This window comes from Dromiciops gliroides, chromosome 1 (assembly GCF_019393635.1).
Source record: "Dromiciops gliroides isolate mDroGli1 chromosome 1, mDroGli1.pri, whole genome shotgun sequence".
Lineage (NCBI taxonomy): Eukaryota > Metazoa > Chordata > Mammalia > Microbiotheria > Microbiotheriidae > Dromiciops > Dromiciops gliroides.
This window is the reverse complement of record NC_057861.1, coordinates 542,597,530-542,885,887: the sequence shown is the minus strand read 5'-3', so window position 1 is coordinate 542,885,887 and position 288,358 is coordinate 542,597,530. Positions and strand designations below refer to the sequence as shown.

General features: G+C 37.8%; 7 protein-coding genes and 2 pseudogenes across 8 annotated transcripts; 4 read left to right on the top strand and 5 right to left on the bottom strand.

Annotated features, from left to right (window-relative positions):
- Positions 1-6,990: 6,990 nt before the first annotated feature.
- Positions 6,991-7,457, top strand: LOC122734917 (annotated as a pseudogene).
- A 56,242-nt stretch (positions 7,458-63,699) lies between these two features.
- On the top strand, positions 63,700-102,820 carry EIF2AK1 (eukaryotic translation initiation factor 2 alpha kinase 1). Its single transcript, XM_043976084.1, has 15 exons — positions 63,700-63,958; positions 70,839-70,997; positions 75,273-75,406; positions 75,739-75,776; positions 76,534-76,633; positions 77,663-77,743; positions 78,815-78,914; positions 79,578-79,641; positions 79,979-80,291; positions 80,831-80,942; positions 85,046-85,146; positions 96,739-96,853; positions 98,161-98,240; positions 99,937-100,170; positions 102,481-102,820. Exons 1-15 carry the CDS (start codon positions 63,841-63,843, stop codon positions 102,613-102,615), a joined length of 1,884 nt encoding a protein of 627 aa, XP_043832019.1. The 5' UTR covers positions 63,700-63,840; the 3' UTR covers positions 102,616-102,820.
- On the bottom strand, positions 86,137-95,352 carry ANKRD61 (ankyrin repeat domain 61). The gene is made up of 3 exons (XM_043976089.1): positions 94,943-95,352; positions 87,979-88,073; positions 86,137-87,174 (listed from the first exon to the last, which is right to left on the bottom strand). Exons 1-3 carry the CDS (start codon positions 95,156-95,158, stop codon positions 86,232-86,234), a joined length of 1,254 nt encoding a protein of 417 aa, XP_043832024.1. The 5' UTR covers positions 95,159-95,352; the 3' UTR covers positions 86,137-86,231.
- Positions 102,821-102,895: 75 nt separating the features above from the next.
- Positions 102,896-116,221, bottom strand: AIMP2 (aminoacyl tRNA synthetase complex interacting multifunctional protein 2). 2 transcript variants are annotated; one of them, XM_043976086.1, is made up of 4 exons: positions 116,070-116,221; positions 106,182-106,388; positions 104,183-104,414; positions 102,896-103,411 (listed from the first exon to the last, which is right to left on the bottom strand). In XM_043976086.1, exons 1-4 carry the CDS (start codon positions 116,082-116,084, stop codon positions 103,026-103,028), a joined length of 840 nt encoding a protein of 279 aa, XP_043832021.1. In that variant the 5' UTR covers positions 116,085-116,221; the 3' UTR covers positions 102,896-103,025. The 2 variants fall into 2 exon arrangements, with proteins under 2 accessions (XP_043832021.1, XP_043832020.1); XM_043976085.1 differs by having other exon boundaries at positions 115,941-116,084.
- Positions 116,222-116,286: 65 nt separating this feature from the next.
- PMS2 (PMS1 homolog 2, mismatch repair system component) lies at positions 116,287-158,296 on the top strand. Its single transcript, XM_043976087.1, is given in 21 exon segments — positions 116,287-116,426; positions 122,374-122,513; positions 122,957-123,022; positions 123,025-123,042; positions 123,439-123,453; positions 123,456-123,538; positions 123,635-123,642; positions 125,904-126,087; positions 128,102-128,269; positions 128,743-128,840; positions 130,586-130,685; positions 138,709-138,793; positions 140,443-140,598; positions 141,511-141,751; positions 141,790-142,039; positions 142,042-142,193; positions 142,195-142,401; positions 149,702-149,869; positions 151,932-152,032; positions 152,259-152,428; positions 157,489-158,296. Coding segments are annotated over 21 exon segments (2,568 nt in total). The 5' UTR covers positions 116,287-116,412; the 3' UTR covers positions 157,633-158,296.
- A 2,762-nt stretch (positions 158,297-161,058) lies between these two features.
- On the top strand, positions 161,059-225,721 carry RSPH10B (radial spoke head 10 homolog B). The gene is given in 21 exon segments (XM_043998469.1): positions 161,059-161,195; positions 165,090-165,279; positions 165,281-165,326; positions 166,391-166,476; positions 175,222-175,395; positions 178,280-178,365; positions 183,498-183,618; positions 184,952-185,128; positions 186,506-186,647; positions 186,880-187,001; positions 191,222-191,411; positions 192,688-192,802; positions 197,432-197,511; positions 198,986-199,134; positions 200,479-200,586; positions 204,669-204,800; positions 214,763-214,891; positions 215,777-215,870; positions 219,961-220,098; positions 221,912-222,110; positions 225,383-225,721. Coding segments are annotated over 21 exon segments (2,778 nt in total). The 3' UTR covers positions 225,546-225,721.
- On the bottom strand, positions 177,313-177,840 carry LOC122737324 (annotated as a pseudogene).
- Positions 225,722-231,714: 5,993 nt separating the features above from the next.
- CCZ1 (CCZ1 homolog, vacuolar protein trafficking and biogenesis associated) lies at positions 231,715-265,878 on the bottom strand. Its single transcript, XM_043976010.1, has 15 exons — positions 265,603-265,878; positions 264,039-264,136; positions 263,855-263,948; positions 263,259-263,336; positions 262,082-262,129; positions 261,252-261,335; positions 259,868-260,043; positions 251,858-251,939; positions 250,295-250,356; positions 249,592-249,703; positions 247,474-247,507; positions 246,912-247,029; positions 235,831-235,989; positions 235,039-235,166; positions 231,715-232,052 (listed from the first exon to the last, which is right to left on the bottom strand). The coding sequence occupies exons 1-15, from the start codon at positions 265,696-265,698 to the stop codon at positions 231,997-231,999; spliced, it is 1,425 nt and encodes a 474-aa protein (XP_043831945.1). The 5' UTR covers positions 265,699-265,878; the 3' UTR covers positions 231,715-231,996.
- Positions 265,879-277,841: 11,963 nt separating this feature from the next.
- On the bottom strand, positions 277,842-280,772 carry LOC122737025 (oncomodulin). Its single transcript, XM_043979435.1, has 4 exons — positions 280,712-280,772; positions 279,997-280,129; positions 279,342-279,451; positions 277,842-277,867 (listed from the first exon to the last, which is right to left on the bottom strand). Exons 1-4 carry the CDS (start codon positions 280,770-280,772, stop codon positions 277,842-277,844), a joined length of 330 nt encoding a protein of 109 aa, XP_043835370.1.
- Between the last annotated feature and the right edge of the window lie 7,586 nt (positions 280,773-288,358).

Genomic DNA, 288,358 nt, shown 5'->3' with positions numbered 1-288,358 from the left:
GAGAACATTGTACATAATAACAGCAAAACTGTATAATGATCAACTGTGAATGACTTAGCTATTCTCAACAATACAGTGGTCCAAGACAATTCCTAAAGACTTATGATGAAAAATGCTCTCCACCTCCAAAGAAAGAACTGTTGGAATCTGAATGCAGATTGAAGCATAATTTTTAACTTTATTTTTCTAGGGTTTTTTTGGTCTGGAAATATGTTTAGCATGACTGCACACATATAACCTGTATCAGATGCTTGCCTTCTCAATGGGGGAGAATGGAAGAAAAAGGAGGGAAAGATAATTTGGAACTCAAAATGTTTTTTTTTATTTTTCATTTTTTGCGGGGCAATGAGGATTATGTGACTTGCCCAGGGTCATGCAGCTAGTAAGTGTTGAGTTTCTGAGGTCAGATTTGAACTCAGGTCCTCCTGAATCCAAAGCCAGTGCTTTATTCACTGTGCCACCTAGCTGCCTCCAGAACTCAAAATTTCCAAAAATAAAAGTTAAAAAGTTTTTATATCTAATTGGTGAAAAAATAAAATACCAAATAAATATGTAGTTTTTAAAAGGTCATGCAAGGAATATAACAAAATAGGAAAATATTGGGTGTCGGAGGGAATATGGGAAAGCTGGAACACTAATCCATAGTTGGTAGAGTTGTGAAAAGATCCCACCATTCTGGAGAGCAATTTGGAACTATGTCCAAAGAGCTATAGAACTGTGCATACCCTTTGATCCAGAAATACCACTGCTAGGTTTATATCCCAAAGACATTTCCAAAAAGAGAAAAATACCTATTTGTGCAAAAATATTTATAATAGTTCTTTTTGTGGTGGCTAATAATTGGAAATCAAAGGAATGTCCATCAATTGGGGAATAGCTAAACAAGCTGTAGTATATGATGGTGATGGACTATTATTGTGCCATAAGAAACAAGCAGGACGATTTCAGAAAGGTCTGGAAAGCCTCGTATGAACTGATGTATAGTGAAGTGAGCAGAACCAAGAGAACATTGTGCACAAAGACAGCAATATTATTTGATGAAGAACTGTGAACCATAATACAATGATCCAAGACAATCCCAAAGGACTAATGATGATATATACTGTCCACCTCCAAAGAAAGAACTGATATTGATGGAACATAGCCTGAAGCATGCTATTTTCCCCTTTCTTCCTTTTTTTCTTTTGTTCAATTTTTCTTATACAAAATGTCTTAATAAGGTAATGTTTTAATACAAACTGCATTTGTATAACTCACATCTGATTGCCACCTCAGGGAGGAGAGAGGGGAGGGAGGAAAGGAGGGACAAAATTTAGAACTCAAAACAATAAATAAAAATGTTTATTTTTTTTAAGTTCATGCAAGGACAAAATACTTGTACACAAGTGGAAGGCATCCTATTCTAGGTCACTGTAGTTTAGTCAGACTGTGATTAGAGATCCTGATCAGTTTGATGAGGTTAAAGGATGGGTTTTTTTGTTTTGGACTTTGATTATGTCTTCTAGATAGATAAAATATGCCCACTGATACATGGAAATATTGATCTCTTAGCCTTGGTGGCAAGGGGGGAGCAAAATTGTTCGGTGCTCTTGTTGACCCATGTAGCCTCACTGAAGATAATTGATGGGTTACTAGCTGCTGGGGATGATCTAACTGGACAAGACTACTATAGATTTGAGTCTATAAAAGGAAGCAGACATCTCCTATAGTCAGTCTGAGAGATTCAGCAAGAGCTAATATAAACCAGAGATATCAGAGAGCACTTTGGTCCCTGGGTAGGGGCAGAGTGAAGACAGAAATATCAGCTATGGAGATACAGTACCTAGAGCCACCAATGGAATGGCAAGAGTTCTCAGATCTAGTCAAGGAGACAAAAATGTAAGAACCTCTTAGCTCTAGAGATAGCAGCCATAGGGAGAAGAAGAAGATGGCCAGAAAAGAGACAGCAGCTGGAGTCCTGCAATGTAATAGAAGTGTCTGGAAACAGCATTCTAGAAAGAAGGGGAGGAAATATTGGCTAACCGGAGGTCCTGGATCCAGCTTCCCAAGGGAGAAGAGATGGAACCATGGAACCTTTAGTACCACTGTGAGTTACTGGACTGTGCAGGCTCGGTTAATGAGTTTGACTTTGAACAGATGCCAAATACTTTCTCTTCAAATCACAGGGTAGAATTATGAGCCTGGAATAATGTATAGGTCCCTTGATTATTGTAAGATTCACAAGAGAAGAAAGAATCATTGTTTTTAAAAAGTATGAGTGGGTTATGGTGAGTCCTTTATCTTGTTTTTTTCCTTCTTTCTGTGAAGTGAAAAAAAGGCTGATAACCTATCTGAAACATATTGTAAGCAGAGTTCTTATCTTGTTCTTGTTGTTGTTCAGTTGTGTCTGACTCTTCACAACCCCGTTTGGGGTTTTCCTGGCAAAGACACTGGAGAGGTTTGCCATTTCCTTTTCCAGCTCATTTTATAGATAAGGAAACTGAGGCAAATAGGATTAAATGACTTGCCCAGGGTCAGACATCTAGTAAGTGTCTGAAGCTGCAATTGAACTTGGGTCTTCTGACTCCAAGACCAGCATTCTATCCACTGTGCCACTTAACTGCCCAAAAGGCTGATTCCTACCTGAAATATATTGTAAACAAAATTCTTATCTAGGAACTGAGGGATCTTTTACCCACATCTAAAGAACCTAGACAAAAAGGCTAGACAAAAGCTATATTCTGAGATTGCCAAGGAAACCTCTGGGTAGGAGGGATGAGTCAAGGAGATTGATTTTTTTGAGAAAAGCCCCAAAGTAAACCCAATCCATATACACCCAAAGCTGAAGATTTTAGATTATAGGTTACAGGGAGAGCACCAGGGTCATGAGATTTAAAGCTGGAAGGAATCTTGGTACTTTATTATTTATTTATTTGGGGGGGGGGTAGGTAATTGGAGTTAAGTGATTTGCCCAGGGTCACACAACCATTAAGTGTCAAGTGTCTGAGGCTGGATTTGAACTCAAGTACTCCTGAATCCAGGGCCGGTGATTTATCCACCATACCACCTAGCTGTCCCTAAGCTGGGAAGAATCTTAAAAAGAACTTTGCTCTCCCCTTGCTCATTTTTAGATAAGGAAACTGAGACCTAGAGAAGTGAAATGGTTTGCTTAAGATGCCACAACTACTAAGTGATATTGCCAGGAATTAGGCCTTCTGATTTCATATCCATTGCTATACATGGTATGTCAGAGTCTAACCAAGACGATATAGAAACAATTCCAATTTCAAGAATAGAGTGTATACTTTTAATGAGATTTTGTAAAAAGAATATCCTTTATTAAACCATGTGTCCCAATTTTTGGTTAGAAAAAAAACATGATCACCATGTGCACTGGTGAAATTTCAGGAGTGTTTGGGGAAGGTTTTTCCTGAATAACAAGAAGATAATCTCTACCACCAACTTCTCTCTGAATCCTGAAAATGTACCCTGAGAGATTCGTGTATTTGAATGCAAATGATTATTACCACAGTGCTTGGCCAATAGGGATCACTAGAGACTGGACCTGTAATTTCACTGATAAAGGGAATTCCAGGTGAGAAAAATCCCAAGGATTTGGGAGGCCAGCACCTTCTCTACAACTAATGGTCTCAGAAAACTGCGTAGAGCACAGAGAGTTTATGATTTTCCTAGATTGCTCCACTCAGTATGTCACAGAGATGGGATCTGAACCTGAGAGTTAGGCCAGCTATGATACAGAAATGACACACTGCCTCTCTTCTTGGCATATAGTAAGAGCTTAATAAATGCTTTTTCACTCACTTATTCATTCATGGGGGATTATGTCTTATCAATGTTAACCTTAGGCAGAGGAATTTATCAGATCTTTCTTACTTTGACTAGAAGTTGAGACTGATGTCCCTGAGGAATGAGAAAAGTAATAGATTAAGTTTGGATCCAGGATCCAGGATCCAGTGCTCAGAAAAGAAAGGTCTGTGGGTAGGTTTTGAAATGGGAGTTACCTAGGAACAAAATAAGAATAATGACAACATGTGGGCATGTGTAGTAAGGAGAAAAAAATTTATAACAACTACTATATTTTGAAGATAAAAAATTTTGAATGACTCAAGAACTCTGATGAATGCAATTACTAACTATAATTCCAGAGGACCCGTGATGAAATAAGCTACTTACCTTCTAACCAAGAAGTGGTGGACTCAAGGGGAAGACTGGGACAGATATTTTTGGGACATGGCCAGTGCAGGAATTTGTTTTGCTTGACTTTGCATGTCTTTGCAAATCTTTTTTCTTCCTTTTTTTTTCTTTTTCTTTCTTTTCTTTTTTTTTTTTGTGGTGAGGCAGTTGGGGTTAAGTGACTTGCCTAGGGTCACACAGCTAGTAAGTGTCAAGTGCCTGAAGGCAGACCTGAACTCAGGTCCTCCTGACTCCAGTGCTGGTGCTCTATCCACTGCACCACCTAGCTGCCCCAAATCTTTTTTCTTTTTTAAAAATTTTTCAGTGGGATTAGGGGAGGAAGTGGGTGGGAGAGAAAAAAAGATTTTTATTCATTGAAAAAAATAAAATTAAATAGTAACAAAGAAAAGATGACAGGAAAATTAGAAAGGGGCCAGTTTGTAAAGAGATTAAAATGGCAAATGGAGAGTTTGTATATGATCCTGGATTATATAATATTAAACCAGTAGATTATGCTGAGTAAGGGAGATAAATGGTCAGCCTTGTGCTTTAGGGGAGCTGCTTCTACAGCTATGAGGAGAATGAATTGGAATGGTGATAACCTTGAGGTTAGGAGATGGAGAGGTGATGAAGACCTAAACTAGAGTGGTGTGAGTGGAGAAAAGAGGATTTATATGAGAGATGTTGTGAAGACAGAAAACATAAGGTTCGGCAAATTGAATGCATATGTGTAGTGAGTGAGAATAAGGGATTAGAGATGACATGGAGGTTTTAAATTTGATCAGCTAGAAGGATGATAGTGCCTTTGACAGTAGTAGGGAAATTTTTTAAAAGGAAGGGTTTGTGGGGGAAAATAGTGAGTCCTTTTGGGGACATGTTGAGTTTGAGATGCCTACAGGACATCTAGTTAAAAATATCTTAACAGGGAGGACTGGACTGGAGTTTAGGAGAGAGACTAGGGTCATAGGTATATACATTTGGGAATCATTTGCATACAGAAGATAATTGAACCCATGAGAGCTGATGAAATCACTAATAAAGAAGACAAAAAAAAAGAAGAGGGCCCAAGATAGATCCTTGTTACACATCCACAGTTAGTGGTTGTGACATGAATAAAGATTCAGCAAAGAATACTGAAGAGAACCAAGAGAAGGGTAAGAGTTGTAAAAACTCAAGGGAAATAGAGTTTCCAGAAAATGGTCAACAGTGTCAAAAGCTAAGGAGAAGTCAAGAAGGATGAAGATTTAGAAAAGATCATCAGCTTTGGCAATTAAAGAAAAATGACTCTCAGATTTATTTCTCCAGCATAAGTGCTGGACCTCTCCCCCATTTCCAACAGCCTATTGGATTTCTCAAACTGGATTTCAGATAAATATCCTATATTCAACATATCCAAAATTGAAATCTTCATCTTTTCCCCTAAATCCTCTTCCTAACTTCCCTAATTCTATAGAGGGCATCACCATCTTCCCAGTCACCTGGGCTTGCAATTTAGGTGTTCTACTTGACTCCTCACTTTCCATACCCAATCAGTTTCCAAGTTCTAAATCTCTACTTTTGTAATATCTCATGTACATGCTACCTTTTCATCTCTGAAACTACCAGCCCCTTAGTGCAGGCCCTCATAATATCATGCCTGCACTATTGCAATAGCCATCTTATTGGTCTCCCTGCCTCAGTTCTCTCCCCACTCTAGTCCATCCTCCACTCATCTATTAAATTGATCTTCCTAAAGTGAAAGTTTGACTATGTTATCTCCCTGTTCAATCAACTTCAGTGGCTCCCTATTGCCTGACGTATCAAATATAACATCTTCTGTTTGGCTTATAAATCCCTCCATAACCTGGCCCTTTCCCAGTCTTCCATTCTTCTTATAGCTTACATCCTCTCCCCTCCATGTACTCTGTGAGCCAGTGACACTGGCTTCTCTGATGTTCCTCAAACATGATGCTAAATCTCCCAACTCTGAGCATTTCACTGGCCATACCTCATAACTGGACCTCTCTCCCTCTTCATTTCTGTCTCCCGCCTTCCCTGACTTCCCTCAAGATGCTGGTAAAATCCCACTTTCTACAAGAAGTCTTTTATGATCCTCCTTAATGCTAATGCCTTTTCTCTGTTAATCGTCACCAATTTGTCATATATATATACCTTGTTTGTACATAGGAGTTTGTATGTTGACTCCCCCATTAGACTGTAAATTTCTTGAGAGGAGGGATTTCTTTTGTCTTTTTTTTTGAATCCCCAACACTTGCACAGTGCCTAGTACATAGTAAGTACTTAATAAATGCTAGTTGACTGACTGACCTCAAAATGAGGACAGGAATTGGAGTTGAGGAACAGCCTGTGAACAAGCCTATATACATGTTGAGAAATGAAGGAGAATAATATGGCTGCCTGAAGGGGAGGCAAACCATCCAGTTTCTTTATGCATACTCCAGTGCAACATTGAAGTTTGTATAACTGAAAAATTATCAAGAAATTCAATGAGAAGCTTTAGTAAGCGACTTCTTCCACCTCAAAATTGTTCAAGAGGTAACCCAGAAGCCTGAAGGCAATAGGAAATGGGACCTCCAACAAAGCTAGAAGAAAGAAATAGAAGCATAATTTAGAGGAAAAAGCAAAAAACCCTTCAAGAAATGGACTCCCTAAAAACTAGAATACACAAACAGAAATCAATGACTCCATATGACAGCAAGAAATATTAGAACAAAATCAAAAGATTGAAAAAATAAATAAAATATGAGAAATAAAAAACAACTGACCTAGAAAACAGGTCAAGAGATCATTTAAGACTCACTGGGCCTTTTCCTTAAGATGGCGCCGAAGGCGAAGAAGGAAGCGGTTGTTCCCCCCAAGACAGAAGCCAAGTCCAAGGCTTTGAAGGCCAAGAAGGCGGTATCGAAGGGTGTGCACAGTCAGAAAAAGAAGAAGATCAGGACATCCCCCACCTTCTGGTGACCCAAGACTCTAAGGCTTTGAAGGCAGCCCAAGTACCCTCGGAAAAGTGGAGGAGAAACAAGCTTGACCACTATGCCATCCTTAAGTTTCCCTTGACCACTGAATCTGCTATGAAGAAGATAGAGGACAACAACACCCTTGTCTTCATTGTGGATGTCAAGGCCAACAAGCATCAGATTAAGCAAGCTGTAGAGAAGCTTTATGACATCAATGTGGCCAAGGTCAACACACTGATCAGGCCTGACGGAGAGAAGAAGGCCTATGGCCGACTGGCTCCAGACTATGATGCTTTGGATGTTGCCAACAAAATTGGAATCATCTAAATGGTGTCCAGGAGGACTCAGTTCAAATGTTTCCCCAGACACTTGACGCTTAATAGCCACGTGACCTTTCGTTCATCAGCAACTCACTTTACCCGAATTGTCCTGCATACTACTACTATTTAATAAAGAGCACCTACTACGACTGTACGATAAAGAAAATTCCCAGTGTAAAAAAAAAAAAAAAGACTCACTGGACTCTATGAAAACCATGGTTAGAAAAAAAAGCATGAATGCTATATTTCAAGAAATCCTGAAACAAAACTGTCCAAATGCATTATAGAATTAGAGGCAAAGTAAAGTTAGAAAGAATCTACTCATCTCCTAAAAGGAAGCCCCCAAAGAAAAGTCCCAGGAATAGCATAGCCAAAAGCTGAAGATTCTATGTCAAATTAAAAGTACTGCAAGCATTTTGAAAGAAGTTCAAGTATTAAGGAACTAAGACAAACAGCTTCTATAAAAAATCAGAGAACATTTTGGAATACAATATTCCAAAGGCAAAAGATATAAGCTTACAACCAAGAAAAACTTACCCTGTAAAGCTAAGTCTCAGTTATGGGGGTGGGGGCATGGGGATGAATAGACCTTTCATGAAATAGAGGGCTTTCAGAGGCCAGAAAAGGCCAGAGCTGAGTAGGAATTTTGAAATTGTGACAAACCTTTTATAGTGAGGTATGGCATATGTGCAGAACATTTGGGATGGCATCTCTCCATGTGAAGAGGCTGGGAACCTGCTTCTAGAAGAGTCAGGATGATGTGTGAGAAATGCATGGAGAGACTATGGAGCATCCATAGTTATCCTGTAACTGGCTCCAATCAACTAATAATATGGTGAATGGGAGGCTCATTGACTGAACACAGAGGCCTTTGAAAAGGCCTTCCAACTTGCTCATTCCTCAGTTCTTTTAGATGTTCATTGGGTGGCTCATTGAGTGGCTCCTTCGTTCATATTGTCCAGTCAGAGAATATGCTGCAAAGGGGCAAGCCTTAAGTTGGGGCCTTCTCCCTTTCAAAGCCATTTGGCCCTGAAAAAACAGGCCTTGGTCCTTGGCTTCTGCATTTGTTCCTTTTCATTTTGGGTAAAGGGAATATAGCTTCTGACCTTATGAGTTCTAACAGTCAGGTGGGACTTTAATCATCCTGGCACTCCAGATTCTGGGTTCCAGAGATAGTACAGCATTAATGCCCAAAGGAGCAAGGAGAGACCTTTAAGAGTGACCCTTGAGATCTTGGCCCAATGGTAACAGATAAAGATTCATCCAGCCAAGACACTACCTTTAGATATGAACTTAGTAGGATCAATGCTGTGAAGAAACTGAGCTAAGTTGAGCCTACTCCCCTCAGAGGCTAAGGTGGTAGAGGGAACAATATACTCCTGAAGTACTGGAGAAAGCATTTGTGTGGTTGTTCTTACTATATCTTTGAAGTAAATATCTCTTTGTAAAAGCTAATAAATGTTAAATGGCTAAAGAAAACTGGTGTGCTAAGAATGCCCATCAATTGGGGAATGGCTAAACAAACTGTGGTATATGATGGTGATGGAATATTATTATACTCTAAGAAATGACAAGCAGGATGACTTCATTTTGCTTCACTATATTTTGTTAGAGGTTTTCTTTCTTTTCTCAGCTTTTAATTGGGGAGGATGACGTAAGGGGAGGAGGGAGGGCTAGCAATAGTGATGCCAAAAATAAAAAGGCCCTTGAAACAATCTTTTAAATGCATGTTTATTTGTTATGACTTCTGGGGTTGAGCCAAGATGCTGATGCCAATGCCGGAGGAAAGGCAGTAAGCTCTCGAACTCATGACACAATCACTCAAAAAAACATCCAAATAATGCCATAGGACAATTCCTGGAGCAGCAAAACCCATATAAGTATGTGCTGAAATCATCTTCCAACCAAGGATGGCTTGGAAGGTCAGAAGGAGGGAGCTGCTCTGCTAAGACAGGAATGGAGCCCAACCCCATAGTCACCCTGACATAGATCCAGTCCCAGGAAGGCCTTGCCAGAGAAAGAGACACCCCCACCCCCCTCCCCCACCCCCCGCCAGTGCCTCTGAATCAGCTGCAGTGCCAGTGTTGTCTGGAACCAAGCTCACAGTCTGGTGAGAGGGCTAAGCCCTTGGCAGGGGGGAGATTACAGGGGTCTCTGCTAGTGCTGAAGCAGAACATGGGTTTTTTACCCCTGCTGGGAACCAGGAGGTAGGCTTGAGTAGCAGTGACCCAGGTGGGGGAAGGCACAGGCTCATCTGAGCTGAGAACCACAACACACAAAGCTGGTTGATTAGCAAGTTGGTCTGGGGTCATGTACAAATCAGGGAATAGGCCAGGCAAGTGAAGAACCTTCTCCTCCTTAAATCATACCACTTGGGAACTTCTGAAACTTGGGATAGTGCAGTCTGGAAACAGTGCCCCACTTTAAGGAGCTAAATGTCAAGTAAAAGAAAGGCAAGATGAGCAGACAGAGAAAGGTTAGGACCATAGAAAGTTTCTTTAGTGACAAGGAAGATCGAGGTGCACCCTCAGAGGAAGATGTCAGCGTCAGAGCCCCTGTATCTAAAGCTTCCAAGAAAAATATAAATTGGTCTCAGGCCATAGAGGCACTCAAAAAGTACTTTGAAGATAAAGTTAGAGAGGTAGAGGAAAAAATGGAAAGAGAAATAAAAGTGATGCAGGAAAGACATGAGAAAAAAGTCAACAGCTTGAAAAGTCAAATTGGCCAAATGGAAAAGGAGGTACAAAAGCTCTCTGATGAAAATAATTGCCTAAGAATTAGGATTGAACAAATGGAAGCTAGTGACTTTTTGAGAAACCAAGACACAATAAAGCAAATCCAAGTGAATTAAAAAATAGAGGGTAATGTGAAATATCTTCTTGGAAAAACTGCTGACCTGGAAAATAGGTCCAGGAGAGATAATTTGAAAATTATTGATCTACTTGAAAACCATGATCAAAGAAAGAGCTTAGACATCATCTTCCAAGAAACTGTCAGGCAAAATTGCCCTGATATTATAGAAGCAGAAGGTAAAATAAAAATTGAAAGAATCCACCAATCACTTCCAGAAAGAGATCCCAAAAAGGAAAACTCCTAGGAATATTATAGCCAAATTCCAGAGCTCTCAGGTCAAGGAGAAAATATTGCAAACTGCCAAAAATAAAGAATTCAAGTACTGTGGAGCCTCAGTCAAGATAGCACAAGATCTAGCAGCTTCTACATTAAAGGTGTGATGAAATAATGGGATTTAGCAGATACTCAAAGACCCACCTGGAGATTAATCTATACTGATTGAATCAAGTGAGAGTGATTGACTGTTGATTAGCCTACTTCAAGTTAACTGGATTGTAATCACACCTGACTATCCCTTAAGAAGGTATTGTTCTCCGAAGCTAGACTGTGAACTCAACTTGAGAACACCTTCAAAAGGCCCTTGGAGGCCCTTGGATTTGGAGGACAGCAACCAATCAGCTTGAAGCAGTATGTAAGGACTGCCTCTGTTCCAGACCTATAAAAAGCTTCCACAATCAGCTTGCTGGGGGTTCCCGATTAAAGCAGGCTCCTGGAGGAGGACTTGAGGAAGAACCCAACCAGGCTGGAACTCTATGCGAGATAGGCCTTTTCTTAACTTTCTGAACTCCATGTTAATACCTGTATGTTTTAATAAATGTTTAATGCCCAAAGACTGGTGCTGAAGCTTCTAATTTAAGGCGATCACACAATATAGATTTTAAATATCACAAAGGACCAGAGGGCATAGAATATGATATTCCAGAGGACAAAGGAATTGGGATTACAACCAAGAATCACATATCCAGCAAAAATGCGTATAATCATTCAGAGGAAAAAGTGGAACTTCAATGAAAAAGAGGACTTTCAGGTATTCATAATGAAAAGACCTGAACTGAATGGCAAATTTGACTTTCAAATACAAGACCCTAGAGAACCATAAAAAATTGGAGTTGGGGAACATACCTGGGGTTGTGCAGTAGGTGTCTTGTGTCTGAGGCCGGGTTTTGGCTGGGATCTCCCTGGGTCTAGGGTGGATGCTTTGTCCACTGTGTTACCTAGCTGCCCCATGATGACATCTTTAGGGTAAAATTGAGGGGTAGGAGGAATGCACTGGGGGAGGGGGAAGGGCAGTGGTAGCATGGGGTAAAATCCCACATGAAAGAAACAGGAAAGGTCTTATGGAGTGGGGGAAGAGATGGGGGAGGAACAGGGCAGTAAATGAATTTTACACTCATCAGAATAGGCTCAAAGACCTTAATCTCATCAGAGTTGCCTCAAGGAGGGATTAACACACACACACACAAGTAGGTGGAGTAATCTATTTAATATGGGCAGTAAATAAGACTAACACTCATCAGAATTGTCTTAAAGACCTTAGTCTCATCAGAATTGTCTCAAGGAAGTGTAAGGGGCTAAAATTCTAGCTATACTATCTAAAATCTAATGAGTGGTCCCAATAAATTATAAACTTTAGCAAGAATATTTAAGTGTTTAAGTATTTATTAAAGAGCATTAGGATCAGAGAAAAGGTAAAAATCTAACTATTTCTAAGAGAACCCATCATCTGACCCACCATAGCGAGGTCAGGAACCAAAAGAGGAAAAAGCCCTCTGCCAGCATCCATTTCCTCCTTTGTGTCCTCCTCTCAGAAATGGGAGGCTCCTCAAGTTGATTAGCTGGTAGCCTTGATAGACAGTACCCAAGAGCAAACATCACTTCCTGATGCCAAAGACCTTGACCACATGGTTTGCCTTCGGATGCCTTCTCCTCATGGCGGAGCTTTCCTACAGTAGCTCTCCAGCAGGTGGCGTCATTCCAATCCTTACAGAAGGAACAACATACACACTCAATTGGGTGGAGTAATCTATCTAACCCTGCAGGAAAATAGGAGGGGAAGGGGATAAAGAGAGAGGGGCAAAAGAAGGGAGGGCAGATGGGGAGAGGGGATAGACAGAAGCAAATCCCTTTTGAAGAATGATAGGGTGAAAGAGGATAGATAATAGAGTAAATATCATGGGGAATGGAATAGGATGGAGGGAAACAGTTAACAATAGTAATCATGAAAAAGAGAAAAGGGGGAAAATTGTACAAAAAATATTTATAGCAACTCTTTGTGGTGGCTGAGAATTGGGAATCAAGGGAAAGTCCATCTGTTGAGGAATGACTGAAGAAGCTGTGGTATATGATTGTAGTGGAATGGTATTGTGCTATATAAGAAATGACAAACAGGATGATCCCAGAAAAACCTGGAAAGACTCATATGAACTGATGTATAGTGAAGTGAGCAGAACTGGGAGGACATTATACATAGTGACAGTAGTTTTGTTGGATGAGCAGTTGTGAATGACTTAACTACTCTCAGCAATACAATGATCCAAGACAATCCCAAGGGACTAATGAGGAAGCATACTATCCACCCCCATAGAAAGAATTGATAAAAAGAGCACTTGTGGATTGTACATATATAACCTATATCAGATTGGTTGATGTCTTGTGGAGGGGGGAGGAAAGGGAGGGAGGGAGAAAAATTTGGAACTCTAAATCTTATGAAAATGAATATTGAAAACTACCCTTACATGTAACTGGAAAAAATAAAATAAATTGAATGAATGAATGAATGCATGCATATTAATTGAAAAATAAGATAAAATGAAAGATTAAAAATAAAATGCATAGAACAGAGGAAATTCATAAAGAAACACAAACAAGCAAGACAGTTTTGAAAGTAATGTGTAGAATTTATTATATTCATTTTTTAAAGCAAGCACTATGAAATGTCAATTCATAGTTTTATTTATTTTATCTTTATGTTCTGCTTTATGTTTGAACATGCTTTTCTTTTAGTGCTTATGGTCATAATTTTTAAAAAGTTTATTACAGGGAGAATGTCCTGTAGGTTGGAAGATTAAACAGCCATTAAGATCTAGATTAGGGGATAAATTTGGATAGCGTGATCTTCAAAGCATGAGAGGTTACTGAGTTATGTTGGTAGAAGGTCAGTCTAGAAGTGGCATGGGAATGAATAGTATTCTATCTCTCTGACCTGGGCCAGGGAGTTAAAGGTATGTGTTAGGATGGCCAGGTGTACAGTGTCATCTGGAGGTAGCCAGGATCTGGTGGGAGCCAGAAGATGGAAAGCACATGAGAGGAGGAGGTCTCAAATGCAACTTACTAAGTGTCTGCCTATTGCCCCTAACTTATTCTCCTTAACTATCTATGCCTCCTTCCTCTATTAAGAGTAGAGTGGGGGGCAGCTAGATGGCTCAGTGGATAGAGCACCGGCCCTGGAGTCAGGAGTACCTGAGTTCAAATCCAGCCTCAGACACTTAACACTTACTAGCTGTGTGACCCTGGGCAAGTCACTTAACCCCAATTGTCTCACTAAAAAAAAAAAAAAAAAAAAAAAAAAAAGAGTAGAGTGGGCCCTGAAGATCAGTGTGCTCTGGCAGAAATAAAGTTCTAACTGCCTACTCAAGGTTCTAGGGGCTTCAAGATAGAGACCAGTGGGATGGTTTCTTCCTAATTTTTCGGGAAGTGAAGAAGGGCTTAAACATTGCCTAAGGTTAGAAGTCAACAAGTGAACCCAGGAGAGATCATGAAGTGCTTCTGGGAGCGTGCATGATGAGTGAGGGAGAGAGGATGGGAATGAAGCCCAACCACTCTGGGAGGCCACCTACCGCCCTGCTCCTGCCACTGCTCCTGCCACTCTAAGAGTGCAGCACTGGAAAAGACTGTAGCTGAACTAAGTTTAGTTACATGGAGGCTCCATGGAGCAGGATGCAGAATATCTATCCATTCATGCCTGCAAAAAATGAAACTGGGGATGCTCCTATTTCCATGTCCCATAAATTGCTATGGGCATCATACTATATATATATATATGCTATAGCCTGAATCTTCAGCTCTTTAAGACTTTCTCTCTGTAGTTGGCATGTATTTTCATTTTTGTTTTGTTTTGTTGTTTTTGCAGGGCAGTGAGGGTTAAGTGACTTGCCCAGGGGCACACAGCTGGTAAGTGTCAAGTGTCTGAGGCCAGATTTGAACTCAGATCCTCCTGAATCCAGGGCCAGTGTTTTATCCTCTGTGCAACCTAGCTGCTTGATGTTCTGTTTTTGTTTTGTGGGGCAATGAGGGTTAAGTGACTTGCCCAGGGTCACACAGCTAGTGTCAAGTGTCTGAGTCCAGATTTGAATTTAGTTCCTCCTTAACCCAGGGCTGGTGCTTTATCCACTGTACCATCTAGCTGGCCAGTTGGCATGTATTTTAAAAAGAAACTGGTTTCTCTATGAAATTATTTGCTGTTCGTGTCCTGAATACAGTTGAAAAGGGAAGCTATGGTTGCCCAGATATGAAGGGGTGGGGGGAGGGCAATAGACTGTCTAATCTCAGTGAATATCAACTGGGAGTGTGAGCCGAACAAAAGAGATTTTATTGATACATATTATTATAATTCCTTCAAAGAAGGGACAGTCTGGACTGTCCTGAACAGAGCCAGTAGTTTTCTGATAGGAGGAGATTTGCTGAGTGGGAGTAAGACCAACAGGAGGCAGTGGCCTCAGGCAACTTTTCTCCCCTTTGTTTCTACCTAGGTTTGATAACTATTATTAGCTAGCAAGCATATAGCCCTTTAAAGTTTGCAAAAACACTCATTACCTCATTTTATCCTCATTTTATCCTCAGGATAGCTAGTTGGTACAGTAGACTGGTCTTGTAGTCAAGAAAACTCTTCTCTGGGTTCCCTGGGTTCAAATCTGATCCCAGACACTTAACTAGTTTTGTGACCCTGGGCAAGTCACTTAACCCTGTTTGCCTCAGTTTCCCCATCTGTAGAATAACATGGAGAAGAAAATGGCAAACCACTCCAGGATCTTTGCCAAGAAAACCTCAAAAGGGGTCATGAAGAGTCAGTCATGACTGAAACAACATAACATTTTACCCTCACAAAAACCTGGAGAGATAGGTGCTATTTCCCATTTTACAGATAAAGGTTAAGTGGCTTGTCCAGGGTTACAAAGCTGCTCAGACAGATAGAGTCTTTATAGTCTTGGCAGTTAGGTGGGCTTGAGATAGAGCTCTACACTTGGAGGCCAGAAGACCTTCACTCACTAGCTTGGAGCCTCCATGTAACTAAACTTAGTTCAGCTACAGTCTTTTCCAGTGCTGCACTCTTAGAGTAGCAGGAGCAGTGGCAGGAGCAGGGCGGTAGGTGGCCTCCCAGAGTGGTTGGGCTTCATTCCCATCCTCTCTCCCTCACTCATTATGCACACTCCCAGAAGCACTTCATGATCTTTCCTGGGTTCACTTGTTGATTTCTAACCTTAGGCAATGTTTAAACCATTCTTCACTTCCTGAAAAATTAGGAAGAAGCCATCCCACTGGTCTCCATCTTGAAGCCCCTAGAACCTTGAGTAGGCAGTTAGAACTTTATTTCTGCCAGAGCACACTGATCTTCAGGGCCCACTCTACTCTTTTTTTTTTTTTTAGTGGGGCAATTGGGGTTAAGTGACTTGCCCAGGGTCACACAGCTAGTAAGTGTTAAGTGTCTGAGGCCGGATTTGAACTCAGGTACTCCTGACTCCAGGGCTGGTGCTCTATCCACTGCGCCACCTAGCTGCCCCCCACTCTACTCTTAATAGAGGAAGGAGGCATAGATAGTTAAGGAGAGTAAGTTAGGGGTTTCTTGGGATGAGCCAGGAGCCATATCACTGCAAGACAGCATCAGTGGAAAAAATAGTGACAGAACAATGGAGGGCATGTTGGACAGGCAGAAGAATTCTAGGACCAAACCTCCTGGATGGGAAGAGTTCTTTCATAACAATGAGTTCCTGGGCTAAGCAGGGAAATACTAGCTCATTGCAAGTTGACAGCAGCAGTGGCAGATTAATGGAAAAGGACTAAGTGTTAGAATTCTCAGTCCACGAAGGAGCCAAAGCTAAGGAACTTTCAGGGAATAAGGGTGAACTCCCTATCAACTCTTGTTTCTCTCAAGGTAGGATGGACCTGCAGGGTAGTGCAATAAGTTTGGGGCATCTCTATTAACCCCAGGAAAAGTAGGGTTCACAGTGGGATACATGACTCTTTAGCAACCCTGAATGACACTCAGGGGACTGCCATAAATCTTGAGGACAGTATCCTTGTGGAGACTAAGAGAAAAGAGAGAATGAGAGGTGTTTTGATTTTCTAAGGACTTGGGTACAAGATTTCTTGTATTTTTTATTGGGTTAAATAATTTCTGTCCTGTATTTGATAATGTTGTTAGCTTGAATGCATGTATGGGATTTGAAGGCCCTTCACCTATTTTTTTGGAGACTGTGAGAAAATGGGTAGTTGTCTCCTCTCAATGAAGATATAACAGTCAATCATACTCCTCCTGACCTGTTTTTAGGACAAAGGTCTTAGATCCCCTCCTCCCACTCTGGCTAACAAAATCACATGGTTCAAGGAACCCTGGTCTCAATAAGGTCCGCTCTGGAGTTGTGTCCATATAAAGAAGAATAAGGTCCACTCCTGAGTTATGCCCGTATAAGGAAGAAGGATGGGAATACTGTGTTCTGATTTGCAAGTAGATTGTAACCCTTGAATAATCGGACCAATGATGACAAAGGGGAGGGTCCATTCACATTAGGGACTAGGGTATAAAACAGGGCCTTCGAGGACCCCTTTCTTTGCACCCACTAGCTGTACACTAGGGTGCCTCCTCACAAAAAGGAAATAAAAGAGCCTTTGTCACATTGATGCTGAGTTCCAGAGAATTATTCAGAAAAGGATTGTTTTCTCTCACAGAGATCTAGACATAATTCAAATTCTGACATTCACAGGGGGCACAAGCCAGGGAATATCATTAGTAAGGAGCCCCCAAGTTTAAACCCATGCAAAGGGAGAGCTTCGGTTCTCAGTCCTGGAGTTACAGATAAAACTACTGACTCGAAACCACTAAAATAACTGTATTTGTGGTCCTTATAAAGACCAGAAGTTACCATTTTGCTTTTTAACTGGGGCAAGAGAGCATTATCACACAGTGTGAGTAATTAATTCCCTTTCCTTCTCTGAAAGCTGAGTCCCCATAGCCTACTAATACCCCCTTGTAGGTCTCTGAGGGAGAGACAGGAATCTTAAATTAAACCTAGGACACCTGCTGAGCAGCAAGGAAAGCATCTTTCCCATAAACTGGCAGCAATGTCTTGTTAACTAACTACTAAGTAGTTAGTTAGAACTGTACTGATTTTATTCAATAATGGGCAATTAAACCTAGTTACATAATCTCCAATACCATTTAAGCATTTTAAAAATAATTTCTAGATGATAACATAGTCCCATAAACCATATTTGTAAACTTAAACCTGATTAGGCTAAAATAATCCTCAATTAAGGGTGTAACAATAGCCATGGCATCAGGAAATTTACAAGCAAAACCCCACAAACTTCAACTACCAGTGTAAACCTTCCCAGAAGATTAAACTATATTGTGGGTGAACATGTGAGTGTGTAAGTATTTATGTATTCCTCCCCTTCTCCACTTTCCCTCCACCCCCCCCATCCCCCACCCTGCACAGGTCATTTAGCAGCTACACCAATTCCAGTGAAAAGGAAATCACTATTTCCTAGAGAGCTTCAGAATCAGAATTTGGTACACAATGCAGGCTTTCAGCAATACCTGCGTTTAACAAAAACCTCCTTTGGGGAATAAGCTTCTAGCTTGAAGCCATGAGGCTGGGCAACAAAGGAATCTATAAAAGAGCATGCTCACTAAATTTCCATTTGAAACAGTCCCATATTGTTATACCTGGAAGCATTCAGCAGGAGAGTGAATTACTCCTAAAGAAGATCATTATTTGATTTTAAACAATGACGAGAGGTTTCTAAGCTACCCACCACAACTTGGTTTTCAGGATCGCTTTATTTGTTTTGGTGCTGCTGCTGCTGCTGCCTGCTGAAATGAAAGGAGGATATGCCAACAGTGATATTTAAAATTCCCTGACTATACATGGTTAGGGGTGGGGGTGAGGGGGATCTGCTGATTCTTTTGGATTGCTACCAAACCTATGACCTCCAGGAGGAAGGCTTTACACTTTTCAAAAGCTTTGATATCGATCTGGGGAATCGCATGCAGCCCTCTGGTGATTGAAACTCTGATTTTAAAATTGCAGTAATTTTCAAAGTAAAAAATAACACATAGCAGGTGCATAGCTTGAAATCCAAGGCTTTCTGAGTAAAGATTGGAAGCTATTGGAAAGACAAAGGAAAATGACTTTGCCATATAGGAACATTAAAGTGGATGGGGTGGGGGGTCTTATTCTGGATTTAAAATGTACCAGTAAAGCCAACAAAATAGTGGGAAAGGACCTGACACAATCAGGTTTTGTGGTTTTTAAAAAGGTTTTTCACAATCAGTTTTATAATGAATTATTCCTAGATTTCCTAGTCATCAGGTTCCTAAAATGATTAATATCCTGGGAAAACAAATAGCCTTCTACCCACTGAGAATATTATAGCCTTGCACATAACAGAGTCAAATGTTTGAAGGGAAAGAGGAATAATTTAGGCAATTTCTAAAAATTAGATGGGGTTCTACACTTTTGTTTCAGGGTATGAAGTATCCACTTTTAAAAAAGTATATCAGGAAAAGGTGAGGGAAAGTTTCTAGATGTTTAACATTTTTGCTGAAGGCTATGACCAACAGATAGCCAAATGAGTGGGTTGGGGTGTGTATACTAAAAGGCACATTTAATATTTCTTTTAAAAAATAAAGGCACAGGGGACAGCTTGACCCTGGATTCAGGAGGACCTGAGTTCAAATCCTGCCTCAGACACTTACTAGCTGTGTAACCCTCATTGCCCCGCCCCAAAGGTACATAATTTTAATGCCAGAAAACTCTCCATGGCACATAGGTCTTATTTTGTGACAATTAAACTCAAGTAAGCAAAAACAGAATAGCATAATTTTCAAATCTTGCCTCTGATGTATAAAATGTCTTGTCTTGGCTCTGTTTTCCATGTCTCAATATGTTGGAGAGTAACTGGTTTGAAGTTAAATAGTAGTTGGTGGAATGGAGTTTCAATACCCTTTAATGTAATTGTTTGGTTTGTCCTTATATGGTGGCCCCTGGTTTAAAAAAAAAAATTGTAGAGGAGTTTCCTGTTCAGATATAGGTAGAACTAAATGACTTCTGGGGGTCTCTTCCCAACTTTCATATTCTATGATTATAAGGTATGCTACCCCCTACCCCACCTCCAATCAAATTAGGGAAATTTTCCTGGTTCCTGTATCTTCCTAAAGAAGGTATTCTGTGTGTTTATCAAACACAGAGGAAAGTAGAGAAAGTGGGAAGAAGAGGGCATTGTGAACAAGGTCCAGGATTTATTCCTGAGAGGCTTGAGGTAGGAAGACCAATTAGGAGGCTGTTACAATAATCTAGGTGAGAGGTGATAAGGGACTGAGCTAAGGTGGTAGCTATATGAATGAACAGAAAGGATCTGATGCAAGAGATATGAAATTTTAAATGGCAGCATTTGGCAACTGATTGAATACATGGGGTGAGGGATTCTGAGGAGTCCAGCAGAATGCCAAGATTCTGGGAAATTGAGAGGTTAGTGGTAGCTTTACCAGGGGCAGCTAGGTGGCACAGTGGATAGATAGAATGCCAGGCCTGTAGTCAAGAAGACTCATCTTCTGAGGGAAAATTGGAACATTAATACATTGTTGGTAGAGTTGTGAACTGATCTATCCATTCTGGAGAGCAATTTGGAACTATGCCCAAAGGGCTATAAAATTGTGCATACCTTTTGACCCAGAATACCATGCTGGGTCTGTATTCCAAAGAGATGATAAAAAAGGGAAAAGGACCCACATGTACAAAAATATAGCAGCTTTTTGTGGTGGCAAAGAATTGGAAATTGAAGGGATGCCCATCAATTGGGGAATGGCTGAACAAGCTGTGGTACATGAATGCGATGGGATATTATTGTGCTATAAGAAATGATGAGCAGGCAGATTTCAGAAAAACCTTGAAAGACTTACATGAACTCATGCTGAGTGAAGTGAGCAGAACCAGGAGAACATCGTATACAGTAACAGCAACATTGTGTGATGATCAACTGTGATAGACTTGGCTCTTCTCAGCAGTACAATGATTCAGGACAATATGATGGAAAATTCTCTCCACATTCAGAAAAAGAACTATGGAGTCTGAATGCAGATCAAAGTATACTATTTTCACTTTATTTGTTGTTATTTTTTCTTTCTTGTGGTTTTTCTCTTTTGTTCTGATTCTCCTTTTACTAATATAGAAATATGTATAACATGATTGTACGCATTGTCACCTTGGAGTAAAGGGAAGGCAGGAAGGGAGGGAGAAAAATTTGGAACTCAAAATCTTACAAAAATAAATGTTAGGGGGCAGCTAGGTGGTGCAGTAGATAAAGCACCAGTCCTGGATTCAGCAGGACCTGAGGTCAAAACCGGCTTCAGACACTTGACACGTACTAGTTGTGTGACCCTAGGCAAGTCACTTAACCCTTGTTGCCCCACAAAAAAAGAAGAAAAAAAATGAATGTTAAAAACAATCTTTACATGTAATTGGAAAATAAAATACTACCAAAATACCAATACCAATTTTTTAAAAAGAAGACATCTTCCTGAGTTCAAATCCAACCTCAGAGTTCAAATCCAACTTCCAGAGTTCAAATCCAACTTACTAGGTATGTGAAGGTGGCCAAGTCACTTTATTTATTTATTTTTTGCTTTTATTTGGGGGGGGGGGTTGGTGGGGCAATTGGGGTTAAGTGACTTGCCCAGGGTCACACAGCTAGTAAGTGTTAAGTGTCTGAGGTCGGATTTGAACTCAGGTCCTCCTGAATCCAGGGCCGGTGCTCTATCCACTGCGCCACCTAGCTGCCCCGGCCAAGTCACTTTAAACTATTTGCCTCAGTTTCCTTATCTGTAATATGAACTGGAGAAGGAAATGGCAAACCACTCCAGTATCTTTGACAAGAAAACTCCAAATGGGGTCAGGAAGAGTTGAACACAACAGAAATGACTGAACAACAACAATAAAAAGCTTCAACAGAAATACAAAAGTTTAGAAGAGAACAGGTTTTTGGGGGAAAGGCAAGTTCAGTTTTAGACAGTTGGGTTTGAGATTTCTGTGGGACAGCCAGTTTGAAATGTCCAATATGGGGCAGCTAGGTGGCACAGTAGATAGAGCACTGGTCCTGGAGTCAGGAGGACCTGAGTTCAAATCCTGCCTCAGACACTTGACAACTTACTAGCTGTGTGATCCTGGGCAAGTCACTTAACCCCAATTGCCTCACCAAAAGAAAAGAAATGAAGTGTCCAGTAGACAAATAGTGATAAGGGACTAAAAGCTCAAGGGAAAGACTGGAGCTGGATATATCTAGAGGTGGGAATCATCTGCATAGATATTAAACCCATGAGAGCTGGTGAAGTTACCAAGAGAAATAGTATATAGAGAGAAGAGAGGGTGGCCCAGGACAGAACCAAGGTGAACACTCATCATTAAGGGGCATAATATGGATGATGATCCAGCCAATGAGAATAAGGTTCAATTGAATGATGAAGTCAAAAGCCAGACTGCAAAGGGTTGATGACTGAAAGGAAATGGAGGTAATGAGTATAGACAGCCTTCCTACTTCCCACCCCCACTTCCCACCCCTCACCCCCACACATACCCTTAGAAGTTTAGCTAAAAAAAAAAAAAGAGAGATGTAGTGCAATAGCTTGAAAAGAGAGTAGTCTAGTTACTTTTTTTTTAAGCATGAGGGAGACTTTGAAGGCAGTAGGGAAGGTACCAGTAGACAGAGAGGACCAAGATATGAGAGACAGAGACATAGAGACAGAAACACAGAGAATCCTTATTCCTAAGAAACAAACTAACAACAAATCAAACTAAGAAACAAATGCAACAACAAACACCGCTTCCCAAAAAAGTCTAGATTTCCCCAGATGAAGTCAAGCAAGGATTAGATTGAAAGAAAAAGTGGATTTAGGATATGATCTGCTGGAGAAAATGGGAGGGAATGTGATCAAGTTTACATATAGAGGCATTGGCTATCTCCTTGTCACACTAGGGTAAATGAAGAAATCTTGTGAGATTATGTTAAAAGTTTCTGAGATGAATATAATGGGAGAAGAAGCCACAATTTTCTCAATAAAGTAAGAGGCAAGGTCTTTAGAGGGAGTGAGGCTTGAGGAGTTAAGAGGTTTTAGACAGGAGTGAGATAGGGAATAATTAAAATGAGGCTATGGTGAGTTGAAGTTAGATAACATCAGTTTGTAAGGTACCCAGTGAGTACAGTTGTAAGATTTTTTTCAGCTGCATTTAATGGCTGATGAGAAAAGGAGGCGTGGAAGAGTAATCCAGGGTTAGGAAAACAAGAGGCAGGAGAGAATAAAGAGGCAAGGGATTCATCCACAGAGACAGATGAATAATTGAAATGTCTAAGTATTGAGTTGTGTGTTGGGAGTGGGGAGTGGGGAGTGGGGGTTGGGGCATGGGGAGCGAAGTCAGAGCAGGGGCTATGGCCTGAAAAAGTTGAGGAAAGAGGAACTGGAGGTCTCAATGAGGGCAAATAATAGGTTTAAGAGGGGACGTAGAGACATATAGAATGATAGGAGGTTATGGTCAGATAAGGGATTGCCAGAGTTTCTAAAAAGGGTAGTGGGTTACTTGTGGGTTAATAGTGAGATATACTATGTGAGACCATCCCTATGGGTGGCTGAGGTGGAGATAAAGAGTAGGTCTTAGGATTTAAGAAAAGTGAGCAATTGGGACAGTAGGGAGCTTGAGGGAGAATCTATACTGATCTTAAAGTCTCCTGTTATAAGTTTAGGAGTTGGAGAGAAAGATGGTGAGCTGGGTCCTGAACATGGAGAAAATAACTTGGAAGGTTTTAGAACTTTGATCAACATAATAAATCAATAGCTCAGAAGAATAAAGATGAAATATGCCACTGACCTCTTGACAGATAATTGATGAATTTAAAATGCAGAAAGATATTTTCAGACATAGCTAATGTGGGGATTTGTTTTGTTAGACCTTGAAGTTATGTATTAAAAGATTTGTTTTTCAGGTGTTTTTTTTTTAATTCAATCAACTTGAGGTGTTTGGTGGGAAAGGATGGACTAAAATACCTTTTTTTTTTTTTTTAGTGAGGCAATTGGGGTTAAGTGACTTGCCCAGGGTCACACAGCTAGTAAGTGTTAAGTGTCTGAGGCCGGATTTGAACTCAGGTACTCCTGACTCCAGGGCCGGTGCTCTATCTACTGCACCACCTAGCTGCCCCTAAAATGCTTTTTAAATTGAAAAATAAAACTGATAAACAATTTAAAAATAAAGGACCTAAGGAAGGAGAGAGAGAGAGAGAGAGAGAGAGAGAGAGAGAGAGAGAGAGAGAGAGAGAGAGAGAGAATAAATAAACTGGGGAGAGATAGCAAAGATGAGAAAGTAGTAGGAATCAGCATACCTGATAGAATCCCACAACTACTCCAAGATTAGGAAAGAGCACTAGACCCAATGATGATCAGAAAATCTAAGGAGAAACACAATAGGTCATTTTTCCAGCTTAAGATTACATATTTACCCCACAGATAAGTATGGAGGACAAAGGCTGTGGACCAAGGATGCTCAGACCCCTGAGAAAAATTGATGATTTGGTCCATAGGTCTGGGCCAAGGGATGTACCTGAGCAACATAGGTAGGGATTGGGAATTTAGGATGAACCTACAGCTCTATTACTCTGAACCTCCAGAGTCATGTTGGTGTCAGGAGTTGAAGCCAGAAACTCTATACTGGAGCTCCAACTAGCAAGCAAGACTGCACCACAAACTCAAGCTGAAATCAGGAACCCACAGAGCTGAGATCAGCTAGGCAATGATCAGACTATGTTTTAGGTCAAAGTACTTAGGATCCGACATAAGTTTGTGCCCTGGCTTGAGCCAGGCCCAAAGAACACAGCACTTAGAGAACACAGTAACAAGATTCCAAATAATTCAGATTAAGAACATATATGGGGGCAGCTAGATGCCGCAGTGGTAAAGCACCGGCCCTGGATTCAGGAGTACCTGAGTTCAAATCCGGCCTCAGACACTTAGCACTTACTAGCTGTGTGACCCTGGGCAAGTCACTTAACCCCAATTGCCTCACTAAAAAAAAAAAAAAAGAACATATATGACTCCAATGTTCCCTCCAAAATGATAAAGAAGCTCATCCTAATATAAAATCCCAATTCAGGAAGTAATGTTCTAAGAATAAATAGATTAAAAAAATAATGATGATAAAAAGTTATTAAGTAGTTAGGGATATGGAAGACAAAAATTAAAAATAAGAGAATAACTCTAAAACAGAAGTATCAAACTTACCCTCCACATGCAGTCCACAAAACACCCAAGTGTGGCCCCAATCAGATTAAAATATAACTGGGAAATGCTTAACAAATAAATAAAAACACAATACAACTGAGACAATGCTAATTTGTGGTTTTCTAAGTCAATATGCAGAGATGTTTCTACTTGAGTCTGATACAACTATTCTGGAGAAAGAACTAGAAAAGAAATCAAAGATCAAGAGGAAAGACTTTTAAGGAGAATTAATTTGGAAGGTTAATACAAGAGGTAAAAAAAACTTTACCCAAGTAACAGACTCATTGAAAAATAGAATGTACCAAAGAGAAGTTAATGGCTCTAAGAGACATTAAGAAATATTAAAAACCAAGTTAAAGATAGAAAAATAGAAGAAAATGTAAGGTATATCTCATCAAAAATGACTGACCTTAGGGGCAGCTAGGTGGTGCAGTGGATAAAAGCACCAGCCCTGGATTTAGGAGGACCTGAGTTCAAATCCGGCCTCAGACACTTGACACTTACTAGCTGTGTGATCTTGGGCAAGTCACTTAACCCTCATAGCCCACCCCCCCCCCCAAAAAAAAATTACTGACCTGAAAAACAGGCCAAAGAGAGAGAATTATAGAAGCACTGGACTACCTTATAGCTGAAACAAACAAGCAAAAAGTCTGGAAATCATATTTTAAGAAAACATGAATGAAAATTGTCTAGATATATTAGAACAACAACAATAAAACAAAAGAAAAGAAAACTCTTAGAAATGCCATAACAAAAATTCAGAGCTTCCACATTAAAGAAAAACACTGCAAGTAGCCAAAAAGTAAGAGTTCAAGTATTAAGGAGCCACAGTGAGGATGATATAAGATTTGGTAGTGTGGTAAGATTATTGGAATTTGGCTGACTCAATTGAGAGGGGCCACACCTGGCCCACCCTGAAGTGATGTATGCTGCTGAGGTCAGAAGGAGAAACCCCTCTCCATAGGCAGTTTTTGAAGTACCTCCCCTTTTGGGGGAGGAAGATTAAACGCTCCCTGAGGGGAGCTCGCTACAGGTTGGCAGAGTTGTCTTCCCTCCCAGTGGCACGAACAGGAGCAGCAGCAGACGAGTCATTCAAGCCTGGCTGTAAGCTGTTCTTTCCATTGAAGCTATGAGCTCCAGGTGGTGAGTTAAAATACAAACTCTGCTTTTTTTGAATAGACTTAGATTAAAGCTAGGAGGATTATCCGTATTTCTTTCCCCTATTCCCTTGTCTTTGATTTTATTAATTTCACCTTTGCTGTTTACTCTATTCCCATTAGTAAAATCTGATTAATATGTGGAACAGAAGCTGTTAGGCTCCTTTCTTATTGGTCTGGGAGAAATATCTAAAAAGGCAGTTCAGAGGGGAGGGAGCTTTGAACCTAGAGGTCCCTCATTATTTCCGGGACCCCAATATTTCGGCAAGCCACCCAATTAACTCTTCATATATTAAATTTGGCCCCCACAGTAGCTACTGTGATAAAGATGAGAGCTTGGAAAATGATCATCCCAAAGGCAAGAGATATAGGTCTATATTCAAGAATAACTTACCCTACAAAACTGAATATAATCCTAAATGGAGAAAATGAACCTTTAACAAAATGGAGGATTTCCAAGCATTCCTGATGAAAAGTACAGAGCTGAGTAAAACCTTTGAAAAGCAAACATAGAAGTGAAGAGATAAATAAAAAAAGTTGAAAACAAGTGGACAATCAGAAGAGACTATAGAATAATAAAATGTTTAAATTATAATATAGAAAGATGATACAAGTTACCCCTTAGGTTTCTCGAAGGTTGATAAGAGGGAGTTAAATAAGACAGAGTCTCAGGAGTAGTTTTGTTACTTATTGATGATCTTAAAGAAGAAAAAATAATTCAATAGGAAGAAAAGGAAAAGAAGGATTGAGGTAGTGTCCTGTCTTATATAAGTGTAGTAAGTAGAATACTATACAATGTGAGAATATTATTAGATAGCATGGGTCCTAGCATTCGGAAGTTACTTCACAATTCATGGACTGCCTTCAAGTCATGTCAATCAATGGACTTGAATGCTACCAGTCACTTAGCTTGGAGCTGTGTGTGGGGACTGCCCCTCTTCCTGTCTCAAAGAGAGCTTCCACTTGAGGAGACTGAGGGTCACTCTCTTTGGTTCAGGAAAAAGCTCATGGTGGCAGAAGAAGCAGGCTAGGGTAGACAGATTTCCTATCTTTCTGAACTTCATGTGTTCTCTCTTTACTCTTAAATAAATGCTTAATGCCCAAAGACTGATGCTAAAGCTTTTAATTTAAGGTGACCACAGATTTAGTTTTACTCATCACAACAAACTAGGAGAAGAGGGAAAGGGAATGTGGGTGTCACTATAACCTTACTTTTATCTGTACTAGTCAAAAGAAGGCAGAACACAAACATGCACACACACAAAATTTACTTTAGAAATACATTCAATGGGCAGCTAGGTGGCGCAGTGGATAGAGCACCAGCCCTGGAGTCAGGAGTACCTGAGTTCAAATCTGACCTCAGAAACTTAACACTTACTAGCTGTGTGACCCTGGGCAAGTCACTTAACGCTCATTGCCTCACTAAAAAGAGAAAAAAGAAATACATTCATTGCAAAAGAAAAACAAGAAGGAAATGGGAGAATAGAGAAAAAGAGAGAAGGTAAATTCAGGAAGGCATTGGTCATAAGAAAAACTAACAGTGGATAGATTGTAATGAAGGGAAAGAAAGAATAAGATCCTGTGTTTAGTGTCTGGGTAAAAGGGAAAAGAGGGGCGGGGAAAAGTAAGAAAATTACCTGAAGCACAGAGCACTGGTGCTGAACACATTGTCTCTTACAACTGTGGTAAAATATGAAAGTTTTTAACAGTCGGTTAGGATAACTGAAAGACGCCAGTTTTTCAAGGACCACCCTTTTGGGGAGGAGATGAACAGTCCGCCTGCTGCGCATGTCAGACTGCCTGCCGGGTACAGTCCGCCTGCTGCGCATGTCAGACTGCCTGCCAGGTACAGTGCGCCTGCTGCGCATGTCAGACTGCCTGCCGGGTTTTTTTTGACTTCCGGGGTGGAGAAGAGGAGAGTAGCCTTTTTTGCCGGCTTGGCGGGACTCCGGGCGGGGCGGCACAGACGGTCTGACTCACTCCAAAGGTGGCCTAAATCGGTTTGGTGAGTTTTTATAAGGAATATAGACTAAGCCTAGATTTAAGACGATTTGTACTGTATTTCTGTTTTCCTATCCTTCTAATCAACAACACCTTATATACAATAAAGGCTCTATCTAGAAAACCAGAAGCTTCTTCCATTTACTAGTCTGGGAGATGAATTAAGGGAAGGGTTAAGTAGGGGAGATTTATGATCTAATATCCAATTTTAAATCTCACAGTTTGGCGACCCCGAAGGGACCTTAAGGACCCTCCCACCCTCCCTAGTTTGGCCATAAGCCGGCTAATTCGGTGGATTTTCCAAATACCCCCCCCCCCCCCCCCCCCGCGGACTTTCCCTTTGTCTAGTCTCCCTTAAAGACTTTAAGCCTCTAAAAGTCTTGCTTTAAACAGAAAAGCCAGCCCAGTTTAAAGGGCAAGATGCTCGAATATTCTACCATCCCTTTGATTTTTCTCATCGGAATGTATTGGGACAGCATAACATCCCGACTTAGAGGAATAGTTTACTCAATGGTCCTTCATAACATTATTGGTTTTTTCCTCATTCAGGCAGCAAAAAGTTTTTTGTATAATAGTATACGTGAGAATCTTTGGGAAAATACGTTTAATATAAGTAGAAATTTTATGCCTGCAATTGAAATACCTTTTAATACCACATCCATAGTTCATACGACTAAGGATTTTATTTTTTTTTGTTGTTTTTTTTTGTTTTTGTTATTATCATTGTTTTTGTTATTATCATTGTTATGATGTGGGGGAAACTCTCACATATGGAGAGAGACCTCAAAATGGCTGTTTCTACTAGAGATGATCCAAATTCAGAATCAGATCAGCAGAAACTACTCCCTCTGCAGGAAGCTATAGAACATAGTAAGAAGGGAGTGCCAATTCAAGTCAGAAAATATAGCCCCTTTAGACCAAGTGACTTGAGCGCATGGAAATCAATCATCCCTAGTTTTGAGAAAAATCCAAACACTGTAATTTCACAGTTAAGGACTATATTTAATGCATATCAACCCAGTTGGGCTGATGTTACTTGCCTTTTGGAAACTTTACTGTCCCCAACTGAGATTACAGATATTATCTCAGCAGGAAATGCCCTTGTTGCGAAAGGTAAGGCCGATGTGGAATGGCCTCTAAAGGATCCAGAGTGGAATTATAATGATGATAGGGATTTCCAAAGATTAAAAGATGCTAGAGAAACACTTCTGAAGGGAATGGAATCTTGCTCTAGAAAACCGGAAAACTGGCAGAAATTTTTAAGCCTACCTCAGGAGGCTAATGAAAGACCAAACAGATTTTATGATAGACTTTGTGAGGCCGCTAGACAGTACACCAGATTGGATCCAGTAGATTTAAGAGATTCCTGTATCATTCTCAACACATTTGTTTATAATTCACTGCCAGAAATACGCAGATACTTTCTGAAACAATGTCCAGACTGGAGAAATCTCTCAGTAGATAGAATTAAGGAACTTGCAAATTATGTCTTTGACTCACGTGAGGAAGATCCAGATCACCCTAAACAGAGCATTCTGGCACCAGCGATTCCTAGTCAGCCATGTGGACACCGGAACAAGGACACTAAGGTGTGTTGTTACTGTCGTAAGGAGGGGCATGAATTGAGAGAATGTAGGACTTGGAGAAGAAATTCTAATTCTAATTACAGGCGAAATCAAAATAGAAATAGATCTTTTTGGAGGAATACAGAAAGGCAGTACCAGAATAATGGTAACCAAGACCCCCCTCAGAAGAGGACACAGGAATGATGGTGTCTTGGGGAGGAATGGAACATAGATAATGAAAGCCATATATTCCCAGATCCGGATTTTTTGAATGCACTTGTGCCAGTCCATTCACCTCCCCAGAGTAATGAACCACATGTCACCTTAAAAGTGGGGGAGACTTATTATGATTGTCTGCTAGACACAGGAGCCTCTAAATCAGTATTAGTAAGCAAACCAGATGCTGGGTGTAGACCTGTAGGATATTTGAATGTAGTGGGAGTCTCAGGAAAGAGCCAGAGAGTGGCAAAATTGAATCCTCGCATGGTATCTATGGGGCCCTTAACAGTAGAACATTCATTTTTACTCATGCCTGATGCCCCTGTAAATTTATTAGGTCGTGATCTCCTTTGCAAGCTTAGAGCAACCATATCTTGTGCTCCAGATGGGGCTGTCTCCTTACAATTGCCAGAGGATACTGTTCATTTATTACCAATTTTACTTACAGAAGCTCAAGGAACAGCAGGGGAGGTATCCAAAATCCCCTCTGACATTCCTGAGTCTTTATGGGCCTCATCCCCTAATGAGGTGGGGCTCCTTAAGTCTGCCATGCCTGTTACCTTTAAAGTTAAGGGGGGACCACCCCCCTCCATTCCACAGTATCCATTGTCTAGGGAAGCAATAGAAGGGATCACCCCTATAATTGAGGCTTTGAAAAGCCAGGGTATTATTATTCCATGTCATCACTCTCCATGCAATACTCCCATTTTGCCAGTTAAAAAACCCAAGCCTGGGCCAGATGGTAAACCTGTTTATCGCTTTGTGCAAGATCTTAGAGCGATTAATAATTATGTTATTCCTAGACATTCTATAGTCGCAAATCCGGCTATGATAATTTCCTCAATTCCCTATGAATCTACATGTTTCACAGTGGTAGACCTTTGCTCTGCCTTTTTCTCCATACCAGTACATGAGGACTTCCAATATTTATTTGCTTTTACCTGGAAAAATAGACAGTGGACCTGGACTAGACTCCCACAGGGATTTGTAGACAGTCCCACATTATTTTCCCAAATTTTACAGCAGGATCTGGCCTCTATTACCTTTAAAGCCTCCACACTAGTACAATATGTTGATGACTTACTTTTGGCCTCTCCTAATGCTGAAATTTGTCAGGAAGATAGCCGTCACTTACTGCTGGAGCTGCACAAGAGAGGACACAAGGTTTCTAAGACAAAGGTACAATGGTGTTTGCCCCAGGTAGAATATTTAGGATTTATTTTGGCTGCTGGAACTCGCTCTGTCTCTTCTAAGCGAGTCCAGGCCATTCAACAACTCTCTGCCCCCACTACTAAGAGGCAGTTGAGAGCCATTCTGGGAGCAGCTGGGTACTGTAGACAATGGATACCCTCTTTTGGTGAAATTACTAAACCCCTCATAGCTCTTACAAAAAGTTCTGTTCCAGACATTTTACAGTTGGATCCCCAGCATCTCTCAGCCATAAAAGAATTAAAACGGGCCTTGTTATCAGCACCTGCCCTAGGACTGCCAGATTATAGTAAGCCTTTCACTCTCTTTGTGCATGAACAAAGGGGGGTGGCTTCTGGAGTCCTGACTCAGTCACTGGGGCCTAACCAGCGTCCTATAGCCTACTATTCAATTCAGCTGGACCCTGTAGCGGCTGGAGTGCCACCTTGCCTTAGAGCAGTGGCGGCCACAGCGCTTTTGGTAGAAAAAGCCTCTGATTTGGTCCTAGGTAACCCTCTAACTGTGCAATGCCCTCACGAAGTGGAGGCTCTCTTACTACGTCACAGGACACAAGCCTTTTCAGATCAAAGGCTGGCTAAGTATGAAATAACCCTGTTAGGTAATGAGAATATCACTTTAAAACGCTGCACAGTTCTTAATCCAGCAACACTACTCCCTAATTTACCATTCTCGGGGGAACCGTTGCATGACTGTGCTTCTTTAGTTGATATGGCTGAAAAACCCCGTGATGATCTTTTTGATACACCTTTAGAAAATCCTGATCTTGTCCTCTATACAGATGGTTCCTCATTTATGAGAGAGGGAACCCGTTTTACTGGAGCTGCTGTAGTTTCTGATTATGACACCCTCTGGGCAGCTTCTCTGCCTTCCCATTTTAGTGCACAGGCTGCTGAACTTGTGGCTCTTACACAGGCCTGTAATATAGCTAAAGATAAGAGTGCCACCATTTTTACTGACTCGAAATATGGCTTTGGCATATGCCACTTTATTGGTATGATTTGGCGTCAACGAGGCTTTCTAACATCCTCGGGCAAGGCTATTGCCAATGGGGACCTTATCAAGGACCTCTTAGATGCCCTAAAACTGCCTTCTTCCCTAGCCGTTGTACATTGCCCTGCCCACACAGGGAATAGTGACCCTGTTTCAAAGGGAAATGCACGAGCCGATTCTGCAGCCAAGCTTGCTGCATTAGAAGCTCCTGAACATGTATTTAACCTTTCACCTTCTGAGGATATTCCTTCCAACCTAACCTATGACGATTCTGAAGTAGAAAAGTGGAAAAAGAAATTTAAGGCGAAACAGATCAATGGCATCTGGGTGTCTCCGGAAGGTAAGCCATTTCTTCCCCGGAAATTCTACCACCAGGTATGCCTCTCTGTTCACAGAAAAGGCCATTTTGGTACACAAGGCATTGTAGACTCTATTAAGAGAACCTGGATAGCACCAGGTGTGACTAATACAGCATCTCGAATCTGCTCGGGCTGCTCCACATGTCAGTCTTATAATCAGTATGCTTTTAAGGCCAAAGCTTATGGAGGGCGTCCTCTAGCATATACACCTTTTGAGCACTTACAAATTGATTATATTACTATGCCAAAAGCAGGACATTATAAATTTTGCCTTGTTATAGTTGATCAGCTCACTCGGTGGGTGGAGGCCTTTCCCAGCCCCCGAGCCACAGCTGCCTTTGTTGCCAAAATTCTTCTTAAAGAGATAGTACCTCGTTTTGGCCCACCAGCCCGCATCGATTCTGACAAAGGCACACATTTCACTGATTCGATTTTATCCCAAATCTACTCTTTCTTGGGAGTGACTCCAAAATTCCACACGCCCTACCATCCACAAAGTTCAGGCCAAGTCGAACGTATGAATAAAGAGCTTAAGAGTATGATTGGCAAATTATGTACTGAAACCCATTTGAAATGGCCTGATGTTCTACCATTGGCATTATTCTATCTACGAAGTAGACCAAGAGGAGAACTTCATATATCTCCTTATGAAATGCTTTTTGGTCACCCTCCTATCCAAGCTAAAACTTTTTCCCCAGTTTATACATCACTGGTGGGAGGTGATACTTCTGTTGCTTCCTATATACAGGAATTACAGACCAGGCTACGTGAACTCCATGAGGCAGGAGCTGTGGTCCAGGCAGGACCATTAGACTTTTCATTGCATAACTTCAACCCAGGAGATAAAATATATGTAAAGAATTTTCAGAGAACCAGTGGAACTCAACCTGCCTGGGAAGGACCTTTTCAGGTATTATTGACAACTCCTACCGCCATTAAAATTGGTGAAAAAGACTCATGGATTCATTGCTCTCATATAAAGCCTGCACCATTCATAGGTGAAGAGATTTCAGATAGACCTGAGGTAGACGCTAAAGAGGTAAAAACCCTAACGATAGCAACTGTTAAAGAGCAAAGAAAGTTCAGAGGAAACAGGAAGTTCCCATTTAAGAATCCCACTGATCAGTTAAATGCTTTGGGACTCAGTCTTCGTAAAGTATCAGGAGACGGAAATTGCCTTTTTAGGGCTTTAGCAGACCAGCTAGAAGGTCACTGTAGAAATCATCTCAGACACAGACAAGAAGCTGCTTCTTATATGATTAACCATAGACAAGAGTTTGAGTCTTTTATAGTAAATGACTCCCCTTTTGAAGAATATGTTGATGAATTAAAGAAATTTGGAAAGTGGGGAGGAAATGATACAATTGTAGCATTTGCTAAGCAGCATCAGCTGAATGTTGTGGTTCATCAATTAAATCAGCCTTTATTGAAAATCAGTGGCACAGACAAAACTGATGCTACAGAACTCCACATTTTCTACCATAAAGAACATTATGACAGCATTAGAAAGATCAATGACAATTCAGAAACCCCTGCCACTTTGGCATGCAGAGAATTGGGGAACCAGTTAAAACAATGTGGCATACCCCAAACTCTAGCAGCTTAAATACCTTATAATTTAACAAGCATTTCCTTCTACAGGCAAAAGCACTGAAGTACATGGCCTAGTTTTCTGGCCTACCTCAACTATTTTTTTTTTTTTTTATTAATTTTTGGGTTTTTTTGTTTTTGTTTTGACTTTTGAAAGGCACTGAAAAGACCTGGAATTGACTGCACCTTTAAGTTCTTTAAGAGCACAAAAGGGTGCTTAGCGAATCTTTTGCTTTTTATTTTTTATTTTTGGTTTTGCTTTGGTTTTTTTTTTACTTTTGTTTCTTTTGCTTTTCTTTAAAACTAAATTTTGTAAACTAAGTGATTATTCAAAGACATTTTAAGTATATGCTGTGGGTGAGGCTATCGGGCCTCAGAAGCTACCAGAATTCTTCTTTTTTTTTATTTTTTTACTCTTTCTTTTTGAGAGAACCATGAGTTCTAATGAGTTTTGTTTTATTTATTTATTTTTCTCCTTTCTCTTGTATGTTGTTCTGTTTAACTAAAAAGTACCAGAAATTGCTTGATACCTCACTGAAAACATTGAATATTGAATCTTGCTAATTGAAGTCTTATTTCTTTTTGATGAATTATTCACCACTTTAAGTATCTGCTACTGTTATACCAGAGAATTCATGTATAAGATGATGTGGTCTACTTGCTAAAAGAAGATTATGTAATAATGTCTAAAAGAAGATTATGTAACAATGTCTAATATAATCAGCTATTTACATTCGTTTATTATTTATATGTCATTATACTCTGGGTATGGTTTGGAATTATTGTATATATCACTAATATATTCTCAGTTATGCAGCATAGCACACATTTTTACCATCATATTGTCTTTGGTGAAATTAATGAGATTTCAGAAATATGGAAACTTATCATTTCAGAGACTAACTTGCTGTGAACTCTGACGCAGGCCCTGGAGAGAATATATGTGCAACAAAAGGAGAGACAGGTATACGTAAGTCCATGGTTTGCTTATGATGGTGACTATGTAGAGCACAATTACTAGGCACAGTCCAGTATTCATCCTCTCTCCCTCCTAATTTAACCTAATTTAACTGAACTTATTTATCTTTTTATCTCACTCAGTTGAATTCACCTGTGGCCTAGCACAATCACTGGCTGTCTCAGAACCATGAGATATGGTATGATAACCTTTCCATAACATTTTCAGGTGTCATGAACACATACTAAATTTGGCTTTGATCCAGACACATGGTGGTAAAAAGTGTTACACATTGCATAACTACCTCAACCCTCTATTACAAGTCTAACCATATAAAGGAGGGAATGTAATGGAATTTATTAATTTGATCATTGACAATGCTATGCTAAGGTTTTAAAAATACAGCAATTCAAACAGTTAAAGAAGATAATCCAGCTTTCCAGACCAGAGTCCAGAATCCAGTTTTCCAGACCAGAATCCAGTTTCCTCCTGATGACATCTTACCACTTCAAGAAGACAAGAGAACTCAGAGACTTTATATGAACTGTTTTGCTTTATTAGCTTTTACTATCTCCTTTCTGTTATATACTATCTGTAACATGTACTCTCTGCAGAGGCTCTCCCTTTGCAAGACTAATGTCAAAGCGTCGGTTCATGAGAAAAAAAAAAAAAAATCGCCCCTCTGGACAAAACTTTCCTCTCTTCCTTTTCTGTATTGTTGTTCGCATATTATTAGTCAGCAAAAGTTATTATATTCTTTTTACTGTTCCATCAAGGAAACATTCCGTTTCTTGAGGAAGCAAAGGGGGGAAATGTGGTAAAATATGAAAGTTTTTAACAGTCGGTTAGGATAACTGAAAGACGCCAGTTTTTCAAGGACCACCCTTTTGGGGAGGAGATGAACAGTCCGCCTGCTGCGCATGTCAGACTGCCTGCCGGGTACAGTCCGCCTGCTGCGCATGTCAGACTGCCTGCCAGGTACAGTGCGCCTGCTGCGCATGTCAGACTGCCTGCCGGGTTTTTTTTGACTTCCGGGGTGGAGAAGAGGAGAGTAGCCTTTTTTGCCGGCTTGGCGGGACTCCGGGCGGGGCGGCACAGACGGTCTGACTCACTCCAAAGGTGGCCTAAATCGGTTTGGTGAGTTTTTATAAGGAATATAGACTAAGCCTAGATTTAAGACGATTTGTACTGTATTTCTGTTTTCCTATCCTTCTAATCAACAACACCTTATATACAATAAAGGCTCTATCTAGAAAACCAGAAGCTTCTTCCATTTACTAGTCTGGGAGATGAATTAAGGGAAGGGTTAAGTAGGGGAGATTTATGATCTAATATCCAATTTTAAATCTCACACAACCCTCTTTTTTGGAAAGAGAAGGACAAGGAGCAAAGAGTAAAAATAGTATAAGAGAACAGGATGGAGGGGGAAACATGATTAAAATCATAAATGTGAGGGGCAGCTAGGTGACGCAGTAGATAAAGCACCGGCCTTGGATTCAGGAGGACCTGAGTTTAAATCCAGCCTCAGATACTTGACACTTACCAGCTGTGTGACCCTGGGTAAGTCACTGAACCCCCATTGCCCCGCAAAAAAAATTTTTTTAATTAAAAATCATAAATGTGAACACAAATGGTACAAACTTACCATAAAACATAAGAGGATGGCATAATGGATTAGAAAGCAGAATCCAATAATATATTGTTTACAAGAAACATGTAGGAAATATAGATTCATGTAAAATTTAGAAATTAAGGAGCTATTATGCTTCAGTTGAATTCAAAATATCAGTGGCAGCAACCACAACTGCAGAAAATAGATTTTATGAAAAGGCATAAACAAGGAAACTATATGATGTTGAAAGGCACTACAGGAGTTCTGGAGGCAGAGTCAAGATGGAGGAGTGAAGCCAGGAAGCTGCCTGAACTCTCCCAAATTTCCCACAGAAACAACATTAAATTAAGCCTCTCAACAGATTCTAGAGGAGCAAAACCTGCAAAAAAATAGAGTGAAGCAATCTTCTGACTTAAGGTAACCTAGAAGATCTTCCGGAAAGGTCTGCATCATCTGGGTAAAAGGGGAGCACAGCTCAGTGCAGAGGGTGTCTGGGCAAGCCAGAAAAAGACTCTTAGTCACAGTACAGATCAGCAGCTGAGGACCTGAGGTCCCGGCTCAGCAAGGTAGTGGCACAACAGGCCAGTTGTGAGGCCTCCAGCTCCAACACAGAAGGCAATTTGCCCATTGAGGTATCAGCTACTCAACAGGCCCAACTAGGCTAAGCCACTCCTGTGCAGTGAGCAAGCTGCAAGCTGCTGATACCTCAGAGCAGAAAGCTGGTGATTTGTCCATGGCCCCCAGCAAAGACATCTTTTTTTTTTTTAAGTGAGGCAATTGGGGTTAAGTGACTTGCCCAGGGTCACACAGCTAGTAAGTGTTAAGTGTCTGAGGCTGGATTTGAACTCAGGTACTCCTGACTCCAGGGCCAGTACTCTATCCACTGTGCCATCTAGCTGCCCCAAAAGAAGTCATTTTTGATGAGATATAACCTTACATTTTCTTCTATTTTTCTATTTTTAACTTGGTTTTTAATATTTCTTGTTGTCTCCTAGAGTCATTAACTTCTCTTTGGTACATTTTATTTTTCAATGAGTAAAATTGTTTGGGGTTTTTTTTAACCTCTTGGGACAGAATACACTGTACTCTAGGAGCAGAACCCAACCTTAAAAGGTACAAAAGAGGCTAAAATATGAATAAGAAACAAAAAAGAACCCTCACCATTGACAATTACTATGGTAACAGGGAGAATCAAAACAAATTTGACAATCTAAATGAAATGGATGGATATTTGCAAAAATACAAACTGCCCAGATTAACAGAAGAGAAAATAAAATCCTTAAATAAGCCCATTTTAGAAAAAGAAATTGAACAATCCATTAATGAACTCCCTAAGAAAAACTCTTCAGGGCCAGATGGGTTTACAAGTGAATTCTACCAAACATTTAAAGAACAATTAATTCCAACACTATACAAAGTATTTGGAAAAATAGATGAAGAAGGAATCCTACCAAATTCCTTCTATGAGATAAATATGGTGCTGATATCTAAAGCAGGAAGAGCAAAGACAGAGAAAGAAAATTATAGACCAATCTCCTTAATGAATATTGATGCAAAAATTCTAATTAGAATATTAGCAAAAAGATTATAGCAATTTATCACCAGGATAATAGACTATGACCAGGTGGGATTTATACCAGGAATGAAGGGCTGGTTCAATATTAAGAAAACTATCAACATATTTGATCACATCAACAACAAAACTAACTGTAACAATTGGAATGATGCCACCTGCTGGAGACTTACTGTAGAAGAGTTCCACCCATGAAGTGAAGGTCTTTGAGGGCAAGACCAGGAGTCTTTTCTTTGGCATCAGGAAGTGACGTTGGGTAGTGGGAGGAAGAAGGAAGAGACTAGCACTCTGTCTGGCTCTCTCTTTCCTGAGGACGCTGGTGGAGAGGGGAGCTAGAAATGCGCTCTCCCTTTAATAGATAGGAATCTAGGCCTTTCTCTCTCTCTTTACCAAATTCTTATTCTCCTTAATAAATGCTTAAAAGTCTAACTCTTACTAACGCTTATAATTTATTGGTGACCACTCATTAGATATTTTAGACAGTTTAGCTAGAATTTTAGCCCTTAACATAACCAAAATCAAATTATTATCTCAATAGATGCAGAGAAAGCCTTTGACAAAATACAGTATCCATTCCTATTAAAAACACTGGAGAGCATAGGAATAAATGGAGCTTTCCTTAAGATGATAAACAGTATCAATATTAAAGCATCTTGCAGGCATTATATATAATGGGGATAAATTACAAGTGTTACCGATAAGATCAGGGGTGAAAAAAGGATGTCCATTATCACCACTATTATTTAATATTGTACTAGAAATATTAGCCTTAAGAATAAGAAAAAGAAATTGAAGGAATTTAAATAGGCAAAGAAGAAACAAAATTATCACTCTTCGCAGATATACTTAGAGAATACTAAAGAATCAACTTAAAAACTACTTGAAACAATTAACAACTTTAGCAAAGTTGCAGGATATAAAATAAACACACATAAATCATCAGCATTTCCATATATGATCAACAAAGTCCAACAGTAAGAGATAGAGAAATTCCATTTAAAATAACTGTAGACAGGGGCAGCTAGATGGCACATTGGATAGAGCAACAGCCCTAGAGTCAGGAGGACCTGAGTTCAAATCCAGCCTCAGACACTTAACACTTATTGGTTGTATGACCCTGGGCAAGTCACTTAACCCCCCCAAAAAATAACTGTAGACAAAATAAAATATTTGGGAGTCTACCTACCAAGGCCAACCCAGTAATTATATGAATATGATTACAAAACACTTTTCACACAAATAAAATCAGGTTTAAACAAATGGAAAAATATCAATTGCTCATGGATAGGCCATTCTAATATCATAAAAATTCTACCTACAAACTACCAAAAAAATTGTTTCATCGAGCTAGAAAAAATAACAAAATTCATCTGGAAGAACAAAAGGTCAAGGATATCAAGGGAATTCATGAAAAAAATCCAAAGTGGCCTATCTGTACCAGATCTAAAACTACATTATAAAGCAGCAACCATCAAAACTATTTGGTACTGGCTAAGAAGTGGAATAGGTTAAGCACACAAAACACAGCAGTAAATGAATATAATAATCTCCTGTTTGATAAACCCAAAGACTCTAGCCTCCAGAATAAGAACTATTTGACAAAAACTGCTGGGAAAACTGGAAATAGCATGGCAGAAACTAGGCATAGAGCAACATCTTATACCATACACCAAAGTAAAGTCAAAATGGATACATGAATCTATAAATTAATGGTGATACCATAGGCAAATTAGAAAAGGAAGGAATAATTTACCTGTCACATCTATGGAGAGGGAAAAAATTTATGACCAAAGATGAGATAGAGAACATTATGAAATGCAAAATGGATCATTTTGAACACACTAAAATTGTTTTTGTTTTGTTTTGTTTTTGCAGGGCAATGAGGGTTAAGTGACTTGCCCTGGGTCACACAGCTACTAAGTGTCAAATGTCTGAGGCTGGATTTGAACTCAGGTCCTCCTGAATCTAGAGCCAGTGCTTTATGCACTGTGCCACCTAGCTGCCCTTGATGACATTAAATTAAAAAGGTTTTGCACAAACAAAACCAATGCAAACAAAATGAGAAGGAAAGCAGGAAGCTGAGAAACAATTTTTACAGTGTTTCTGATAAAGGCCTCATACCTAAAATATAGAGAGAACTGAATCAAATATATAAGAATACAAGTCATTCCCCAATTGAGAAATGGTCAAAGGATATGAACAGGAAGTTTTCAGATGAAGAAATTAAAACTATCTATAATCATATGAAAAAATGTTCTCAATCATTATTGATTAGAGAAATGCAAATTAAAACTACTCTGAGGTACCATTTCATACCTATCTAATTGGCTAATATAACCAAAAAAGGGAAAATGATAAATGTTTGGAGAAGATGTGGGAAAATTGGAACATTAATGCACTGTTAGTGGAGCTCTGAACTGATCCAACCATTCTGGACAGCAATTTGGAACCATGCCCAAATGGCTATAAAACTGTGCATACCCTTTGACCCAGCAAATGGCACTACTAGGTCTATATCCCAAAGAGATCATTAAAAAGGGGAAAGGACTCACATGTACAAAAATATTTATAGCTGCTCTTTTTGTAGTGGCAAAGAATTGGAAATTGATGATCATCAATCAATTGGGGAATGGCTAAACAAGTTGTGGTATATGAATGTGATGGAATACTATTGTGCTGTAAGAACTGAAAAGCAGATGGATTTCAGAAAAACCTAGAAATACTTACATGAGTTGATACTGAGTGAAATGAACAGAACCAAGAAAACATTGATTGTACATAGTATCAACAACACTGTGTGATGATCAACTGTGATAGACTTAACTCCTCTCAGCAACAGAATGATCCAAGACAATGGCAAAAGACTCATGGTGGAAAATGCTCTCCACATTCAGAAAAAGAACTATGGAGTCTGAATTCAGATTGAAGAATACTATTTTCATGTTTGTTGTTGCTTTTTTATTGTCATTTATTCTTCCTTGTATTTTTTTCTCCTTTTTTCTGATTCTTTTCTCTTACAACATGACTAATGTAGAAATATGTTTAACATGATTGTAATGTATAACCTATATCAGACTGCTTGCTGGCTTTGGGAGAGGGGAGGGAATGGAGGGTAGGAGAAAAATTTGGAACTCAAAAAATATCTTTACATGTAATTGGGAAAAAAAGAAAGGCACTGCAGAAGATGAATTAATATCAATATTTAACAGATATGCAACCAAATGGCATAGCCTTAAAATACCTACAGAAAAAGCTGAATAAATTACAAGTAGTGATAGGCAGTAAAACTATAATAGTGGAAGACCTCAGTATATCCCTTTCAGAGCTGGGGGCGGGGGGGGGGGGTGGGGAGAAAGAAAGAAGAACCTAAACAGAATTTTAGAAAAGTTACATATGATAGATCTTTGGCAATTAGTCAATGGAATAGAACATATTTTCAGTGCTGCATGGCACCTTTATAACAGCCAACCATGTATTGAGGCATAAAAACATCATAAAAATGTAGAAATTAAGGATTATTAGACATATTCCTTATTGACCACAATGCAAAAAAATTATATTTAGTAAAGGGCCATTGAAGAAGGTAGATCCAAAAACAAAGCATAGAAACAATAAGTAATTTCATCAAAGATAATGACAACAATGAGACAACATAATATTGAAATTTTGGGGATGTAGCCAAAAACCTTAGGAGAAAATTTGTATTTCTAAACACTTTCATCATTAAAAGAAAAAACAGATCAATGAATGGGGCATACAATTAGAAAACCAACAAAGAATACCCAATAAGCACTAAGATAAAAATTCTGAAAATCAATTAAGAGTTTAATAAAATTGAAAGCAAAGAAACCCCAATGAATTAATAAAACAAGTACATGGTTTTCCAAAGAAAACAACCACAAAATAGTTTAAAATGAACTAATTCACAACAAATGAAGAAAAGAAGGAAGCTGTTAGAAACTATTGTGCCCAAATATGTATGTCAATAAAAACAATAACTTACAAAAATAGATTAATATTTGCAAGAATATGAATTTCCCAGATTAATAGAGCAAGATACAGAATATTTATATAATCCAATCTTTGGAAAATAAATTAAATAAGCCATTAATGAACTTTCAAAAGGAGAAAAAAGACAAGGTGGATTTACAAATGAATTCTATCAAGCATTCAATGCACAATTAATTCTAATTCTAATATTACAGAAATTATTGCAAAAATAGAAACCTAGGAGATCCTATCAGAGGAAGAACAGAGGAAGAAAAGTATCAACCAGCAACCTTAATATCAATGTAAAAAATTTTAGATAAAATATTAGCAAAGAGGATATGACAACATATGAAAAAGATTTTAAGCTATGATCACAGAGAATTTATTGCAGGAATGTAGATTTGGTTCAACATAAAAAAACTATAACCATAATATACCATATTAATAATAAGAACAACAAAATTATATGGTTAGCCAACAGATAAAAGAAAAGCTTTTCACAAAATATGCCTGCTTCTATTAAAAATTACTAAAAACTTAGGAATAAATGTACATTTCCTTAAAATGGTAAGTAGTACCTATGTAAAACCAAGAGCTAGCACTAATGGGGATTAAGAGTGAAGCAAGATTGTGCTGTAGGAAAGGATGAGCAGGAGGAGTTCAAAGAAACCTGGAAGGACTTGTATGAACTGATAATGAGTGAGATGAGCAGAACCAGAACATTGTACACAGTATCATCAACATTATGTGTTGATCAACTGTGATAGACTAGATTCTTCTCACCAATACAATGGTACAAGAAAGTTCCAAAGGACTCATGATGGAAAAGGCTCTCCAAATCCAGAAAAAAAAAAAAAGAACTGTGGAATATGGATGCTGGTTGAACCATACTATTTCTTTTGGTTTTGGTGCTGTAGTTTTTCTTTTTTGAGGTTTTTCCTTTTTGCTCTGATTCTTATAACATGACTAATGCAGAAATATGGTTAATGTTATTATATATATACATAACCTATATCAGATTACCTGCTGTCTAGGGGAGGGGGGGAGGGAGGGAGAAAAATTTGAAATTGGAAATCTTATAAAAACAAATGTTGAAAACTATCTCTACATGTAAATGGAAAATAATAAAATACTTTTATTAAAAAAAAAAGAGTGAAGCAAGGACCTGGGCAAGTCATTTAGACCTGTTTGCCTCAGTTACCTCATCTGTAAAATGCACTTGAGAAGGAAATAGCAAATCATTACAGTATCTTTGCCAAGAAAATACCAAATGGGGTCACAAAGAGTTGAACATAACTGAAATGACTGAACAACAACAACAACAAAGCAAGGATGTCCATTATTACTATTATTATTATTTGAAATGGTGCTAGATATTATTAGCTATATCAATAAGATATTAAGGGAATAAGCATAAGCAAAGAAGAAAGAACATTATCACTTTTTGCAAATGATATGCAGGTTTACTTATTTCACTCTAGAAAGTCAATTAAAAATTAATGAATACAACTTCAGCAAAGTGGCAGGATATAAAATAAAACAGGATATAAAATAAATCATCAGCACTTCCTTTTAAAATAAAATAACTACAATAAAATAAAATAATTACAAAATGTATAAAATGTATTTGGGAGTCTATTTACCAGGACACACAAACAAGAACTATTTGAACACAAAAAGCTCTTTATGGAAATAAAGATAGAACTAAATAATTAATAAAAATATTAATTGTTCATGGATAGGCTGAGCCAATATGATAAAAATGATAATACTGCTTAATTTACTTGTTCAGTGCCATACCAATCAAATTATTGAAGGATTACTTTATAGATCTAGGAAAAATAGTGAAATTCATCTGAAGGAACAAAAAGTCAAGAAGCTCAAGAGAAATAATGAAAAAAGGGAAGGAAGGGGCCCTAGCAGTACCAGATTTCAAGTTATACTACAACGCAGTAATAATCAAAAACATTTGGTACTAGTTAAAAAATAGAGAAGTTAATCAGGATAACAGTATAGAAGAAGAAAATGAACCCAGTAGTCCTTCCTGAATTCCCTCTTGAATTTCAGACCCTGGAATTAAGTGACTTCCCCATAGTTAAACTAAGTAGTAAGTGGCAGCTCTTAGTCCTCTAATTCCATATTCAAAGAACTTTCCACTGTATTAGTCATTGCCTTCAGTGTCTAGTGCTCAGCTTGTTCATGAACAATTCATATTTCTATGAATTATTCTAATTATTTAGTTCTATCTTTATTTCCATAAAGAGCTCTTTGTAGTTGTGTTCATGTCATTCCTGTGTGTCTTAGTAAATAGACTCCCAAGTATATTTTATACATTTTGTAGTTATTTTAAAAGGAATGTCTCTACGTTTTCCTGCTGGATTTTGTTGGTAATATATGGAAATGCTGATGATTTATTCAATTTAGCACAGCTACTATAGAGGTATGATTAGAAGGAGAATGGCCGAGGCAGGCAAAATTAAAGGCTGTCGTCCTGTCATAAAAACTCTGTGTCTCTGTGTCTTTGTGTCTACGTCTCTTTGTGTCTCTCTCCTAAAAAAAAAAAATTCCCATTGACAAGATATTTGTCACTTCTGACAATGATAATGTCTCCTCCAAGGTGTTTGAATATTCTAGGATCCTTGTGCAAGATATTGATCAATTTGGGATCATAGATTGAATCATGGTATTTGGTAAGATTGAGTCATGTCTAAGGTACACCTGAAACAGACTTTTAGAGTGCACCTTTAAAAAAAGCACAAACAGATCAGAGAGAGAGAGAGAGAGAGAGAGAGAGAGAGAGAGAGAGAGAGAGAATATCAAATGGAGAATTCTTTTTTTTTTAATTTTTCTTTTTAATTCAGACCGAGAATTCTAAGAAGACCTTCAGACACAGACTTTCATCTCAAGGGAAGCCTGAAATGTTCAGCTCCGTGTGTATGTGGTGGGGGTTCAGGGGTGAAGGGATGGAGAGAGGCCTTCAGGGAACCACAGACATCCCCAAGAACTCCTATCTCCTCAGGCAATGAGAAACTATGTAACCAGAGAAACAGCAGTGACTTCGGGCACAGGCATAGCAATCGAGGAATTCCTAGACAAGCTGAGAAATTCCTGGACCAAACCTCCTGGGGAGAAAAGGAATTCCCAGATGACACCAAATTCCTTAAATGCACATATATTTTATATTACAAGTAATAGAGAGTTGTTGAAAGTTACAATGAAAATTACTGTCAGTAGTTTAATGGATGGACTGAAGTGGGATATATAAGAGGCAGAGAGAATTTCTAGGATTTTAATAACCTAAGTGAATGTAATGAGAATCTCAACAAGGGGAGTAGTGGTGAGAGTAAAGAAGAAGGAGGAAGAAGACGTGAGATATTATGGGGCTAGAATCAATAAGACTTGCAGCTTATTGGATATTGGGAGTGAGAGAGATGAGTCAAAGGTGATGCCTTGGTTTTTGAGCTTGAGTGACTGGGGGAAATGGTGCCATCAACAGAGATGGGAGAAGTTAAGAGGAGAAGCAGGTTATGTGGGTGTGTTCAAGACAGTAAGATGTAACACATTGTGTTCAAGATAATGTTATGGACATTCAAGTGGAGGTGTCTAACAGGCAACTGGAAATAGAAGATGCTCAGAGGAGAGGTCAGGACTAGACATACAAAAATCATAACAAATCATGTTTTCATCGTGATTTGCAAAGCACTTTCCTTACAACAGCACTGTAAGGCAGAGGCTACAATAATTATTATCCCTATTCCTCAGATGAAAAAAGTGAGATTCTGGGAGATGAATTATCATATGTCAGGGATCTCATAAAAGAAATTTCTGTATTGGGAAGGATGTTGGGATTAGATGTTTTCTAAGGGGTCTTCTAATTCCCATTCTATGATTTTATTGACAGTCTCACTTTTCCTCCCCTCTCCTCAATCACCACTTGATGCATTTCTTGGGATAGAGAAGTCATTCATATCTAGTAAATGTGCCTAGAGGCAAGATAATTTAAACTCTTCTTTTAGAATTTCTTTTATCTCTATAATTTTATGATACCTATATAAATCCCTCTTCCTCCTAAAAGAATTAATATTGTTAGCCAACATTTACCAAGCACCACCTCTGTCTGGGCACTGTGCTACTGGCTATGCTACTTTGTACATTATCACGTCCAGAGGAACCTCATCATTGGGCAAGATCAAATCAGCCTTGGTACTTATACCTCCTCAATTCTATTCCTGGGATCCCTATGAATGGAGGGAGAAGCAAAGAGTTCCCCCTAACACTTCCATTTAAAGAGGATCTCCAGGTCAACAATCTATATCTCAACTACTTTGGATTCACCCTCTCCCTCTGCTGAATAGTAGCTTCCCCTTATACTCTCATCCTTTTCATCCTTGTCTTCCTACATTAAATGAAAGGAAAGGGGAGGGGAAGGGAGAGGAGGAAAGAAGAAAATGAAAGAAGGAAAGAAGGAAGGAAAATGAATGAAGAAAAGAAAGAAGGAAGGAAAGAAAGAAGGGAAGGAGGGAGGGAAGAAGAGAGGAAGGAAGATCCTTATCATAAATAGGGCTAGCAAAACAAATTCCCATATTGGCTATGCCTGAAAACATATGTTTATCTCTGCATTTTAAATTTATCACCTCTCTGGCAGGAAGTGAGTTGGATAACTCATGAAGACCGGCTCTTGTCCATCCAGGAAGCCTATGAGATAAATGCTAATAGCTCAGATGCTACAGAGCCTTTCCTTAGTAGCAAGAAACCCCCTTAAGCCCCCAACAAGGAAAATGGACTTTACTAGGTGAACATGCATATACACACAAGAACAGCATGTACCTATGTTAGAAGGCCCCCAAATGGGGCCCCTGTCTATGAACTCTTTAGGTATAGTAGAAGGCAGGGACTTAGCACAGTATCTGTCACAGAGTAGGTGCCTAATAAATGTTTATTGACTGACTGACTATGCAACATAATTTACACATGACTAACATGAAAAATTTTAAAAATAAAATTTTGTTTTTACATATATTTTGGAAAATAAAATTCCATTAAAAAAATAAAAACCCCTAAATAACAGTACTTTAATACAATGAATAGTGACTAGATAAACTTGGCAGGAACAGAGGGTTCATGTAAGATAATAGTGAAAGGTAAGACTACAAAGGTTGTCTGGGGCCCAATTGTGAAGGATCTGAGGAGTTTGGATATTTTCCTCCTCAGGCATTAGGGATATTAAAGGTTTTTGAGGAGAGGAGTTATGAAGAATAAAGTAATTCTATACCATTAGATATCATCTAGACCAGTTTTCTTATTTTACAGAGAAGGAAACTGAGGCCCAAAGAAATTAAATAATTTGCTCAGTCCTAAGCTAAGGCTGGAACCCTGTTTCCTTGACTCTTAGCTTGCTACTCTTTTTATTACATGATCATAGCAGTATTTAGGAAGATTAAATATTCTGAGGACTACTCAGGGTAGTTAGGTTTCTTGGTTTTTGTTTGTTTGTTTGTTTTTTTGCAGGGCAATTGGGGTTAAGTGACTTGCCCAGGGTCACACAGCTAGTGTTAAGTGTCTGAGGTCGAATTTGAACTCAGGTCCTCCTGAATCCAGGGCCGGGGTGCCACCTAGCTGCCCCTTTGTTTTATGTTTTATAGTCTTTTCTACTCTTACAGAAGAAAACACTTTTTGTAAACACCAAAGTGATGGCATGTAAAGTAGGACCGACTGAGTTGTTAGTATCACTATAAATGCAGAATAAAAATATCAGACTGGGATTTAAAAATTTCCTCTTAAAATTCCTTTCATTTTGTTTCTGATTTTAAAAATCTTTTATTTATTTTTAAATCCCACAGATTGAAATATAATAAAATAATTTATTAAAAAGCTTAGTTTAAATAATAACTCACATTTACAAAGCACATTATAATTTAGAAAATATCTTCCTTCCAACTCTTTGAGGTAGATAATGCAGACAGTATTAACACAATTGTACAAATGAGGTAGCCAGGGCTCAAAGAAAGTGAAATTATTTGCCCAGGATCACATGGCTGACAAATGTTAGCATCAGGATTTGGTCCAAGGTACAGATCTTATTCTATCTACTACATGCTCCCTCTATCAAACTGAGATGACTGAAAAATAACTGTAGAGTTAAGTATATATGCATCTTCACCTTTTGAAAAAAACCTAAAGAGATCAATTTGTGTATTATTATTCCTATTAAAATAGTCTCCATGAACTTCTAAAAGTTTCCTTTTACACTGAAACTCCCTAGTTACTGTTTTCTAAGGTGTTTTTTTTTTTAAACAGTTCATTTAAGTATTTGTTAAGAACTCATTAACAAGTTCTTGGCAAGGAGGCAGAGAAAGATAAAACTAAAGCGTTAAGAGGAGTTATTAGTTGAAAATAATCCAAAACAAAAGTAAAGGATATCTAAAGTCATTCTAACAATTATTTTTCCTCTTTAAGATGTTTTTCTCAAAAATTTATTTATTTATTTATTCATTCATTCATTCATTCATTCATTTATTCATTCATTTATTTATTTATTTGTTTGCTTGTTTGTTTGTTGTTTGTTTATTTGTTTGTTTATTTATTTATTTATTTATTTATTTATTTATTTATTTATTTATTTATTTATTTCGCATGATCTGTCCCTAGCCCTACCCCACCTTCAAAAGGAAGGAGAGGAGAGGAGGGGGAGGGGCGAAGGGAAGAGAGGGAAGGGGAAAGTGGAGAGAGGGAAGGAAGGAAGGAAAGAGAAAAGAAGGAAGGAAAGAGGGAAGGAAGGAAGGAAGGAAGGAAGGAAGGAAGGAAGGAAGGAAGGAAGACCTACATCATAAATATGCGTAGCAAAAAAAATTCCCATCTTGGCTATGCCTGAAAACATGTTTCTCTCTGCATTTAAATTTATCTCCTCTCTAGTAGACAGTGAGTCATTTAGTGTGCCACCTAGCTGCCTGGGCAAGTCACTTAACCCTCATTGCCCTGAAAAAAAAAAAAAAAAAAGAAAGTGAGTCATCCAATTGTTCCATCAGAAACTGCTCCTGTCCATCTAGGAAGTCTAGGAGATAGATGCTAATATCTTATTATGCTACACAAGCTTTTCCTCCAGCAAGTTACCCTTCTCCCCCTCAAGCAAATAAAATGGAGTTTATTTTGTAAACATGCGCATCCACACAAAAGTAAAAAGCAAGATGTACCCATGTTAAGGACCCCCAAATAGGAGTTCTTGCCCATGAACTTAGGTGTAGAGGGCCGGACTTGGATTCTAAAGACCTAGATTGAAATCCTGCGCTGACATTTATTATCCCTATTAGAATGTAAGCTTCATGAGAATAGAGACTGTTTCATTTTTGCCTTTGTATTCACATTTCTATTAAGTTCCTGGCACATAGGAGGTACTTAATAAATGTTTGTTGACTTAGATTGAATTGACTAATGTAAATCAATGAAAAAAAAGATAATTTGATTTACAAATCTGATTTACACATGACTTTTCATCAAGACATCTGTTTTATTTACAAAATTTTAAGTGGAAATATAGCCTGGGAAAAGGGAGGGAAGAGTTGACACTGGTCAATTGAGTTGCCCAATAAACTATCACTTCTCACAGGTGGGAAAATAAATGCCTTAATCCACTTGATTGTAGGTTGGCTCTTCCTATCTGCTTCCAAGAAAAATATACTATCAGTGTCTATGATTAGTAGCAATGTTTGAGAGATGGTCAACAGACATGCCATTTTCCTTCAAAGAAGAACATTTCAGTGATTGGATAGGGAGGCAAGATTTGGAACCACAGGAGTGGTAGCTTATAGTCTCATATTCCCCCATTTCTAGAGTTCTCCCCTACCACAAATATTTTAACCATGCCCTATGTTGTACTAGGTAAAGTGAAGAACCAAAGCATAGATGAAAGAATTCCAAGCTCAAAGTGTGTGAGCTCTATTATGAAAAGAGCTCAGTTTTTAATGCAAATTTGTCCAAGGTTCTGACGTTTTGGTCACTGCTCCCTCCTTCCAACCATGCAACAACATAATTGTTATTCTTCATTATAAGTAGAAGAGTAACCTAACTGCATACTTTCTTGGGTTCAGAAATATAAATATAATAACTTTTGAATTTATAAGACCAAAACCAAGGAGAATATAGCCATGTGGTCCACCTTCTGACAGAAGGCAATCTGCTTTGAGCCTAAGTCCTGTTAATATCTAGATGAGTCTAGCAAACCGAGTGGATTGTAGAAGTATGAGGTGAGAGAAAATAAGAGAATCAATTTTGGAAGGATTTGGGGAATATCAGGTTGTTTTCAGGGATATCTTAATAATTTTCTCATTGACAAATCTGTACTTTTTTTGGAAATAGTCCAAAAGAAAGATAATAATATAAGTAAATATGCTTACCTGACGATTCTTCAATGGTCTAGTAGTCTACACCAAGTAGTAGACAATAATCCACCCAAGCACTCAGATAGGATTCTGCTGACATCACAAACTCTCCCTGGTTACCATGTCAGCATCAGCAAAACCTGTGAACATTTTTGGTTTAGGTTTCATCACTTCTGGATGGATCAAAATGACCATAGCATGATATTTCTCTTATCGTCCTTATAATTGAAAATTACTGTCTGAGCACCTACAAAATATCTGTTACTGTATTGAAAACGGTAAATGGGGTGCTTATAGAAATGTTATATGGGAACCTTTGAGGGGGGGCAGGGCAATGAGGGTTGATTGACTTGCCCAAAGTCACACAGCTAGTAAGTGTCAAGTGTCTGAGGCTGGATTTGAACTCAGGACCTCCTGAATCCAAAGCAGTACTTTATCTACTGTGCCACCTAGAATTTTTTGAGGGAATTAACTATTCCACAGGCCACATTTAAAAACATTTTGACCAGTCCTGTTAGAATTTTTCCATGGTCAATGTACAAATGTAACCATAGCTTCACATTTAGCACTGTGCATGGAATGGTTTGATTCATAGGCCAAAAATAAAGTAGCCAAGATACAGAAGTATCGAGATATAGAAGTATCTATGCTGTATGAATTTCTGTAGATAACTACATTTTACAATTTTGTCTTGGTAGGATTATCTGTCACAGCTGAAGGAGATACTTCCAGAAGAGTAAAAACCAGGTCTTCCCATTGTAGGGGCCAAAATTTAATACATGGAGCGTTAATTGGGTGATTCGCCAAAATATTGGGGTCCTGGAAATAATGAGGGACCTTTAGGTTCAAAGCTCCCTCCCCTCTGAACTGCCCTTTTAGATATTTCTCCTGGGCCAATAAGAAAGTAGCCTTACAGCTTTATTTTCCACAAAAGCATCAGATTTTATTACTTGGGAATTAATTAAACAGCAAAGGTGAAATTAATAAAAATCAAAGATAAGGAAATAGGGAAAAAGAAATACAGATAAATTCTCTTAACTCTAAACTAAGTCTATGCAATCCCCAGATCATTTCCAATTAAGCTAATTCAAAGGAATGCAGGTTTTATTATGTTCACTCATCAAAACCTGGAAAGTCTGCTAGCTTTCTTGCATCATCAGGAAGAACAGAGAGAGAGAGAGAGAGAGAGAGAGAGAGAGAGAGAGAGAGAGAGAGAGAGAGAGAGAGAGAGAGGCCGAGGTATACGTAACTTCAGGGTGGGCCAGGTGTGGCCCCTCCCAAATGAGTCAGCTAAAACCCCAATAATTTTTACCGCAAATAATTTTTTACCACACCATCATCAGATCTAATTCCATGTTCTTCCCTTAACTCTTGAATCCATAATTTCTAATATAGTGCTAAGCATCTTGTGGGTGTTTGGGCAAAATAACTTTTAAAAGGTAGGGCTGGGGGCAACTAGGTGGCGCAGTGGATAAAGCAACAGCTCTGGATTCAGGAGGACCTGAGTTCAAATCTGACCTCAGACACTTGACACTTACTAGCTGTGTGACCCTGGGCAAGTCACTTAACCCTCATTGTCGCCCCCCCCCCCAAAAAAAAACAGTAGGACTTTGTTTCAGGAAGGACCTTCCGATAATTAAAAGCACTAATCAATTTCCTGAAGGAGCCCTTCATTAAGCATGGGGGATACAAAGTCAGAAGTGAAACGGTCCCTGCCCTCGAGGATCTTACATTCTATGAGAGGGGAAGGAATGGACAACATATTCATATAGAGCAGAATGGGTGCAATCAAGGGAGCTGCACTGATCAGCTCTGGCTAGAGGACATCTATGGACTGTGTGCTTGGAGCTGGGTTTCCAGCACCAAATGTATTATTGTTGAAGCTAGGTCTCTTCTGCTGTTATATTTACCATTGCCTTTTCTGGTGGGCCCTGTGGTAAAAGATATGGGCAACTAGTGTTCTTTGTGCTGCCTTTAGCCTTCCTCCCCATCCCAACCTTCTTCTCCATCCCATCATCAAATAGAAGATTGGTTATCGTACCACTCAGTGAACCCTAAAAGCAGTGTCTTTACACTATGTGAAACTCTCTCTATAGGACATCTTGAAATGGGAGTCAGGGATGGAGAGTTATGCTTTCTACCTTCTTGAGGACCAACGTTGATTTGTCAATATATAACAATTAGAGAGCATGTTAATGTCTCAGTGAGCTTAAGCCCTAAACCCAGGCTACCTCTCCTGCTTTGTCTTTAGTTTTCTGTGAAAAAGTGGCCAAAGTGATATGGAGAGATGGACTTTTTAGGAGTGGCTGCCTCAGGAGTTGAGACTTCCTGGGCTCCCTCTGTTGTAAGGACTGCACTATGGAAGGTGCTTCCTTCAGGTACGACAATACTTCTTAGAAGAGAGTTCTACCACCAACAGGAGGATAAGCACCTCCCCTGGCCTCACTTGTCAGAAAATAGGGACTTTTAGGAAATTGTTCAAGAACAGCACAAAGCCAAGGTCAAGATGAACAACAGTCCCATCAAGTGATTCATATTTGTTTTGTTTTGTTTGAGGGGCAATGAAAGTTAAGTGACTTGCCTAGGGTCACACAGCTAGTAAGCGACAAGTGTCTGAGGCTGGATTTGAATTCAGGTCCTCCTGAATCCAAGGCCAGTGCTTTATCCACTGCCCCACATAGCTGCCCCTAAGTGATTCATGTTTTTAAGGTTTTAAATCAACCTTCCAGAAAAGTATAATTGTATCTGTAAGTTATCTTCTTAGGTTTTAAGTCTTTGTGCATGTTTATATGTCTTTTATGTTAGAGTTTTTCCAAGGAAGGAAATAAATAGTTGCCCTAAACCTGATTTACATTGTAAAATGAGTACCTTTCTACTCCCCTTTTAGAAGAGATCCTAGAAGTAGTTACTTAAGGAAACTAGTAAGCCTCTGGTCCCTTGCCTTGGCCATGTGTCAAGACTGAAGCCTGACCAGGCAAGAGGTTAAGGGGTTTGCACACATGTATGAGCATTGATGAGACTGCTGCTAACCAGTTATCTTTATTTTGGTGCTAAAGAGCTTCTGATCTTATTTGTATACTCCCCCCAAGTAGAGTAAAAAGACAAAAAATATTAAACATATTCTTTATAAATTATAACACAATTAAAAAGTCATTTAATACAGATATAGTGTATAAACTATATCAGATTACTTGTCTTGGAGAGGGGGGAGGGGAGGGAGGAAGGGAGAAAAAATTGGAGCTCAAAATCTTATAAAAATTAATGTTGAAAACTTTTACATGTAATTGGAAAAAAAGCAAAATTCTATTTGAAGAGGAAAAAATACAGATGTAGAAGGGAACCCCTGATCAAACTAATCCCAGATAAGAGAGATTATTTTAGTTTGCATTCACAGTTTGTAAAGGAAGTAAAACCTGAAAGAGCTCACATCCTTAGTAGACTACTTTTTTTTCTTTTTTTTTCTTTTTTTTTTTGTGTGTGAGGCAATTGGGGTTAAGTGACTTGCCTAGGGTCACACAGCTAGTAAGTGTCAAGTGTCTGAGGCCACATGGGAACTCAGGTCTTTCTGAATCCAGGGCTGGTGCTCTATCCATTGAGCCACCTAGTAGACTATTAAATATTGTAAAGATTGTAAAGGTAAAAAATTGGGAGTGGCCCATTCATGGCTTGTAAAGGAACAATAAAGAGTAAGTGTAACAGTTCTTTGTTCCTTCCAGATACATATGAAGTTCCTTAATCAATCTAATGGAATTACATGATGGTTTGCTATTGATTGGCTGGAGGATCAACCACACCCCTCCCTGTCTTTAAAAAGCACAAGTAGCTCTGGTTCAGGAGAATCATCTCTGGAAGTTGAGAAGAGTAATGGAGGAAGAATTGGGCTCTTGAGAAGGAGTTGCTTTTCTCCAGTTTTCCTTATGTCTCTCCCAAAGTGCAGTGAATAGGGAAGGGATAATTTTTCCCCAACCCCACCATTGGCAATGTTGTGATGCAGCATAACAACCCATCCCATACTAGACACCATGTTTATCAGGAAGGAGACCCAAGAGTCAAGTTGAGCTACAGGGAGGAAGGAATAAGCCCATGGAGCTAGTAGAAATGCTTTCCCCAGGATAAGCAGCATGAGAAAAAAAATGGATACTTAATAAAGACATCCTGAATAATGAGTGGGCTAAAGAACAAATGAGAGAAACAACTGTGTGAAAAAAGAATGGCAACAATAAAATAACATAAAATTTCTGGGATACAGCTAACGGTACTCAGGAAAAACTATAGCTCTAAAAACATTCATTAGCCAAATATAAAAGGAAAGGCTTAATGAAGTGAGTATACAATTTCAAAAACAAGAAAATAAAGGAATGCAAAATAAGCACACAAGAGGAAATCTTTAGAGAAAAAATAGATAAAATGGAAAACAAAAATATGATAAAAAACTAAAAGCTGGATCTTTGAAAAGAATAACAAAACCAACAAAGTTTTAGCCCATTTGTTTTTTAAAAAGAGAGGAAAATCAATGACTAAAATAAAAAATAAACAAGGTAAAATAACATTAAAGAGAGAAGAAAGGGGCAGCTAGGTGGCGAAGTAGATAGAGCATCGGCCTTGGATTCAGGAGGACCTGAGTTCAAATCCGACCTCAAACACCTGACACTAGCTGTGTGACCCTGGGCAAGTCACTTAACCCCAATTGCCTCACCAAAGAGAGAGAGAGAGAGAGAGAGAGAGAGAGAGAGAGAGAGAGAGAGAGAGAGAAGAAATGAATTAACAGAATACACTATATACAACATAAAACAGATGATGGGACTGAGGATTGGCACTGTCTCCTGTCTGGAGATCCCATGTTCAGACCCTTTTCTAAAGCTAATCATGTACCTGGCCACGGGTAGTAACCACCTGTGCCTTGTTTTTTTGCTAAAGGACATGTACAACTAGTGACTTCTGATTTATCACCTGCTCCCAGATGGAGGATTCAGGGGTCTATTGGGGGAGAACCTGTCTCAAAGAAGATCAGCAAAGCTGCCTCCTTCTTAGGCCCGAGGGATGAGGAAGTAACAAGACTATGGAGAATCCTAGAATCCAAATTTTAGGACTGAAAAGGACCCGAGATATTATCTAGGCTAGGAGACTCATAAACATCTAAAAGAAAAAATAAAATCAAGGAAGAAGGCAAGAATTTCCTGAAGGAACTTTAGGACAAGAACCCTCCTTCTCAGGAAGCCTTGGGCTCTAAAACTTTGGCTCTCAAAATTAGAAATGAAGAATATGGCTTCTAGACCTTCTGCTGACAAGGGTTCATTCTGGGTTCCTGGGAGCTGTTGTTCCCATTCCTTATTGGGCTTGATCAGGTTTAGGAAATTGATAATAGGGTCAATCAGTTAATCAACCAACGGGCATTAGTTAATCTGTTAATGTCCAAGTCACTTTGCTAAACTTTGTAGACACAAACTCAAAAAATGACACAATCCCTGCTCTCAAGAATCTTACATTCTAATGGAAGTAGTCATATAAAGCATAGACAGAAAATGAATACAAGATAAGAGGGTTAGGGGAGGGACCAAGCAAAGCTTCATGTAAAAGGATTCATTTATGCTGAATCTTTGAAGGAGATCAGAAATTCCAAGAGGCAGGGGTGAGGAGAGAATCTGTTATGGATGTAGGAGATAGTGAATGTAAAGGCAATGAAGTCTGGAGATGAAGCGAAAAGTGATAAACAGGACAAAGGTCGCTATAGCTGGATCATAGTCACCCTTTTCAATACTGCCTGCACCTCATTCACGTCGGCCCACTGGCCTAGTCAGGGAATTGGAATTCTCCTTGCTCCCCCTACCTCCATTACTTAGTAACCTTTCCTCCTTTGAGGTTCATGCAATTCATATCTACCACCCAATCAAAATTCTGGTAACTATCATCTACATATCTCCAAGACACTCTCCTTCCTTCCATAATAAGTTCAGGACCTGACTTGTCATTTTTCTCTCCTCCCCAATCCTGCCTTCATAATAGGGGAGTTCAACATGCATACTGATTCTATCAAACATCCTAACCACTCAGTTCCTCAACCTACTCAGTTCCCATGACCCACTTCTTCACCCTACCTTAGCCATATACAAAGATGGTCATACCAGATCTTGCCGTCACCCACAAATACACTACCTCCATGCTCAAGGATTCTGAAAACTCCTTTTATCTGTTGATAATCTACTGGTTTTCCACCTCTCCCTCTGTTTTCTCTCATCAAACTCTACTCTGTCCACACTCTTTCCTCTTTTCCCCATATTGACCACTTGGTGAACCAGTTCAACTCTACATTCTCCTCTTGAGAAAATCATAGAACCATTCTGAGTCTGCTATAAATTTATGTTATACAACCTTATTTGGAACCTCATTTCAGCCAGGTAGTCCTATACCTCCCTTATCAGCTCACTATCCCACCCTCCCAAGAGGTTCATTTTTTTTTTTTTGAGGAATACTTTTTTTATTTTCCAGAGAGGTTCTTACAAATTTTTTCACCTCTCCTCAACCCATAGCCCTCCTTCCCCTCAGTCCTTTCTTTCTTTCTTTTCTTTCTTTTTGGTGAGGCAATTGGGGTAAGTGACTTGCCCAGGGTCACATAGCTAATAAGTGTCAAGGGTCTGAGGCTGAATTTGAACTCAGGTCCTCCTGAATCCAGGGCTGGTGCTTTATCCATTGCGCCACCTAGCTGTCCCCCCACCCAGTCCTTTCTGCTAAGAACCTTGTCTTATATTTCACCGGAAACAAATAAATCCATTCACAGTAAACTCCCTCACGACTCAATCTCAAAAAGAAACAAATAAACCCCCAACTCCAAATGAAACCAAACCAAAAAAAAACCTCTAGTCCAGATTCATTTACAGGTAAATTCTACCAAATTTTTAAAGATGTTACCTTATTCTTGAAAATTGAAAAAGAAAACAATTATCAAATTTCTTTTATGAGTCAAATATGGTATTAGTACCTAAACAGGTCAGAATAAAGCAAAGAAGGTGAACTATAGACCACAATATCACCATAATATTGATGCAGAAGATTTTAACAAAGTTTTAGCAAAAAGACTACAGCAATACAGCAATCTGGCAAATTGTTCACTATGCCTAAGTTGTATTTATTCTGGGAATGCAATGATGGTTCAATGTTAGGAAAACAATAAACATAATTGATCATATCAAAAACAAAAATGAGATCACATTATTATAATATTAAATTCAGAAAGTCTTTGGTAAAGTACAGTACTCTCTTATGCCAAATACTTTAAAACGTTTAAGTATAGAAGGGACAACTTCTAACATGAAAAAGTAAATAGCTAAGATCAAAAGCTAGCATTATTTACAATGAGAAAAAACTAGAAGTTTTCATAAAATCAAAGGTTTTTTTAAAACCTTTTTGCGTGTTACAAATCCCTTTGGTAGTCTGGTAAAAGCTATCAACCCCTTCTCAGAATAATGCTTTTAAATTTATTAAATGAATAAAATAATATATAAAGAACTACAAAGTAAACCAATTACATTGAAATGTAGTTATCAAAATATATAAAACAACAACTTAACATATCTCAGGTTAAGAACCACTGTACTAAATATGGGGCTAAAATAGAGCTGCTCCTTTTCCTCACTATTCTTTGGCATGGTTCTAAAAATGCTAGTTCAAGCAATAAAAAGAGAGAAAGAAATTAAAAGCATAAAAATCAGCAAAGGGGATGTAAAATTATCTTTTATTTGCAGACAACATGTTGGTTCACTTAAAAAACCTCAAAGTGTCAAAGAAACTAAATGAGGCAATTAAACGCTTCAGTAAAGTAGAATACAAAATAAATCCACAAAAATCATCAGTATTTCTGTATAATAATGACAAAATTCAATAATATGAGAAATCCTATTTTTAAAACTACAAAATGCATAAAATTCCTGGGAATCAATTTATCAAGACACTCAAAACAAGTAAATACAATTATGAAACACCTATTAAACAAAGTTTTACAAATAATTGGAAAGATATTAATTGCTTATGGTTGGGCAACACCAATATAAAAACGATCTTACTACCTAAGTTAATTTACAGCTTAACACTATAACAATCAAACTACCAGGAAGGCATTATGTAGAAATAGACAAAATAATGACAAAATTTATTTGGACGAAGAAAAGGTCTACAATCTCAAGAAAAATAATGGGGTTCAGGGGAACAGGAATAAAAGGAAAATAGCATTTTCAAACTTCAAATTATAAGTCAGTGAAAACAAATATTATTTGGTACTTAAAAATAGCAAAGTAATACAGTGGAACAGACTAGAACAAGTATAAGAAACAACTCAATGTTTTATATGCCTGAAAAGAGAAGTTACTTGGATGAGAACCCATTTTGACAAAAATGTTGGGTAAACTAGAAAGTAGCTTGGTGCTGAAACCCCCTCCGACCCATCTCCTCCTACTCCTTCACCACCCCCACCTTACATCATATACCACAATATGCTGTAAATGGCTACTCAACTTAAATATATGAAGTTACATAATTAACAATTAGAAGGAAAAGGAACATATATGTATTTTTCACAACTATGGTTAGGAGAAAATTCTTAACCAAATGAGGAAGAAGAGATCACAAATGATAAAACATAATTTCAATTACATGAAATTGAAAAGGTTTTGTATGAACAAAATTGATGCCACTAGAATAAGAAAGGAAAGCACCAATGGGGATGGAGGAAGCTTTGTATCAAATATCTTATGAAAATTTTATGTAGAAGATATATAGGCAATTAACACAATTATATAAGAAAAGGGCCATTTCACAATAAGTGGTGAAAGAATATGAACAAGAAGTTCTAAGAAGAATTACGAACTATTAACAACCATATGGGAGAGGCAGTGTGGTATAGTAGGTAGATAGTTGGCCTCAGTATTAGGAAAACTTGGGTTTAAGTCCTGCCATTAACTCATATTGGCTATGTGAATCTGGGCAAGTCATTTACTTTCTTAACTCTCTAGGCAACTGTCTTAAAACTGCAGGTGTCCATCTACATTGATAGAGAGGGGTTCCTTAGTTTACACTAATGAAATCAAAGATGCAGTTCTACCCTCCCTCCACACCCTCCCAAAACAACTCCAAAACAAAAACAAAACCCAAGCAACTAGAGGAAAGATAATCCAAGTCAATAATAATAAAAGAAATACAAATTTAAAGACAAATTTAATACAAGTTTAAGCAAGTCTGATATTTTATCACAATCCTAGAAAATTGGCAAGGATAGCAAAAGATGGAAAAACTCAAAGTTGTAGATGTGGGAAGACAGGTGTGGTAAAAATTATTTGTGGTATAGGCAGCTTTTGAAGGACCTCCCCTTTTGGGGGAGAAAAGATTGAATGCTCCCTGAAGGGAGGCAGAGGGTACTTCTGGAACGCTAGCTCTCTCTCTGTCTGGCAACTGCTGTCTTGGTGGAACAAGCAACTGTAGACTGGTCAGGTGTGGGTGAGTTAATTACAGAAAGCCCTAAATTCCTTTGAACTAGCTTAATTGGAAATGATCTGAGGATTGCATAGGCTAAGCTTAGAGTTAAGAGTATTTATCTGTATTTCTATTTTCCTATTTCCTTATCTTTTATTTTTATCAGTTTCACCTTTGTTGTTTAATTAATTCCCAAGTAACAAAATCTGATCCTTTTGTGAACTAAAGCTTAGAGGCTCCTTTCTTATTGGCCTGGGAGAAATATCTAAAAAGGGCATTTCAGAGGGGATGGTAAACCTTAAAGGTCCCTCATATTTCCAGGACCCCAATATTAAGGCGAGTCACCCAAATAATGCTCTGTATATCAAATTTTGGCCCTCACACAGGTACAGAAGTAGACTTCTGAAGAATTGTAAAATGGTCAGAAAAACATTCTGGAAAGCAATTTACAAAATAATTTGGTATTAAAAATCTTGACAGATCTTTTCTACTTTTCATTTTTCACTGTCCTCCATCTTTTTTACCCTTAAATGCCTTTGGGATGATCGGGCTTATTTAATTTTTTTGCCATGATCCTCCATAAGATTTGTACAAATAAGTTTTATTCTAAACTGTTGTCTTGGCTGCCATATTTTTCTGCTCAGTAAGGAAACCATGTGTTGTTGTCTGAGATATTTTATAAACAACAAAGACAAATGGATCACAGGCAGATTTGGATGGGGACATTTGTTGTTATTTTGTTAAAATTTATATTGTATTAATTATACTTTTAATCAAGCTCTCTCAAATCTTCAACCTCTCCCTATCAACTAGTTCCTTCTCTACTGCCTCCAAACTCTTACTCACTCCACAATCTGGTTTTCAGCTTCATTGCTCAACTCAACTGTTGTTGTCAAAATTAACTCTATTTTCTTAATATCAAAATGGGACAGTCTGTTCTCAGTCCCAATCCTTTTCAACCCTCTGCTGCATATGACACTGTTGACCGGCCACCTTCTTATCCTGTATACTCTCCTCTCTGGGTTTTTTGCAACACTACCCCCTCCAGATTCTCCTTCTTTCTCTCTGACTGCTTCTTCTCATTCTCCTTTTCTGCCTCATCATCCACACCATGCCCAAAGTGGTGCATATTCTCCAAGACTCTGTCCTGAGCTTTCATCTCTTCTCCCTCTATACTCTTTCTTGGTAGCCTAATTGTCTGTCTTGGGTTTAATTGCCATATTTATGTAGGTGACTGCCAGATCTAAATATCCAACCCCAGTCTCTACTTTGAACTTTAATACCTATATCACCGGTTTTCTATTGGACATTTCAAAATGGATGTTCCAGGGGGCGGCTAGGTGGCACAGTGGATAAGCACCGGCCCTGGATTCAGGAGTACCTGAGTTCAAATCTGGCCTCAGACACTTGACAATTACTAGCTGTGTGACCCTGGGCAAGTCACTTAACCCCCATTGCCCAGCCAAAAAAAAAAAAATGGATGTCCCAGAGACTTCTCACACTCAGCATGTCTGAAACTTAATTTATCTTTCCCTTTAAACCCTCCTCATTTCCAAACTTCCCTGTTACTGGTGAAGTCACCACCATCCTTTCAGGTTCCAGGTTTGTAACCATAGTAATATTCTGAACTCCCCACTTTCCCTTATCATACATGTCCAATAGTTACCAAGTCTTGCCATTGCTACCTTCGTGGCATTTCTTCTATCAGACACCTTCTATTTACTTAAAAAGCGACTACCTAGATTATTTCAACAGCCTCCTGATTGATCTCCCTGCCTCAAGTCTCTCAGCACTCCACTTCATTCCACACATTGCTGCCAAAGTAATTCACCTTAAACACAGATTTGACCATGTGACTTCTCAATTTAACCAACTGCTTCCTATTGTCTCTAGAATAAAATAAAAACTCCTCTGTTGAGCAAAGCTCTCTATAAACTGACCTCTACTTTTCTTTTCAAACTCATGCATTATTTCCATCCTGAAACAGAAGCCCCAGCCAAATTGCACACCTCCACACACATTTCCCCCATACTTTCTCCCTTCCCCCCATTTTCCTCACCTCTTACAATCCCTCCCTACCTTTAAGATACAAGTCTAGCATGGGCTTTTCTGATTCTCCCAATTGCTAATTCCTCCCAAACTACTTTGTATTGAACTACTTTGTATACATTTTTATTTATTCACTTTATATTTATGTTATATAAAAATACTACACACCTATGTATATGCATATATATATATATATATATATGTTTGTGTGTGTGTTTTTGTCCTCTTCCTTTTTAGAATATAAACTGCTTGTGTATTAGGAATTGTTTCATTCTTTGTACTTGTATCCTTAGCTAGCACAGCGGGCTTAATAAATACTTATCGATTGTCCCTGGCAACTTTTTAAGACAACAATTGCAAAATAGTTTCTGATATGTAATGAGAGAGGGAGTTTCCTTATTGAGTCCCTACACCAATGAAATCTCAAGTCCTAACATTTATACACACATATTCAATCCCCTATATAAAAAGTGTTTATAAACATACATATATAGAAACATATTTATACATATATAATTGTATGAATAAGTGTGTGTACGTATATTCATACATATACAAGTGTATGTTTATAGACAATGCAAATGTGCACAGGTATGTATGTACACAATGCAATATAACCTACTGTACACATGTAATATAGATTATCACATACCAATGTGTAGAGAGATCTCTGCTGAGACTACTCAAAACTATATTTAAAAAGTCTCCATAAGTCTTCCTCTGAGATAAGGCATATTTAAAACATGTTAAAATTGTGTAATAAAACCAAATTGAATATTGCTTTACTCATGTCCAAGTTGGGAGATGTCCTCATGCGGGTTTTACAGTGAAGAATTGTTGAAAACCTCAGTTTCCTATTTGCACTAGTTTGGGGGGTAAAATTAGTTCTCCCTCTCCCCCAATAGGGGATGTATCTGGGTTTCAGGGCATCAACGTAGTTTTGGGGGCCTGGGGTTCTCATTTCTCATATGGTTTAAATCAGGGGTTCCTAACTGTGGAATAGATTTCATGGGGGTAAAGTCCCTTAACTTAGATGGCAAATGTTACTTCTTTATTTCAATATAAATAACAAACTTCCTTTGTAATACTATGTATTTTACTTTATATATTTATGACATTAGTGTGACACCTGGGTGTCCCCAGGCGGAATCCATCACAAGAAAGGGGAGAAGCCACCAGGCCCCAAACCCCAGACCCCGAGAAAAAAAGCAGGGCCAGAAGGCGAGCGAGAGTTAGCCTCACTACCCATAATCCTCTTCCGGGACTTCCGGGAGAGGCCGGGCCGCAGACAAATGGAAGCAGGGCTGTCTCCGCCCCCAACCCCCTGCCGAGGAGGGGTTATCTCGCTGTTTGGGACGGCCGAAGTTGGGAGGGTACGTCCTGCCTCCTTCGGCTTCCCGCTACTGTCCGTACATTTAAAAAAAAGCCGCTCCATTTTATGAGGGGGATTGAAAATGTGGTGGCACGGATTTATTCCACCAGGTGGATGGGGTTAGAGTTTTGGGCCAGGAGGGAAGACGATGAAGGAAGAGACTCCTGGAATCCGGAGCCTCCATGATTTTTTTTGTGTGTGTGGGGGCGGGGTTGAGGGAGAGACCAGGGGTCGTGCCGCGTCTAGAGGCGGGCGATTCGACGAACTCACCGGCAGGGGTCGTCGCGTCAACGCTTCTCCCTCATCCCGGAAGGGGGCGCACGGTGGTGCCGCTTCGGCTCGGGGAAGGGGCGGCCTACTTCTCTTCCGTACCGAGCCGACTTCCGGTCCTGTGGCAGTCACTTCCGGGGGCTCGTAGCACCTCCTCCGAGAGGCTGGCAGTACTCTCAGAACTGCTGCCGCATTTTTGGATCGAAGACCCCTGAGGAAACTGGATGGGGCGGCCACCCCTGCGTTGCGGGCGATGCTCGGGGACGATTCCGGTTCCCAGGAACATGAAGCGAAGGCCGCCGGAGCTGCCGGCTTGCCACCGCCGCCTGCCATAGACTTCCCCCAGGAGGAGTCGGACATTCGATATGATGGTGAGCGCACCAGGGCTATGTGAACTCGGGGATCTGGGCTGCACCTAGGCCCAGGGACCGGGACACTGGGGTCCCACAGCGTCGGTAGGGGGAAGAGATTAAAAACAGCACAGAACAAAACAAAATCCCAGGTAGCCAAAGCAGGTCTTCGGCACTTTTCCCCAGCGCCTGGCCCAGTAGAAACTCAGTAATTATTGGTTGAGTTTTTTTTATCTCCAAACCTACTTCATCCTTCCTTCCTTCCTTCCCCGTTCATCTCTCCATCCATCTCTCTCTCTCTCTCTCTCTCTCTCTCTCTCACACACACACACACACACACACACACACACACATATTTCTCTTTCTCTCCTGACAGACGTGTCTCAGCTTGTGTGCTTGTCCGAAAGGTTCAGGTGGCAGCTTGAGATAAAGGACCCAGTGGGCAAGTCACTTAACCGTCATTGCTCCGCCAAAAAAACCCAAAACGCACCAAATTTTAAATTTTAAAAATTAGGAAAAAAAAAGTTAAGAATTGTTGGTGATAAAGGAACCAGGTAAATCGACCTGTGCAAAACTCTTCTCCCTTAGAGATCAAAAATCCGATATGCTTTCACTTTGAATGAATGAATGCAATGAATTATTGCCGAGCTCAGTGAAGAATTTTTTTTTTAGCGATGATGTCCCCGAGCCCTTGGCATTTTTGGACAGTAATGGCAGCTGTTAATCTTTACCGTTCAGTTCATGTTGTTATTTGACAGTGATGTAACTAGAGACTACTCAGAGTGATGCAAAACATAACACACCCAGCTTTTTATCAGTTGTAAAGTAGCACCAGAAATAAACGCAGGGCTTTGTGCCATCAGCTAGGGGTTTTTCATAATGTATAATCCAGAGGAGAAAGGTGACAAATCTTTTTAGACATGACATCATTGAGACAGCAAACCTATTCCATACAGAACATAAGGCGGATTGGAGAATTTGACTGAAAATTGAACAACTTCAAATTTCCTAGTATTTTAGTTAAGGTAATTATATGTCATATAATTAGCAGTTGTCAATTCTTATGCTTTTAGGTGACATTGGAATGAAGAACATAGACCAAGTTTTACTGGAGTTTGAATAAATGCCTATATAGAGTATGTCAAGTTTTTTTTAGTTTAAGATATATTGTAAATGCTATTATGTAATTTACAAATGTGATAATCACAAATTCAATTACTTTTCAGTCCTTTTATAGCAGTAAATGCAGGGAACATAGATGACTTACCTCAAATTATCTAATAAGAGTAGTATTATATCTTACAATATAACACTTTATATAATTTCTTCACCCATAAAAGGAAATGAAAGTAAGAGAATATGCACATTATGCTTGGCATTTTAAATGGGAGTCAGAATGGTATAATGGAAAGAATAATGGTTATGAAGTCAGAAGATTTGAATTTTGAGTGTGGCTCTTATTACCTGTGTGACCCTACTCTGGGTTTCAGTTTCCTAATAGGTCAAATAAAGGGGTCTGACTAGATGACCTCTAAGGCTATTTAATGCTCTAAATCTATAATTCATTTGTTCCCATTTGTAAGAGGGAAAATTGCAAACTGTATCTTCATTTTTAATGAACAAGTAAGATGACAAGTTAAAATGAATTTGCAAAAAATGTAAAACCTTAGATAATCCAAGAAAGTTCATATGTAAACATGTAAGTATACCTTGCCTGTAGTCTTGTGATAAGGTTTTCTGTGAACTCAAGATTACTTCTGGAAGGAATAAACCATGATAACTTTGTAAAAAAATTTTCTTGTGAGGCTGGATAATTAACAATACTGTTGAGTTTACATAGATCTTATTTGTTTTGAGAGTCTCATAGTATGCATAAACATCCTTTTAGAAAGTAAAGATAATGCAATGGGTGTTTTTCCAATTTCTTAAATGAAAAAACTGATACAGGGAAGTTAAATTACTTATTCCAAGTTACTTAATAAGAGAGTAATACATAATATTAGCTTTTCCCATTTTTCTCAGGCTGCCAGATTTGTAACCTTTGATCTACTGATCCACAAGAATTATACACGTAAATTTTTGTTATTAATGTTTATAAGGGCAATAAACTCCTCTTCATTTGCTCTGTTTGTGTTGGAACTCATAGATTTAGAGCTATAAGGGTTCTTAGAGGTCATCTAATTTGCAGCATCCTAAGAGGTGATCCAGTTCACCTCCCTCATTTGCAGTATCTAGCTGGCCTAGCTTAGACGTTTGCCCAAGACATTCAAAATGGATGCTGTAGTTCTGCCTCTAGTAACTTCTGAGGGTCATAACAGTGGCTCTTAAAAAAAAAAAATCACCTTTTTGTAATAACCCAATTTTATATAGCATTGTAAGACCTTCAAAGCACATGGGTATATTTAAATTCCATTTCCCCCTATATTACAGGTGAGAAAACTTAGATTCATAGAGATTAAATGACTTACCTGCTGTCACACAGGTAGTAAGTTTCAGAGCTGCTGGATCAGCTCTGAACTTAAAATCTGATGTTCTTCCCTCTGTACCATAATGCTTCATATTTAGTGCTTTGTCAAGAACTCATTTGACTCTTAAAACAATCCTGTAAAACTGTTTTGGATGAGGAAACTGAAACTCAGCAAAGTTAAGTAGTGTACTAAGTGGTAGAGCTGTTTCACTTTCTCAGGAAACCTCAACCTTTACATAGATTGCCCCTATTTCCCTCCTTTCTACCTCAGAATTAGGGCAGCTAGTTGGCACAGTGGATAGAGCACTGGCCCTGGATTCAAGAGGACCTGAGTTCAAATCTCACCTCAGACACTGTGTGACCCTGGACAAGTCACTTAACCCCAATTGACATAAACATCCAGGGCAATCTCCAGGTATGCTGATTTTGCCACTGAAGCAGTGACCTTGCACAGCCCTCCCTCTGTATCATATTTTTTTCTTTTTCGAGGGGCAGTGGGGGGTAAGTGACTTGCCCAGGGTCACACAGTTAATAGATGACAAGTGTCTGAGGTCAGATTTGAACTCAGGTACTCCTGAATCCAGGGCCGGTGCTTTATCCACTGAGCCACCTAGCTGCCCCCAAGCCCTCCCTCACTTAAAACCAATTCACTGCAAGTCATGACATCACCCCCATGTCATGGTCCTCTTGTAGAATGAAGGACAAATAACAACTATCACCTCAGAATATCTCTACCTTCTTGTTCTCAGAAGTCATTTCCTTCCTTCATCACAAAAGAACCTGTCTCCTCTTCCCCTTCACTAACTGTCAGGGGAGTCATCTACCACTTTTTTCATTTCCTTGATACTTGCTTCTTAACATTCTGCCAGGCTGGTTTTTGTCCTTGTAACTCCACTAAAAGAATTTAGTCTCCCTATTTTCAGTCTTTATTCTTCCAATCCTTTCTTTAAGTTGCTAACAGCTTTATCTTCCTTATGTACAAATCTGATCTTATTACTTCTATCTTAAAACTCTTCCATAAAATCCAAAAAACTTTTATCCTGTCATGTAAGACCTTCCACAGTTTGTCTCTCACTGTTCCTTATATAATTTGTGCTCCACCCAAATTGGATTACTTGATGTGCTGCTTTTATCCCTGCTTCACTTTTTTGGTTATGCCTTTGCTTTGTCCAGAATGCCTGCTATGCCTTCTCCCTAAACTTCATCCTGGTTTTCACTTCTTAAATTTCTACCTATCAATGGGCAGCCAGGTGGCTCAATGGATAGAGCACTGGCCCTGGATTCAGGAGGACCTGAGTTCAAATCCGGCCTCAGACACTTGACACTTACTAGCTGTGTGACCCTGGGCAAGTCACTTAACCCCTATTGCCTCACCAAAAAAAAAAAAATTTTTTTTTCTACCTATCAAGACCCAGGTCATATACTGCTTTCTTCAGAAAGACTCCCTGATTCCTTCACCATCCCCACCCCTTCTCCCATGATATTTATTTTTGTTTCAGTGGATTCTGAGGGATATGATCATAGATCTAGAGCTATAAGGGACTTGGAGGTCATCTAGTCCAACACCCTCACTTTTTATATGTGTAAACAGGCCAGGAAGGTTAAGGAACTTGACTGAGGTCACATGGGTAGTGTCAGAGTTGGGGTTTGAACTCATGTCCTCCAACTCCCGAGAAGAGCTAGCATTCTTTCACTGTACTTCATACGGATACTGTTTGTTCGTTTTGTTTGGAGAGATTTAATGGGAATAGCACAGGACTCAGAGTCATAAGACTTGGTTTTAGTCCAGACAAACAGTTGCTAGGTTGTTCACTGTGACACTCTTTGCACCTTAGTGGTTTTATTTTTTAATTTGTAAAATGGGGATAATTATACTTAGGGAGTAGTTATCCCACAGTATCTATACGTGGAAAGTATAGTAAACAGTGAACTGCTGGTATTATTATTTATATGTATTGTTTCTCTGTTACTGACTTGTTAGTTCTTTGAAAACAAGGGCAGTTTTTAATTTAATCTTTGTATCTTGTCCAGGGTGTGTTATATACACTGTAGACACATACACATATATGCGGTAACAGAGTTATAAAATGGCAGAGCTTAAAGAGACTTTAGAAGTTAACTTTAAGTCAGCCCCTTCATTTACAGATAAGGAAATTAGAACCCAGGAGATTAAAGGTGATAGCGTAAGTGGTAGAGCCAGGATTTGAGTCTGGGCCTCAAATCTAGGTCTAACTCAGTGCTCTTTCTACAATATGATGTTGATTTGAATTAACAACTGTTCTCTTCTAAGGTTACCAGTGAACTTTTAGTGAAATCCAGTGCTCTCTCTGCAATTCTTATGCTTCTGAACCTCTCAGCTGCATTTGATTCTCTTGACTATGCCTAGTTTCTTGAGCTTTCCACCCTTTTTCTTTCCTATTTTTTCCTTCTATCACTGTTTGCTTTCCTCATTTAAAAAAAAATTCTTATCCATTCACCATTGCTCTTAGACCTTCTTTTCTCTTAATACATTTAGTGATTTAAGGCTGTCACTCTGTGGTTTCAACTAACCATTGTATTTAAATGTCAAACTCTCCACCCCATGTACCTGTTACACCTGGGGTCCTTTCTTATTTTTCCACTAGGCCACAGAGCATTTTCACTTTGTGGGGACCAATTTTTAACTGGGGAGTGTTAGCTAAGTGACTCTCTGCAATATTGCAGCCAAGAAGGAGACCGGCAGCCTCCCTCAAAACAGAATAGGATTTATTTTAACAAGAACGAACTTAAAAAAAAAAACACAAACAGGATAAGTAGGATCAAGGGAAAGGAAATAAAATGGGGAAAGGGAAATTATACAACCTGAAGAAATACCACCGCCCAGGAATCAGCTGAGAATACACAGCAGAGCTCCTGTTGCCTTCTAGCATCCAGCTAGAATGGCGAATTCTCCTCCCCCAATCCCAGAAACCCTCCAGCCCCCAGCCAATTGGATGGCTGCTCTGACAGTCACATGACTGCCCTCACTAGGCTTCCAATCATCGGGGAGTGGCGATGAGTGAGGTGCCAGTGCCATGGCAACAGCTACAACCAGTGGGAGGAGCATTGTGCGGTTTGCGGAGCCCTAGGCCATTGCTCTCCAAGACATAAAAACCTCAAATAAAAATTAATTCTTTACAACTTCACTGTCTCACTGACATCTGACAGATTGAAAATGGAACTCATCTTCCATTTACACAGTCATAGATACCCAGTTTCTCTATGTTACTATCAATAATACCACATTGTGAGTTCCCTAAGCTTGAAGTGATGGTGTATCTCTCCCAGTCCCTACAGTTAACCAGTTAACCCATTTCTTCTTCTTCTTCTTCTTCTTCTTCTTCTTCTTCTTCTTCTTCTTCTTCTTCTTCTTCTTCTTCTTCTTCTTCTTCTTCGCAATTGGGGTTAAGTGACTTGCCCAGGGTCACACAGCTAGTAGGTGTTAAGTGTCTGAGGCCGGATTTGAACTCAGGTACTCCTGAATCCAGGGCCGGTACTCTATCCACTGCGCCACCTAGCTGCCCCCCCCCAACCCATTTCTAAGACTTGGAGTTTTTTCTCCTCCATATCTTTGGATTTGATCCTTTATTTCCACAGTTAGCACATTTACTCTATTCATGGATTATTGCAGTAGCTTCCTAGCTTTTATCTCAATCTAGTTTCTAATCTTCTCAAACTATTTTAACATAGCTGCTAGAACAATTATACACATTTTATTATTTTGCTCCCTTGACATACCCTCCTTGGGAGTTTACTGTGGCTGTCTATCGTTTGTTATATGAAGTATAAACTTCTCTGCTTGGTGTTCAAGGCCTTGCACCAAATTGTTCTGTGTCCCAATCACACCAACTTTATTTCTTATATATTTCTTTTCTTTTCTTTTTAAAAAATTTTTCTTTTTTTTTGGTTGGGCAATGAGGGTTAAGTGACTTGCCCAAGGTCACACAGCTAGGAAGTGTCAAGTGTCTGAGGCGGGAGTTGAACTCAGGTCCTCCTGACTCCAGGGCCAGTACTCTATCCACTGTGCCATCTAGTTGCCCCCTATATATCTCTTAACATGGAATTATCATGGTATCTAAGCAAATCTGTTTACCATCTTCCACCTAATTGTTGCTGCCCTCGTACCTCTGTTCATGTTATTCTCCATCCTACCCCTCACCCCCTACATGCCCTTCTGCTTCTCTGATAGTCTTGGTCCTCCTCTTAGAATGCAGCTTAAAACCCTTTACCAGGGAAATTTTCCTTATCTAACTTCACTCTACTCTGAATATTTTTATTCTTTTCTTCATGCCTGTTTAATAATGTGTGTATTATTTATTTTTTTTAATTATTATTATTTGCTCACACTTGTATTTTTGTCACAGAAAATCTTTATAATTTATTTAAAATAGATATTCTGTTTTTGGTTATTTTTAGAATCTGATGTTCCTGCAGAACTCCAAGCTGTGAGAGGACCTCTACCACATGCGACTTTTCCCTCATCAGTTGCAAACCAACTATTGCTTGTTTCTTTGTTAGAGCACTTGAGCCATGTGCATGAACCAGACCCTGATCGTTCAAGACAGGTGTTCACATGTTAGTATGAATAAGCTAACTTAATTTACTACAGTTTATAAAAACCAGATAATTTGTTGTTTTTGTGTTGGAGGTTTGATCAGTAGGTGCTGATATGGAAAATTTGGTATGAAGTAGAGATGGATATCTAAGAAAGAAAATATGACTCGATTTAGTCTCTAAGGCCATTTTCTGTGGGGTTTAGGTTTTTTTTCAACTATTATATATCAATGTCCAGATCTAGCATGCTTTTTGTAACATATAAAAAATCGTACTTAAAAATCTTGCACAAAATCCAGTATTATCTCTATAAACTCAAAAATCATACATTTGTATTTATATATGTATAATTTAATGTACACAATGTCATTCATACATTGCTAGGATATCTCTTGTAGATTAGCAAATAAGCAAATGTTTTTTAAAAGCTAGATACTGAGTCACTTGAAAATATACTTGAATAGGTTAAAACCAACTAAACATTTTGTTTCTAATAAAACCAGAGAGTACTTCATTTATAGAAGTTATAGAGCATAGAGGAGACAAAGGAGATGTTGTCACTTTCCTAGTTAAGATTCAGTGGAATGGCCAGAGACAGGATGAACTACTAGAAAAGTCATGGTTTCTGATACATTGTTTTAGAGGTGACTGTTTTTGTGATTGCCAAGAGAATCCCATTTTAAGGAAACATGAGAGAAACTGACCTGGAGCTCCAAAAGCAGGGAAGGCCCAAACCAGAGGCCCCAGACGAAACTGCCACAGCCACCCCAACCTTCAGCAATCACCACCCTGATCAGTTAGCAACCATCAACATCAAGGCAAGAACTTCCATCATCACAAAGATTATAAGTCAGTGAATTCTCAGATGATGATTAGCATTTTTTTTTAAGCAACAGAAGAATTTTAAATTAAAGGAGCCATAAAAGACCTTCAGCCAAAGCTCTTGACCACCAACCTGGCTAGTCACAGTTATGGCCTCATATCTCATTTCAAATCTGTGGGAAGAGCTGAAATGCCCAGTCTGCCTAAATTTTTTCACATGTGCCATATCTATAGTATGGTCACAGTTTCTGCACAGGATGTATCCATGAACTTACTATAAGACTTTGAAGTCCAGATTTCAATGTCCTAAGTGTCATAAGAAGTATATGAAGAATCTCTGGCCTAATGGACAACTGGCACAATCCTTTGGACTGCTCACACTTCACATGATGAGGAACTGGAAGCTGAGAGATGTGAGCAAGAGAAAATTCCACAAGGACTTCAGTCTGGATCCTGAAACTGTCTATGCTGGAATTAGCTTGTCCACAGATAATGAAAACAACGAGAGGAAGAGATTCATGGACCAAGTTGCATTGTACTGGGGAGAGCCCCGATCTATGTGATGTTGTTCTAGCAACTCAGAGCTTCATGTCTGGGAGACGTTACTGGGAGGTGAAAGTGGGAAAGAATTCTGCTTCGGCTGTTGGTCTTTGTAAGAACTCTAAGTAAAATTGGAGAGGTTTCACCATCTTATACTGGATATTGGCTTTTGAGTGTAAGACAAAATAAATATATTGTCTGTACTATGCCCAAGATGAGCATTCACTTAACAGGGAAGCTCTGCAAAGTGGGGATCTTTTGGGATTATGAGGCAGGAGACATAGTGTTTTATAATGTAGACAGTAGCTGCCACATCTGTATATTCACCAGCTCTTTTTTAGAGCCTCTCTGACCTATATTTTCCATTGGCCTCTGCTCCAAGAATGAAACTATTCTGACTATTGACCCAGTATCAGATGAGGCTGAAGAAATCCCAGAGCAAGCTGGACCGTGACCATGATACTTGCTTGGAGATTTTTTCTAGAAGGGAATTCAGTCCCTGCCCTCACTTTGGGAACAGTACATTCAGGCAATGTACTGCGCTAGAGGAAGGTCAGCATAAGATATATTGGTAATCCACTGATGGCTTAATAAACTATATGACGGAGTCATATTTTGGTGTACGAAATGAGAAAATTGATTTAAAAAACACAAAAATAACACTGCTAGGTTTATATTCCCAAAACATCCCCCAAAAGAGAAAAAGACCTATCTGTACAAAAATATTTATAGCAGCTCTTTTTGTGGTGGCTAAGAATTAGAAATCAAAGGAATGGCCATCCATTGGGGAATGGCTGAACAAGCTGTGGTATATGACTGTAATGGAATATTATTGTGCTATAAGAAATGACAAGCAGGATGATTTCAGAAAGGCTGGAAAAACTTATATGAACTGATGTATAGTGAAGTGAGCAGAACCAAGAGAACATTGTACACAGTGAAAACAATATTGTTTGATGAAGAACTGTGAATGATTTAATTATTCTTAGCAATACAATGATCCAAGACAATCCCAAAAGACTATTGATGAAGCATACTATCCACCTTCAAAAAAAGAACTGAAATTGATTGAACACAGACTGAAGCATGTTATTTTTCACTTTCTTTCATTTTCTAATTTGTTTTCTTATACAAAATGACTAATATGATAATGTTTTAAATAATTGCATATGTATAACATATATCTGATTGCTTATTGCCCCAGGGCATGGGGAGAGAGAGAGAGAAGAAGGGATAGAATTTGGAACTCAAAACTTTAAAAATGTTCATTATCAAAAAATAATAAAAGGTAAAAAAAAAACATTGAAAGATATATGCACAAATGTACAGTGAATTAAGCAGAACCAGAAACGAATTATATATATATGTACATATATATATATATATACACACATATATATATCCAGAAAAACAATTTATTCCATAATATCAATATTATAACATGAACAAATTTACAGATTTTTATAAACTGATTAAAATCTCATGAGTAGAATCAGAGGAACAATTTGTACAATAACGGTAACACTCTTAAAAAAAAAACAACTTTGAAAGATGTAGGAACTATGTCAATGGAACAATAGGGACAATGTCTCCATTGCCCTCAGTTTTCTCACCTGTTAAAAAAAAGAGGTTGAACTAAATTGCTTCTGAGATGCTTTTTAGTTCTATGGTTATGTCTCTGCAAAGAGCCATTCCAGCTTTGAGTAGCAAAGTTACTCATCAATCACTGACATCATGCTCTGAACTGAATTCTTAGTCCTGAAATTCCAGATGTGAGTTGCCTCCATGGCAGGTATTTAATACCATTGTTCTTTAAGTTTGTGCCCCCTCTATCCTCATGCACTATATTTGTACACTCCAGGTTTGGGTTGGGCATAGCTAGGGAATGATTTGTTATTATTTTTCTTGCCATCATTTGAGTAAATGCATTTGCTAAGAAAAAAAAGAAGAAATGTGAATATGAGTTTTTAAACTTGAAACCCATCTACAGTATAAAGAGAAGGTATACTCTATCATTTATTTTTGTTTTTTACATAAGGAAAATATTTTGGTTATTGTGTTGCAAACAGTAATAGATTAAGTTAGAGAAGGTGGATTGTTCAAAGGGAGCATTTTTGGTAAAATTGACTACCCCATCACCAAAATTATGTTGATAAGGGTTTCTCTACAGAATCCTCATGATTAAAATTAGACTCTTGTTAAAACAAGAGTCCAGCCATACTATCTATGCTGTCAGTCTTCCTTAGCTGAAAACCAAGTTGACCCCTTAGAAACTTGTAGTTTCCAAAGGGTATGCAAATTTGAGACCATGGTTTAATCTTTACCCTCAGCATTGAAAACTTTTATATCATGTTGGCTAAAGACTTTCTGTAATAGAAAAGAACAATCAGTACATGCTTTTCACCGGTTCTAATCATTTGTTTGAACTAATTTTATTTGTTTTCATTGTAGTCATTATGTGTGTCAGTGAATAATAATGTATTTTAAAACCCATAAATGTGTTTAATTTTATTTAAGCTTAAATTTGTTTAAAGTTTATATTCTTTAGATCAAGGCAGTAGTCTTGTATATTGATACTTAAGATATATCATCTTAAGTAATAAATAAATTTGGTTTACAAAACCAAATGAGTGTGCTCATTATTCTCTTAAAGGACGCTAGGTGTATATGTGTGTATACACACACATGCATATATACTTGTTTGTATGTGTGCATGTATGTTATGTATGTATATATCCACAGTACATATATATTTTTTTCCCGAAATTTACCTATTCTCTAAAAGTAATAATTCACATTTATATAGATCCTTAAGATTTGTAAAGTGCTTCCTACCTTTTGAGGTAGGTGATATAGAAATAGTTTGAAGGTATAGTCTTATCTCTTTGTGCTATTACTCTATTAAAATAATTTTTTTCTATGTTCTTTTTATAGTACTTTGTCAGACCTTTACCAAAATGGGACTCTTGTCTTCCTTCGCCTGCAGTGAAGAATTTAGTTCTTTGAGGCTGCATCACAACAAAGCTATTACTGAATTAATGAGAATAGCTAAGCAGAGAGTTCTTGAGGTAATTTTTATATTCTTAATTCTCTTTATTATAATATATTTGACTTCAAAGTAAAAATTATATATTAAAACACCTTGAAATCTCTATGTAAAAATAATATTCTATGAAAATAAAAACTTTCCCCCCTTATTTAAAAGCTCTACCTTTGTAGATAGAAACCAGAACCGTTGCAAACACTTTTCTTGAGGAATACATTCTACCCTGCTTTTAATGAAATCCATTACTGTCATTGGATTGTTTCCCCCCATGTAGCTAATGTACTTGGAATTACGTTGACATATTGTTTTTTAGCTTTTGTTAATTGATGCATTTATATTCTTTTTTTTCTTCAGGCTCAGCATGAAGAGTACCCATATGTCCATAAAGTCAGGTATTTTCTTGTGCTTTTTGAATCATCATAAGTAGTAAACAACTTATCCAAGGGCCCAAAATTTTTCAGGCAGTGTTGATGGCAATCAGACTTCACCACTAGCTGATTCCCTTGATGCTGATCTGTATGAGGAGGTAGAAAGTCATTCCTTTGATCCCCAAGTCCAGTGCAATCATTACTGTTGTATTGTGCAGAGTACTGGCATCTTAAGTATCTTGTCCCCTTAGGGAGTGCTGTTTAAATTTGAGCATACTGAAGCTGTGAAAAAGGTTAAATTAGAAAATATCTTTAAATGTTCACTTTTTGGGTTACTTTTAAGTACATATAGTAATTGTAACTGGATGACCAGCTGTGACTCAGTAAACGTCCTTAAAGGACCTGCTTTAAAGAAGAGTTATTATTTAGATACTTAAGTATGTAGGTATCTACATACATGTGTGTGCATACACACATATATGTATATATCCACACACAGAACAAACTATTCTGTGATATTTAAAGGTACTGGAGAAAGATTTATTATCTCAATTTAATTCTCTACCTCCAATATCATGTACACTATTTGATTATCAAAGAACTTCATTTTAGATAATGGAAATAGGAACTTCACTTCAGCCCCTGTCATAATTATCACCAGTTGTAAATCTGAAGTAGACTCCAAATTAATCAGGTTTTGCTGGAATTTTAAGTTGAACAGCAAGTACTACGAGCATATAAGATATCTCACATTCTATTAATTTTTTTTTTTAATTTTTAGAGCAAAAGAAGTTGTCTTTGAAGCACAAACATCTCGTTATCTAAATGAGTTTGAGGAAATTGCTGTTTTAGGAAAGGGCGGGTATGGGAAAGTATACAAGGTGATTATATTTTTAGATTTTTTCAGTTTTCATGATCTTTAACAAAAGTGTACACTCAAACTGAAGCTTCCAAAACTAATTTTAATTCAGTTCTTATTCAGATCCATAATGTATTTATAGTTAAATTAAAATTTTGGATATAATTAAATAATTAGAATTGAGGTTTCTTTGACCGGGTTCAATGGTTCAGGTACGGTCCTCAGATTTTGTCATTCCATTCAGAACTTTCTTTGTATTATTAATCCACTATCCCAGAGGTGTCAGACTCACAGCCCTACATACAGTGGCAATATTCTGAACCAGATTAAAATGTGATTTGGAAATGTTTAATAAATAAAAATAGAATACAGCATAGATAATGTTAATATGTGATTTCTACATCAGTATGCATTCAATAGGGTTTTATTTCTATTTGAGTTTGACACCACTGTACATACTATTTTGGGTTTAGGATACCTCTTCCTGAGACTGCCTTTGCAACTAATCTTTAAATCTGGATGGAGAGGCAGTTTGGTGTGGTTGAAAGAGCTCTAAAGAGTCCAGAGATGTGGGCTTGGGGCCTGTCTGTCACTTATCTTTATCACCTTAGGCAAGTGTCCCTTTATCCCTTTTGGAGCCTCACTGCCAAATGAAGGGGTTGGATTAGATGGAATTTCTCTCTAAGAAACCTCTTAAATCCTGTGCTCCTAAGTTTCAAGCTTTTGGGAATCTCTGTTCATTTTCAGTCCCAACTCTACAGCCACTCTTTCCACAAAATGTATCTTGATTTTCCTCTTCCCCCCCAGACCCTCCCTGAAATTGATCAGCTCTTCAAACAAATGTTTGTTGAATTGAATGGATTCATGAAAGATATTAAATATCATTAAATACATAAGCTCCAGTTTTAAATTTTCATACTTCTGCTAGAACAGAGTCTAAAACATGTTCAAATTTGGATTCACCTTCTTAGGGAATTTAGATTCTCTGAAATATATAAATGTATTTGTGTCATTCATGTATGATAATTTTTGTCTTTTCTGCAAATTTCAGGTCAAGAACAAATTAGATAGGCAATTTTATGCAATTAAAAAAATTCTGATTAAGAAAGCTACTAAAAAGGATTGTATGAAGGTAAGAATTTTTTAAACCTCTTGAAAAACACTTTATTGTTTAATATAATATTCTAATTGAATTGTATATATACAAATCAACATATAGATAATGTACATAATTAATTTTCAAATATTGTACAGTAATTACCAGTTTTCAAATATTGTGATAAAATATATTTAACACTAAACTGCATAATGTAGCTTAATTTTTAATCTGATGATCTATTCATTTCATTTAATTTATTTATTTAGTTATTTTTGTGGGGGCAATGAGGGTTAAATGACTTGCCCAGGGTCACACAGTTAGTAAGTGTCAAGTGTCTGAGGCCAAATTTGAACTCAGGTCCTGAATCCAGGGCCCATGCTCTATCCACTTTGCCACCTAGCTGTACCAGTTTGATGATTTAGAAGGCATTTTATGATCCAGCAGTGTTTCAGTCATGTTTGGGAAATTGAAAAATTTAGTGTCTTGTATCTGCTTCTTCACACTCTAATAAAGGGATACAGCACGTTACAAAAGAACTTAGTGGGAAATGTTTCAAGATTTGGAGTTCAGCTCCAGAATTTCCTCTACTGACTTACGTGACATTAGCCTAGTCATTTACCCCCTCTGTTTTGTTTTCCCTACATATAAGATGGGTTTAAGTAATGCCTATCTCTCCTGTCTTTTATCTCAAAGGATTCTAGGGAAGACCATTATGAAAGTGCTTTGAAACATCCACAGTGTGAGATATTGTTTCTAGTACATTTATTAATAATTGATATTTATTTCCTTTGCATAATATAGAGTGCAGAAAAAATTTTCCAGTAACTGCAAGTATTAGGATTCCAAAACCCCCAGGAATTTCATATATTTTGTTAATAAATAGTACATGATGCTTTGAACTTTTGGGGGGTGGCGGGGCAATGAGGGTTAAGTGACTTGCCCAGGGTCACACAGCTAGTAAGTATCAAGTGTCTGAGGCCAGATATGAACTCAGGTCCTCCTGAATCCAGGTCCGGTGCTTTATCCACTGTGCCACCTAGCTGCCCCTGCTTTGAACTTTTAAGAAACTGTTTAAAGCCCAATCTAAGCAGCTTTCTTTTCCAGGTACTTAGGGAGGTGAAAGTGCTGGCGGGTCTGCAACATCCTAACATTGTAGGCTATCACACAGCTTGGATAGAACATGTTCATTCAACCCAGCCACAAGGTGAACATTTATTTGCTCTAACAGTTTAATATTCTGTTTTAGAACCAAAAATATCAGTCTTTTGAATCAGTATGCCTCTTTTGTACTTTACCAGAATGACATGCTTATTTTCCCAACTCTAAGTGAACTTTTTTAGGGGGACGGGGCAGTGAGAGTTAAGTGACTTGCCCAGGGTCACACAGGTAGTGAGTGTTAAGTGTTTGAGGCTGAATTTGAACTCAGGTCCTCCTGAATCCAAGGCCAGTGCTTTATCCACTGTGCCACCTAGCTGCCCCGAAGTGAACATTTTTTGCCTTTATTTTTAGCAGTGGTTTGGTAAATTGAGCTTTGTCAATGATTTTTTTTTCCACTTCAAATTTGAGCAAAGCATGTCCCTAACCTGAGGCAGAGAGGTGTGGTGAAAGACTGTTGGATTTGCTTTGAGAAAGCCTGAATGGGAATCCTGGACTTGTTGTTTTATATTGCCTTTGTGAAGTTGGGCAAATCTACTTGATCTCTCTGGGCCTCAAATTTCTCATTTCTAAAATGAGGGAGTTAGATTGGGTGGTTCTACAATCCCTTCTGCTATAAATCTATGGTTCTGTGTCCTTTTTTATCAATATTATTATACTTTTGGAAACCTTACATTTCTCTGTGGGGTTGTTTTTTTTTTTTATCCAACAGATGAAAGACTTTCTGTTGTCAAGTTGCCATCTCTCCAGTTGGTATCTGATGAGACAGAGGACAGGTATAAAAAGGGTTAAATATCTGGATTCATGTAAGTGGTTGGGTATGGTGCTTCCAAAAATATGTAAGTATGTTGGGTATTGCTTAGTGACTCTTACATTGTTACTATTATTTTTTGCTATTAGGAACCAAGTAGTACTAGTAGTAGTACCTTAATTGAGCCTTCCCTTCCTTTTGTTTATTTCCATTCCAAGACATAAATTCTATTCTCCCTATCAGATTGTTTCCTATCAGGATTTAAACAGACATTGTGACTAGAAGTGTTTGACTTAGGGCACTCTTTGTTACATGCTGTCTTTTCTGCACATTGATTCTATGTTGTCTTTCTTTTATTTTAGAGATCAATATCATGTTCAAAGTGATGAAGGTAGTAGCTCATCCATTATTTTTGCTAATTTAGACTCAGAAAAAGAAAAATCCTTTGCAGAAACTTGGATTGACAGTCAGAATAACAAGTTAGTAAACTATACTGATTTGATCACAAGAGATGCCAATGAATATGAATCACAAGAAAATTGCTTAGTGAATACATCTGCTAGATCACTTGTTAAGCATCATATGCTGCAAGAGAATAATTCCTACCTAGAGGAGAATTTTATATCCAATGAAGAATCTTCTGAAGAAAATTTAGCCTTGCTTGGCCAGACTGAGGTAAGTAGGCTGCCCCTCCCCCTATTAGTCTTTTTTTTTTTTTTTTTTTTTGGTGAGGCAATTGGGGTTAAATGACTTGCCCAGGGTCACACAGCTAGTAAGTGTTAAGTGTCTGAGGCCGGATTTGAACTCAGGTACTCTTGACTCCAGGGCCGGTGCTCTATCCACTGTGTCACCTAGCTGCCCCCCTATCAGTCTTATACATAATAACTGTGATTACAGAAGGGGTTGCTAATGATAACTTGTTACAAAAAGTAGTTTTGATTAAATAACTTGAAATTTTGGAACAGAGGTTTGGGTTTTTAAAAAACCTTGAATTTAGTCTGTGATTTATTAAAGAAAGTAATTATATACAGTGTGAAAAATGCAAATAATTATGGACTCGATATTTACAGTGAATTGTTATCACAGGAAAAATTAGATCTCTTATCTTAATCCTAAAATTGCCTCATCCTTGATTACTCAGCAGATATAAAACAATCCAAGTGGTAATTCCTAGTAAATCATGGAACATTGTATCATTATTTGATTTTTTTTAGGTGAGGTATCATCTCATGCTCCATATACAGATGCAGCTATGTGAAATCTCTCTTTGGGACTGGATTACTGATCGAAATAAAAATAAGGGATCATCTGTAGATGAACCTTCCTGTAAGTTTTATATTTTGTGTTTAAATATCTGTTGAAAAACTAAAATCAGTAAATTGTTTTGTTTTACTTTCATTTAAACATGTATATATTGTTATATCCTATATAAATTTAAGTTGTTAGAAATCAAAATGTGTGGTTTTTTATCAGTATTTTTCCTGTGATCTAAATGTGATTTGTTAATCTATGTATTATCCTGTTAATGACTACAGATTGAAGAAATTAAAATCTTTTGTTTAAAAAATGTAAATTTTCAGTTGCTGTAGTTTACTACTGTATAGACTTATTTATTGGGGATTTATATTCTACTTTCTTTTTCTTTTTCTTTTTTTTTTTTTTAGTGAGGCAACTGGGGTTAAGTGACTTGCCCAGGGTCACACAGCTAGTAAGTGTTAAGTGTCTGAGGCCGGATTTGAACTCAGGTACTCCTGACTCCAGGACTGGTGCTCTATCCTATATTCTACTTTCAAAAGCATTTGAGGCAGCTCACAAAATTAAACATAATATGAGATAATTAAGGTTAAAAATAGAAGAGAAGCTAGGTGAAAGATCAGAGTGAATTTTTGTTACCAAATGCTTGAGGGAAATTAATTGTTGTAGTTGGACACTGACTTGGCCCTGAATTTCCTAGCAGTTTTCTGTAATTTTCAATGCCAGATCAAAATAACCCAGACAAATTTGTCTGCAGAGTAAACTTTTTCCCATAAGCAAATTCAGAGTTTGTCCTGTGAATACTGTATAACACTAGATAATGTTTTCTTTTTCTTTTTCTTCTTCTTCTTTTTTTTTGGCGGGGCAGTGAGAGTTGTGACTTGCCAGGGTCACACAGCTAGTAAGTATCAAGTGTCTGAAGCCACATTTGAACTTAAGTCCTCCTGAATCCAGGGTTAGTGCTTTATTCACTGCGCCACCTAGCTGTCCCCTAGATAATGTTTTCTGTTACAGTTTGGCAAAGACAGATCATATTCGCATACTGTAACTCCATAAAGCCTGAGAGCATAATATTAAATTATAACTCAGCGAAGGAAGAGTTGAGATAATTTGACAAAACAACTCTCTGATTATCTAACTTAATAATATTAGAACTTGGAGATTCTGTAAGGATGTATAATGTAACAAATGGAATGATACCACCTGCTGGAGACTTACTGTAGAAAAGCTCCGCCATAAGGTGAAGGTCTCTGAGGGCAAGAACATGTGTCTTTTCTTTGGCATCAGGAAGTGACGTTTTCTTGTGGGAGGAAGAAGGGGGAGCCTGGCGCTCTGACTCACTCTCTTTCCTGTGGACTCTGGTGGGTAGCGGAGCTAGGAATGCTCTCTCCCTTTAATAGATAGATGAACGTAGGCCTTTCTCTCTCTCTTTACCAAATTCTTATTCTCCTTAATAAATGCTCAAAAGTCTAACTCTTGCTAAAGCTTATAATTTATTGGCGACCACTCATTAGATTTTAGACACACTAGCTAGAATTTTAGCCCCTTATAATAATTAAGATTTATAACATTTTCTAAAATCTTAAATTTAAAAAAAATAACAACACAAAAATAGTTTTTACTGATACTGTCAATTGTTCTATCATAGTCCATTATGGAAATTGTCTCCTCTTTCCAAATTAAAACTTACCTTATAACAAAGAAAAACAATCAAGCAAAAATACCTGAATATCTGATTCAGAGGAGGCATTACTAATGCTAGACTGTTGTCAATTCATGATTTATAGTCTCTAACAGTTGTCTGTAGTACAAGCAGTGCATCTTATTAACAACATGGGCAGCCATATTTTTTAGATACTAGCTGTAAGAATTCAGAGTTGTCACTGTCATGAAAGTTTAAAAGTATGACTTGTGTTCCTATCCCACAAGTACATAGCAGTACTTGGGTACTATTTTTTTCTTTTTTGTAAATTTAAAAAAAAAAATCTTAAACTTAAATACAAAGTGAGAAAACGTTGCCAAACAGAACTTGGGTACTATTAAATAATCAGAAAGGAAAGTAGTTTGGCCACCTTAGTTTGACCCAAGTCATTTTTTGTCTGGCATTTTCTCTATGTGGGACTCACTTCACTGTAGCATAGGCAGTATGGTGATATGGGCAAGCTAATATTTTCTTTCAGAAAGGTCTGATTCTTCTCAAGCACTTGCACAAATTACTTGGGTAAGACTTAAGAGTTCTGTGCTTTACAACACTGAAATGATGACATCAGCCTAAAACATTTTTAGGGAAGTATCATTTATGTGGAATAGCTTATAGTTTAAAGCAGAGATTCTTATACTGGAGTCCATGGATAGATTTCAAGGGGTCTGTGAAATAGCAACTCTATTAGTTTTCTGTGTAATCTTATGTATTTTTACACATCTAAAAATATTTCAGGAAGAAGGCCATCTGTAGGCTTCACCAGACTGCCAGAAAACAGATTAAGAACTTCTGGACTGTTAGAGTGATATGGAACTATGGGAAAATGTGGAGTTTGAATGTGATTTAATACTGATTTTATAGCGTGGTGAAATAATCTGCCTAACCTTCTAGAAAGTTAAAAAATTACTAACGTTTTTTCTAATTTATTTTCAAAGGAAATTATTTGTCTGTAAATTCACTAGAATTTCTTTATTTCAGTAAATTAATTCATTTGTTGCTATTGCTCCTATACATGGGATAGTTAAAGAATAGGATAAAAATAAATTATTCAAATAACTGAAGTATATACCCTTCAAGTGCATGCTTTTTTAGTATTTTAACTACAGTAAAATGGAAATAGTGTTAGATCTGGATTGAGAGAACTGGGTTTAAATCCCAAGTTCTAACTTTTAACTCGATATGTGGCCTAGATCAAATTACTTAAGCTTTCTCATATGTAAAATTAAGGGCTTGGATTCAGTGACCTCTTAAGGCCTTTTCCCTTAAATACTGGCTTCACATTCTCTGGTTCATCTTTGGATAAAAACATGGTCAATTTCTCCCATGTAGCATTGTTGAGAGGAAAATATTAGAAAAATATTAGTTATTATTGTTAGCATACTATTAAATAGTAATTGTAAAAAGAAAATAAATACATAAGCATATGACATAGTTTATGATGATTGTCCTTATTACTAACATACCCTTAATAATAATTGTAGTAACAAACCATCTGATACATTTCCCTGTCTTCTTGAAAAGATTATGTCAATTTAACCTTTATTTGGTGGCTGAAGGTCATAATCATGATTATCAGTTGTTCTTCAGGCATCAGGAAACACCTAATATAGGATGTAGCATTTGAGCTGACCTTTGAAGGAAACAAGATTCTAAGAGACAGAAGTGAGGAAGCAGGGCATTCCAGGCTGGGACTCAGCCAGTGCAAAGGCATGGAGTTGGGAGATCGTTTGTTGTGTTTGAGAAACTACAAGAAAATTAGTTTGGCCAAACGACAGAATGCATGAAGAGTAGTAGTAAGATCTAATAAAACTGGAAAGTTAGATTGAAGCCTGGGCTGCGAGAGTAGCTGAGATATAAACAGCTTCAGACAACTCTGCTTTTTATATGTTTTCCCCCTCCTCACAAGCTTTCCAAAATGATAACTAATTGTTATCTTTCCCTACAGAAGTTTGCTGCTTCCAGTCTATGACCTGGGAAACGATATAACCAAACATGTTAGCATATGTATTAAATAAGCATAAATAATCCTCAAGTTAAATTCTAAGAAATTCTCCTGTGAAATAATTTAATTAAGTAAAACTTATTGGCTTTGGTGCATTGACATTTTGACACTTGGTGGCTCAGAAGTCTTTTTCACTTTAGGTTTGTGGCTTTTTTTTTTTTTTTTTTTAGTGAGGCAATTGGGGGTAAGTGACTTGCCCAGGGTCACACAGCTAGTAGTAAGTGTTAAGTGTCTGAGGCCGGATTTGAACTCAGGTACTCCTGACTCCAGGGCCGGTGCTCTATCCACTGCGTCACCTAGCTGCCCCTTGTGGCTATTTTTATGTGGATTAAAGCTACTAGGGTGTCACTGTATGTTGCATAATGATGTATGTTATATATTCTGTATATAAAATGTTACTTTATTTAGAGCTCATTTGAATAAGAATAAAAATAAATCAATAAAACATGATTTATCCCTTTCCTCCTCAAGGTCCTTATGTTATGGGCAGTGTTGCAACAAAAATTTTTCAAGAGCTATTGGAAGGTGTTTGTTATATACATAACATGGGAGTGGTACATAGAGATCTCAAGGTAAGCTGGAGAAACTAAAGGACTTAAAGAAATGGTAGCTTCTTTTAGAGCTCATAACATTGAGAATTCATCGAAGTAAATAAACCTTTTTTAGGAAGTTTCAACTATGAACATTTAATTTTGATTCTATCTTTCCTTTATTCCAAACCTGGAATAAAGAACCTGGAAGTGATTAGATTGGGTTAAAAAAATCAGGTAATAAGAAATGAAAATACTTCATCTTATATTACTCTTATCTCATATTACTCTTATATTAAAAAATCCAGGTGTTTAGTCATCCTGTATGCAGTGGTACAATGGAAAGAGCACTAGGTTTGGCATCAAAGGATCTGATTTAGAATCTCAGCTCTGCAACCCCCCCCCCCACGTGTTCATTACCTGCACAGTGGAAGGGTTGGTTTAGGTGATCTCTATGGTCTTTTCCACTTCTAGATCAATTATCCTATGATTATTACTATAAATGATCATTGCAAATGTGGTTATGACTAGTGAAAATGCTTTGTGAATTACCTACATCATTGCAACCTTACAGGTAGAATTTGATGATGCATTTATCTATCTCAAAGGCACTTCACTTGGGTAATTGAGAACTCAATTAAAAAGGAAATCTTGGGGGCAGCTAGGTGGCACAGGGGGATGGCCCTGGAGTCAGGAGGACCTGTGTTCAAATCTGGCCTCAGACACTTGACACTTACTGGCTGTGTGACCCTGGACAAGTCACTTACCCCTCATTGCCCCACAAATAAACAAAACAAAAACAAGGTTACTGTGTTTTTCTTTTTGTTCTTCACATCTTGATTACCCAAAGTGATACACATCCATATTTCAAAGTAGACATCATAGAGAGTCTTGAACTTTTCTATCAAAAGCTTAAGCTTTTCTTTGTATATAAAGATTAACTAAATCATGAAGAAGAACACGTTTAAAAATAAAATTAAATTTATACTGTAAATCATTTTTTATTTATTGAAAAAAGGTTTAAGAATCAGTTGTTTGTACATTCAAGATGTACAAGATGTTGCAAATAGTCTTTTCTACCCAGATGCTATTTGAGTGGCTGAAATGCACTATGAAATTATGAGGTTTTACTTCAAAAGTTGGAATAAGTCACAGGGACTATATATATAATCCCATATCTTCAGTGGGAGAAGTTGTTTTAAGTGTTCTTTATATTTTTCTCCATAAAATTTCCTGATGTTATTTTTACAGATCACCTGTAGGGATAAAGGTTTTTGTGATAACCTTATTAAGGTTTCCTTTAATCGATGATATTCTGGTTGTAGAAGTCCTGTGGGTAGAATTCCTTGATTGTTGGTCAGTTTCAGAGGATAAGAGAGAGAAAGGAGCTTGTTAAGCATTGTTCTGTCTCTCATATTGTATTTATGCTGAAGAAACATAAAAATGGGCGTTTCCCCGTTTCTTGTTAAGATATTAATATCTGCCCCAAATTCAAGTAGTAGATTAATTATTACTTCTCTGCCTCCAGAACATGCTTCATGAATAGCAGTTTGTCCTTCATGATCCTGGGCATTTACTTTTGCTCCATGATTTAAGAGTACACGAATACAGCTTATATCTACTGACAATAACCTCCCTGCTTTAGTTGATGCAGCACATACTGCCAGTTTAAGGGCAGTATTCCCAGTCTCAGAGACAGTATAATTTACATTTGCTCCAAAAGCAATTAGAGTTTCGGTCATCTTTTTGTTCAGCCTGTCAGCAGCCAAGTGAAGGGGTGTCATGCATGATTCATCAATGGCATTGACATGAGCACCATTCTGGGCTAGAATGGAGATAACTGGATAGGAACCAAAGCGTATGGCCAAGTCGAGTGGTGAATATTTGTAGTTGCTGTCTACTCGAGCATTAACCAGAGCTCCATGCTCACATAAGATTTGAAGACACATTAAAGCATGATTATGTTCATCTGTCAGGATACTCTGAAGAGGATTTTCTTCTGTCCAACAGGCAAGGGTCATTGGCCAATGTAGGAGCATGACATGAAGTGTGGTGTGACCAGTGGGGTCCCTGTAATATGTATTGATCACAGGTTAGTTCTAAAATGTATATTTAGTAAATAGAGGGGGCATTTGAAGAGGTACTAAGTGCTGGCAGTTGGAATTGATTTAAGTGAAACAGGCAAAAAATGGTAGATCTCTAGACCCACAGTAATTCTGGAGTTAGTGAGGCCTTCTGCTCTCAATCTCCTACCACCCTGCTGACCCAGGTGGAAGGTAGGACAGGTTCCACATCTAGCTCTATTTCCAAAGTTATAACTAAGATGATCTCCCATATTTCTTTATTTTGGAGAAGAAATGCAAATATTTCTCTTCTAAAACTCAGTTTTTTCCACCGTACTTAAAAAATCCCTTTTGGTTCATTAGTGTGGTTAAATTTCTCAGAATAAAAAAGAACCCTAGTTGCACTTAGTATCATATAGTTCAGTTTTTAATATTTACTTTTGAAGTGTTCATTCAGCATACATAGCTAGATTGTAAGCTTCTTGAGGGCAAGAACCAGGGTATTTACTGTTGAACCCACTGTAGGCAGTCAACAGATACCTTATTTTTGTCTGACTTTGTGCTCTTGTTGCTGTAGTAAACAGTATTTTACTTGTAAGCTCCTAGATTACTTTAATCATTAGGTTAATGAAGTAATTAAGTCATTAAAGTATGACCCTTACTAGTCATACAATTTGATATAAAGAATGAGTGAAGACATAACTGAAGAAAAAAAAAGGCACATCTTAAACTATGAGCTTCCTTAAAATGTATTCTTGTGAATAGTTTTGACAGAATATATTAATTAATGATTACCCAATGGATAACTCACCTTATTTCTGGATCAGCACCATGTTCTAGCAAGCAAAGCAAACTTTGTCCTCTTAGGTACTGAGCAGCCAGATGAATGGGACTAATAGTGTGTGTCTGCATATAAGCAAAAATATTTAAAGGAAATAAGTTCACTTTGATCATATGGTTTGCCACTTTAAAGGTTGGTTGGTATGTTTACTAGTGTAATTTGTTTAGTATTCAACTATGCTCTAAATTAAATGAGTTATTCCTTTCTTTTTATCATTTTAAATGACCACAATACTGTTCCAGTTTCAAATTGCACAGACTAGGCTACATTTTGCCAAGAATATTCATTTGTAGAGGTAACTGAAAAGAACTGTGCTTATGTTCCTACTGTATGGGGCTAAAATTCTAGCTAGTCTGTCTAAAATATCTATAAATAAATTAGAAGCTTTAGCAAGTGTTTATACTTTTAAGCATTTATTAAGGAGAATAAGAATTTGGTGAAGAGAGAGAGAAAGAGGCCTAGATTGATCTATCTATCAAAGGGAGAGCACATTTTAGCTCCCTTCTCCATGAGAGTCCAGACAAAAGAGAGAGAACCACCCCTTCTTCATCCCACAAGCCTCCTGTGAAACTGGGAACATCCCCTCCACTTGCACACACAGCTCCAAGCTAATTGGCTGGTAGCTTTGATAGACAGTACCCATGAGCAAATATCACTTCCTGACACCAAGGACCTTGACCACATAGCTTGCCCTCAGACACCTTCTCCTCATGGCAGAGCTTTCCTACAGTAACTGTCCAGCAGGTGGTGTCATTCCAATCGTTACACTACTCAAAGTTATACTTTTAAAATGATAATTATTTTAAATGGAATTTCTCTTTGTTGTTGTTGGACTTTGTTGGTAATATATAGAAATGCTAATGATTTATATGGGTTTATTTTGTATCCTGCAACTTTGCTAAAGTTGTTAATAATTTCAAGTAGTTTTTTAGTAGATTCTCTAGGATTTTCTAAGTATAACATTATATCATCTGCAAAGAGTTATAATTTTGTTTCTTCATTACATATTCTAATTCCTTTAATTTCTTATTCTTCTCTTACTGCTATAGCTAACATTTCTAGTACGATATTAAATGATAGAGGTATTAATGGGCATCTTTGCTTTACCCCTGAGCATATTGGAAAGGCTTCTAGTTTATCCCCATTACAGATAATGCTTGCTGATGGTTTTAGATCAATATTACTTATAATTACTTTAAAGTTATTTAATCTCTAAATTAACTCAGTGGGTGAAATGGTTGAGAACTAGAAACTTTGCTTTTAAAAGGGCATGACAGTCAACAGTCAGCAATAAAAATAGCACACTTGAGTAGGTTTCAGAAATACAGTGTATGCTTTATATGATTATGACAGCTGCTTATGTACTGATTATTTTTTAAAGTTATCACCAGTGTTTTTTTAGACCTACTGTATGTAGAAACATACAACTTGAAGTCTTCAAGATAAGAAAATTGGGTGTGGTCAAAGTAAAGAGTGACTTGTATTTATTTTTTAGTAAATGTTATTTATGTACTTTATTTTTATGTCACCTACATTTCTCAGTGTATCCCTCCCTGAATCAAAGAATTAAAAAGAGAGGGGGAAAACCCTTTAGTAAAACTACACAACATATTGGAAAAGGTCTGATGTTATATGTTATAGAAAAGGTCTGATGTTATATGTTCCATAATCAGTCTCCTATCTTTGCACTGCAGATGAGGGCGATATCTTCTTATATCTCATATTTAGGGCCAAAAGAATGACTTTTAATGTTATTCTTACCGGTTGTTTTTGAGCTTCACAAGTCATCAAGAGATTATAGGGGCAGCTAGGTGGTGCAATGGATAAAGCACCGGCCCTAGATTCAGGAGCACCTGACTTCAAATCTGGCCTCAGACACTTGACACTTACTAGCTGTGTGACCCTGGGCAAGTCACTTAACTCTCATTGCCCCGCCAAAAAACAAAGAGAGAGAGAGATAGATTATGGTAGACCAATAGGGAGTAGTGGTAGAGGGGAAATTGAGTTAAGTCCCACTGAGTCATCCTGATATTTAGCATCTTAAACCATGTGCTGTTTGAGCATAGTGCTAAAAGATCGACTCATTCAAGCAAAAAAAAAATTTTTTTTTTTGATTAAATGTGCAGTAAGTGCTAGGCATTGTGCTAGACACCAAACATAGAGATAAATATGAAACAGCATAAGCTCTCAAGGGGCTTTCATTCTGTCAGGGGAAATGAAAAGTCTGTATGTAAGTAAATTAGACTTTCCCAGGGTCACACAGCTAGTAAGTGTCAAGTGTCTGAGGTTGGATTTGAACTCAGGTCCTCCTGAATTCAGGGCCTATGCTTTATACATTGTGCCACCTAGCTGCCCCCTATGTAAGAAGATAAAAAGTAAATAGAAGATTATTTTTTGCAGCTGGAGGAATCAGCAAGCATTGTTCAACACTTACAATATTCCTGGTATTGTGCTAGGTGTACAGAGACAAAAGTGAGAGAGTCTATGACCTCAGAGAGCACAAGTCATTTTGGGGTAGACAACATGTACACACATAAGTAGATACAGAATCTATAGAAGGTACTTTTGGGGGTGGGAAGAGGCACTAGCAGCTGTGGAGAGTGTATCACCTCCACCTCATGGAAGATTTGATATTTGGGCTGAGCTTTGAAGAAGACAGAATTTTAAGAGGTGAAAGTGAGGAGGCGGGACATTCCAGGAATGGGAGAGCCAATGCAGCAACATGATGGCATTGGGAGATGGAATGTGGTGTTTGAGGAACAGCAAGAAAGCCAGTTCGGCAGAACCATCAATCCAAGAAGGGGGTGGGGTGGGGCGGGATATGTAATAAAACTGCAGAGTTAGGTTGGAGCCAGATTGTAAAGGGCTTTAAATGGCAGAGGAGTTTGTTTTTGTTTTTACAGGTGGTGATTAAATGGTCAGTGTCATGCTTTAAGAAGATGGCTTCAGCAGCTGTATTGAAGATGAACCAGAGAGGGGTGAGACTAGATGCAGGGAGACCAGTTAGAAAAATTTTACATTAGTTTAGCTCACAGCTTATGAAGACAGAAGGGGACAGATCCTAGAGAGGTTGTGAGGATAGAAGCAATGAGACTTGGCAGTTGATTGGATATAGAGATTGAGAGAATGAAGAGTACAGAATGACTCTGAGATTGATAACCTGGGTGGATGGAATAGGACAGTTAGGTAAAGGAGCATATTTGTGGGGAAAGATAATTTTGTTTTGGAGCAGTTGAGTTTGAGATTCTCACAGGATGTCCAGGGCAAGATTTCAAATAGGCAGTTGGTGATACAGGACTGGAGCTGAGGAGAGGAGAAGGAGGGAGGGACAGACAGACACTGGATATATAGATCTTGGGAGCCTTCTGCATAAAGATGATAATTGAAACAATGGGAAAGGATGAGATCATCAGAAGAGAAAATGTGGAAGCAAAAACGTCTCAGGATAGAACCTTGGGGAATACCCACGATCAGGGTGGGAGAACATGGATTATGATTTGGCAGAAGACACTGAGAAGGAGCAGTCACACAGTTCCAAGAAAAAGCAGTATTATGAATTCTTGAGAGAAGGAGGTATCCAGGGGAAGAGAGTGGTTACTAGTGACAGATACTACATAGAATTCAAGAATGAGGACTAAGAAAAAGGTACTGGTTTGGGCATTAAGAGATCCTAGGTAACTTTGGAAAGTGTGGTTTCAGTTCACTGGTGAGATCAAAAGCCAGATTGCAAAGGGTTGAAAACTGAATAAAAGGGGAGAAAATGGAAGCAACAACTGTATAGACTGTTTTTTTTCTGGGATTCTGGTTGAAATTGGGAGCACAGATTTAGGAGGCTAGCTTGAGGAGGTAATAAGATCAAGTAAGGGTTTTAGTTTTGCTAATACAGTTTTGTTTTTTTTTTCCAAATGGGGAAGACATGAGTGTGTGGATCCCCCCCCCCCATTTTTTGTCGGAGCAATGAGAGTTAAGTGACTTGACCAGGATCACACAGCTAGTTAGATGAGTATGTTTTTAGACAGAGGGGAAGGAGCCAGAATATAGAGATGATCCAGTCTGTTTGTAAATCAGTTAACAAGCACTTATTAATGTGAAACACTTTACTGGGTTTGGAGATACAAAGATAAAAATGAAAGTTTCTGGCCTCAGGGAACTTGCATTCTTTAGGGAAACAACATGAGGCTAACTATGTGCTAGCCTCAGATTCATACTATCCTTCCAACCTGAGTCTTTTCCCCAGGTCCCTACCAGTGCCTTTTACCAGCCCTGCATCTTATCCACCTGCCTCTCCAAGCACTCCAAGCCTTCTCCATTGATCTGGAGGCCATCTCAGGCACCAGACTTCTACTTTTCCCATCCCCCCTCCCCTTTCTTTAGTAGGCCTACCTCACAATGCTACCTGAGCTCATTTCCCCTGCTCCTGTCTTCTGTGAGATAGACCTCCCAGGACACATCACAATCTGCCATGAGGTTGGACCTTAAGGGAGGACGTTAAGACAGTCTTGCCTCTTTCATTGGACCTTTCTATAACCATTGCTAATCTGCTTGGACTCATTCCTCAGTGATTTATCATACCCTCATCCTGATACTCTCCCCATCCCAGTTATTCTTTTTTAATTTTATTTTTAACTTATGGAATAAAAGAAGCATTTCCATAACAGTATAATAAAAAAGATGATTGTAGATGAAACTGCAAATCTACAATGCGGAGCTTGCTATTCCTTTCAAATATACAACAAAATTATCATGTAAATTTTTCTTCCCATCCTGTCCCCCCCATTAGACAAAAATAGGTATATAAATATGTAAAATTATTCTATACATACTTCTATTTATCACTTCTTTCTCTGGGCCAAGTTATTCTGAATGCCTAGCTTCTGATGTACAGTCCCCATTTCCCTTCTCCAGCTACTTGTTCTCTTATCTCCTAACTGGAAACTACTTCCCCACCCCCATCCATATCCCATTCCATATTGGCCTGCTCCTTCAGCTTCCCTCTCTGAAATGCCTTTTAATAATTAATGAACTTGGGGGCAGCTAGGTGGTACAGTGGATAAAGCACTGGCATTGGATTCAGGAGGACCTGAGTTCAAATCTAGCCTCAGACACTTGACACTTACTAGCTGTGTGACTCTGGGCAAGTCACTTAACCCTCATTGCTCCGTGCAAAAAAGAAAAAAAAATTAATGAATAATTTCCTCTTAAACCTTTTCTTTCTCATTTCTTTCATCTTGTGATTCTTACTGAGACCTGGATCCCTCTTCATGTAACTTCATTCCTGCTCACCCTTTCCAGTACTGGTTGCACATTTACTCATATTCCCTCCCTGGTCATGGCTCTGAGCAGGGGGAAGGGAACTCAGAATATTCTTTGCTCCCTTGGTGAGTTCAGTGCTTGGCTTACCAAACTCCTCATACTGGGGGACTTCAGCTTATTTGTGTTTCCTCAAGAAACCGTATTTTCACAGTTCCTAAATTTATTCAATTTCTATGATGTACTTCTTCACCCCACTCCAGCTATGCAGAGCGAAATGGTCAGATTGTTGATCACCTCACCAATTAGTGTTCCACTACTGTGTTCATACTCCAAAACACCTTCATCTCACCATAGTCTTTTATCATTGCATCTTTTCCTGTACCTTATCATCCCTAACACTATTGTTCATCCTCACAGTGACTTCCATTCCCACACAAAACCATGCTAATTGGATTCACTACAGATTTATATAACATAATTTTAAGTGGGCCCTCACTGCAGCAGCACCTTTTACAAAGGCCTCCCTTGTTGGTTGACTATCCCAGTTGCTACGGTGGATATTCCAATCTTTTCATCCCTCCCGAAATGACTCATGGCTCCCCTTCCCCCTACCTTCTTAGCTGAGGACCTTGCCTCATATTACACTGAAAAAACAATTGAGGCCATTCACTGAGAATTCTCTTTCCCCTCCCCACCTTGAATTCACTCTACATATTTAATCTTTTGTCAAATCTTTTTGCCTCTATAGTCAAAATATCCCTTGTGTATATCCCCATCTTTCCGTTAGAACAACTCCCACAGCCTTCTCATTGGTCTCTTTGCTTCAAATCCATCCTCCACACAGCAACTCAAGTGATTTCAGGTACAGGTCAGACTGTGTCACTTCTTTACTCAGTAAACCCCAGTACCTCCCTCACACCTCCAAGGTCAGTTATGCTTAGCATTTAGAGCCCTTCACAACCTTGCTTCTTCCAACAGTTCTAGTCTTCCCCCTCTAATTAATGCAGTGCTCCATCTTCCAGTTCCATGCCTTTGCACTGGTTGTCCCCTAGTTCTGAAATACTCTCCCTCCTCACCTCCACCTCCTAGCTTCCTGGCTTTCCTTCAAGACTCAGTTTAAGTCTGCATTGTGTAGGCCTTTCCTAGTCTTTCACACTGTTCCCTCTGCACTGTGTATATCTTGTATGGATAGTTTTTTGCATGTTGTTTCACCCATTAGAATGTAAACTTCTTGATGGTAGGAATAGGAACCATATTTTTGCCTTTCTTTGTATTCTCTGTGCTTAGCACATATGTCTTTCAAGCTCTAAATGAATGCTTGACATATCAGTAGATATAAAAGGGCAACTGTGGAGTGATTTAGGTGATAGCAGGGTCAGGTGAGGATTTTTAAAGATGGGAGGATACCTGGGTACATTTATAGTTAGCAGAGATAGGGAGAGACTGAAGATTAGAGAGAGGTGGGAATGATTATGGGGTCAGTCTGCTGGAGGAAATGGAAAGGGATAGGATGGGATCAAGGGTACAAGCCATGGCGATTGTCAGAGACTGGAGTTAAGAGGAGAGAATGGGAGATGAATAAAGGGGTTTTGAGATGGAGGAAGTTCAAGTCTCCCTCTTAAAGAATGGATCTCCTTCAAACTCTTGAGGAATTTTTTTCTATCTATATAAAAGGTGTTACCCCTTTCAGAGATAATCCGTAGCGTGTAGAATTGGCCGAAACAGTCATTGGCTGGTTCACAGGATGATTTCTTAGTAGAGTTTCAATGGTAGCACAGTCTTCTCTCATTATAGCTTCATAGAGTTTGGTGTGAAGAGCTTTTGATTTTACTGATTCAGTAGAGGAAGCTTTGTCAATTACTGGGCCTTTAGGTCCTCGTTTGGTTATATTTCCCATGATAAAAACTTTTTAGACAGTGAGACACTGTATGTTGTGGAATGTGGCCAGATTTATAACTCTTTATGATGATTTAGTTTGGTTCTAGAACAGTTTTGGAATGATTGCTTTTAAAGCTATAGCTACAGGGCAGCTAGGTGGTGCAGTCGATAAAGCACTGGCCCTGGATTCAGGACCTGAGTTAAAATCTGGCCTCAGACACTTGACACTTACTAGCTGTGTGACCCTGGGCAAGTCACTTAACTCCCATTGCCTGCCCCCCCCCCCAAAAGAGCAATCTAAAAATTTAAAGCTATAGCTACGAACAAAATAAAACTGTGTGTTTAGGATATACGTTGTATCTTAGAGAAATAATAACTTTTTTTTTAATTGTGTCCCACCTGGAATTTCTGAAATTAGTTGATCCTAAATGTGCTTATTTCTTAGATGATAGATAACCTTTCTGGTGAAAAGATCTAATAAGCATGATGTAAAATAAGCAACCACTGTTTTCTTATTTAATTCAAATACATGGCAAACATCTCATAAAATAATAATGTGGAGCTAAAATTTGATTATAGAATGTCAGTGTTTAACATAACAAATTGTATTTCAGACAAGGAAACTTGCTTGTCAACTGCATTATTGTGGATCTCAGTGGAATATTTCTCTTCCTTCATTTTTTCACTTCATCATGGATACATGAATAATTTGAATATATTAGGTCTGGATTGTTTCCTATACTTACACATTTTTATTTTTGTCGTGTAATATATGAAAGATATTTTATATTTGTAATATCTTTTTTTTTTAGTGTAATATCTTTTTTCATTTGATTTGTTTCTTGATCTCTCCTTTCCAGCAATGCTTGGTTATAGTACAGGTATAAGAACTGATTTAATGGCCATATCCAGAGAGGAGTCAGTAAGGGGTCAGGGTGATTTTTGGAGAGGCCTATAGTAGAGTGTCCAGGAATCTATCCTTGAACTTGTGCTTTTGAACATTTTGATAAGTGACTAGAATGAAGCTACTTAAGGCATGCTTGTCATATTTGCAAATGGCATGAAACAGGGAGGGACAGCCAACACCTTGGATGGGAGTAGGGGTCAGGATAAAAAGTTTTTTCTGATAGGTGTAAATGAAGGATCAAATAGAGTAAGATGAAATTTAATAGGGATAAATGTGAAGTTCTACAAAGGTTTTTTTTGTTTTTTTTTTAAGTGACTTACAATAGCACAAGTAGAGGAAGGCGTGGCTAAATAGCAATTCCTGTGAAAAACATCTGGTGATTTTAATGTAAGCTCAGTATGCCATCAAGTATGTCACATAGTAGCCAAAAAGCTAATGATTGTCACCTGTATCAGCTTTGAATTTCAGTGTCTCTTGATCAAATCACATCTCAATTATGCATATAGTATCTTCCTTAAAGTACTGTATATATGCTAGGTATTATTATTTTTTAAATGTATTTACAGATGTCACATTTATACATATATACATGTATATATTGTATTACATACATATATATATATGTATGTATGTATGTATAGGTCTATATGAAATAGGAATCCAAGATACTGAATTCTTTTGTCTGTTTGTAGCCCAGAAATATCTTTCTTCAAGGCCCCAACCATCATGTAAGAATTGGAGATTTTGGTTTAGCTTGTACAGACATCATTGAGAAAGACACAGAATGGACCAGTAGAAATGGAAAAAGTAAGTTTTTTTGTTGTCAGGAAAACATTTGTTTAGTGGCTCGTTGTAAATATGGTCTTCATAAAAAAATTGTAAGTAGCAGTAATTGCCTTCTCTCACTTTGTCCAAAGGGCTATAAAAGTTTGCATACCCTTTGATCCAACAATATTACAACTAGGTCTGAATCCCAAAGAGATTTTTTATTTCAAAGTGGGGTGGGGGTGGGGTCAGGGGAAGGAAGGACCTATTTGTATGATGGTGTTTATAGCAGCTCTTTTTGTGATGGTTAAGAATTAGGAATTGAGGAGATACCCATTAATTTCAGAATAGCTGAACAAGTTGTGGTATACGATTGTAATGGAAATTACTTGTGATTGTAAATTATATGATTGTAATGGAAATTATGTTATGCTGTAAGTGATGAGCAGGATGATTTCAGAAAAACCTGGAAAGATTTACATGAACTGATACAGAGTAAAATGAGCAGAACCAAGAGCACATAGTATATAGTAACAGCAATATTGTACAATGAACAACTGTGAATGACTTAGCTATTCTCAGCAATAAAATGATCTAGGACAGTCCTATGATAAAAAGTGCTATCTGCTTCCAGAGAAAGAACTGATGGAATCTGAATACAGACCAAAATATACTATTTCTCACTTTCTATTTTTGGTTTGAGTTTTCTTCCACAAAATAACTAATATGGAAATATTTTACATGATTGTACATGTATAACCTACATGAGATTGTTTACTGTCTCAGGGAGAAAGGAATGGTGGGGGGGGCAAAGGAAGAGAGCGAGGGGTGAGGGGAGGGAAGGATGGAATTCGGAACTCAGAATTTAAAAAAATGTTGAAAATTGATTTTACGTGTAATTGGGGATAAAAATAAAGTATGATTTTAAAAAATTGCCTGCCCCTCTGCTCCAATGTAGGGGAAACCCTGAGATCTCGAAGACTGCCAGAAGATCAAGCTCTGGTGGGTCCTGCCAGACTGAAAGTGATGAACTATTTGTCATCTAAAAATCCATCGAGCCAAGTTCAGAGGCTTATCTCTAGATTGGCCCCAGGGTGATTTTATTGCTACAGCAACTGTCATACAGCTAGTACCAAAAGATAGAGGGAATTATATAAACTGTACCTGTGAAGGAGGAAGTACCCAAACATATAAAACTGAGGATAATGGAAACATTAAAGTATAATAACCTTCCAGAAATTATAATATGCTGAACTCAGCAAGTCTTCAATGAAAGTTTATTGATAATGAGAAACTAAAAAATGGTGACCAAGATTAAGCTAATAATAATCAGAATATTCAAATTATAGGACTGACACATACTTCAAGAGTGGGTACTAGTCTGTATGCTTCACCAGAACAGTTGCAAGGATCTGAATATGATGCCAAGGTAGGATCAGTTGGTTTTTTAAAAAACTATTTCTTGCTTCCTTTCTTTAAAACAGGTTTCAGAAAACATCTGAGCAATATAAACTTTTCTTTGTATATCATACTGCCCTAACAAAACTGTCTGGCTTTTCTTTTTTTTTTTTTTTTACATATAAGGTATTTTATTTTTCTGTTACATGTAAAGATGGTTCTCAACTTTTCTTTATATAAGCTTTACAATTTCAGATTTTTCTCCCTCCCTCCCCCTTCCCCTAGACAGCAGGTAATCTGATATAGGTTATATCTATATACATATACATATATATATATATACACACACATATATATATACACATAATAACATTAATCCTATTTCTGCATTAATCCTGTTACAAGAGAAAAAAATCAGAGCAGTAATGCAAAACCTCAAAATAGAAAAAAAACCAACAGCACCCAAAACAAAAGAAATAGTATGGTTCAGTCAGCATCTATACTCCACAGTTCTTTTTTTTTGCTTTTCTTTTTTCTAAGTTAGAATTTCCTGTACTAAATTGTTTTATAAAAAGATATCACTATAAAATGCAGTCTTCATCTCTGGCAGCTGTTCTTCCTAGGAGACCATTCTCTCACAAATCTGTTAATGAGTTGTTACTTGATACTTAACTAGGAAGCTTAACTGTTTAAGACAATAGAATTCCTCTGACATTGAATGACTATAATGTAAAGTTTCCAGAAGCTCTTAAAAAAACCCCAGGGCTTCTTAGAGACTGTCTATTCAATAAAGATTTCTTAAGTGTCTACTATGTGTGAAATACTGTGGTAGATGTTAGGAGTTGTCACTTGCCCTTGTGTAGCTTACATTCTACTAGGGTATGATGGAGACATGCTCTATATGTGGGGAAGGAAGGAATGTTCTCCTATACCTTCTTTTCCAAAACACATTGTAAGTTGTAATTTATCTCCTCACTTATGATGAATAATTCAGTTTTAACGAGAGAATATCACAAAGGTATGTCTTAGAGTTAAATCATGTTTACCCCCAAAACAAACTTGGCTAGGATGTTTAAGAACCTTTTTAAAAAGTTGGTATGGATTTATTGTATGGAAAGGTGGATTATCTGTTAAATCTACCAAAATTGCTTTATTTCTGAGTGGAGGCAAAGAGAACCGAACCTGGAAATAATTTTACGATTTTCTGCTTACAACTTGTAGTAGACTTCAGAAATTTTTAGCACTATTCTAGCCCGATGTACCAAACCTAAATTTTCATTGGTTAGGAAAAAAAATGTCGTCTTAATGGTAAAAGACAACATATTTACTGGACAAAGGCTTTTTTTTAAAAAACTAGTAGAACATATCTCTATCTTTTCTTTTCATAATGATCAATTTAGAAGAGCTTTCTTAATTTTCGGGTGTCATCCTTTGTATGGCTAGGACAGAAGGGAAAGATGAAAGGATTAAGTAGTAGAGACAGTTAATAAGTGGTTTTGTCTAATCTTGGTAAGGACTTGCCATTTGTCTCCTTGCCTATTGGGACATCCCAGTCCTGCTATCCACTCCCTTTGTTGTTGGTAAATGTAAATCCAGTTTTCTAATCAGAATGGTAAACCTATTTATGTTTTCTTCTGGATAGAAAATTAATTGATATTTAAAAATCTTATTCTGAATTTAAATTTCCACTAATAAATTTGCATGCTTTTTTCGGTTTGTTTTTCTAGTCAGACATGTATAGTTTGGGCGTGATTCTTCTAGAGCTCTTTCAGCCATTTGGAACAGAAATGGAAAGAGCAGAAGTATTAACAGGCTTAAGAAATGGTCAGATTCCAGAATCACTTAGCCAAAGATGTCCAATACAAGCCAAGTACATAAAGCTGTTAACTAGAAGTAATTCTTCAGAGCGACCATCTGCTGGACAGCTACTGGAAAGTGAACTTTTTCAAAATCCTGGAAATGTATGTTATTATTATGTTCAATTTGTTGGGTTTAAAATGTGCTTAAAAAACAGTATTTGGTCATTATAGATAACTATAATGCTTCTCACACAAAGAAATTCAGATTAAGAAAATATGCCTTTTTTTAAGTATGTCTGTGAAAAAGAAATTAGTATTTGAAAATTTTTTTCTCAATGAAGCCTGCTCTGTAGTCTTTGGATAAAGTTATTAGTGAAGGGCATATTCCAAGTTGCTCTGGAAAAATTCAGACATATTGAGTTATTTTCATTCTCTTCCTACTTAGGCATATTTTATTATTTTCCAAATCCTGCTCTTAGTCAAAGTATTTAATTTCTGTTTTCTTAACATTTTACAGGTCATTTGAAAAAGCTATCTTAGTGCTACAGTACATTAAAAAACCAGCAGTAATTGCAAAAAGGAATAGAAATTATGTGTGGTAGAGCAGCTGGATTTCACATCTGTCAGGTATCTCAGGGGATCCACAGTCTAAAGGAGCAAATTAACTAGTTTTTGGCTAGATGGGAAGCAAGAATGAAGTGAAGTAGATTGCACTTTGGGATGACCCTAATCAATAAAAAGGATAAAGGATATGAATAGGTAATTTTTCAGAGGAAGAAATCTAAGCTATCAATAACCATACAAAAAAATGCTCTAAATCACTAATAATTAGAGAAATGCAAATTAACACAATTCTGAGGTTCTACCTCTCAACCCCATCAGATTGGCAAAATTGACAAAAAAGGAGAATAGATGTAGGAGGGGCTATGGGAAAACAAAGACATTAATGCATTATTGGTGGAGTTGTGAGCTGGTCCAAAGCAAGTTGGAGCTACTGTCCAAAAGCTATCAAACTATGCATACCCACTGACCTAGTTATACCACTACTAGAGCCCAAAAGAGATCAAAGAGGGAAAGGACCCATATGTACAAAACTACTTATAGTAGCCTTTTTTGTGGTATAGGAAACTGAGTGTGTCAATCATTTGGGATCACTTCCTAGGTATGTGATAAAATAGTGTTGTATTGCAAAAAAAATTCCTTAAGGAGATAGTCAGAAACAAGATAAGATTTGTATGGAGTGATAAAGAGTAAGATGAACAGAACCAGGAGGACAATTTATACATTAAGAGTAAAACTGGGGGCAGCTAGGTGGTTCAGTGGATAATGTACCGGTCTTGGATTCAGGAGTACCTGAGTTCAAATCTGGCCTCAGACACTTGACACTTGCTAGCTGTGTGACCTGGGCAAGTCACTTAACCTTCATTACCCCCCTCCCAAAATAAATAAAATAATTTAAAAAAGAGTAAAATTGTAAAGACAAAGAACTTTCTTTGTACTGTGATCAATGCAATGACTGACCACAGTTTCTAAGGTCTCATGATAAAATAAGCTAACTACCTCCTCCTATTAGAGATGATGAATTCACAGTATAGAGTGAGACTTTTCTTTGTTATCAGGCATGGCCAATGAAACGTAGGCTTGACTGTACATGCTTGTAACGAGTTTTATTTTTCTTGTTTTCTCAAGTAGAGGTGGAGGGTTAGGGTAGGTAGGGAAAAATGGGAGGGTGAGAATGATCTGAAAGTAAAATAAAAAATTTTTAATGGCATTTAGGAGGCTTGTTTCTAGTCCTTCCACTAAATAGCTATGATAATTTAATTACTTAGAGGAAAATTTTATAATACATTCCCATAGAGCCCTATATCGTGGTATTCAATGGTTATCTGATTAAATAATTCACATTTTAGAAGCTATATATTTTTAAAGGTTTTTTAAGGTTTTTTCCAAATTTTGAATAACTGCCTTTTCCACTAATCTAGGGTAGTACCATGGATTTCACTTAGTTTAAATGGAGAAATGGTGTAGTAATTTACATTCTTGATGCTTTAAAGCAGGTATATAGGTAATTAAGCTAAACCTGTTGTGTTCTGTTTAATTCAACATTTTTCATATTCTGTAAAGGAAGGAGATTATTAAATTCAACTATGGTACAGCACTTTAGCCAGACGGTAGATGACTAATGGAGAACTGCTTCTTGTTTTTCTTGGTTCACATGGGAAGTCTGCATAAGGATTATGTTCTCAAGAAAAATTTTTATGTCCAAAAAAAACTGTACCCTCGTGGTTTTTTTGATAGAGGACTTGTAGGGATTTTTGTTGCTTCCTGTGGAGGGGACAAAACTACCACATAGTTATGTCCCCAGCCTTCTATCATTTTAACCCTACTTGGGGTTTACTGGAAAAGGCAGAATGAAAGAAATAGGGAAGGTAAATTATCAATGTGGAGATTAAAATTATTTTTTCTTTTCAGATAAATTATGTGCTACAGAAGAAAGTAGTTGAACAAGAAAAAGAAATTGAAAAACTCAAGGAAACTATAAGACTTCTTTCTCTGGGAAAAAGTATAAAGGAAGACATGAAAGAAAGTGAGGGCTCTCCAGTCTGATCCTGATAATTCTGCATAATAATGGGCACAATAATTTTTAAAGAAGTATTTGTTGTTAATCTTGTTGGATCTTTTGGAATACAAATGTTTTACAAATTTGTGTATGGTTGGGGCTGTTCATGTTTTTGGTACAGGTTTTAGTTTTCTTAATCTGTTATGTACAAAGTAACATTAAAATCAAGGTTTAAAACCTGTTATGTTTTTACCTGAGGTTTCTTTTGCTTGTTAACATTAATTTATAATCAGCTGTTAGAAAATTTATTAACAGAGGAGCCACAAGTGCTACAATAATTTTATTTATTTATTGGTGTTTGACATCTGGCCATAATTAATTTTAGTAAAAATGCAATTTACCAGCAGGCATGAAACCAGTTTTTAGTTATGTCACTTTTAAAATGTATTCTATGAATTTACTTCAGGAGTTTCAGCACAGTGTTAAAAGAGGTCAAGTTTTCACATGATTTCATCCATTTTTGAACATTGGCTGGAACAGAATTAGCGCTACCAGATTGCTGAAGTGCACACCAGGCTACAATGTCTGCTGCAGTGAGTTCATTTCCCACCAGCCAAGGACTTCTGCCAAGAGCAGAGTTCATAGAGCGCAAGACAGCCGCTTTTTCTTTACTGCTTCCTTCTTTCAACTGAAAAAGAGCCATATCTATCCAGCTATCTATGAGTGTTAGACTAACAGCATTATGTGACTGGCCAAACAGAGAGAACAAAAACCGAGCAATGTTCCCTTCACCTTCGATAGGACACATTGTTTGAATACTGAACTTCATCTGGGGCTTTGGCACTGAAAAGGAAAAGAAAACACCTCAGTATTAGTAAATAAAAGTAACTTTCTTTTAAGCAAGGATATTAGCTAACAGTCTGAAGACTACTATTATTATCATTAAATTTTAAAAAGGAAAATCTCTTAGTAACATTGTTTGCTTATGACTGAAAGGAATTTTCCAAAAGCACAATAAATGATCAGTTTCTTTTTAACTAAGAGATTAGCCAATATACCCACCACAAAGGATCACAAATAAAGATCCACTGTGAATTTCTGAACTAGGAAATTACAGGAACTTAAGCCAAAAATGTCCTAGACAAGTAGGGCATTAAGAAATAAAGAATAATAAAAAAAAAGAAATAAAGAATAGTTAACAAGGCGATACTTGTCTTATGGCAAACAAGGCAAACAATTACTACAGAGTTAAGTACATGGCACTTAAAAAACAACAATCTAGGGGCAGCTAGGTGGTGCAGTGGATAGAGCACCAGCCCTGGAGTCAGGAGGACCTGAGTTCAAATGCGGCCTCAGACGCTTGACATGTACTAGCTGTGTGACCCTGGGCAAGTCACTTAACCCCAATTGCCTCACCAAAAAAAAAAAATCTGACACTTTTAGAATACTGACATATAAATATTTATGGAAACAGAATTTTCTTTTAGATAGGCAGTTGAAGTGATCATTAATTTTCACCTTTCCAGAAAACATAAACCTTAAAGTAATTTTGTCTCATAACATGTAAATTATATTGTTTATTCCATCAGTTTAGCTACAATCCTCTTTACCTACCATCTTTCCAAATTAAAGTAAAGCCCAACTGATATTCATGACGTGACTGTTTCTTAGACCGTTCTCCAAAACACTTCAAAAGATTTTCAGGAACATTCTTTACAGATGAATGCACATGAACAGTTGACAATATCTTGTAGTGTTCACAAAGGAAGCTGTGTAGCACCAACAAAGAGAGTGGAGGCAGAGTTGGGTTTGCATTGATCACAATATCTTTCAATGCACCATAATCCTATAAAAACAAAAAACAAAAACAGGAAAAACACTAACTAGTGCTATAAAATCCTGATCTACAAATGTTACTTTAACTTACAAAGCCATGAAAGCAGTTCTCTTATTTACCAATCTAAACGAACTTCTCTACTACCTATTAAAATGTATTCTTGTCATAAAAATAAATCTTGTTTTAAAATGTAAATGTTTTGACTATTTCATTGGTGTAAGGAACTCCAAGTGAGGAAATTCCATCCAATGCAGATCAGTAAACATTAGTGAATTGCCTGTGGCACTGAAGTTTAAATGTTCAGTCACACTGTTCTCTTACTGGGGGAAGTACTTGAGGTCAGCTCTCCATCCCACTTTCCCATGCAAGCCTTTTCAATTTCGTAAGGTTGTGAAACTTGGTTTGTCCTTAAATAGTGGGTTATTCTTCCTAAAGTTACCTGACATTTCTGGAAAATGAAACTTCTTTTTTTTAAACCATTTTTGATGGAAATGTAAAATGTTATATTCTAGTTCCCTGTCTTAAGAAGTAAAATGAACACAATTTATTACTTTCTTGATGACTCCATCATTATAAACAATTACTGTATTTTGCTGTACTATAATGATGCCCGTGAGGGCTCCATGAAGAAGTAGAGGTAGAATTATTTGCTCTGTCACAACAGTCCCAATTTGTTAGTTTTGGAGGGGGTGATTCTTTTATCTCTTTTCTTGCTGGCTCTCATTTCTCAGTATGTTGACTATAATAGGGCATTCTCCCATTTCCCTAGCTCTAGCCCTCATTTTCCTTGCCAGGGGAACAAAGAGAAACCAAAGCTTATTAAATTTGCCCAAGTTAAATGAATACACTATCCTAAATTAGTAGGCTGATAGTTAATTTTCTCATTGTTCAGGAGGCAGTTTTCTTTCACTTCTAAATTTGGAGAGAAAAGAGAGAGAAAGCAAAAGAAAGGCAGGAAAAACTGAAAGGCAGTTTTTCTGTGGCCCATGTAGTTCCTCCTCCCTTTCTTCTCTCTACCAGGTTAATTCTGCCGTCTCTAAGATTAAGCCATGCATGTCTAAGTGTCCATGGCTGATGCAGTGAAACTGAATGGCTCATTAAATCAGTTATGATTCCTTTGGTCACTAGCTCCCTCCTACTTGGATAATTGTGGTAATTCTGGAGCTAATACATGCTGATGAGCTGACCGGGAGTCCCCTTCCCCTGCAGGTGGCGCTGTCCCTCCCCCCAGTCCCTAGGGATGTGTGCATTTATCAAACCAAAACCAACCCAGCAGCTTCCCCCCCAACTAGTGGCTGGTGCCCTAGCTATTTTGGTGACTCTAGGTAATCTTGGGCCAATTACATGTATTCAGTGGTGGCAATGACCTATTTGAAAAAGAATGCCCTATCAACTTTCTATGGTCCTTGCCATGCTTACTATGGTGAGCATGGGAGACAGGGAATCAGGGTTCAGTAGGAAGCCTGAGAAACAGCTACCACATTCCAAGGAAGACAGCAGGCTTGCAAATTATCCACTCCCAACCTAGGGGAGGAAGTGGCAAAAAATAATACAGGATTCTTTCAAGTCCTTGTAATTGGAATACTTTAAATCCTTTAATGAGGATCCAACAGAGGCAACTGCAGTAATTCCAGATCCAATAGCACATTAAAGTCTCTGCAGTTAAAAACCTTGTAGTTTGATCCTGGAACTGAGGTGGTGGTCTGAAGCAAGGTGAGCCACTGCCTGTCTCAGCCCCTTACTTAACAAATTTCATTTTAGATACTTAGAACTTACCTTCCCAAGCATTGAATCTAAGTCTACTGCACTTGTAGTTAAAGTAGTGTATTCATTAGTTTGGATCATGTTTGTCACATCAAAGTCTGCATCTGGTGTTTGTATCATCTTGGAGAGCCCATCAACAGCAGCTTTCAATTCATATAAGCGTTTTAAGATCTCTTCCTGTCGGGACTCAAGAGCCTGAAGAGATGGGTCAGCCTCTTCCTAAATCAACCAAAATTAACAATGTTTTCATTTCCATTTGTAATTCCTTTTTGTTTCATCTCTAGGCAATCTTTTGTTAATATCAAAGTCAGCCAATGAAGATATGTTATCTTCCCCATACAATTTTAAACACACTGGTCCTATTTTCTCTCCTTTTAATACATCAGCTAAGTAGAAAAGGAGGCTTAGAGGAGAACAAATTTATATTTTTAAAAGCTCATGCTGTTGTCATCTGCAACCTCTCATGGCAAAGTAAGCACTCTTAGTATTAAAAAAAAAACAACAACCGGGGCAGCTAGGTGGCGCAGTGGATAGAGTACCAGCCCTCGATTCAGGAGGACCTGAGTTCAAATCTGACCTCAGACATTTATCATTTACTAGCTGTGTGACCCTGGGCAAGTCACTTAGCCCCTATTGCCTCACAAAAACAACAAAAACAACCTTTCATGTCGTTTAGTATGACAATTGGAACAGATACACAAAATGGATGTAAACTGTTGTACTGTACATTCACAGAAACCAAAATAACCACAAAAATACTCGGCATACTTTGACTGTAGAAAAGTATAGACAATCACTTTGGTGTCCAATGATTAAGCTATTTGCAATAAAAGGAAAATTTACAAAAACCCAAAAAGTGTAGTTTTGGCATGTCTTTATATTTGAATGTTAATGTTTGCTGTTCTAAGAATGAAATTCAAATTAAAAAAAGAAAGCAGATTGTAAAAGGCCCTGACTTGGAAAGTACTCCCATTTCTCTATCCTATCTCTCTGCTCAAAATCACAATGCTGCTAAAGCATCTGTCAGATGAATGCCAGAACTCAAACCTAAGCAGATGTCTCTTCAGCTTTCCCTTGAGGGGAGAAAGTGGTTAAGTGTTTGGGTTTCAGAGGGGCTTCTCTGCTGAGCTTGATTGGAGGCAGAAGGTACAGTTTTTTATCTCTGTACTGTTTGGGTATGGGCTTTATGTTTTTTCTTTCTTTCTTTTTTTTTTTTATGCGGGGCAATGAGGGTTAAGTGACTTGCCCAGGGTCACACAGTTAGTAAGTGTCAAGTGTCTGAGGCCAGATATGAACTCAGATCCTCCTGAATGCAGGCCTGGTGCTTTATCCACTTCGCCACCTAGCTGCGCCCCCCCCCCCGCTTTTTCTAATAACCATAAGGTCTTGTTCACAGACCCTAACCATAATAATTTATCTTGTGACCAATAGTGTAGAATGCAAAATAGAAAACTTCAGTTAGAGGTGAAATATAGTAATATCAAGAGTGGAATACAGTAATATGACAAATATCACTGCCTGGAAATAAAAGTGAATGCATGATTTGTGATATGAGAAATTATTATACTATCTAATCATGATACTAAGAGTTGCAAGTACTATTAATCAGGCAGTATTTGTTTCCTGTCATACCTAATTTTTCTTCTTCCCTGACATTCTTTTAATTCTTCAGTATTTTATTATTTTACAGTTACATATAAGGATAGTTTTCAACATTTGTTTTCATAGGATTTTCAGTTCCAAATTTTTCTCCCACCCTTCCTTCCCTCCCTCTTCCCCAGGACAGAAAGCAATCTGATATAGGTTATATATGTGCAATCACATTAAACATATTTCTGAATTAGTCATATTGTGACAGAAGCGTCAGAGCACAAGAGAAATACCTCAAAAAAGAATAATAATAAAAAACTAGCCCAAAAGTAGAAACAGCATGGTTCAATCTGCATTCCTAGACCACAGTTCTTTTTTTCTGTATGTTGAGAACATTTTCTATTATGAAGTTTTTTGAAATTGTTTTGGATCATTGCATTACTAAAAAGAGCCAAGTCTGTCACCATTGTTTATCACACAATGCTGCTGTTACTATATACAATGTTCTCCTGGTTCTGCTCCTCTCGGTCAGCATCAGTTCATATAAGTCCTTCCAGGTCTTTCTGAAATCCCCCTGCTCATCATTACTTTCCACATTGATTTTTTAAAACTTTATGTTCTAAATTTTCTTCTTCCTTCCCTCCTCATCCCTCCCTATGAAATCCAGCAGTTCAGTATGTCATACATGTGCAGTTATGCAAAACATCTTCTCTTTAATCAGCTTGTAAAAGAAAAAAGACAAAATACCTTTAGAAAGAGGAGCTAACAAAATTATACTTCAATTTGTATTCAGATACCACCAGTTCTTCCTGTTAATGGTTTACATTTTTCATACGTCCTTCTGATAACATCCTGCTCATTTCTTCCACAGTTACTATTGTTAACTGTATTACCCTCCATCTTAATCCCTCCCCTTAATAGTTACTCTATCATCTATCTTCCTTTGCCCTATCCCTCATTGAAAGTGTGCTTCTTACTGCCCCCTCCCCCAATCTGCTCTTCCTTCCATTGCCTCTCCCCTCCCCACCCTTATCCCCTTCCCCTCCCACTTTCCTACAGGACAAGATATAATACTATCTCCTCTTGAGTGTGTAAATTATTCCCTCCTTGAGCCAATTCTGATGAGAGTTAGGCTCACTCACTCCCCCGCTCCTTCCCTATCTTCCCCTCTACTCCATAAGCTTTTTCTTATATCTTTTATGTGAACTATTTTCCCCCAATCTGCTTCTCCCTTTCCCTTTCCTCCAGTGCATTCTTCTTACCCCTAAACTTTATTTTGAAGATCTTATCATGGGTCAGCTAGGTGACAGGGGACAAAGCACCAGCCATGGACCCAGGAGACCCCGAGCCTACATCTGTCCCTAGACATAAGCCACCCCACCCTGCCTGCCCCACAAAAAATAAGGATAAACAAAAAATAAATGCTTTACAGATATCATCCCTACATATTCAATTCACATCTGTGCCCTCTAAGTATATTCCTTTCAGCTGCCTTAATACTGAGAAAGATCTTATGAGTTAGGAGTATTATCTTCCCATGTAGGAATGTAAACAGTTTAATCTTTTAATATCCCTCATAATTTCTTTTTCCTGTTTACCTTTTTATGCTTCTCCAAGGTCTTGTATTTGAAAGTCAAATTTTCTATTCAGTTCAGGTCTTTTCATCACGAATACCTGAAAGTCCTCTTTTTCATTGAAGTCCCATTTTTTCCCCTGAAAGATTATATGCAGTTTTGCTGGGTATGTGATTCTTGGCTATAGTCCCAGTTCCTTTGCCCTCTGGACTATCATATTCCATGCCCTCCAGTCTTTTAATGTAGATGCTGCTAAATCTTGTTTTATCCTTACTGTAGCTCCACAGTATTTGAATTCCTTTTTTTCTAGCTGCTTGTAATATTTTCTCCTTGACCTGGGAACTCTGGAGTTTGGCTATAATATTCCTGGAGGTTTTCCTTTTGGGATCTCTTTCAGTAGGTGATTGGTGGATTCTTTCATTTCTATTTTACCTTCTACTTCTATAATATCAGGGCAATTTCCCCCAACAATCTTTTTTTTTTTTTTTTTTGGTGAGGCAATTGGGGCCAAGTGACTTGCCCAGGGTCACACAGCTGGTAAGTGTCAAGTGTCTGAGGCTGGAATTGAACTCAAGTCCTCCTGAATCCAGGGCCGGCGCTCCATCCACTGCGCCACATAGCTGCCCCCCCCCCCCAATCTCTTGAAGGACAGTGTCTTATTTTGGTCATGGTTTTCAGGTAGTCCAATTATTTTCAAATTCTCTCCTGGATCTGTTTCCAGGTCAGCTGTTTTTCCAAGGAGATATTTCCTATTGCCCTCTATTTTTTTTTAAATTTATTTGGATTTGCTTTACTGTGTCTTGGTTTCTCATAAAGTCACTAGCTTCCACTTGTTCAATCCTAATTCTTAGGCAATTATTTTCTTGAGAGAGCTTTTCTATTTCCTTTCCCATCTGGCTTTTCAAACTGTTGACTTTTCTTCATTGCTCTCATTTCTCTTACCATTCTTTCCTCCAGCTCTCTAAATCTTCCTTCTATCTCTCCTACTTTCTCTTCAAAGTCCCTTTTGAGTGCTTCTATGGCCTGAGACCAATTCATATTTTTCTTGGAAGCTTTGAATGTTGGAGCTTTGACTTTGTTATTATCTTCTTCTTCTGAGGATGTATTCTGGTCTACCTTTCCCAGAAGTTTTCGATGGTCTGCTGCTTTCTCTGCCTGCTCATCTTGGCTGCCTATTTCTTGGCTTTTAACTCCTTCTTAAAGTGTAGCTAGCGCTGCTTCCCAGACACACTGTTCCAAGCTACAGCATGGCCCAGGGGGTGACTGGGCTTCTTCTCAGCCTGCCTGGCCTGTAAGAAACCACGGCCACTTTCTCTTTGACCCGAAAACAGAAGTCTGATTGAACTCTGATTCTCTCTGGTTGGAAGCTTGGTGTGCCTGTTCCCCTCCCCCTCCCCAACTGGGCCACCACCACTTGATTCAGCCCACTGGTTTAGAACCAGGGCGCTTTGCCCCAACTCCAGCAGACACTGCCTCCACTTCACCCTGGCCTACCACCGAACCCCGTCACCAGTCCATTGTCCAAGCCCCAGAAGAAGCTGCTGCTGGCACTGAAGACTCTGAGGCACTCTGGAAGCACTGTCTGTTCCTGGCTGGGTCTGGACCATGCGCTGAGCTGTTCAGCCCAATCAGCAGGTGATCCCAATTGCCCTCTTTTGCTGAAAAATATCCTCACTCTGTTTTTATGTGCATTAGGCTGCTGTTTTTTGTTTTGTTTTGTTTTGTTTTAAATGGCCCCCTGACATTCTTTTGAGGTATAGTAGGAAGAACACTGGACCAGGAATAAGACAACCTTGGTTTAAATTTTTAAGTACCTGAAAGGCTGTCATGGGGAAGAGGGATCAGATTTGTTCAGTTTAGTCCCAATGTGTAAGACAAGAAGTAGTAGAAAGCTGTTGCAAAGAGGCAGATTTGACTTGCCTAACAATGAAAACTATCCAAAAATCTGAGGTTCCCTTTTTCCAAAGGTTTTCAAGTAAAGAGATGACCATTTGTTATCACTGTTGTAAAAGGGATTCTTCTTCACGATCATAGATTTAGAGCTAGAAAAGCCTTGAAAGGTCATCTGGTCCAATCCCTTCATTGCCCAGAAAAGGAAACTGAGGTTCAGGTGAAATGACTTATCAGTTTTAAAATTCAGGTCCTCTGACTCCCACATCAAGAATTCTTTCTACAACAACATAGTTTGGGTTGGACTATATATCCCCTGTCATCCCTCCAATTCTGAGATTGTGAGTCTTTGCTCTACCAATATATACTTGTGTGACCTTGGGCAAGTCACATACTCGGACCTTGGTTTCTTTATCTATAAACTGGGAAAATATATGCCTCATAAGACTATTGTCAAGATAGTATTTTACAATTTGTGATACATAAATATGAGCTATTCTGCTCCTGAAGGAGTCACTAGAGATCATGCAAAAATCATTCTAGGAGTGATGTACTTTTTGGCTCTGTTCAAGTGCAGAGAACCAATTAGGACTTTTCAAAACAAAGAAAAAACCATTCTGAAAGCTATCTAATAGGATTACAAATGTCAAATTGCCTCTAATATGAGCCTAGAATAAACAAGCCCACATTCAAGTTTATTTGTTACTACTTACTAAGTAACTTCTCTGCCCTTCAGACACCTCTGTAAAAGTTCTCAAAGGTTGAGTACCTCACAAGAATCTTTTGTCTATCCTCAGCACTTTTTCAAGATGTGTTTCATAGGTTTCAAAGCTAGATGAGAATTTAGAAATCATTCAGTGTAACCATCTCATTTTAGAGATGAGGAAATGAGCATAGAGCCTTTATAGAGCCCACGGTGGCCTTCTTAAGGTTATACAACTGTATGTGTAAGTAGTAGAGCAGGGATTTGAACCTAGTTCCTCAAATTCCAAATTTGGTTCATTCTGCTCTACTAGCCTTTTAATACTTTCATTTTGAAGGTTCTGTCTGTAAATAAGGCAGATATTGTCCATCACAGATTTAGGAACATAAAAAGATCATCTCTTCCAACTTTTTTTTTTTTTAGTGAGGCAATTGGGGTTCAGTGACTTGACAGTTAGTGTTAAGTGTCTGAGGCTAGATTTGAACTCTGGTCCTCCTGACTCCAGGGCTGATGCTCTATCCACTGTGCCACCTAGCTGCCCCCCAATTTATTTTTACAGATGAAAAAACTGAGGTTCAGAAAGAGGAAGTGACTTCCTTAAAGTTACACAGGTGTTACACTTTCCCGTCGTCACAGTAAGTGGCTGGACTGGGAGCAGGGCTCAATCTGCTATCCCTTCCTGACTCTGTGATGTATGTCACAGGAGAAACCTTTTTTTGGGACCAGACCCAGGATTTCATTACAATAGGGTAATACAGGCCAGAAAAGCCCCTCTGACCAATGAAGAACAATTAAGTGACTTGCACAGCCAAAACATTACATGTCAGAGCTAAGAGTAGAACCCAGTTCTTCTTGATTTGAAGGCCAGCATAAAGACAGATATGGTAGCAAATTAGGAAATAACAGAATTTACTTTTTTAGTCAGATAGAAATATCTGAAAACCAAAGTACTAGAATGTAATAATAGCTTATTCCGGTCAGATTTACAAAGTGCTTTATATACAATGTCATTATATCCTCACAACTACCCTATGAGGTTAAGTGTACTATCATCTTCATTTATAGATGAACTGGGGCTCAGGGAAACTGAATGACTTGCCAAACAGCTAGTAAATAACTGAGGTAGTATTCAAAGCCAGGTCTTCCTGACTCTCAAGTCCAATGCCACTATCTATCATGACTGAAACACTTTGGGGATTTGGGTTAAGGGGAAAGGAAGTACATTGGATTTGGACTTAGAAGACCTGGGTGTGAATCCCAAACTACCTCTGCTGCTTATTACCTTGTGTGACTATAGGCATGTCTTTAGTTTCTTTATAAAATGAGGGGATTAAGAGGATCTTGCAAGGTACCTTCCTGGCTCTTGTGTTTAAAGGAACCACACATCCTACATGCTATTCTGACATTGGAAATGAAATGGATTGCTGCTGAATGTTTATTCAGTATTTAACTTTCTACTTTTAAGTTATATCTATATATTTTAAAAAGATGCTTTTCTTATGGAAAAGTCAGACAAATTTGTAAGATGTTTTAGAAATATTAGATAAGGCATATGAGAGTCATGGGCATTCAAGTTCTGGTTCTACTATTTATTAGATGTTATCTTGAGCAAGTCATTTAAGCTGATACTGTTTCCTCTTTGGTCAAATAGATAAAGTTGTACTATTTCACAGGGTGCATAAAGAGAATTGGAAGAAATCACCAAACAGTGCTGATTGGAAGTTTACCACACATTTATGTTATCTAATCTGAAAACAAGTTCTCATTTCAGTAAGGTACTTACTCCACCCTCAGGTATTCCTTATCTTACTAACAGTGGCTATTCCAAACCTTTTTATCCCTCCTAACCCCTAAGCTAAGGATCCGCTTTCATACTCTGCCCCCCCCCCCCCCACAAAAGGCCAGTTTTTTAGAGCTCCAGACCTCCTCTCAAACCCCTGATAAACTCCTCCACTACCTCCTCCTTTACTCTAGTTTCTGATGAAATGATCCCCTTTTCCTCAGGAACTTAACCCCTGTATCTAACCCTCCTTATCCCGGAGATCGTGCCCACTATCACCCTCCTACCCCCACTACTCCCAATGCTGCATGTCTTCAATTTCTCCCAATCTACTGGTTCTCTTCCCTGCTACTTACAAACATGCTTAACCTCCCCCCTCCCATCCTTAGAAAACCATCACTAGATCCAACTGTGTTCACTGGCTGTTGTCTCATGTCTCTTCTCCCTTTGTCAAATAAATTTCTCTGAGAAAGCTGTCTCTATATTGGTGCCTTCACTTCCTCTTCTCCCTCTCTTCTAAAGTTTCTTCAATTTAGCTTCAGACCTCATCATTCAACTGAAACTATTCTCTCCAAAGTTACCAATGATCTCTTATTTGCCACATCTAATAGCTGTTTTTCTTTCCTCCTCTTCAGTCCTCATCCTTCTTGACCTCTCAGGCAGCATCTGGCATTTTTTTTGTTCCCTTTTTATTTTATTTTTTAAAATAGTAAACATTTTAATTTAAAGTCTTGAGTTCCAAATTTTGTCCTTCCCCCCTCCTTGAGTTGGTAAGCAATTAGATACAGTTTATACATGTGCAATTATGTAAAACGTTACCATATTAGTCATTTTGTGTAAGAAAACTTGAATACAAGAAAAAAACATGAAAGAAAGTGAAAAATAGGAGCACCTGGCACTTTGTACCACTTTCTCCTGAATATCCTTTTCTCCCTCAGTTTGTATGATTCTCCTTTCTCCTCAACATTCTATCTTTCCCCTGAATGCCCTCTTCTTCTACAGTCCCCTCTTTCTGTGGAAGGCACCACTATCCCTCCATTGTCTCAGGTTCGTTCAGAGCTTTGCTATTATCCTGAACTCCTCACTCTCCCTTAGGACACATATCCCATCAGTTGGCAAATTTTGCCATTTCTATTTTCACAAACCCTCAACTACCTCACCCCCTCTCTGTGTGATTACTGCAAATCTTCTAAGTACTCTCTGCCTCAAGTCTCACCACTTCAGTTCATTCTACAAACTGCTGCCCAAGTAATTCTCCAGAAGACCCGATCATGTGATCCCCTGGCTCAATCAACTCCACTAGCTTTCTACTGCCTCTAGAATAAAATATAAACTCCTCTGCTTAGCTTTTTAAGCCCTCCATAACTTGGCCCTAACCTCTTTTTCCAAACTCACTGGACATTACTACCCCTCCTGCACACTGTGAAAGCCAGAGAAAATGGGCTTTTCTCTACTCCTTATAACATTCCATCCACCATCTACATGCTTTTGCAATGGCCTTCTCCGTTACTTGGAATTCATTCCTTTTCCTCCCCCTGAGAGCCCCTCTCTTCCTTTTAGATGTAGGCGTAGGCAGTCTACTGTGGAGAGGAGGGGCCTACATTCCTCACCAACAATTGATGCCCACTTCCACTAACAAGTAGACTGCTCCTTCTTGCAGCCCAGCTCTAACAGCCATCATCCAGGCAGGCAACTCCTGTGGAGAAGGGTCAGCTATCCCACCAATTGCCACCCATAGAGTGAGCAAGCCAGCATAGATGAAGCAACAAGGCACCCTGGAGGAGAGCACATGCCAGTCAAGTTAAGTTATTCTAGAGGGTCCTTCCTGTCTCATCACGACGATCCAACGACTGCTTTCATGGTCCCGGGCAGGGGAGGGGGCGAGGTCGGGATCCAGAGCGGGGTGATTCTAAGTTCAGCCAGCACAAGGGCGGCCCCTTCCGGGCGGATATCCACGTAAAAGTTCCCAAGCCCAGTCCCAGAAATTAAGCGGGGGTGACAGGCGGTTCGATGCTAAGACCGTTCACTGCGCCCGCCACGGTAAAATGACGGGCTCCCAGCACCGGCGCCCCAGGGTGTCCAACGTAACGGACTGAGCCCTCCCACCCCACGCGTGCACCCGTCGCCACGCGCTGCAAACCCGTGCACTGTCTCCGCCCCGCCCCCGAGGATGAAAGGATTGGAGCGCGTGCGCGCGCAGGCGGGGTCAAGGAGGCGCTCGGCCAGGATCCTACCTGCATGTGCCTCGCCGGGCCCGCGGTGAAGGCCGAGCCTCGGTTCTTGCCGTGTATATTAGGGACCCGGTACATGCAGGTGGGGAGCTCTACACACAGCGATCCACTCACCCCGTGATACGGCTTTACCTGGTACATGGGCATCGCGGAAGTAAAGTGAGATGATAAGAGGAAAGTGCACACGACCACGCAATGGGTGAGACGAACAAGTGGCAATTACTACAAATCCTTCCGTCGTAACGGCTGGAGGACCGGAAAACCCTGCTGGCTTAAGCGCTTTGATTGGTCAAACATCCCGGACTGACACGTGACGAACCTTGTCCCCAGCCAATCGGAGAAAGAGGGAGTTGAGTTCTTTTGGGAAAGGTTTCTGAGAACCACCAATGAACGGGCGCGAGGCGGGGCTGGGATCCTGCGCTGCCGAAGCGGGAAATTCTTTAGAGTGGCCTTGGGTGGGCTGCCTTGAGGCTCCATGGAGGGGCCGAGGTAAGTGATGCTGCTTCCCTACGCTCCCCGTTTCCTCTCTCAGCCTTGCTCCTTCTGGCCTAGGGCTAGAGAGGCCACTGAGGTGCGTGAAGAGTGGGTCCTACGGAAGCCGGATCGGACCTTTTTTCTGGGACTCTGGGCCCCTCCTTCCTGGAGATGGCCGATGGATTTCATTGGGCGGAGCGATTTCCCTGTGGGGTGGAGCGCGCTCCGAGAGCGGACGGCTCTTCTGTCTCCTGAGGGTAGAACTTCTCGGGGACTGGGAGCTTCCTGGAAATGAAGTGAGGGAAGAAGGGGAGGCCTTCCCTACCCCCAGGGGGGGTGGGCCTTGAAATGGGGGGTAGCAAAGGGCGCAGTGGAAAGTGCTCTCTGCCAGTTTGTGACCTGGTAATGTAGGTCATGTTACTTCTCTGGACCTCGGTTTTCCCCCTCTGTAAAGTGAAGTGGTTCGTACTAAATGACTTGTGAACAGAGGCCTAGAAAAAGCTGTCCATGCTTGTTGCATTCACACCCCGCTTGCTGCTTAACCCCCGGACTTCATTTCCCCTCCTGCAGCACGAGACAGAAATTGTTTTCTTCAGGGGCAATGGGCGATCTTTCAATTGCCAAGATCCTTTTCTCAGTCGCCAACCCTTATGATTTCACTGAGACATTTGACAGAATTGACTATCCCCCTTTCTTCTGGATATTTTGACCTGCCTTGGTTTTCTTGTTTTGTTCCTAGTGATCTAACTAATCCTAGTTCTCTTTTGCAGGGCCATCATCCATGATAACTACCACAACCACACATCTAGCCTTCATCTTTCTTCTGACTGTAGTCTCACCTCTCCAACTGCCAGCTAGATATCACCTCTATGTCTTTTAGTCATTTCAAATTCATTATGTCCTAAATTGAACTCATTACTTCTACCAGCCCACCCCACCTGAACTCTCCTCTCCTAACTTCCCTATTATTTTCAAGGGTACCATTTTTTCAGTCGCCCAAGTTCCAAACCTAGGAGTCAACCACAACTCTTCACTATCACCCTATCACCACTCCCCCTTGATCAGTTGTCAAGTCTTTTTTTTTTTTCTATCTCTGCAAAGACTCATATCCCTTCCCTTACACTATCTCTTTACAATCACTCTAATTCATGCCTTCCTTACCTCTTACCTGTACTATTGCAGTATCTTTCTAATTGGTCTCCCTATATTAATTTCCCCCCTCTTCCTCTTAATCATCTGCACAGGTCTGACTGTGTCCCTCCCCTCGTTAAGAAGTTTTAGTTGCTCCTTGCTGCCTCCAAAATTAAATATAGATTCTTCCATTTGGCATTTAAAGCCCTCCAAAAACCTGGCTTTAGCCTATCTTTTAATCTAAGTACATATTTCTTTCTCTTATACCCTATGCTTTAGTTAAACTGCCATTAATTTTCCATGGAGGCTGGATGAGAGGAAGGAGTCCTTTCCTTGTGTATCTCAAACTTGCCAAATTGTATAGGAAGAGAGGCTTATTGTTTAAGATTTTTCATTTAGATTTGCACTTTTCCCATAGGCTTTTTTGGGGGGGGGGGGCGCAATGAGGGTTAAGTGACTTGCTCAGGGTCACATAGCTAGTAAGTGTCAAGTGTCTAAGGTCAGATTTGAACTCAGGTCCTCGTGAATCCAGGGCCAGTGCTTTATCTACTGTGCCAACCAGCTGCCACCTAGCTGCCCCCTGCTTCCCATAGGTTTTTTTTTTTCTTTTTGCCGGGCAATGGGGGTTAAGTGACTTGCCCAGGGTCACACAGCTAGTAAGTGTCAAGTGTCTGAGGCCGGATTTGAACTCAGGTACTCCTGAATCCAGGGCTGGTGCTTTATCCACTGCACCACCTAGCCGCCCCCTCCCATAGGCTTTTGAAAACACCTGGTACTATTATCTGGCTCTCCTATTCTGTCACTCCACTTATACTATCTAAGCATCTGCCTGTTATTCTGTTTCCCTTTTCTCCACCAGAGTTCTTTCTAGGAAAGATAAACCTAATAAAAAAGCCCAATAAAAAAAGTAGAGGGGGCGGCTAGGTGGCGCAGTGGATAGAGCACCGGCCCTGGAGTCAGGAGTACCTGAGTTCAAATCCGGCCTCAGACACTTAACACTTACTAGCTGTGTGACCCTGGGCAAGTCACTTAACCCCAATTGCCTCACTAAAAAAAAAAAATAGAGGCAGTGCTTTTATTTTAGACCCTCCTACCTGGTTAAGACTATCTTAGAATATTAGACTTGGAAGGATATTGGAGGTTATCTAGTCCAACCCCTTCCTTTTGTACATGAGGAAACTCAGGGCCCCCTTTATTTTTTTGGTTTAGCCATCAAAATATGCTAATCTTTGTTCATTGATAATTTGAAGGATGTTTATAAATACTGAAGAAATAGCCTTTAAGGTAACAATGAGCAGTCTTACCTTCAAAAACTAGCTTCACCTTTGCCAATATTTGACCTTTATTTTTCCTTTCCTAAAAATAAGCAAAGTACTATGCACACTTTAGAAAATCAGGGTAGCACACCTATCAAATCAATATGAATTTGGGTGCTTACTCTATTCTAAACAAAAATGAAACCACCTTTGACATCAAAACGATAAATAAGTCTACATGTAAGAAGGTAATTTCTAGGGCAGGAACTTTTAGCTGAGGGGATCAGGAAAGACTTAAGTTATATAAAGTTAATCATTTAAGTAAAGTCTTATACTTTGCTCAAAAAGGTCATCCTCATAAATACCAAAGAAGTGTGGCGAAGATCTGGAGCTTTTAGTAGAATGGAAACAATATTAGCTAACGGTATGGTATGAAAACAAAGGAAAAGACACAATGTTTATATTCTAAAATAGCACCCCTGGAAACCACTGATGGCTAAAGAATCTCATTCCTATTATAATATAACTTCCTAAACTGCAAGGTCAAAGATAGTTTATCTTTACAAAAATACTTTGTAAACACTGAAAAGGAATTTCATTTTGTGCAGCCCCATAAATTAGTGGAGTCTTACTTTGTTACTCTTCTTTTATGTATGTATTTAAGAAAAGGCAAGTCTTCTGACCAACATTGTAGACAAGATGAAAAAACAATATGGTGGATTCTGAACTAGTTGAATGAACAGATCCAAAGAATAGTTATCAGTGAAGCAGAAAATCACTAGTGGGATATCCTCAGGATCTATCCTTGGTTGTATGTTATTTATGATGTTTGTCTGCGACTTGGACCGAGGCATAGTTAACATGATTATTACATTTACAGAAGACACAAAGGTATTGTTCCATAGATTCAAAAAGATCTCAGTAGATTAGAACATGGATAAAGTCTAATTAGATGAAAATTAATACATTTAGCAAATGTAAAGCTTTATACATGGGTTGAAAATGTAGCTCTTCAAGTATGAAATGGAAGATTATCTTGAAAGGATCTTTAATTTTAGTGGATCGTAAATGAACATGAATAACCAGTACAGTATGGCAGCCCAACATGGTAATGCTTCATTTAGAGAGGCATGGTGGCCAGAATTATGCTGGTCAGAGGATCGGGTTCTCTTCTGGGAGTGCATTTTAAGAAAGACATTGATAAACGAAAGAGTTTCCAGGACAATGAAATGATTAAAAAAAATGTCACATGAGGATCAGAAAACAGAAGAGGGAATTTTAGCTTGGAGAAAAGAATATGTAAGATTATCAATTTAGAACTAGAAATTATCATCCCTTCATATTCAGTTCAGACTTGGGTCTTCTGTGAATTCCTTACTGAGATAGTCCTTATGAGTTCGAAGTATTATCTTCCCATGTAGGAATGTAAACAGTTTGCTCCTTTAATATCCCTCACGAAGTCTTTCCTGTTTACCTTTTTATACTTCTCCAGGGTCTTCATGTTTTGTTCTTTGTGGGGCAGACAGGGTGGGGTATCTTATGTCTGGGGCTGGATTTGGGCTTGGGGCCTCCTGGGTCCAGGGCTGGTGCTTTGTCCACTGTCCCACCTAACTAATCCATGATGACATCATTAAAATAGGGTTGAGGTGTAAGAAGAATAGACTGGGGGAGGGAGAAGGGGAGAGATGGTCTGGGGAGAGATAGTTTACATGAAAGAAACAAGAAAAAAGCTTATGGAAGAGAGTAGAAGAGGGGGAAGGAGTTGGGGAGTGAGTGAACCTTAATATTATCAGAATTGGCTCAAAGAAGGACTAACATACATACTCAAGTAGGTATAGTAATATATTTTTGCCCTGAGGGAGGGGAGGGAGAAAAGGGGAGTGGAGGAGAAGGGAAGGAGGAAAGGGCAGATTGGGAGAGAGAGCAGTAAAAAGCAAAACACTTTCAAGAAAGATGATGTTCTGCATTACTGCACAAGTATGACATACTGAATTGCTTGATCTCATACGGAGGGTTGAGGAGGAAGGAAGGAAGGAAAATTTAGAATACAGAATTAGCTTAGGGACCTTGATCTCATTGGAGTGGGCTCATGGAGAGAATAGCTTTCATACCCAATTGGGAGGAGTAATCTATTTAACCCTGCAGGAAAGTAGGAGAGGAAGAAGATAAGGAAGGAAGGATGAAAAAAGGGAGTGCAGAGTGAGGGAGAGGATAGTCAGAAGTAAAACACCTTTGAGGAGGAATAGGTAAAAAGAAGATAGAGTAAATGTCATGGGAAGGGAGTGGGATGGAGGGAAATAGTTATGGTGATTGATTATAATGGCAAAACATATGGTACCTACTTTGCTGGGCTTTTATGAAGAAAATTCTCTGTCAAGCTTAAGGTACTATATACAGGTTATGATGAACAGGATACTATCAGAAAAACCTGGAAAGATCTACATGAACTGAAGCATAGTGAAATGTACTGTATACAAAATAACAGCAATAGTGGAGGATGATCTGCTGGGTTTATTGTGGTTTATTTTCAGCAAGGCAATGATCCTATATAACCCTGAAGGACTTATGAAGATTGCAGCCCATCTGCAGAGAAAGAACTGATAGTATCTGAAAACAGATGGAAACACATTAAAAAAAATTTTTTTTTTCTTTTCCTCTTTGACAATTCCTTAATCTGAAGTTTTGGAGTTGTTTTTTTTTTTGTTTGTTTGTTTTACTGTTTTCTCTCACAACTAGCTAATAAGGGAATTTTTCCACAACTACTCATGTATAATTTATTTTGAATTGCTTGAGTTCTTGTGGGTGGGGGGTAGGAATGGAGGGGGGAAGAGAAGTTGGAACACAAAGTTTAAAAAAAAATTGATGTTAAAATTTTGTTTTTACATATATTTTGGAAAATAAAATTCTATTTAAAAAATAAAATAATAGAACTAGAAGGTATCTTAGTGATCATCTAGTCCAGCCTCTTATTTTATAGATAAGCAAACTGAGACCCAGAATGGCTGAATGATTTGTAGTAAGGAGGAGAGCTGGGATTTTAACTCATATCTTCTAACCCTAATACAGTGTTTTTTATACTATACCACACTTAGGGTCAACATGAGAGCTGATTTCAGATATTTCAAGGGCTGTTTTAGAAGGGGAATTTGGATTGTTTTATTCTCAGAGCACCAAACTAAAAGGAGTGGGTAGAAGGTGCAGAGAGACAGACTTTGGTTCAACATAAGGAGAAACTGTCTGACAGAGCTATCTAAAAAACAAAATGGGCTGCTTTGAGATAAAAAGATCCTTCACTAGAGGTCTTGAAACAAAGACTGAATGACCATTTATCCAGCAGTGATGCAGAAGAGATTGTTGTTTATGTACAAGTAGAACTAGATATCTTTGGATGCTCTTTCCATTCTGAGATTCTGTGATTTTGGAACATGACTCTGTCTATAATCTAACTAGTAACTAGATTAGTCCTGTTGACACAAGTACTTGGATCAAGTGCCATAATTAAAATTTAAGATGAAAATATATAAATGCAGATTTTCATTTTTAGTAATTAACTGTTTTGGGTGTTGTTTTTCCAGTGCAGAAACTGCTAAAGCCATCAGACCTATTGATCGTAAGTCAGTTCATCAGATCTGCTCAGGACAAGTGGTGCTCAGTCTAGGCACTGCTGTCAAGGAGCTGCTAGAAAATAGTGTGGATGCTGGAGCCACGAATATTGGTGAGTTTACAAGAGCCTGAAATTATAGGAATGTTAGTTTCGTGATGTTTTTATTATAGGCGAGTCATATCTATTTACTGATCTCAAAAATCAGGTAGTGTTATGCGCACAGTAATGACATTTTAACTGAAATTAAGTTTTAGTTAATTGAGCAAGTTTTTTGGGGGTTTTTTTTGAGTCTTTACCTTGTCCCTAGCAGTTTGCTAAGTGCAAGCATTATTCATTCCAGTGAATAGAACAGACACTTACTTAGATCAGAAGTATGGGCTAATAGATAAGAGACATAAAGGACTTAAAGGGAAAAATAAAAATATTATTTTAATAGCAGCTGTGTTGTAATGAAAAAGTAGCGAATACTAATTTAGAAAAGCATTAAGAAAAGCAATGTATAAGCTCTTAAATATGTTCATTGTATGAAGTTAAATGTTTATTTATCTTTCTAGACTTAAAGCTTAAGGAGTATGGAGCTGACCTTATTGAAGTTTCAGACAATGGTGTTGGAGTAGAAAAAGAAACTTTGAAGGCTTGAGTAAGTTGAATTTTCCTGACTATTGTTTCAAATCGGTTAGAACAAAATGAACAACATTTATGTTCCATTCTCTTAGTGAACACATTTTTGGCTTTAAAAAAATTATTCATGAGCCAACCTGTTAATACTTTTTCATTTCTTATTGAATATATTCCCGCACCATCCCTTTAGAAATGGTGAAACAATACAAGAACATACCACATAGATTGGATAAAAAGAAATAGGAATGTTGAGTTTTGGAGAGAGAGTGAGTGTTTTAGCATGTATAGATATAGAACTGGAGGTGATCTAGTCTAGGCCTTCATTTTATAGATGACGAAACTAAAAGCCCAGACCCGAGGCTGATGACCTTACCTTAAATTCCATTAAGATAAGATAATTAACTTCTTTTTCCAGCTCTGAAACATGCACACCTTCCAAGATTCAAGATTTCTCTGATCCTTAACACATTGTTGAAACATTTGGCTTTCGAGGAGAGGCTCTGAGTCTCACTGTAGTGCATTGAGGTTAATAGTACATTTTACTTTGGGCAAATGATTTCCTACCATTTAAAAAACAACAACTAACCCTGAATTTTGAAGAGTGATTTCAGTCATTAAGGTTTCAGTACAATGCTGAAACAAGACCCGGAATGTCCTTTGCAATAGTTTTTTTTCAAATTGGACAAAGTAAATAGTTAATTTATAGTTTGGTGTTATCACATTAGCAAAGAGGTATTTAAATATTTTATCCTTTGATGTGATAGCTACCACTGGAGTGGTGCCTCTTTTCAGCTTTTCAATTTTTAATTCTATTTAACTGCTGTTAATAATCTTAGTGAATTGCTGTATTTCTAATAGGTAAGCTCTAGTGAGGTCTAGGCTATAGTGATAGCCTCCTAATTAGTCTCTCTGCCTTGGGTCTCTCTTATTCAATCCATACTCCCTAGAGCAGTCATATTGATTTTACTGAAGCACAGATTTGACCATTTCACAATCCCCTGCTCATAAAGCTCCAGTGACTTTCTATTATTGCTTCTAGAATACAACATATAGACTCCTCTGTCATTTAAAACCCTTCAACTTGACACTTACTATCTGTGTGACCCTGGGTAAGTCACTTAACCCCAATTGCCTCACCAAAAAAAATATATTAAAACCCTTCAAAATCTAGCTTCACCCTCCTTTCCAGGTTTATTATGTTATTCCCCTTCCCACACTCTGTCCTAGTCATGTGACCTACTTGCTGTTCCTCACACATGCCATGCTATCTTCTGACTCCCTCCCGCCTTTGCACAGGCTGCCCTGAGTTACTGGAATGCTCTGTCTCCTAATCTCTACCTTCTAGACTCCCTAGCTTTCTTCAAAGCCTATGTCATATGCCACTTCCTTTCATAGGCCTTTCTTACTCCCTCTGCTCCCCTCAAATTACCTTATATTTATTCTGTATATCTTTTATTTTATATGTGTAACTTCTGTTCTCCTGAGACAATGTAAATTTCTTAAGAAAAGGGACTTTTGTCCCTTACGTTGTTTTTGTGTCCCTGGTCCTAGAATTATGCCTGACATAACAGAAGTGCTTAATAAATGCTTGTTGATTGATTGAGAATGTAACAGAGTATGAAATCCATAAAGGAAGAATAAGGTTGCAGTGCCTTTGCCAACAAATAAAAATGGAATGGTGGATGTCCTAAGATTTAGTTATGTTCATAGTACTCTCTAAGTAAGATTCTCTAAATCTTAGGAGAAATGATCAGAAAAGACTATAAGGGTAGACAGTATTTCTGCATTTTTGCCATTTCCCCGAATGGGATGTGACATCAGTGCCATGAAATATTGAATCTCTTGTGAAGGTGAAGAAATTGCCCTCAAAAAAAAAGGTAATGGTTATCAGATATGATAGATGGAATTAGAGAAAGACTGAGAGTTTTAAGAGTAATATTCCTTCCTATCCCTGTGCTCTAGGTAAGAAACTAGTAGCCAAATTTAGCTGTAGTTTATTTTAAGGTCAATGCACTTAATGCTTTTCTGAGAGTTTTTTATTGTTGTTCTGGTTCTCTTGTCAAGTATCTTCTTTGGCTATACATTTTAGAAAAATAACCATCATGCTTAATTAGTTAAGACTTTTGACCAAATATATATGTCATATGGTGAATGTGAACAAAGTATAATAATTAGGTTTCCTCTTTCCCATGAAAAATTTAAGCTTTTGCAGCTCTAACCATTTTACAGAATTATATTCTTTGATTAAAGGAGGCATGTTACTCCTAATCATTGGAAATGTAGAACTCTCAAGTTGTTTTATAAATTTTTAATTCTTAGGGAAAAAAAGATTTTTTAATTAAGTTTAATTAAAAACTTAACTAATCTGGTGAACTGACCTTGACTTGTCAGAAATATGTATTGTATATTGGTTTTCAGATTTAGAAAGGCAGAACAGGAAGGAGACTGGGAAAAAAGAACCTTTTGTATAAACTCATGAACCATGAGACTGTTTAGATCTTTGCAATTCTGTGATAAATGGAAATTTACAGTTTTCATGATGGCAAAAGATACTTTCTTTTCCTCACTGCAAATAGACTCGTTTCCCCCCATATCTCTTCTGTTTAAAAAAAGATTAAGTACCAAATCTTAGGTATTATGAATTCTTATCTGTTAAAACCCTGACTATTTGTAGTATGAGGTATATGATATAACATTTGTATCTGAGATGTTATGTCTACATCAGATGGATCATCATCTTTTGTTAAGAGATTTTGTAAAAAGTATTTAACAGAAAAGGGGGAGGTAATGAAAGAAACTGTGTGTGATAACCTATTGTCTCAAATAGTAAATTGTATATTCTGGAAAGAACTGGTTTTGGTCATGTCTTCTCTTTTATAGTGATGTTATGATCTCAACTTGTCACAAATCAGCCACAATTGGAACTCGATTGATCTTTGATCACAATGGGAAAATTGTTCAAAGGGTCCCTTACCCACGACCACAAGGGACAACCGTCAGTGTACAACAATTATTTTCTACCCTGCCTGTGAGACATAAAGAATTTCAACGAAATATTAAAAAGGTATAGTGAATTAATGGACCATGATTTTTAAAAGATGAAGTGTAACAAATTACTTTTTCAGGACTTCAAAAGATCTGTAATTTCATTCATATGAATATATTTGCTTTTCCAGACATTAGTAGACAACTCAAGTTGCTGTGGTCAAAATAAAATATCACAAAATGGCCAATTCTATGGAAATAAGCCTTTTGAAGCCACAGACTCAGTAATCAGTCTGTTATTGGGCCCACACTCAGACCCTGTCCAGCACCAGAACTTGTGCTCCTCTGGCATTGTTTTTTGTTGTTGTTGTTTTGAAATTTTTGCAGGGCAGTGAGGGTTAAGTGACTTGCTCAGGGTCACACAGCTAGAGTAAGTGTCAAGTGTCTGAGGCCAGATTTGAACTCAGGTCCTCCTGAATCCATGGCTGGTGCTTTATCCACTGCCCTGGCATTGTGTTTTAAAAATTCCAATCCTAATGAGTCATCTTAGTAGGACTTTGGTAGAGGGAGTGCTTTCTGCTTTGTCTTCACATTCTATCTGGCCAACCAGGACATTTTTCCATTTACCTCTAGCCCAGCCACTTCTTTCCACTTCAATCAGCCTCCTCTACACTGATCTAGACCTCCAGAATCTTTGGGACCTCCAGAATCTTAGAACCCCAGTTCTAAGGGAAGTTAATCCACTCATCCTGGCTTCTATCCTAGGGCCTAGCTATCTTTTTTTAATTAAAAAAACTTTTTTTTTTGGCGGAACAATAAGGATTAAGTGACTTGCCCAGGGTCACACAGCTAGTAAGTGTCAAGTGTCTGAGGCCATATTTGAACTCGAATCCTCTTGAATCCAGGGCCGGTGCTTTATCCACTGTGCCATCTCACTGTCCCCTGGCCTAGCTATCTTGATTGGTGAATGAGTGAGTGCAAACTAACCTATAAAGCCCACTATATCTACTAACTGACCCCAGACCATCATTGGCCTTTCCATCTCATCCAACCATATACCTAAACCTAGACCATCTTGCCATGTCTGCTACCCTGCTTCTTTACCCATACCTCTGCTTCCCATCTCTTTCTGTAAGTAACAGTAATATTATCAATAGTATCATTACTTCTGGAAAGAGCATTTCATTTGAGTGCTATACCTGTCAACTCACCATCTCTATGAGGCACCAGACCAATGTTCACTTCCCTTGCTACTACTCCCTTATATATGTTGACTTTCCCTTTTAGAATGTAAACTCCTTCAGGGGCAGGGACTATTTCACTTTTTAAAAAAGTTATTTGTAGCTCTATCACTTAATAAGTGGTTAATAAATGCTTTTTCATTTATTTATTCAAATGTGTCATTGATGATTTCTTATTTTTTTTATTCCATTTTCTTAATTCCCTTGAAAATTATTTAGCTTATTTTTTCCACTTAGTCAGACATTACTGTATTAAGACAGTCTTATATTTTTTCTTAGAAATAATCATCAAATAGTTGTTGAATGCCCATGCCTGTGTGTAATGAATCAACTCAGAAATTACATTATTTTACTTTGAATTTTTTTAATTCTGAAAGTTTATCTTCTAATAGTTTTACATTCATTTTAAGAACATTCTCCATTTTTTGAGACTTTGAAAAATAACTCACTAAAGCCTTCATAGATTTGAATGAAAATTAAGTGCATGATCATGCATTAAACATATAGTTAAAAACTTTTTTTTTTAACATAAAGTATTTTGCAAGAGGCTAACTTGTGCCTAAGTTTTACATATTGTCCTTACTGTGAACAAAAGAGTCGTGTATATATTTAGGAATGTCTCATTGAGACAGTAAACAGATGTATTAATACCAGCTAGAGGAATATGGTAGTGAGATTTTGGGCTCTATTTTATGAGTGCTGTGTGTCTTAAATTAGGTTATTCTCTGTGCCCAAGATTCCCAACAGTCAGGAAGAATTCTTTTCGTTAAAGTACTTTGATAACATGTGCTTTTCCAATTACAAATGATTGAGAGGTTTTTTGCACTTTTTGTTGTTTTTTTTTTTAACCAGGAGTTCACCAAAATGGTACAGGTATTACAAGCATACTGTATCATTTCAACAGGTATACGGATAAACTGCACCAATCAGGTTGGACAAGGAAAACGACAGACTATTTTATGCACAAATGGAAATGCCACAGTAAAGGAAAATATCGGAGCAGTGTTTGGACAAAAACAGGTACTAATTGCCAAACAAATTGTATTGTAGTTGTGGCAGGTTATTGCCCTTTTAGAATTAATGTTCTCAAAAAAAAAAAGAATTAATGTTCTCCAAGAAAAATCCAATCCATTTCCCACTAAGATTACTTGAATTAGAATCATTAGTTGCTTGAGAAAACAAAAGGCTATTTTGTCCTTTCTTGATTTAAAGAAAACCATACACTTCTGCTCCTACTCATTAAATTTGTTAGTAAGATTTTGTCTAGTAAATGGAATGGCCTGAATTTTCCAGCTGTTCAAATATATGTCAGGAGTATGATCACTGTTTATAAGCCAAACAGATCAGATCAAGTTCCCTTTCTTTCCTAATATAGTTTAATTAAAGTTAGAGAGGAAAAAAAAGGTGGGGTGGGGAGGAAGCCTAATGTCTTATTTCCAGAAGTTAGGTTTACTCAATTGTGGATAGTAACAATGAACCATGATTTCTTTCAGTTGCAAAACATCATTCCCTTTGTGCAGCTGCCCCCTAGTGAATCAGTTTGTGAAGAGTATGGTATTAATTATAATGATGCACAACACAATCTCTTTAGGTAAGTAACTAAAGATTTTTGACTAGATGATTCACTTGGAGTTATTTAATGAGGCTTTTTAAGGGCAAAATGATGAGTTAGGAATTGCATGAAATTGTGAGTGACATTGCCACTGAAAAGAGAATTTAGGGAAAGTACTATAAGAAAGATCCTAGATGCTTAACCATAATTAATATAAGCATGAACAGGAATAAAAGGAGTTTCTTTGTTCTACATAATTTGGCACATTTTCAATTTTTTCTGATGAATTTATATCCTTAGTGCAGGTTTTAGGTAATAAGTGATCAAAATAATTTCAAAATATATTCTCATGTATAATAATTTACTTATAAAATCATTTTAGCATGGCAAAAGAATATAAGACTGATTTTATAGCATGTTTGATTTATTTTTGCTTGAGTATTCCAGCCTTTCTCCAAACTCAAACATTTCTTTTAAAAAAATAGTTTTATTGATGCCTTTTTCTACATCACAGTGATTTCTATCTAAATATATGTTAACTATTATCCCCTGGCTCCTTTCAGTTGCTTAATTTTGTTAGTTTTAATTTAATTTGATTGTTTTCAATTAGAAAAAAGATATTTTCTCTCCCTCCTGCCTTTACCTCCCCTGGAAAAAAAAAATTAAAAAAAAACCTTCTACTAAAATTTCTAACAAATATACATAGTCAAGCAGAACAAATTCCTTGCCTTGGACATGCCAAGAAAAATAGCTGTCCTGTTCTACATCTTGAGTCCTATCTATCTCTTTGTGAGGAGTTTGGTAGCAGGCCTAATAGAATCATGGTTGATTACTATGTTGATCATAATTCTTTTTTTTTGTTTGTTTTGTTTTTTTATTTTTTGTTGGTGGGTCAATGAGGGTTAAGTGACTTGCCCAGGGTCACACAACTAGTAAGTGTCAAGTGTCTGAGGCCTTATTTGAACTCAGGTCCTCCTGAACCCAGGGCCAGTGCTTTATCCACTGCACTACCTCGCTGCCTCCAATCATAATTCTTAAGCCTTTTAAATTCGAATCTTCCCTTGTAATGAAGAAAACTAAGTTAAAACAACTGAAGTGACTTCTTCAACCTAGATATAACATTCTACCTTTGTTTTGTGTAACCTCTTTGCCAAGAGGAGAGAGAGAGAAGCAAAATTATATAGTCCAACTGGGCTGAAAGATCAGAACTCTCTCTCTGGATTCTCCCTAGTGAGCTACCATGGGGTCTTTTGAGTAAATATGATATAAAATGTATAATGGAAATCCTATGGAATTACTGGAAGCACTCTGTTTTCTATTTTTCTGAGAAGTAGAAATAGATTACACCTAAAATATTTCAATAGTATATCACCAGATTTGGAGGATTTAGAGATGGACAGGAATGGGGAAAACTGGGAGCTTTAAAAAATACTTTAAAATTATTGTGCTAGGGGCAGCTAGGTGGCTCAAGGGATGAAGCACCAGCCCTGGAGTCAGGAGGACCTGAGTTCAAATCTAGCCTCAGACACTTGACACTTACTAGCTGTGTGATCATGGGCAAGTCACTTAACCCCAATTGCCTCACCAAAAAAAAAAAAGAAGAAAGAAATAAAGTAATGAAAAAATTGAATTAGTAATTAAAAAATGAATAAAATTATTGTGCTAAATAACAACAGTGCTTTGCACAGAGTAGATGTTTAAAAATACTTGTTTAATTGAATATATGTTGACAAATTACTTTCTCTTCTCTGGGTCCCAACCCTTATCATATTAATGTAAAATAGTATTTCAGGTTTTGTTTCCCATTCTGAGCATGGCGTTGGAAGGAGTACAACAGAGAGGCAGTTTTTCTTTATCAATCAACGGCCTTGTGACCCTGCAAAGGTAAAATTACTATACAGTTATCCCTCCCACATCATTGGGGTTAGAGGCATGGGGGCCCCCATGATCTGGGAAATTCATGTAAAATCATAGCAGAGAAGTCTGAATTATTATAGTATTAAAAGATGCAATATGTTGATATTATATAATACTATATAGATATCTTATGCATTTCTGAATTTCTAAACTTTTTCTGTCGTCTGCTAGCCTTCGAATGTCATCTTCAGCTTCTGCAAAACTCCCCCAAAATTCCCATTTAACTTCTTATGCCGATGCATGATAAAGGGAAAGTGGGATGGGGAAAGTCACAATGTGGAAGGGATAACTATATATTTTTGCATTTAACTTTCCCTTTTTTCTCACTCAATATTTTTAAGTCATTTTTCACATGCAAAAGTTCTAATATAGTAAACTCATTCTGTGAACTGCCTTTTGTGATTATCGGGAAATTTTACTCCATGTTATCCATTACAGGCATTTCTGTTCTATAGCAAGGTCTTCCTTATCATTTTTTAAATCATTTTTATTTATTTATTTTTTTTCTTTTGTGGGGCAGTGAGGATTAAGTGACTTGCCCAGGGTCACACAGCTAGTAAATGTCAAGTGTCTGCAGCTGGATTTGAATTCAGGTCCTCCTGAATACAGGGCCAGTGATTTATCCACTGCACCACCTAGCTGCCTCCTCTTCCATATCATTTTAAGGTTTACAGAACACTTTTCTCACAACATCCCTTTGAGGTAGGCAGTGTTTTATACTCATTTCAGAACTTTTCTATATACACTACATTGTTGTTACAAATATATTTATATTTGTTACTAATGAAAATTAAAATAGAATTATACTAAACTTAGACAAACATCCCAAGTGTTCAGAACAACTCACTCAGTTGAGACTTCAGAGTAGTTTATGGGATCATAGGTCTAGAGTTCAGAGGGACCTTAGAGGCCATCTGTCTAGTCCATCTTTCTCATTTTATAGATGAGGAAACTGAGGTCCCAGTTGGTTAATTGACTAGATTGTAAACTTGAAAGGTGGACTTTGAATCCACGTTATTTGATTCCATAGCCAATGCTTTGTACCATGCTGCCTCTAGCTTCTTTATGACATAATTGGCAAGTGACCATCTTTTCAATTTTGGGAATTTTCCAATGTTATAAATCCCAAGGTCAAGGCAGCCTATTCCATTTGTTTTTTTGAAAAAAAAAATTCTCAAACACCAAAAAAAAAAAAAATTGAGCATTTCTTTACAGGATAAGACACAAAAAGAGGAATCTATATGAAGCCATGAACCTCCATTTCATACTGCTTGCTTTTTCATGCCCCTTCCCCGTACATATATTTGTATATATGTATATATATATATATTGTATGTATATAATAAATTCTACATATTACTTTCCGGGGGCGGGGGGCAATTGGGGTTAAGTGACTTGCCCAGGGTCACACAGCTAGTACGTGTCAAGTGTCTGAGCTTGGATTTGAACTCAGGACCTCCTGAATCCAGGGCCAGTGCTCTATCCACTGCACCACCTAGCTGCCCCTACACATTACTTTCCAAACTGTCCTACCTGTCTGTTTCCTTTTCAATTTCCTTCTGTGCTATTCTATGTTACAATGGTCCCTTTCTCTTTTTGAATCACTATTGCTAACCTCTAGCTTCCCTCTTGATCTCCTCCCACTCAGTAAAACCTAGGGAAGGAGGAATTTAAAAAACCCTTGTAACAAATATACATAGACAATAAAAACAAATGCACCCAGTGGCCATGTTTAAAACATATTTCTCTTTCTCCACCTTGTATTCATCCCTTTTAAGGAGGTGGGTAACATGCTTCATCATAGATCCTTAGAAAACATAGTTATCATTGCATTGATCAGAGTTTTTTAAGTCTTTCAAAGTTGTTTCTCTTTGCAATGTCACTATCCTTTTATAAATTATTCTGGTTCTGTCACTTCTCTCTGGGTCAATACATATTACCCAGGATTCTCTGAAATAATTTTTTTCTCTTTCTTAACTGCACAATGTTCCATTACCTTCATATGCCACAGTTTGTTCAGCCACTCCCCAAATAAAAGGCAATCTGAGGCACACTCACTTAGATTATAGTTCTTTCCTCATCCTGCCCCTGCTTGTTTCTCTGTTGAGTTGGATATATTTCTTTACCGCACTATGTATGTTCAAGCCCTGTTTGTCCATTTTAGATAACAGTGAGGTTCATAACTGTTGCCCACTACTTTTCATCCCTTCTTCTGTGTCTGTATACATTTTTCTTTCTTTTTTTTTTTTCCTTAGTGAGGCAATTGGGGTTAACTGACTTACCCAGGGTCACACAGCTAGTAAGTGTTAAGTGTCTGAGGCCAGATTTGAACTCAGGTACTCCTGACTCCAGGGCCGGTGCTCTGTCCACTGCGCCACCTAGCTGCCCCCCTGTATACATTTTTCATTCATCACAGTTATAAGAGACAGCAAGTCCTACCCTGGGATATGTCTCCTTTTAGCCTCCTTCTCTTTCCTGTCTTTAAACCTTTAGAATAGCCTTCCCTTGGGACTTCTGTTGTTCTTCTTAACTCCTTCAATACCCTTTGAAGATAGGTGGTTCCGAAGAGACATTTGTTTCTTGTCCTCCATTAGAACATGAGTATGACATCATCATGCAGATCCTTCCATGTTCTTTTGAGGGTGTATTTTGGTCTTCCTTGTCACCAAAGAAACTTTCTCGGGTCTGCATTTTTTTCTGTCTGCTTATTTTGACAGCCTATTTCTTGACTTTTAACTCCTTCTTAAAATGGGGCACTGCTTCCAGGGCACACCATCTCAAGCTTCAGGGGGTCCCAGGTGGTATGATTTAAGGAGAGGCAAGTTCTGCACTCTCCTGGCCTGTGCTCTGGTCTGTAAGTAACAACAGGCCTGCTTGCTCTTTGACCAGGGAACAGAATTCTGTTTCACAGCGGTTGCAAGCTTTGGGTTGCCTGCACCCATTCCCCACTTGGACCGTCACTCAAGAATGCTTCCTAGTTCCGAGCACGGGCAACACAACAGAGTTCCACCTCAATGTCAGCAGAGACCCCTATAATCTCCCCCTGGCCAACTGCTTAGCCCCCTCTGTGGACCGTGAGCTGAGTTCCAGAAGTAGACGTTGCCTCTGCTGATTCCAAGGTTCCAGAGGCCTGATTCTCTCAGGCTGGGTCTGCACAGTGTAGCCCGGATATGCACTCTACTCTCACCCTGGTATAACAGACCTTTCCTGCCAACCTTCTAGGCTATCTTTGGCTGGAAAATTATCTCACCCTGTCCTTTTGTGGGTTTTGCTTCTCTAAGAATTGTCTTATGACATTGTTTGAAGGTATTTGGAGGGATATGGGGGAGAGCTCTGAGGAATCACTGCCTGTCTTCTGCCATCTTGGTTCCGCCCAGGAAGTCTCCCCATGTTCTCAAATTTACCTTTCTAGGTTCCTTTGGACTCTTGTGCTTGTATTTCAGAGTTCCTATTAAGCTTTGGATTTTTCATCAGAAATACTTGAAAGACCTCTATTCTATTAAAAATCCATTTTTCACCCTATCAGATTATACTCAGTTTTGCAAGATAAGTTGTCTTTGGTTGTAAGCCTGTCTCTTTTGCCTTTTTAAGTATTGTATTCCAGGATCTCATTGATAGTGGAAGATTCCAGGTCTTATGTAACTGACTTTGATAATTGAACTGTTTCTTTTTGGATACCTGTAGTGTTTTTCCTTTGATGTGGGAACTCTGGATTTTGGCTATAATGTTCTAGGACTTTTTTCCTTTTGGAGTTCCTTTCAGGAAATAATAGTGGAATTTTTTATCTTTGTTTTGCTCTCTGGTTCTGATAGATGTGGGAAATTTTCATTTATGATTTCTTGAAATCTAGTGTCCAGACTTTTTAACCATATATAGTCTGGCGATTCTTAAGTTATCTTTCTTGACCTGTTTTTACAGGTCAATTTTTTTTTGATATCTTTAATCTTATATTTTCTTCTATTTTTTCAGTCTTTAGACTTTGCTCTAATTATTTTTGTTGTTTTATAAATTCATTGATTACAGACAAGGAAACTACAACCTACAGGCATGAAGTGACTTTCCTAAATAGACTTCATCACTATGGTGATTAAATGTTTTACATTGGACCTTTTTTTAAAGGATTTCTAGCCCTCTTTCCAGATAAACAAATCCACAAATCCATAGTCACCAGCTGTAAACAACCCAGCTCTTGGACTGTCATTAATGTGCATAGTTCAGAAGATAAAGTGGAGGGATCTGGTTATAAATCAGTTTAAAAGCAGCCATGTCATCATCTCCTGGGGTTTCTGCCATGGATGATATGATTTTTTTTCCCAGAGACTGACTCTTGGCTTTGCCTTACACAGCTGCTGCTAATGTCATAAAGTGGGAGCCATAGGGGTGGGGAAGGAGGAAGGTATGTTACTATCAAGTGGACCCAAAGCAAACCTCTGACATGGCCTTCAGTGCTTCTCTTTTCTCAAGGTTTATAGATCTATCTTCAGAAAGGACCTCAGAGGCCTAGACCAACCCCTTCACTTTATATATAAGGAAACTGAGTCCAAGGGAGGTTAGGTGAATTACCCTAAGTCACATGGGTGGTAATCATCACATGGGATTTAAATTCATGACCTCGGAGTCCAGAGTCAGTGCTTTTTTTATATGTTCCATAATCTCATTTTTTTTCTCCTGAAGAAAAGATTTGTGGGGTGGGAGACAGAGAGGACTATCATACAGCTAATAAGTTTCACATGTCTGAGGCCACATTTGAACTCAGGTCCTCCTGAATCCAGGGCTGGTGCTTTATCTACTGTGCCACCTTAGCTGCCCCAACAAACATTTTTCAAAAAAAGAAATGCAAACTGAGGGAGACTACAGTGTAGAAGGAAGTACTATGGTCCAGACTTGATCTGAGGCTATATATCTTGCCCAGAGCAGGAACAGAGCCAGCAGCTCAGTGGCTGACAGGGAACTTGGACCACAGGGGAGCCCGCAATTCTTTTGTAGAACCTTCCAACTAGCAGACAGGGCCTTCAGATATTTGAGGGCTGCTTAAATCTTTCCTTCAAAATTAGTATTTCTTTTTTTTTTATCTGATGCTGCTTTGTTATTATCTTCAGTTCTTTTACCATTCTGGTTTCAATTTTGTACCTGCTCCCATTCATTAGTGTTCTCCCTAAATTTGTGGCACCCTGAATTGAACAGTGTTTTGGATATGGTGAGATGAGGACAAAAGACATCAAACCCTCACTGCTTTCATTCTGCATACTACTTCTAATAATGTGACCTAAGATTTCACTAGTTTTTTCGTTAGCAATTGTAAGACAGTTGCTCTATCTTACAGACATTGAGCTTAAAGTACAATTTAAAACCCCAGGCTTTTTTCATGCACCACCATGTCTCCTGCAGTTTTTTTTTTAACCCAAGTGTCAGTCTTTATACTTAATCTTATTAAATTTTATCTCTTTCAGTTTGGCCAGTTGTTCTCTCTTATAAACTTTTGGGATTCTCACTCTCTCACACACATTATCAGCATTTTCTCTCTCCTAGCTTTATGTCATTTGCAAATTTTATAAATTTACCACCCATGCACTAACAAAAAAAAGTCAAGTCACTAACAAAATTTTAAAAGGGGGTTACAGCTCGGTGTTGCAGTGGATAAAGCACTGGTACTGGAGTCGAGGACCTTAGTTCAAATCTCACCTCAGACACTTACTAGCTGTGTGACCCTGGGCAAGTCACTTAACCCCAGTTGCCCAAGTCATCCAGGGCTATCTCCAATCTTCCTGATATATATGTTGCTACTGGACCCAGATGGCTCTGGAGGAGAGAGTGAGGTTGGTGACCTTGCACAGCCCTCCCTCACTTAAATACAAGTCGTAACATCACCCTGATGTGATGGTCCTCTTCGAGAATTAAGGGCAAACAATAATACTAACAAAAAATGTTGAATAGCACAAGACCAGGGGACAGATCTCTGTGACTTCTTCCTAAAATCCTCCTTAAGAATGGTCACCAGGACTTCTGCCACCTGTGTCTTCCCCAAGATTGGTGGGCCCTTGTGTTAGTGCAGGTAGAGTTTGGAGGTGGGACAGAGATCTTTGTTTTGTTTTGTTTTTGTTTTTGCTGGGCAATTAGGGTTAAGTGACTTGCCCGAGGTCACACAGCTAGTAAATGTCAAGTGTCTGAGGCCAGATTTGAACTCAGGTCTTCCTGAATCCAGGGCCAGTGCTTTATCCACTGTTCCCCCTAGCTGCACCCCCAGAGCTCTTATTTGATGGTGTAAAGAAAAACTATGTGACTTACCCAGTCAAGAGGAGCCCCTGCCTTATGGGTAGACCAACCAGAGACCATTATCTATGATCAAGGACCTAATGGGGCTCACCCAGGTTTTCTTCCCCAAACCAGATAAGCAGAGGAATAATGAATGAGGAGAGACTTGAACATTCTCCTAGAAAACTCAGATGGGCATCAAGAATCACCTAACAATAATTATCTGACAGTGTCTGTGATCCCTTAATTACCTTCCCTGATATTGATAAAAGTTTGCCTTAACTCCAGAAAAAAAAAAAGAATGGACAGTAGGCCACTGAAGACTATTCTTTGTGTCTGGCCATCCATTCAAGGTTAGAATACTCCGAACTGTACTATCTTTTTTTTTTTTAAGTGACGCAATTGGGGTTAAGTGACTTGCCCAGGGTCACACAGCTAGTAAGTGTTGAATGTCTGAGGCCGGATTTGAACTCAGGTCCTCCTGACTCCAGGGCCGGTGCTCTATCCACTGCGCCACCTAGCTGCCCCAAATTGTACTATCTTCCAAGCCACAATTTTTCAAACCTCTGTGCTTTTTAAGACCAGTCCACCTACAGACTGAATGTGCATGTCTATTTTTACAGATCTTCTTAATCATTTTCCAGGTGTTTATACATATAACTTCTGCATCAGATTAAACTTAAAACCTTTCAGTGACTACGTGGATGTGTAGTTCAGGTTTTTGTTTATTTTTTTTTTAGTGAGGCAATTGGGGTTAAGTGACTTGCCCAGGGTTACACAGCTAGTAAGTATTAAGTGTCTGAGGCCGGATTTGAACTCAGGTACTCCTGACTCCAGGGCTGGTGTTCTATCCACTGCGCCACCTAGCTGCCCCTGTAGTTCAGTTTTTTAATTCACATTCTCAGCGTTTTGGAACTCTATTAACCATTTTCCATTTTTCTGTAACATTTAAAATCCACTTATGTTTCCTATCTGCTCTGATTCCACCATTTTGAATGTCTACTTTTCCCCATATTACTGTTTGTCCAATCATATGACACAACACTAAAGCTAACTAGTAGTCTTGTTATATGCTTGTATAGAGTAGCACATTGATCACCTTTATAGATATCTCATCTCAATCCAAACCATGTCTGCATCCTACTGAAACACTGGGACATAGGGAGTTACTTTTCAATAAACAGAAAGGTCTTAGAAATGGATTCATTTTAGCACTCAGCACAGTGCCAAGCACATGGTAGTCCCTTAATAAATGTTAACTGACTGATTATTTAGGAAGCAGCCTTTTAAAAAAATCCTTATAATTTTATCTTTCTGGGCTTTCAGTTCCTCTTGTATAAAATAACAATGGGGGGCAGTGTTAAATCAGGGCTTGACAGAGGCCATGTTTGGCCCACCACCTGTTTTTGCCTGCCTGGGAGCTAAGAATTTTTTTTTTTACATTTTAAAAGTTAAATTCAGCAAAACATTTTTATGAAATGTAAAAAACAGTTTTAGCTTGTGGGCCAAACAAAAACAGGTGTTGGGTCAGATTTGTCCTGTAGACTGTACAGAAACAGTCAGGTTAGATTTGTCCTATAGGCACCAGTTCGCCAATCCTTAAACTAATGATCTCTAAGGACTCATTAAGCTCTAATGTTTTATAGTTCTAAGATTAAATGTTGGTTGGCTAGAGTTACCACAATGTTAAAGAAAATAGAATATTTATAACCATTACTAATCTTTGTTCTTTCTATAGATTTCCAGACTAGTGAATGAAGTCTACCATTTATATAATCGGCACCAGTATCCGTTTGTTGTTCTTAACATTTCCGTTGATTCTGGTGAGTTCTAATATCTGTCAAATCTATTGTTTTCCTTTTTGTCCCCACTCCTGTTGCCTTGGTTTAGGTTCTCACCTTTAATGATACAATAGCCTCCTAAGAGATGTTCCTCGTTTTATCTTCCCCCTTCCAATCCATCCTACATCTTGGTAACAGGTTACTCTTCCTAAAATTACCACTTCTAATCCCATCCCTGTCATGCTCAGAAATTTAGTTCACTTTTATTTAGCCAATATTTCTTGTGCCCTCTGCTTTTGGCACCGTGCTAAGTACCAGAAAAGACATACAAATAAGACATGGTGCAGGCACTCAAGGATCTTACTTCCAAGTAGGAGAGATAAGGCAGGTAAAAAAAAAATAATCAAGATAGAAACTGGAATCCAGCAGCTCCAAGTAACGTGTTATGAAGGAGGTAAAGATTACTTCTGGCTTAGGGGGAATCAGTGAAGGCTTCCCGTTTTTTGAATTGAATAGGTAGCATTTGAAGTGGGCTTGGAGAGATAGGGAGAGTTCATTCCAGACATAGAAAGCAATGTGGAGAAAACAAATAGCAAACTATTCAGTAGCTTCCCATAGCTTACCAAATAAAGTCCAAATCACTTAGTTTGTTGCTCAAGGAACTTTGCTAGATAGGCCAAAGTTACCTTTCCAGCCTTATTTCACACTAAAACCCAAATTATACCCTATGTTCCAACCAAACTGGATTACTCAGTTTCTTGAGCTTACCTTGCAGTTTTCTGTCTCTAAGCCATTGCCTTGTCCCTCCCCAAACTATGTTTCCATCTGTCAAAATCTTTCCATTGTTAAGACCTTTCATCCCTTTCCATTTCTTTCTACTTCACCCCCTAATTAGAGTTGATCTTTTGTGCCTTTCAACTATGAAATACTTTTCATATACCTCTCTTATGACATTTGTAGTCTTTCTTATACTATAGTTATTTGTGTATTTGCCATATCTTTTTTAGTAGAATCTTTTTTAAAAAAAAATTTTATTTATTTATTTGGGGGGGGGGGTGAGGCAATTGGGGTTAAGTGACTTGCCCCAGGGTCACACAGCTATTGTCAAGTGTCTGAGGCCTGATCTGAACTTAGGTCCTCCTGAATCCAGGGCCAGTGCTCTATCCACTGCACCACCCAGCTGCCCCATTTGCCATGTCTTTTTCTCCCAAATTACAAGTGCCTTCAGGACAAGGACTCCATTTTACTTTGTCTTCCCATGGTGCCTCATGCCATGGCTTATTCATAGCAGGAAATGAATAATATTTGTTTAATCAAAGTCATTTAAAACTTAGACAATATTACTCCAATAAGAAAAAAATGAAATGATATAGCTGTAATATGAATGGAAACAATTTACTGTACAACCCTGATTAGATGATCTCTTTGAAACTAAGTTAATTATTTTGTTAGGACAAAGGTGACTTTTTAATGTTGTAGCCAAGCCGGAAGTAAGAACTATCCAGTAAGGTTTTTAGAGATAAAATGATCTCTTTGCCCATTTCTGTATTATTTATAGTGAAGTCATAAGATTTAAATTATTGTATCTCTTGGCCATTTTTACCTTATAAAGTGGAGGGGTTTCACTCTTCTCATTGTTAAAGTTTAATTAAAAGTGTAATAAATGCATTTTTGTTTTGTTTTGTTTTTAGAGTGTGTGGATATCAACGTAACCCCAGACAAAAGGCAAATTTTGTTACAAGAAGAGAAGCTTTTGTTGGCAGTGCTAAAGACATCTCTGATAGGAATGTTTGATAGTGGCGTTAATAAACTTAGTGTCAACCAGAAGCCACTATTGAACATTGAAGGTAAGAAAATTATAAATGTATTTTTTAAATGCTATTAAAAATTTTACCTATTCTGGGGCAGCTAGGTGGCGCAGTGGATAGAGCACCGACCCTGGATTCAGTAGGACCTGAGTTAAAATTCTGCCTCAGACACTTAAAACTTACAAGCTGTGTGACCCTGGGCAAGTCACTTAACCCCAATTGCCCCACAAAAAAAAAAAAAGAAAAGAAAAATGAAAAATTTTACCTATTTTGGCATGCTACTTATTGTTCCAAGGGTAAAGTAGCTTTGTCACAGGACCACTGGACTCTTTTTTTAATGCATGAGTTAGTTGGATTTTATAACAAATGGGTACATATTGAACACAAATTACCTTAGATGTAGTATATATGGAAACCTCTGCCCATAGTTAGTCATAGACAAGGAGAGTCAGTTGTGTTCATAGAAATGGAAGCTCAGGTTTTCAAAAAAAGGATGATGCTTCCTGAGCAATAAAGTCTGGCTTGAGTATGTGTAAGCAGAGTTTATTGTTATAATGAAATAAAATTTAGACAGCTAATCTGTCACACATTTATTGATATGACTAATCATTATTTTACCAAGTGGCAATTGGGCATAAATGGGAAGCCATTCACTCTAATTAACATGGATTTTAAAATAGTGTTAGGCTAGACATTTCTGGAATCAGTTGGGAGAGAATGTTCCTAAAAGAAAAATGATACAGGGAGAAGAAGTTATGGGTCCCTAAACCCTGCCTTTTAGGGAAAAGAGCTGGCTGTTGCTTCTCTACCCCTATCAGATTTGGTCTTAGGGGTCTGAGCTACACCTAGCAACCAAGGGCACTTGGTTTTTGAGTTGCAGTCAACCACTGTTAAATCTCTTATTTCCAAGGAAGAGTCCCTGAAGTGGTTCTCTCTTCATGTTTGTTTTAGGTAATTTATTAAAGATGTGTTCAACAGAGATGGAAGAACCCTTTCCAGAAAAGGAGAAGCCCATCTCACTACCTACTAAAGGGGAAGAAAAAAGAACATTAACTATTGCCAGACTACGAGAAGAATTTTCTCTTCGTCATACAACAGAACACAGTTCACAGAATCTAAAAACTCATAAACAACCACAAGACTCTCCAAAAACAGAGAAATATTTGGTCATTTTGTAGCACTCCAAAGTCCTGTCAACTCCCCCAAACTAATCCCTGGGAAAGAGCATAGCAGTCAGGAGGAGATGCTGGAGCCAAGCCCATGCGTACAGAGCAGTAGGAATCCAAAGCCAGTAGACAGTGACAAAGATTCAGGACACAGTAGCACTTCACAGTCTGATGAAGGTTTCAGCACCCCAGAGAGGAGTACCCATGTTGGTAGGGAATGTGTCACAAGTTCGCTTGAGGAAGATTACTCATTTTCAGAAGAAAGTGTTGAACCTTTTAAGAAGCCATCAGAAACTGACAATCAGTTTTCCAATCACTGAATGTAGTTTGGATGAAAAAAGGTCTTGAGAATGACTTCAGAAATTTGCCTCAGCCAAGCAATAACTCATCACCAAAAGGGAAGCGATTTAAAAGGAAGTGGCTTCTTTAAATTTCACTGTTCCTCCAAAGGTGATGAATGCTGAGGACCTTCAGCATCTCAGGTGGATGTAGCCATTAAAGTTACTAAGAAAGAGGTGCCTCTTAACTTTTCCATGAGTTCCTTAACTAAACGGCTGAAGCAGCTGCAGGAGCAGGAACAACAAAGGGTAAAGGCAGAGAATTACAGAAGATTTAGGGCAAAGATAAGCCCTGGAGAAAATCAGGCTGCAGAAGATGAACTAAGAAAAGAAATAAGGTATTTTTAAGTTGGGGGTTGGGGGGGCAATGAGGGGTTAAGTGACTTGCCCAAGGTCACACAGCTAATAAGTGAAAAAAGGTATTTTTTACCTTAATTGTATTTTCCCTATAACCCACTTGAGAGCAAAACAAATTGAGTAACATGTTAAATTGTCACATGTATAGAAGAATTAGGTATTGATGTGAACTTCTTTTCAAATTTTTTACCTCATAGTCATTTGAAATTTAAGTGAACTATTAAGTCCTTGGCTCTAGATTCTTTTCCCTTTCCTGAGAACTCATCCATTCTCATGGCCTCAGCTCTGTATCTCTGTGTTAATAACAACCCCCAAATTTCTTGGTTTAGTCCAGTCTTCTCACATAAGCTCTGGTATCTCTGCCCCCTGGACATTCCCATTTTAATATCTCCCCCATTTTAACTTGTGTTCCCTCCCCTAACAAAACCAACCCTTTCTCCCATCTTACCTTCCTCTGTATGTGGCCAGATTGTTCTCCACCTTCAATCTTACTTAGATCCCACCCATTCTTAAAGCTCAAGTCAAGATCTACCTCTTCCCAAGAGTTTTTGGTCTTTTCTGAACTCTAGTTCCATGTATTCATTTGCCTGTAAGACCTTTAAATTTAAATGTTATGCCGTCTTCTCGAATTCTCCTTATTTCTCCTGACCTACTTTTTTTACTTTATTTCTCTTAACACTACTAAGAACATTTTTCTCTTTGTGGTACTAACTTTCTTCCGGCTAACCAGGCTCAAGACCTCTAAGTCATCTTTAACTTTCCTTTTCTTGCTTTGCTCAGCTACATATCAGATCACTTCTCCTATGTTTCCTTCATGCCAAATCCTATAAACTCTTCCTTGGTAAGGCCTCATATCAGTTAATATCTTTTAGCACCCTAGTTCAAACTTTTATCTCCCGCCTGTTAATGTTTTACTGTAATAGACCCCTAAATGGTCTACTTCCCTCTCTTTTTTCTTTTTTGAATTGGTGGATCTTCCACTGCATTGCATAGAAAATCTCCAACTTCTATTTGGAAGTGAACATATCCAAAGATTTAGCAAAGAGATCAGCACATATTCAGAAATATAAAAAATGTCATTCTGCTTAGATTTTTCTGTAGTCCTATTTCAACTACTTTTTTAAGTTAAATGACAATATCACATACTTTATAAGGCAGAAACAGGTAATGAAATAAATTTTTTACAATTAATATGCAATGCCGTTTAGAATGCCTAACAATACATTAGCAAAGCAAATGTTCAAATTGGTCATGTGCAAAAATGTCTGTCTTGTTCTTCCTCTGTCAAGAAGCAGGAAACATAATTTAGCTTTATCTGGAATCATGGCTAGTTACTGCACTAATCAGAGCTATATCTTTCAAAGTTGTAGATCTTAATAACATATAAATTGGTCTTCTGGCTCTGCATCAGTTCATACAGTCTTCCCAGGTTTCTCTAAAATTATTTCTTTCATCATTTCTTAATGACATCATATTCATGTATCATTTTTTTTAACATATAAGGTATTTTATTTTTTCCATTACATGTAAAGATAGTTCTCAACTTTTGTTTATACAAGCTTTACAATTTCAGATTTTTCTCCCTCCCTCCCCTTCCCTCCCCCCCTCCCCTAGACAGCAGCAGGTAATCTGATATAGGTTATATTTATATATCTATATACATATACATATATATAGATATATATATATACACACATATATATATATATACACATAATAACATTAATCCTATTTCTGCATTAGTCCTGTTATAAGAGAACAAATCAGAGCAATGATGCAAAACCTCAAAATAGAAAAAAAAAACAACAGCACTAAAAATAAAAGAAATAGTATGGTTCATTCAGCATCTATACTCCACAGTTCTTTTTTTTTTTTCCTCTTGGATTTGGAGATCCTCTTCTATCATGAGTTCCCTGGAACTCTTCTGTACTATTGCATTGGTGAGAAGAATATAGTCCATCACAGTAGATCATCACTCAATGTTGATGATACTGTGTCATGTATCATATTTTGTTCAGCATTCCCAGCTGATGGGCACTCCTTCAGTTTCCAGTTTACTAAAGAACTGCTATAAATATTTGTATATGTATGAGGTCTTTTCCTCTTTTTTTTTTTTTTTTAATCTCTCTGGGGCATAGGCCTAGCAAGGGTAGTGACTTTTAGGGCATTCCAGAATAGCCAGACCAGTTCACAGCTTCACCAGCTGAACCTATTTTCATAGGCCTTCCAACATTTGTCATTTTCCTTCTTTGTTAACTTTGCCAGTCTTATGGGTATAAGATAGAACTTCAAAGTAGTGTTAATTTATATGTTTTAATTTACATTTTTTACTAGTGATTTGTAGCATTTTTCTTTTTTCTTTTTTTTTTTTTGGTGGGGGTGAGGCAATTGGGGTTAAGTGACTTGCCCAGGGTCACACAGCTAGTAAGTGTCAGTGTCTGAGGCTGAATTTGAACTCAGGTCCTCCTGAATCCAGGGTTGGTGCTCTATCCACTGCACCACCTAGCTGCCCCCAGCATTTTTCTTTTTAGAAATTTTTAAAAAAATATTTTCTTTTTAAAACATTCTTTTCTTTTAAAATTTTGAGTCTTTCCCTCCCATTCCTCTTCCACCTACTGAAAAGGCAAACAATATGATATCAATTATACATGTGAAATCATGCAAAATATATTTCCATATGAGCCATATTGCAAAACAAAGCAAAAAAATAAAGTGAGAAAATTATACTTCAATTTGGAGAGTTCCTCAGTTCCCTCTCTGGAGGTGGATAGCATTTTTTCATCATGAATCCTTTGGAATTGTTTTGGATCATTGTATTGATCAGACTAGCCAAGTCTTTCACAGTTGATCATCAACACATCATTGCTATTACCAAGCACAATGAACTCCTGGTTCTTCTCACTTTATTTTGCATCAGTTCATATATGTCTTACTATGTTTTTCTGAAACCACCCCCTTATCATTTCATAAAGCACAATAGTATTCTATCACAATCATTGCTACAACTTGTTCAGCATTCCTCAATTGATGAGCATCCCCTTAATATTCCAGTTCTTTGACACACAAAAAAGAAGTGCTATAAATATTTTTATACATATAAGTCCTTTTCCTTTGTCATTGATCTCTTTGGGGTACAGACCTAGTAGTGGTATTCCTGGATTAAAGGGTATGCACAGTTTTATAGCCCTTTGGGCACAGTTCCAGATTATTCTTCAGAATGGTTGGATCAGTTCACTACTCCACCAATGGTTCATTAATGTACCTATTTTTTTCTGGCATTGTCATTTCTGATAGGTGTGAGATCTTAAGAGTTATTTTAATTTGACTTTCTCTAATCCTGACTATTAATAGCTTTGATTCCTTCTTCTGACAACTACCTGTTCAAACTGGGGAATGGCTCTTATTTTTATAAACTTGACTCAGTTCCCTATATGTTTGAGAAGTGAGTCCTTTATCAGAAAAACTACTGTAAAACTTTTTGATACTACTACTTCATTGTCTATGGCAGGACTTCCTAAACTTTTTCCACTTTCGACTCCTTTTAGCCTGAGAAAGTTTTATGCAACCCTGGGTATATAGGGATATAAAAATAGGCATACATAGCCTTTTATTGTTGCAAATATTTTGTGGACCCCTACATTAAGTTACTCGACCCCATATGGGATCAAGACCCGCAGTTTAAGAAGCTAGGGTCCATGGTATCTTTTGGCAAAATGTAGTCTCTAGCTCTTCTGATTATTTCTTTTAATTAGGTCTATTTTTGCTTTTGCTTTGTCTGCTACCCCTTTATTTTTTTACTTCAGCTGAAGCATAATAGATTCTGTTCCAGCCTTTATTTTACTGTGTGTATCTTTTGTTTGTTTTGTTTTTTTAATGGGGCAATGAGGGTTAAGTGACTTGCTCAGGGTCACACAGCTAGTAAGTGTCAAGTATCTGAGGTCAGATTTGAACTTGGTCCTCTTGAATCCAGGGCCAGTGCTTTACCCACTGTGCCACCTAGCTGCCCCTCAAGGGTATCTTTTGTATAGAACATATGATTGGATTCTAGTTTCTAACCCATTATGTTATCCATTTCCATTTTTTGGGTTAGCTCATCCCATTCATATTCTAATTTATGATTTCTAGCTGTGTATTTCCCTGCATCCTTTTTTTCTTTTGTTTATCCTTCTCCCTCTCTTTTCATCCTGTCCCTCCTCAAAAGTCTGTTTTGCCTCTGACCACTGCCTCCTGTTTGGGTTTGGGAAACACAACTGGAAGCTTGTCCTTGTTAGAATTCTAGTAAGTAAACTCTTTCTGGCCCCAGGCCCTGTCTGCTACTTGAAAGGCTCTACAGGTTCAAAACAAAAGAATTGCAGGCTCCCCTGTGGTCCAAGTTCCCTGTCAGCCACTGAGCTGCTGACTCTGTTCCTGCTCTGGGCAAGATATATAGCCTCAGATCAAGTCTAGACTGGATCAGCATCCTCACCACAGGCCCCAGCCCAATCCCTGTGCTCAAAGGCTCTCTGTAGCTTTCTTGGGTAAACCCCCACAGCCCTCCCAAGTGCCTGCAGGCCTTTGGCTATTTCTCTATATTCACTAGGCTGAAAAAAATGACCCACTGTGGTTTCTCCTTGGATTTCCTGGTCACTGTTTCCAGTGCTCTTAACTTGTTTGTTGATACAGTAGTTGTGGGAGAAAGCTGGACCATAGTGTTTCCTTCTACACTGTAGTCTCCCTCAGTTTGCATTTCTTTCTTTCTTTCTTTTTTTTCAGGTCAGTGAGGGTTAAGTGACTTGCCCAGGGTCACATAGCTAGTAAGTATCAAGTAGTGTCTGAGGCCAAATTTGAACTCAGGTCTTCATGAATCCAGGGCCAGTGCTTTATCCACTGTGCTACCTAGCTGTCCCTGCATTTCTTTTTTTGAAAAATGTTTGTTGGGGCAGCTAAGGTGGCACAGTGGATAAAGCACTGGCCCTAGATTCAGGAGGACCTGAGTTCAAATCTTTCCTCAGACACTTGATGCTTATTAACTGTATCACCCTGGGCAAGTCACTTAACCCTCATTGCCCTGCAACAAAAAATGAAAAAGAAAAAAAGAAAAATGCTTGTTTATGTCCTTTTGGTACTTATCTATCCACAATATTCTTTTTTGTTTTTTTTTTTGTTTTTTTTGACACTTTTTTTTTTAAGTGAGGCAATTGGGGTTAAGTGACTTGCCCAGGGTCACACAGCTAGTGTTAAGTGTCTGAGGCTGGATTTGAACTCAGGTACTCCTGACTCCAGGGCGGGTGTTCTATCTACTGCACTACCTAGCTGCCCCCACAATATTATTTTTCAAAAGAATATAATTTTTGTATAACTTTTTAATTTCACTTAATTGAATTTTATTTAATATTTAGTATGTTTTCTAAATGTATTTATACAAGTTAGTCCACTTTTACTTTTGTTATGCATGTAACCTGCCACTGAATAAGCAGAAATTTTTTTGTATTTGACAGTATTACTAATGTAATAAGGAAGATTTTCTTGTTTCTGATTGCTTTCACCTTTATAATTCTGACTGGTGATTTCTATATGTTAAACATATTGAGAATTTCTGATCATCTGCATATCAGATGATTTTCCCTCACTTCCATCTTCTTTTTATTTTTTTTATTTTTTGGCAGGGCAATGGGGGTTAAGTGACTTGCTCAGGGTCACACAGCTAGTAAGTGTCAAGTGTCTGAGGTCAGATTTGAACTCAAATACTCCCGAATCCAGGGCTGGTGCTTTATCCACTGCGCCACCTAGCCGCCCCATATCTCCTTTTTATTTCTTCCAGTTGCTCTTAATTTTTTTTCTTCATTTGCAAATTCTGGAATATTAAAAGATTATTACATTGCATCAATTCTGTCTTTCTTTTGGAGGATTTTCTGATATTATTATTGCTGCCTCTTCATTTCTTTCCCTCTGTTAATTCATCTTGTATAGCACTTCTAGGTTAATCATTTTAAAACACTATTTTCATCACTCCTTTGCTCAAAAACCTTCAGTGACTTTCTGTGACTAACAAGATAAAATCAACATCCACTAATTTAGCATCAGGACCCCTGATAGTCTGGACCCAGTATACCATTACAGCCTTGTGTCACACTACTCCCCTATAGAAACCCTTCAAATTAACTAATTAATAAATCTAATTATTTTACTCCTAAAAAGATGTAAGCTTTCCCACCTCCATGCCTTTGATCATGCTGTTCCCTTCCCCTTCTATTCTTCTCTTTATTCTTGCTCTATTCATCATTCTTGATGTTGCCTGAGTTAATCTTCCATGAAACTTGTCCAGCAAGCAGTGATTTCTGCTTACTCTGAACTTGTAGCATTAATTGTCTTTACCACTTATTTGACAAGTCATTAGGTATTGTTTTATGACATTCCTTGAACTTTTATCTAGTGGGATTATCATTTTGTATAAACACAGAACATCTCCCTACTGTTTTTTGAGGGACAATGACTATGGCTTATACTTGTTCCTGTCTTCCACAGTACTTGGCACAGTGCCTTTTTTCAGGACATATTTGTTAATCCAATATGATTTTAAAACATTATTTTAAACTCAAAACACAATATTTTGCTTTAATTATGCTTTGTATTATGCTCAGTTTATCTCATCTGTCTCTAAAACTGGATTATAAAGGACTTAAGAACAGGGAATACATTTTATCACTACTTCTCCACAGCACAGTAGGCATCAAGAAGTAATTGGTTAGGGGGCGGCTAGGTGGCGCAGTGGATAAAGCACCGGCCCTGGATTCAGGAGTACCTGAGTTCAAATCCGGCCTCAGACACTTGACACTTACTGGCTGTGTGACCCTGGGCAAGTCACTTAACCCCCATTTCCCCACACACAAAAAAACAACCAAACAAAAAAAAACAAAAAAAAAAGTAATTGGTTAAAAAAATACTGGGAAAGGGTACAATTAAGTCAGAAATTAGGAATCTTGTAGTGTGGTTTACTCTTGTAAATATTTTCAGATTAGTTGGTTTTGGTTTTTTTTTTTTTTGCGGGGCAATGGGGGTTAAGTGACTTGCCCAGGGTCACACAGTTAGTAAGTGTCAAGTGTCTGAGGCCGGATTTGAACTCAGGTCCTCCTGAATCCAGGGCTGGTGCTTTATCCACTGTGCCACCTAGCCACCCCCCCAGATTCATTTTTTAAATTACAACTAAATGTATTCACTCCAGTTAGTTGATTTTTTTTTTATGGTGGGAGAGTGTTTAAAAATGCAAAACTAACATATGTGTTCTTAATTTTCTGTGTGCAGTAAAGATATGTTTGCAGAAATGGAGATCATTGGTCAGTTTAACTTGGGGTTTATAATAACCAAGCTGAATGCAGATCTCTTCATAATTGATCAACATGCGACAGATGAGAAATACAACTTTGAGATGTTACAATTGCATACTGTTCTGCAAGGTCAAAGGCTCATAATGTAAGTTCACCAAAATTCTCAATAGGCTAACTACAAATGGTGTTGGCTCAAATAGCTTAACAACAGTGTTTTTTTTGTGTTTAAGCAACCAGGCTGTTCAGGTGTAATCCTATCTCTTTCACCCCCTTATTAAATATATGTGTACCTGATTTATCAGGAAGTTAATCTACACTTTAAAATAATAAACTAATTTTGCTATTCAAAGATCTTATCCAATGGCTCTTTAGAAAAGCTTTTGGATGAAAGATCCAAATCCTGAATGCTGAAATCCAATCCAATCCAAATGCTTAAAATGTTGTTTTCTAAAAGCCCCTTCAGTTCACTATCTTGATCTTCACATCTAAATTGATGGATGATCCTCTCCTAATTCCCAACTTTTTTCTTTTTAGGAGTTGCCTTTCTCTGATTCTTGTGTCAGATAAAAATCTGTAAGCAATAATTTTACAAGATTTTTTTCTCATTAAGTATTCATCTTGCTTAATCTACAAGTCTGTTTTTAAGCAAAGTGATACATTCAGATAATTTTTTCTCCAACACAAAGTTAACATACATATGAGAAATAAACTCAGAGGAATGATGGTGACTGTCTCCCACCTCTTGGCAGAGAGATGGTAGACTAAGTATATTGGATATGGCATACATTGGCAGATTTGGCCAATCTATTGATTTGTGTTTCTTAACTAGGAAGGGTTTTAGGGAGTAGAGAGAGTCATCAAGAAGTAATAGCTATTTAATTAGTTAATTAATTTTTTTTAGTAAGGCAACTGGGGTTAAGTGACTTGCCGAGGGTCACACAGCTAGTAAGTGTCAAGTGTCTGAGGCTGGCTTTGAACCCAGGTACTCCTGACTCCAGGGCCGGTGCTCTATCCACTGCGCCACCTAGCTGCCCCTTTTTTTTTTTTTTAAGAAATAAGTTCAGAACCAAACAGAAACATATCCTAGTATCTGTGATCTCATAGAGTAAGATCTGTATAATTTTTTAAAAGTCTGTTTTTATTGATCTTTTTTCTTTTTATATCATCCTCATTTCTGAAACTGTGCCTCAACACTTCCTTGCTGAGGGAGCTGTTTCTTGTAACAGAAATTTTTGTAAGGGACCTGTTTCACTTTTGTATTTGTATCTTCAGGACAGTCCCTGGTGGATGGTAGGTACTTAATAAATGTTTAGATATTTGGTGGCTGTGAGTGTCTTGTTAATTGGGTTTTCTCCATCGATACAAGTAGAATGTCATCCATTCCTTCCTATATTATGCAATCCTTGTCCATATTCTTCTACAGCTCCTTCACAGAAGGTCTCTCCAGTATGCTGGAGGCTTTCCTCTAAGCTTTTGTAAATTTTGTGGGTACCAGCTACAGTCTACTTGTGGCCAGTTTCTCTTTATTGGAAAAATTAATTGCTAAGACTTGCATGTGATTTCTTTCAACAATAGTCAGATCAGCTCCAGAAACAAACTCTACCATTTCCTTTAATGGTTTAGACAGTGTTTGACTAGTTAGACTAATTTGTAATATATTTTATTTCCTAAACAGTTAATGAAATTGTTTTTTATTAGCTGTGATAAAAGCACTTAGCATGTCATTTGTTATCCTTTATAATTTAAAAAAGTGCTTCCTAAAGCACTTTCTGAAGAGTAATATTTAATTGTTTATATGATTTTGCTCATTTTTACTTTGGATTGGCCTCTAAAATAATGAAGGCCAACTTTCCTTGGTAATACTTTTCATTCAGAGGCAAAACAGGACAGGCAGTGTAGGATAGCAGAATTAGTTTTCTTTAAGACACACTTTTTGTCTCACTTTTTCTACCTTGTTTGATTGTAGGAAAAGATAATGAAATCTTGTATTAGAGTAAGCTAATATAATATCCAAAATATAATTCAGTGAGGTTGTATTGGAGAACAAGAAAGCTGTTGGATTGATGGTACATTCCAACTGCTCATAGTAGAGGCATACAGCTTACTGGAGTGATGCACCATTCTTTTGAATCCATTTCATTATTTTGTTATATCTTGTAACTGAATGTTTGTCTCAAAACTATGTTTGAACTTTTTCTGTTTTTCAGACCCCAGGCTCTCAATTTAACTGCTATCAATGAAGCTATATTAATAGAAAATCTGGAAATATTTAGAAAGAATGGTTTTGATTTTGTCATTGATGAACTTGGTAAGTTTTTAGCAAGGATCATGGAATCATAATATTTTCAAGTTTGAAGGGATTTTGAGTTATTTCATTCAATCATATCATTTTATGAATGTAGCTCTAATTCTGGAATTTTTTGAATATTTTCCTTTTCTTCCTCAAATATTTAACCATTTTTATTCACTAAAAATAGCATTCAAAATTCAAACATATTCTTAAAATTTATTCTTAAATTTCTATATTCTTTTAGCTCCAGTCACAGAAAGGGTTAAATTGATTTCCTTACCAACTAGTAAAAACTGGACATTTGGACCACAGGACATAGATGAGATGATCTTCATGTTAAGTGATTGCCCTGGAGTCATGTGCAGACCCTCTCGTGTTAGACAAATGTTTGCCTCAAGGGCATGTAGGAAATCTGTAAGTATTGAATACGAAAACCTGTTTGCTTCCAGGTTTGCTGAGATTTAATAGCTTTGTTGTGTTTTTAAATGAAATTTAGTGACTCTGTGTAACTTATTTTTATTATAGCAAAAAACTTATAAAATGAGATCTGTCAAATAATGACTCAAGTAGTATTAGATTTTGCCTTTCTTGCTTTAAAAATAAGGATATTATCTTTGCAGCAGCTTTAAAATGAGCTTCATTGGAAAGTGGCATATTTGACAAGATTATAACATGAAGTTGGATGGGTTGCCCTTTGAATTAGTCCATCAGTGATGTTTGTCTTGGACAGAGACCGCAAAACTAGGGCTGGCTTGTACTTGGGAAATTGCTTGTTTCCTGCTGCCAAAGCCCATTTAAAAAACATTAATATTTTTCTAGTAAGTTTGTATAGCCTGGAACAGCATTTTCTTAGATGAATCAAAATTAGAAGTGATCCGAAGGATGATGGAAGAATGCATAGTGGGTATCCTTAAGATGCGGCATGTCATTGATGATGACATGGTTTAGAAGTGGCATAAAATTCTTTTTAGATGTATATGACTATAAATGGAGATGTTCTGGTTGTATAGTCAAGAAAATAAAAAGGTTAGTAGATGGGAAGGCCCAAGTGTTAAATTAAATGGTGGTATCCATGAAACATTAAGTAACTTAGAAAAAGGCCTTTGTTGTTTTGGCTAGATTTCTTAGAAGATCTCTAGAAGGATATGGACATGAAATATGCAGGCTGATGAGACACAGATGGATTGTGATGTGTATTGGTAGAGTATCTATACTAGTGAGAATGTGGATCCACAGAAGTCTCATTCTTGACAAAGTCAGAGAAGATAGCTGGCTTACAGTATTTTCAGTCATGCTAATGGTTGTTTCTCAGGAAGGATTTGGGGTGAAGTTCCTGCTGTTTTGGTTTGTGAGAGCACAAGGGGGAGAAGAAATGGTGTGTATGAAGCTGTGTGAAAGCAATGGTGTATGGGCTTTCCATCAGAAATGCTTAAAAGTCCTTTATTCTTGGGGGGCAGCTAGGTGGCACAGGGGATAGAGTACAGGCCCTGGATTCAGGAGGACCTGAGTTCAAATCCAGCCTCAGACACTTGACACTTACTAGCTGTGTGACCCTGGGCAAGTCACTTAACACTCATTACCTCACCCCACCCCCCAAAAAAATCTTATCAAAAGGCCTTTATTCTTTTAAAAATTCATTTTCTCCTCTATGATTTTACTTAGTCTTGCAGGGCAAGCAATTCTTACTTGTAAGTACTTTTGTCTGTTGGGGAAAAGGTACAAATTCCAAGATTTTTCCTTCTATTTAGTAGAAGCTACCTGATCTCATGTGATCCTGATTGGTTCCTTGATACCTGAACTCTGAGTACTTGCAGTATATTTTCCTGGGCCTAGAGGCTCTGGATTTTGGCTATGACATGTCTTGGGGTTTTCACTTTGGGGTTTCTTTTGTGTGTGTGTGAGGCAATTGGGGTTAAATGACTTGCCAAGGTTCACACAGCTAGTTAAGTGTCAAGTGTCAGAGGACAGATTTGAACTCAGGTTCTCCTGAATCCAGGGCCAGTGCTTTATCCACTATGCCACCTAGCTGCCCCTGGGTTTTCTTTCAAGAGATAACCTGTAGATTACTTCTCTTTTCACTTTATCCTTTGGTTCTAATAGATCTGAGCAGTTTTGGTCATAGTTTTAAGAGAGACCAATAATTCTTAAGTTGTCTGTCCTTGACCTATTTTCTAGATTAGTTCTTTTTGATAGTAGATGCCTCACATTTTATATTTTTTTTCCATTTTTGACTGTTTTAATATTTCTTGTTGTCTCCTGGAATCGAATTCTATTTGCTACACTCTAATTTTTAGGAAGTTTACTATTTGGATATAGCTTTCTACCTTGTGTTCTAAGCTACTTATTCTCCTAATTATTTTCTCCAGAATTCTTATTTCACTTACAATTCTATTTTTTATCTCTTACTTCATTTCTTCCAGGTCCCCATATTGGTTCTTGTGGCCAAGGCATCTTTTTCCTCTCTTAAGTGCTGCTTTTAATTGTTATGGAGTTACTCTATCCTTCTAGGTTTATTTCTTCATAGTGTTTGGTGTCTTCTCTTCATTTTTTTCTAATCTGAATACCTGATTTGGGACTTTGTGACAGGCCAAGGTTCCACACTCTCTTACAATCTCTCTTACAATCACTCTCTTACAAGTAGGGTGGTCAGGCCTTGTTTGGTTCTGATCTTGATTTCCTGGGTCCTTCCAGTGACCTCTTATTTCCTTCCCTGGAGTATTGTCTTTGGTCAGAGCCTTCTACTCTTCTTGCCTCCATGGGGTGTCCCCAGTCAGGATTCTGCTGGGTTCTTCTACACCCCCTAGAATAGTCCCAGTCTTCCGTCTTTCCTAGTGTTTCCCCAGGCAGGACACTAATGTGATCTTCATCTCTCCTGGGACTTTCCCAGCTGTGGCACTGGATCCTCTGAGGTGTCCCCAGTTGGAGTACTTGCATATGCTTTCCTCCTGCCTGGAGCTTCCCTGGTTAGGGTGCTTCCCCCATGGGCCTTGGCTGACAAGCTTCCTGAGGCTTCCTGTGGTCTTCTCTGAGCTCTGACCTCTTTTCCTGTGCTGATGGTAGCTTATCTGGCAAGAGCTTCTGGCTGTGGCTTGGATGGAGGAGCTTTCCCAGAGGTTTCTCTTAGTATTTCTTTTGTTTGTTTGTTTGTTTGTTTGTTTGTTTTAGTGAGGCAATTGGGGTTAAGTGACTTGCCCAGGGTCACACAGCTAGTAAGTGTTAAGCGTCTGAGGCAGGATTTGAACTCAGGCACTCCTGACTCCAGGGCCGGTGCTCTATCCACTGTGCCATCTAGCTGCCCCTCTCTTAGTATTTCTTGATCATTGTTTAATATAATGTCTCTTTTAGATCATTGTTATGAGTAAACGTTGAAGAGCTGGGCTCTTCTGAGACTCTTCATACTCTTCATACAGTCATCTTAATTGGAAATACTTTTTTTGGTTTTTTTTGCTGGGGGCAAGGGGGGCAGTGAGGGTTAAGTGGCTTGCCCAAGGTTACACAGCTAGTAAGTGTCAAATATCTGAGGGCTGGATTTGAACTCAGGTCATCCTGAATCCAGGGCAGGTGCTTTATCCACTGTGCCACTTAGCTGCCCCTGGAAATAATTTTTTAAAAATAAGGGATTTTAGGAGATTTTTTAGAGGGAGAATGCTGGATTTGTCATCAGAGAGCCTCAATTCAGTGCCTTTTTCTACTGCCTACTAATGCTTGTGACCTTGGACAAACCACTGAACTTCTTTGGGCCCGAGTTTCCTCTTCTGTAAAATAAAGGCACTCCTCTAGCTCCAAATCTATCCCATCCTAAGATTCTCTCTTCTCCAGTTTCTCTTCTGATGTCAGAGAACAAGCCTTTAATTACCTGCCAAGCACTCTGCTATGCTGCGTGTACAAAGTGAAGTTAGTATCTGTCTTCAAGGAGCTTTCTGCTGGGAGAAAGGAAGGGAGGGAATAAGCCATTTTATACATATATAGAGATCTCTCTCTCTGCATGTGTATATGTACAGCACCTACTATGTGCCAGCTACTGTAGTAAGTGCTTTTTACAAATATTCTCTCCTCTGATTCTTATAACAACTGGGGGGTGGGGGGAAGCTGCTATTATTATCCCCATTTTACATTTAAGGAAATGCTTGAGGCAAACAGGTTTAGGTGACTTGTCCAGAGCCACACAGTTGGTAAGTGTTTGAGGCTGGATTTAAACTCAAGTCTACCTGACTTCAGAGCCAGTACTCTTTCTACTTCATCACTATATATGGGGAGTGACGGCCAGGGAAGGGAGCTTTAATGTTGATAGTCAGAGGTAGTGAGTAGACATAGAGCAGTAGGTTGTCCATCATCCAGGCTAATATTGATTTGATTATTGTTTCCAGATCAAGACAGAGAAAGCATAGTCCAGTGGAGGTTCCAGGGGCATATATAAATGCTGCAGCACAGCATATTGTGAAATGCCCATGCTGTTTAGGTCCTGGTATCCTGGTAGATGGCTTGAAGCATGATCTGGGACCAGTTAGATAAAGAGAGCGGAGGTGAAGATTGGCTTTTTCTCCAAAACAGGCAGCTCCGTCCCAGAATGAATCCCAAAGTTGAATAGAGTAATTCCCTCAGGGTGGAGCAGTGAAGAAAAAGGGTGGGGTGGGGAGGGGAGTATCAAGGTCTTTGAAGGGTCCAGAGAGTCATTCTTCTTCATAAAGAGAGGCAAGCAGTGGCAGGGCAGATGGCAAGATTCCAAAGCAGTTGGGAACAGTGTTATTGGGGTGGGCTTGTGTGCAACAGTAAATGAAAAGTTGTTCTTTGGAGGCTTGTTGTTTATCAACAAACCCAGAGATGACTAAAAGTGTTATTATAATACTCAACTCTTCATTTGCTTAGACTCTTTTCATAGTGGTTCAGTTGATCATCTGCTTATAAATTGGTCCCCCTTTCTTCTTCCCTAATTGCTTCCCTGTCTTATTCTCCACAAAACCTATTCCAAACTGCTTTTCTGCTTAAGCATCTGATACTTCCCTCTCCCTGACTCTCAGCTGAGAGCCTTTCTTCTTACCTTACTGTGAAAATTGAGGCTGTTTATTACAAACTCCCTTTGCTCACCTTCTCTTTATCTCAAAACCCTTTGAAATCATCCCTCACTTTCTTCTTTCCCCTAGTCTCTGATATGGAGGAAATGATCCTCATGCAGGAGTTTCCTATATCAATGAAATCATAGGGACAGTTCCAATCCAGACCCCATCTATATTTCTATACATACTTGTTTCCCCCATTAGAGCATGAGCTTCCTTGGTGGCAGGGGCTAGTTTTGCCTTTCTTTGTATCTTCATCTCTCACAATGCCTGGTACATTGTAGGGGTTTAATAAATGTTTATTGATTGATAATGTTTTTTGTAATAATTGTAATAGGGAAAAGGCAACTTTTAGATACCTGCTATTCACATCAAAGAAAAAAATATTATTAAAACTTTTTGTGTATGTTTTGAATTCAGGTCATGATTGGAACTGCTCTTAACAAGAATGAAATGAAGAAACTGATCACTCACATGGGTGAGATTGAGCATCCCTGGAATTGCCCCCATGGAAGACCAACTATGAGGCACATAGCTAGCTTAAACGTCATTTCTCAAGACTAATGAATAATTTTGCATAAAATTATTCTCATTTTGTAGATTTGCAGATTTTATCATGCGTTGTCCTAATTTTGAAAGCAAAGATTTAAGTAAAACATTTTTTGCTTCAAAGATCAGTGCGCTACATTATTTTCTGTGTATATTTAAAATATCTTTATATTTAGCTCTGCTTGTGAAATTTCTTGTTCTTACTGATTTTTAAAAATATATATATATATATGTGCAGCCAAGAACATTTTTTTTTTTGCCAAGAACATATTTTAAGAAATAAAGAGCATACTTTAAAAGTTTATATAAGGCTTAAATTCACACATTCTTCACAGAAAATATATTTAGTTTGTACTTTAATACTGTCTAAACTAATGTTAATTTCAAGAACTTTGGAATTATGGTTTACTCTAAGGATAGGTCTCCTAGAACCTCCTCATTCATCTTTGATTGTCACAGAATTGCTAGCTGATTATATTTTTTAATTTTACAGTTATTTTTCTTTAAGGAGCTTTTACAAAGCTGACAGATCCTGTGAAATATGTAGACTATCTTGCCAACAATAACAAAGTGAATATTTTTTCCACCCATACCAGAGTATTTATTAAAATTCCTATACTAACAGAATATATTGCTACCAGTTGTTAACCTGAAAATTAATAAAACAATTAATATAACAGAATTAAGGTTTGGGGTTTTTGTTTTGTTTTGGTTTGGTTTTTTTGTGAGGCAGTTGGGGTTAAGTGGCTTTCCCAGGGTCACACAGCTAGTAAGTGTCAAGTGTCTGAAGCCGGATTTGAACTCGGGTCCTCCTGACTCCAGGGCCAGTGCTCTATCCACTGCACCACCTAGCTGCCCCCTAGAATTAGGGTTTTTTAAATGGGGCAGAGGAGTTATAACTCAGAGTATCACAAAGCAGATTGCTAGGAATACCCAAAGAGTGAGGTTGAGACAGTTTTTATATGGTACAAAGATAAAAGTGAATTGGTTACCTCATAGGTTTCACCAGTATTTCTTTTATATAACAAGCTGTAGGAGTGATGAGATTATTTTTGGGAGGGTTAAGTATCTCATAGTTTCATAAGGTAAGTTGTTTTATGTTGACAAGCAAATGTATGTAAAGAAAGCTTGAGATTTTTTGGAAGGGAGAGTTTTGGGAGATCTACAAAAAAATCAGAAGCTAGAATTGACAAGGTCTGGTCAGCCCCAGGCAATTCATTGGCCTGAGAAGGAAAATAGATGAAGTTAGTCAGTTCTCAATTGTTTTTTATCACAGTAATATTGGAAATTTCCTTTTTGGGCCATGGGTTGTTTTTTTTGTCATTGAGTCCACCAATACTAGTAGTAATTCTGCTAACAATATACTGCTCCCAGCAATACTGGGAATTTCTGGGCCATAGCCTTCCTGGCCCTGGGACTAGCAATACCAATAGTAATGAGTTAAATTCACATATCACTCTGCAGTCTCGGGGTGCTTTTCATAAGTTATCTAATTTGATCATTTAAAAAGTTCTTCAAGGTAGGTAGTATAGGTAGCAGCATACCTCAGTTTTACAAATTCATAAACAAGTTCTGAGAGTTTAATGCCTCATTGTGACTTCAGAGAGAGGTTGCATTGCCTGACTCAAACCCAGGTTTTCTGAGTCTAAACCTAGTGCCTGCCTCACAGTGGGTTAGATAAAAATTGCAAGTTAGGGCATTGCCAACTCAACAAAAACACTCATTTTATCTTTTTTTCCAAGAAAAAGTTTTGCTTCAGGAAGCATACCTTTCTTGTCTCTTTACATCTGGATCAGCAATGGCAGACACATGCTGGCTTTATTTGATAAAAAATGAGTGAAATCCAGTATCAACAACATTGTGTTGATCAGTTGTGATAGACTTGACTCTTCTCAGCAATACAATGGTCCAAAGGACTCATGATGGAAAATGCTCTCAAAATCCAGAATCTAGATGCAGATTGAACCATACTATTTCTACTTTTTTTTTCTTTTTTGAGGTTTTTCCCTTTTGTTCTGATTCTTCTTTCACAGCATGACTAATGCAGAAATATGTTTAATGTGATTATACATATATAACCTATATCAGATTGCTTGCTGTCTTGGGGAGGGAGGGAGGGAGGAAGAAAAATTTGGAACTAGAAATCTTTTTTTTTTTCTTTTTTTTGCAGGGCAGTGAGGGTTAAGTGACTTGCACAGGGTCACACAGCTAGACACTAGAAATCTTATAAAAACAAATGTTGAAAACTATTTCTACATGTAACTAGAAAATAATAAAATACTTTTATGATAAAAAATGATTGAAATCTTTAAGCCTTTTCAAGAGGGCTGTTTATGAATTTCATTTCTCAGCTGAAAGTATATTGGAAATGTTTGGAAATCAAAAGGATAAAAACGTTACTTTAGAGATGGGGAAATTCTGGCATAGTTTAATTAGAGTGGCAGAGTGGTGTAGGATCAAGCTTTTCTTAGAATAAGGAAGACCTGAGTTCTAGCTTTCTATAATATAAAAGCATTTAATTGCTCCTCTCCACACTCCCAGGCAACTGGGCAGGGGCTAATGTGCCTTGGTATAGGGAGCTCCAGGTACTGATAAAATCTCAGAGCCTGTCAAAATACATGAAAATATCTTTTGAAAAATAGCTATCCGGGGCAGGTAGGCAGCGCAGTGGATAAAGCACCGGCCCTGGATTCAGGAGGACCTGAGTTCAAATGCGGTCTCGGACGCTTGACACTGTGTGACCCCAGGCAAGTCACTTAACCTTCATTGTCTGGGGCGGGGGGAGCTACCTGGAAACCAAATCTCTTTTTAATTAATTAATTTTTTTTGTGGGGCAATGGGGGTTAAGTGACTTGCCCAGGGTCACACAGCTAGTAAGTGTCAAGTGTCTGAGGTCGGATTTGAACTCAGGAACTCCTCAATGCAGGGCCAGTGCTTTATCCACTGCGCCACCTAGCCGCCCCCAAATCTCTTTTTAATGGTATCGACCCTACATTAAGTCAATACGGAAACCAATTTCTATCATTCCAAACTTTGGGGAAATTTTAAAGGTTTTTTCTAAGACCCTGTACAGCCTTTTTACAAGTTAAAAGGTACCAGGCGGAGAATGGCAACGGAAGGCGGTACCTTTAAAAGCCCTGCTTTAAGGGGCGGGGACCGTTTAAAGAGCTCCTAAGGAAAGGAGGCAGTCCCTTTAAAAGCCCTTTATTAAAAAGAGCGATCCATGAAAGCTCTTCTTACTAAGGAGAGGGTCCCTTTAAGAGTCCCTTAAGAAGGGAGGGGCGGTCCAAAAGCGTTGTGGCTCCTTAACAACGGTTTCCTAGAGACCGGACTGTCTCCAGGACGCTGCACCAGCCGGAGGTAATTCCTGGAACCTTAGTCCCCAGCCTGCTTCCCCGGGATTGTTTCACCGAAGGATTTTAAATTGTATCGTCATTCGCCATGCCGCTTCCGGGGACGAGAGGCAGTGAGGCTTTAGGAGAGGCAAGTGGTCTGGGTCTGGGGGTGAGAGCAGGACAAGGAGGGCTTACGGTAGACTGGAAGTCCCCCAGGCTGGTGTGCCCGCGGACCCCCGCACAGTGCGGCTGCGCAGACACACATCCCTCGTCCACTCCTAGAATTTGAAAGGGGCAGAGAGGCCACGTGTCCAACCCATGCCGGAAGAGAATCCGGCTATAAATACCATATAACGTCCGGGTCAAGTGGTCATCCATCCTCTGGTGGGAGACTTCCAAGTGGGGAGCAGTCCACCAACTATATAAATAGATCTCATTGCTTATTTTTTTCTTTTAAAAGTTTTTATTGTGGGGCAGCTAGGTGGTGCAGTGCATAAAGCACCCGCCCTGGATTCAGGAGGACCTGAGTTCAAATGCGGCATCAGACACTTGACACGTACTAGCTGTGTGACCCTGGGCAAGTCACTTAACCCTCATCGTCCCACCAAAAAAACCAAACAGAAAGTATTTATTGCTGTCTTTTAACAATTTTTTGCATATTTAGCTATATTAATGTGATTTAATTTTTAAAAAATGACACACTTGTATTTTCTCCCACCCACCTGTCCCCTAGATGGGCAAAAAAAGAAACAAAACAAAACAAAAAACCTTGTAACAAATATTCCTAGTCAAGCAAAACAAATGACCACAATGGTCATGTCCAAAAATGTCTCTCATTCTGCATGGAGTCTATAAGAATAGTGATGATAATAATAGCAGCTAGCATTTACATGTTTCATAAATATCTAATTTTCTCTTCACAATAACCTCGGGAGGTAGGTGCAGTTATCCTCATTTTACAGATGAGGAAATTGAGGCAGACAGAAGATAAGGGACTTGCCCAGGGTCACACAAGAGGCTGGATTTAAACTTAGGTCTTCCTGAGTCTAGGAAGTGTGGACTCTCAATGAAATACTCCACCCAGCTGCTTCACTGTCAGGAAGTGGAGAGCATCATCTTCTGCAATGGTGGTTGGTCATTACATTGATCAGAGTTATTAAGTCTTCAAAATTGTTTGCATTTATAATATTATTACAAATTATCTGGTTCTGCTTACTTCACTTAATACACATCTCACAGGGGATTTTTGAAACAGTTTTATATCACCTTCATTTCTGAATACATTCCTTCCCCTTCTCTTAAATAGTAAACCATCCCTTGTGGGGCAGGTAGGTGGTGCAGTAGATAGAGCACTGGCCTTGTCAAGAGGGCCTGGGTTCAAATCTCACCTCAGACACTTACTAGCTGTGTGCCCCTGGGCAAGTCACTTAACCCCAATTGCCTCAAACATCCAGGGCCATCTCTAGTTGTCCTGATGTATATCTTGCCACTGGACCAGATGCCTCTGGAAGAAAGAGTGAGGTTGGTCACCTTTCACAGCCTTCCTTCACTTAAATCCAATTCAGTGCAAGTCATGACATCACCTTGATGAACAAAGGACAAACAAAAACAACAAACCATCCCTTGTAAGAATAAAAGGACTTCAGCAAAACTAAGCAATATCAACAGTCTGTAAAAACATATGCAATGTTCCACACCAAAGTCCCCTAGCTCTTAAAGGAAGAGGAGTTACATTTTCTAATCTTTTCTCTGGAGTTAGGTACAGGTCATTATAATTATATGATACCCAGTTTCAGGTTCTTTTGGTTGTTCAGACCCAGGGCTTCTGAAATTTTTCCTACTCGGGACCCCTTTTTTGCCTGAGAAATTTTTATTTGACCCTGGGTATATAGCTATATAAAATAGGTATGCATGACCTTTTTCTACTGCCAATTTTTTTGCAACCCCTACATTCAGTTACAGGACCCCATATGGGGTCGAGATGGTGGTGACTCACAGTTTAAGAAGTTTTGTTCTAAAGACATACTCCCAGGATTAAGACCTCATTGTCCAAGTTCCCTCTCCCCCACTTTCTTTTCCTATTGTTGCTGTCATTGTGTATATGGCTTTGTTTGCTGGTTCTCCTTCACTATGAAATAAGTCATATGTGTTTTCATATTCATTTTTTTCTTACAGAACAGTGATATAACTCAATACATTAATTTACCACAATTTGTTTAGCCATTACCCAATTTAGAATCATTTACTTCATTTCCAGTTCTTCACTATCATGAAAACTTCAGTTCAGTCTTTTCTTCAGTCATGTCCAATTCCTTGTGGTCCCATTTGGTCTTTAAACAGATCTGTGATTTGAACTCAGGTCCTCCTGAATCCAGGGCCGGTGTTCTATCCACTGTGCCACCTAGCTGCCCCCGACACATATATTTCTACAAGAGTTTGTATATCTATAGATAAATAAATGCATGTATATCTGTGTGTGTATATACATATACACATGCATATATGTATATATCTACACTGGGGGAGTATTTCAACAATTTCAGAGGAAGAGAATGCCTTTATCTTATGAATTTGAAGGCTAAAATACGAATGAATTAATTAAAAAGCACATATTAAGGGCTTTCTTTGTTCATTGCAAAGCAAAGACAGTCTCTACTCTCAAGTTCACATTCTAGAAGGAAGACAACATATGTAAGAGTGGGTGTCTTTATACTCACATATGTGTGTGAGTGTGTATACGTAGTGAGAGTCTGTGTATTATATTGTTTAGGTTTTTTTCAGTCATGTCCAACTCTTGGTGACCCTAGTGGGGTTTTCTTGACAAAGATACTGGAATGGTTTGCCATTTATTTCTCCAGTTCATTTTATAGATGAGGAAACTGAGGTAAACAAGGTTAAGTAACTTGTCCAGGGTCTAGTGTCTGAAGGTAGATTTGACTTCAGGTCTGCCTGACTCCAGGATTGTCACTCTATTCAATGTGCTACCTAGCTACCCATGTGTTATATATGCATATCTAATATACATACACATATATGATAGTTTCGATTATATATACGTGATTATGTATTGTATATTATACACATACATATATTGAATATATACATATTATATAGTATATATACACATATAATTATACATGCAGATCTAATATGAGGCAATATCACACATGTGTATATAATGTGTGTATATAATATTTATTACACAGATAATAACAATCACATAACACACAAATACACATATTACACAGACACATTATTGCATATGTTGTCTTCCTTTTAGAATGTGAACTTGAGAGTAGAAACTGTCTTTCCTTTGCACATTTTTGTTGTTCAGTCATGTCTGACCCTGTCCATAGACTTTGTCCATAGGGTTTTCTTAGTAAAGATACTGCAGTAGTTTTCCATTTCCTTCTCCAGTATGTCCCCATTTTACAGATGAAGAACTGAGGCAAATAGGATTTAAATGATTTGTCTAGGGTCACATAGCTAGTACATGTCTGAGGCTGGATTTGAACTTAGATCTTCCTGACTCCAGGCCCAGTACTCTCTATACACTGTATCACCTAGATGCCCCTACTTTGCACATAGTAAACTTTTTTTTTTTTTAAGTGAGGCAATTGGGGTTACGTGACTTGCCCAGGGTCACACAACTAGTAAGTGTTAAGTGTCTGAGGCCGGATTTGAATTCAAGTCCTCCTGACTCCAGGGCCAGTGCTCTATCCACTGCACCACCTAGCTGCCCTCACATAGTAAGCTTTTAATAAGCACTTTTTTTCATTCATTCATTTATAATACAATAGCCTTCACATTCATAAGATCAGGGTGTTCTCTCCCTCTGAAAGTTTTGAAATACCCAGAAGTTTGGATTCACTTTTAGATCATTTTTAGAAGAATGAAAACGACTATGATAATGATGAGGACAGCAATGATGATGACAGTGGTGATGACAGATAGATGGTGCCTCTATATATTAAAGCTAAAAGTCTAATTTAGAGGGGAAACTGAATACTTGCATAATTTGTTGAAACTTTAATGTTTTCCAGGTAAAATTCATCACTGCCTCCCAAGATACAATCAACTCTCAGCCAAAGATACACATTTGTTCTAAAAAGTTAAAACTTGAAAGGCCATTCAAAGACAATGGCGAAAGAAAAGAAAAAAAGCAGATAAAAAGGCAGATAAAGCTGCCCTGTCTCCTTCTCCTCTGTCTGACCAACCCCCCGACACATCCAAACCAGAGTCCAACATTGCAAAGCAGGAGACAATTCCTGTCATCCCAGAGCCTGAAGTTCTGGCACTCAAAGAAGAGAAGCCAGAAGAAATACAAAATAGAGATACCTCAGTATTATGAAGAGCCTATTCTCACCAAACTGAATTGTTTTAAGGTGACTTTAGCTCCATGGGTTATCTGTAGTTAGGATCCCACACTAGATCATAGATTAATACTCCGAATTGATCCAGATCAATGTAAATGGGAGTAGTGAGGGAACAATGAGTCTTGCCCTGGGTCTTATTTGGATATGTAGGGGGCAAGGAGGAGAGAAAAGAAAGAGGGGGAGAATAAAAGGAGTTGGAAAACAGCATGACCAAAGTCATAGAAATAGAAATGAGTAAGATGGGGAGACTCAGGGACATAAGTTTATGAGTAAGAGAGCAAACTAATAAAAGTCTTATTTTAGGAAGATTAATTAGGAAATGCTGTTCAAAGATGACTTGGAGTGGACAAGGAGGTGTCAGTGGAAATAACAGAAAGGAAGAGGCATTTCAATAATAGGTGACCTTAAGGGACTGTCATGATTATCAGATATTTTTTAGTTAGGCAAAATATTTATGTAGCAAAATTCCACCTTTGGAATAAACCATTTTTGATAGGTATTAGTTTTCTTTTCCTTTTTTATTATTTTAATTTTCAAATGATTTTAATAGTCATTTCTAGCAGATTCACAAGTCTCTATCCTTCCCTCAATACACATATGATATTGATTTTATTTGAAATATTTAATATAAAATGTTAGAGTTTGTAAAGTATTGTAAAGAAGATCAAGTCTATGCCCCTTTCCAATGAAAGGATCTTCCCTATAACATCTTTGATGAGTGGTCCATCTAACCTCTCTCTAAACCCCTGGTATAATGGAAGGCCCACTACCTTATAGGATAGTCTATAACATTTTTTGACTACTCTAATTTTGAAATATTGTTGAAGGTATTTATTTTGTCCATTCTCTTACTTTTTACTTTTTTCAACTTGGTGAATTATTCTTTTCATTTTTTGACTGTGCCCTATTTCATTCAGGAAGTAATAATGATGTTCAGAAGAATTCCAAGGTATAGTTTCTATCAATAAGGTACTAATTTTCATTGTTGATACTTGGTACTAACTGTGTTTTTGAAATCTATGTCATTTGTTTGTCATACCATTTGTCATGTTAAGCTCTATTTCTTTTGCAGCTATGAAGGCGAAAAGGTCCGTGGACTATATGAGGGAGAAGGTGTGGCCCACTTTGAGGGAGGAAGTGAATACAGAGTGAGTTGTGAAGTGTGAATAGAGTGAATATAGAGTGAAGTGTGAATTTTGAGTTGTATCCCTTTGCAGGCAACTGGGGTGTGACGCTTATTAGACTTAGATTTTTAACAAGATAAGTACTAAGTGTTTTCTAAATCAGGTAACTGATTCCCAGAAAATACACTGATTGTACTTTACACTGATTTTTTTTTTTTTTTTGCGGGTCAGTGGGGGTTAAATGACTTGCCCAGGGTCACACAGCTAGTAAGTGTCAAGTGTCTGAGGCCGGATTTGAACTCAGGTACTCCTGAATCTAGGCCAGTGCTTTAACCACTGCACCACCTAGCTGCCCCTCTACATGATTTCAGTAGGAACTTTGCATGTGTATTTAAAGGCAAAATAGAACTTCATGTTACCAATCGTACCAACTTTGGATTTTAACTTTTTTTCCCCTTACATGTTTACTCAGCACTGTAAGTTTAACACTTTGCCAGTTTATCTGAGCTTGTTGCCCTCCTATAAATAGCATTTCATTAATATTCTGTAAACTATCTAGACAAGTCTGACTTCTTATAAAGCACCTATAGGATATAACAGTTTTAGGGATGCTAAGGAAATAATTGTCTCTTAAAGATCCCAGAGTTGTTTACTTGTGTCTTTCATTTATGTATTAAATTGGTGTAGCTTATTGCTTTAAAATTGGAGCTCATTCCATAGTTTGCATGGGTTCAGTGGTATACAATGTTATTTAGCTTTTCCCGCCATATTAAAGGATTAAAAGGTATGAATATTTGGTAAGGATTTGTAGGGGGCCATTCAGAAGCCACAGAGAAATAAGAAAACAGGAGATATTTTTGAAATGAACTTAAAGCCTAAAACAAACATGATAGAGTTGTCACATGACTTAATAGCTACAGGCATTTGGGCTTGACCATTAAACTTTAATTGTGACTGATTTCCCCCAACATATGTTCAAATGAGTGATTGCAGATTCTTTTGGATATTTGAAATGAAAAAGGATGTGTTTTAAAATAGGGGGTTCTTTGTTCATTAATAGTAATTAGTTTTTTACATTTTATACTTTGTCATTAGTCCTGCTGAAATTTGGATTCAAAACCAAGCAACACACTTAGTTCTGTTTTATTTAAATACTCTTTGTATCCCAATTTCTATGTGATATACAACCCCTTCTTATTACTTTAGATCTTTGTTAAAAAATTAAGAGAACTCCTTTGTGCTTAGTTCTTTGAAATTCATGGGCATAGAAACAGAAGCATGTCTTGCATTTCTTTTTTGCTTAGGTTAGAAGTGTTTTGTTTTGTTTTATTACTTTGATATACTAGAATACTGTCTGGACAGTGTGCCAGTTATTATTTTGGTTGTTTATCAATCTTAAGCTGATATGCAAAAATCATATCCAATTTGCATTTTTTCAGTACATGCACTGATAATACAGTAATCAAACTTCCAAATGCTTCCTAGATAACTAATTTCATTACTTTACAGTAACACCATGCAAGTCACCAGCTCAAATTTCAGATCTTCCACATTGCCAGCATCATAGTAACAACCGTACTATATATCCTAGAATCTCCCTGTTTGCTGTAGAACAGAAGTAAAAATAATAAGCATTAAGTCCATCTTGGCCTCTAATCAAGAGAACTTTATATTACTGAAACATTGAAAAATCTTCATCTAAAGGTGAAAATATAATCTCAATTGGGCTCCTACTACTGTATAAACAATCTTTTTGTTTATTTGTAATTGAGAAATATGGATAGAATGTTGGATGTGGAGTCAGAAAGACCTGGATATAAATCCTCAGACACTTATCAGCTATGTGACCCATGGGTAAATCATGTAATTACTCTGAACCACAGTTTCCTCATATTTAAAAATAGGGATTGTGGACTTCTGATTGTGATAGCTTTATAAGAGATCAGAGAAGTCTGTCTTTCTTACATAAACTCCAGCAAAGAGCCGAAAATGGCTCCAGAAAAATCAGTGATCATAAATCCAAAAAGCAACAGAAGCTCCTCCAATCCAGTCTAGAACTGTTAAAAGAAAGAAAAAGGCACCCAGGCAAGATAAATAAACTAACCAATGTTTATATGTATTATATATATACACATACATATATGACTAATAAGCCCTCCCCAATAGATAAAATGTCAAAGAATATGAACAAATAGTTCTCAAAAGAATTGCAAAGTATTAACAACCACAGAAAAGTGCTCCAAATCACTAATAAGAATAAGAGAGTAAAATCAAAGCAACCCTAAGATTTTACTTCGAACCCTGACAATTAGCAAAGATGACGAAAAAAAATGGCAATAGTTAATGTTGGAAGGATTATGGGATGACAGGCACACTAACACATTTTTGGTGGAGTGTGAATTGGTGCAACTATTTTGAAAAGCAGTGGGAATTATGCAAATAAAGTACCTAAAATGTCCATACCCTTTGGCCCAGAGTTGGGGCTTATACCCCAAGGAAGCCATTGATAAGAAGAAAGGTCCCCATATACACCAAAATTTTTATAGTAGCACTTTTTGTGATAGTAAATAATTAGAAACAAAAGTAGACGCCCATCCGATAGGGAACAGCTAAACAAATTGTGGTACATGAATAATGTAATATTACTGTGCTGTAAATAGTGATAAATGTGATAAATACAGAGAAAACTTGGAAAAGATCTACATGAACTGAGTAGTCTAAAATAGACAGAGCCAAGAAAAAACCACCGTGATTACCAACATATGTAATGGAAAGAATCAACCACACCACACACAAAAATCAAAAGTAAAGGTGGCAAAATTATAAAGATCAAGCAGAACTTCAAAGAAAAGACAAGAGAAGATACTCCCAACTCACCACTTTGTGGAAATGGATGAGAGATCCCCAAAGTATTGCATGTTGCCCATGTTTTTGGATTTTTTTCTATATAATCAGTAGGTGTGAGGATTTTTTTCTTCTTCTTTTTTCTTTTTCTTTAAAAATACTATTTGTGGGCGCAGTAGGCTGGCACAGTGGATAACAGCACTGGCCCTGGATTCAGGAGGACCTGAGTTCAAATTTGGCCCTCAGACGCTTGACACTTACTAGCTGTGTGACCTTGGACAAGTCACTTAACCCTCATTGCCTGCAGGAGGAAAATTGGGGTTTTTTTGTAAACTTTTTTTTATGGATGGCTCTCTGGGAGGAGGGCAGACATACTTGGGGAAACTATGATGATGTTAAAAAATGACATCAATAAAATATATTTAAAAAAACAACAACAAAGAACCAGAAGCAGGTAATGGTAGGGGGTAGAGGGTTTGAACTAGGGAAGCCAGTACCAGCTCAGATAAATGCAGAAGTGGTGATGGCAGAGAGAGGTCTTTCTACGATAACCAGCATTCACTCTGTTAACATAGGCCAGAAGCTAATGAATGAATGAACAAACAAATACATATACTTATTAAACGCTGGGTACAAAGCACTGGAATACAAATAGAAAAGATAGTCCTTTCTGTCAAGGAACTCACATTCTAATGGTATTCTATGGAAGCCGGGAGAGTAGGGAAGGAAGCACAAACACTCACAAATGGATATGAAGCCAGTCAGAGTCTGAGCAAAGGTGTTGCAAGCCACTGCCAGCTCCAACAACTGGGTGCCCGAAGCCAGATCAAGCATATCAAAATACAAGCATGGCCTGTTAGAACCACTCCCAATAATTGTTCAGTGTACAAGGAGAAAGAGCCCAGCAGTGCCCTCCTTATAGCCCTGGAAGCCACAACTAGAAACAAGGGATAGCCTAGCACTCGGGTTCCTGTGCCAGGACAGCTCAAGAAACCTAATACCAATGTGACCCCCAATACTCTAGGAGGGCTATAAGCCAACTCATCCAAACATGTCAGATGAAACTGGCCAGAGAACAAAAGTCCCAATCCAAGAATTCGGGCTGAAAACATAGTGCTTCTTCCTCTGTATGAGCAGGTTGAGTTCACTCAGCTCAAAAAATCCATCATAGTTTATTTAGGTTACTTCTTCATGGACCAGCCTAATTTACTGAGTGTGTGTGAGAGAGGTGGTGGTAGAGTAGAGGCAAGGACAGGAAACACTCATGGAGACTTACCATAGATTGAGTTGTGCCCAACTTTGGTCTTGGGAATTACAAACTAACCTTTTCTAATTTGGGGGGGCCTAGTTTCTTTCAGATCTGTTTTAATCCTGGATAAATTTGGGTTTCAGGATGGTCAGTTTGTGCCACATAGCTTCATGTTGTTTCAAACATTTAACTAGGCCTATGGTCAACCAGATAGGTGCTCTACTCTTTAAAAGAAGGAAAAAAATGGAGGCTTATAGCTGGGACCCCTCCTGGCCTCCCCTCAAATGTCTAAGTATTCAGAAGTTAGATGGAACCTGATCATATCCCCAGGGCTAACAATATTGAAGGGATAGATGGATACTAATTCTAACTCAGTACCCCCTCTCTCTGAGGAGAGCAGAGAGTGGCCTCCAACTCCAACTCCAACTTCCTGCTTCCTCTCCTGGCAGGTATGTAAGTGTCCCTTGTATAAGGGTAGGGGGAGAAGAAGCAAGGCCTCCCTTCGAGCCATACAACAGACAACCCTAGCCACTGGTGGTCTTCCTACATGTAAGGGCTCACCCTTACTACAATTTAGTATTCCTAATTCCCCATCCCAGTTTGGCCTTGGGAACCCAAGCTGTCAGAATCTATTTAAACACAGTACTAATAGTCAGGGTTCCCCGGGTGAGCTTTCTGAATAAGGGAATCATTAGAAAAAAACCATAAATCTCATTAAGTATCTGATTAAAATTACAATACTTTTCCTATTGGGAAAAGCTTCATATCTATCATATGGGGCTTGGGTTCACTCACGCCTTTTCCTTTCCAAAACAGCAAATATGAAAGCAGGGATTATAATTCGCAGGTGGGTTTTTTCTTACTAAGAGAAAAAAATGAAATTCAGAACTTGATCCTTGGCCCTTTTCTCTTCTCATCTCATCCCGGTTAAAAATACTGAACATTCTTATTGACCACCATCCCCTTAGACCTTTTTCTAGAAAAAAGTTTTTGTTTGACCACCACAGCCACTCAGCTTCTGATCCTTAGCTTAGAGGGCATCTTTGCTCATCCTGTGTTGCAGCACTTTGTGAGGTGGGTGTTTGCCATACATCTGGTCAATTTTAGGGACACTCACCAAAAATCAGGGGTTGGAATTCCAACTGAGCTTCACTGACAACCAGGACACTATGGGAAAGCTCGGAGGCCAGCCCTGGGCCAAAGTTGAAGGAATAAAAGTACAGATATATGCAGAGGTTTTCTTTTGTAACTTTTGTTCAGAGGTTATTATGACTGGTTCAAAATAGTTTAACAAAAAATAAATTAGATTTAGGAAATTATATAGTAATAAGTTAAATAAGTTGGGGGGGACGGAAATTTTTGGTGGGTGAGAAATTTTGCAAATTCAGTCATATTCACTCCCAACCTTTAGACAAAGTGATTCAGTGAGACCTATCTTAATAAAATATATATAAGTTCTTGAGCTTTGAAATGCAGGATGAAAAGTTTTTGAAATATTGAAATCACAGAATGATCAAAAAAAGAAGATAAAAAATGTTTTATATTGTAAAAACTAAACCTATAAATGTTTTACATAATCATACATGTATAACCCATATTGATTCTTGCAACCTCAGGGAGAGGGGAGGGGAGGGAGGAAAGAGGAATGATAATTGGAACCCAAACTATAAATAAAAACATTTTATATTTTTTTTTAAAAAAACTAAAACTATAGAGCAGAGTGTAGCTTAAAATTACGAAAACTAGGTAAAAGATTTCTTTGTTTTTTCCATTTTGAAGGGACTGTTTTCAGAAGGACTCATGCATGGACAAGGGACCTTATATCTGGGCTGATGGATTTAAAATATGAGGTAAAACAGATAATTATGGTCCTGAACTATATTTTTCTTAGCATCATGTAATTCTGCATATTGCATTTTTAATCAGAAAGTTATGAAGATTCAAAAATGCTTTTTCACAGGAAAGAATTTGTTGAATTTTGTAGATTAAAGTAGCACAGGGAGGAAGGTAACTCAACACCACAAAACTAAGGTGTAATAGAGTACAATTCCAGTGCTTTATAATGGAAACAATAGTTGATTAGGAGCCAGAAGACTTGAATTCAAATGCGTGGGTCTCATATGACCTTGGAAAAGTCTGTATCTATATCTATAAAATAGGGACTAGAATGGAACCTTCTAGTACCAGATCCTATTTCTAGTATCTTGAGAAAAACATCTATCTGTAGACACTTTAATCAAGAAAAAGGAGAAAAGACAGATCAATAATTTAGGCCTGCAACTAAAAAACCACAAAAGCAACAGATAAAAAAAGCCAACTAAGGCACAAAAATACAAAAAATACAAAAATAAAATATAGCAACAGAATTGAAAGCAAAAATAAGCCATTGAGTTGATATATAAAATTAGTAGCTTTTTGAAAAAACATACCAAAAAGATGATAATCTGATAAAAAGAGGGAAATCAAATTGGCAAGAAAAAATTTAAAAGGAGGGTTTGCAACAAATGCAAAGCAAATAAAGGACATTATTATAAATTATTTCTTATACACCACCAAAACTGATAAACAGATGAATATTTGCAAAAATATAAAATACACAGAATGGCAGCCCCCCGCCAAATAGAGAGTATAAGTAATTCTAAAAATATGAAATGCTAAAAAAAAAGAGTGGGAAGGAAGGGAGAGACTAGCAATACCAAATATCAAGCTATACTTCAAAATAATAGACATCAAAACTATTTGTTACTGGTTAAAAATTTTAAAAGTTGATCAATGGAACAGATTAGGTATTCAAGATCCATAAGCAATTAACATACTAGCAAAGTGTTCAATAATCTCAAGGACACCAGCTGTTGGGGTAAGGACTCACTTTATGAAAAAAAGCCCAATGGAAGGTGGGAAAGGAGTCTGGCAGAAAATTAGATTTGGACCAACATCTTACATCATATACTACAAAAAACTTCAACTAGTTAGCGTCAACTAGATGTAATAGGTCATATCATAATAATTAAAAGGAGAATGGAAGTCTATACCTTTCATACCCATGGATAAGGGAAGCATTCTTGACCAAACAGTGGATGGAGATAATTGTAGAAGATAAAATGGACAATTTTGATTACATAAAACAAAGATTTTTTGCACAAGCAAAATATGCAGTTAAAAGTAGAAGGGAGGGGGCGGCTAGGTGGCACAGTGGATAAAGCACCGGCCCTGGATTCAGGAGTACCTGAGTTCAAATCCGGCCTTAGACGCTTGACACTTAGTAGCTGTATGACCCTGGGCAAGTCACTTAACCCCCATTGCCCCGCAAAAAAAAAAAAAAAAAAAAAAAGAAGGGAAACACTTAATTAGGAAACATTTTTGCAACAATTCTTCTGACAAAAGTATGAAGATCCAAGGCTATAAAGGGTACTGATTTAAATATATAAGAACATGTCATTTCCCAAATAATTCTGCAACTCCCCAGTGGCCAAAAGATATGGACAGGCAGTTCCCAAGAAAAGTTCAAGCTACCATTAACTTTGTGAAAACATGCTGTGGTGGAGCCACCCAATGATAAATGAACAAAGAGGCAACAGGGAGTATTGGGCAGAGGAGGATTATCGAGTTTGACCAGTTTCATTGACAGAGAGAAAGGAGAATAGAGAAAAGACTAAGAACTAGCCTGGGCAGCTATGTGGCATTGTAGACAGAATACTGAGCCCGGAGTCAGGAAGACTTGAGTTCAAAATCTGGCCTCAGATATTTACTAGCTGTTTGACCCTGGCCAAATCACTTGATCCTATTTGCCTCAGTTTCCTCATCTGTAAAATGAGCTGGGGAAGGAAATGGCAAACCATCTCATTATCTTTGCCAAGAAAACGAAGAGTCAAATGTGACTGAAAAGGGTTAAACAACAGCAAAAAGGATAGCCTGCCAAAAGACAGAAAACTACTGTAGATATCTGATTACAGGACCCTTACCCTAACTTCATGATATGGCCAGGAAAAAAGTCTAATTTAGTCCTAAATCTTGCTTTGATTAAGTGGCATAATTGGACAATTGCTATTTCCTGATCCCAAATATATTGTCACTGCACACAGTGAACACAGAGACAGAAGCAGAACATTTGACCTTTATCTCTTTCTTCCTTTCTGAAAGGAACTAATTCTTTCATGTGCATAAACATATCTTTTTGTCAAGGATCCAATACCTTAATCTATTTGTATGTCTTGAGTCTCATCCTGGGAAAGGGTCATGAGAGAGAAAATGGTGATGCCCCTTAAAGAAATTTAGAAATGGGAAGTTTTAATTATTATATAGGTGAGGACAAAAAGGAAAGGAAAAAAGTTAGGAAGGGGTCTGGAAATTCCTTTGAATGGCTGGGAGGTTGGAAAGATACATTTCAAAAAGAGACCATTGCGGGGGAGTGGGCAGGTAGGTGGCCCAGTGGATAAATTACCAGCTCTGGATTCAGGAGGACCTGAGCTCAAATCCAGCCTCAGACACTTACTAGCTGTGTGACCCTGGGCAAGTCACTTAACCCTCATTGTCCTGCAAAAAAAGAAAAAAAAAGAGAGAGACCATGGTATTATGATAGGTTATGATATAAATTTCTGAACAGAATATCTTCAATTTACATTTTCTTTTAATCATTTATGGACTTTGTTTCAATTTTATTAATATTATCATTTTAGGGAGACTTTGTTAAGAACATACCTATGTATCATGGTACTTACACATGGCCTGATGGTAGCACATATGAAGGAGAAGTGACAAATGGAGTGAGACATGGATTTGGAATGTTTAAATGCAGCACCCAACCAATATCTTACATTGGTCAGTGGTGTCACGGCAAGAGGCATGGCAAGGTATGTTATTCTTTAAAAATAGAAATATATTGAGGATTCCCATCTTTAAATGAATAGAACTGTTTCCTCTTTGTCCCCCAAACATAAGGATGGGAAAGAAGGAGTGACAAAACTTAGTGGAAGTTTTCATTTTGTTCAGTTCAGATACTGTACAAGATTAGTAAATTCCATTTAGGTAAAACAGTTAAACCAGTACATGAATAGTTTTCTATAATCTGAGGGCAATTTAGGTTAATGAAAACTTTATTGGAATTACCCAGTTAAATAACTCCACCTTCTTTATTTTACTTGAAGAGACCTGGCCTAATTATAGTTTTTCTATATCTATATTTATATCTATATATTTTTTCTGTCTGTTTATATCTCTCTATATTTTTTTCTGTTATCAGGAAAAAACAACTCAATATTCAGTGTGCACGTACTATGCACAGGGCACTATGCTACTCATGGAAGATGCAAAGATAATTTATCAAGAAGCATTTATTAGGGGCAGCTAGATGGCGCAGTGGATAGAGCACCGGCCCTGGAGTCAGGAGTACCTGGGTTCAAATCCGGCCTCAGACACTTAACACTTATTAGCTGCGTGACCCTGGGCAAGTCACTTAACCCCAATTGCCTACCAAAAAAAAAAAAAAAAAAAAAAAAGAAACATTTATTAAGCATGCATTCTGTACCAAGCACTGTACTAAAGGGGTACAAAGCAAAAGCAAACATAATCCCATCTCTTAAAGAGTTTACATCTTTCTGCAATCTGGAATAGAATTACTAGCTTGTTCCAATTAATATAACATTTTAGTCTTAGGTCATTTCATGCCCAACTTCTTAAACTGTGGGTTGCAACCCCATGTGGGCTTGTATAATTGAATGTGCAGGTCATGAAAAATTTGGCAGTAAATGTTTGATTTGTACACCTATTTTATATACCTATATACCCAGGGTCACATAAAAATATCTCATGTGAAAAAAGGTCACAAATAGAAAAAATTTTAGAAGCCCTGATTTAATGTATAGACAAATCACTCTATACACTTCAATAGTCCTCAAAGATGTCACTATTTAGGATTTCAGTACAGTAATTAATGATGACCTTGAGTCAACAAAGAGGTTAAATTCTCTTCAGAATAGGTAAAGAAGGCAAAGAGATATATAATGCATTTTAGAAAGATTTTTAACCAAATGGTTCAAATGAAAGACACATTAGTGCTTTAAAAGATACATTTGTTATCTGCAAAATTCAAATATATAAAAAGAATTCATTTCTCAATGATACTGGAAAAATGAATGGTAGTTATACTTTCTTGTTAACATACAATTTAAATAAGGGCTTCTTAGCATGGGGTCCATAAACTTGCTTTTAAAAATATTTTGATAGCTGTATTTCAATATAATTAATTTCCTTTGTAATTCTATGAATTTTATTTTATACTCTAAAAAATTATTCTCAGAAAAGACTTTACCTATACTGCCAAAGGGATCGATGAAATGGTTAAGAAACCCCAAATTACATAATAAGGGAAAAACAGTTCCTTTTGGTATATATTTGAATCAATGGCTATCAAAATAGTACTAGAAATAATTGTATTATACCTTAACACAACACCTTTATGCCAAGGAGCCTTTTATAGACATTATCTCCTTGATCCTTTCAGTATCCCTATGAAGTTAATAGGATATATACTACTGTCACGATCTTCTTTTAATTTTTTTTTCATGGGTTTTATTGTATAATGATGCATTGGAACAGCTGAACAATTCAATATCTCATTTTATACATAGCTGCTGCTTTCTCCTTAATTTCTGTGAATTACTAGAGCAATTTATCAATACATTAAAAATAACATGCAATTTTTTTGCATTATTTAGTCTTTCTAAGGAATACACTAGTATAACAGGAACTTCTGTCAGGCCCAGCTAGTCTTATTTTATGTATGACACACTTGAGTAGTGATGCTGCCACCAGTTTCCACCCACTGCAGCCTGGCAGGCTTGTGTATGATGTTTGGAGTATTTTGTAGAGGTGTGGAAGAATAACAGGATGAGAAAGAGGGATAAAGAAATAACATGGTGCCTTGGGAAGAGGGGGCTCAGTGCTATCCTCCACATATCATTGCTGCTAACCCAAGCATTGTTGATATTCTTTAATAGAAATATCTGATGGAATCCTGTGATGGGGTCTTCATCAGCCTTTGGCTATTTCACAGTCATACTGAGTCTGCAGCATTCAGGAATGGGCTGGTTCTGTGATAGGTTGCTGGGTGGTATTTTCTGAAATAGAAGGCTAGATGATTTCTCCACAATTGTTATTTTGCCACGGAATGGCTTCCCACATGAAGCACGATGCTTCAATGTATATTATTCTGATTGAGTTCTGTCATCATCAAATAACTGGTAGTAATGTTGCACAAAGCTGGATCCAGTCTGCTCTCAAATTGGCTTATCACACATTTTTGACCCCTACCAATATCAGAAAACAGGCTGGCACAATGGCAGCAATAATGATGGCATCAACCTGTTACTATCTTTGTTTTTTGTTTGTTTGTTTGTTTGTTTTTTAGTGAGGCAATTGGGATTAAGTGACTTGTCCAGGGTCACACAGCTAGTAAGTGTTAAGTGTCTGAGGCCGGATTTGAACTCAGATTCTCCTGACTCCAGGGTCAGTGCTCTATCCACTGCGCCAACTAGCTGCCCCCACTATCTTTGTTTTGGTAAAGCTAAAATGCAGAATAATTGTATCATATTTAACTATGACATTCACTTTTAATATGTATTTACTACTTAAGGATATGTAGTAGTTAATATACTTTTGCATTTTGATTCAAAGAAGAAAAGGAATTGTGTAACATGTGAAGATTTGATTTTTTAAAAATCCTACTATTTATCTTAGGGCTCCATTTATTACAACCAAGATGGCACCTCTTGGTATGAAGGAGATTGGGTCTACAATATCAAAAAAGGATGGGGCATAAGATGGTATGTATAACCTTTTATATTTTAATTATGAGTGAAAAGTTATGGACTTAGATATTTTGATCAGAGGCTATTTACATAAAGCAAAGTAAATCATTTACATGAGAGGTATTTTTTGTATAGACAGAGATGGATATTTGCATAGATCCTCAGTGTTTTCTCTAGTATTGGTAAAAAAAAAAATCTCCTAACCACAACAGAAAATATCACATTAATAAAAATGGTTTACATGTAAGTAGCACTTAATGGATACAAAGATTTCTCACAATTTTCTCAATTGATTCTCATAATAACTCTGTGAGGAAGATTATCTGATCTATTCAACTGCTGAAAAACATGAACCACCAGAGAATGATTTGCCCAAGATCACACAGTGAATTTTGGAACCAGAATCTGAATTTCATTCTTCTGACTCTGATTCACACTCTTTCTTTCTTTCTTTCTTTTTTTAAAATGATAGTTTAATTTTGAGCTATAAAGTTCACAATGTACTTTTTTTTATTCTGTAAGGCACCCTTTTAAAAAAAATTTATTGATGAATCACTTCCCTAAAATACTCTTAACCTATACTCCCTGCAATTGCAACCAACCAACAACTAAGTTAAATAAAACTGTTCAATATATTAACTGTGCACAATGAAGCATATAACATTCTACACTTAAGATTTCCTCTTTCTTAACAGAAGAACTTGTATTTTAATGTCAATGATTTGGAACCAACATTGGTCGTTTTATTTGATCTCAATTCAATTCTTTCACTTTTTCTATCAGACATTGTATATATTGTCTTTCTTGTTCTTTTCTTTATTTTAATCGATTTGTTCAAGTCTTCCTATGTTTTTCTGAAATCCTCATTTTCATTATACTTCATATTACAATAATACATTGATACCACAATTTCTCTATCTGTTTTCCAATTAATAGTATCATTCTTTGTTTGAGCTCTTTACTACTATAAGAAATGCTGTAAGAAATACTATAAGAAACATTTACAATGTTTCTTTGTACATGGAACCTTTCTTGCTATCAAGTACTGGTATCATTGGGTCAAAAGACATGAATAGTAACTTTTCTTGCATAATTCCAGTTTACTTTACAGAATGGTTGAAACAATTCACAACTTCTTAGGTTCATGGGATCATACATTTATCACTGAAAGGATTAGAGGCCAATTACCTCATTTTCAGAGGTTAAGTGACTTGCCTGAAGTCACACAGGTAGTGACATAAGTGGGTTTTGAACCTAGGTCCTTTGGTTTCAAATACATTATTCTTTCTACTATAGCATCCTACTTGTCACCAACAGTTATAGTAGTATACATGTATTTCCTCACCCCCTCCAATATTATTCCATCTTTTGCCATTTATGCCAACTTTATGGATGGAGATCATAAAAACTGATTTTGGAGGGGGCAGCTAGGTGGCGCAGAGGATAAAGCACTGACCCTGCACTCAAGAGGACCTGAGTTCAAATCTGGCCTCAGACTCTTAACACTAGCTGTGTTAAGCAAGTCACTTAACCCCTCATTGCCCCACAAAAAAAAAAGAAAAGAAAAAGAAAAAGAAAAAAGAAAAATTGATTTGGGATATATTTTCATGTAGTTGTTAGTAGTTTGCTTTTTTCCCACTTGAATGCTATTTCTTAAATATCCTTTGATCATTTATCTTCTAGGAAATAGCTCTTAATCTTATATTTTTGTATCAATTCCCTAAAGATTTTGGATGTCAGACTTTTATCAGAGATATTAGAGGCAAAGATTTTTTCCTCAATTCATAGCTTTTCTTCTTATTCTAGCTATGTTGGTTTTGTTTGTGCAGAAGCTTTTCAGTTTTACATAATTGAAATAATCTGTTTTGTTTTTGACAATTTTCTGTAACACTTATATAGTTAGATTCTCTTTTTAAACAATGTTGTAAAAGGTACAGCCTTCCCCTCCCTAATTTTTAAAATAAGGCATTTTATATTTAGATTGCCTTCCCATATGTTTACTGTGATGTTACTTTTCGGTTGAAATAATTTTATTTAATAGCTGCATTTAAAATCATAAAAATAATATGTTCTTATAAAAACAGTAATAATAATAATAATAATAGGTAGTAATTATAGCACTTTAAGATTTATAAAGCACTTTACAAAATACTATTTACTTTTATCTTCACAACAACTGGCGCAGCTAGGTGGCACAGTGGATAAAGCACTGGCCCTGGATTTAGGAGAACTCGAGTTCAAATCCATCCTCAGACACTTGATACTTACTAGCTGTGTGACCCTGGGCAACCCTCATTGCCCTGCAAATATATATATATATATATATAATAACATCAGCTGAAATCTTCACAACAACCCTGGGAAGTGGATGCTACTATTATCCCCATTTTACAGATGAGGAAACTGAGGCAGATACAGGTTAAAGGACTTGGTCAGGGTCACACAGCAAATAAGTATCTGAAGCCAGATTTGAACTCAGGTCATCCTGACTCCAGGTCCAGCATTATAGCCACTGTTCTACCTACCTGCCTGCTAGGTAGCAATATCCCATACTTACTAGATAATAATTATATCTTCTCTCTCAAAAAATATTAATTCAGTTATAATCTTTCAGTAAGAGTGCTTGAAAAAATTCTTTTCAAAGCTGGTACCTAAAAATTCATTAGCCATTTGCATCTTGTTCAAAGCATATGAATCAGTTTTCCTTTTATCTTTGCTAATATTTACATTTATACCCCATTGTTTCATCAGCTTTTCTGCAGGTTCATCAGCAGATTGAGCAGGACTTTGCTTTTTCCTGGGGTCTTTAAGACCTCCTAGGAATGGGGAACACATCACCATCATCATAGATAGTAAACTCCAAATATTTCTTTGTAGCTGTTCTGTAGATAATGTCCCTAAAGATGCCAAGACTACATTTAACCAACTTATTCAAATTGAGTCACTGGATTTAGACATACATCTCTAAAGAGTTTTTTTGTCACCAAAGTCCTTGTCACTGTTAAATGGTTCAACGTCAGAAACTGATATAATTGTTTTCAGTGGAAATGACATTAAAGAAGAGGCATTTCCATCTGCTTTGCTGTTGCACCCATAGGACCTTCCATAAGTGTTGTCTTTCCATTAGAATGTGAGCACCGGGGGCGGCTAGGTGGCGCAGTGGATAAAGCACCGGCCCTGGATTCAGGAGTTCCTGAGTTCAAATCCGGCCTCAGACACTTGACACTTACTAGCTGTGTGACCGTGGGCAAGTCACTTAACCCCCACTGCCCCGCAAAAAAAAAAAAAAAAAGAATGTGAGCACCTTGAGAGCTAGGACTGTCTTACTTCTCTATAACCCTTGTTTTATTTATTCATTTATTCAATTAAGGATGACAAACTGTGAAGTATGGTTCCAGTGGACATAACTCTACAGTCAAAGTAGTTTACAGATGGACAAATTTGGACTCATATTGCTGCAGTGAGCAAAGCTTACACTCTATACATTCATAATGTTGTGCTGGTATCTGAGTCTTACTTCCTGTTAGAGATATTAGGCAAGATGCTAGAGAGGTCTGTCAAACACAGATCTGAAATCCAGGACACTCCCAAGAGCCTAGCATTAGTAGTGAGCTTAGCGAATAAGATTCCAATGGAGTTGTCAACATGTAGAATTTTTTTTCTGATAAGCTGCCACTTGAAATTGTGCCCTCTTTAAAGCAACCAGCAGAGCATACATTTTTAAAACAAATTTCAGTCCCAAGGGTAGCCAAGTCTTGTTTAATTGCTTCCATTTCATACTCTATTCAATGAATCCTTCCCTAAGGGCTCTAAGTATTGACACCATTGTTATCCTGGTTGTACAACATTTGTCCAGAGCTGGTAGACCTAAAGCTTCCTGCAGAACTGTGGGATCAAGTAATTGGGCTAAACCAATTTTTCCATCAAATTGCTATACAGTTTTCTTAAAAATCTTGTCAGATATGGTGTCCTTGTACCAGTAGCTTTCCCTAATTATCTATTGGTCTATCTAGTAGTTTTCCCATTTTACCAACAAATCAATCTATTAATGTTGGTGTAATTATTATGTTGTGTTGCTTATTATATGTAAGAACAGCCTATCATCTGAAGGCTGGTCACAGATGCCTTTTATTTTATTATTTGCATGTTCTCTGAAAATTTACTTGATTTTAGTCTGAATCTATGAAGCACAGAAAAGATATATTCTAAATGTTAAGATGTATATTTTTACCTATGCAAAATCTTGCCTATTTTTAAGCAGTGTTGTATATATAGGTTTAAATTTGGTTAGAGCTTTTTCTCTCCCTCATCACTTTGTTACCTTATCAGAATCCTTAACAAAGTGAAATATTATAGTCCCCAAGATGGCTGGCATTTCATTGTGTTCACATGTCTTACATAAATAGACCTTCAAAGTGTTGGAATTCTTAGATGGCAGTGGGGTGGAACGGGTTGAGAAGAAAGACTTAGATGCAGAAAGTTTACTTTATGTGCATACTTATGACTTAAGTTTGTATTTCAGTACTTTAAAACAAGCAATTTTATCAGTGTGTATTAGTCTCTTCACTAGTGCAAAAGTACTGCAGTTCTTCTACATATTAGTTGAGAAGTTTTCATGACTTTGTAGCCAGTATGGCAAAACAAAAACCAAAAAAAACCCCAAACAATCAACAAGTGGCCAGTGACAAACCTCTCTGATCTTAGCTAAGGGCATTTTTAGATGACTGTCCATTGCCAGCTGTTTTCAGCTTGGCAAGATCTACAAAAGCTTTTAATCTATTGGCATAACTTTCAAGAACCCAGGGTCACCTCCACACCATGATGAGACACTAGAACAGAAGTTCTTAACCTGGAGTCCACAGATCTCTAAGGGACCTGTGAATAGATGTCAGGGGTTTATTTGTTTGTTTTCAAATGTTTTAACAACTGTATTTCAATGTAACTGGTTTTCTTTGTAATCCAATGTATTTTTATTTTATGCCTTTAAAAACATTATACTAAAAATTAATCTGTAGGTTTCACCAAATTACCAAAGTGGTCCAGGACACAAGAAAGTTTTAAGAATTCCTTCACTTGAGTAAGGTTTTGCAGGAGTATATATGTCAGTACTTTGATGTCTTTTTAAAACTCCAATTATTTTTATCTAGCTACACATCTGGAAATATTTATGAAGGTCAGTGGGAAGACAACATGCGTCATGGTGAGGGAAGGATGAGATGGCTGACAACCAATGAAGAGTATACTGGTCAGTGGGTGAAGGGCATCCAGGTACTATACTCATTAAATTTAGCAAATTGTATGCTGTCAAAACTTAGCATGTGATGATATACCCATGCTGAGGTGAGATTATACCATTCATAATACTCATTATTTCTATGATCCATATAAGGGCTCATAAAAGATCTCAGGATCATTATTTATGTCCCAAAAGCCACAAAGGAAAATCTAGTGTGAATGCAGGCTGACTTCCTTGAGTATCCCTAGAACCTTTGTCATAAGAATCTTCTGAGTCCAAATATGAGACCTTGCATCTGGGCTTTCAACTAAATCCTGGCAGTATTTACCCAAGATGAGTTTCCATATTTGTTTGGTAGAGAGGAAGTATGGCAGAGTGGAAAGGGAACTGGCCTCAGGATCATGAAGAGCTGAGTTCAAATCTCACCTTTTACAAATACTAGTTTGGTCAGTTAACAACTTTAGCAAAGTTGCAGGATAAAAAACAAATCCAGGGGCGGCTAGGTGGCGCAGCAGATAGAGCACCGGCCCTGGAGTCAGGAGTACCTGAGTTCAAATCCGACCTCAGAAACTTAACACTTACTAGCTGTGTGACCCTGGGCAAGTCACTTAACCCCAATTGCCTCACTAAAAAAAAAAAAAATCCACATAAATCATCAGCATTTCTATACATGACGAACAAAGCTCAGCAGCAAGAGATGCAAAGAGAAATTCCATTTAAAGTAACTGTAAACAGGGGGCAGCTAGATGGCACAGTGGATAAAGCACCAGCCCTGGATTCAGGAGGACCTGAGTTCAAATCTGTCCTCAGACACTTGACACTTACTAGCTATGTGACGTCACTTAACCCTCATTGCCCCACAGAAACAAAAACAAACAAAAAAACCTCAAATAAAGTAACTGTAGATAATATAAAATATTTGGGAGTCTACCTGCCAAGACAAACCCAGGAACTCTATGAATACAATTACAGAACACTTTTCTCACAAATAAAATCAGATCTAAATAATTGGAAAAATATCATGGATAGGCTGAGCTAATGTAATAAAAATGATAATTCTACCTAAATTAATTTAGCTATTCAGTGCCATACCAATCAGATTACCTAAAAATTATTTTATAGAGCTAGAAAAAATAATAACAAATAATAGTTTGGTGACCCTGGGCAAATTACTAAATTTCTTGGTGCCCCAGGGGCTCTCCAAGACCATAACTTGCAAAGCAGTTCCTGATCTTCACTGGTAAAGGTAGTTTCCTCTACCAATGAAATCATAGACCTGGTTCCAAAAATTTTTGTTATCTAATTATGGGATGGAAAAAACATGACCTCTGAAAATTCTGTTTATAATTTTCTTTTTTTTTTCAGAATGGGTTTGGAACACATACTTGGTTTTTAAAGAGGATCCCTGGCTCTCAGTATCCTTTGAGAAATGAATATGTAGGAGACTTTGTAAATGGAGATCGCCACGGTCATGGAAAGTTTTTCTATGCTAGTGGTGCAATGTATGATGGACAATGGGTTTCCAATAAGAAGCATGGTTTTGTGAGTAGACTTGTAAAAATCACATTTTAAAAGAAAGACATTTGAAACATAATAATAGATATACCATTTGCCTCCAAGTAGTAGACTATCCATTTTACATGAGAAATCATTGCTTAAAAGATGTTTTCAAATATATAAAAACTTAGCGAGTTAATATTTTGAAAGAATGAAGGCTCTTTAATCATATGATACTAGTTTTCATCCTATTTAAGAAGCTATGTGCTTTCCTTAGTATATAGCAATTATACTTTATGCTTTGTGGTTAATTCAGAGAGGCATCATGGATGGTATGGTAGAAACACCAATGGTGTAGGATTCTGGAATGAGTGCTCTAACTCTGGCTGTGTCATTGATAACTTTTTAAACAGAGGGGAATCACTTAACCAATCTTTCAGGGTCTCTTGTTTTTCTCTTCTCTAAGGGAACAAGGACCAGAAGACTTTTAAATCTCCATTGAACACTAAAATCCTTTTTGGCTCTGTAATAATAGTGGTGGTGAGGGGCAACTAAGTGGCACAGTGGATAAAGCACCGGCCCTGGATTCAGGAGGACCTGAGTTCAAATTCGGCCTCAAACACTTGATACTAGCTGTGTGACTCTGGGCAAGTCACTTAACCCTCATTGCCCCGCCCCCCCAAATAATAATAGTAGTAGTAGTAGTAGTAGTAGTGGTGGTGGTGGTGATATCTTTAAGTGATATGTTTTTTATATGCTCTTATAAGAAATTCCATTCCCATCTCTGGGAATTTTCATTGGTTGTTCTCTATGCCTGGAAGGTTCTCCCTCTTCATTTCTGCCTCCTGGCTTCCTTCAGGTATTATCTAAAATCCCATCTTCTGTAGGAAGCCTTTCCTGATCCCCTTATTATTTCCAATGTATATGTTTATACATAGTTTTTTGCACGTTGTCTCCTTCATTAGACAGTAAGCGCTTTGAGAGTAGGGACGGTTTTTTGCTTGTCTTGTAATCCCAGCACCTGGCACAATGTTTAGCACATAGTAAGAACTTAACAAATGCTTATTGACTAACTGATTGACATAGCCCATGCATTTGGTCTGTGTTGGGCATGTGGGTATGGCTTTATAAGCAGAACAAAATTGACTTTATAGCCCCTGTTCTTTGCGCCATGTTTAATCCAGTTGACCTAATTAACCACAGGTTAAATGGCACTGAACTTGAATATGTCAAAAATAAATGTCTTCCAATCTCAACATGTAAGATACTATCACCCTAAATTAAAACTAAATTAAAAGTTGAAGCAGTTGCATTATAAACTGTTCACCTCAGAAGACACTTGAAAAATACTTTTACACAGTCATCAATATTTTTTTAATTAAGCTTACTTAAGACTGAAAAAGTTATTTCTTTTCTTTGTAGGGCAGGTTAACATTCAAAAATGGACGTATTTATGAAGGACAGTTTGCCAATGATCACATAGCAGAGCTTCCATTGTTTGAGATTAATGCAGAAAGTAGCCCGGATAATGACAGTGCTTGCCCAGAACCTGCATTTAGTGCTGGTAGGAATCATTTTTATGTTGTTGGGGAAAAAATCAACCCACTTTGGTACCAAAATGTCTATCTGCCAATATGCATTTAATTGATCAAAGGAGTAACACTTTCCTTAATAACCAATTTCATCTAAATCTCTTGCATGCACTTGTCCAAGTTTCTTTCACAAGAACACATTAAAATGTTTTATATTACTTTTCACAAATTATAACATAATATATATTTTTTTTAATTTGGTAGAGATCATCAGAAAACTTGATGGCAGTGAAAGCAATTCTGTATTAGGATCAAGCATTGAACTTGATCTGACTTTGTTGTTAGACATGTACCCTCCAAAAGACAGACCTGAAGAAAAGAAACAGGTAAAACATTATATATTACATGACCATTTTTATAAGCTGTTTTCTGATTCATTAAATTATATAGTTCTTATAATTCTTCATAGTTAGGAAAAATGCTTTCTTGAAAATTTCCTATTAAAAAAACCACATACACAAAATACCCAGTTAATATTTTAAAAGGTATGCCAGGGGCAGCTAGGTGGTATAGTGGATAGAGCACTGGCCCTGGATTCAGGAGAACCTGAGTTCAAATGTGGCCTCAGACACTTGACACTTACTAGCTGTGTGACCCTGGGCAAGTCACTTAACCCTAATTGCCACATACACACACACACACACACACACACACACACACACACACACACACACACACACACGGTATGTCAGTGCAGTCAGTGGCTTATGTACTTTCCATAGATTTCTGGGGCTTGAAGATAATCCATTCCATTTAGATAAGACAGCATTCTAACCATACCAGGATATACCTGAATACTCTTAAAAACTTCCAGTTCATCAAGACCAATTCTCAATTCTTAGATTCCATATCTATGGGATCAGCCTTTAGAATGTCCTATGCAACATTTCCATTTAAGTCAACAAATATTTATGAAGTACTTAGTATTTGCAAGGCACTGGTCAACAATTAAGTTTTTATTTTTATTTATTTATTCATTTATTTTTAGTGAGGCAGTTGGAGTTAAGTGACTTGCCCAGGGTCACACAGCTAGTAAGTGTTAAGTGTCTGAGGCTGGATTTGAACTCAGGTACTCCTGACTCCAGGGCCAGTGCTCTATCCACTGTGCCACCTAGCTGCCCCCAACAATTAAGTTTTTAAAATCAAACTCTGAGTTAACTGATGTTTTCACTGAATTGACTATTAGAAAGACCAACCTTCTTATGCACATGGACCTGGACATAATCAGGGTAAAATTGTGATGTAGGCAAAATTTCTTGGGTGTTTCCCACACCTTCTTTGGTCAGTTCCTCCTTATGGGGACCCAGGGCTCTTTTGCTGTGCTTGGCAGAGAAGAAAAAGATCCCATCCATTTATTGATGTTTCAATGTTAGTCATTCATTCCTTCTGGGAACTTGAGGGGCCTTATTTTAAAAAGATTTCCACAGTAAAATGTCTGCTGTGCTTCTTCCATCCTGTTTCCCTCCTCTCTTTTTTTTTTTTTTCATAAAAGCATTTTGTTCTTTTCTAGTTACATGTAGAGATAGTTTTCAACATTTGTTTTTACAAGATTTCTAGTTTCAATTTTTTCTCCCTCCCTCCCGCCTCCCCAAGACAGCAAGTAATCTGATATAGGTTATATATGTACAATCAAATTAAACATATTTCTGTAATAGTCTCTCTCCTCTCTTAAGACCAGATCTTGGGACAACTAGGTAGCACAGTGGATAGAGCACCAGCCCTGGATTGAGGACAACCTAAATTCAAATTTGGCCTCAGACACTTGACACTTACTACTTGTGTGACCCTGGGCAAGTCACTTAACCCAATTGCCTCAAAAAAAAAAAAAAAAAGACCAGATCTTTTCCTGGTTAGGGCCATGGAAACCATTGTGAAATATGCTTGGAGCCTTTAGAGAATTTTGGTTTCCATGTGGGAAAGAAGTTTATTATATATTGCTTGTATGTTTTCACTATACTTCATTATAGCTGCCTGAAATTTCACCATATGAAGATTTAAGTCAATAAGCCTTCTCTTCTTAACATACAACTATCTCTATGAGGTTTAGGGGTATTCCCACAGTAATGGGGGACTGACCAATGAGTCCTTGGAGCTTGTGAAGGGTCCTTCATAGAGGGCTTTGGTGAAGCTGCTTCTGTCAGTATGTAATACCATGGAATGGTAGGCTACTTCACAATTTTCCATTTATTCTTATTGCATGGTAAAGAGGGGCCTTTTGGTTGGCTGCAGACTAGGAACTGAGATTGAATATAAAAGGCTGCAGGGGAGGAACTTATTCTTTCCTTCCTGTCAGCCATGATGTGTAAGGATAACTCTGGATTCCAGAAGGCCACAGGATCTCATTGCTTGAGGCTGCATATTGTACGTTTCAGCTTTTTCTTATTATTTTTTCAGCATTTTCTCATTGATTTTGAATCTTGGAAGCTCCATAAGATCTTTTTGACTTTCCACCATTTGAATAGCTCTTTACTTCGCTCTGGCACTGAAAACCACTCCTTGCTGAGATGGTATGTCCTGGATTGGCTGAGCTGGGGGCTAGTTTATATGCAGCTCAAAGTGGATTGGTTGTAGCAATCATATTTTTCCTGATTTTGAATTGAAACCAGCCTCTGGAACTTCTTCCCATTGCTCCTATTTTGAAAGTTAAAGAGATAGAATGAGGACTGAGAAAAAGCCATTGGATTTAGCAGTTAAGAGATCGATAGTAGACTTGGAGAAAGCATTTTCAATTGAGTGGTGAAACTGCAGGTCATATTGCAAAGGGTTGAGAAGTGAGCGAAGAAAATTGGAAGCATAGGTGACTTTTTCCCAGGTTTTCCCTGGTTGTAAAAGAGGGAAAAGATATAGATAATAGTGAACCTTAAGGGAGGAAAGGTTGAAAATAATGGTGGCAAAGGAATGATCTTAAAGTGGTGATGAGGAATAAAGGGTACTTATTCCTTCTGCTGGCTTCAGGCACCAGGGGGCAAGAAAGAAGGTGAAGCTCATAATGGAAAAGGTAGATTTATACTCTGTTTTCTAGAGGGAACGAGGTTTCTGTTAGCAGCAGAAGATAGAAAAAAGTAGTAGGTGAAGAAATCTAAGATGAGGTGAGGGTTATAGGGGGACCAATGGAACAGGAAAGCAGGGGAGGAAATGCACTGTGAAGGGGCAAGGGATGATATGAATGGAGCTTGAGAAGAGCAATGGGAAGAGATTTTTATCCTCAAAAGATAATGACCGAATAAGAGGGATAAGAAAAGCAGGAGCTGGGAGATCATCTGTCATACTTCCAAGGTAATGACAGATCACTACCTTATTCCCTAAGGGTAGTTGTATCAGTTTCCATAACTGACCACTCCAGAGGCAGAGGAGTGAGGTGTTGTGGTAGTGGGTAGAGGCAGCAGGGAGCTCTGTCTGTGTGTCTGGGTCAGTAACTAACTAGTGTTAAGTGTCCAAAAGTCAGATTGAACTTCCACTCAGTGCCAGATTATGACTGTGGTGCTTGGACCCTTGGAGGATAGACTGAAGTCATGATCAGAATCAGTCTCATAGTCTCATCCCAAGATGGCAGAGAATGAGGCAAACCCAGATGTCCTGAACATGGAATAAGCACTGAGTTCCCAATCCTCTAATACCTTTGGCTTCCTAAGGCTCAGACTGATGGTTCTGCCAAAAGTCACAGGTGAATGTAGAGACTCTTGAGAACAGGCTTCTTGCTACTTAATTTTGTCATCCAAATAAAATCAAGGCATTCAACTCACTATAAAATCTCTAAAGTTCCTTCCAACTAAAAATTAAATGCTAAACAGGTTACATATAACTAAAATCCTTTAAGATCCACTTCTAGAACAAAAGATGAATACATCTTTGCTTTGGACAGTACATCTAAATTTCTGCCCTAAATTAGCCTTGCCATCTTTAGATATAAAATACATAATGGTATGGCATTCATCATTTCTAGTTAAGCTTTATTATCTTGGATCTGCTTTTGATGTTGTGAACATTCCGATTGTTCAGCATTTTGTAATGTTTTTCTATTGTTGGAAGATTTCAGTGATAGTCATCTGGTACATTAATGATGTCTTAATACAAAGACCATTAAAATGAAGCAAAGTAAAACAATTTTCTCATTTTTATTGTAGTTAAGCTATTCTTTATTCTATGTCTTCATAAAGAATTACTGTGATAAGGAATTTTTATTTCCCTGGGAAGAAGTACCTGCAGACTTGACAGAATATTCTGGGCATTATGATCATGTGATATTGTGTACCAATTTGAAACTTGAAGACTGTGCTAAACAGCATGGATTCTCTCTCTCTCTCTCTCTCTCTCTCTGCCTTGCATATGTTGTCTTACCTCATTAGAACATAATTCCTTGAGGTCTGGGACTTGCTTGTATTTGTATTCCCAGCTCTTAGCAGAGTGCCTGACACAATGTAGGCACTTGAATAAATGCTTGTTGACTTGGTTGGTTTTCTTAAGTTGGCTTAGAAAATAGGGTAAGTTTGATAATATTACTGTCACTAAAGCAAGACTGAGACAAGTTTCATTTTCTCCCCTTCAGGTAGAATTTGCTGTTTTGAGAAATATTTCAGAGTTAAGAAGAATCTATAGCTTTTACAGCAGCTTAGGATGTGATCATTCTCTTGACAACACTTTCCTGATGACAAAGCTTCAGTTCTGGAGATTTTTAAAGGATTGCAAACTTCATCACTGTAAAATAACTCTTGCTGATATGGACAGAGTATTAAGTGGTTAGTACGGGTGCCTTGTTGTTTTTTATTTGAAGTAATAAAATTAAGGTATAATATGGTATAGCCTTGGAATCAATGAAGCCTCCTTTGAGGATGTCCTGAGTGGGGACAGCTAGGTGGCACAGTGGATAAAGCACCGGCCCTGGAGTCAGGAGGATGTGAGTTCAAATTTTACCTCAGACACTTGACACTTACTAGCTGTGTGACCCTGGGCAAGTCACTTAACCCCAACTGCCTCACACACACACAAAAAAGAGTATTTACTGAGTGGCTGCTTAGGAGCACCATGTAGGTGGCAGGTTATAGAAATATGATGGTCTCTGGCCTTAAGAAATTTACAATATAATTGGGGAGATAAAGACCAATAATGATAATTATAATACTAACTAGCATTTATATAGCATTTTAAGGTTTACAGAGCAGTTTGCAAATATTATTTCATTTTTGCAACCCTGGGAAGTAGGTGCTATTTTTATCTCCATTTTGTAAATGAGAAAACTGTGGCAGACAGCAGTTAAGTAACTTGCCCAGAGTCACACACCTAGTTTCTGAGGCAGGATCTGAACTCAGTTCTTTCTGACTTTAGGTCCAGCTCTCTATGGTACCATGGGGGATAGAAACATATGCCTTGGTACACATGACATGGCAGAAAACAACATGAAATATTATATAATTAAGCACAAAATTTTGCTGCACAGACTCCATGTATTTCATGTAGCATTTGGGGGGGTGGGGCGGGGCACTGAGGGTTAAGTGACTTGCCTAGGGTCACACAGCTAGTGTCAAGTGTCTGAGGCCAGATTTGAACTCAGGTCCTCCTCCAGGACCAGTGCTTGCGCCACCTAGCTGCCTTCCATGTATTTCAACAAAGACATAAATCACCAAATAGCCAGGAAAGGCTCCATGATGGAGATAGAACCTAAGTTGGACCATGATTTGCATACCAGGAAGTTTCTGAAGGTATCCCTGTTCCAACCAGTGTTGCTTGACTTAGTGTACTCCCTTGTAAATGATCAAACATTCATCTGCCTAGAATAGTCCTGGATTAGGAACAATAGAGACAAATAGTTGAGCAAACTTTACTGGATTACTCAGACTTTGTTATAGCACCTTGTTACTGACTTAGTATTTGCTAAGAGAAAAGACTTCATTTGATTTTTCTTTGAATAGTTTCCAGGGGCAGATAAGTTAGAAAGAAAAAGAGCCCTAAAATACTTTGTTTATTGCAGATTGAAATATTGCTAAGTTTCCTCCCAATTTGCTTTTCTCATTTTAGAGAATAATAATATTTCAGTTGAAGAAATTCACTCCCCGTTTACCACTTTACTACTGAGAACGTTTTTGAATTATCTCTTACAACTAGCATATCACATTTATCACAAAGATTACAAGTAAGTATTCTTTCTTTTCTTTTTTTGCCTTTTCATTCCAAAATTAATAACTATGAATAAAATGGTAAAATAAACAAATTTTGAAAGCTACTACAAAAATTCATAAACTCCAAATTATTTGTAGTTTCTAAAAATGTGTATATTAGCCTAAACAAAATAATACAAAATGTCCTATCACTTGAATCCCTTTCTGATCTTCTTTTTGTGTTTATTTTAAAACATTTCTGTTGCTGTTGCTGTTGCTACAGCTGCTACTATTGCTGTTGTTTTAGTTATTATCATCTCATCTCATTCTTCTCAATTTTTTGATGAGGTTCAGATAAAAACTGTCCTGGATGAGGGCAACTAGGTGGTGAAGTAAATAAAGCACCGGCCCTTTTTTCAGGAGGACCTGAGTTCAAATCTGGCCTCAGACGCTTGACACTTACTAGCTGTGTGACCCTGGGCAAGTCACTTAACCCTCACTGCCCTACCCACCCCCCCCAATTTAAAAAAAAAAACTGTCCTGGAATATGTCACTGATATTACTTGTTGAAATGTGGGTTTCTCTGGATTCTTACACAGGTGGATAAAATAACTGTTGTTTTTGTAGTTGAAGAAAAGTATCAGGATGTAACTCTGTGGGTTCAATGACATCCACAGGATAACTCCAGTAGTAATTAGTCAGGACAACAAGGCTGATTTGTACCATATCTTGTTCTCACACGATTTTGATCTTCTATTCTAGGTTCTCTGTATTTTGGTAGCTTTTTCTTCTATATGGCTTAGAGTTTATATGGCAGAATAATAATAATATGCTTTTAAGGTTTGCCTGGCACTACACGTTATCTCACTTGATCTTCACAACAACCCATTTAATTGATGAGTTTTAATAGTATTTAATAGAAATATTGTCCTTAAATTTTAATGAACCAATATTATGTTCAACTGACTGTGAGCAACAGTTCTGTCTGCAATAATGGTCTGATTCCAGTATAGTTTATTGATTGAGTTCTCTAGGATCTTTACAAGTCTATATTTGTAGTGTGGAGATTTGTGCTCTATCAGTGTGAAAGATAGTGACCTTCTGATATATAATCCTAGCCACCAGGTTATGTCTTGCTAGGTATTTGTTGGGTGCTAAATTTTTCAGGCTGAAGTGATATGTAATACGGTCTCCACTGTCTCCTTGAATAATCTACATGGATCACTTAAATATAGGCTTCTTAAAGATAATCCGTGGGTAATCTCTGGTGGCCATGACCTGTTCCTAAATTGTCATCACAAACCCCTTTGTTTTCACAAAAACATCTGCTTGACCCCGTCATTCGTTCACCATTTCTTTGTTGACATATTGTTGGTTGAGATCATACAGATGTTGCCTTTGGAGGACTTTTTGATTCCACTTTTGGATTTTAGTCATTTATAGGCTCCATAGTCAAGCTACTTTCAGTTATATTTGGTAAATCCAAGGATGTATATACAGCCTTTGTTAACAGCCTTTACTATAGTTTGGTGAAGTGATATCTGCTTATTCCAAAAGTATTTCTGTAGGTTTTTGACTTACTCGTCATGTGTTCTAAGAATATTTACCAATCTCCTTTCTTTTTTGTTTGGACATTTAATCCTTTTATAGCTGCCTTAGGGTAATGTGCTCTATGTTTTGTTACTATCATATGTGTTTTTGTTTGATTACTTTCCAAATCTCTCATCATCCATTTTATAATCCCAAATGGGGACATTGGAATAGTATTGCATAGCTGTTAATTGCCCAAAACATGTTCCTCTCATTCAGCTTTAATTTCAGAATGCTAGTAAGTCTCTTAACATATTCAGCCACATCTTTATCCTTGATATCTTCTGTTTTGCCTGCAGGGTTTGAGGTATTTGAAGGTTTCTCTTTCATCCAGATTCAATATGAAATCTGGATTCAAGTTCAGAGACTACAGTCCCTATTTTGCCTTGGTGTACTTTAAGAATATACGTATTGAGTTCAAATGATATTTTTATATCAACAGAGAAATATTGCACAAGAAAAAGGAGCTATTTAATTTGTTTTTCAGTGGGGCTATCTAGTTCTATGTTATCCATATTCATTAGGTTGATAATAAGATGTGTTGGCTCAACTTCTTTAATATGGAAACTATACTTAAGTTCTATTTCTGAGAAATGATAAGGGATTTAAGGCTAGAAAAAATAATGGGCTTGAACTGTCTTCTTGGAACACCCCTGTTTTATGTGAATTTTTCTTGATATTATTGTGTTGGGGACTTGTTTTAGGTAGAGAAAAGTTTTCCATATGGGCATCAAATATTCTAGTATTTGTTTTATTTATTTGTAGTACATGACTAAGTCATGAATACAAATTTGAGTCAAAGGCTTTCGGTAATAAAAAAGGCAGAGTATATGTTATGGAGCAAGTCATTGGTAGTCTTTAGTAACAGACATGTGATCCTTTAAGAATACTTCCTTTTGAGGGGCAGCTAGGTGGCACAGTGGATAAAGCACCGGCCCTGGAGTCAGGAGGATGTGAGTTCAAATCTTGCCTCAGACACTTGACACTTACTAGCTGTGTGACCCTGGGCAAGTCACTTAACCCTCATTGCCCTGAAAAAAAAAAAAAAAGAATACTTCCTTTTGGGGCTGCTAGGTGGTGCAGTGGATAGAGCGCTTGCCATGGATTCAGGAGGACCTGAGTTCAAATTTGGCCTCTGACACTTGACACTTACTAGCTGTGTGACCCTGGGCAAGTCACTTAGCCCCAATTGCCTCACCAAAAAAGAAAGAAAGAAAGAAAGAAAGAAAGAAAGAAAGAAAGAAAGAAAGAAAGAAAAAAAAGATTTGCAAAAACATTCAAAGTCAAACAAAACAAATTTCTGCACTGGCCATGTCTCAAAAATATCTGTCCCAATCTTCCCCTTGCTCCTGCTTTTATACAGGCTCCTCAGGATGTGACAAAGTCCCATCCCCAATCAGAATGCACTTTGTCTTTGATTCAGGACACACAGGCCTTCCTTCTTCACACCTAGTTCTGATCTATTCAATTAAGAAGTATTCTTGGGGGCAGCCAGGGGGCACAGTGGATAAAGCACCGGCCCTGGATTCAGGAGGACCTGAGTTCAAATCCGAAATCAGACACTTGATACTTACTAGCTGTGTGACCCTGGGCAAGTCACTTATAACTCATTGCCCCCCCCCCCCCCAAAGTATTCTTGTCTAACAAAGGTGATTGCTTTTAAGTGGGGTAAAGTGGACTCCCACACTTATATTTGCACCACTTTACAATTTTTTAAATTGCCCTAACCTTTAAACTTTTACTTTCATTTGTTGATTAGAAATTCTGATATACTTTGTTTTCTGGATTCCTTACTGCTTGTTTCTTTTTGTTGCCTTTAATAGGTAAGAGTATTCAAATTTCTACCAACTAGGTATTGCTGTAATCTCCCATTGTCTTTCTGAAGATCTTCAATAATTTTCTGCTGTTATAGTTCTGATGCCTAGTCTTATGAGTAATGCTGGATAGCTCCACCTTTCTACCCATAGTTTGTAATTTACCATGGCAGTGGCTGCCGAGTTAGGATCCTGAAATGTTGTTTGTTTGGTTTTTTGTTTTTGTTTTTTTACATTTTCTGTGAGATGGTGTGGGAGAATGAATACATAGCTACCATTTAAATAGTATTTAATACATGCCAGGCACTATGCTATACACTTTTTTTTGTTTTTGTTGGGGTTTTTTTTTTTTTGGTGAGGCAATTGGGGTTAAGTGACTTGCCCAGAGTCACACAGCTAGTAAGTGTTAAGTGTCTGAAGTTGGATTTGAACTCAAGTCCTCCTGACTCCAGGGCTGGTGCTCTATCCACTGTGCCACCTTGCTGCCCCTGTGCTACACACTTTACAATTATTACCTTATTTGAGCCTCACAACAATGCCGAATGGTAGGTGTTATTATTATTCTCATTTTTCAGATGAGGAAACTCAGGCATAGAACACTGAACTGACTTGCCCAGGGTCACACAGCTAGTCAGTGCCTGTGGTCAGATTTAAACTCAGGTCTTCCTGACTCCAAGCCTGGCATTTCATCCACTGTGGCCCCTTAGTTTGGTTATTTCTGAGCTCAGTGGTTCAGTTTGGGATTTTGTTCTTTCTGTTTGTACTGTTGTGGTCATTGTGCACACTATTTTCCTGATTCTGCTTAATTCATTCTATATCAATAATTTGTCTTCCCACATTTTTCTCCATTCTTCATATATTTTTATACTAGAACAATATTCCATTAGATTCATACACCACAATTTGATTAGCTGCTCTCCAGTCAAGGGGCACCCATTTGTTTCCATTTCTTGGTTACAACAACAACAATGCTAAAAAAGCATGTCTGTTTTGGTATCTGTGGGACCCTTTTTTTGGTCTTTGACCTCCTTTGGTATATATCCAGAAACTCTATGGCTTTTCCAAGTGGCATTTATTCACAGAAAGAAATAGACTATTCCATTTGTGTTGCAATAAGGGTTTTATATATAAGGTCTACATTGCAAATGACTTTGGGAAGTTTTATTCGGATGGAGTTACAGCTAGATGTTTATCCTTAAACCAGATTTCCATCACGGTTTTCTCATAGCAAAATGTTACCTGCAATTTTTTAAATCACAGAAATGGAACTCCATCCCTCTTCATGTGTTTTTCAAGAATGATGACTGATAATATTACTCCCAATGCCTGTCAAATAAAAGGTAAGCAAATTTGTCAGAAAACATATAAAATAATCTCTGCTCAATATAATTGCCACCCTTGTGTTGGAAACTTGTGAAGGGTCCAGGTCTATTCTAGGAGATCTTCTTACTCTCTTCCTTAGCCAAGAAACCTGGGACATGTGTATGTCTAGAACCACCCAGAAAGCTGAAACTAATTCCTTGATTTGTAGACATACAGTTTGTTATTATTCTACAATAAAGTTTTACCAAAAAATGGTAACCAGAGAAGAGTTACCATTTTTGGTTCAGATATTTATGAATAATTTAATGGCAACCATTAATGGCACAGAGATTTGTAAAGCCTTATTGTCGATTAATAAACATTTGTTAAGTGCCTGATACATACCAAGAGATTTAAACAAGACAGAAGACAGTTCTTGCCCTCAAAGAGCTCACAGTCTAACCGGGGAAACCACATGCAAACAACTGTGGACAAATAAGCTATAGACAGGACAAATTGGAAATAATCAACAGAGGGAAGATGCTAGAATTAAGGAGAATCAGGAAAGGCTTCCTATAGAAGGTAAGATTTTAGCTGGAACTTGAAAAAAACCCAGGAGATAGAAATGAGAAGGCAAAGAATTCCAAGCACAGGAGACAGCCAGGGAAAGTGCCTGAGTAACAGCAAGGAAGCCAATGTCACTGAATCTCAGTTGTAGTTGGGGGAAGGCAAAGTGTAAGAAGAGTAGCAGGTGTTGGGGAGGGGGCAGTTTATGAAGGACTTTTTAACACCAAACAGAGGATTTTATATTAATCCTGGAGGTGATAGGGAGCCACTGGTGTATATTGAATGGGGGTAGTGGTGACATGGTCAGACCTGTGCATTAGGAAGATCACTGAGAACTGAATAGATGGGTTGGAGTAGGGAGAGATTCGGCATGAAGATCAACCAGGAGGCTGGTGTAATATAGTCCAGGTATTTGTTTGCCACCAGGGTGGTAACACTGTTAGAAGAGAGAAAGGAGTTTATGAGAGATTTTAGTTGCTTAACAGTCCCAAGTGCTCCCTCCCTCCCATGTAGCCTTCTCTCTGCATCGCAGGGTGGAAGATCAGGGTCCACAGGGTGGCATATCTCTCTTGTTCCTGACACTTTTCACGGGTCCATAGCCTGGCCAGTAGCCAGTCTCCAGTTCCTCAGGACAACGGTGTAGTTCACTCTAAAGTCCTAGAATCTTTTGATGCTGTGTCCAATTGCAAGTTGAGAACAAAAAACCTCTTAGTTCCTTCTCTCCTCCATGTGACCTCTCTCTTGCTCCCAGCACCCCCATTTCACCTTCATACTCCATATCATTTTTTGGTTGCCTCTGTATTAATTCCTTCCTCACCTCTTTTTTTTTACCCCAGTTGCTCAAAATTTGGAAAGGGGTTGCAGATAGAGGTGGGTGGGAAGCCCTCAGACAGCTATACATTATTGTATTTGATTGTTTAAATTTTCCCTTATATTTTTTTTAAGGCAATTTCTTCTGTGACCAACAGCGGACTGTCTATGCAATGAATTATATCGACAAATGCTGGGAGATTTATTTAGCTTACTGCAGACCAAACTCTAATCCCCCTCATGAGCTAACAATGAAGACCAGATATTTCCTCTGGATGTTGAAGGTAGTCCCTTTTGAAACTTTCATACTTAATTTGCATGCTTAGTTGTTTACTTTTGGATAAAAGGAAGGGCAAAAGTTTCTAGAATGATAGGAAAAGATAATAAGGGAACTAACTGGGATGGGCTTTCATGATCACTGGATATTGAATAGGACTCTTAGAAGAATGAGAAAGCAATTTAATTCAAAAAGCATTTATTAAACATTTCCCATGCCAGGCACCCTACTTATGAGGTGCTGGAGATATAAAGACAAAAATTAAGCCATCTCTCCACCCAAGGGGTTTGCATTCTACTTGGGGAAATGACATTTACACAGATAAGTAAATACCAACTAGTTTCAGAGGAGTTAATAACTGAAGAGAAGGACCTTCTGTAGCAGGTGGGACTTGATTTGAACCTTGAAGGAAGCTAAGATTAATTCCAAAAGGCAGAAGTGAAGATAGAGAGGATCCCAGGCATAGGACTAGAAGATTGCCTATTATATACCAGAAATGGCAAGTCCTTGAATTTGTTTGGAACATACAGTATATGAGGGGGAGTTATGTGAATTCAGTCTAGGATGATAAGTTTAGAATTAGAGCATGAAGGACTTTAAATGCTAAACAGAGGAATTTGCATTTTATCTCAGAGGCAATAGGGAATCACTGAAACTTAATATTGGTTGGCTGCTGAGTGGAGGAGGGATTGACCAATTAGGAAATTACTGCAATAGTCCAAGCAAGATGTATTGAGGATTTGAACCAAGGTGATGGCCCTGTGAGTAGAGTGAAGGGGACAGATATGGGAGATGTTGTGGATGTAGATTTGACCAGACTTGGTAACTGATTGGTGAAAGGGCAGCGAGAGAGACTGAAGAATCAGAGATGACTACTTGGCTGCAAACCTGGATGACTGAAGAGTTTATTGTACCCTTGACAGAAAGAGGGAAATTAAGAGGAGGCGTGGGTTAAAGTAGAAAGAAAATGAGTTCAATTTTGGATATGTTGAGTTTAAGATACCACTGAAACACTCAGGTGAAGACAAAGAACTGGAGATGCAGAACTGGAACTCGCAAGAGAGATGAGAGCTGGATATGTAGATGTGATTTTTGGACCCACTGCAGCTGGATGAAGATCGCTAAGAGATGTTTTTTTGAATTTTTTCTTGTTTTTTAGACATTTTTTTAAATCTAAAATTATAGAAAAACTATAAGAGTATCACATTTATATATTTCACATTAAAATTGCAAATTTAAAGATATTTATAATTTATATTCATGTAAATGTCTATGTATACATATTTTAAAGCTACATATACTTTATATATTTATGCTTATATAGACCCTGTTTTGTTATTTGTTCCTATAGGATTTTAAAATAATAACTAAAGATTTAACAGCAACCAAATTTGTGGAAATCATAGCAGAGGATAATCCTTTCATGCACGATGGAATTGATAGCAACTTTGAACTCGAGGTAAGTAGGGAAGAACCACAGCGGCACAGCTTTTTGTCTATAATAAAGTATGCTGTAACCAACAGTGATAAAGAATGAAAGCAGATCTGTGTTTGAATGGGGAAAGTATGGTTGAATGGACAGGACCAAGGGTTTCATCAAGGTAGGCTGATGAAAAGGAAAACACTCCTCCTAATGATGCAGACAGACAACTGTTATACAATTTATAACCTGAGAGAATTGTCTGGGACTGTGAGAGGTTAAATGATTAGCTCTTGGTCACACGATGAGTCTATGACAGATACAGAGTGTGAGCCCAGGCCTTCTGGTCTTGAGGTCAGCTCTCTACCCTTTTTGGTGTGTGTAATGGGCCTCTTGGGCAGTCTGGTAAAGCCTGTGGACCCCTTATCAGAATAATGTTTTAAATGCATAAAATACCATATATATGATTACAAAGAAAACCAATTTTACCAGTTGATTTTATCAACCAATTGAAATATAGTCATGAAAATATAGTTAAGGGGGGGGGCAGCTACATGGCACAGTGGATAGAGCACCAGCCCTGGAGTCAGGAGTACCTGAGTTCAAATCCGGCCTCAGACACTTAACACTTACTAGCTGTGTGACCCTGGGCAAGTCACTTAACTCCAATTGCCTCGCTAAAATAAAAAAATAAAAATAAAAATAAAATATATATATAGTTAAGGGGACAGCTAGGTGGTGCAGTGAATAGAGCACCAGCCCTGGATTCAGGAGGACCTGAGTTCAAAATCCGGCCTCAGACACTTGACACTTACTAGCTGTGTGACCCTGGGCAAGTCACTTAACCCTCATTGCCCAGAAAAAAAAAGTTAAAAACAACTTCTTGGATCCCAGATTAAAAACCCTTGTATGAATGAAAACATTTATGATGAAGGGAAACCAAAAACAAAATAAAAAGAATATAAAGCTGTAATTATTGATATATTAATTGGTATAGCCAAGATGATTTTTATAAATGTATCATTTGTTTATTTTTCATAAAAATTGTATGTATGTGTCACCAGGAAAGATTTGCATCTTTCCCACAAAATATTCACTTGTCAGTTTCTTCAGCTTAAGAGTAGCTAATAAGTGTCTAAGGACAGATTTTAATTCAGGTCTTCCTGACTCCAAGCCCAGTACTCTATCCACTATGCTGCCTACCTTGCACACTCACAGTGCTTTGTTAGAAACATGGGATTACATGAAGATAATACTCGATTATCATTCATGTTTCTGTTAAACTTTAAAGTTTTCAATGTGCTTTCTTCAATAACTCTGTGGGTAGGTAGAGATTTTCCAGATGAGGAAACAAAAGACTAGTGATTTGCCACAGCTAATATGTGTTGGAAGGAACTGGAGGTTGAACTAGGTCATCTGACTCTGAGACTAGTAGAGTTCTTTCCATGATGGTTCTCTTGCTTCTCAAAAGGAAATATTGTGAGTCCTTCAGTTCCAAGAATGATGATGTCAAATTCACTTAGGGAGGCGGATAGCTTAATGTAGTGAGTGGAGAGTGTTGGACTTGGAATCAGAAAGACCTCAGTTCAGACCCTACCTTGGCTACCCAAACTAGCTCTGTGATCCTGGGCAAGTTATTCTCAGCCTCATTTTCCTCCTTTGTAAAATGGGGAAATTCACAGGGTTTGTTGTGAGGTTCAAATAAAAGAATATATGTAAATATGTAATAAATAAGATAATGAATATGTAATATATACACATTGATAGGGGCAGCTAGGTGGCGCAGTGGATAGAGCACTGGCCCTGGATTCAGAAGGACCTGAGTTCAAATCCGGCCTCAAACACTTTATACATTTACTAGCTGTGTGACCCTGGGCAAGTCACTTAACCTCAATTGCCTCAACAAAAAAGCAAACAAAAAACAACAACAAAAAAACTAAAGTGATATATGAATGTTAGGGAAATCAGTGCTCTACTAAACCAGCCTGCCCATAGTAATTTTGTATGAAATCCTTAGCAAACAATATTTGAATTTGGATGCATAGACAAGATTTTCTGAGGAAGACATTTCTCCTTCTCTATAATCAGGCCCTGGACAAAAATCTAAAGTCTTTTTTTTTCCCTCCACAAGCCATCATCTCCCTAATCCACAAATCCATTCCCATTTCTGGGACTTCATCAAAATTTATGTCTTCCTTTTACCCTTTGGGCTCTGGTTTCTAATAGGTAGATGGGTAAATTGATTTCTTCTAAGGCATTCATATAACATTTCTTACCTATCTCAGATAACAAGCTGTGTAGTTATAGTCTCCACTCCTGTAACCCTTTTAATATTGCAACTTCAGGGGCAGCTAGGTGGCGCAGTGGATAAAACACTGGCCTTGGATTCAGGAGGACCTGAGTTCAAATCCAGCCTCGGACACTTGACACTTACTAGCTGTGTGACCCTGGGCAAGTCACTTAACCCCCATTGCCCCCCAAAACAAAAAAAACCAAACAAGCAACTTCACAGAAAGGAGGGACTTGTGGTGGTTTTAGGTACTACTGGCTTAAAGAGCTTAAATTGGACTTTACAAATTACATCCCGTGGGTGATTTCTATTAGAAGTGGTGCTCCAGCAGAGCATTCTTGGGCTAGACTTAGGGAGGTCAGAATCCTAGGTATAGGCAGAACTTTTAGGTTGGGTGACTCCTAAGGAACATGGAAGTAAGGTAAGGGTCTGTCATTTAAAACTAAAATACTCAAGTAACTGAGTCCAAGGTAGATTTGAACTTTGTACATCATTTACCTGGGGTGGAAAAGAGAAGGAAGGGCAAGTATCATAAACCAAAGGTCCAAAAGGAATCCAAAATCCATATTCTCTGGGAAGGGTGGAGTTGGGGAGAGGAGATGATTCAGGTGGAATAATTAGCCAGTGGACACTGGGGAAGGTCCGACAGCAAATATCACTGGACCAGTTACAAAGATTAAAGCTCATGGGTTGGAAATACCTTATTTGATTTCTCTCCATACATCAGTTACTGGGGAATGGGACTAGATGATTAGGGCAGGCCAAGAAGCAAGACCAAGTAATTGTCTCCTTGTGTTTCTTCTAAAGAGGGTCAGAATTGGCCCCGGAGTTTGGAGGTGTGGGTGGGTAGAACAGTGCTCAAGCTATAAGTGGATGGTTCCAATCTGTAAAATTAGAAGAATGCAGGGATAAGGAATCAGGTAATAATAATGATGATAGCCAATACTTATATTGCATTTTAAGGTTATTTAAATGTTTTGCACATATTTTTATTTGGTCTTCACATCAGCCCCGTGAGACAGAAGAGGAAACTGAGGCTAACTTGCCCAGGGGTCACATAGCTATTATGTGTCTGAGACAAAATTTAACCTCAGGTCTTCCATACTCCAAGTCCAGTGCTTTGTGTCATGTTGTTGTTCAGTCGTTTCAGTCGTGTCTGACTCTTCATGACCCCATTTGGGGTTTTCTTGGCAAAGATACTGGAGTGGTTTGCCATTTTCTTCTCTAGCTCATTTTACAGATGAGGAAACTGAGGCAAATGGTGCAGTGACTTGCTCAGGGTCACATAGCTAGTAAGTGTCTGAGGCCAGAAGAGGAGTCTTTTTGACTCTAGGCCTAGCACTCTATCCACTGAGCCACCTAGCTCCCTTATCTGTGTCAAACCACCTAGATGTAGCCATCTCTCTTACACCTGAGCCTGTGATAAACTCAACTGAATGTCTGGCTTTGTAGTACCATGTTTTTTGGAAAGAAGAACTGATTCTTTTGTGTAAGTTTTGTCTTTTACTTGCAAAAGAAAGTGCTGCTTCTCCTTTCGGTATTCAGGGGAAAAAAGGAAATACAATCCTAAATGCTCTTAAAGAGGGCACTTTTCCCAGGAGAAGCATCTGCTTAAAATAAAATATATCAATGTAATCAGATTTTTTTTGATCCACAGCTAAATACAACATTACATAAATACAGTACTTAATACAAGATGTTATTTGCTTCTGACACTTGAGTATCTCAGTAGGTTTCTCCGTAAGCTATTTTCCCTACAAAATGGAGATCACCACCCAGAATGAGCTGTATCTATTCAGATGAATAATATTAACGCTTGTTTACATTTCAGTTGGTTTTTCTAGAATTCTTTGAAGCTCTGTTAGGCTGTGCACTTTTCACTGATACAACACAGACAGACAAGCAACAAGGAAGCAACACAGCTGATGATTTTACTGCTGTCAAATATATCAGTACACAACAGGTAAAAAAAATCAAATTTAAAAATGTATGTACAGCAAGTCCCTCTCTTGGAATAGTTTAACCTTCTATGTATGGTTATTCCTTCTACCTCAGGGGGATTAGGGGTGTGGCACTCCCGCAATCTGGAAAATCCTCATAAAATTTTTTTGGCTCTCCCTTTGTAGCAGAGAAGAAGTCTGCATTTTTTTCTTTTTCTATTGTGGGGTCTTTGACCTCATTAGGGTTCATCATGGTGGGAGCATATGCACTTTTTTTTTTTTTTTGGCGGGCACTGGGGGTTAAGTGACTTGCCCAAGGTCACACAGCTAGTAAGTGTCAAGTGTCTGAGGTCAAATTTGAACTCAGGTCCTCCTGAATCCAGGGCCGGTGCTTTATCCACTGCGCCACCTAGCTGCCCCCAATTGTGGGGTCTTTATAGTACCTTATTATAAAATTTGAGTTAAGTTTTTGGTCATAGGCTACATAGAGGTCAATGTTAAGTAAAAATACTGTACATATATTTTATGAATTTCTGCGTTTCTGACCTTTTTCTGTATCATCTGCTAGTCTTTGCATGTCATCTGTGGCTTCCACAAAACTCCACCAAAATTTCCATCTAATTTCTTATGCTGACCTGTGATATATTGAAACTGTGATGGGGAAAGTCATGATGTGGAAGAAATAATTGTACAGGCTTGATTTTACCTAAAGTGGGAAGAATTTCAGGGAAAGATTTTTCCTGGCAGCTAAGTGGTACAGTAGATAAAGCGCCAACCCTGAATTCAGGAGGACCTGAGTTCAAATCTGGCCTCAGACACTTAACACTTACTAGCTGTGTGAGCCTGGCTGGGCAAGTCACTTAACCCTCACTGCCCTGCAAAAAAAAAAAAAAAAAAAAAAAAAAAAAAAAAAAAAAAAAAAGACTTTTGCAAGGATATAGGAAGCATGCTATTTTCAAAACCCAGCTAATTTGTTCAGTCGTTTTCAGTTGTTTGCAACTCTTCATGACCCCATTTGGGGTTTTCTTGGCAAAGATACTGAAGTAATTTGCCATTTTCTTCTCCAGTACATTTTACAGATTAGAAAACTGAGACAAACAAGGTTAAGTGACTTGCCCAGGGTCACACAGCTAGTAAGTGTCTGAATTTAAACTCAGGTCTTCTGACTCCAGGTCTGGCACTCTACTTCTCCATGTAGCCAAAATCAGCTGAACCAAAATATTAGCTTATGCTTGTTTTTAATATAATTTGTTATAGGCTTAATATTAAACAATAAAACTAATTAGACATATACTTATTTATACTTTAAAATAAATTTCCATGTATAGTACTTTCCCATAACAGCATGTTAGTTATTCCCTATATAACTCTTTTTGTTCTCTGTCCATTTGTGTCTGTATTTATGTATATGTTCTTCCTTCTCTATTGCCATAGTATATTCAGGGACTACTTGCTTCACTGTCTATTGTTTAATAGGTCTTTCTAAACATATTTATATTCCTGATACTTCAAGGGATCTGTGATGTCATTAAGATCATTCTTTCCATGCCTTCTTTGGTACTGTCCTTCCTTTTCTGGGGCATCTGTTCAGTGTGCAGGAAGCCTTCACATAAATCTTAGTATTTGGTGACTCCCAGTACATTCCTTGGGTCATTCATTCATTGTCCCTTGTTTTTGCCAAATGACAAGAGGAGCTCCATTTCTGGTCCTTTGCTACCCTTGATGATGACACTTCCCATGACTTCCCAAGTCACCATTAGCAACAAACCACAGGCAGCTTGCACCAATCATATATATCTTTCCATTAGGCTGCTGAGTTTCTGACTCTTTGTATATCATGGTGTTCTGGAATTCACAGGCAGATAGTATAACCAGAACAGTAATGGTTTTTTGTTTTTTTTGGTGAGGCAATTGGGGTTAAGTGACTCGCCCAGGGTCACACAGTTAGTGTTAGGTGTCTGAGGCTGGATTTGAACTCAGGTCCTCATGAATCCAAGGCCAGTGCTTTATCCACTGCACCACCTAGCTGCCCCTAGAACATTAATGTTTAAAAGATGTTTTTAGTTTGTTTATAGCAGAGGGTAGTTTGAGATCCCTGAAAGTAATGAACAGTTTTCCACATTAAGTCCAACTTATTTTATCCCTTTTTATTGTTGTATCCAGTTCATTGACTATCTAGAGGAATTATCCATGATACATGCCCTGACAGATTTTGGAGCTAGGTGGTGCAATGGATAGAGCCCTGGACCTGGGGCAATCAGACCTGAGCTCAGATCCAGACTCAGCTACTTACTAGCTGTGTGACCTTGGGCAAGTCACTTAACTGTCACCTTTTTCAGTTTCCGTACCTATAAAATGAAAATAATAATAGTGCCTACCTCCCAGGTTGTTATGAGGATCGAATGAAACAATATTTGTTAAGTTCTTATCACAGTGCATGGCACATAGTAGGTTCTATATAAATGCTATTATTTTTTATAATTTTTATCAACATTATTGCACTTGCAAATAATGCTAGGTAGGTACATTGTTGTCCACTGCCCCTCCCTCTGTTGTGGCCCTCTGAGATTTGTCAGAGTGTTTTATTAAGCCTGCACCATTCTGGCTCAAAGCTGCGGTGGCGGTGGCGGGGGAGGGGGGGGGAGGAAGTGGGAGACTAGCTTGTGTTGCACATGTGTGGAGTCCCCAAATCTTCCAAGGAGATATTTCACATTGCCCTCTATCTTTTTTTTTTCCATATAAGGTATTTTATTTTTTCTGTACATGTAAAGATAGTTCTCAACTTTTGTTTATACAAGCTTTACAATTTCAGATTTTTCTCCCACCCTCCCCTCCCTCCCCTCTATCTTTTTATTCATTTGGATTTGCTTTATTGTGTCTTGATTTCTCATAAAGTCATTAACTTCTATTTGCTCTATCCTAATTCTTAATTTTCTTCAGAGAGCTTTTGTACCTCCTTTTCCATTTGGCCAATTTGACTTTTCAAGCTGTTGCCTTTTTTTTCATGACCTTCTTGCATCACTCTCATTTCTCTTTCCATTTTTTCCTCTACCACTCTTACTTCTCCCTCTACCCCTCTTACTTTATCTTCAAAGTCCTTTTTGAGCACTTCTATGGCCTAAGACCAATTCATATTTTTCTTGAAAGCTTTGGATGTAGGAGCTTTGACTTTGTTATCCTCTTCTGAGGATGTATTTTGATCTACCTTGTCACCAAAGAAACTTTTGATGGTCCGCTGCTTTTTCTGCCTGCTCATCTTGCTCGCCTATTCCTTGGCTTTTAACTCCTTTTTAAAGTGGAACACTGCTTCCAGGACACACTGTCCCAAGCTTCAGGGGGTCCCAGGTGGTTTGATTTAAGGAGAGGCTCGTTCTCAGCCCATCTGGACTGTAAGTAACCATGGCCACTCGCTCTTTAACTTAGAAGAAGAAATCTGATTAAAACCTGATTCTCTGTGGTCGCAAGCTTGGCATGCCTGTGCCCCTCCCCCACTTGGCCACTGTTGCTTGAGTCTGCTTACTGGTTCAGAACATAGGCGCTCTACCTTAGCTCTAGCAGAGACCCCTGCTATCCCCTCTGGCCAACTGCTGGACCCCCTCACCAGTTCATGAGCCGAGTTTCAGAAGTAGCCACTGATGCTGATGATTCTGACACTCTGGAGGCACGGCCTGCCTGGGGCTGGATCTGCACCATGCACTGTGCTCCCCTCTCACACCACTACAGCAGACCTTCTCTGCCACCCTTTTAAGAAGTCTTTGGCAGGAAAATGGTCTCACTCTGTTCTTTTGTGGGTTCTGCTGATCCAGGAATTGTCTTATGGCATTGTTTGGAGGTATGTGGATGGATGGTGGAGCTCTGAAAGTCACAGCCTTTCCTCTGCCATCTTGGCTTTGCCCCCTAGAGTCCCCCAATCTTAAAGTGGGAAGGAACTTCAGGGGCCATCCAGTCCAATCAACACTGGAACAAGAATTCCTATTGGAATTTATCTGTAAAGTAATCATCTGGGCTCTGTTTTCAGACCTCAAGTGAAGGGATACCCATCACCTCTCCAGGCAGCTCATTACACTTCTGGGCAGCTTTTTTGTTAGAATGGCCTTCTTCCTCTTCCCCACCCCCCCACAAGCCCCCATAGCAAGCTTAAATCTTCCTTTTTGCAGTTTCCAAATATACTATACTCTATGGCCAAGCTGAAGCAATTTAATCCCTCTTCCATGTGTTGGTCCTTCATATACTTGTAGACAGCTATCATGTCTCTCCTAAATTCTCTTCTTAAAGTTAGGCATCTCTAGCACTTTTAGCAAGGTAGCTAGGTGGTACAGTGGATAGAGCATCAGGCTGGGAGTCAGGAAGACTCATCTTCCTGAGTTCAAATCTGACCTTGGACACTTATACTAGCTATGTGACCCTAGACCACTTCACCCTGTTTGCCTCAGTTTCCTCACCTGTAAAATGAGGAAAGGAAGGAAATGACAAACTACTCCAGTATCTTTGCCAAGAAAACCCCAAATGGGGTCACAAAGAATTGGACATGACTGGAACGACCAAAGAACCAAAAAAAGTGCTTTCAGCAGATCTTTATATGTCATAATCTCAAGGCTCTCACCATGCCAGGTGCCTTTTTTATGGACAGTTCCCAGTTGATTAATGTCCTTTCTAAAATATGGGAACCCAGAACTGAACCCAATACTTCAACTGTGGTGTGCACAAGGAAAACCTATAAGGAATATCATTTTCCTGCTCTTGGACACTGCTTCCATAAATGCAGCCAAAGACTACATCATCTATTTATAAAGGCTGACATCACACTGTGGACTCATGTTAAGCTTACAATTTACAAAAAATCCTCAGAACTTCAGATGAACTTCTTGATAACCATGCCTCCCTCACTTTCTACCTGTTGATTTTTCTGAACCCAAATGTAAGACTATACTTATTTCATTAAATTTAATCTTACTAGAGTTGATCCAACAATTGGATTCTGGCTCCCATGTCCAGAGTGTCAGCTATCACTCTGTGCTTCGTGCCATCTGCAAATTTGACAAATCAAGCCCTCTATGCCTTTATCTAAGACCCTGATAAAAAATGTTAAACAGTAGAGGAGCCCAAGCCCAGCTCTCTGGGGCCTTCAAATAGAGACTGCCTTCTAAGTAGTTTTAGAACTGTGAAGAAAGCCACTGAGTTCTTGATCTACCTAATTATTCTTTAACCCATACCTTTTAATCAAGCCCTCCAAAACAGCATGAGAAATTTTATCAAATGCTTTGCTAAAATCTAAATAAGCTATGTACTCACTGTATTTCTGTATGATCTACCAATCTAGCAAGTATGTGAAAAAAAGGAAGTGAGGTTATTCTGGTGTGACCTGTTCCTAGGATAATAGAATGATGATTATTATAGACTTAGAATTGGGAGGAACTTGGTTATCTAATATTATTTTTTGGTTTTGTTTTGTTTTTGGTGAGGCAATTGGGGTTAAGTGACTTGCCTAGGGTCACACAGCTAGTAAATGTGTCAAGTGTCTGAGGTCGGATTTGAACTCAGGTCCTCCTGAATCCAGGGCCGGTGCTCTATCCACTGTGCCACCTAGTTGCCCCTATCTAATATTATTTTAAAGATAATAAAGTTGAGACCAAGAAAGGTTAGGTCTGAGTAGCAGAGCTGGGATTTGAACTCAGGTTGTATGATTCCAAAGCCAGCTGGTAGCTGTGCTCTATGTGATTATGGCTTCCATTTATAGATATTCATTAACTTTATGCTTTTAATAATTCATCTTAGATCTTTGCTAAGAATTGAAACCGGGGTAGTGTTAAGGGCTAAAATTCTAGCTAAACTGTCTAAAATACCTAGTGAGTGGTCGCCAATAAATTATAAGCTTTAGCAAGAGTTAGACTTTTAAGCATTTATTAAGGAGAATAAGAATTTGATAAAGAGAGAAGAAAGGCCTAGATTCCTATCTATTAAAGGGAGAGCACATTTCTAGCTCCACTCTCCACCAGAGTCCAGAGGAAAAAAAGCGAGACGGAGCGCTAGTCTCTTCCTTCCTCCTCCCACTAGCCCGCGTCACTTCCTGACACCAAAGAAAAGACTCCTGGTCTTGCCCTCAAAGACCTTCACTTCATGGGTGGAACTCTTCTACAGTAAGTCTCCAGCAGGTGGCGTCATTCCAATTGTTACAGTGGGGGGTGGGGGGCAGCTAGATGGCGTAGTGGATAGAGCACCGGCCCTGGAGTCAGGAGTACCTGAGTTCAAATCTGGCCTCAGACACTTAATACTTACCAGCTGTGTGACCCTGGGCAAGTCACTTAACCCCAATTGCCTCACTAAAACACACACACACACACACACACACAAAAACCCCAAAAACCAAACCAAAAAAAAAAAAAACAAGAATTGAAACCAGGTTTAAGAGTCTATGTAGTGGGGGGCAGCTAGGTAGTACAGTGGATAGAGCACTGGCCCTGGAGTCAGGAGGACCTGAGTTCAAATCCAGCCTCAGACACTTGACACTTACTAGCTGTGTGACCCTGGGCAAGTCATTTAACCCCCATTGCCCCCCCCCCAAAAAAAAAGAGTATGTAGTGGGGCAGCTAGGTGGTGCAGTGGATAAAGCACTGGCCCTGGATTCAGGAGGACCTGAGTTCAAATTCGGCCTCAGACATTTGACACTTACTTCCTGTGTGACCCTGGGCAAGTCACTTACCCCTCCATTACCCCACCAAAAAAAAAAAAAAGAGTCTATGTAGTGATGGACTCTATTCTCTTCCTTTTAAAATTGTTAAGTGGGTGAACATCTGCCTTTCTCTTGTCCTTCGATACTTCTTTGTTTCTCCACAATCTTTCAGAAATCAAAGACACTGGCCCAGCCATAGCATCTATCAATTCTTTCAGTGGTCAAAGATATGTATCATCTGAGTCAGGTGATTTAAACTGATAAAGGCCGAAAACTGGTCTCTCTCTATCTACTACTTGAGTTTCATTTCCCTAGTTGACATTTTTGCTATCTCCTTTCCACTCCAAAGATTATGCTAACCCTTTCCTACCTTTCCAGCCTTCTTACACCTTACTCCTCCCCATGTACTCTTCAATCCAATGATACTGGCCTCCTTGCTGTTTCACAAACAAGACTCTCCATTTCTCAGCTTTGGGAATTTTCTCTGGCTGCCCCCCATGCCTGGAATGCTCTCCCTCCTCATCCCTACCTCTTGGATTCCTTTGATAATACTATACACGTTAAGAAAAGCTCCATGTATTCCTATGCTTTCTAGTGTTTTTAATAGGAATGAGTGTGTCATATTTTGTCAAAACGTTTTTCTGCATCTATTGATATAATCTTATGTTTTTGTTGTTTTTTATTATTGATATGGTCAGTTATGCTATGATTTTTCTAATATCTAATCAGCCTTGAATTACCGGTATAAATCTCACTTGATCACAGTGTATCATCTTTGTAATATATTGCTGTAGTCTCCTTGCTAGAATTAAAAAATTTTTGCATCAGTATTTGTTAGGGAAATTGCTCTCCCTGGTTTAGGAATCAAAACCATATTTCTGTCATAGGAGGAATTTGGTTAGATTCCTTTTTTACATAGATAAAAAAAAATAGTTTATCTGGTATCAGAATTAATTGTTCTGTTAATGTTTGGTAGAATTTGCTTCTAAATCCATCTGGACCTGAGGATTTTTCTTAGGGAGCTCATTTATGACTTGTTCAATTTCCTTTTCTAAGATAGGGTTATTTAAGTTCTATTTCCTCTTATGTTAATGTTGGTGATTTATATTTTTATCAATATTCATCCATATAATTTAGATTGTGAATTTTATTGGCATATAATTGAACAAAATAGTTCCTAATAATTGCTGTAATTTCATCTTCATGTGTTGTGTATTCACTTTTCATTTTTAGTACTTGTAATTTGGTCTTTTAAAAAAATCAAATTAACCAAGGGTTTATCTATTTTATTGGTTTTAAAATAAAACCAGTTCCTAGTTTTACTTATTAATTCACTTTTTAAAATCTTCAATTTTATTAATCTCTCCTTTGATTTTCAGTATTTCTATTTTGGTGTTTGATAGAAGATTTTTTTTTCATTTATTCTTTTTCTAGTTTTCTCCCCCACTAATTCCATGTCCAATTCATTGATCTGGTCTTTCTCTCTTTTATTGATATGTTTAGAGATTTAAATTTTCCCCTAAATACTGCTTGGACATTATTCCATAAATTCTGGTATGTTATTTTATTGTTGTCATTCTCCTTAAGGAAATTCTTGATTATTTCTATGATTTTTGACCCACTAGTTCTTTAGGATTAGATTATTTAGTTTCCAACTAATTTTTAATCTGTTTCTAAGGTCCTTTATTTAATATAATTTTTATTGCATTATGCTCTAAAAAGGGTACATTTAATATTTCTGATTTTCTACATTTGTTTGTGAGGTTTTTGTGCTTGAATACATGGAGTTTCTTCCTTCAGGAATTTGGAAGCTATGCCATTTAGTGCATACATGTTTAGTATTGCTATTGTCTACTGTATCTTTTAACAAAATTTTGTTTCCCTGATTATCTCTTGTAATTAGATCTATTTTTGCCTTTGCTTTATCTGAGATCATGATTGGTACCCCTGCCTTGCTCTAGTCCCTTATCTTATTCCTATAAACCCCTATTACAACAACCCTGACTTTTCTTTGACACACTTACCCCCAATATAGGTAAAAGAACCCCTTTTGTTATTCTCAGCTTTCCTTGTAATTTTAACTTTAGCACTCATAAGACTATTTTTTTAGGACCATACCATAATTTTGTTGTTTATTCTCAGTTACCTTCCCTTGTTTTCATCTTCTGTATATATGTTTTTAAAATGAAAGTTGGTTGGTGAGTTCCTTATGCATTCACATCTTTAAATAACTTTTCCTTTTCCTCCAAATCGAAGGTGTCGCTCTCGTGTCTTCTAAATTTCATTCTGAGTGCTTCCTATTCCTCCTGTAGAAGTTTTTGGTCATGTGAGCCCACCTCTCTTCTTCAAACTCTCTGAACTTTCAGAATTGCTGCTGCGTGTCAGGCTATTTCCAGCTTTCCTCTTTTTGTTTGTCTCACATTCTAAGACAGAGTGGTCATTTCCCTTCAAGTTTGCCATCATCCCTATCCCCCAGCAATAAATTCTTCCTAGTGGATGAGAATCAGATCCAGAGAATTTCCTCTTATTGGTTCTTTCCCCCTATTAAAGATGAGGGTAACATCAGTGCAAGCCAAGAAATTAATTAGCTTCTCTGGTTTTGAGAGAGAGAGGAGATGTGTGTGTGTGTTGTGGGGGGTTAGTGAATGGACTCCAGCAGATGTCTGGATGAGTGAAGTCCCTATACAAGTTGTCTGACCTTGAGTAAGTCACTTATCCTTTGCCTGCCTCACTTTCCTCGAGAGGATAAAATGATACAGTATTTGTAAAGCATTTTGCAGACCTTAAAGTGCTATATAAATGCTAAGCTACCCTTATTAATGGAATTATTGTAGCAGAGAATATAATTGTTTCTATAACTCTTCTTGTACATTGACAGATTGCCCTCTAAAAAGATTCTACCTAAAATTACTTTGTATTTGATTTCTATATATCTGATATTTACTTATATGTGTTACATACATAGTGTTGTTTCTCCTGCTAGTCTGTGAGCTCCTCAGGAGCAGGGGATGGTTCCTTTTCGTCTCCATTCTCCCCAGTGCCTAGCACAGTGCCTGTTCTGTGGGAGGCCCTTATATACTTGTTAGCTGAGTCTACCCGCAGCGCTTCTTTCTCCATAATCCTAATGCTTTGTTTGACCACTTTATCATATTTGCCAGTTTGATGGGTATACATCTTTGCCTTCCTTTTGGGTTTTCTTTCACTTTTGTTGGTGTTTTTTGTTTTCACATCACCTTAATTAACAAATAGGAGCCTCTTCCCTTCTCTCCTCAGGAAGTTACCGCTTGTAACAACTATGTATTTGGTTTTCATTAGAATGTTTCAAACAGGAGCATGAGTGCTTTAACCAGCTATGATTCTGATATCACTCACTTCGTCAGTGTGAAGTCTTCTTCGAGCAAGTTAGCACTGCCAATGGATCTTAACAGAATGAGGAAATCTGAGGTTTGTAAACTTAGAAAAATAGTGGGTTGTATTTGTATTACCAAGAATAAACTTGCAGCGGTCATGCATTCATTGTAAATATTGTTTCCTTCGTCCCCTAAGAACATATAGATTATTTTTCAATTATGGAGGGTTGTATTAATAGGTTTTTGAAACTCTTTAATCATTCATTTAAGAAGCATAAATATGAATATTTTATCATGGCTAAGGAGGTTCACTTAAGTATTAGTTGATGCTTCTTCTTGACGGGGAGTTGATTCTAGGTTCCTGAAGGCTCTCCTAAGGGAGCTCAAAAGAAACGTGAGATGTGCAAATTGAAGAATCTACCCCAAATGTTCACATGGATTATTTGTGCTCAACCTGTGGTAGAGCATTCTGAGCTTGTATTGGTCTGATCAGCCACAGTCAGACACGCTGCAAACTTTACTGTAACACAGTGATGTCATTTTGGTCCTCTTTGAGAATGAAGGACAGCAACCAACCTAAGGGAGCATGAGCTCCAGCAAGTCCTACCAAATTGGGAGGCCTAGCAGCATGTGTTATGTATGGACTAGCCTTTCTAAGTTCATAGAGCCTCCTTGTAAGATGGGTGGTCACCAGGGAATGAAATCTAGCCATACCATTCAGCTTTTGAAAACTTCTTCCAGTGGCACAAAGAGGCTGGGATCTCCTGCAACAGAAGTACAAATGCCAAGATTATCACAGATCCTTAAAGTCTTGAGTATTGCCTTAAGTTGATATACTTTAAAGAAAATATCCTTATATCAAAAATACTGTAGTTAACTATAACTACTTAATTAGCTAACAATAAAGATAGGGAAAGCTAGTTTTCACCCATAAATTGTTACACTATTAAAATATTATACTCATTTATTTTCCTCTAAGACAAAGTCTAAGGAGTCGCTAAGTGAAGAAAAGGGTTCTAAACTGGGCTATAAACCTGTGGGAAAAGGAGTGTCTCTTTTTTTAGCACAACTGGGTGAGTATTTTATTATATTTTTATATTAAAAGTGATTTTTGTGTTTTAGATATATATATGTATAATAAATGTTTGAAAATAATATGCTTGTGAAAAGACAGCACGGTATAATAATACCTGTATTCAAGTCTTGGTTCTAATACATATTAACCATGTGACCATGGGCAAAAATCACTCAACCTTTCAGTGTCCTCAGCAACCTCTAAGCCTATAAATTAGAGATGATCTGCATCAGAGAAGGAAGTTTCCACATTAGAAGTTCCCTGCAGCAGGGAAATCACAGGCCAAGCCAATGTGTATCCATTTGTATACTCTTATTATTGTCTATACAAATAGGTACATGTTGTTTACATGTACATAAATATCCACATCATTATGTATATTCTCCATTAAATTTACCTTTCCAATGTACTGATGTAATTCCTCTAGTGATTTAACATCTTGGGAGTATCAGTGTCGTGCCTGGGTTAGCCACATCTTTTGTTTCTTATTCTTTTTTTTTTTTTTTGTGGGGCAATGGGGGTTAAGTGACTTACCCAGGGTCACACAGCTAGTAAGTGTCAAGTGTCTGAGGCCGGATTTGAACTCAGATACTCCTGAATCCAGGGTTGGTGCTTTATCCACTGCGCCACCTAGCTGCCCCCATTGTTTCTTATTCTTGCTCCATCACATGCCCCGCCTTCTTTACTGGCCTCCATGACCATGATGATATTTTTTCACCCTTCTCCTATTTAATGTTGCAGCCTTCTTAGGTCCATCATATCCTCTGGGTTAGCTGTAATTTGGATTCCTCCAAGATCTTACGGGGTCCCACAGGAATCAGTCATTAGTATCACTGGAAGAATACTGATGTCAAAGAAGCAGGCCTTTACAGCAGTTGGGGACCATTCAAAGCACTATACAGTTTTCCAGATGTTATCCAACTCTCCTAATCCCTTCCTCCTATTTAATTTCAGACCCTCTTTTGGTGTGCTCTTTCTGTGGTGCAGCTGAGGGTGGGGACCACAGATTCATAGTTGGCACAGCCACTCTGATTACATGACTTTTTCTCTCGTGATGTTCAATAGCCTGACATCAAGAACAAGGATCTCAGGTGGTGAGGGTTATTCAGGGTGTCAAATTAGCAGGTTAAAAGAAGGTCAAGGGGGTGAATATGTATGCTGGTTGCAAAATCGTTAAATTGGCAGACCATGGTGTCAAGGATAGAGAAATTAAGCTAGGGTGGTTAAGAAGAATTGGGGAAATGGAGTTTGGGGATGGTCAAAGACCTGGATATCATTCATACTAAAACTGTTCTCACAAAAGATTAGGAGAGGGGCAGCTAGGTGGCACACTGGTTAAAGCACCGGCCCTGGAGTCGGGAGGACCTGAGTTCAAATCTGGCTTCAGACACTTAACACTTACTAGCTGTGTGACCCTGGGCAAGTCACTTAACCCTCATTGCCCTATGCAAAAAAACCAACCAAACAAACAAATAAGTAAAATAATTTGGGGCAGCTAGGTGGCGCAGTGGATAGAGCACTGGCCCTGGAGTCAGGAGTACCTGAGTTCAAATCTGGCCTCAGACACATAACACTAGCTGTGTGACCCTGGGCAAGTCACTTAACCCCAATTGCCTCACTAAAAAAAAAAACAAAACCCCAAAACAAGAGAGACATGGATACATAGGCGGTTGTGATCAGATTCTAATTTTGAAGTTCAGGATCATAGTGTTTATTCAATTCTGAGATTATGAGCTCCAAGTGTGCCTTGTGGATATGGGACTAAAAAGTGGGGAGTGATGAGAGAGGTCACTTGGAACTGAACAACTGTGTGATTAGGATGTTAGAGAGAGTGACAACATGACTTCTGAAGCAGTTGCAAATACTGGCAAGGGATAAGGAAGACCATCAGGCACTAAAATGTTTGAGACATTTAGGAGAGTGACCTAGAAGGAAGTAGATAGGAATAAGCATAGTGAGATGGTGTTATGAATATATTCCATGGACCTTAAGTGGAAAAGTTAGTGAGGAATAGAGATAGAAGAATGGTCTGGAAGAGAACCTGGCCTTCCTGACTATGGAAGTACAAAAAGGTGCAAAAAGGAATGGCCTCTAATGGTGAGAGGAGTAAGAAATGTGGTATTCTCAGGGGAACTCTATTCCACAGATATGACGGCTATTTCTCTTGGATATTTTCCATGTATTAAGTGCCTACTATGGGCCAGGTACTGTGCTAAGTAACGGGGATACAAAAAGGTGGTTTTTGTTGTTTTTGGTGAGGCAGCTGGGGTTAAGTGACTTGCCCAGGGTCACACAGCTAGTAAATGTTAAGTGTCTGAGGTCAGATTTGAACTCTGGCCCTCTTGACTCCAGGTCCGGTGCTTTATCCACTGCGCCACCTATCTGTCCCGATACAAAAAGTTTTAAAAGACAGTTCCTGTCTTTATATATCTAAAACACAATCTGTTGGAGAAAAAAAGCAAATATGTACAAATAAGGTTATTTATAGGATATATGTACAGGATAAATAGGAAATAATTAACAGAGGGAAGGTTCTAGAGGGGTTGGGAAAAGCTTCCTGTAGATAAGATTTTATTGGGACTTACAGGAAACCAGGGAGTAGCGATGAGGGAAAGCATGGCAGAGAGCCAGAGAAAATGCCCAGAGCCAAGAATGGAACATTTTGTTTGTGGAACAGCCAGGAGGCCATTGTCACTGGATTAAAGAATATGGGGGTGTGGGAGGAAACTAAAGTGTAAGAAGACTGGAAAAAGAGGGTGATTAGGTTATAAAGGGCTTTTCATGGCAGAGGATTTTGTATTTGATCCTGGAGATGATAGGGAGCCATAGAATTTACTGAATAGGAGGGGTGATATGATAGAACCTGTACTTTTTTTTTCAGGTGTATAATTTAAAATTCTAAATGTGGGTTCTAATCTGTTCCCCCAGTTTTGGGGGAAACTGACCAAAATCACTGATACGAGTTTAGGTTTTTAAGGGTTTATTGAAAGATAGAAAGAGACTCCTCTGGAGTCTCTGCTCCACAATGGTGAAGTCAGGAACCAAAAGAGACAGAGCTCTCTGCACAGGCTCTCACTTAAAAAAAAAAAAAAAAAAGATCATTGAGGGGCAGCTAGGTGGCACAGTGGATAAAACACCAACCCTGGATTCAGGAAGACCTGAATTCAAATCCAGCCTCAGACACTTGACACTTACTAGGTGTGTGACCCTGGGCAAGTCACTTAACCCCAATTGCCTAAAAAAAAAAAAAAAAAAGATCATTAGTGATACTGAGTGAAGTGAGCAGAACCAGAAGAACATTCTACACAGTAACAAGAATATTGTGTGATGATCAACTGTGATAGACTTAACTCCTCTCAGCAATACAATGATCCAAGACAATACCAAAAGACATGTTGGAAAATGCTCTCCACATTCAGAAAAAGAACTATGGAATCTGAATGCAGATTGAAGCATACTGTTTTCACTTTTGTTGTTGTTGTTTATTCTTGTATTGTTTTTTTCCTTTTGTTCTGATTCTTCTCTCACAACTTGACTAATGTGGAAATACATTTATCGTGATTGTAATATATAACCTATATCAGACTGCTTGCTGGCTTTGGGTAGTGGGAAGGGGGTGGGAAGGGGGGGAGAAAAAATTTGGAACTCAAAAAAATATCTTTACATGTAATTGGAAAAAAATTTTGAATAAAGTAACTGAAACAAATGACTTCCTATTGTTTCTTCTAGCATTAAGATGCTATGTCATCTCTTTGCCTGTCCTGCTTGCAGTTTTCCCACATATGCTCATAACTGTTCTTGGGATATTCTGGCCCCTTTCATTCTTTTTATATGTCTTTTCCATATAAGCATTATAACATGGTAAAGTAAATTAACTGGATTTGTGATTCATGAAAATCATTTAGAAAAGGCACCAGATGGTGAGTTACAGGTGCCCTACCCAGCACTGACCTCGAGCTTGGACAAGGCCCCTAACTTCTCTAGGGGGCCTTGGTTTTCTCATACATATAATGAGGGGGTTGGTCTAGATGGCTAATGTCTCTTCCATTGCTTAGTTTACAAATCAGTGAAAACTTCTTTTCTTCCAGCTCACAGTGTGACACTTGATTCTCAGGTACAGCCATCAGTCTGTTCAGAAGGAGTCTCAAAATCAGAGGAAAAAGAAGAAGCAGGACCATCACAGCCCATTTCTGACTTTGAAGAGTGTGCTATGAAGGAGATATCTGGTATGTTGATTTGGGGGGGGGGGGCAATGAGGGTTAAGCGACTTGCCCAGGGTCACACAGCTAGTAAGTGTCAAGTGTCTGAGGCCGGATTTGAACTCAGGTCCTTCTGAATCCAAGGTCGGTGCTTTATCCACTGTACCACCTAGCCGCCCCCTGGTATGTTGATTTTTTTTTTGTGGGGCAATTGGGGTTAAGTGACTTGCCCAGGGTCACACAGCTAGTAAGTATTAAGTGTCTGAGGCCAGATTTGAACTCAGGTCCTCCTGAATCCAGAGCCGGTGCTCTATCCACTGCACCACCTAGCTGCCCCATATGTTGATTTTTAAAAGATGATATCAAAGGTGCTTATATGTAGGGCTAAGTCCAAAAATGCCTTTCAAAGTTAAATCTCTGTCCAAATCCTCTGGATTATCCTCAACTCTGTTCTACAATGGAGACTTGATTTTGATTCTTTGAGCATTTTTTTTTTCACCAGAGGACAGCAGGTTAGCAGTCATGCAAAAGAGTTTGTATTCCTTTTAAGTAATAGATATAAAAATAGCTATTTCCTTATTTTCTACTTTGATTTCTATTGTAAATTTACTATTAACATAAACAAGGATAATGTGTTGCTTCGGTATATCCAACAATCTTCTCTATACCATCTTGGCCACCTTCCAGCATAATCCCAGTTTAGAACTCACCATCTTTTGCACAAGTAGTATAAATCAGGTAAAGAAGCTTTATAATCTGAAGCCCCAGATGCCCAGACTGTGAATAAGTGATTGCTTCTACCATCAACACTTCAAAGGAAATAGATATGGAGCATCCCCTCAACCCCACACTGCAAAGGGATTGCTATCCTAGCTCTGTCTTCCTAGACTCCAAATTTTAGGTTGCCATTAATGACTGTAAAATCTGGTCTATCAACAGAGCCATCTTTGTAGCCTGCTACATTTCCAAATGTTCATTGATCACTTCAGAAGAGGCAAGTGTCCCAAACTAAGCTGGGAGGGAAAATGGACTCCACTGATTAAGTCTCATCTTACTGTAGTACTAATAAAAAATTATGTATGGAAATTGGAACTAGAAACAAAGACTCTCAAATAACTTCTTGAGAAATTGGATTTCTCTTCTGAATATTACAGACGTGTACAAAACAATTTTCCTTCAGTCAAGAGCCTCAATTCATTTCAATTCAAAGAGTTAAAATTCTTAGTATCGTTTGTTTTACATGCAGAAGAAACTCAAGTTGCTCCATCTAGACAAAATTAACTCCCCATCAAACAACTGAGTTCATTTACAAAGGAAGTGCCCTAATAATTTTAGCAAATCTAAAATCTACCCAATGTGATCATTATATGATAGAAAACAAACAAAAAGGTCTCTCAGAATATCATAAAATACTAAAAGCAAGTACTTGGAAAAGCTAGATTGAACTGATAGTAATTCTTGAATTGTATGTGTGTGTGTGTGTGTGTGAGGCAATTGGGGTTAAATGACTTGCCTAGGGTCACACAGCTAGTAAGTGTCAAGTGTCTGAGGGCAAATTTGAACTCAGGTCCTCCTGACTCCAGGGCCGGTGCTCTATCCACTGCGCCACCTAGCTGCCCCTGAACTGATAATAATAATAATTATTATAATTATTATTATTATTATTTTTTTTTTGTGGGGCAATGAGGGTTAAGTGACTTGCCCAGGGTCACACAGCTAGTAAGTGTTCATTGTCTGAGGCCGGACTTGAACTTAGGTCCTCCTGAATCCAGAGCCAGTGCTCTATCCACTGCGCCACCTAGCTGCCCTTGATAGTAATTCTAATGAACATTTATTTCAGAAAAATTTGAAAAGTCCAAGGATGGAAGAAAAGAAAAAATCAACGCATGGATCAGTCACATATACTTCTTTTTTGTGAACACATTCTTTCAAGCATACAAGCATGAAGAAATCATAAAAGAGAAAATAAAGGAAAACAGAATACTGGAAGAAGAATTGGCCAAGAAGAAAAAAATCGAAAATGATGAAATAGAAGCAAGGTAATTTTTAAAACATAAAAATTAAATGTGTAAAAAAAATGACATACTTATTACTGCCTCTCAAATACTTCAGTATCCTATAGCAATGAGTGTCAAATGGTTTTTAACATCTAATTCATTATTTATTTCTTTAAGGTGTTTTTCTATTTCTTGGATTTTTTTGTAGATTAGATTAGCTCTCAGATATTTTATGATAGCACCAACTCTCACAGGGTTTTTATGAGGATGAAATGAGTTAACATATGTAAAATGCTTTGTAAACCTTAAGTGGCTCTGTGCTATTGGTTTAATATTCATTTTATAGTTATTTTGAAAAGAATTTCCTTTTTTATTTTCCTGGTTTTTGTTTTTGTCATATGGAAATGGTAGGGTTCTTTAAAAAATTCATTTTCAATATTGTTTCATCAGTGAAGCTATAATCTCAATTGCTTTTTGCAAATCTCTGAGTTTTCCAAGTAAACTATCATGTTGTATGAAAACAGTTTTGTGTTCTATTTGCCAATGTTCATGTCTTCAAATTCTTTCTTACTGTATTTCTCTTGTTAGCATTTTGAAAACTGTGTTAAATAATATTGGGTAGGGGTATCACCAAATGCTTTTTTGACTAAAACTGTACAATTCTCCCTAAGACTGCCAAACCGTATTTTGGTTAGTTGAAACCATTAGAAGAAACAAATTAATATAATGCTAGGAACCACCTGTGGTCACTTATTTTTCAAGAAGCACAGCTATTGTAACACATCAGAATCATTTAAAAACAAAACCCAGACTTTCTTTTTGTGGTTCTCTCAGTTTTTGTTCTAATTTATTTCCTTGTTTTGCCATTTCAATATTGTATTTGCCTTTATCTAGAGCAACAATGTCTTCTAAGTTAGTAAGCACTGACATGGGGCTTAGGATAATCAAATAATATCAAGACATATCAAGGAATCAAGAGACTATTAAAGTTTAGACTGGCCAACTAGATATCAGGACTGACATACCTAAGAAGTAAGGGAAGATAAAATTCTATAGCAGGAAAGTCAGTTAGGTGTGGCTACTACCCAGAGCTAGGAGACAGAACTAAATCCACAGGTCAGGACTATCATTCCAAAAAAAAAAAAAATCCCCATCCCACCCCCAAAAGGAACTTTGCATTTTCAGGTGGTCACTCCATCTATCCTCTATAAAAGTTTTGTTTTCCTTTTGTTCTGGGAGGAAAATGTTTGATTCCTCTTCCCCAGGGGTAAAGTCTTTGACTTACTCCTCAGTCACTTTCTCCAGTGCCAAATAAAAGACCATTTAAATTCTAATTGGACTGTGTTAGAGAGTGTAATTCTTTACAGAGGAATACCTAAGGACCCTCACCACCTTTTCCCCCTGTAACAGCACTAACTTTTTGAAAATAATAAACATTTTTATTTATAGTTTTGAGTTCCAAATTTTATCCCTCCTTCCCTCTCTCCCCTTCCCCCTCCCTAAGGCAGTAAGCAATAAGATGTGGGTTATACATGTGCAATTATGTAAAACATTACCACATTAGTCATTTTGTATAAGAAAACTTGAATAAAAGAAAAAAATGAAATAAAGAAAAACAGCATGCTTCTGTTGGTGTTCAATCAACATCAGTTCTTTCTTTGGAGGTAGATAGTATGCTTCATTAGTCTTTTGGGATTGTCTTGAATCATTGTATTACTAAGAATAGTTGTCATTCTCAGTTCTTCATCAAACAGCATTGCTGTCTCTGTGCATAATATTCTCTTGGTTCTACTCATTTCACTATACATCAGTTCAAACAAGTCTTTCTAGGCCTTTCTGAAATCATCCTGCTTGTCATTTCTTATAGCACAATAATATTCCATCAACATCAAATACCACGGCTTGTTTAGCCATTCCCCAATTGATGGGCATTCCTTTGATTTTCAATTCTTAGTCACCACAAAAAGAGCTGTTATAAATATTTTTGTACAGATAGGTCTTTTTCTCTTTTTGAGGATGTCTGGGATATAAACCTGGCAGTGGTATTGTTGGATCAAAGGGTATGCACAGTTCTATAGCCCTTTGGGCATAGTTCCAAATTGCTTTCCAGAATGGTTGGATCTTTTCACAACTTCACCAACAGTGGATCAGTGTCCCAGCTTTCCCATGTCCCCTCCAACATCCAATATTTTCCACTCTGATAGGTGTTAGGTGATACCTCACAGTTGTTTTAAATTGCATTTCTCTGATCAATAGTGATCTAGAACATTTTTCCCATTATAGATAATTGATTTTTTTGTCTAAAAACTGCCTCTTCAGATCCTTTGACCATTTATCAATTGGGGAATGAGTTGTATTTTTATAAAATTGACTCCGTTTTCTATATATTAGAGAAATGAGGCCTTTATCAGAGATACTTGTTTCAAAAATTCTTTCCCAGTTTTCTGCTTTCCTTATAATCTTGGTTACATTAGTTTTGTTTATGCGAAACCTTTTAAATGTTATGTAATCAAAATTATCTAATTTACATTTTGTAATGTTCTCTATATCTTCTTTGGTCCTAAATTCTTCCTCTTTCCATATATCTGACAGATAAACTATTCCATACTCTTTTAATTGATACTACTAACTTAAAAAAATTACTCTAAAGCCTTAATTCTAGCCTGATAGGAGATACTTTGGTCAAACATTTAGCCTTATTTGTAAATGTCTCTATTCTACTGAAGAAAAGTGGAGGAAGTCATATAGGGATGACAACAGTGTTATTCTGAGCCCACTGTCATCCTAGCTAATTTAAACCACATTTTAAAACCCTGGTTGGTTGTGTTTGGTGCAACTAACACTAAAAGTCAGGCAGTGGGGGGATGTCATTTGCAAATCATTTAAATATCTTAACAACATAACAGATTGCTTCAGATTTGGAAAAAGCTTCAAATTTTAGGCAAAAGGTGGTGATGTAATATACAGATATCTTTTATTTCCACATAGCCAGGCAACACTCCAGAATGCATCTAGAACCAGATTAAAATGTAATTGACATTTAACAAAATGAATAAAAATGCAAAAGAATATAGATAATATTAATATGTGGTTTCATAAGTCAATATGTGACCATCCAGGGGTCATCCAGTAAGGTTTAGTCCTGACCCATCCTCCTCCGCACACCTTTCTGTCTGACATCACTGCTGTAGGGCAATTTTAGCTGGTTTCTTGTTTCAGGAACTTAAAATATTGCCAGTTTTGTTTATATGAAAACAGGTTTGAAGACTTTTATCAAGTTGAAAATTAAAATGTCCTTTGGTATTTGGTTTTAGGCTTACTATCTTACTAGAGGAAGAAGCCAAAAGACAAGATTATGAGATAGAAACAATTACTATTGTGACTAAAGACCCAGCAGAAGATATAACTCATTTTACACCAAGTCCTCCTAAAGAAGAGGCAGTTAAGACGACTGTAAGTAAGAAAAAGAGAAGGTAAAAGGCTGTTTGGTGACTTACACCTAGATCAGGATGTGACAAGAACCTTGGAACTCAAAATTCTACCATCGTGACCAATAAAATCAAATGGTTGTGTTAGATTTCTATTTAGGAATTTTCTTTATAATAATAAATTTTTATTGATGTCTTTTGCCTTTACATGACCTACATTTTCCAGTATCTCTCACCATGCTAGACCTTGTATAACAAGGGGAAAATAAATCAAGACTAGCTAACACATCAAAAAGTCTGACGTGTGCATGCAGTGTTCCATACCAAGTTTCCAGCCTCTGCAATGTGGAGGCAAGTGCCTTTTCATCTCTTCTTGGAGGGCAAGCTTGGGACCTTCAGAATTTTGCAGTATTCAGTTTCCATTATTTTGCTGATTTTTTCACTTTGTATTAGTTCATATATCTTCCCATGCTTTTCTATATTCATATTCCGTTATATTTATCTACTACAACTTATTTGGCCGTTTCCCAAATTAAGGAGCATCTACTTTACTTCTAATTCTTTGCTGCTTCAAAAAGTGCTGCTATAAATATTTGGGTACATATGGGGCCTTTCTTTTTTGTCACTGACTTCCTCATGGTCTGTGCCTTGCAGTGGAATCTCTTAGTCAAAAGATATAAACATTTCACTCACTTGTCTTCTTAAATAATAGTCCAGTGCACTTTAGCATTCTTATTGTTGGCATTGCCACAAATGTCGTCAAAATTGAGTCAGATGAAAGTATAGTCATACCCATAAAAGCCTAATTCATCTTATACAAAAATTCCTGTAGTGGCTGGGTATTCATAGTTCAAGACAATCAAGTCCTAATTATTTACAGGTATAAATGACTGCTTGGTACTAAAAAGAATTCAACAAAAATCTATTGAGCACTTATTTTGTTGTATGTACCAGGATCTGTGATAGGTGTTGGGGATACAAAGGCAACAAAACAAAACAAAAATGGCTCCTGCCTTCAAGGGGCTTACACTCTTCCTGCGAAGAATGGGAGGAGAAACTTATACACTGAAAAAATCAAAATACATAGAAAAGAAATACAAAGTAATTACATGATTAATTGGTCTCAGGCTAAAAAAGAATTCTTGAAAAGAGCTCAAAAAGGGGGTGGGGGCAGCTAGATGGTGCAGTGGATAAAGCACTGGCCCTGGATTCAAGAAGACCTGAGTTCAAATCCGGCCTCAGACACTTGACACTTACTAGCTGTTTGACTCTGGGCAAGTCACTTAACCCTCATTGCCCTGCAAAAAACTCCCGAAAAAACAAAACCAAAAATATCTCAAAAAGGATTTTAAAAAATCAAATGAGAGGAAGAATTTGGAAAAGAAACAAGAGTGATGCAAGAAAATAATGAAAAAAAGCATCAACAGCTTGGTAAAGGAGCCACAAAAAAAATATTAAAGAAAATAACACCTTCAAAAACAGAATAGTCCAAATGGTAAAAGAGGCACAAAAATCCACTCAAGGGAAGAATACCTTAAAAAGAGAATTAACAAAATGGAAAAAGATAAACAAAAATTCACCAAAGAAAATAACTACTTAAAAAGCAGAATTGGCCAAATGGAAAAGGAGGTACAAAAACTCACTGAAGAAAAGAATTCCTTAAAAATCAGAATTGGCCAAGTGGAAGGTAATGACTCTAAGAGACATCAAAAAACAATAAAATAAAATAAAAAATAGAAAATGTCAAATATTTCATTGGAAAGAACAACTGACCTGGAAAACAGATTGAAGAGAGATAATTCAAGAATTATGAGACTATCCGAAAACCATAATAATATTAAAAAATTGAGCCAGGACAGCATTTGCGGGGGGGGGGGGGGAGCAATAAGGGATAAGTGATTTGCCCAGGGTCACACAGCTAGTAAGTGTCAAGTGTCTGAGACCAGATTTGAACTTGGGTCTTCCTGAATCCAGGGCTGGTGCTTTATCTACTGTACCACCCTAGCTGCCCCAAGACAGCATTTTTTTTTTGTTGTTTGTTTTTTAGTGAGGCAATTGGGGTTAAGTGACTTGCCCAGGGTCACACAGCTAGTAAGTGTTAAGTGTCTGAGGCCGGATTTGAACTCAGGTACTCCTGACTCCAGAGCTGGTGCTCTATCCACTGCGCCACCTAGCTGCCCCCCAAGACAGCATTTTAAAAGAAATTATCAAGGAAAATTTCCCTGGTATCCTAGAACCAGAGAGTAAAATAGAAATTGAAAGAATCCTACCAATGAACTCCTAAAAAGAGATTCCAACATGAAAGTTTCCAGGAATATTATAGCCAAATTCTAGAGCTCCAAAGTTAAAGAGAAAATATTATAAGCCGGGGGCAGCTAGGTGGCGCAGTGGATAGAGCACCAGCCCTGGATTCAGGAGTACCTGAGTTCAAATCCGACCTCAGAGACTTAACACTTACTAGCTGTATGACCCTAGGCAAGTCACTTAACCCCAATTGCCTCACTTTAAAAAAAAAAAATTATAAGCAGCCAGAAATAAACATTCAAATAACGTGGGGCCAGAATCAAGATAACACAAGATTTTGGCAGCTTTTACATTAAAGAATCAGAGGGCTTGGAATATGATTTTTCAGAGGGCAAAGGAACTGGAATTCTAACCAAGAATCATCTACCCTGAAATAACTTGAGTCTAATCCTTTAGGGGAAAAAATGGACATTTAACCAAATAGACCAGAGCTGAATAGAAAATTGGAATTTCAAATACAAGACTCAAGAAAGCACAAAAAAAATATAAACAGGAAAGAGAAATCATAAGGGATTCAATAAGGTTAAACTGTTTACATTTTTACATAGGAAGATATATGTAACTGCTAAGAATGTTATCATTATTATTGCAGTTAGAAGCAGTATACAAAAAATAGAGGGTACAGGTATGAGTTGACTATGACTGGATGATATTTAAAAAAATTAAGGGGTGAGAAAGAAGGAGAAAGGAGAGTTAGAATGGAGTAAATTATCTCACATAAAAAAGGCATGAAATACAAACAGAAGCAATGCATCCAAAACTGGAAGGGAGGCAGAAAGCTGGGAAACAATTTTTGAGGCCAGTGCTTCTGATAAAGGCCTCATCTCTAAAATATATAGGGAATTAAATCAAATTTATAAGAATCCAAGTCATTCCCCAATTGAGAAATGGTCAAAGGATATGAACAGGCAGTTTTCTGATGAAGAAACCAAAGCTATCCCCATATGAAAAAATGCTCTAAATCTCTAATGATTAGAGAGATGCAAATTAAAACAACTCTGAGGTACCACCTGACACCTATCAGATTGGCTAAAATGACAAAAAAGGAAGATAATAAATGTTGGAGAAGCTGTGGGAAAATTGGAACACTAATGCATTGTTGGTGGAGCTGTGAACTGATCCAGCCATTCTGGAGAGCAATTTGGAATTATTCCCAAAGGGCAATAAAGCTGTGCATACCCTTTGACCCAGCAATTCCACTTTTAGGTCTTTTGCCCAAAGAAATCATGGAAGGGGGAAAGGGACCCACATGTACAAAAATATTTATAGCTGCTCTTTACGTGGTAGCAAGGAATTGGAAGTTGAGGGGGTGCCCATCAATTGGGGAATGGCTGGACAAGTTGTGGTATATGAATACAATGGAATACTATTGTGCTGTAAGAAATGATGAGCAGGAGGAGTTCAGAGAAACCTGGAGGGTCTTACGTGACCTGATGATGAGTGAAATGAGCAGAACCAGAAGAACATTGTACACAGTATCATCAGTATTGAGTGTTGACCTACTGTGATGGACTATATTCTTCTCACCAATGCAATGGTACAGAAGAGTTCCAGGGAACTCATGATAGAAGAGGATCTCCAAATCCAAGAAAAAAAAAAAAGAACTGTGGAGTATAGATGCTGATTGAACCATACTATTTCTTTTGTTTTGGGTGCTGTTGTTTTTTTTTTTCTATTTTGAGGTTTTGCATCACTGCTCTGATTTTTTCTCTTGTAACAGGATTAATGGAGAAATAGGATTAATGTTATTATGTGTATATATATATGTGTGTGTGTGTGTATATATAAATATATATATATCTATATGTATATAGATATAGAGATATATAGATATAACCTATATCAGATTACCTGCGGTCTAGGGGAGGGGGGAGGGAGGGAGGGAGAAAAATCTGAAATTGTAAAGCTTGTATAAACAAAAGTTGAGAACTATCTTTACATGTAACGGGAAAAATAAAATACCTTATACATAAAAAAAAAAGGCATGAAAGAGCTTTTACAATGAAGGAAAAGATTGGGGGTGGCAGACAGTGCTTGAACTTTACTCTAATTGTAATTGACTCAAAACATACACATTCAGTTAGATATGTATAGAAAGCTATCTCATCCTACAAGGAAGTAGATGAATGGGATAAGGGAAGGGGAGGGGAGATGATAGCAGGAATGTGTATTCATGCAGGTGTTGGTTGGAAGCAAAACACTTTTGAAGGGGAATGGAGTGAAAGAAGAAAGATAAAAGGGATGGGGGGGAAAAGAGACAATAAAATTTCTACAGCAAGTATCTCTGATAAAGGCCTCAGTTTTCAAATATATAGAGAACTGAGTCAAATTTGTAAGAATACAAATCATTCCCCAACTGATAAATGATTAAAGGATATGAACAGATAGTTTTTAGATGAAGAAATCAAAGCCATCTATAATCACATGAAAAAATACTCTAAATCACTATTGATTTAGAGAAATACAAATTAAAACAACTCGGAGGTACCGCCTCATACCTTTCTGATTGGTTAACATGACAGAAAGGGAAAATGACAAATGTTGGAGGACATGTGGGAAAATTGGAACTTCTTGGTGGAGTTGTAAACTGATTCAACTATTCTGGAAAGCAACTTGGAACTATGCCCAAGGGACTATAAAACTGTGCATACCCTTTGACCCAGCGATACCACTACTAGGTCTGTATCCCAAAGAGATGAGGAGGAAAAAAAAAGGAAAAGGACCTATATGTACAAAAATATTTATAGCGGCTCTTTTTGTGGTGGCAAAGAAGTGGAAATTAAGAGAATGCCCATCAACTGGGAAATGGCTGAACAAGTTATATGTTATTAAGATGGAATTATTATGTGCTATAATAAATGCTGAATAGGAAACTTTCAGAAAAGCCTTGGAAGACTTACATGAACTGATGGATAGTGAAGTGAGCAAAACCAGAAGAACCTTGTACAGGGTAACAGCAATATTGTACAATGATCAACTGTGAATGACAGCTATTCTCAGCAATACAATGATCTGAGACAATTTTGAAAGACTTACGATGAAAAATGCTATCCACCTCCAGAGAAATATCTGAGGTCTGAATGCAGATCTAAGCAAACTTTTTTTTTTACCTTTTTCTTTTTTAGTCTGTGTTCTTTCACAACGTGACTAATATAGAAATATGTTTTGCATGACGCCATATGTATAACATATCAAATTGCTTACCTTCTCAATGTGGAGTGGAGGGAGGGAGGAAGAGAATTTGGAACTCAAAATTTTTAAAATTAATGTTAAAATGGTTTTTACATGTAATTGGAAAGATATTTTTTCAAAAAGCTAAAAAAAAGAAAGAAAATTCCACTTTTTAAAAGGCATGCAAAGGTAGACATTTGAGTTCCATCTAAAAGGGAAAATGATTTTGTATTTAAATATGAGGAAAGGGAAGCCATAGGTTTTTTTGTTTGTTTGTTTGTTTTTTTTTAGTGAGGCAATTGGGGTTAAGTGACTTGCCCGGGGTCACACAGCTAGTGTTAAGTGTCTGAGGCTGGATTTGAACTCAGGTACTCCTGACTCCAGGGCCAGTGCTATATCCACTGTGCCACCTAGCTGCCCCAAAGCCATAGTTTTTAAATCGTTATGGCAAGGTTTCAAATTTTTTTAACTTTTATGTAGTTTCTAAATTATTTTGGTTTGTAAGGAACATAAAGTTTAGTTTTGTTACTTTCTGTAAATACTTTGAATAGCTGCCACTGTATAATTTGGTGAGGGAAGAAAGGGAATCATATAACTCTAATAGATATTTTAAAACTTAGTCTTATTATAACGTCCAGGGATCAACTAGGAACAATCATGCTTACACTTATTAACAATTACATTCCATAATAAAGGAAAGTCAGTGAGCAAAAAGAAATGGAAATAAAAAGTAAAAATCCTTAAAAATTTTAGCAATTTATTCATTTTATTTTCCAGTAAAATAGTTACATAATATCAGAGGAATGGAATGGCATAGATGTAGTTGACTTGCTTTTATTAATTCTACTTAACTATTTAAAATCTAAAAATTTTACAATTAGAATTACAGATTTGATAGAAATTTGATTCTTACAAAGCAAGTATTGCTTTACTATTGTCATTAACCCAGTCAATGACTAATAACCAGTAATGTTAAACAAAATTTTTATGAATTTTTAGACACTTTAAATAAGCTCTTTTGTTGGTCAATCCAAGAAGAATATGTTGTTGAATTGTGTTGCACAAAGTTTCTTTACTTCTTCTGCAAAAACAATAAAAAACACTGAGAAAAGTGGAAGCCTTCTTGCCTCTGCCCCCAAAGGTTATTGTGTGAATTTCCCTTGACCCAAGTTCCAACAATCTAAGGAATCTTTTATACAAGAAACAAACTAGATGCTAGCTGATAGAGTGCTGGGCACGTGGTCAGGAAAACTTGAATTCAAATTCTGTCTCAGAATTTACCACGTGTGACTCTGGGCAAGTCCCTTCAACCGCTCTAGCCCTTGATTTCCTTATCTGTAAAAGGAAAGGGATGGACTCAATAGCTTCTAATATCTCTTCTAGCTTTAAAACTATGAAGCTAAGAATCAAGGTATCTTTGAAGCAGACTGACAAATCTTTAAAACTTCTATCAGCACCAGCCAATAACTTATGCTTCTGGTGGAACCTGGCCTTAAAAATTTCCACAAAACAAATTTAGCAATTCCTGAAAATATGATCTTTGAATACATACTAATTATTTGTAGCCATCAATATAATAAGGGCTCTAAGATTATCTGGTTAATCCTGAATTTTAAAATTCTTTGAAATCATTAATCATTACTCTAAATCATTTTATAGTTCTTAAGTGAAAAGCAGTAGGATCTCCCAATGTGGAAACTTCCTCTAGTAACACAGGCCACACTCAATCTGAGCCTTCTTTACTGTGTTCCATAAAGTTGCCTGAGGCACATGGAGGTTAGTGACCTTGCCTAGGTTTACATAGGTAGCAGGCATTGGAAGTAGGATTTCACAATAATCCTCTGGCTTTGCCAAGTTGCCTCTTATAAATCCTTATGGATTCACAAAGCTTATTTTGTTTTCATTTGTCCCTAATTAATGAAATGTCTGGCAGGGGGAAAGGGAAGAGAATAAGCATGTATTTAGATCCTGGTATGTGCCAGGCTCTGTGCTAAGTGCTTTACAAATATTATCTCATTTGCTCCTCACAACACCCTTGCGAGGTAGGTCCTGTTATTATTCCAATTTTACAGTTGTGGAAACAGAGGCAAACATAGGGTAAAGTGACTTGCCCAAGATCACACAGCTAGTGTCTGAGGGTGGATCTGAACTCAGGTCTTTCTCATTTCAGCCCGGCATTCTATCCACTGTACCACCTGGCTGCCTCAGAATCCCTGGCAGGGATAACATAAGTACTAAGAAATGGCAAAAACAGACATCAAACTTACCACCTGTGATATTATCTAAAATACACACCATAGAAGATGTATACACAAATCTAAAGTTCAGATTTCTCATAGCTCAAAAATGTTGCTCTCCTCAACCCTATTTTTGTTACGTGACAGTTACGTCTGCCTGATGGCAACATGCTGCATAGGGTAAAGATGACAACCACTAAATTTTACTCAAACTCATCAATATACCCAGACTATGGCAACATCAGTCATGCTATTATGTAGCTGGATAATGTTAATCACTTCCAAGTGAATGTTCTAATTAGAAGATTCTCAGAACCATTCTACCCTTCACATGGTGACAGATCTAAAAACTGTGATATAAACTAGAAGATTCTATAAAAGGCAAAAGAATAAAATTCACTGCTGTTATAGATTCTTTTTTTCTTCCAGGAAAAATGGCATTTCCACAGTCTATGCCAAATGATGTTTTCATTTGGGATAACAGAACTTCATAGAACTATTAAAACAATTTATTTTTCAAGTATTTTCACAATACAGATAATAAAGTAAACTTTAATGGGGAGGTTATTTTCCATAAAATTATGAACATCATGGCCAGAGTAGTTACTAAATGCATTAGCTAACAACAAAACCCTTATTTATCAATGACTTTGTTTTACTTGTTACTCAGAAATTATGCTCTGAGTTTGAATATCTGGGTTCAAGTCCCAGCTCTGTCACTTATTTAGCTGGGTGACCGGGCAAATAACACCTCAAAGTCACCTGTCAAATGAGGATAATAACTGTGCTATCTGAGCCTCACAACAAGCTTTGTGAAGTAGGGATTCTGGATAATATCCATTTTATGGGTGAGGAGCTGCCCCTCGGTGACATTAAGTTTCTCAGAAAGGCAGAATGTGAACTCAAGTCTGACCAAAAGTCTCCAGCACCACAAAACATAAGAGGTGTTTCAAATAATTTCAAAGACTAGCATATGGAAGAGGGAGCAGGCTTGTTCTATGTTGCTCCAGAGAGCAGAACAAGGGCCTGGAAGTGAAAACAGGAAGATGAATTTGGGCTCATTATGAAAAGTGTCTCCCTGTTAGAGCTGTGGGACAATAGTAGCTGCCTCCTAAAAGACCGCAGTGTTCAAGCAGAGGCCAACTCAATGCCTGGAAGGTGGTAGGAGGTATTCCTGCACTGGGTGAGATGCTGGACTAGAGGATGGACCTCAGGGATCCCTTCCAACTCTAAGATCCCAGGATTCAAAGCAGATCCCTTGGTGAACCTCACTTAGCTTCTTCATTTTGGGGTGTCTGACAACAGACTTCTGACCAGGCTACATCCTACTTTGTGGCTCTTAATTAAGGAAAGTAAAGTTTTTCAAAATGTCTTTTCCCCCCCCTTTTTTCTGAAAGTTTCAGGCAAATGGACTTCTTTTGCTGATCCCATACATCTTCCCAGCTTCTGTCTACAGGCTTTTCCTGACTTGTAGTTTCTTTCTCCCTTAGGCAATGTCAGCCACTTGAATAGGGGACATTGCTGATATGTTACATTGCGATGAATTTAAGTCATTTCCTCTAACACATTTGTGCCTGCATGTGTTATGTTTTCCCAACTAGATTATAAGTCCCCTGACAAAAAAGATAATTCTGTTGACAATGTCACAGGACTGGTATGAGGATTAAGTAAAACAATACATTCAAAAACTCTTTGTAAACTATAAAGCACTACACAAGTGTAAGGGATCATTACCATCTTTTCCTTCATAATAAATGTTACACTGAAAATCCAGTCAATTTGGTAGCCTCAATAACATTAAATATCACTCAAACACCAATGAATACTTACCATTGACCTCAATCAGATTTGCATTTTTTTGATTCAAAATAACATATAGTTCCCGCTGATCAGATTTTTTCCCAACAACCCAATAGTCACTCATTGCCTTCACAATGATTTCCTCATCCTCATCCATTCTGTAAGACAAATTCATCACGCAACTTTATGTATTTATTTATAATTATATATAAATTTATATAGTAAATATTTATAAATACAAATATCTCTATGTTAGGTAAAAAAATGTGGAGGCCCATTACGAAAAGTTAACTTAAAAAATTCAAGGTATTGTGTCAAGATAATGGAATGTGGTAGATGAGGGGATTTAGCAAATACTTAGGGGCTCACCTGGAGATTGATCTAAATTGACTGAATTAAGTGAGAGTGACTGACTGCCGACTAGCTTGTAAGCACATCTGGCTGGTATTTAAGAGGGTATTGTTCTCAGAAGCTAAAAACTTTGAACTTTACATCAAGACCACCTTTGGGCCCAGTGAACCAATGAATGAATTTGAATGACGCTAGCCAATAAGCTTGAAGAACCTCCCATTTTTGGGAGGAGGACATGAAGGAGGAAGTGAACACAGCCCTGGATTCAGGGGGACCTGAGTTCAAATCTGCCCTCAGACACTTAACACTTCCTAGCTGTGTGACCCTGGGCAAGTCACTTAACCCCAATTGCCTCACCAAAAAAAACCACCTCAAAATCCAAAAAAACCTAATGCTATGCAGAAAAATCTGCTCTCTTCCTGCATTTTAATGTATATGGAATTTATTCTGAAATAAAGTCATGAAAATTACCTCGTAAAATCACTGTTGATATCACCCAGAATCTTCATAAGGTCAGGATGAACAGATGTAAGTGATATGCTAGGCGTTTTCCTCATGTGAATTGTACTTTTTTCTGCTAAATTCATATGATTGAAGTAGATAAACTTAAACTGGGGTTCCTTTTCAGACCTATGAGAACATGTTAACAAAATAATCAGTAAAATATTCTAAGAAGAACTCAGTCATCCAATCTATGTAAATATATCTTAAGAGCTATAGCTAACAATGATATTTTTATCTCCAATTGTCAATAAATAAAGAGATTTTAGAAACCTAGGTCTTCAAAAGTATTAGTCTCAAGGGTCAGATATGGCTGCTAATTATAATTACCATGTTTTGATAAAGCAGGGTGTTTTGCATATAGTGAACATTCAACAAGTGTCTGTTGACTGACAAAGATATAAACTACATTAACATTAAGTTTCAGTTCAGATATGACATTCACTGGTATAATAAGACCTGATGTAGCTACATCTCTGGGTGATACATCATTGCACATAACTGAATTTTCCAAATAAATAAAGCTTTGAAAACAATCACTTAAACAACAACAACAACAAAACTTTCCAATATAAAACACATTGCATACTTTCTTGACTTCTAAAAGAGAATATCCTGACTACAATTTAAGCTTCTATTGACTTGGGTTATTATTATAAATATCAGTTATTCTGGTCCCATGCTGTACTCAAGAGTCTACTATTTGCCTCTACATTAAACTGCCCTAGGCTTCTAGGCATTTGGAATTCTTTGTAAACTTGTGTTGTTAGGAATGTTAAGGTGTGTCTCTGCCCTCAAGGTGCCTAGAAGGTACTAGAGGGAGAAGATATGAAATGGATATAGAGAAGTATGAGGCAATGTAGGAAGGAATGATGAGGCCAAAGAAGAGATTCAGACAGGGTCCTAGAACAGTTAGGGAAGTAGAGAACACTTTTAGCTGGGATACAGGCATGATGACAGGAATTAGGGAATGCTAACTTTGTACTTGTACAGAGCTTGTAGCTCTGTAACATCTATTTCATTTGCTCAGAGGCTTTTCTCCTTTATGTTCTGATTTTTGGTGAAGTTTCTTTTAAGTAAGTAAGATGTTACCATATATTCTCTCATCTGTCTTCTATCACCTTTGTTAAACAGTAGGTACATGCCTAATGCATTAATAAAAAGGAACTAGGGATGAATACTCCTTTTATGGGTTAGGCACTAATATTTGCGACTCTTAGTATGGGTAGATCAGATTGATCACGTGCCCATCTAAAGCCCAATGGTAAAGAGAGAGGGCTAAGTCTGATGAGCAAGCCAAAGCCCTAACTTGAGAAGATGACTTTCTTTGAACCTTTACTTCCCAAAATACATTTCTTTGAAGAAAGAAGAAAGAAAAGCAATAGGACCATTTGAGTCCTAAAAGAGCTTTTCCATCCATACTTTTTTCCCATGACCCTTGAATTCAAGTATCAAAGATCTATATCATTGCTACCTCTTAATTCCAATGATTCTACTTCTTATATCAACATAGTCAATTAACCAAATAGGCAACTAAATTATTTTTAATTTTTAAAGAACTGATAAAAGGAATCTTTCCTAAGTCCTCACCAAGAAAGAATCCTCTTTTAATAATCTTTCATTTTCAGCTCTTCTATATCCATATCTCTTCCAATTTAATGCTGGGTTTGGCTAATTCAATTCAAACATTTAAGTACCTATTGTTATAGAATTGTACCAAGAAAGAAGATTAAAAAAAAGTTTAGATGAGATATGGTCCCTGACCTCACATATGTGCTAGTAGGAATAAATAACACATAACTGATTAAAAATATTAAGATATGAGTGTTGAGTCAATTTCAGTTGTGTCCAACTCTTTGTGACTCCATTTGAGCTTTTCTTGGCAAAGGTACAAGAAGCATTTGCTATTTCCTTCTCCAGTTCAATTCATGGATGAAACTGGGGCAAAAAAAGGCTAAGTGACTTGTCCAGGGTCACACAGTTAGTAAGTGACTAAGGCCATATTTGAACTTAGGAAGATGAGTCTTCCTGATTCCACACCTCGTACTCTATTCCCTGTGTTACCCAGCTGCCCTTGAAAAGACCAGTACAAAGTACTATTTGAGGCCCAGAGGAAAAAAGGTTACTAGAGTAGGCTTCCTAGAGGACACGTGAGTTAGTCTCAGTTAGTCCTTAAAGGACATGTAGGAATTCAACAGTCAGGCGGGATGAAAACATTTAAGACATAGGGCAAGCCGGAGGGGCAGGAATGTTCATGGCAAGCATAGATTTCCCAGTCCAATTTGGCTAGAGCAGGCATGGATAGAATTGTTAGATGAGACTTGAAAGGTAGAATGGCACCAGATTGTAGACAGTCTTAGAGTAGGCAAAGGAATTTGAATTTTACTGGTTAGGTAACAGGGCTCTGTTTGCATAAGGAAGGTACGTCTGGCAGCAGTGTGAAAGGTTGATGGCGGGGAAAGAGTAAAGATCATTCTAACAGCTTAATAGATGCCTGGTCTAAGGTACAGCCATATCTGTATATGGCAAAAGTATGTTGCAGAAGGAGATTTTGGAGTCTAGGCTGAATCACTGTGTGGTTGCAGTGTTAGAAGCATTGCCAATATGAATGCTAAAGTCTCTCAGGATAGCAATGGATAGAGAGAATACAGCAATTTGTTAGGTGCTACTGTCACTAAGGAAATTGGGAATGACTCAGGAGGGTGGTTTAGGGCTATAAAAAGGATGGAAAGAGGGGCAGCTAGGTGGCGTAGTGGATAGAGCACCGGCCCTGGAGTCAAGAGTACCTGAGTTCAAATGTGGCCTCAGACACTTAACACTTACTAGCTGTGTGACCCTGGGCAAGTCACTTAACCCCAATTGCCTCACTTAAAAAAAAAAAAAAGGATGGAAAGAGAAGGGTACAAGTGGATTTTAGAGATGAACAAGTTATTGAGAATAATAGAGGAATGGTCCGGAAACAGCAATGGAGAGTAAGCCAATTCCTCCTAATGACCTGGCAAAAACTAGCCAATGAAAGGCAGTAGGATACAGTGGGGAAAGTGCTGGGACTGCAATTAGAAGACTTGAGTTTGAACCATGGCTCTGCCAATTACTTGGCTTTGCGACATTGGGCAAGTCAATCTATTGAAGCCTTAGTTTTATCATTTGTAAAATGAGGGGGTTGGATGTTAGACTAGATGGCCCCTTTCCCCCTTCTAAATCTATAATCCTATGAAAGGCAGCATGTTTAAGATACCTGATGGAGTCAGGGAAAAACGTGGTTTCAATTAAAGCTAATGCATCCCAATGATACATCTGACCAGCAACTGAACTAAGATTAAAACTGTTTTTACAGCCAAGGTGTCAGAAGCTATCTTTTTAATGAAATGAACTACATTTAGGTATCACACTTTTTAAGACATTGTTTTCTAGAAATAATTAGAATGGCAAATTAAATGTGCATCCCACAAATACAGAGTATTAACCACAAATTTATCACATTATGATACAGCATGTGTCTGCATGCATATATATAGTTTAAAACTTCTGGGGGCAGCTAGGTGGTGCAGTGGATAAAGCACTGGTCCTGGATTCAGGAGCACCCGAGTTTAAATGTGACCTCAGACACTTGACGCTTACTAGCTGTGTACGCTGGGCAAGTCACTTAACCCTCATTACCCTACCCAAAAATAAATAAATAAATAAATGAAATTGAAAAATTGAAAAAATAAAAATAAAACTTCCCTAAGACTTTTGGGATACTCTGTATAATTAAATTGTACTTCATAGTCAAGTACATCCTTTTAGAATTCCACAGCTAGAAAGAACTCCTTTCCTTCTGGTTATTCCATCACTACATCAATATAGTAGGCTCATCAGCTAGTCTAGTCAAAATGGTTTAATTCCGTTCTCAGTTAGGTAATACAATTTTATTTCTTTTCTCAGAAACCATGTCTTAGAAATCCCCTAAATTAAACACTAAGGTATAATTGATACATTTTTTTTCAGCTTTAATCCACAGTATTTCCTAAGAAGTTAGTAATTCAGTGAACAAGTACTATTTCATATACATATATGTTCTTTATGTATATGCATATACAAACTATAATTTATAAGTAAAATTTACTGATTAAATGTTATTGCTTGTGATAAATATTCATTTCGCTGATCAGAAAGACATTAACAAAACTATCTTCTGAAAAAAAAACAAACCAAATATTTATTGCTATTGTTGAATCTCACCAATTAATAGTCTAGACATTTTCCAAATGTTTTCTATTATACTGAGGAGTATCTGAAAACAAAATTAAGCTGATTTCTACAGCTTAAGAATATTAGGCATCATATGAAGACCCCTGTTTCAAGTTTTATATTGAAATTAAAATATCAGGCAAACCTGTTGTTTGTTGTAATTGATTGCCTAGTCCATTCACTTGCAACATTATATATCCAAATGCATGGCCTCATATATTAGTCTGGAAGAATTAGACTGACATGCCACAGGGACCCTGGAAAATAATTTTTCTTTAAAAGATAGAGTCCTTTTTCAAGTAAAGATGAGGAAACACCTTACAAGTTACTCACAAAACACAGGACAGATTAAGAGGAATCTTTCAGGCAATCGTACAAACAAATAATTTAAACAATGTAGTAGGTATGTTAAAAACCTTATCAAATACAACTGTGCTAGCCCTAATTTTTTTTGACTGTTAGAAAGCCTAGTAGTTATGCCTTCAACTGGAGACTTTTCTTCCATGAAATAAGACTCCTTTTTTGTATAACATTTAATAATGGGAAATACAAAATTATTTGAAGTGTATGTTTTAGCATGGAAAGACTTAATTTCTCTGTGCAACTAATATAGAAATGAAATACTTTCCATTAAATTTATAAAAATCATGTTTCATATGCCAGGTTATTAATTTATTTATATGTTTTCCAACAGGTGGGGTACTTTTTTTCTCTGAATTTGTCTGTTGCTCTGAGGGATCAGGAGACATGTCAAAGTGAAAGTAAACTTAAATATACTCCCATTTTTCTCCTTGTTATACTATACAGTAGATTGCAGCAGGCAGCAAATACACACAAGGATCATTTTGTTCATCCCTTTCACTTTTATTGGTTCCTTTAAATGTAGGATTAACAGTGGCCCAGTGATGTTCCGAAATGTACTTTTTCTAATTTTAGAAATCAGAAAGCAAAGACAATCTGCTCTGGAATTGAGCCAGAATTTCAAGATGGATAGGCAAACACATAAGTGTATGGGGAAGCTAAGGACTTTTCTTTGGTAGCATATAGTCCCCAAATGGTTTCCATGGTTACCAGTTTAATACTCACAGAACAACAACAAAAAAAGCTGTTTGCTAAAATAAGCATGCCACTAGGTACTTCCCTAATGATTTGGACTAATACTACTTAGTAAAGATCTGAAGCAATCAATGCCAATAATAGTGTCAGAGGCCTGATTTTCCTGAAGCAATATTACCAGGATTAGGTACACTGACATCTCATATGAAGAAATCCTTCAAACCTTTCTGTCAACTTTGTAAAAAGAAGCCTTGTTCCCAGAGGAAGCTCCAATCTCTTCAGCCCTGAATCAATGGTGGCAGTGGTAGAGGAGAAGGCAATGGGGCTTCTGATACAACTGAGGGAAGGGCAGCACTCTGGGCCTGCAAGACCTGGTCACCTAGAAATGGGGAGGCACTGATTCAGGAGCAGCTCATGAGGCATCTATATCATGACCGAAGGGGCTGTCCTGAGGAGAGACACGATTCCAAACACTGCCCCCGCCCCTTACCAAGCAGTGTGCCAGAAGGGTTGGACAATCAATAGAAGAGAGATGTGGGGGGCAGCTAGGTGGCACAGTGGATAAAGCACTGGCCCTGGATTCAGGAGGACCTGAGTTCAAATCTGACCTCAGACACTTGATACTTACTAGCTGTGTGACCCTGGGCAAGTCACTTAACCCCAACTGCCTCACCAAAAAAAAAGAAGAAGAAGAAGAATTGAGATGTGGAATAAATTCCCATTCTGGAATATAACCCTTTAGCGCCTGTATTATTTCCACTCCTGAAAACGAACAAAGTGGGTAACTGGAATGTAGTATCCCTGACATAAACAGGAGGATTACTATCTAACTAGGGAACTTCCAAACCTTGAACATCCTAGAATAGCTGCTCCTCTGCAGTCAAAACTTGTACAGGCTTGGGGCAGCTAGATGGCGCAGTGGATAGAGCACTGGCCCTGGATTCAGGAGGACCTGAGTTCAAATCTGACCTCAGACACTTGACACTTATAGCTGTGTGACCCTGGGCAAGTCGCTTAACCCCAATTGCCTCACTAAAAAAAATAAAATAAAATAAATTAAAAACTTGTACAGGCTTAATGTAATGATAGTCCTGCCATATCTGGAGTTAGGAACTCTAGAGGTTAAAATCAACACTTATCAAAAGGCCTCTTTCTGCCTCAAAATAACTGTGCTACAGAACCAAGTGAAAACAACACATCGTTTGTTTCTGTAATGCAAACTCACATTTTCCTGGCTTCAAGGCCAACTCTTTATTCACCATGTTACACGACCTCCAAGCACAAGCTTAATAAATATGGAAGGCTAAATCAAAAAAAGGCGGGCCCTCAGGTGATGCCTTTTTTGGAAATAGCAATTTATGAAGCCACCTATAAAAGTGTAGAATTTGTACTGCATTGATGGAAGGGATATTTACGCCAATTAATCTAAAGCATTAAAACAATTCATTGATAAACTGTCCTTTTTTTGAAGGGGGAGGAGAGGCTGAGAAAATAAAATGGTCAAAGAAATACAGTCAATGTGATGATGTGCCTTGGGGGAAGGTCTTACTTATAAATACTTGATGCAGGGTTTTAGAGGGAGAGAAATCTTTTTTCCTATATCTAATCATTTTTCTCTTCAATTAGGTGGCATTTATTGCTCACTTAGGAAAATCATAATCTTAGCTACATCAAAAATCACTTTTTAATTTATAAAGATCTGATTCTATGATCTAACAATTTATAAAGGGGTTTTGAGCTCTGAACACATTTTCCCATAGCTCACATTTCTATGAGGCTTTCAAAAAGTTGTCTTTGCAACAATCCTCTGAAGTAGGTACTATGAGAATTATTAATATCATCATCCCCATTTTCAGTGTTTCAATCAACAGTTATTTAGCTGGGGACACAGATGAAAATGAAACAGTTCCTACCCTCAAGGAGTCTGTCATGGAAGAGAACATGTACATATATAAGTACACATAAAATAAATATGAAGTAATTTTATGAGAGAAGGTGCTAACAGCAGCCAAGATGATAAGAAACTAAGACACTTGTCGCATAGTAAATGTTGGAGGCAGAATCTAAAATCAATTCTATTGACTCCAAGTTCATGGTACAATGGAAAGAATACTGGATTTGGAGCCTGAGGCTCCTGGGTTCAAATCTAGCCGCTTTCACTTACATCACTTAACCTCTTCTGGGCCTTAAACCCTCAAATATGAAATGGGGGTATATGGACTGGATGTCCTGTGAAATCTCTTCCATTTTGAATGATATTTAATCCTATAATTCATTCATTTCTTAAGACTAGATGAGAACTTTCACCTACTCCTGACTCTCAGAAATACAAAAAAAAGTTATAGAATGGTTGTTATCAGAGCTGCCCATGTTTGCAGTATGGTTTTATACTAATAGAAATACAGCAGTTTATTATTGAATAAGATATTTGCCTACTAAGAGAGGCAGTACGGCACAGTAAATAGACTAATGATTCTGGAGTCAATATAGACACCTCTAGTGTGGCACTTACTAGCTGTGAGACCATTAATTTCTCTGACCCTCAGTTTCCTCATCTGTAAAATGGGTATAACAAAATAGAAGATCATGGAGATAAAGCACTTTGTACATTTCAAGGTCTAAAGAATTAATAAAATGTCCTCAGTTGCAGCTTGGGAGGTAGGAACATATCTTTCCCATTTCCCTTCAACCTGGAGAGTAGGAGTGGGAAATCCCCCCCCCCCTTCTGGACAATAGAAAGAAAAAGGGTTTCCTTAACTCCAAAGTGTCTTCAATAATAAACATTGGTTAAATGAATGAATGGTGGTGACTCTGTGGCCTGGAACTAGGGTTCATTAGGGGCCCCAAGATCCCAGTATCAGTGCTTTCTGCAGCCATCCCTCTCTATTGCTCTCCATTGCTAAAGGCTGAGCGTTGGCCCTCATCACTAACCAAATCCTGCCAATATGTCATCTTGCCTTCCACCTATCACATCCCTTTCCTTCAATCTATTCTTTAAATCACAGCCAGATTCATCTTTTTCATGCAAGGCTCAGGTCAGGTCCCTCCTCTATTTAAAAATCCTCCAATGGCATGCCTTCAGAATAAAGTTCAAACTCCTTGGCAATGTTATTTCTATTCTTCTCAATGTCCTTTGTGCTTTGGCCAAATTGTCTTCCCTTGTCTGTGCCCCCAAACTCTCCTGCCTTAGCATCATTGCTCCTTTAGACCAGAGGTATCAAACTCACAGTCCATCTGTAAAACTCCCAAATGTGGTCAGAAACAGATTAAAATGTAATCGGGAAATGTTTAGCAAAACAAAGAAAAATACAATACAATGTAGATAATGTTCATTTATAGTTTTCTAAGTCAATATTATAATGGCCCTCGGGGATCAGTTTGTTTGAGTTTGATATCTCTACTCTAGGTTATGCTCAAGAAAAACAAAACGAAACAGAACAGAACAAAACAAAAAGAACAAGATAGTGAAAGGCCCAGAAACAAAGTTGTAAAAGGATTGGTTAAAGGAATTGGGGAAGGACTGCAAAGATTAGACTTAAAGGAACACATGACTGCAGTCTTCAAGTATTTGAAGGAGTGGCATTATGAAAGAGGGATTAGATGTGTTTTAAATAGTTCCAGAGGGCAAAACTAGGGAGAGTGGGTATAAGATGCAAAGAAGCAGATTTCAGCCCTAAGTCAGGCTTCCCAAATTCCTTTGTCTGGCATATGAGGATTTTATAGTCAAATGCCATCCTATTTTTTGAGCTTCATCTCATTTGTTCCATTCCATGAATGCTGTGCTCCAGCCAAACCAGACTCTCTGCCTACTGATGCTCTGTGTTTTCGGCCTCTCCTTTTCTTAAGTTGTTCTTTATGTCTAGAATATCTTCCTTCTTCTCCCTTAGACATCACGAGGAACTTTGTTTTATAGCTCTTCAACGCACTTGTAATGTAATGTTTTGTACTAGTTATCTGTGTCTAGATTTTATTCTACAGAGACTATGTCTTATCTAACTTTTGTATCTTTCTCAGCACTTCCCATAGTGCTCTGCACACTTTAAAAGTGCTCTGATGGGGGCAGCTAGGTGGCGTAGTGGATAGAACACTGGCCCTGGATTCAGGAGGACCTGAGTTCAAATTCGGCCTCAAACACTTGATACTTACTAGCTGTGTGACCCTGGACAAGTCACTTAACCCCAACTGCCTCACCCCTCCAAAAAATGCTCTGATGAATGAATGAATACTTGTGCCTGGAAACCTCATCTCCCTTCTCTCTATCTGTTATAGGCCTACCTGTCCTTTAAAGTCCATTTCAAAAACTACCTTCTCCAGAAGTGTTCTCTGATTCATCTAGTCCATAATGATCTTTTCACATTCCTGTCCTCAAACTGACACTACACTTTGCACTTTGTTTGAGTCTTTCTTGTGCCCTTATCATGTGTTATCACTTTATATCTTATATTATAATGCTTGGATCTTTTTAACTTATTCTGGTGCCCTACCTAACCTATCATAGTGTTCCCTTCTTGGGAGGCATTTAAGGTATGTTTATTGGACTGAATCAGATCCACTTATGTAGACTCTCCCTTCACCCCCTCAAAAAATTCCTTTTTAAATTCTAGAAAGTCTGGCCAATACATTTGCATTTTAACCTTATTCTGAACTCCTAGAAGCTAAGTATTAATAGTATTAACTAGTAAATAGCTGAACCTTTAAGATATACAGTCTATACAATTCTGAAGAATTGTGAGTGTGTGTGTGTATATATATATATATACACACACACACACACAAACATACACACCCACATATATATATACATATGTATAAACACAATGAAAGCATAGTGCTTTGATTCCCCATTGATTACATTCATTTTGATAACAGTAGATAAGATCATCTACCTTGTATATATGAAAAAAATACTAGAGGTACAGAAAGATAAATTGATTTAACAACAGTGGAACTAAGATTAGAACCCAGAATTTCCTCACTTCCATCTTAAACTCTTTTCACTTAATACCCTTTCATATCTGTGTGCATAAGTATATGTATTTTTTTTTACTTCCTATCTTGCCCAAGTTGGAACTACAGTAGCCACTCATTGGCTAATCTCAATACTGACTGGCACTGAAGCTTTAATTTCTTCATTTTTCTGACCTGGACTGGGTCAGCCCTCCATGCCCAGGGGTACTGGTGCCAGACTTAGGTAGACACCCAACCAGCTTGAGCCCTATTGCAACACAGAACTCCCAAACTCAATCTCCCTCAATAGCAAGGATTACAGGTGTGTGCCACCACATTTTGCCTATAACTTTTAAATATATTTTATCCAGGGACACTATCCATTTAAACAGATAAAGTACTCAAAACAAACAGGTCTTACCTACTGCTTACTGTCCTAATAACTTAGTGAAAACAAAAGTATTCTTTAATAGTCTAGGTTGCTTAGCTCAAGTGATTAAGAGCATGGTGCTAAAAGGCTAATATAGGTTCAATCCCTTGTTTTAATCCATTAGTTTCAAAAAATGAAAAACTGTTCAAGAGTCAAAGGCCACACACCTAACCTCACTCTGTCCCTCAAAAATGTGTAGTCTAAGGGAAAGTGGGGCAAAGGCAAATCACTCAGCTTACTTCATCACAACTAGGGAAAAACAAGTGAAAGGTACACATTAGCATCCATTTTGTGCAGCATAGATACCAGATAAAACTTAAAATGAAATGCTAGTTATAAAATTCTGGATGTCTGAAAGGGCACACAAATAAAGCACAGTACAAACCCTGATATTCTTTTGTTGATGTTGTATTGTTCACAAATGTCAGAGGCTAAAACAGTGAGCTGAGGTCCAACAATGCTGTCCAATCTTCGGCAAAAGTCCAAAGAAGGCTGCATAGAAGCTGAGTAATTTAAAAAATATTGTAAATGTCTTCTGCCTACTATTTCAGTTATATTATTTCATGTGAAAGAAGTCAATCGTTTATTTTCTCTCTCCCGTATTTAAATATTTAAATCACTTTGCTGGATACAAAGTGATTAACCTGATAAAATCTTATTCCTCAAATAAAAAACACAAGAGACAAAATTATTATTAACATTTACAAAGAAAGAAATACACATTATAAGCCCAATTTAAGTATTCCCTCATTAGGCCAAACTAATACGATGGCTTTACCTTCTAAAACCCATCTGAAGAATCTGTCCTGAACAAAATGATCATAAAGTTAGGGCAATCGTGGTTATTTGGGGTTTATTCTCCTAATAATGTTTATGATTCAATTGTAGGAGAATGCAACAGAGTGCTTTTTTTTTCATCTGAGAACAGATAAAAGTGCTATACTTACCATCGATCATGAAACAAACTGCTGCACTCATGGCCTAGGAGAGGAAAAACCGCCACCATATTAAACCAAAGGTTACAGTTTTTTCTTTTCCTCCCCTGCTTAATCTGCAGCTATGAATTTTATTAGGAAATCTGTATATAAGAAAGACTTCTCACCTTGCAGGCCAAGTAGTGCTTCAAAACCCTCTGTAATCACAGCAGAAAACCAGAAACATCACACTATAACTCCCAACAATGGGTCATCCAACTTAGGCTTAACGAACTCTGATGATTGGGAACTTACTACCTCTTGGGGCGGCTCGTTCCACATCCAAATATCTGTTTATTAGGCAGACTCTCCTTACATCAAGCCTCAATCTGCCTGCCTGTTACTTTCACTAATTGTTCCAGCACAGTCTGGAGGGTCAAGCAGAGCAGTTCTAATGTGTCTTCTACTTGACAGCCCCTTCAAACACTTGAAAAGAGCTATTAAAATTAGGCTTAGAAGAAAATTATAGCTAATGTTTATATAGTGCTTTAAGGTTCACAAACCACGTGTGTGTGTGTGTGTGTGTGTATTAAATAAATTAGGTTAGAAATATATATATATATATATATATATATCTCCAACCTAATTTACTCCCTACAACAACCCTTTAAGGTAGTGGTATTAATCACATCCTCTTTATAGATGAAGAAACTAAGGCTTACATGACTTACTCAGTGTTACACAGGAGTCAAGGCAGGATTCAAACTCAAGTCTTCTTGGTTCAAAAGTAGCACTTTACTCTTCCATGCAGCCTTCACAACACCTTTATGAAATTTCTTTTGAGAAGGTGGGTGGAACATTGGATAGTACTGAAAGACTTGAGTTCAAATTCTCCCTCGGATTCTTACTAACTGTGGGATCCTGGGCAAGTCACTTACCCTGTTTGTCTGAGTTTCCTCATCTGTAGAATGAGGATAATAACAAGCACCAACCTCCCACTGTAGTGAGGATCAAATGAGGTAAAATATACAAAGAGTTTTACAAGCTTCCAAGCACTTTTACAAGGTACCCCAAAAGTCTTAGTTCAGTTTAAAGTTATTAGTAAAGCTTAAAGTTGCACTATGTCTTTTGGGATACTTTACATAAATGCAAACTACTGCTGCTGTTATTGTTGTGGGGGTGGTAGTAGTTGTTTTGCTGAGTATGTAAGTACAAACATTTTATTCTAGGACATTTCTAGGAAAACTCTACTGACTGCAGAATTATAATTTAACACTTAACATGAAATTTCTAAATTTCATATAAGCAGATATTAGAAATACAACTAATTCCATATACTCAGTTTTACAGCTCTTCTCATTCAAAATGTCAAATCCACAGTTGCTATATTTTTACATGTTTAATACACATATGTATTTTTCTATTAAGGTGTACTATAGGCTGTCACGTACAGCTAGTAGTTTCATATTTTGAATATATTCTTGAAATTCAAATCCTAATAAAATGTACAAAATTACCCTTAAAAAGGAAATTAGCATAAACTTCTTTAAAGTAACAAAAATATATTCTAGCATTGTTTTTCTATATATAAGTGATAAAATTCTACTCAAGGTACATAACAGTGTTCATTTTCATGAAGACAATGGGGGAGTTTTCATATAATTGACTTATACATCACTAACCAATATTAAAACCCAAACAGAAGGCAAGTTAATACTCTTCAAATCTGGAAAGCCACCAGAGTGAGACAGTATCTGAAAAGCAGGCCATCATCATTCTTTGGCTCTGACACAACACCATCCCCACTGATCTTTCTATATGCACATATAAGACCACAGAACACTAAATGACAAGCCTAGACAACTGTCGCTTCATTAATGACAATACTCATTCAAATAGACTCATTCAATACAAAATTCATTCAAAGACTTCTATGAAAACTAACAACAATGGCAAGGAAGCACACAGACACACACACACACACACACACACACACACACACACACACTTGAGAGTTTTAAAAAAATAACTGCCACTGCTTAGAAATCCCAATGAAGAGCCTGTCATGGAAATATACGTGACATTTGGGTATGCACTCATATATACCAATACCAATGATTAATAGTATTTAGGGAGAAATGGTGATATTACCTTATAAACAATTAAATGAAGCTCTTCATAAGTGTCGTCTGTATTTACAAAAATTTTGGGAAATCTGCATTTTGCTTCTGGATCATTAAGGTTCAAGGGCCCAGTAAGAAATCTTAAAAGCAAGCACAAAAATGACTCACATTCACTAGACAAGTTATGATTTTGCAGCAAAATATATTCCATTTTACACAAATGTGTAACATTTTTGAAAGCCAAGATAGAACGTAGGGAAATATTAGAACTGTGTCAAAGCAGTGCAATTGTAACAAAGCAACTTTTGGGTTTTTTGTTTGTTTGTTTTTTGAATGGGAAACTATGATATTTCTTCTGACTAATACCATATGAAAACCATAAATATTCTACTTCTGTCATAGACATACTTCAACTAGGTTCTAAAGGCCTACCTGACATACTAAAGTAAAATATCTATACCTTTATCTATATCAGTAAGATAATATACTCATAGTAAGACAAAATCTCATGTCTGAAAGTGTAAGCTATCAGAAATCAACAACACAAACCCTTTTGTTGGGCTGAAAACAAATACAATACCCTTAAGCTGTATAATTTACGCATATCAAGAAATCAACTTGGACTTTCCATAATACAAAAAGAATTAATTTTGATTTTGCTCATGATTTTATTTTTAAATACATCTAAAAGCTAATGAGAAACCCAAAGAGTATATCAGAGGATAAATTACCTGCCATAATGCTGAAGATTTCCTGGCATTTCTGCTCGGATTGGTGAATCCCTTCCTGCCAACTATAAACAAGTCAAAAGTTGGGAAATGACTTACAAATGAGCTTTTTCCCCCGCTTTCCAAGCTATGAAAAAAGAACATTTAGACGTGCTGGTTTGTTTCAGTTTATAGTCCTCTAGAAAATGCATGCTTTAAGTTTAAACCAAGAAGTAAAAAACCAGAAACGAGACAATAGGCCTTATTGATCTGGATCATAATATGGTAACCACATTCCCAACAAACTAGACTCTGGCTATTCTGCAAACTCAAAAAAGTCCTGCCCTCCCTTCCAAATCCCAACTTACAACCTGGATGATCGTGGGCAGCACTCAGAGATATTAAGGAACTTGCCCAAGGTCACGTGGGTTATAAATCTAGCAGAATCAGGATTTAAATTCAGGACCTGTGACTCCGAATCCACATGGCACTTCTGACTGTGCTATGCTGCTTCTTAATGAACTTAATTTCCCATTTTCTACTGCAAAAGCAATGGTTTTTTTTTTTTTTTTTTGTGGGGCAATGGCGGTTAAGTGACTTGCCCAGGGTCACACAGCCAGTAAGTGTCAAGTGTCTGAGGCTGTATTTGAACTCAGAAACTCCTGAGTCCAGGACCGGTGCTTTATCCACCGCGCCACCTAGCTGCCCCCAAAAGCAATGTCTTTGGCACTCGGAGATCACAAATGAGCTTCCTCACATAAGGTAACGAAGTCATTACCAAACGGAATGCCTCCTAAATTGTTTATGTAGGATGAGGAATGTATTCATTTATATTCCTTGAGGAAATGCATGTTGTCATCTATTTTTAGGGGTGTATAAAGGAGCAAAAAATGAAATGCCTGTAAATTTTTCAAGTGTAGAGATAGAATTCCCTCACCAAGTTTGTTTCTACTCCCTCATGCTGACATAAACTCTACTTTTTAAGTTCATGACCGTAAGGGAAAAAAAAAGACTAAGCCAAAATAGAGGCTTTATTGAGAGCACAAAAGTTTGAGATACCAAGTTAGTTTTTAATGTCTTACTAAATCAGGCCTTAACTCCTCTTAAGAGTTTAGTGTATTTCTTTTATTTTATTATTAACAATTAGACCATATGTCATGTTTATGGCATAAACACTTTGTGCTACCTGAATGTTCATGACTGCATTAGTGGAAGTTAAAAAGAGTACAGAAGCTGAGCAGACAACATTACACCACCATTAAATGCTCAATCTTTCATAAGACAGAACCAGTGTTTAAAGAAGGGATATTATGGAATTAACCTCTACTTGGTGAAAATGCCAGTAATCTTTAATAGTCATTAAAAAAACTAAAAAATTCACTGTTGGGACCAGAACCAATGCACAGTTTCTTTCACAAAATACTACTATCACCATATCTTTTCTGACAATTATTTTTGTCAGAGGCTTGGCATATACTATATCTTAATAATAACTATCTCACATTACTAAATTATTAAACGACCAACCCTATAAGAAAAAAATGGGATGATACCAAAAAAATGTACAGTATATTTTGGTATCCATACCTCAGGCTCGATGTGTCTTGGAAATAGTGAAGTAGTGAGATATTTGTATAAAATTCTCATGTCATCTTGTTCTAATCCACTCCTGAAATCATTGGAGGGAAAAACAGAAGTTAAAACTTTGAAATCATCCATTTATCTAAATTGCTAAATTATTTAATGAAGATAAGAGCAACATTATGAATCAGTTCTATCAGGACTGATTTCTCCTATAGTTTAATACTTTCTTTGCCATGAAACATCCCATAAAGTTTTTCTTTTTTTTTTTTTCCTTTCTTTTTTTTTTTAGTGAGGCAATTGGGGTTAAGTGACTTGCCCAGGGTCACACAGCTAGTAAGTGTTAAGTGTCTGAGGCCGGATTTGAACTCAGGTACTCCTGACTCCAGGGCCAGTGCTCTATCCACTGTGCCATCTAGCTGCCCCCTCCATAAAGTTTTTGTTTAAACACAGTTTGTTTAACTTTCAGAATAACTTAGAAGGCAAGGCATTAAAAAGAATATTTTAAATTGTCAAACTCTAATAAATGACACACGCAAAACGGTTAAACTCTCTTATCAGAGAAGAGAAAACCCCCAAAGAAAAATCAAATGCTATCACTTTTTATGACATCAATACTATCTTCAGAAAAACCCCCACCAACATAAAGAACTACAATGTACGAAATGGGTATAAAAAAGACAGGGGACTTTCTCATGCATATGTTAAGATTGTACAGATAACCTGATAAATCTAACTATACAGATAATTATTTGATAATCCCATAAATAATAGCATTAAATAAGGTATAATGGAATGGAAAGGTATTTATTAAGTACTTACCATGTACCAAACACTATCTTAGGTAGTAGGAATACATAAGGAAAAAAAAAGAAATCATTCCTCCCTTCAAGGAACTTATATTCTAGCAAGGATGACAGTATGTACATATATACAATTGTTTCATTCTTTATATTTTTATCTCCAGCACCTAGAAAATAGTGGATGCTTGGTAAGTTCCTGCTGATGACTGATAGAAGGAAAATGGATCCGAGGTAATTTTCAGTGGAAGCAGCACTAACAGCTGGGGGGAATCAGGAAAAGCCTCATGGAGAAGGCAATATCTGAGTTGGAGCAAGGTCAGTTTGGGGGGTGGTGAGGGCTCTACTGTACATGAAAAGAAATAAAGCATAATAGAGTTAGAAAATTAGTTTAGGGGCAGCTAGGTGGCACAATGGATAGAGCACCGGCCCTGGAGTCAGGAGTACCTGAGTTCAAATCCGGCCTCAGACATTTGACACTTACTAGCTGTGTGACCCTGGGCAAGTCACTTAACCCCAATTGTCTCACCAAAAAAAAAAAAAAAGAAGAAGAAAATTAGTTCAGAGCCAGACTGTCAATGTCACACAGAGGAGTGTGAATCTGATCCCAGAAGCACAGTGAGCTACTGAAATTTTATTGAGCAAGACTGTAGTAACATGGGCTCGACATTCTCTCTTCATGATCTCAGCAGCTTCTCTGAGTTCAGTTAATTCTGTGAAGATGATTCTCATAGCTATATATCCATCCTGATTTCACTTGTGAACATCAATTCTGCATCAAAAACTGCCTACTGACACACTTCCAACAGATGTTGTCACCAGGGATCTCAAACTCAGCATGTCCAAAAAGAATCCATTTTTTTTGCTCCCAAATCCTCACTTCATCTAAACTTTCCTGCCAGGGGTGCCACCATTCCCTCACTCATCCAGGCTTGCAACTTCTCCATCATCTACGATTCCTCACCTGCACTCGCCCTACATAGCAAATCTGCTTTCAAGTCTTGCCAACAGCCTAGCGCAGTTCCTCATAATTTAGTACAGGGACTATGACAAGTACAGGGACTATGACAACAGCCTTCTGGGTAGTCTCCCTCCCCTCAGTCTCTCCCCAGTCTACCTGTGCTGCCCAGTTGCCAAAGGGATCTTCCTAAAGAATGGGTCTAACAAGGTCAAACTTCCTACTCAACAAACTCCAGTGGCACCCAATGATGACGAGACCCAAATAGAAACTCCTCTGGCATTTAAGCCTTTCACAACATGGCCCATTTCTTTCTACCTTTCCAATCTTCTTATACTTGACTCCCCTTGATGAAATCTATGAACCAGCAACACTGGCCCTACTTGATGTGTATCACACATGATAGTCCCTTTCCCACCTCCATGCCTTTGCACTGCCAGTGCCCCATGCCTGGAATGCTCTCTCTTCTCAATTCCTGCCCCTTGGCTTCCCTGGACTCCATGTAAGACAGAGCTCCAGTCCCACTTTCTATAGGCCTTCCCAGTTCCTCAAACTGGCAGTGCCGTCCTTTCTGATATCACTTTTTTTTTGGGGGGGGGCAATGAGGGTTAAGTGACTTGCCCAGGGTCACACAGCTAGTAAGTGTCAAGTGTCTGGGGCCAGATTTGAACTCAGGTCCTCCTGAATCCAGGGCCTGTGCTTTATCCACTGCTCCACCTAGCTGCCCTCTCTGATATCACTTTTGATCTACCTTATGTGTGTGTGTGTGTGTGTGTGTGTGTGTGTGTGTGTGTGTGTATATACATACACAAAGTAAACTGAAAGCAAAGAAGAGAAGAATAATAAGTATATAATATGTTATCCACATGTTCTCTCCCCCATTAGAATGTGAGCCCCCGGACGGTAGACAACCATTACTGTCTAACTTTGTATTCCCAGCAGTATCTGGCAACCAGCAAGTAGATGCTTGCTGACTTGACACTGTCAGGCACTGTGCTCGCCATTGATCCTATCAATGACCAAGAAAATATTTTCTCATGCCATTCTACCATGAATAAGAACAATTCCCATTTATATAATGCTTTAAGGGGAAATAGTCCCTCAAAGAAAGGCAGCATGGGTAGATGGAGAGAGCATTGGCTCTGGGATCAGAGAACGTGGATTCTGATCCTAGCTCTTACACTTAGCACCTGGTATTCTGGACAAGTCACGACTACCCTGTATTTCAGTATCTCATCTATTAAATAAAGAGGTTGGACCAGATGGTTTTTGGGGTCCCTTCCAAGTCTATAGCTATCTTCCTATGACCCTACTGGGAAATAAAATGTATTCACAGGGAGCAGCTAGGTGATGCAGTGGATAAAGCACCAGCCTTGGATTCAGGAGGGCCTGAGTTCAAATCCATCCTCAGACATGTGACACTTACTAGCTGTGTGACCCTGGGCAAGTCACTTAACCCTCATTGCCCTGCCAAAAAAAATTGTATTCACAGGGAAGTACTTACAACATACATAAAAAAAAAAATAAATACAGTGATTAGTGATAAGGGAAGACTAACAGCTGCCATAAATCTTCCTGATTTCTCTAGTAGGATATGGAAGTTGAAGGGAGTTCAAAGGTTCCAGGAGGGAAAGCATTTCAGGCATGGGGAACACAGTCAATGTAAATGCAGGGAGTTGGGAGATGGAGCACCTTATGAGAGGAAGAGCAAGGACACCAATGTCATTGGATTGCAGAGCAATGATATAGGTTATATATGTGCAATCATGTAAAACATGATTTTATCTTATATTTTGTATATTTTCTATTTAAATTGAGTACCATTCAATAACTATACAGAATAAGAAGCTTAACTAAGGTAATTTTTGTCAGTTTCCCCAGCAATTCCTTTATAGTACAACCACTTGTAGCTCATATTAGGGCATTCTTTCTGTTCACGAAGTCACTATATTAATCCAGTCAAACACAGAGCAGTGACTTAAGACATTTAAATTATGAACTGTTTAAACATAGTACAGATGATTTACTAGCTTAGAGGAGCTTTAGAATTCTTAGATTTTTTTAAAAAGTTTTTATGCATTTTTCAAATATAACAATTAATGTTCTATGAAGTGCAGAAGGTTAATATGAACAATAACAGCCCACTTATAGAGCACTTTAAGCTTTACAAAGCACTTTATCTCACAACAAACCTGAGAGAGAGACAGTGCAAGTATTATGATGCCCTTTTGGGGGGGTATTTTTTTGGAGGGGCAGGGCAATGAGGGTTAAGTGACTTGCCCAGGGTCACACAGCTAGTGTCTAGTGTCTGAGGCTGGATTTTAACTCAGGTACTCCTGAGTCCAAGGCCAGTGCTTTATCCACCGCACCACCTAGTTGCCCCCTTATGATGCCCTTTTAAAAGATGGGAAAACTGTGGCTCATGGAGGTTAACTTTCCCCCAAATCACACAACTAGCACCAGAAGTGAGATCTGAACTTAAGTCTTCTTGATTTCAAGTCTAGCTCATTTTCCATACTATACCTCTCATAGAATCAGAGAACATTAGAACTAAAAAGAACCTTTACAGAGAATAGTTAGCCTAATGCCTTCATTTTAAAGATGAAGAAATTGAGTCTAGAAAGATTAGTAATTTGTAAGGTCAACACTGGTCAAGGCCCAATCAAAACGAATATCAATCTCAGGCCAGTGCAACTTTGACTATATCACAATATTTTCTTTAAAGAATTTGAGAATGAAAAATAAAAATTGGATTTCTAAAACTTAACCAATGAGAAAAAATTTCTTAAATTTTTTTTTTTGAAAACGGTTTCAATTACTCTTTGGTTAAAATTTTTCTTGGTTTACAGAAAACAAATCATTATTCCTTGTCTTTTTTTAATAATACATATGCCACATAGACTCTCCAAACTGGTTAATCCATAACTTGTGAATCAAGGTTTGTTGCTTGAATTATTTTTTTTAAGATTTCCTTTCCTGGGTTATATGATGGACAAGATCAACTCTATAATACTTCAAGAAAGAAGTAAACTGTTAAAAGAAGATATTAGGAATTAGATTAGGTCAGAAATTAGTGCTTAAAATGGAATTAAAGTAACAAAAACAGAGAATAAAACTTAGAAGACTTTCTCCAAAAAAGAAAAAAATTACAGATTTGAAACATAAAAATACTAAGGTGGAAGAAATTTTGGTGGAAAAAAAAGGTGTCTTCTTTTTTGGGGGGGTGGGGCAATCAGGGTTAAGTGACTTGCTCAGGGTCACACAGCTACTAAGTGTTGAATGTCTGATGCTGGATTTGAACTCAGGTCCTCTTGAATTCAGGGTTGGTGCTTTATCCACTGCACCACCTAGCAGCCCCAAAGGTATCATCTTTAAAATGGGCATAAATACCATACAAACCTAAGAAACTAACCTTGAAGACAAAAAACAGAAAGATAACTTAAGAATTATAAGTTTCCCCCAAAAAGGGGACAAATTTAAAAACCTGAACACCACATTGTAGAAAATAATACAAGAAAGCTGTGTAGCTAAAGAATCAAATCCACACATGGCCACCAGAAAAAAAAAATCTTATCCATGTTTAAAATTCCAAAGTGGAGAAGTTAAATTTCATAAACTCAGTAACAAACAGATTTTGCAAGCAACCAGAAGAAAGACCTTCCAATGTACAGGAAAACCAGTTGAAATAACCCAGGAGGATTTTTCAGTCATGAGAAACTGGAGAAAAGAATGGAACCAGATGTTGCAAAAAGTAAAGGAGGTCAAGAAACAATTCAAAACACCACCTCAAAAAACTGAGCCTAGGGGCAGCTAGATGGCACAGTAGATAGAGCACTGGCCCTGGAGTCAGGAGTACCTGAGTTCAAATCTGGCCTCAGACACTTAACACTAGCTGTGTGACCCTGGGCAAGTCACTTAACCCCAACTGCCTCACTTAAAAAAAAAAGAAAGAAAGAAAGAAAGAAGGAAAGCTGAGCCTAATCATTACTGAAAAAAGACGGACCTTTGACAAAAGAAAGATGAAGCAAAGCTGCAAAATCAAATAACACAGAAATAGAATGCTTGACTTGCAGAAAGTCTAAATAACAAGAAAAGTAAATAAGGACAATTATGAAGAAGACTAATAAAATAGAATTTCTCTCATTTTTATATAGATTATTGCTTTAAAAAAAAGAGAAATTGAACAGAGGAGTAAAACAACAAAGAGGGGTCAACACTGGGACAAAAAAGGACAAAAAGGACCTAACAGGTTAAAGATTTACAGAGAACTTAAAAGAATATGAAGGAAGAAAGGAAGCAGAGCTGAATGAATATTCTATGGATTAAATCTAGTGACGCCCTTTAAGTAAGTCAGTATCTTTAGGGTGAAGGGTAACACAGTGGTATAAATTGCACGCATAGAAAAAGACAAAGAGGAATTGAAAGTTCATTTCCACCAAGTCTAAAGGTAAACTGTGGTTGTACCTTCCACAACACTGCATCCCAACCTATGAGAGGGAATGTAAGAATCCCCAAGAGTGGTCAACACCCAGAGTAGTAGTGGGCATAGAAAATAAGAGACAGGATAATCTGGTATTAGGAATAGAAGGAGGGGCAGCTAGATGGTATAGTGGATAGAGCACCAGCCCTGGATTCAGGAGGACCTGAGTTCAAATCCAGCCTCAGACACTTACTAGCTGTGTGACCTTGGGCAAGTCACTTAACCCCAATTGCCTCACACACACACACACACACACACAAAAAGGAATAGAAGGAGGTAAGAGGTAAGAGGGGTAAGATGGGGCCTTGGTAACTTGGGACCCTCATAAATTGGGAAGGAGTGCCTACCACTGCATGACATGTTTTCCATTTGACATAATTTCCTTTGTGAAATGACATTTCAAAGTGTGAGGCATAGCAGAAAGAAGGCAGGAAGGGGTAAGATCAATGGATACAATAACACAGAAATGGATAAATTCTGGGAGTACAAATGTGATGCTTCAGAAACTGTACTCTCATGAGGAAAGGAGAACAGAATCCAGAATAGACTATAAAAAGAAAAATAATGAGGACAAAATGACAAAATAAAAGAAAACTTCTTGGACGAAGACACTGCTAAACAATTTACTTAAGAAGTTGGAATGAGGGTGGGAAGAGATTTTAAATTATATACTTTGCTGGGTAAGAAGAGAGGGTGGGGCAGCTAGATGGCGCAGTGGTTAAAGCACCGGCCCTGGATTCAGGAGTACCTGAGTTCAAATCCGGCCTCAGACACTTAACACTTACTAGCTGTGTGACCCTGGGCAAGTCACTTAACCCCCATTGCCTGCAAAAAAAAAAAAAAGAAGAAGAGAGGGCTAGGGGGAAGCTATGTAGTGCAGTGGATAAAGCATCGGCCCTGGATTCAGGGGGACCTGAGTTAAAATCCGGCCTCAGACACCTGACGCTAGCTGTGTGACCCTGGGCAAGTCACTTAACCCCAATTGCCTCACCAAAAACAAAACAAAAACAACACAAAAACAAAAAAAGAAGAGAGGGCTAGAATAGGTGTGGTCATAGTGCAAAAACCAATGATCACTGATTCCAAATCAGAGGACCTAGGTTCAAAGCCAATCTTTGACATTTACCACCTGTGATACTTTGGGCAAATCACTTAAGCTCCTGAACTATAAAATGAAGGGACTGAACTAAAATGACTCCAAGGTCCCTTTTAGCTCTAGATCAACAATATTATGGGTAAGAAAAAAAAAATAATTATATAAAAAGAGAAATTACAAATTTAAGTAAATTCAAGGAACCTGAATGGGACAGGCAAACAAGAATGGGAGTGAGGGAAGGCCTGTAGAAATAATCTAGCATCTAAGTAATGTAAGCAAAACTAATCACAGGAACATGATATTGACTTAAAAGAGGAAGGAGAGGGGCAGCTAGGTGGCACAGTGGATAGAGCACCAGCCCTGGAGTCAGGAGTACCTGAGTTCAAATCCGGCCTCAGACACTTAACATTTACTAGCTGTGTGACCCTGGGCAAGTCACTTAACCCCAATTGCCTTACTAAAAAAAAAAAAAAAAGAGGAAGGAGATAAAAACAAAATAAATGAACAACAGCAGCTTATCACAATCTTAATATACCTGGACTAAGACAACCCACCAAAATGACAAAGAATGGCAGGGAAAAAAAATCCTACAATTTTATGTGTATATGCAACATATCCAGACAAAATGAAAAAAAACTTTTTTTAAGCTGCTTTTAAGTTCCAAGTCTTGGAGAATACCTACCAGATGAGCTGATCATTATAGAGAAAGGCAGTGTATTTAACTATATTCAAGCTCTCTTCCATCTTATTAATAAAGGACTGGATTTTCAAGTAAGTCATTTTATCCAATGGGAAAAAGCTGATTCCACCAAAAATGTCAAGTAGGTCACATGACTGTAAATGCAGGGTTTGCAAATACTGTGGGGAAAATATGAAGTAGAAAAAGCTTACTAATATTGAACAAAATCTTTAACAACAGCAAAACTACCAAAACAAAAAAAATTTTGAAGTCATTATTTCTATATTTGTTTAAGGATAAACTTTTGGTGCTATTAGGGACAAAATAAAGTGTTATTAGCAAAGGAAAGGAGCCACATTATGTTTAACAGTCATATCTTGGTATATAAATAAAGACATAAAACATTGTTTTAATCCCCAAATCTCCCAGTAAGTCAGTGATTTTAGGTCACTACATGGATTGTGGCTCAGACTTCACAATGTGCACCTTATCATACATATGATGAACGAATCTATATTCACATTTTATTTTCATATGGTTTAATGTATGGTTGTTTTCTTTAAAGTACCAAATTCCTTAAATTAGTGCTTCCTCAAAGTGAGGTCTCCTTTTAAAGGTCCATATCCTTGTACTTTAAACAGCTAAAAGGCACCATCGTATACTGTAACACTTGGATTAGACTAAAATCAAAGAGAATGGTTTGAGGATCACCATTAAGAAAATGAAGATAAGTGCAAAGCCTAAGGGTATTTCTAGAGTTAATCTTCATGAACATGGATTATATGAAGTATGTCTTGACATAATACACAAAAACAAAAGGGACCCCTCAAAGCATATCAAGAAGCGTTTTGGAGGAAAATAATTGAGAGCAATCACTTAAAAACTGAATTTTGAACAAAAAATAGAGATAAGCATGATATTTATGTCACTTGGCATAAACAGAGCTATTAACTATATATCACCCTTATAATATTATAAATGTTCAGTTCTAAGTCCCCACTTTGATTCAGCAAAGATGTTTACTAAACAGAATCAACACATAAAAAAGAAACCAAAGTGTACCAACTTCACAGAAAATTTCAGTGGGTGAAGAGACTGACCCCCTTGTATTTGAATATACATGGACTAGACCAGACCTGGATGATACATAAGAGCCGATCTCTCATGAATAATATGTATGATTTTCTGACATCTGATGGAGCAATAAAAACAATATCACATTAGACCTAAAGAATTTTCTTATCTGATCTGGTTCTACCGTAACAATTGATATTTGATTATCTGGATATCTAAGTTTTATGTTTTTAAGATTAAAAGTTATTTTGTCTCCAATGAATACATAGAAACTTTAATGAAAAAAATTATAAACAAAAGCCATTAAACTTACCCGATGGAAAAATTTTTCTAATCTTTCTTTTAGAACTTTGACACCCCCATCTTCCATGGCTTTCAGAAATGTACCATTAAAAAGCTAATGGTTAAAAAGATAAAAAATGTCAGTTTCTCTGATATTAAGACCTTCCACCACCCTATAACAACCTTGTCCTCAGTAAGACTCATTCTACTATATTTTTTAATGTTAAAAGAGAGAAAATTACAAAACAAGTTAACCAAAAGATTGCAATTGTTGCCCTTTTTCAACTTTAAAAATTTATTCTTATGCAAAAAAGCTATTCTAAGTTTCTAAGTATGTGCAAAGAACTATCAATCACTTCCATCAATATCACTTCATAACTAAGACTGTTCCAAGCTTATTAAAAAAACAAAACCTGCAGTGAGAATTCTCAGAAACTGAAATTCTCTCCCTTCTCAGACAGATATGCACAAAAGACCCCTGGCTTTTAAATTTATTCTTGTTAAAGGAGCTAGGTGGTGCTGTGCAAAGAATCCTAGACTTGAAATCAGCAAGACCTGAGTTTGAGTTCTACCTCATGTACCAGCTCTGTGACCCTGGGCAAGTCACTTAACCATTCTAAGCCAGTTTCATCATCTGCAAAATGGGGCTAATACTAACACCTACTTCCTTGGGCTGTTATAAGGATCAAAAGAGATAATATGTAAAGCAGTTTGCAAATTTTAAAAGCACTACACAAATGCTAGCTATTAACTATTGTAGCTATCAAAGAAAAACAGATAACTACTTCCTATTTTAACAACATCCACCACCTAAAAGGGAACTAATAACTCTTTCCAAGTTCTAAATATGGCTAAACTTACCTTGTACATGCTATAGCATTGTTGTAAAACAGAGCTGTACACCTTGTCCTATAATTGAAAAAAACACAACACAAACAAACCAAAAATGCAGAATAAATCTTAAGATGATAACACAAGAAAAACATATCTTCTCATACTGACTTTTGGTCCAGCATTTAGATTCTTATAAACTTGGTCCCATGGTAGCTAAATATGGAAAGTAAAGGACATTTTCTTTCAAATTCATCGAGTAGGGGCAGCTAGGTGGCGCAGTGGATAAAACACTGGCCTTGGATTCAGGAGGACCTGAGTTCAAATCCAGCCTCAGACACTTGACACTTACTAGCTGTGTGACCCTGGGCAAGTCACTTAACCCTCACTGCCTCGCAAGAAAAACAAAAACAAATTAATAGAGTAATGACCTCTTAAGATCCTTTCAAACTCTATGGTTCTATGACACCTTTGCTTGTGATAGTTGCTTCTGAAGGAGTTATTTATTCAATTCCACAAATATCAAGTGCGTATTACAAGGAACTGTGCTCAGCACAATTTTAAAAAAAGTATTAATCTTACCTAGTAGTGTAAGGAAAACTAAACATGGGGTCAGAGGATTTAGATATAAATACTAGCTCAGCCCAATCACCAGCTATCTTTAACAAGTCACAACCTCTCTGAGTCTCAGTTTCCTCATTTGTAAAGCAGGGATAATATGACTTACAGCAAAAGGTAGTGATGTACAGTAGATAAAGAGCTGGCAGGGAAGCCAGAAAGACCTGGGTTCAAATTCCCATTCGGGGTGACTCTAGACAAGTCATTTAATCTCTTTCTGCTTTAAGCAACTGTCTAATATAAATTATAGGGTAAGTGTCTACCTGCATTTGTAGAGGGAATTTTCTCACCTGGGAGCTCTGTATATCAGTGAAATGACAGGTTCAGATGCTACCCTATCCTACTACATATCTCCTAGGATTGCTTTGAGAATCAAATTATGAAACATATGTAACATGTTTTATAACTGTAAGATACTATATAAGGATAAACTAATATGTGTATTATAAGACATCACAATATGCAATGAGAAGCTGATATAAGAATGGCCTAATTAAAAATTTTTGAACTAACAATTCTTACAACTAAGTATGCATTTTTACAAGAACAATGTTTTACAAGGTATTCTAAAAAAGAACTAAAAAATTACCAGTAACTCTTCTTCTTGATATTCAACAACCGGTTTTCCATCTTTACCGTGTTTCTCAATCATGGGATTCCGTACAACCTACATCATTTGATAAAAATTAAATTACATAATGCAAGTTGCTTGTTTTATTTCGACTGCAATTTCTTTTTTTGATCTGCTAAACATACTGCCATATTCAAACCCCTTATGATTTAGCAAAATAGGTACAAAGACAAATATTTTCACTAGAAGTTTGTGTAATAGTTTCAAGTCCCATTCAACCTTATTAATTCTATGGTGCCACAACAACCATTTTAATCTCTTACTCTATAAATGCTATCTGCAGGCATAACCCAAATTAGATTGCACTGAATAATTATTTCACAATAACAGTGCTAATACATTACAACCAAATCCTACCATGAAGATGTAAAATTCTCCTATGTTATTTGGTTGACAGTGCATTTATAACATTATTCCCATGGAATTAAAGTATGCCTTTAAAGTTGTGTCTACCTAACACTGTGCTTTTACAGATTCAATCATCAACACTAAGTGGAATACGCTTCAGATTTTCAATAAATATTTTAGAAAGATGTATGTTGTGTATTAAGTACCATGACCATCCAGAAATTTTCTTCTGGTTCATTGAAGAACTGTCTATTCTTCTGTGTGTGTAAGGATTTTGCAGGTTTTGATGGACTAAACGTCCTAAAAAGGATAAAAAAAATTGGGGACAATTTTCCAAGACCGTTTTAAGAATTCAGTGAGCTGCACAATATGATAATTACCAAGTATTACCTTGTAAACTGCACAATAGCTTCACATAATCCAACATTTCTAATTTTTTCATTCTTTTCCACTTCATTTGGATGATAAAACAGAATCTTCTTTTCTTCCTAAAAATTAAACAGACCTCACTTATATAAAAAAGGTTTGATTCTGAAAAAGTAAAAGCCGAATATCAATTTTCCATCCCTTCTTTCAAATTAAAAACAAAGCCAGAGGCCCCATTACCAATAATTCTCCTCTCAACACATATATAGGGTAAGTTAACCATCACTAGCCTATACCGAGTTCACATATCAGAAAGTAACAATTTCCCCTAAAAGCATCAACTATGAATTTTTCTTTCCTCTATCTCAATTTTAAGAGGCTGTGTGTGGCTAAGTAAAGTAAGAGCTGTCTTCAAAGCCAGGAAGATCTGGGTTCAAACATACCTAACATATTCTAAATTCTGACTGTGTGACCCTGGAGGAGTCACTTAAACCTCTTAGTGTTCCAGGAGGCTTTTTTAGACTCTTTACGTTGCAGAGAAGGTGCCCTTCTGATTTGGTGGAGGGAGTGTCTTATACCAATGAAAATCACTGTTGTAGGTAATATTCCTATGCTAATTTTATACCACCTACTTTCCTAAGAATTGGTAGTAGCAAATCAAGAGACAGCAAATTCATTAGCACCGAAAGGCTAGTAGCCTTTAAAAAGTTTGTGATTGGCTACCCACAAGAGAGTTAAAGATAACCCCAAAAAGAAGTTACTTAAAAACAAACTCCAGGAGACAAAGGTTTGAAAAAAACTTTTAGAAGCCAGGATTTTAACTAAAAATCCGTGTGGTGAATCGAACCAGCAAATTATCTCATGTTAGGCAGAAAGCTACTATACTGATTAATTCCCCTAAAACGATGATAGGAGCTCGGACAAAAGCCAGCTGTAAGGGAATATTCAAGGTACCACAAAGTGAGGGTAGTGTTCGGGGGAGAGGGAACAAGGGGAGGAGGGAAGGAAGAGGAGGGGAGGGGGACGAGAGGGAAGAAAAGGGAGTGGAGGAGGAGGAAGGGGAGGAGAAAGGGGTGGGGGAATGTTTTTGTTGCCAACAGCTGTCACAGGCTCCCTCCGCAAGCCAGAGTGGTCCACACATCTCTCTAACCCAGAGGTTCTTAACTTCTTTATTACCAAGGACCCATTTGGCAACCTAGAGACGCCTCCTCAGAGGAACATTTTGAAGCAACTGAAGGAAATGCTCAAATTAGAGGTTAGGGAAAATAAAGATGTCATCTCTCCCCCCCCCCCCCCCGCTTCGCCGCAATCCATGTTCACGGCCCCTCACATCTACCCGTGGATCCTCTAGGGGAGGGGACCCAGGTAACCCAGCCCGCTTCGTATCCATGGGGTTCCCTCGCAACTGCCCCCTAACTCCTTTCAGGACGAAGACGGACCCCCCTCAATCACACGGGCAGGTACGCCGGCGGACATCCGCCCCCCACACCTCCAATGCGCCGGGGGTGGACCCGGGCAGCCCTCCTCACCTCCACCCCTGGCAGACAGACAAGACAGACGGACAGACCCTCCCCCCACTCTCTGCTACCTCTCCTTCCCGGGGGCCGAAGCGGGGATTGTAAATGAAGAAACTCAGCAGCGCCGGGGGGAACTGCTTCTCCTGAGCCGCTCCCGCCGTCGCCATCCCCGGGCCTCCGGAGCGGGGGAGGGCAAGAACCCCCGACCCCCGGCGTCCTCACGCGAGCCCAAGCCCAGCGGAGAGATCGGGACACTTCTCCTCCTGCTTCTTTTTCCAAAGCCAGGCGCCTCCGGCCGGGACACTTCCGCTTTACTCGGACAGCGGCTCCGGAAAAAGTCGTGTGTAGCCCGGACGTAGTCCCCTTCGCCTTGTCTATTTGTGAAGCCGCTACTGCCCGTTTTCCGCCCTTCTTTTTGCAGTTTCTTTCCCCCTGCCCCCGCCCCCTATCTGCCCGCCCCTAGGAGGCGGGGCTACGTAGGATCGTAGATATCGAGCTGAAAGCGATCTTAGATGTCTGGCTTACATCCCATTTTACAGATGAGGCTCGAGGCAGTCGTAAGATCTTAGGACAAGAGCTGGACGAAGCTTTAGAGGCCACTGAATCCAAACCCCCTTATTTTTTTGTTGTTGTTGTTGTTTTTTTTTTTTAGTGAGGCAATTGGGATTAAGTGACTTGCCTAGAGTCACACAGCTAGTAAGTGTTAAGTGTCTGAGGCCGGATTTGAACTCAGGTACTCCTGACTCCAGGGCCGGTGCTCTATCCACTGCGCCTTCTAGCTGCCCCGAAACCCCCTTATTTTACAGATAAGAAAACTGAGGCCAAGGAGAGTTTTGTTTTTGTTATTATTTATTTTTTTTGGAAGGGTCACAGAACTAGTAAGTGTCAAGTGTCTGAACTCAGGTCCTCCTGAATCTAGGGCCAGCGCTTTATCCACTGTGTCACCTAGCTGCCCCAGAGGCCAAGGAGAGTTAAAAGATTTGCTTAAGATTACTGAAGCAGTTAAGAAGCAGAGATGATATTGGCACCTGGTTCCTCAATACTCCACAGTCAGTGCTCTTTCCACTCTACTACTGTTGCCTTAGACTTGTCAGGTTAATAAGTAGGTTGAAACTTAGCTCCTCTTTCTACTCTGCCTCAATATCATATCATCCAGCCACCACCGCTACCACCTCTCATCCTTCAGGGACAAGACAGCCTATAACAAATTCGACCTCTTCTACCTTAGCTCACAACTCATTTCAATTCAGTAAACATTTATTAAGCACCTACTATTTGCCAGGCACTATGCTTAAGTGCTAGAGATGTAAAAAGAGGCAAAAGACAGTGCCTACCATCAGATTCCACATATGGTGCAAAAGTGAAATTGACAGGCCTTAGCAATAGCTTGGTTATGGGGGTGAGAGAGAGTGAGGGGTCCAGGACAACTCCTAGGTTGTCAGTCTGAGGAACTAGGAGGACGGTGTTGTCCTTTACAGCCTAGCTTCTTCTTTTTTCTTTTTTGAGGGGGAGGGGGGAGGCATGGCTGGATTTGGGGATGTTTTTTCGGTGTTTTCAATCTAATGTCCACAGTAGGATAACCTCTAAAATGAAAATTAATCAGATTCTCATAATGCCAGGTCCTTAAGGTAGTGTTCCAGAAGCAGCAGGCCCTTTGTACCCATGTTTCTTATCTCCTACTCCTCTATCTTCCCTTTCCTCAACCACAGTTTTGATAAAATTAATCCCTCAGCAATATGCAGATTTAATCCCAGAGATCAGAAAAAAAGAAGCCTCTTGTCAAGTGTTGTTATAATGAGGATTCTTCTCTGGTATAGGTTGGACTAGATGGTCCTAGGTGTTCTTTTTTTGCTCTCAAATTCTATAATCCAGGCTGATGTGACTGAGAACCTGGGTGGAGTCAGTGGCAGTGGAAATAATGTATTCATTTGCATAATGTTTTAATTTTTTTCCAAAGAACTTTCATATCAATTATCTTTTTTTATTTTATTTTTTTGTGGGGCAATGGGGGTTAAGTGACTTGCCCAGGGTCACACAGCTAGTAAGTGTCAAGTATCTGAGGCCGGATTTGAACTCAGGTACTTCTGAATCCAGGGCCAGTGCTTTATCCACTGCACCACCTAGCCGCCCCCTTCTTTGATTTTTAAATAAAATTCTTTTACCTTTCCCAAAGGTATTATTATCTATATCTGATGGATCAGAAATCGGGGTTCAGTGTCACTGTTCTGATTTCCAGCCTTGTCTCCTTTTCATTAAACCAGGTTGTTTCACCATCGAAGAGGAGGCTTAACTTTGAGAAACATTATAAGGCCAAGTTGACAAGATATAATAATGGAACCTCAGTCAGTCAATAAGCATTTATTAGGCAGTTCCTAAGTGTCAGGCACTATGCTAACCACTGGGAATACAAAGTAAGGCAAAAAGCAATCCTTGTCCTCAAGAAGCATACATTTTTTTTTTTTTAGTGAGGCGATTGGGGTTAAGTGACTTGCCCAGGGTCACACAGCTAGTAAGTGTTAGGTGTCTGAGGCCGGATTTGAACTCAGGTCCTCCTGACTCCAGGGCCGGTGCTCTATCCACTGCGCCATCTAGCTGCCCCAAATAAATTTTTTTCTTTTTTTTTTTTGGCAGAGCAATGGGGGTTAAGTGACTTGCCCAGAGTCACACAGCTAGTAAGTGTCTGAAGCTGGGTTTGAACTCAGGTCCTCCTGAATCCAAGGCTGGTGCCTTATCCACTGTGCCACCTAGCTGCCCAGGAGCATACATTTTAATGGAAGAGACAAAATGTAAGTAACTAGGTCTGACTCAAACCCTGAAGTCCATTGGTACAGGACACTTTCTTCATTTCTTCATTGAACTGGGGCTGGGTGAGAGGCTGGGCAGAGTTGGAGAGGGGGAAAAAGGAAAACTCTTCAGACTCTTTGGGCTTCCTCAGTTGTTTTGGTGCTTCTGGCTTTCAGCTTTTTTTTTTTTTTTTAGTAAACACTTTAATTTAAAGTTTTAAGTTCCAAATTCTATTCCTCCTCACACCTCCCTGAGGCAGTAAGCAATCAGATAGAGGTTATACATGTGCAATTATGTAAAACATTACCATATTAATCACTTTGCAAAAGAAAACTTGAATAAAAGAAAAAACAATGAAAGAAAGTGAAAAATTGCATGCTTCTGTCGGTGTTAAATAAATATCAGTTTTTTCTTTGGACTGGCTACCAGCTTCGAGAAACAATGTGGACATCGCCAATCCCACTTGAGGTTGCTGTTGAAGGGAGAATAAGATGATGGGAAGAAGACAATGTGAGAAAAAGTGGTCTTCATTATACCCTTATCCCCAGCTTGCTACACTAAAGCCTTTGGGGAATTTACCTTTGGGTGAGATCTGTAGAGCAGTGGATATGATGTAGGAGGTGAAAAAAGGGTTAACAGAAAAACCTAAGACCCAAGCTCTAATTCAGATATTAGCTCTAAAATGGAGTCAGACCCCAGTTAATGGATAACTTATGCTAGGTTCTCATACTCACATAAATCAGTACCTATAATGGGAACAGAGGGACCTAGGCCATGGAGACTTGAAGACAATAAAAGAAATGGCAAGGGTATAGAAAGTCTAATGAAAAATGGAGATATTTTGAAACTAGTCATGGGAACCAGAAAGAGACATGCGCAGAAAAGGCCAAATTTGTCCCCAGATTCACCTTATGACATGTAAACCCCCAAAACACACCTCCACTGAAAAAGGTACCCACCTCAGTGGTTGGCTTAGGACCCCAGGAACTCCAAATTAGGACAGGCCCTCCCCTGTACCCCTCAAAGGTGGAGATTATTATAACGAGAAGGACAGGCCCTCCCCTGTACCTCCCTAAGGTGGAGATTGTTATAATGAGACTGATAATCAATTTATCCATACTATGAATATAACTGTCTTTCCTTTCCTTTTTTGAGAGATACCTTTCCACTATTCTGGTTCTCTCTCTGTGATCATTCACAGTATTGCAGTAAAACTTGGTAAACTGAGTCACTGAGTCTTGTAATTCTTTTGGGACAACTCATGATCAATTTGACCCCAAATTCCATCCCACATCAGATAGAGCACCAACCCTGAATCAGGAGGATCTGACTTTAAATCCGGCCTCAAACACCAGACACTTACTAGCCGTGTGACCTTGAGCAAGTCACTTAACCCCAATTGCCTCACACAAAAAAAAGAAAAAAGAAAAAAAATCATCAGCTGAGTGGCACATGGATTGAAGGAGGGAGACCAATTGGAAGATTATTGCAGTATTCCACAAGAAAGGTGCTAAGGACTTGAAGTTGTGGTTCTATGAATGGAAAAAGGAAGACACAGAGGAGAGATGTTATGAAGATAGGGATAACAAAATTTAGCAATGGATTGGTTATGTAGGGTGAGTTAAAGTGAGGAGTCAAAGATGATGCCAAGGTTGAGAGTTTGGGTGCTTGGGAGGATTGTGGTTCCCTCAACAGTGACAGAGAAGTTCAAAAGGAAGAAAAGGTTTGGTAGGGTGGGGAAGATAATGAATTCTCTTTTGGACATATTGAGGTTGAGATACTTATGTATTATCTAGTTCTAGGTATCCAAGAGACAGTTGATGATATGTGACTATATCCCAGCAGAAACTAGGGCTGGGTATATGGAATCATCTGCATAAAGATGATAATTGAACCCTTTCTATGGAGATTGAAAGAGTAAAGGGAGTTATAATGACTATAAGCTTTCAAAAATGAAAGAACAGAGAATAATCTTGTTATTGATGGGATGAGGGAATGGGAAAAGTACTGAATTTAGGAGTATGGGAGCTAATAGGAATGAGAAGCTGATTGATTTTCACATGAGGAATTTGAGGGATGGGATGGGGAGACAACACTGGCCTATATGCTATTCCTTACACACTGTTTTTCCTCTTCTGACTCTGTGCCTCCTGGGTAATCCTGAGTTTGGGAATTCTAATCAAAGAGTTGGGTACCAGTTTCCCATTATTAGAAAATATTCTTTCTAGTGTACAACTTAGAGAAGAAAAAGAACTTCTCTGCTGCTAGGGGACTAATCCATGCTACTTGGTCTGGACTTTGGTAACCTTCCATGCATGATATTGCTGGGACAGCCCTTGTCCAAGGTGAATGGGAGATGTTTGTTTTGCAATTCTACCAAAGGTCTTTTTCTTAGGAGGGGCAAAAGGAGGTTAAATACGAATGTTTTATGTTTTTGTATCTAATCACGGGCTCTAGTGAGCAATATATATATATAGTTTGTTTTGGGGGGCAATGAGGGTTAAGTGACTTGCCCAGGGTCACACAGCTAGTAAGTGTCAAGTGTCTGAGGCCGAATTCGAACTCAGGTCCTCCTGAATCCAGGGCCAGTACTTTATCTACTGCGCTACCTAGCTGCCCCCCCAGCCTTATATATATTAATTTTATTTTTATTTTTTTGTGGGGCAATGGGGATTAAGTGACTTGCCCAGGGTCACACAGCTAGTAAGTGTCAAGTGTCTGAGGCCGGATTTGAACTCAGGTACTCCTGAATCCAGGGCGGGTGCTTTATTCACTGTGCCACCTAGCTGCCCCTGCCTTATATATTTTTATAGCAGAGAAAATAAAACAGCAAAAAAACACTTCATATCCACATTTTATACTGGGAGAGGAACCTGTTAAACCACAGATGAGGAAATCCTAGACAGAAGCCATATCTAAACCAAAAACAAAAAACCCCCAAAAAACAGAACTTCATTCCTTTGGGTTAAGACATTTCTTCTTCAGGACTCTTATAATATGATCCAAATACTTCTGGCAGTATTAACATATTAAAATATTAAGTGTTGTTTAAATGTGAGCTGTTATATTAATAATAACAGATTCACTTATCAGTTATCCACTCATCTAGCAACAGCCCTGAGCAAATGAGACACATGATAGGAAAAGTTTTATTAGGAGGGAAAGATTGGTTAAATGGATAGCAGACAGGAGAGGAAATAGGAAGACATAGGGTACCTGGGTCTTATGGAGTGGTGGAGATTGGAATTTGTAGATAGAGAAGGTGGAAGGGCACCCAAAACAAATTTTGCCTAGTGCTTAGCCTGCTTAGTTACTTTAGGAACACTTTTGCCTTTTATTACTAAGACAAAGAATCCAGGTAGCAGACTGATCAGATGTGCTGATGAGGATTTTCCCCCTGTGTTCAGGGTAGTGTTATTCTCTTAGGGAAAGATCTAGATAGGGTTCTGAGACTTTCTAAGTATTTGAGGTTGTGTCAATATATAAGGCTTCTAAATCAAGCATTTTGTCTGAATTCACCTATTAATCAATAATCAATCTTCCTTTTTTAGGCATCTAGGTGGCAAACTGCTAGGCCTTGAGTCAGAAAGACCTTGTTCAAATATGATCTCGATAACTTTTCACTCTTACCTTGCAAAGAAACATAATAAAGAGAATTCTTTAAAGAAAGTATTAGGATTTAACTATTGTTTTGGAGAAGTAGCTGTCATGGTTGAAGAGAGACTGAGAGATCAAAGAGACTTATTCCCTGAGAGGACTGTGTTTAAACTACATTGTGAATAAATAAGAAAAGAATTATTGAAAGACTTTGGCTGCTATCCTTGGAGCTGAATGGTGAGACTGTGTAGAGTGAAGTGAAGAGAAGTTTCAAATGATGGTTAGAGTTGATCTTTCTCATAGCTGAAATATTGTAATTTGTTCATTATTATTCTATTATCAGTTACATTGTTAACGAATTGTATAGCTTATCTATTTTATATTTATATAAGCCTAGGACATTAAGGGTAATATATAGGTATGTATATGTATATATACATAGATAGACAGACAGACAGACGGAGAGACAGTGAGAGAGAGCCGGAGAGCCAGAGATGATTATCTGCTTTTGGGGAAAAGGTTTCTTTATTTTAATAAAAAAATATTACATTTTTAAAAATGTGATTTCAGATGTTTTCTAGCTGTGCAACCCTGGGCAAGTCATTTAACCTTTATTTGCCTCAGTTTCCTCATTTGTAAAATGAGGATAAGAGTCATAGATAGCACCTATCTCCCAGAGTTGTTGTCAGGATCAAAGGAGATAATATTGTAGAACACTTAGCACAGTGCCTGGTACATAGTAAGCACTGTATAAATGTTAGCTATTATTATTATTATCATTTGACTGAAATAATGGGAGGGGCATATTATAGGCATAACTTCAACATGTAAATTTCAGAGTAATTCATAAGTAGATGCACTTGATTCCCCAGAAACTAATCACTAGACACATCTTTTTCTAGATTGTCACCTGGACATGGGTGCATCCTTGATGCTTTCTTGTTATTTACAGTAAAAAAAAATTAACAGAATAATTTTAAATATTGGTCATAGAAGTGTTTCTAAGTTCAAATCTGGCCTCAGATGATTGACACTTACTAGCTGTGTGACCCTGGGCAAGTCACTTAACCCCAATTGCCTCACCAATAAATAAATAAATAAATAAATAAATAAATAAATAAATAAATAGAAGTGTTTCTAGAGAGGACAATTCCATTTACATTTATTGTAAATATCCTGAGGAAGGTATAATCTTATTTCCTTGAAACTTCTAGCAGCTGCAATGTTATTTAAAAAAAAAAAAGTAGAGTGAAAGGATGAAAACATGTAAATGACTATCATTCAAGTGAATAAATTAACAAGCCAGGTGGAAACTATCTTTCTGGTTCCAATTTCACCCTATCTTCTTAACTGTTTACAGAGTAATAGCACACCTTGACATTTTGCAGAAGAGATATAAGATAGGTCTTTGCTTGAAATCTGATACTCAGCCCTTCATTATGCAAACTTAAACTGCTAAATAGATGCCTTTGAAATTAAATGTGAGTGTATATAAACCACAAATTAACAAGCAAATATTTAGGCATATATTTACTGTCTTGCTATGCTTTTTTCAGTTAAAATTGAAAGAACATTTTGGGAACATTCCAAGATTAAAACTTTGTAATTTTTTTTAGGAAATTGAAGTGCAATACTAGATAATATTTGGATTATTTTAAACAGTTCTATATAATCATGGTTTGATTTTTTAAAAATCCAACAAACACTACCACTAGAGTCAAATCCATTTTGAGATTGCAGGTGATTAAATAAAAAAATTATTCCATCAAGTTCTAAGACAAAATTATAATTAAACACTATTATCTAAATTTAAAGCCAATGGTTAAGTATTATTTTGTAATGAGATATATGATTTCCCAGTCTTAATATCTAAAAAGTCAGAAATGTATCATTCCATTGCTGAAAATTGTCACTCTTTGATGGTTCAGTAGTCATCTGTAAAATAGATGAAGGAAAAATTCATCATGAAAATGAAGGAAAGAATCCTTCACACACACACACACACACACACACACACACACACATACACACATAGCCCCTCTGTGAATCATCATTAATAGTTTTCATTATTGGCTTTTTTTGTCCTGAATAGACTATTTCAATATATCTTATTTTGTACATTTAATTATTTTCATTAAGGATGTTTAAAAATTCCAATGGATCACAAAAAATTGAGGAAAAATTCCAGGTATAGAAAAAAATTAACTCTTCACTATTTTGGGTTTAGAGTTTATTCACAGATTCATTTTTTTCTAACTGAAAATGCATGGCTACAAAGATATCCTTTGCTCAAAAGTTAAGTTGTTAATAATCTCTTCGATTTTTTACAATCAGTTTGTATTTTTTTCAAAAGAGGCTTTATTATAAGCCATTGCTTCAACCAGGACTCATTTTAAGTGATTTCCTTTCCATCTGTTAAACAATATCTATTATTAAATGATTACTCTAGCACAAATTCCTATGCTTGGTTCTGGGGAGAAGAAGACCACCTCCCTCCAAAAAAAAAAAAAAGGCAAATAGTCCCTGCCTGTTAGAGGTTTGCTTTCTTTTGAAGACTACACTTTATAACTAGATAAGAATAATAAATGATCATACCTGGAGTGAACCTTGAAGGAAAATAAGGATTCTGAGAGGGGGAAAGGAGGAAAGTTCCTTCTGGCCATTGGGGGTGGCCTATACAAAGGCAGAGAGGCAAAATATGGAATGTCAACTTTAGAGAACAAGTAGTAGCATAGTTTGGTTGGAAGGTGGAATATGTGAAGGAAAAGAAGGTGAAATAAAGCAGGAGAGGTAGGTTGGATTTCAATTGCAAAGGGATTTAAACACCTAACATTTATCCTAAAAGCAAAAGGCAACTTTAAAAGGTTTTCAAACAGGAAAATAACATGAGATCTGTACCTTAGAAATGAAATCTGCATGTTCAGTTTAGAAGATTTAAAAACTTTCAAGAAATTCATATTGCACCTTTAATTCAATAACTTGTATCATTTCTACAAAATGTCCTTTCTTGATAAGAATACATTTTTAAAATTTTCAGATTAATATTTTCATCTGCCTGCAATATTTGTACTTTCATCTACTTTCACCAGTGATGCATCAAACCCTAATTCTGCTCTCATTCCCACTAGGTTGAGAAAACCCATATGTGTGCCTATAGCCAAATAACCATATAAAACAAAACTCCACAAAAACTTAACTGGAGTTTTTTTTTTGAAGGTAGAAATAGAGATTGTTAAATTTTATTTCAGAACACTGCATATTATTCTTCTAGTCTTCGAGTACTTAAGGAAAGGTTAATTATATGGGACTTATAGATTAGCTATAGGAAAGATGCCCATAGATTGTGTTTTATTTGTTCTTTTTAATCTATGTAATTAATAAATCAACATTTATTATGTGAATTGAAGTTCCAAAGTCATAGCATATCTGTGAAGAATCTTTCAGGCCTCTGGCTGTAGAAGACTTTAATATTAGTTTCTACCAATTTAACTTCTTTCCCATTGGAATGTTGGGTCCTTGAGGGCAAAGGCTATTTTTTTGCATGTTTTTGTGTCACCTTAGTGTCCTTAACCTGGCACATAGTACATACTTAATAAATATTTATTGAATTACTGACTATGCCTTTCATGACTTTTCCCTAAGATATAATAACATCAGCAAGATTCAGTGATATTCTTTGAGACAGAGCAACATGACAGCTCCTTTCATAGATATCAGAAACTGAAGCTCTGTAATCTTTTTTTTTTTTTTTTTTTTTTTGCGGGGCAATGGGGGTTAAGTGACTTGCCCAGGGTCACACAGCTAGTAAGTGTCAAGTGTCCGAGGCCAGATTTGAACTCAGGTACTCCTGAATCCAAGGCTGGTGCTTTACCACTGCGCCATCTAGCTGCCCCGAAGCTCTGTAATCTTAATTTCTAATCACTGGGCCTTTGTAGATGTCATTCTGACTGACAACAAATATAAAATTCACACTCTTATACCAGATAATTGTGATAGTGAATAGCTTGCTTCTCTCACAGATTCTTTAAAACAGAACCTAATAAGATTGCTTTGAACCCACAACAATTATTTTTTGTATCAATGTTGTGCCACTGTTCAAGGATAAGATCTTTAAGAGGAGTCCTTCAAAGAATAGATTTCAGAGTTATTTTTAATGGTCCCTTTTAAGTCAAGTGTTGGGATGAAGAGGCTAAAGAAATTTAAAAGGGAAATAAATGGGAGTTCTTAATGCAACCAACAGAAGTGTGGTGGTGAGAAAAGAAGCTATGAGCTAGAGCCAATGTTGCCAAGGAAGACTTGAGGGCAAAGTCTCTTTCTAATTTAAGGGTCCAAGAATCCTGAGAACATATTTTGAGAGATTTGTCTTTTGAGCCATTTTCATGTCTCCTTTGTTGCTAGTTTTACAAAAAAGAAAGAGAAAAAAATCAGCGATAGCCATCTAGCCAATCTTTATGCCAGAAGGGTATTATAGGGCTCAGGAATAGGTTGGTAGAGGAATTGGGGATGGAGGAAGATAAAAAAGAGAAGAGTATAGAAGAGTATAAGAAGTAAAAATTATGTAGTTATTTTCACTCTCCTCCTTCTTTACTTTAAAGTGGCCCAAATTCCCCTATCCAATAAAGGCTGCAACATAAATCTCTTAGAACTATTTAGCATACTCTACAAGTGGGATCTCTGATGTTTGAACTAATGCTGAAATGAGTATGAGACAAGGGACCTACTCTCCAGGAGAACTGAAAAGGCATTCTGAAGGTGGTTTAGTGCAGAAGCAGATAAAGGAATCTGGATGCACTGACCATTTCAGAAAATCCCATTACCCAATTTGGAATTTGGAGAATGAATTATGGAAACCTGACCTTTTCTCAAGTGACCATATTATCCAGATACTGTAGTATTCCATGATGTTTTAGCATCCTTCATAATGCAAAAAGAATAGTTTATTCTAAAAACTACTGGGGAACTTTCTTTTTAGTCTTTAGGGATAACTTGACATTAATAACAACCTGTATTTTTTTACACTTGTGAAAGGTGAGAGGAGAGAACAGTGGTAGTTGTTTGCCTGGAAAACTTCTGAGAGCCTTGGCGTATTCACCTGGCCTACTTTGCTGAGGTACTCCATCCCTAGCCCTAATTGAAAGTACAGTAACAGTACACCCCAGTTCAGCTTCACATGCTAAATGGCAACACAAGTGGTTGAGGGGTATTAAGCAGTAGCTTGGAAAGTAGTGAATATTCAAGAAATAGGTAGGAAACTAAAGTTAGAAATTATAGGGCATTAATCCCTTGCCCACTCAACAAGACAAGACCTAAATTCTCTATCCATTTGTGTTGTCTTTAGATTATTCTTTAACCTTACATTTTCACTACTGCATCATAACATCAGTCAATAGGAAACACATATATCAGAGTAGTTTTATAGCATTCATAATACCTTGTTATTCATATAGAACACTTATTTAAGATGATTTATAATAGTTGCTTATTACTATTTTGTTTCCTTGTTAGCTCACATGCCAGACATTTCCTAAGGCCACCTCACATCTTCATTGCTCAATACACAAGAAACCTTTCTGGGAACTGCCAAAGAATAACACAGAAATTCTAAATTGTAATAATTTCTGTAACCTACTGGGAAAGAACACACCCACACAGCAGCAGATGAGAAAACTTATTTTTTATTGGATGATTTTTTAAAAGGGCATTGTCTGCTGAGGTTCCTTACAGGAGACATCAGAACTATACATGCTATCAAAAAAGTCATTAGTTGCTGTCTGATTACCTCACTAAAGCAATGAGAAAATTACAGATGTTTGCCAGGGAAAAAAAAATAAGGGATAGAATGTGGAATTTCCCATTCATAAGGTTATGGAAACCTTCCTGTAGCTTGATCCCTTTCTTTTTTTTTTCTGTCTCCATAGACTTTGGGGCTTTAAGAATGCACCATTTCCTGGAATTCTAGAATAAAAGAGGTGAAAGTACTGTCAGTAAAGACTGTAATTTAAAAGAATCTCACAGTTAATAAGTGTTCTGAAGAGGACACTTAATCAGAGCAAATTGTCAGATATCATAAGTTAAGGGGTAGGCCGAAAGAACAAAAAAGAAGAAATGCAGAAGTAAATGATTGAAGATAAAAGTATTATACTGATTTTTTTTTTTGGCTGGGCAATGGGGGTTAAGTGACTTGCCCAGGGTCACACAGCTAGTAAATGTCAAGTGTCTGAGGCCGGATTTGAACTCAGGTACTCCTGAATCCAGGGCCGGTGCTTTATCCACTGAGCCACCTAGCTGCCCCTATACTGATTTTTAAAAATCAATCAACTTGAAAAGACAAGACGTGTGTAATTTAACAAGTATCTTAAGGTTTGCAATGATTAGCTGTTATATTCCTATTTTGAAACTTGGTTGCCCAATTGTCCTTCTGAGGATTTCACTGGAAAATAAAACAATATGGAAATTTCCTGCTGTTCTTTGTGGGCAGTTAATTTTTATTTTACTTAAAAGTGTGCCTGTTCTTTCTGTAGATGGGGATTGTGTTCATATTCTCAACTTCAAGAGATTGTTCTTTTGAGGAAACCTGTCCCTAAGATGGGACTTTCACTCTGTACTAATCCTTTCATTTTATAACAGTATTATATGCTATAAATGTAGTGAATTTGGTCCGATATATCACTCAGAAATCTGTAAGAAATGGATGCTTATGAAATCAAAGGATTCAGAGTGGAAACTAGGAATTAGCTGTGTTTTTAATAATGAGCTTTGTTTCTTTTGAAGTTTACTATGTAGATGCTTAATGAGATTGATTTTCCCAGGAACTAAATTGTTTTTTTGTTAGCCATCTTTAGAAGCCACACCCACTGTTTAGGGCTACTGTAGCAACATTAGGAAGTTATTGTTATAATGCAATTTAAAATAGTTTCCCCCCACCCAAATTGCAACAATTTTATATTTAACAGTAAAACATATAAGTGTTTCTGATTTGATAAGTCCCACTTAGATTCAACTTGTTTTAAATGCATATAGTAATTGTATTATCAGCCTCCTTGATATTTAAGTTACATGGTAAAGCTAAATGGAAATATAAACATCCATATAATTTTGCTAAAGTTTAAATGCAGTGGTTTATATACAGTAGACATTCAATAAATGTTGACTGACTGGCTTTTGGCCATTTCTTGGTACACTAACTTTTAGTAAAAAACATTAAAAAAATTTTAAGAACCTCCTTAAAACTAATATTTCTTTGCCTTCCATTCAATAGTATCTTTTGAATGGGCTATAGGGTGATACAGTCCTGCCACTGCTCACTTGAAATTGATTCCTGTCATTGAAATTCCTTGCACTTTCTTGCCCTAGTGCATTACAGTACCCAGCAAATAGTGGGTTTAAGACATCCTAATAGGTTTTATTTCCCAAGCAAATCATTTCATACCATCAGCCCCAATTTTGCCATCTCCATCATTATCAGCTGCCTCCAACAGGGACTTGGTTTCTGAACTGGTCAGGACTCTAGCTCCACTTTCAAATTTCTGGAGGAAAAACCTAGAGGAATAATAAAAATTGATGGCATGTTTCTGGTGCACCATTTTCCTCAGTGCTTTATTCTTTTCTAATTCTGTTAATAAATCTGCTTCCCAATACAATAACTACACCTTTTGAAGGCAAGGGTTTTAAAAAAAAAACAACAAAAACTTCAGAATTGTAGAAAGGGTCCTAGAGGTACTAGTTCTAGTGAAATTTTCTGCCCCTTGCAGGAATATTCTCTACATTATCCCTGATAGTTTGTTATCAATTACAGTTGTAATGTTTATTAGCAAAAGAATAGTCCAGGCAATGAACAATTTTCTGTGAAGATTCTCAGATAACATTTATTCAATGCTTTCTATTGTATATAATAGATACTTAATAAATGTTAACTGTCTGATTAACAGTCTCTGTACTTTTATGAAAATGCAGCTAAATGACTGCTCTCAAAGTTAGAAGTAGATACAAAGACAAAGCAATCTTCTACCTCCAAATGGACAATTGAGTGATAAGGGAATTCTAGTTCTTACATATTAGGGATATAGACAAAGGAAAACTCTTACTTGAGCTCTTCTTCATCCAGATATCCACTCTGATCATTGTCTATGAACCGAAAAATGTCCTTGACCTGACTAGCAGACATCTTGGACAGGCCAGAAGTCTCGAAGAATTTTTTATGGTTGAAAGAATCTGGGTCTGGAGAACAGAGGCAGAATCCACCCCCCCCCCAATTTATGAGAATGTTTCAAGCTACATATTTCTATAAAATAATTTTCAGCACAGTCTTGTACTGTAGTCATGTTCTTATTAGTAAAAAGTTGTAGAGAAGTTAAGTGACCTTACCAAAGTCATACTGAGAGTCTGGGACAAAACCTGTCAGTGACATATTCTCTTGATTTTTGACACTAAATAATGTTGTCTCTCTTTCACTGGTATCTAAGAGCCCAATACAACTAGCCATTGTAATAAAATTATCAACTAAAACTTTGGTTGCATATTGTATATGGAAAAAAATTGAATGCATCACTTTTCATTTGGCAATTTTGACTTTCTAGAGAGGGTCACATACTCAGGTCTTTTTAGTAGATTATTAATCTAAATATTAGAAACATTTTGCTTTAATCTTCTGACTATTCAAGAATAACTAAAACTTCTATTGCATTAATTGGTTGTGGTGGAGGAGAGGGGCTGGAGGCAGAAAGGAATAAGATTTACTATTTTCTCCTATAAGATAGAAAATGTTATATTGATACACCATAAAACAATTTTGTCTTTTACCTTGGCACTCCTCCAGGGCAGCAGCTATGTCAGCAGCACTAAGAACATCAGTGATGCTCATTTTTAACCTGATTGCATAGAACAAATGAGATGTGATGAATTACAATAAATAAATATCCATACACAGAATTTAATAAATTCTATGATGCACCAATGAACCAATTATTTGTTCAGATTTTCTCAGTATTGGGACAAAATGTAAAAATTGGGTTCTAATGGATTTTGTTAAATAAGTCCTAGGCTTTTATACCCATACTAATCAGGAGTGTTCTTAGTATTTTCTCAGAACTTACACCAAAAGAGAAATAAAATGTATTGGATATAGGAGTCTACTTAAATTTCCCATTACTTAGAATCATATTCCCATACAAAAGTGAAATGGGAAAATTCATGTTATTTTTCAGGTTTTTAAAAAAATAGCTGTGGTGTAAGCATCCACAAATAAGCTGCACTTAAAAATACAAACATATAGGCTGTTTCCTACTTTTTATAGCAGAGACAGTGCTTTCTCAGATGTTCTATATGAAAGCAAAATCAATTCGAGCTAGCCCCCTGGAATACCATGGCAGAACATAAAGAGAAAACAGAAAAGAGCATATTATCTACCTTCAAGCATGGGAATCAAATTAATGTTATACTGATCTCCTGGAGATAATAAACCCATCCAGATCTCAACTCCTTTGGGGTGGGGGTGGGGGATTGAGCATGCTAAAGGTTCTACTTATTACAAATGCAGCATAGGAAGGAAGAGTCTGGAATTTGGGGGGTTTGGGCCACTGCTCACCTTTCTGGATTTTTTTCCAAGAAGAAGCAGGAAAAAGAATCGAAGAAAGCAGAAAACAGATGTGCTTTTGCAGTGTTACCACCCCTACCTTATATAGGATTCAAAAAGTGACAATAACTGCTTCTTGGATTTCCTTTTCAAGGATCAAATGGCCAGAGCTCAAATTTCCTCCCTTACTAATTGAGCTCACTTTCTCCTTCTTTCTTTCTTTCTTTCTTTCTTTCTTTCTTTCTTTCTTTCTTTCTTTCTTTCTTTCTTTCTTTCTTTCTTTCTTTCTTTCTTTCTTCCTTCCTTCCTTTCTCTCTCTCTCTCTTCCTTCCTTCCTTCCTTCCCTCCCTCCTTCCTTCCTTCCTTCCTTCTTCCTTCCTTCTTTCTTTCTTTCTTTCTTTCTTTCTTTCTTTCTTTCTTTCTTTCTTTCTTTCTTTCTTTCTTTCTTTCTTTCTTTCTTTCTTTCTTTCTTTCTTTCTTCCTTCTTTCCTTCCTTCCCTCCCTCCCTCCCTCCCTCTTTCTTTCTTTCTTTCTTTCTTTCTTTCTTTCTTTCTTTCTTTCTTTCTTTCTTTCTTTCTTTCTTTCTTTCTTTCTTTCTTTCTTTCTTTCTTTCTTTCTTTCTCTCTTCCTCACTCTCTATATCTCTTTCTTCCTTTCCTTCCTTCTTTCTTTTTTCCCTCAAGGAAATGTAGTTGGGAAGAATGACTTTTTAAAAAAATAACACACCCCAACAAACTTTAACTAAGATTTCAGGTAGGCAAATAGAAATCTGAAAGGTCAGAACTGATGAATGGGCTGGTTGACAATAACCAACTTGCTAAATGCTGGCTGAAAAAAATTACTTGAATACAGAAAGATTAGAAAGGGGAGCCAATTTTGGCTGATCCTGTGAAGTTGATACAGAATCAGAGAGAGGTGAAAGGTACAAAATGCTTGGCACCAGAATGACAAACAGGACTTATAATTTGTGGAATATAGGAGGAAGTCAAAAGTTCAGGGGATTTTTTTCTCTAATAATGCTGACTAACATTTTCCAAAGATTTCTTAAATTACATACAGGTAAAACAAATAGAAGAAAGCAAACCACTAACAGGAACTAAAAAACAACTTGGAATTGTGGGAACATTATAAAATATTTATTTCATTAAATATTTCCCAATTACATGTAAAAGAATTAACATGCTTTTTAAAATGTTTGAGTTGGTAAGAACATTGTAAGAGATTAATCTGGGAGAGAACTCTACCACCAGATCTTATTGTATTTACAAGGAAATAAAATGAAACTATGTTTAGAAGAAATACATTTTATACTCTGGGTTTTTTTTTTCCTCTAGGAAAATCTGTTAAACACATTTATTAATATACAGACAGTTGGCTTGAAAAGAGATTCAAAATTCTTCCTGCTAATTGGAAGGACCCATTCTCACAAGCAAAACCTCACTCATGTTTTATAGTTACTGTGAAATGAAAGATGAAGAAATGTTGCCAAAATTAAAAAACAAAAGTATCCAGATTTCAGTTAGGGCTTTTGAATTATTTACTGAATGGAACAATGATGATATGGACATACATTTGGGGAAGATCTGTCTTTTTGGAAAACCAAGGACTCTCTTCTTACTCTAGTAACTAATAAACTAAGAGAATTCACTCCCTCTATTAATCTAGTCACATATTCTGACTACTTGGGGGATTAAGAATGTTCTTTGTCTTGATCTGATTCTTGATTCAAGAATACCAGGCTAAGGAAACTGTTACAGTACGCATTCTTTGTTTTTTCTAACACAAAGGGGGCCCTAGACTTTGAGGTTTCTCACACTAAACACATTACATACCAGTATTTTAAAATGCATGTTCAAAGATATTAAACTTGATACTTTGAGTCTTTAGGCATACAGAAAGTAACCAGTGAATTATTTGTGATATGATATGACTTGGGTATTCTTTCTTAGACTGTTAAAAAATATTTAAGAAAAGGATTGTGGGGCGACTAGGTGGCTCAGTGGATAGAGCACTGGCCTTGGAGTCAGTCCGACCTCAGACACTTAACACTTACCAGCTGTGTGACCCTGGGCAAGTCACTTAATCCCAAATGCCTCACCAAAAAAAAAAGAAAGAAAGAAAGAAAGAAAAGAAAAGGATTGTGCTGTTTTTCCCATTCCTCACTCCCAACCCAGTATTGAAATTTTTATACTGTAAACAGGGAAAATATGATATCTAGATTTGCTAGTTTTTCTCCAGGCATGTATCACATTACTTTTTTTTTTGTTTGTTTTTTTGGGTGGGGCAATGGGGATTAAGTTACTTGCCTAGGGTCACACAGCTAGCAAGTGTCAAGTGTTAGAGGCCGAATTTGAACTCAGGTCCTCCTGAATCCAGGGCCAGTGCTTTATCCACTGTGCCATCTAGCTGCCCCCATCAGATAGGTTTTAACCCTACTACAACCTGGAACTCCTGAGCTAAAGCAATCCACCAGCCTTATCACCCTCAAAAGCAGGGACTATAGACATATGCCACCATGTCTGACCACATATTTCAAAAGTAGCAAACCTAAATGAATGAATGAATGAATGAATAAAAAAGTAGTGAACCTCAGAAAGAGGTTTAGAACAGTGTAGCTAAGTCAATAGCTAGTTTTTCCCAGAACTTAAAAAAACAATATCTATGAAATTAGTGAGGTTAAATAAGCCAAGGAATTAGAGTTTTGAACTCTAAAGAGTTTTGGGCTAAAGAGGTTTGTTTTTGTTTTTTTGGTTTTGGTGAGGCAATTGGGGTTAAGTGACTTGCCCAAGGTCACACAGCTAGTAAGTGTTAAGTGTCTGAGGCCGGATTTGAACTCAGTTTCTTCTGAATCCAAGCCTGGTACTCTATCCACTGTACCACCTAGCTGCCCCTGGGCTAAAGAGTTTTGAACCTTTTTTTTTTTTAGTGAGGCAATTGGGATTAAGTGACTTGCCCAGGGTCACACAGCCAGTAAGTGTTGTGTCTGAGGCCGGACCTGAACTCAGGTCCTCCTGACTCCAGGGCCGGTGCTCTATCCACTGCACCAGCTATCTAGCTGCTCCTTGAACCATATTTTTAAATCTCAAATTAATGGTTTATTTATTTTGAGCCCTTTTCATGACTCCTTTTCAAACATTTATTCAATAAACATTTATTAAGCACTGCATCTATGTAATATTTCTTTATTTTGGTAACATTGATTTATTTTGATGTTTGAACATTATCCACAACAATAATAGCAATAAATGACATTTTTCTAGTACTTTTAGTTTTTTAGAATGTTTTGTCTTAATTGATCCTTGCAACAGGAAGAAGCATGACATAATGGTTAGGGCATGGGATATAGAGTCAGGAAGACCTCAGTTCAAATCCAACTTCAGATGCATACTAGCTGTGTGACTGCAGGCAAGTCACTTAATCTTTGTTTGCCTCAGATTCCTCAACTAAAAAATGGAGAGCACCTACCTTGCAGGGTTGTTGTAAGGATCAAATGAAATAATATTAGTAAAGCACTTAGCATAGTGCTTCGTATATAGTAGGTGCTATATAAATGCTTATTTCCTTCCCTATTCCCTAGAAAAAAAGTTAGAAAAGGAATATTCTCCCTAATCATAGTTATCAAAGGTGCCTGATTTGTTTTTCTTATTTTTAAATAATTATTTTAAATAATTACTTTTAACATTCCACTTTTAATATATACCTTTTAGACTTATTTTTCTTTAAAATTTTAAGTTTCAAATTCTATTCCTCCTTTCCCTCCCTTCCCTCCTCCCTCCCTAAGGCAGTAAAAATGTATATTACAGTGCTTTGGTTTCTTTCCCCCCCAATAGAATGTCAATTTAAAAAAAAATTAAATTTAAATACATTATGCATGTGAAATTATGTAAAACATTTCAATATTTGTCATTTTGTATAAGAAGACTTGAATAAAAGAAAGGAAGAAAGAAAGAAAAAGAAAGGAAGGAAGGAAGAAAGAAAGAAAGAAAAAGAAAGAAAAGTGAAAACAGCATGCTTCAGTCTGTGTTCAATCAATATTAGTTTTCTCTGGAGGTGGATAGTATGCTTAATCATTAGTCCTTTGAGATTGTCTTGGATCATTGTATTGCTGAGAAGAGCTAAATCATTCACAGTTCATCAAACAATATTGTTGTCACTTTGCACAACATTCTCCTGGTTCTGCTTACTTCACTATACATCAGTTCATACAAGTCTTTCCAAGCCTTTCTGAAATCATCCTGCTTGTCATTTCTTATAGCACAGTAATATTCCATTACATTCATATACCACAGCTTGTTTATCCATTCCTCTGTTGATGGACATTCCTTTGATTTCTAATTCTTAGCCACCACAAAAAGAGCTGCTATAAATATTTTTGTACAAATAGGTCTTTCTCTCTTTTTTGGGATGTCTTTGGGATATAAACCTAGCAGTGGTATTATTGGATCAAAGAGTATGTACAATTCTATAGCCCTTTGGCCATAGTCCCTGAACCTTTTGTTACAACTGAAGTTAATCTGGCAACTTTGATATGTATTCATTTTTGTATTGGAGTCCATCTTCTTATAAAAGGGATTCTGAGATTCCTTAGTGGACTCTCATTCTCCTAATGGGGTATTGAATAATGCCAAGAGGAAAAAATGGGTTCCAATATTCTGTTTGTATCTGAGTTTCATATATATATGTGTGTGTGTGTGTGTGTGTGTGTGTGTGTGTGTGTGTGTGTGTGTGTGTGTGTATATATATATATATATAAAACATAACAAGTGGACAAAAATTATAAAAGCCTCTAGTCTAAAAAGTTGCAAATTTTCATTTTCTAATAATAGAGACAAAAGGATTGAGTTAACTTTCATTATTTGACTTGGTTATTGGCAAAGTAATTTAAAGTTGTGTTAAGATCAATTTTGTAGGAGATTTTTAACAGAGGAAGAGGATCTCTCATAGTGACCTGAGTCTAAGAAGACAGTGATCTGGGGAAGAACTGCTCTGAGATTATACCTGGAATAGAGGGCTGCATCAGATGGTGTCCCAAGAATCAGACAACTGTATGAGATGAGACTTCTGAGACTTAAATGGACATTTTTATTCACTGTTCACTTTTTCCTTTTCCGTGCATTATCATTAAGGTCCACTCAGTAAAGGGGACTGCCCCCTTTGGTTTTGTCAAGGAGTCACTCAATTTCTCCCCTTTCCCCCTTCACATTGTTACTCATAATGAACCCCATATTTAAGAACCCTTGATGGAGTATTTGTAATATCACTTAGTGATTCATTGAGAGGACCATGCCCCTCAAAGAATCAAATGGGGGATTGGGGGAAATAATTATTAATAATTTATATCTTGGGGTACTAAGTGTTCTCAACTGCTTTTTCAGTCCTTTCTTTCCTGTCCCCCACTCCAAGGCCCAGTTTTCCTTGAAAATAAGATTCATATGAATCTATGGGAACCAAAAACTTTAAATAAAAATGTTTATTATTATTATTATTTGGTGGGGAAATGAAGGTTAAGTGACTTGCCCAGGGTCACACAGCTAGTGTCAAGTGTTTGAGGCTGGATTTGAACTCAGGGCTTCCTGAATCCAGGGCTAGTGCTTTATCCTCTGAGCCACCTAGCTGCCCCCTGTTTATTATTTTTTTAAAAAGTATCTCTGCTTTTCAACCTCTGGCATCGCTTCATAGCAGCCCTGAACTAATGCCCAACTGGTCCTAGTAATACCAATTGTGTCCTAAACTAGAAGAAGCTACTCAAACTTCAGCAAAACATTTCCCATTCTCCCCTGAAAGACACATGTAAAACCATGTCTATTTATTTAGTCAAGAATCTCAACTCAACCATAAAAAGAGAGGTTCCATAAATACCAAAAATGTTTAATGGCAGCATTTTCTATGGTAGCCAAGATCTGGAAACAAAGTAGATACCTCTCCATTGGGGAATGGCTTAAACAAACTATTGTAAATGAATGTAATGGAATATTACTGAGCTATAAGAAGTGATGAATGTGATAAATACAAAGAACCATGGAAAGATTTATAGGAACTGATACAAACTGAAATAAGCAGAACCAAGAGAATAATGTACATAATGGCTACAATAATATAAATGGAAAGAACAACAATCATAAAATAATTGAAAATGAATGTTGCAAAATTGCAAGTTTGGCCCCCAAAAGACATATGAGAAATATCTTTCCCTTATCTGTTGCAGAAGTGATGGAAGGGTACATGAATGTTGATTTCAAAATTTTTCCATTTGTTGATTGGTTTTGCTGATCTCTCTCTCTCTCTCCTTTGTTATTAGGGATGGCTCAGTGGAGTCCAAGAAGGGGAGGGATAGAGAAGGAAGTTTAGGTAATATAAAAACAAAATATCAATGATAATTTATTTTAAAAAAAACAGAAAAGAACTTATAAAATTTCTAATGTCCTTTTGCTTTTGTCAACATTTCTTATGCTATGATATTCTTTTAAAAATATTTTATTTTTATGTTGGAGAAGCTGTGGAAAAATTGGAACACTAATGCATTGTTGGCATAGTCCTGAACTGATCCAGCCATTCAGGAGAGCAATTTGGAACTATGCCCAAAGGACTATGGGACTGTTCATACCCTTTGACCCAGTAATACAACTACTAGGTCTGTATCCCAAAGGGATCATAGAAAAGGGGAAAGGACCCACATGTACAAAAATATTTATAGCAGATCTCTTTGTGGTAGCAAAGAACTAGAAATCGAGGGAATGCCCATCAACTGGGGAATGGCTGAACAAGTTGTAGTATATGAATGTAATGGAATACTATTGTGCTATAAGAAATGATGAGCAGGCAGATCTCAGAAAAACCTGGAAAGACTTAAGTGAACTGATCCTGAGTGAAGTGAG

Excerpts from the sequence above, each read along its gene's own strand:
- AIMP2 (XM_043976085.1), bottom strand. The coding sequence starts at position 116,084 with ATGCCCATGTACCAGGTAAAGCCGTATCACGGGGTGAGTGGATCGCTG. Across the intron at positions 106,389-115,940 it reads GCCCGGCGAGGCACATGCAG|GAAGAGGCTGACCCATCTCT; the intron begins GTAGGATCCTGG and ends TGGTTGATTTAG. Across the intron at positions 103,412-104,182 it reads TACTTTAATTTGGAAAGATG|TGCCAAAGCCCCAGATGAAG; the intron begins GTAGGTAAAGAG and ends TTTCCTTTTCAG.
- LOC122737025 (XM_043979435.1), bottom strand. The coding sequence starts at position 280,772 with ATGAGCATCACTGATGTTCTTAGTGCTGCTGACATAGCTGCTGCCCTG. Across the intron at positions 280,130-280,711 it reads TGCCCTGGAGGAGTGCCAAG|ACCCAGATTCTTTCAACCAT; the intron begins GTAAAAGACAAA and ends TCTGTTCTCCAG. Across the intron at positions 277,868-279,341 it reads TGGCAAAATTGGGGCTGATG|AATTCCAGGAAATGGTGCAT; the intron begins GTATGAAATGAT and ends CTTTTATTCTAG.
- ANKRD61 (XM_043976089.1), bottom strand. The coding sequence starts at position 95,158 with ATGGGAAATATAACCAAACGAGGACCTAAAGGCCCAGTAATTGACAAA. Across the intron at positions 88,074-94,942 it reads ACGGATTATCTCTGAAAGGG|ACACACACTATTAGTCCCAT; the intron begins GTAACACCTTTT and ends GCTTATATGCAG. Across the intron at positions 87,175-87,978 it reads GGTGCTGATCCAGAAATAAG|GGACCCCACTGGTCACACCA; the intron begins GTGAGTTATCCA and ends TACATATTACAG.
- EIF2AK1 (XM_043976084.1), top strand. The coding sequence starts at position 63,841 with ATGCTCGGGGACGATTCCGGTTCCCAGGAACATGAAGCGAAGGCCGCC. Across the intron at positions 70,998-75,272 it reads TTCAAGACAGGTGTTCACAT|TACTTTGTCAGACCTTTACC; the intron begins GTTAGTATGAAT and ends TTCTTTTTATAG. Across the intron at positions 85,147-96,738 it reads TGGTACATAGAGATCTCAAG|CCCAGAAATATCTTTCTTCA; the intron begins GTAAGCTGGAGA and ends GTCTGTTTGTAG.
- CCZ1 (XM_043976010.1), bottom strand. The coding sequence starts at position 265,698 with ATGGCGACGGCGGGAGCGGCTCAGGAGAAGCAGTTCCCCCCGGCGCTG. Across the intron at positions 262,130-263,258 it reads ATCAAGAAGAAGAGTTACTG|GACAAGGTGTACAGCTCTGT; the intron begins GTAATTTTTTAG and ends TTTCAATTATAG. Across the intron at positions 249,704-250,294 it reads AATCTTCAGCATTATGGCAG|ATTTCTTACTGGGCCCTTGA; the intron begins GTAATTTATCCT and ends CTTGCTTTTAAG.